Genomic DNA, 288,358 nt, shown 5'->3' with positions numbered 1-288,358 from the left:
CTAGTGCTAAAAATATGACAAAATTGGGGTTTGGTGTGTGGTCTGAGCATGTCCGAGTGAGGACGCATGCTGTGAGAGCTCCCGGTGCATGCTAGCTCCAGACGAGGCAGACTGAGAGAGAGCCCAGAGCTTGGAATCGGCAGAAGCAGTACCCCAGCGACTCAGCGGTATGCAAGCGGGGAGACAGCGGGAGACTAAAACCTCCCGTAAGGCGGCCGGCGCAGCTAAAGGGGTGAAAATAGCCAAGGAAGGGGGGCAGCACCCGGAGATACAGCAGTTCTTCTGGGTGGAGCAGGGACCTGATCCCGGAAGTGAACGGATAGACGGGCTGTGTGGTACTTGTGAGAGACCTGCCACGCTAATTACACAAACACAGAGGGAGGTGAGGATGAGTCTGGAAGCCCTTCAGACTATCCCACAGAGCCCTCAGATGCATGCTGTGGTAGTTGGAAGATTACCTTTGCAGTGTGGGGATATGAAGCCAGGTAATCTGGGAATGGAGGATTTGAGAATGCTCATACTGGCTCTCCCTACTAGAGCAGATATAGAAGCTATAATTTTAAAGGCAGAGGAAACACATCGTAAAGAACTTCAACAGGTGCATACAGAGCTGCAAGTACTAGCAGAGCGTGTAACAGATGGTGAGGCGGGATTGCAGACCCTGGAGCAAAGAGTGGCTGATATGGAGAAACAAAAGCTCACGCAGGCTGATAATGCAGTGACACTACAGTTACAGCTACACTTGGGGGACCTTGAGGACCGCAGCCGTCGAAACAATGTGCGGCTCAGGGGGATCCCAGAAACTACGGATCAGGAAAATCTTCAGGACACAGTAAAGTCTATTTTTAAAAAATTGCTTGAGGATGCTACACCCCTGAACTTGGTGCTCGATAGAAAACATAGAGCCTTGGGTCCGAGGCCCAAGGATTTAAGTCGCCCCCGTGATGTGATATGCTGCTTGCATTACTTTATGCATAGGGAAGCTATATTAAAGAAAGCATGGGAAGTAGGAGAGATAGACTTTCAGGGTGTACAACTGAAGATTTTACTGGACTTGTCAAGAGCCACACTACAACGTAGAGCATTGCTTCGTCCGGTGTTGGAGCGGATATGAAAATGCGGCGGTACATACCGTTGGAGATTCCCAATCTCAGTTCTTATACGGAAGAGGGGTTCTTCATTTTGGCTGTGATCTAAAACAGACCTACCAGACTTTTTTTGTTTCTAGGTATTGAACCATTCCCGGTTCCTGACTGGTTACAGTTATTTACACGGAGATAAGATAAAGCTATAAAGAGCCTATATGCATTCTGACAAGATAATTAAACTCCGGAGGGGACATTGGGGGTAATAGAAGGACAATAACTTTGTCTCTAGGGAGATGGGGGGGAGGGCAAATATATATAATTTTTCCTTTTTTTTTTTTTTGTGGCACTTTTAGGGGTTTTTTTTTTTTTCTTCCTTTTTTTCATGTTAGGCCCTCTGCGGGTTTTTTTTTTTCACAGTAGATAGCCCTAAATATAAAGATATGTAGGGGGATGCCCCCGTATCTCCTCTCCTTTTTGGATAGCAATAGATGCACTAAATGATTATTTTTTTTTTTTTTCTTTTTCTTTTGTTGTTGTTGTTGTTTGGGTTATTCAATTTTTTGAACGAGGTGGAGGTCTTGTGGTGTGTACAGATTCACAGATGGACATAGGCACAATTGGGTTGGTTTCAATACAGGGGAAGGGTGGGGGGTGAATGTGGGAAGTGGGAAGTGGTTACTCATGAGATGTGGGATTGGAAGGGGACACTATGATATAAGTAAAAGGGTGAGTATAGGATATAACACATACACAAAGTACGATAAATTACACTGAGATAGTAGTACAACTTAATACACTAATATATAATATAAGGTGAGACTTTGGGGGAGTAGGAGGGGGGAGATAAGAGGGGCAGGAAAATGTAAATAGAAGAATCAATGGAGGGCTGGGAGTTGAAGCACTGGGGAGGTTTGGAGGGGGTGGAGGGTTGGAGGAGAAGGGGGGGAGATTCCCCCTGGTGGGGTGTTTTTTGTTTTGTTTCTCCCCTCCTCACTAATGGGGCGTACACACGGCTACAAAAGTCCGACGGACCAAATCCGGCGGACAATCCGATCGTGTGTGGGCTTCCCCGGACTTTCAGCGGACTTTTCCAGTTGCAAATCTGACGGACTTTAGATTTGGAACTTGCTTCAAATCTTTACGTCGTAACTCCGCCGGACCCAGAAATCCTCTCGTCTGTATGCTAGTCCGACAGACAAAAACCCACGCTAGGGCAGCTATTGGCTACTGGCTATCAACTTCCTTATTTTAGTCCGGTCGTACATCATCACGTACGAATCCGTCAGACTTTTATAGGCAAGTCCGTTCGTTAGAAAGTCCGCCAAAATTCTGTCGAAAGTTTGTCAGAAGGGCTGTCGGACTTTTGTAGCCGAAAAGTCTGACCGTGTGTATGCCCCATAAGTCATACTTACTACTCATACTCATATTTTTTTCTTCCCCTTTTGCCGTCAATGGTTGGTTTTCTTTTTTCTGTTTTGGTTTGTGGTCTAAAGATTTTTATGATTTACAGATTGGGTTTTTTCAGTTTAAAGTAATAAAAATGTATATATATATGTAGGTATACAAATGTATATGAAGTATGGCTACTTAGAAGGCATTAGATATATAGTAGCTATATAACATCATAAGGATCGTAGGTAGACTAGAGGAGCTGGCGGAGGTAAGCCGGGGGCTCCCTCCTCTAAGACATGCTCAACCGCATCCCCCCAGTAGGTTAGCACTCAAAGTATAAGGAATTTAGGTCGAGTGCATAAAGCTGATTTGCTTTAGATCCCCCTGGGGAGAGGTGCCCTCTCTAGGAGGATTTAGTTGACAGGGGGCTTTTTTACCTCCTGTTCAGATCTCTTTGGGGATTTTTGTGTTGGCTTTTTTCCGTGTTAGGCCCTCTGAGGGTTTTTGTTTTTTTTTCTCCGTGTTAGGCCCTCTGCGGGGGTGGTTTTTTATTAATTTATTTTTTTCGTGTTAGGCCCTCTGCGGGGGGGGGGGGGGTTTTCGTGTTAGGCCCTCTGCTGGGTTTTTTTTTCCTCTCCCTCCCCATCTCCTCTCTCTTCCTCTCTCTTGCCTGGGTTCCTCCTGAGTTTAGAGATTTCCCCCCTAGTTGGGGTGAGAGGTAAAAGAAATGGGTATCATTTCAATAATGTCAATTAATGCTAAGGGACTAAACATCCCCGAAAAGCGACATATACTTCTTCAGGATTTGAAAAGATCAAGGATTGACATAGCATTTGTCCAGGAAACGCATTTTAAAGAGAATAGCCTCCCTTTTCTTAGGAACAGATCTTTTCCAATAGGTTACCACTAGGGATGAGCTTCGAGTTCGAGTCGAACTCATGTTCGACTCGAACATTTGCTGTTCGCAAGTTCGAACAGCGAACAATTTGGGGTGTTCGCGGCAAATTCGAATGCCGCGGAACACCCTTTAAAAGTCTATGGGAGAAATCAAAAGTGCTAATTTTAAAGGCTTATATGCAAGTTATTGTCATAAAAAGTGTTTGGGGACCTGGGTCCTGCCCCAGGCGACATGGATCAATGCAAAAAAAAGTTTTAAAAACGGCCGTTTTTTCAGGAGCAGTGATTTTAATAATGCTTAAAGTCAAACAATAAAAGTGTAATATCCCTTTAAATTTCGTAGCTGGGGGGTGTCTATAGTATGCCTGTAAAGGGGCGCATGTTTCTCGTGTTTAGAACAGTCTGACAGCAAAATGACATTTCGAAGGAAAAAACCCATTTAAAACTACTCGCGGCTATTGCATTGTCGACAATACACATAGAAGTTCATTGATAAAAACGGCATGAGAATTCCCCACAGGGGAACCCCGAACCAAAATTTAAAAAAAAAAATGACTTGGGAGTCCCCCTAAATTCCATACCAGGCCCTTCAGGTCTGGTATGGATTTTAAGGGGAACCCCGCACCAAAAAAAAAAAAAAGGCGTGGGGTCCCCCCAAAAATCCATTCCAGACCCTTATCTGAGCACGCAACCTGGCAGGCCGCAGGAAAAGAGGGGGGGACGAGAGTGCGGCCCCCCCTCCTGAACCGTACCAGGCCACATGCCCTCAACATTGGGAGGGTGCTTTGGGGTAGCCCCCCAAAACACCTTGTCCCCATGTTGATGAGGACAAGGGCCTCATCCCCACAACCCTGGCCGGTGGTTGTGGGGGTCTGCGGGCGGGGGGCTTATCGGAATCTGGAAGCCCCCTTTAACAAGGGGACCCCCAGATCCCGGCCCCCCCCGTGTGAAATGGTAAGTGGGTACTTACCCCTACCATTTCACTAAAAAACTGTCAAAAATGTTAAAAATGACAAGAGACAGTTTTTGACAATTCCTTTATTTAAATGCTTCTTCTTTCTTCTATCTTCCTTCATCTTCTTCTTCTTCTGGTTCTTCTGGTTCTTCCTCCGGCGTTCTCGTCCAGCATCTCCTCCTCGGCGTCTTCTATCCTCTTCTCCTCGGGCCGCTCCGCACCCATGGCATGGGGGGAGGCTCCCGCTCTTCTCTTCATCTTCTTCTTCATCTTCTTCTCTTCTTCCTTCTTCTCTTCTTCTCTTCTTCATTTTCTTCTCCGGGCTGCTCCGCATCCATGCTGGCATGGAGGGAGGCTCCCGCTGTGTGACGGCGTCTCCTTGTCTGATGGTTCTTAAATAATGGGGGGCGGGGCCACCCGGTGACCCCGCCCCCCTCTGACGCACGGGACATGACAGGACTTCCCTGTGGCATTCCCCGTGATGTCACAGGGAAGACCCGTCAAGTCACCGTGTGTCAGAGGGGGGCGGGGTCACCGGATGGCCCCGCCCCCCGTTATTTAAGAACCGTCAGATGAGGAGCGGGAGCCTTCCTCCATGCCAGCATGGGTGCGGAGCAGCCCAGAGAAGAAAATGAAGAAGAGAAGAGAAGAAGAGAAGAAAAGAAGAAGAGAAAAAGAAGATGAAGAAGATGAAGAGAAGAGCGGGAGCCTCCCCCCATGCCATGGGTGCGGAGCGGCCCGAGGAGAAGAAGATAGAAGACGCCGCGGAGGAGATGCTGGACGAGAACGCCGGAGGAAGAACCAGAAGAGCCAGAAAAACCAGAACAAGAAGATGAAGGAAGATAGAAGAAAGAAGAAGCATTTAAATAAAGGAATTGTCAAAAACTGTCTCTTGTCATTTTTAACATTTTTGACAGTTTATTAGTGAAATGGTAGGGGTAAGTACCCCCTTACCATTTCACACAGGGGGGGACCGGGATCTGGGGGTCCCCTTGTTAAAGGGGGCTTCCAGATTCTGATAAGCCCCCCGCCCGCAGACCCCCACAACCACCGGCCAGGGTTGTGGGGATGAGGCCCTTGTCCTCATCAACATGGGGACAAGGTGTTTTGGGGGGCTACCCCAAAGCACCCTCCCAATGTTGAGGGCATGTGGCCTGGTACGGTTCAGGAGGGGGGGCCGCACTCTCGTCCCCCCCTCTTTTCCTGCGGCCTGACAGGTTGCGTGCTCGGATAAGGGTCTGGTATGGATTTTTGGGGGGACCCCACGCCATTTTTTTTTTTTTTTGGCGCGGGGTTCCCCTTAAAATCCATACCAGACCTGAAGGGTCTGGTATGGAATTTAGGGGGAACCCCACGTCATTTTTTTTTTAAATTTTGGCCGGGGTTCCCCTTAATATCCATACCAGACCTGAAGGGCATGGTATGGAATTTAGGGGGACCCCCCACGTCATTTTTTTTTTTAATTTTGGTTCGGGGTTCCCCTGTGGGGAATTCCCATGCCATTTTTATCAATGAACTTCTATGTGTATTGTCGGCAATGCAATAGCCGCGAGTAGTTTTAAATGGGTTTTTTCCTTCTAAATGTCATTTTGCTGTCAGACGGTTCTAAACACGGGAAACATGCGCCCCTTTACAGGCATACTATAGACACCCCCCAGCTACGAAATTTAAAGGGATATTACACTTTTATTGTTTGACTTTAAGCATTATTAAAATCACTGCTCCTGAAAAAACGGACGTTTTTAAAACTTTTTTTTGCATTGATCCATGTCCCCTGGGGCAGGACCCAGGTCCCCAAACACTTTTTATGACAATAACTTGCATATAAGCCTTTAAAATTAGCACTTTTGATTATTCATGTTCGTGTCCCATAGACTTTAACGGTGTTCGCGTGTTCGAACGAACTTTTTTCCTGTTCGCATGTTCTGGTGCGAACCGAACAGGGGGGTGTTCGGCTCATCCCTAGTTACCAGTTACTAGTTACTAATCCTGTTGCTAAGACAAGGGGGGTGTCTATATTGATTTCAAACAAGATTTCATGGTCATGTACAGAAACCTTGTTGGATGCCGGGGGGCAATACCTGCTCCTGAAGGATAAGATTGGGGGGACAAGAGTAACCTTGGCTGCTTTTTATGCCCATAATATACAACAAGACACCTTTTTTAAGAAATTTTTGGATAAAACTATGAGATTTACGGAGGGTCAATTGATTATGGGGGGAGATTTGAATGCATCTCTAGTTCCAGGTGAGGATACTTCTTCAGGGGTCTTAGCTGTATCCTTGGGTGTTCGGAAGCGAATTGTTAGGTCACTCTACGGAGCAAGATTGGAGAATACATGGCGCCTCTTCCATTCTGGAGAAAGAGATTACTCTTTTTTCTCAGCCCCACACAAGACATACTCTCGTATAGATTATTTTTTTACTCCGCACAGTCAATTGCATGCAATAGAGGAAGTAAATATTGGGAGGATAACCTGGTCAGACCATGCACCAATTTTTTTAAAGTATAATCTCTCAGATATTCAACTACCCGGTCATGCGATGTGGAAACTGAATGAAAGCCTCCTACAAGACCCCTCTGTGATAGAGGAGGTACGTAAAGAGGCAAGGTGGTATTTTCAGACTAAGGACACTCCTGAATGTAATTCGGGAGTGATTTGGGAAGCCCACAAAGCAGTGATGCGGGGAGTTTTGATCAAGCATGGGGCTAGGATTAAAAAAGAGAGAGAAGCCAAGATAACATCGCTAATGGCAGATATACATCGTCTGGAGATGCTGCATAAACGAACCCCTACTTTAACCGTGGAACAGGATTTTTTGACGACACGCAGACAGATCATAGATTTACTTCGGTATAAAGCTAAAAGAGCAATACAAGTAGGAAAAAAGCAGAGCTATGAGTATGGGAATAAATGCAGTAAACAACTCGCTGACTCTCTGAGGGAACAGCAATTAAGGACCTATGTCCCAATGATTATGGGAACTGAGGGTGAAAGATATCTGCTGCCAAGAGAAATAGCGCAGAGGTTCAGGGACTTTTATTCAGCTTTGTACAATTTACACCCGAACCCCCAAAATCAGACTGCGGTAGAGGAATATATGTCAACTTCTGGTTTGCCTAGCCTGGCGTCTACTGCATGGCAGGAATTGGAAAAACCAATCACATTGGAGGAAGTTCATGAAGCAGTGAATTTGGCAAAGATGGGGAAGGCCCCGGGCCCAGACGGTTTTACAGCCCAATATTATAACCTGCTCTTTCCTATTTTAAGACCTTATTTAGTTAAAATGTATAATGGATTGTGAGATTCAGGTTCGTTCCAGATGGAATCCCTGAAACCTTACCTAAGGAAGGTAAAGACCCATCACAATGCGGGAGTTATAGACCGATATCCCTTTTAAATGCAGATCTGAATCTAAAGCTTTTCTCTAAGATCTTGGTGATGCGGCTCCAACAGTATCTACCCTCCCTGGTCCATTTGGACCAGGTAGGTTTGTCCAGACACGGGAAGCACGAGATAATACGATTAGGACTTTGAATTTAATTCATATAGCTAATACTTCCAAAATCCAATCCTTATTTACATAGTACATAGTTACATAGTTAGTAAGGTTGAATAAAGACACCAGTCCATCCAGTTCAACCTGAGTGAGTGCGGGTGCATGTCTACAATTATCCCTATTTATTTAAGGTACCCATATAGTGTCGTCAAATTACGCAGCGCTCCACATATACATCGCACACTCACATCGGTCCCTACCCTCAAGGAGCCCACAATCCAAGGTCCCCAACTCACATTCATATACTAGGGCCAATTTTGGACAGAAGCCAATTAACTTACCAGCATGTCTTTGGAGTGTGGGAGGAAACCGGAGTCCCCGGAGGAAACCCACGTAGGCACAGGGAGAACATGCAAACTCCATGCAGGTAGTGTCGTGGTTGTGATTCGAACCAGTGACCCTTCTTACTGATAGGCAAGAGTGCTACCCACTACACCACTGTGCCACCTAAATTTCTGGGAACAGATGCAGAGAAAGCTTTTGATCGCATTAATTGGCAGTTTATGTTTGCGGTGTTAAGACAAGTAGGTATGGGTAACAATATGATTAGATGGATTTCGAGTATCTATACACAACCATCAGCTCAGGTTAAGGTGAACGGGGTGCTATCTCAGCCTTTTAGTGTCACGAATGGAATGAGGCAGGGATGCCCACTGTCCCCAATATTATTTGTTTTGGCGTTGGAGCCCTTAATGTGTAGGATGCGGTCAAATCCAGATATAGGGGGTATATCAATAGGAGTTATGCAGTATAAAGCTTCGGCGTATGCAGATGATATGTTGTTTTCATTGACTAATCCGATTGTATCATTACCCAACCTTCTTCAAGAAATAGAGACATATAGCTCCTTATCAGACTTTAAGATCAACTTATCAAAATCCGAGGCAATGGGAGTTGGGATATCTAGCAACATATTAGGAACACTGAAGGCAAGTTACAAATTTAAATGGTCAGATCAAGCCTTGAAATACCTGGGAACTTGTATCCCAGCAAATCTTTCCCATACATACAATCTTAATTTCCCACCAATATTACATAGAGTGCGAGTCCTCTTGGAAAGGTGGCAGAGAGGGTTCCACTCCTGGTTTGGGAGGTGTAATATTATTAAAATGAATATCCTGCCGAAGTTTTTGTATTTATTTCAAGCATTATCTATTGCTATACCTAAATATTATTTCAAACAGATACATTCCCTTCTTGTCAGATTTATCTGGGCAAATAAACACCCAAGGATTAGCAGAGCCCTGTTGACTATACCCAAACAAAAGGGTGGACTAGCTGTACCAGACATGTACAAATACTATCAGGCGGCTTTATTAAGCCGCTAGATCGATTGGAGTAGACATGGAGATGGGAAGTTATGGCCGGGCCTGGAGCAGGCTCAGAGCAGTGCTTTACTGCAACGAGACGCTTGGTGTTATAAAGACCTTCCGACTATTACGAAGGCACACCTCGTGATAGGACCCACCCTAAAGATAGGTTTTGAGCTTTTTTCTAAGGGTAAACTTTCGGCAATAATCTCACTGTTGTTTCCACTACTGGGGAATCCCCAGTTTGAGCCAGGTCTGAGAAGGGGAAATTTTACGGCATTGATGGAACAGGGGATCTTCCAGGCCTCTAATTTTTTAACAGGGGAAACATGGCCCACAATATTTTAATTGACAACAGGATCTTTACCACACTGTTTAGATTTTTGACGTGCGGTACAGCTGAGACATTTTTTGAACACTTTAATCCTGCCAAGTAGTTATGGGCGTACTCTAACAATCGAAGCGGTGTATTCCACCAAACCCTTTCTAAAACGTACGTGCTGCTGGTAGCACCCTCTGAGGACTTTAGTTTGCCCTTTTTTAGGGGGTTGGAGAGAGATCTGGGTCGAACCTTTATGGAAGAGCAGTGTACTAATATGATACACAATATATTTGAGTCGTCAATCTGCATAAGAATGCAGGAGACAAATTTTAAGATTGTGTCCCGGTGGTACCGCACCCCAGCATTCCTAAATGCTACCTGGAGGTATTAGATAATTGCTGGCGTTGCAGGGGGAAGGAGGGGACGTTAATGCATATTTTTTGGTCCTGCCCCAGAATAGAGAACTTTTGGAAGGAAGTCCGGAGAGTTTCTCAAAAATTTAGTGATCAGGAGATTCCGGAGGATCCATCTTTCTTCCTATTACAAGAAACTAAAATCCTAGTTAAATCATATAAGAAATCTATTCTATGTCATCTGCTGAATGCAACTAGAGCATGTATTCCACTCACTTGGAAGCAGGACCAACCACCAACTGTAGGATTGTGGCTTAAAAGAGTAGAACAATTGAACCTTATGGAAGATTTGGTTTGGACAGCCCGGCAAAAAAGAGGGACATATCTGAAAACATGGTCTGCATGGAATCTTTTCATTAATAGAGAAGAGGGAAAAAAACTTATAGATGTAAGTCCTAATGACTGAAAACAGAAGATGTGGTCATTGGATTCTTGGCAGAAGAGGGGGATGTGGGGGAGAGGGGGAGGAGGAGGGGATATGGAGGCGGGAGAGAGGGAGGCGGGAGATGGGCTCTGCCCCTCCCTCCCCTTAGGGTTTTATTTAATTATTTTTAATTTTTTTTTTTTTTTTTTTTGGTGTTTTGTGTGTTTTTTTTGTTTTTTTTGTTTTTTATATCTTTGTTGTGTTTTTTTTTTTTTTTTTGTAAATATAGAGGTAAGAGAGAGTTAGACACTTAAGGAAAATATAGATAGAACCCCCCAGGACGGAGTTGGAGATATATTTTGATTAGGGACTGGAGAGGATCTCTGCCTTAATGCGTTTGGGGGATTGTAATGAGGTTTTGACTTTGTTGTAATTAGAGAGCATGGTATTGGCTTTAGAAGAAAATGAATTTATTTGTATATTAGATTAGCATATAGACATGCATAATATGTTATATTTGATGTTGGTGAAGTGTATGCCTTTCTTCCTCTTAAACCAGTAATAAAAATATTAAATATGAAAAAAAAATATGACAAAATAATAAAAAATGTGTAATGTGCCAATATTACTTAGTGACCATCAAATATCACGTATCACCATGCATACGTGATATATTACATGCTGCAAAAAATGTCCCTTAAGATATGCATAAACACTACAGCACACCAGATGTCCTCAGTGAGTGATCACTTCTGTGCAATGACGTTAAGTGCTACCAAATATTATTGAAAGTGCTAGTGGTATAAAATATCAAAAAATGTGCAATGTGCCAATATTTTGCATATTTCAGCAGTGGTATCATACACAGAAGTTAGCGCAATCTACTTTTATATTATATTATTGATACTCTACCATTTTTGTGTAGGCTTACATGATTGCAGCAAACTAGTATATTTTTAGTTTTAGTAGTACATCTGGTCGGATTACATATTTTACTTCGGCAAACACTTTACAGGCAGCAAAACAAGGAGGTTTTCTCCTTCTTAGCCAATCGTAGGTTGGATCTGGCTGACCTCTTTGAAAATTTTGACAATACCATATCCGTAAATTTCGAACAAGGGTTTAAACAACTCAAGAATGCCATGGACAAGCAAATTAGAGTTTGGTGGGACATCACCACATTAGAGAAATATAGAGACGCCAATATTACACTGAGAAGACTAAGGTGGGACATAGGGTCAAATGATTGATTGGTAGATGAGAACCTCTCAAAAGCGTGGTACAGTTTTTTCAATGGTTGTGAAAATAAACTATTGGATATAATTATTGATAGAAGAAGGATTAAATTAGCAAAGATAGACATTAACACCATCAGAGAGAATATGTTGCCACATGTAGACACCAACGATTATAAAACCAGAATTGGTAAATTGCAAGAATTTTTAGTCAAATTGGATAATGAAGTCAAAAATAAAAAGGTTAAGAAATATCAGAGGGACAAGAAAGACTATGTAGCAGGGAGAGTGTATAAATGGCAAGAGGATGAAGTAATACCAAATTCGAATAACACTTCCCTTAGTGAGGATATGGAAGTACGGGACATAGGAGCAGAGGATGCGAAAGTTGGGGATACCCGCACACCTGCTCCTAATGTTGACAAAAGACTGGTACCCACCCCCAGTATTAGCACCCAAAATAAAATCGCCAACGTGAGGGTGGACCAGGGTGGACATACAACCCACCTACAGGTACTCAATATACTAGACCCTGGAGAGGAGGATTCAGGGGTAGAGGTAGAGGATATTACAATCATTACTATGGAGCCCCACAATGGCAGGGGGAATGGAGGGACTGGAGGGAACCTTACAAACCCCGTTGCCTGTGTTCCAAACCAGCAGGGGAGGCTGGAACAGGAATCCACAGGAAGGAGGATGGAACAGAAACCCGCAAGAAGGAGAGTTTGTAGAGGGGGAAGCAAAAAGAAAAAGAGAAAATTAGGTGAGGGTATTTTCAATTTAACAGACATAACCTTCTCCCAGGAAGAATTAGCAGTATTAGACAAAGGAATAAAATATGCACAAGTCGTTTAACCAGTTTGAGGCATTTATTGACTTACAAAAATTCATCAGGAAGCTTAATTTGAAAAAGCATTTTTTAGAAAAAGGAGAAAATAATGTACAACAAAATAGCACTTTGTATACTCATAGCCATCTAAAAAACAAATCCACGTTCAATCCCAAATCCATTTCTAATCAGCACATTGAAGTTTTTAAAAAAATTGTGTAAAAAGAAATAAAAACCATTGTACCAGAGAAACCGAAGAAAACAAACAGGGTATGGCAGGGAATAAGAAAGCTTGAAAAAAGGAAAAACATAGTGATAAGGCCTGCGGACAAGGGGGGAGGGTTGGTGGTCTTGACCAAAGAGGATTATGAGACGGAATTAGAAAAATTGGTTAAAGATAATACCACATACCAAATATTGAAAAAGAACCCGAACAAAGAATTCAAATTAAATTCAAGAATTCAAACTAAAAGAATTTTTAAAGAAAGGTATTGCAGATAGAATATTGAATAAAAAGGAAGGAAATGGTATCTATTACCAGACGCACCCAAGGTACCAATCATATACCAAGTACCAAAAGGTCATAAACATAAAACAAAACCACCAGGAAGGCCCATAATTAGTGGAATAGCGTCTGTCCATTCCAGACTAGGTGAATATCTGGATGTGTTCCTCCAGCCCCTGGTAGGAAAGAGACAGGCCTTCATTAAAGATAGCAAAGACATCATCCAACTACTCAAACAGGTCAATGTAGGCGACTCCACATTGTTGGTTACAATTGATGTGGAGTCGTTGTACACCAATATTAAACAAACAGACCCATTAGCAGGAGTGGCATGGTCTATGAAACATTTTTCTGACCTGAGATTAAAGCAGAGAAGGTTCATCCTAGAAGGATTAAGGATGTCCCATGAGAAACAACTTTTTTGGCATAACCACAAATTTTACAGACAGATAAAGGGGGTTGGAATGGGGAATAAATATGCCTCAACTGTGGCCAACATTTTCCTGAATAAGTGGGAGGAGGAGGAGATATTCGGAAAGTGTTGGCCACACATAAAAGTCTATAAAAGATTCATAAATGACATCCTGATTATCTGGGAAGGCAGTCAGGAACAGCTAAATGAATTTGTCCAGCATATAGGTGCAGACCAATATGGCATCAAATTCACAGTAAATGTACACCATGAGACCATACATTTTTTGGACCTAGAAATATTCAAGAACATAGACAGACTATATACCAGAACACACTTTAAGGAAACCTATAGAAACAGATATATACTGTTTAGTAGTTGCCACCATCTGCAATGGAAGAGAGCAATACCCAAGGGATTAAGCGCAATTGCGATTTGATGGTAGACTATCAGGAACAAACAGGGATCTTAATAGAAAGGTTTGTGGATAAAGGTTATGACAGGAGAGAGTTGGAACGTATAAGAGAGCAAATTGGGCAGCTTGAAAGAGATGGTTTATTACAAGGAAAAAATAGATTAAATAACTCAGAGGATAAGGTACCATTTATTACAGGATTTAATAGTCAATTTAATAGAAGGGATTGTGAAAAAGAATTGGCCGATAATATGTAATGATGCACACTTGAGCAGAATCCTTCCATCGAAACCCACATTCATTTACAGAAGAGGGAAGAAAATAAGAGATATGATCGTGAAAAGTGTACCTGACCCCCCAAAAGAATGACAACCTTTTTCAACTACAAAGGTTTTTTTTAGATGTGGTAAATGCAAACCATGTAGACTTACTAATAAGACAAATAAATAAATCAAGAGATTCCAATCCTATGCAACGAAACAGGAATTTCAAATTGACAAGCTCATAACATTTGCAGGGGGGACACATTTGCAACTTGGCTCTTTCTCAAAGTGGCGATTTCTACAAGTGAAATGCACTTCTGACTCTGCACTTATCACTCATCATCTGACTGTCTGATCTGAAAATATCATCTTTGTCCTCCCACAGGTATGCTCCTACTGCTACAACTCCAGCCAGAATCGCATTAGTGAAATCTGTCTCCTATGTCTCTTAACTCTGGTATGCTCCTACTGCTACAACTCCAGCCAGAATCGCATTAGTGAAATCTGTCTCCTATGTCTGTTAACTCTGGGATGCTCCTACTGCTACAACTCCAGCCAGAATCGCATTAGTGAAATCTGTCTCATATGTCTCTTAACTCTGGTATGCTCCTACTGCTACAACTCCAGCCAGAATCGCATTAGTGAAATCTGTCTCCTATGTCTGTTAACTCTGCTATGCTCCTACTGCTACAACTCCAGCCAGAATCGCATTAGTGAAATCTGTCTCCTATGTCTCTTAACTCTGGTATGCTACAACTCCAGCCAGAATCGCATTAGTGAAATCTGTCTCCTATGTCTCTTAACTATGTCTCTTAACTCTGGTATGCTCCTACTGCTACAACTCCAGCCAAAAACTGAAACACTGCTATCTTTTTTTTCTTATGTGTCTCTAATAATGCTGGTATGTTATTTTTACTTAACTGTCTGTAGACCTGTCCACATTACAATGCTTTATTATCTCCCTTGTCTTACCCAAAATTATGGCTCTCTTAACTTTAGTGCCCTCTTGCTAGTCTGTTTGTGACTTAAGAATTTTGCCCTATTAACCAGCCAAGCTTTATAACCTCTTGATTGCTAATTGAAATCCGCCCATACCCTACCCCTATCAGTATATATTTAAGCTTCTCTTGGGGGAAGCATTTGCAGGGGGACACATTTGCAACTTGGCTCTTTCTCAAAGTGGCGATTTCTACAAGTGAAATGCACTTCTGCCTGCACTTCAGCGAAGGCACAAAGCGAAAGGACACAAGATAAACACTTTGAAAACCAGCACACAGACATCAGGTGAACTTGTTTATTCCTTTAGCTCTTTTTCCTTGGAACATGCTTTCTCTACCACTGCTTTTGACAACTCTGTCCTCCATCCTAAAACTATCTCTCCTTCACCCCTCTTCTCCCCCCCACAGCATATATATATCACCCTCACTCTTGTCCTGTCCATATTACTGCACCCACCAACTCCTGCTAATTCTAAATCCACATACACTAAAAATCTCCAAGACCCTGGGGCATGTCACTTCATATAAATCCCATTCCCATATTACCTCCCTCACCCTCTTGCTTCTCCTAACCTCTGGAGATATATCCCCAAACCCTGGGCCTCCATCATTTAACTGTACCCCATGCACCCATCACCCTCTGGCAGCAGCCGCCGCAATCAACACAATTTAATTCCCATTTCTATTCTTCCCAAATCCAGACTCCCTTTCTCTTGTGCCCTTTGGAACTCGCACTCTGTCTGCAACAAGCTCACCTCTCTCCATGACCTCTTTATTGCCAACTCATTTAACCTACTCGCCATTACCGAAACCTGGCTCCACGAATCCGACACTGCATCTTCTGCTGCCCTATCCCATGGTGGTCTTTTCTGGACTCACTCCCCCAGATCCAGCGGACGTAAGGGAGGAGGTGTCGGAATCCTTCTAGCCCCACATATCACCTTTCAGGTACTTCAGCCACCTCCCTCTCTGTCACTCTCCTCTTTCGAAGCACACTGTATTCGCCTTTTCACTCCAATTTCTCTAAGGATAGCTGTGATCTACAGGCCCCCTGGACCAGTATCAACCTTTCTTGAAGACTTCTCTGCCTGGCTACCCTACTCTTTCTTCTGAAATCCCCACTATCATTCTCGGGGACTTCAACATCCCTATTAATACTAACACTCCTACTCCTTCCACTTCCAAACTTCTCAGCCTAACATCCTCCTTTGACCTGAAGCAGTGGATACATGCTCCAACTCACTCAGAAGGCAATATCCTTGACCTCGTGTTCTCTTACCTTTGCACTCCATGCAACCTCTCTAACTATCCATCCCCTCTCTCTGATCACCACCTTATTAGTTTCCCTCTCTCCCTCTCCTTTACCTCCTCTCCCTCCAACCACCTTAAAGTTACCCGCAGAAACCTACGTCATCTCAACCCTTCTCTTCTCTACTCTGCTATCAACAACCTCTACAACAAAATCTCACCCCTATCCTGCACCAACCTAGCCACTTCTGTGTACAATGCTTCACTTCTAGCCTCACTGAACTCACTTGCCCCAATCACTACACACAGAATCAAGCCCAGACCCCTTCAACCTTGGCAAACAGATGTTACTAGAAGTCTGAAAAAATGTAGTCGGGCTCTGGAGCGCCTGTGGCGTAAGACTAAGTCCCAGAGAGATTCCTACCAATATAAATCTGCCCTCCAAAAATACAACTCCAGCCTCCTCTCTGCCAAGCAGACCTATTTTACCACTCTCATTAGCAACTTATCATCCTGTCCCCGTCAACTCTTCTCCACCTTCAACTCTCTACTTTGTCCTCCACCGCCTCCACCCGCCAACTCACTCACTGCACAGGAGATCGCCAATCACTTCAAACAGAAGATTGATACTATTTGCGCTGAGATCTCTACTGTGCCGACACCCTCCACGCTTTACACTTCATGCCCACAGGCACAATCATTATTTCCCTCTTTCAACCCCACCACTACAGAGGAAGTTGCTAAACTACTTGCTAATGTCCACCTTACCACCTGCCCTCTGGATCCTGTTCCCTCACAAATGCTACGTTCACCCTCTGGCCCTATACTACACTCTCTAACCCACATCTTCAGTCTCTCCCTCTCTTCTGGCATCTTCCCTAACTCTCTAAAACATGCACTTGTCAGACCCATACTTAAAAAGCCCTCACTGGACCCATCCAATCTTAACAACCTACGCCCCTTCTCCTTGCTCCCCTTCTTATCCAAACTGCTCGAACGTCTGGTCTACAACCGACTGAGCGTCCACCTCGCTGATAATGGCCTTCTCGATCCCCGTCAGTCTGGATTTCGTCATCAACACTCCACAGAAACTGCTCTCCTAAAACTAACAAACGATCTACTAACAGCCAAAACCAATCAACACTATTCTGTACTCCTACTCCTGGACCTCTCTGCTGCCTTTGATACGGTTGACCACCCCCTCCTCCTCAAAAAACTACACGCCTTTGGTCTCCGTGACTGTACACTTCGCTGGTTCTCTTCCAACTTATCCAACCGCACCTTTAGCGCTTCTTATAACTCTACTTCCTCCTCTCCTCTTCCTTTCTCTGTTGGGGTCCCTCAGGGTTCTGTTCTTGGACCTCTACTATTTTCAATCTACACTGCCTCCCTGGATCAACTGATAGCCTCCCATGGCTTCCAATACCACCTCTACGCTGATGACACCCAAATCTATTTCTCTACCCCTCAGCTCACTCCCTCTGTCTCCTCATGTATCAGTAATTTACTCTCAGATATATCAGTCTGGATGTCTCACCACTTCCTTAAACTCAATCTAGCCAAAACCGAACTTCTAATTTTTCCTCCCCCCTATGCCTCTTCCCTTGATCTCTCTGTCCAAATCAATGGCACAACTATAAGCCCATCCCCACATGCCAAGGTTCTAGGTGTAGTCCTAGACTCTGAACTCTCCTTCAAGCAACACATCCAGTCACTGTCCAAATCCTGCTGCCTCAACCTCCGCAACATCTCCAAAATACGCCCCTTTCTAACCAATGACACAACAAAGCTCTTAATTCACTCGCTGGTCATCTCTCGCCTTGACTACTGCAACTCCCTTCTCATTGGCTTACCACTACATAGTCTATCACCTCTTCAATCCATTATGAATGCCGCTGCCAGACTCATCCACCTTACCAATCGCTCTGTGTCTGCCACTCCTCTCTGTCAATCCCTCCACTGGCTTCCGCTCGGCCAAAGAATTAAATTCAAAATTCTAACAACTACGTACAAAGCCATCCACAATTTTGCCCCCAGCTACATCACTAGCTTGGTCTCTAAATACCAACCTACTCGCTCTCTTCGTTCCTCTCAAGACCTCCTGCTCTCTAGCTCCCTTGTCACCTCCTCCCATGCTCGCCTCCAGGCCTTCTCCAAAGCCTCTCCAATCCTATGGAACTCCTTACCCCAATCTGTCCACTTATCTCCTACTTTATTAGCTTTCAGAAGATCCCTGAAAACCCTTCTCTTCAGAGAAGCCTATCCTACCCACACCTAACAACTGTAATTTCATTTTTTTTTCCATCAGCTCATCCCCCACAGTTATTACCTTTTGTCTCCACTTGACCCTCCCTTCTAGATTGTAAGCTCTAACGAGCAGGGCCCTCTGATCCCTCCTGTATTGATTTGTATTGTAAGTGTACTGTCTGCCCCATGTTTTAAAGCGCTGTGCAAACTGTTGGCGCTATATAAATCCTGTATAATAATAATAATAATAATAACATGTGGTAGCACACACGTTACCTACATACTGGAGTGCAGTTGTGGGCTCCAGTATGTAGGTAGAACAATAAGAACCTTGTCTGTCCAAGTAGGCGAACATGTACTTCTCAAAGCACGTGCGTCTCAAAGCACTTTAGGGATGCACATAACAGGGACCCACGACAACTCAAATTTTATGCTATAGATAGAACTGAACAAAACTGGAGAAACTTGAATTTACGTAGAGAGGTATCACGTAATGAAACCTACTGAATATTTAAACTCAATACGATGAGACCTTAAGGGATGAACGTGGAACTAGATATAAATTGTTTCATAGAAGATTACTGACTCATTTATATTTTTTATTTTATTTTTTAATTTTAATTTTTATTATTTTTTATTTTATTTTTTTTATTTATTTACTTTTTATTTTTTTTATTTTTTACTTTTTTTATTTTTATCTTTATTTTTATTTTTATTTATTTTTATTTTTATTTTATTTTTTTATTTTTTTTTTTGTTATATTATATGTATTTATTTATTTATTTATTATTTTTTCTTTCAAATATTTTTTCTTTTTTTTTTCTATTTTTTTATTTTTTCATTATTTGGTTCATGGATCCATAACCTTCAGAAACTAGTTAGATCTAGAATAAATCTATTGGGTATTTTACTATAATTTACTTATAATATAAAAAAAAAATTTGTTTGGAAAAGTTATATATTTTTTTAAAAAGGTATTTTAAACAAATAATTGGAGGCATGTTAAAAGATAGATGAATTGATAATTGTTTTGATTTGTAAGATTGTGAAAGCAATCCAGCTGTGTGCATGGGGGAACCCGGTAAACAGTTGGGATGGGTGCATATAGTATATTAAAGGCGTGACACAGAGCAGGAAAGCAAAGATTGTGATGAGCGGGGATACGAAAGGCAATTGACAGCATTAAGACACATAGTAAGGGAAAGTGGGCATAGGTTCCAGTAACTAAAATGGTGACTTGACCACTTCTGGCATCACACTAGGAAACCAAGATGGCGGCCAAACCACTTCCAGTTTCGTGTCACGGCCGTTTTGACTGATTGACACACAGATGGTGATTACAAAATCGTAGGGGGTATAAAAGAGGGCATGGGCATAGACACAGCAGCTTTCTGATAATGCAAATTACATTGCGAAACGTGTAGAGGCTGCTGGGAACTTTCTCATCACTTCCGGTTGAACGAGAGTGAGGCCTGGAATGCATGCCGCTGTGAGGAGACACAGTGACAGAGGGGAAACAGACTGAGACACCGCTCTCCATATACACTGCTGGATTTGCTTGGTGCCGGCTCAAGGGCACCATAACATGTGAGTTTAACTATGTTTTTAACTTTTTTAATAAAATGAAGTTACATACTATACCATGATGGCTATCCATATGTCTTTATGAGCACTGAACAGAGCAAGAGGTACTAATATATTGCTTGGAAAGGCTGCTATTGGACCCATCACAAACGGATTGGTTATCCATAATGAACCAAAGGTGCTTATTCTTATTACATCTGGTGAGTGGCCTTTGCATGAGGTGGTGGTGAAGTCACGATAAGTGGTGAATTAGGAGCACAATATACTGAAAAGGAACATCATTGCACAGAAGCGATCACTTACTGAAGACATCCAGTGTACTGTGGTGTTTTTGCAATATGTAGTACATATGCATGTTGATATGTGATATTTTGATGGTCACTAAGCAATATTGGCACATTGCACATTTTTTGATATTTTGTAGCACTAGCACTTTAAATAATTTTTGGTAGCACTTAACGTCATTGCACAGAAGTGATCACTCACTGAGGACATCTAGTGTGCTGTAGTGTTTATGCATATCTTGAGGACATTTTTTGCAGCAAGTAATATATATGCATGGTGATATGTGATATTTGATGGTCACTAAGTAATTTTGGCACATTGCACATTTTTTATTATTTTGTCATATTTTTTAGCACTAGCACTTTAAACAGTTTTTTGGGAGCTTCTTGGAATATTATTTTGTCACTAGTAACACTATGTGGACAGTAGGGATGAGCTTCGCGTTCGAGTCGAACCCATGTTCGACTCGAACATCGGCTGTTCGATCGTTCGCCGAATTGTGAACATTATGGGCCGTTCGCGCCAAATTCGTGTGGCGCATCACGGCCCATAATTCACTGCGGCATCGCAGTGCATTGCTGGCTGATGATTGGCCAAGCATGCACTATGACCCGCATGCTTGGCCAATCACAGCGCCGTCGGTAGAGAGAGCTGTAATTTGGCCAAAGCCAGGGTGGCTTTGGCCAATTATGGCTCAGGGGGTTTAGAACACGCCCCACACTATATAAGGCCGCCTACACAGCGGCCCTGTGTAGTGTGTTCCGGCGTGCTTAGAGAGAGAGAGAGAGACAGTGTCATTTCATTTGAGTTAGCTAGATTAGGCAGGACAGTCAGTGAGTTAGCTGCACTTACAGTGTATTGTGTATATATATGCATCCCAGGTGTTGTGTGTGTGTGTGTGTATATATATATATATATATATATATATATATACACTATATTCAGTTTAGCTAGATCAGTTCCTGTTATCTTCCTACTGACAGGCAGGCTTGTCTTGTTACAGTATTTACAGCTACCTGAAGAAAATTGCTGGTGTTCTTTTGATCCTATTAGTACCACAGTCAGGCAGCTAGACTATTTACAGTTGGTGTAGTGCGTCCTCCTCACAGTGTTCAGTTAAAGCTACAAGTTAGTTTAGTGTGACCTCTGCACAGTGTTCAGCTAAAACTACAAGTTAGTGTAGTGCACAGTGTTCAGCTAAAGCTACAAGTTAGGGTAGTGCGTCCTCCTCACAGTGTTCAGCTAAAGCTACAAGTTAGTTTAGTGTGACCTCTGCACAGTGTTCAGCTAAAGCTACAAGTTAGGGTAGTGCGTCCTCCTCACAGTGTTCAGCTAAAACTACAATTTAGTGTAGTGCGACCTCTGCACAGTGTTTAGCTAAAGCTACAAGTTAGTGTAGTGCCTCCTCCTCACAGTGTTCAGCTAAAACTACAAGTTAGTGTAGTGAGACCTCTGCACAGTGTTCAGCTAAAGCTAAAAGTTAGTGTAGTGCGTCCTCCTCACAGTGTTCAGCTAAAGCTACAAGTTAGTTTAGTGTGACCTCTGCACAGTGTTCAGCTAAAGCTACAAGATAGTGTAGTGCGTCCTCCTCACAGTGTTCAGCTTAAACTACAAGTTAGTGTAGTGAGACCTCTGCACAGTGTTCAGCTAAAACTACAAGTTAGTGTAGTGAGACCTCTGCACAGTGTTCAGCTAAAGCTACAAGTTAGTGTAGTGCGTCCTCCTCACAGTGTTCAGCTAAAACTACAAGTTAGTGTAGTGGGACCTCTGCACAGTGTTCAGCTAAAGCTACAAGTTAGTGTGGTGCGTCCTCCTCACAGTGTTCAGCTAAAGCTACAAGTTAGTTTAGTGTGACCTCTGCACAGTGTTCAGCTAAAGCTACAAGTTAGTTTAGTGCGTCCTCCTCACAGTGTTCAGCTAAAACTACAAGTTAGTATAGTGCGACCTCTGCACAGTGTTCAGCTAAAGCTACAAGTTAGTGTAGTGCGTCCTCCTCACAGTGTTCGGCTAAAACTACAAGTTAGTGCGACCTCTACACAGTGTTCAGCTAAAGCTACAAGTTAGTGTAGTGCATCCTCCTCACAGTGTTCAGCTAAAACTACAAGTTAGTGTAGTGCGACCTCTGCACAGTGCTCAGCTAAAACTACAAGTTAGTATAGTGCGACCTCTGCACAGTGTTCAGCTAAAGCTACAAGTTAGTGTAGTGCATCTTCCTCACAGTGTTCAGCTAAAACTACAAGTTAGTGCGACCTCTACACAGTGTTCAGCTAAAGCTACAAGTTAGTGTAGTGCATCCTCCTCACAGTGTTCAGCTAAAACTACAAGTTAGTGTAGTGAGACCTCTGCACAGTGTTCAGCTAAAACTACAAGTTAGTGTAGTGAGACCTCTGCACAGTGTTCAGCTAAAGCTACAAGTTAGTGTAGTGCATCCTCCTCACAGTGTTCAGCTAAAGCTACAAGTTAGTTTAGTGTGACCTCTGCACAGTGTTCAGCTAAAGCTACAAGTTAGGGTAGTGCATCCTCCTCACAGTGTTCAGCTAAAGCTACAAGTTGGTGTAGTGCGTCCTCCTCACAGTGTTCAGCTAAAACTACAAGTTAGTGGAGTGGGACCTCTGCACAGTGTTCAGCTAAAGCTACAAGTTAGTGTGGTGCGTCCTCCTCACAGTGTTCAGCTAAAGCTACAAGTTAGTTTAGTGTGACCTCTGCACAGTGTTCAGCTAAAGCTACAAGTTAGTGTAGTGCGTCCTCCTCACAGTGTTCAGCTAAAACTACAAGTTAGTGTGACCTCTACACAGTGTTCAGCTAAAGCTACAAGTTAGTGTAGTGCATCCTCCTCACAGTGTTCAGCTAAAACTACAAGTTAGTGTAGTGCGACCTCTGCACAGTGCTCAGCTAAAGCTACAAGTTAGTGCAGTGTGTCCTCCTCACAGTGTTCAGCTAAAACTACAAGTTAGTGTAGTGAGACCTCTGCACAGTGTTCAGCTAAAGCTACAAGTTAGTGTAGTGCATCCTCCTCACAGTGTTCAGCTAAAGTTACAAGTTAGTTCAGTGTGACCTCTGCACAGTATTCAGCTAAAGCTACAAGTTAGGGTAGGACGTCCTCCTCACAGTGTTCAGCTAAACCTACAACTTAGTGTAGTGCGTCCTCCTCAGTGTTCAGCTAAAACTACAAGTTAGTGTAGTGCGACCTCTGCACAGTGTTCAGCTAAAGCTACAAGTTAGTGTAGTGCGTCCTCCTCACAGTGTTCAGCTAAACCTACAAGTTATTTTTTGGCGAGCTCTGCACAGTGTTCACCTAAAGCTACCTGTAGAAGGTTGGTGGTGTTTTCCTGATCCTATCACTACCGCAGGCAGCTAAATAAGCTACAAGTTATTTTTTGGCGAGCTCTGCACAGAGTTCACCTAAAGCTACCTGTAGAAAGTTGGTGGTGTGTTCCTGATCCTATCACTACCGCAGGCAGCTAAATAAGCTACAAGTTAGTGTAGTGCGAGCTCGGCACAGTGTTCACCTAAAGCTACCTGTAGAAGGTTGGTGGTGTTTTCCTGATCCTATCACTACCGCAGGCAGCTATATAAGCTACAAGTTAGTGTAGTGCGAGCTCTGCACAGTGTTCACCTAAAGCTACCTGTAGAAGGTTGGTGGTGTTTTCCTGATCCTATCACTACCGCAGGCAGCTAAATAAGCTACAAGTTAGTGTAGTGCGAGCTCTGCACAGTGTTCACCTAAAGCTACCTGTAGAAGGTTGGTGGTGTTTTCCTGATCCTATCACTACCGCAGGCAGCTAAATAAGCTACAAGTTATTTTTTGGCGAGCTCTGCACAGTGTTCACCTAAAGCTACCTGTAGAAGGTTGGTGGTGTTTTCTAGGGATGAGCTGAACACCCCCCTGTTCGGTTCGCACCAGAACATGCGAACAGGAAAAAAGTTTGTTCGAACACGCGAACACCGTTAAAGTCTATGGGACACGAACATGAATAATCAAAAGTGCTAATTTTAAAGGCTTATATGCAAGTTATTGTCATAAAAAGTGTTTGGGGACCTGGGTCCTGCCCCAGGGGACATGGATCAATGCAAAAAAAGTTTTAAAAACGGCCGTTTTTTCAGGAGCAGTGATTTTAATAATGCTTAAAGTCAAACAATAAAAGTGTAATATCCCTTTAAATTTCTTAGCTGGGGGTGTCTATAGTATGCCTGTAAAGGGGCGCATGTTTCCCGTGTTTAGAACAGTCTGACAGCAAAATGACATTTCAAAGGAAAAAAGTCATTTAAAACTACTCGCGGCTATTGCATTGCCGGTCCGACAATACACATAAAAGTTCATTGATAAAAACGGCATGGGAATTCCCCACAGGGGAACCCCGAACCAAAATTTAAAAAAAAATGACATGGGGTCCCCCTAAATTCCATACCAGGCCCTTCAGGTCTGGTATGGATATTAAGGGCAACCCCGGCCAAAATTTTTTAAAAAATGACGTGGGGCCCCCCCCAAAAATCCATACCAGACCCTTATCCGAGCACGCAACCTGGCAGGCCACAGGAAAAGAGGGGGGGACGAGAGAGCACCCCCCCTCCTGAACCGTACCAGGCCACATGTCCTCAACATTGGGAGGGTGCTTTGGGGTAGCCTCCCAAAACACCTTGTCCCCATGTTGATGAGGACAAGGGCCTCATCCCCACAACCCTGGCCGGTGGTTGTGGGGGTCTGCGGGTGGGGGGCTTATCGGAATCTGGAAGCCCCCTTTAACAAGAGGACCCCCAGATCCCGGCCCCCCCTGTGTGAAATGGTAAGGGGGTACAAAAGTACCCCTACCATTTCACTAAAAAACTGTCAAAAATGTTAAAAATGACAAGGGACAGTTTTTGACAATTCCTTTATTTAAATGCTTCTTCTTTCTTCTATCTTCCTTCATCTTCTTCTTCTGGTTCTTCTGGCTCTTCTGGTTCTTCCTCCGGCGTTCTCGTCCAGCATCTCCTCCGTGGCGTCTTCTATCTTCTTCTCCGCACCCATGGCATGGGGGGAGGCTCCCGCTCTTCTCTTCATCTTCTTCTCTTCTTCATCTTCTTCTTCATCTTCTTCTCCTCTTCTCTTCTTCATTTTCTTCTCCGGGCCGCTCCGCACCCATGCTGGCATGGAGGGAGGCTCCCACTGTGTGACGCGTCTCCTCTTCTGACGGTTCTAAAATAACGGGTGGTGGGGCCACCCGGTGACCCCGCCCCCCTCTGATGCTGAGTACCTGATGAGTACCTGTGCAACTATGGCACCAGGACAGGGTCAGGGGAGCTTGTTTTTTTTCCCCACGCCAGTGGGCCATGATCAGGGATGCATGCACTGTCCTGTCACCATTTGAGGAGGCCACGAGTATGGTGAGCAGTGACAGTGCATGCATCAGTGACACTGTCCCCCTTGTCCACCTGTTGGAGCACACGCTGCGTGGAATAATGGAAGGGCACTTGAGGCAGAACAGAGGCAGGAAGAGGAGGACTTCCTTAGCTCTCAAGGCCCCCTTTATCCAGACAGTGTTCCTGCATGCCCGCCAATCACACAGGAAGAGGACGAGGAGGAGGAGGATTGTGTCAGTATGGAGGTGGAGCCTGGCACTCAACATCAGCAGCAGTCTTTAAGGGATCAGTCCCAAGAAACACATGGACTTGTACGTGGCTGGGAGGAGGTGGCTGAGGACCATGTCGTCCTTAGTGACCCAGAGGACTCCGGACCGAATGCCTCAGCAAACCTACGCTGCATGGCCTCCCTGATCCTGCAAAGCCTGCGTAAGGATCCTCGTATTCATGGTATCAAGGAGAAGGACCAACCCTCCTTGATCCACGTTACAAGGGTAAGGTTGCGAACCTTATCTTGCCGTCGCAGAGGGAGCAGAGGATGAAACATCTTCGGGAGGCCTTGCAGAAAGGTCTGTGCAACACGTTCCCAGAGACTGGGAGGTTACAAACTCCTGTTTCTGGACAACGTGTTGCTGAGGCTTCGGTTAGTCAAAGAAGGAGCATCAGCATAGGCAGTCTTTGAAGGGATGTGAGATTTCAAAAAAAATTATTCGGTTACATCAGCATCAGGTGCTTGGAAGCTGTCTGACCGATGCGTTCAGACAATTTTTTAGTCCGCAGCCCCAAGGTATGATCGGTTCCAGCAACCATCGCCAGCGTCTGTTTTACATGGTGCAGGAATACCTAGGGGCAAGATCTGACTTGGACACGTTTCCCACTGAAAATCTTCTGGGTTACTGGGTCTTGAGGATGGATCACTGGCCAGAGCTTGCACAGTATGCATTTGAGCTACTGGCCTGTCCTGCATCCAGCGTTCTTTCGGAACGCACATTCAGTGCTGCTGGAGGCTTTGTAACCGATCATTGGGTGCGTCTGTCCACCGACTCGGTCGTTTGACTGACCTTCATAAAAATGAATCAGTCTTGGATCACCACCAGCTTCCAAGCACCTGATGCTGATGTAGCCGAATAATTTTTTTTGAAATCTCAGATCCCTTCAAAGACTGCCTATGCTGATGCTGAGTGACTTTCCTGAGTAATTATCCTCTTCCTCCTCAATGATCACGCTGATAGCTTGTAAGAACATTTTTGGTTCTGGGCGCCGCCACCAGTGCCTAAGGCCCAATTTTTCAGCCCCTGTTTAACAGGGGCGTGTAATTTCAATTTTTGATGCAATACTTTGCAGCAGGGCTCGTTCCTGCGTTCCAACTAGATTATCTGTGAGGGGTTGCAGTGTTGTGGCACCAGCACCAGTGCCTAAGGCCTAATTTTTCAGCCCCTGTTTAACAGGGACATGTAATTACAATTTTTGATGCAATACTTTGCAGCAGGGCTCGTTCCTGCGTTCCAACTAGAGTATCTGTGAGGGGTTGCAGTGTTGTGGCACCAGCACCAATGCCTAAGGCCCAATTTTTCTGCCCCTGTTCAACAGGGGCATGTAATTACAATTCTTGACCTAATATTTCACAGCAGGGCCCTGTGAGGGCTTACAGTGTTGTGGTCACAACACCTAAGGCCCAAATTTCTGCTGAGTATATAGTGCAGACCCCTACTTTCAAACATCCAACTTATAAACGACTCCTACTTGCAAACGGAAGGAGACAACAGGAAGTGAGATGAAATCTACCCCTAGGAAGGGAAATTCTCTCCTGTAAGAGTTAATATGGGAAAAACATCTCTCCTTTCCACTGATGCTTTATCACCAATCCTTGTTTCACAAAAAAAAACAAATTTTCAAAAAACATTTGTCATTGGGACAAAAAGTGAGGTTCAATCTTCTGAAGAGGAGCACAGACAGCAAAACAAATGACACAGGGGTGGCTGGAGCTAAACACATTAAAAATGTACCAGTTCAAAATTACAAACAGATTCTACTTAACAACAAACCTACAGTCCCTGTCTTGTTTGCACCGCCTATATACTGCTGTTCAGAGTACAGAGCCTGTATACTGCTGTTTCCTTTTTTAATTTGGGTGCGGAGTTCCCCTTAATATCCATACAAGACCCAAAGGGCCTGGTAATGGACTGGGAGGTACCCATGCCGTTTGTCTCACTGATTTTCATCCATATTGCCAGGACCTGACATTACATTAAAGCCGCAAGAAGTTTTGAATGACTTTTTTTCCTTTAAAAATGACATTTTGTGTGAGGACTGTTCTAAGCACGGGAAACACGCGCCACTTTACAGGCATACTATAGACACCCCCAAGTACGAGATTTAAAGGAATATTTCACTTTTTTTTTTTTTTACTTTAAGCATCATTAAAATCACTCCTCCCGAAAAACGGCTGTTTTTAAAAGTTTTTTTGCATTGATACATGTCCCCTGGGGCAGGACCCGGGTCCCCAAACCCTTTTTAGGACCATACCATGCAAATTAGCCTTTAAAATGAGCACTTTTGATTTCGAACGTTCGAGTCCCATAGACGTCAATGGGGTTCTAATGTTCGTGCGAATTTTCGGTCCGTTGGCAGGTTCTGGTGCGAACCGAACCGGGGGGGTGTTCGGCTCATCCCTAGTGGACAGCATATCTTTGACACAATATTAATTGATACAGAAAAGCACGCTACCTAGGATAGATATTCTTTTTTTGCATATTTCAGCAGTGGTATCATACACACAAGTTAGCACAATCCACTTTTATATGACATTTTAATATTCTCTACTTACTTGGAGGCTCATCGTGGACATGTTAGAAATGTTCTGGCCTGACTCAGACAGCATGGCCTATACGTAAAAACCGGAAAATGCGAGTTCGAGTGCCAAAGTATCCAGTTTCTGGGCCTTATCTTATCCACAGATGGCATCAAGATGGATCCCCAGAATCTGGTCATCCTGGACTGGCCGGCTCCCACAGACAAGAAAGGGGTACAAAGGTTTATAGGATTTGCAAATTTCTATAGGAAGTTTATCAAGGGATTTACTGCAATGATTTCCCCCATTACTCAATTGACAAGACAATGCAATTCTAGTCTTTAGAAGCACAGTCTGCATTTGAGACTCTGAAAGGACTTTTCACATCTGCACCTATACTCCGACATCCAGACCCTGCTCTACCTCTTGTCTTAGAGGTAGATGCCTCAGAGATGGCAGTGGGGGCAGTTCTGTCTCAACATCAAGGGGCCAAGGCCTTACTACACCCTGTGGCATTCTTTTCACGCAAGTTATCCTCAGCAGAAAAGAATTATGATGTGGGAGATCGTGGGCTCCTGGCGATTAAGGCTTCCCTTGAAGAGTGGAGATATTTGCTGGAAGGGGCAGCTTACCCGATCTTAATATATACTGATCACCGGAACTTGGAGTATTTGCAAGCCGCAAGATGTCTGAAACCACGGCAGACCAGGTGGGCACTATTTTTCACAAGATTTGTTTTCCACAAAACCTACAGGCCAGGGTCAAAAAACACAAAGCCGGATGCTCTGTCTCATAAATTTGGTGTGTCAGAAGAACCTGCTCCTCCAGACACCATTCTATCCCCTGGGAATTTTCTCTTGTCACAGGAAGATTTCTTGTCACAGATTAAACAAGCCTCTATTGGTATCTCATCTTCTTCCGGGATGATGTTACAAGCAAGGGATGAACTGTTATGGCATGGTGACAAAATCTTTGTACCTGAAAACTTACGAGTTGCCGCCTTTGGTCTCTGCCACGATCATGCCCTTGCAGGACATTTTGGAACCCACAAGACGTCGGAACTTCTACAAAGTACCTTTTGGTGGCCCTGCTTAAAAGAAGAAGTACATAGAAACCTGCCCTACATGTGTTAAGAATAAGACTAGCAGGACTAAGTCCTGAGGTCTGCTGAAACCCTTGCCAATCCCGGATAGATCTTGGAAGATGATTTTGATGGATTTTATCGTTGAACTACCTCCTCCTGAAGGTCACACTATGATCTTTGTGGTCGTGGACCGTTTGTCAAAGATGGCACACTTTTTAACCATGAGGGGTACACCATCGTACCACCCACAGACCAGTGGTCAAACTGAAAGGACCAACCAGACGCTAGAACAATATTTTGTTTTTCTTCCTTTTCGCAGGATGATTGGGTGGCACTATTACCATTAGTGGATTTTGCATATAATAATTCAAAACATTCTGCCATCAAGCAATCTCCATTTTTTGCCAACTACAGGTCTCACGCTTCATTCCTGACCACCACAGCCCCTGAATGCACAATCCCAGTGGTTCAAGACACAGTGAACTTCTTCAGCTCTAACAATCAGCTGTTGCAAAAGACCATGGTTAAAGCCCAGGAAGACTATAAAAAGTCTTTTGACAAAAGGAAACGGGAAGATCTGATCCTGGAACCTGGTGATCAGGTATGGTTAGCCACAACTAATCTGATGTTAGCGTGCCCGTCTAAGAAATTTGGTCCTAAATATGTGGGACCATTCGTGGTGAAGAAGAGGATCAATGATGTGGCTTATGGGTTGACACTACCAGACTCTTTTAAAATTCACCCAGTTTTCCATATAGCTCTTCTGGAGCCTGTAATGGTAAATGGTGAAGAGGATTATGAAGTAGAAGCGATCATGGACTGTAGAAAGAAACGGAATCAGGTCCAGTACTTGGTCAAATGGTAGGGGTACGGACCTAAGGAGAATTCTTGGGAACCTGAGGGCAATATTCATGCCGAGAGACTTGTCCAAGCTTTCTGTCTGTCAGGGCTGGGCTCAGCCCTTCCTTCTCTGAGCTGGCCGCTCAGCTGTCAGCTAATTGCCAGCTCCCATCTCTGTCCAAAGTTACTCAGCTGTTGTTGATATCCTGCTCGTCAGTTCTGCGTACTTAAGCCGTGCATTCCAGAGGAGCTCTACCTTCACCTTGGTCAACATCACAAGAAACATCTCCTGCATTGTTGTTTAAAGACTGGCTTTGCTGACATCCCTTCTGGCTCCGGATCCTGCTTGCTGTTCTACTACTTTGATCCCTGACTTCTGGCTTGTCTGACTATCCGTTCCGGTTACTGAACTTTGGCTATGTTTTGACTATGTTTGTTCTTTTTACTTTTATTATTAAACCAGTGTGATTTAACTGTACTTCTGTCTCGGTCTGATTTCATGGTTTCTGACAGTAGGTGAAGGCCATGAATTCAAAAGATGCAGTCAATCCACTTGTTGGTAATATTTTTTCCAGATTGGATAAACTGGATCACTGCATGGATCAGTTCGCCATGGCGTTAAAAATGTTCCTGAGTCTCACGGCTCACCTAGAATCTCCCACTGTGGCCACCCCGATACAACCTATGTTGCAGGTCAACCCTGCTGCTGCTCCAGTCTCTGTGGAGGTACCCGCCTCGAGTATTACCTCTATAAGAGGTATGTCTGGTTCCGCTCCGCTTCCCCAGTGATTTGGGGGCGATCCAGTCCAATGCAGAGGGTCTCTCAACCAGGTTGAGATATACTTTGAGATGCAAGCGTTTCCCACGGACAGAAGCAAAGTAGGTTTCATGATATCTTTGCTTTCTGAGAGAGCCTTGGTCTGGGCAAACTCTCTATGGGAGACACAAAAACCTGTTGTCTTCAGTTACCCTCAGTTTGTGGCTTCATTTAAAAGGGTATTTGAAGTTCTCACATGCTCCGCTTCTGCTGCCAAGTGCCTTATGTCCATCGAACAGAGTACGAGAACTGTTGCCGACAAAGCCATTGAATTCCGTACTCTGGCAGCAGAGGTTGCGTGGAACAATGAGGCCCTTGTGGCTGCTTTTTCTCATGGTCTCTCAGATACTATCAAGGATGAGATAACAGCCCGAGATATAAACACTGAGTTGGAGAAGTTGATCACGTTTGCCATCCTTATTGATTCCAGACTCAAAGAAAGACTCTCTTTTAAGGAGCGCTTGCAGAAGCCTCCTGTACGTTTGTCTCTGAGCTTTGCAGTCCCACCCATGCCTCCCTCACCTCCCATGCCTCCTGGTACCAAGTCAGTCAGTGAAGGTAAACCCATGCACTTGGGTTTCACGCATCTTTCTTCGGATGAGAGAACCTTTAGGAGGAGGGAGAGATTGTGCCTTTATTGCGGCCAGTCACGTCACTTTTTGAAGTCTTGTCCTACCCGTCCAGGGAACGCCCGAACTTTGAGGTCCTGTCACGGACAGACCTTAGGTGGCATTATCCAGGATAAGCCCCTGGTTTTGGTCATCCTTTCTTGGGCTGAGTCGTCCATTGAGATACAGGCTCTAATCGACTCTGGGGCTGCAGGCCTGTTCATTGATGCATAGTTGCCAACAGTTCTGATTTTCCCGGGACAATCTCAATTTTGGGACCCTCGTCCTGATCGGAGGCTGTCCCGATTTGGGATTTTGCCTTTTGTTCATGGAAAAACCAGAATGTTTGGCTCTGCAGCAGTTTTCTGGCTCCTGGCTCCAACAAAATGGCCACCGGCACCCCTATGAGAGCTTTCCTCTTGTGTTCAGCTACATCACCTCTTGTTCCTGGTGTTTGGTGGAGAGGGGAGGGGCCGATCCGTGCAGCCAATGAATTGGCTTCTCTCTTCACAATTCTCCAACCGGGGTTAGCTGCACCGATCGGCCCCTCCCCTCTCCACTGAACAGGAGGAACAAAATATTTCCCTGGATGGATTTGACTTCATCTCCTTACAGGAAAACAATGGTAAAGAATCTTAGTGAACTGAGCCTGATTTTAAATAAAAGAAGGATGGCTTCATGATTTTAAAATGATGTGAAATGATTAACATTCCAATGTGATTATTTATATTATTCAGCTCACTAAAATGTCTAAATGTAATAATATACTGTATAATGTTCATGCTGTGCAAATGGGGATAGTAACAGATTTTCTTAGACTTGCAGTTGCATTGTGGCTCCTCTGATTTCTGTCACATGTGGAGATGTGTTGGATAAGGAGGCGGAGGATAATCCACTTCTTGCAGAGCTTGAATTTTCACTTGTATGTGCAGAACTCCAGGCTTTCCCTTCTGTGACACATGACAGACTGCAGGATTATGCAGAGCTCAGCATTCAGTACACCTTCTGATAACATGCTTGTATCCATAATGGGAATTCAGCACTGACAACAAGTGTTATATGTGCTGAGGTATCTCTGGGAACAGAGCGGCAAACCATAATCTTGCAACATGTCATGTGTGACAGGCATGGCAAATAACTTCAACCGTATATCTGTAAATAATGCTAGTGCTATGAGCAATAACAGTTTTTCTTCCTTCTCTCTCTCTGCTTGGTTGTTTTAGTAGTGAGTGAGCAGTAGTGGCCATAGCTATACCTGAGAGGCCCTAAATTCCAGCAATACTATGAAAAGTGATTTAATGCCAGCTCTTCTTCCCATCCCCCTCCACAAACTTCTATTTAAAATGGTGTTTTCTGAAGCCAGGCAGGACTGTAATGTAAGCAAATAATTGCTAAAATGTAGGGACTTCTCATTGCTTCATTCTGCTTGGTTGTTTATGGACAAGCAGTAGAGGCCACATCTATTCCTGAGAGGCTTTAGGTTCCAGCAAGACAATGCAAAATGATTTTATGCCAGCCCCTCTTCCCTTTCTCCACAAACCCCTACTCAAAATGGTGTTATCTGAAACCAAGAAGGACTGCAATGTAAGTAGGGAACTGCTGTCATTTAGGGTCTCTGGGTTGTCTTAGTAGTGAGTTAACAGTAGTGGCCATACAAAATAATATGATGCCAGCCCCTCTTCCCTTTCTCCACAAACCCCTACTCAAAATGGTGTTATCTAAAGCCAAGAAGGACTGCAATGTAAGTAGGGAACTGTTGTCATTTAGGGTCTCTGGGTTGTCTTAGTAGTGAGTTAACAGTAGTGGCCACACAAAATAATGTAATGCCAGACCCTTTTTGTCTCTCTCCACAGCTCCGCTGCTGGGGGACACCAGATGTAAAGGAGGGCTCAACTGCCAGGGACACCAAATTTAAAGGATGGCTCCGCTGCCGGGGATACCAGATGTAAAGGAGGACTCCGCTGACGGGGACACCAGATGTAAAGGAGAGCTCCACTGCTGGGGACCCCAGATGTAAAGAGGGGCTCCACTGCCAGGGACACAGATCTGTAAGGAGTGCCTCTGCTTCTGGGGGCACCTGATGTAAGGACGGACTCTGTTGGGGGGCACCTGATGTAAGGACGAACTCTGCTGGGGGCACCTGATGGCATCTGGTGACAGTCGACGTGGCAGGTGACACGCTCAGGGGTCCCACTGATTCTGGATTATGGTGAGTTGAATGATTTAATTCTATATTACAATGTAATAATAGTAATAATGCTCTTCAATCATCCTGACACCACAACAACCATGGAGCCAGGATGATTGAAACGCTAACACCAGGTGTTTGGAGTATCTTCATCTGCTGATTTGTTAAACTCTGGAATACACATTTCTATTGTGGTGTAGGATCTGGGCCTGCTGTCCCTCCATCCCTCTTTCCTTCCCTCCTTCTTTCCTTCTTTCTTTCTTTCTCCCTCCCTCCCTCTTTTCCCCTTTCTTTCTCCATCTCTCATTCATCTCAGACTCTAACCACACCCCCATTTGAACCACGCCCATATAAACCACGCCCACCATTTAACATAAACCACGCCCATTTTTGGCTCTGAGCACGCCACATTTTTAATTTTTTTGCTATGTCACGCCTACAAATGCATGCCCCGCCTCCTAATTATAATAAGACTCCGCCTACAGCAAAGAAAGTGTCCCTAAAAATTGTTTTACAATGCAACTATGTTGATGCTGCCTTTGTAGATACTAGGAGAACTATAGAATGGACTTTATAAGCACACAGGTAGACTTTCTAAAAATGGTAGAGTTAATTTATTGAATACACAATTCGTATACTACAAACAGGTAAAGACATATAAAATTCAGTAGGATTAATATTATATATCCCGCACACAACCTTCATCCCACTTCATACAATATGTAGAACTAGTAATGTGACTAGCAGTATGGAAATTGAAATTTCCGTAGTGGTGATTCTGTTGGAGGTGTGAGCAAGCAGACTTTTGGGTCAGGTTGTGAGTCTGGGTATACATGAACTTCTAATTGCTCGACATGTTGCGGGCGGGAGCACACTTCCTCAGGAGCACATGAGATTCTAATAAATGTATATGAAAAAACAATTATGAATATATGCAATTTAATCGTATAAAAGAACATATAAATATTCTAGTTGATAAATATAGAAAGAGTAGCTCCAAACAGATCAGTTGGCCACATGCAAGACCACCGGGGGGGGGGGACCAGGGAAAGGGGCTTGGGGGGTGGAAAAAGGGGGGGAGGGGCGCCCGCTAGGCACCTGGTGGCAGAAAGCAGAGCGGGGCATTTGGGGCGTATATTATAGCATAAAAGTGGGACAGAGTATATGACAGTCTATTGTCAATATAGTCTGACCGTAGGGCCAGCACACCCCCAATGTATATGCAATAGATAGCAGTAGAGCATCCTCAAACATATAAAGTAACCATATGACATCTAGAGAGGTGGTGGGTTGAATAACAATAAATATAAAATAGTATTAAGGATATATAGGCCTAATAATTATCTAGGATATAGAAGAATGAAAATTAGAATAATACGTAATATGGGTAGGGTATATATAAATAATGGGAGGGGGGGGGCGGAGGCACTAACCAGACTAATATAAGGCTAGGTAGTAACACATTAATAGATAAGGTTAAAAACACAGCTTACCATGCATAAAACAAATGCAAAATAGGAGGTATCAGAAAAGGCTAACAAGCACAGTTTCCTGGGTCTCATCCAGAGGCCACAGAATATATAGCAATGTGGTACTGGCAGTTAGAAGATACTAGTTGGTAGCCTAATATAGGTGCACTTTGGTGGTCTGCTTATACAACATGAGGGTAACAAACGAAAACAACACCTTAGAGAGGTAATCCCTATAATGTAAGCAAGGATAACATTTAGTAAACAATCTAAACAGAAGCCAGAAGGATGATGTAGCTAGTAATGCGTAGATAATAGGTGAAATTCAATAATTACCTCAACAGGGCCAAACCGTGGACATCATGTATTCAGCCTGATAGCTAATGCGCGTCTGCCGACAGCCCAAGGCGCTGTGTGTGTTGTACACACCCCCACCAGAAGTGCATCAGGTCCGGGCAGAAATGACACACAGCGGTCCGACCGAAGGCTACTGCGCATGCGCCAAGAGCGCTGCTAACGCGACGGTATATGGCCAGTGCATTAGCTCCCCCTACCCCCGTCAATCGACGCACATCCTGTCCAGAGGAAGGGACAGGATGTGCAGTGCTGGACGGTCAAACTGCCCAACCAAATGCCCATATGTCAGCAAGTGAGCGAGCCCCCCCAGGGGGAAGGGTGGAGGAGGAAACAGGAAAGGAAAAGGGGATAAAGCATAGGCCAAGGTCAGCAGTGGAGCACAAACAAAAACATGATAATAGCAGAAAATTTGTTAAATGACAAATTAATTAAAAATATAGCGAAAAAGGCAATGAAAAACGAACATTCAGTATAAATATCATGGATGACAAAATATATAATTTTAATAATACCCACATAGATAGTTCTTACAAATTTATATGGTTAAAGCTATAAGGAGGAAGCAGGAGGATTGGACAATATTTGGGTTGTTTAAAGGTATGTTTTCTGGCAATGGGAGTTGAAATGCCTTTGTAGCTGCCTTTGTATCAAAGCACTCGATTCCGCTGCAGCTGCGTGACACTCCACTTGCCATTGAGGCTCTTGACGGGAGACCTCTACAGCCTGCCCATGTGACTCATGAGACGGTTCTGTTGTCCATGGCCGTAGGGGAACTTCACCATGAGATAATCCAATTCCAAGTTATTTCCTCACCTAAGTTTCCGCTGGTTACTGGTTATCTTTGGTAACAGAGGCACAACCCCTCTTTTGATTGGCTCTGTGCTGAGGTTTTCTCCTGGTCACCACAATGCAGTGAGACATGCCAAGTAACTGTGCACTGTGCACCTGTGCACCTCTTCACTCTCTGTGAAACTGTGCACCTCTTCACTCTCCTCCCTGCTGGAGGAGTACCGCGATTTTAGCGATGTCTTAGACAAAGGTCAACCGGTAGTTTGCCTCCACATCATTCATATGATTGCGCAATTGACCTTAAACCTGGTGCCATATCCCCTCATGGCCAGGTTTACCCTTTGTCGGTCTTGGAGGATAAGTCCATAGAGGAGTATGTTGCAGACGCACTTTCTCAAGGTTTCTTCCGCAAATCCTCGTCTCCTCCTGGTGCTGGTTTCTTCTTGGTGAAGAAGAAGAGTGGTGAACTGAGACCTTGTATTGATTATAGGGGTCTCAATTGTTTCATGTGTGTGAGTTATTTTGAGGGGACAGCAAATTTACACTGTTATACAAGCTGTACAATCACTACTTTACATTGTAGCAAAGTGTCATTTCTTCAGTGTTGTCACGTGAAAAGATATAAAATATAAAACTATTTTAAAAATTTACAAAAATGTGAGGGGTGTGTGTATATATATATAAATATATTACAGTGTGTACAGTTTCTGATACACTTCACAATATACAATACAGTGCAGGCAGTGTACACAGTATCCAATACAGTGCAGGCGGTGTACACAGTATCCAATACAGTGTGTACAGTTTCTAATATGCTTCTGGTGGTGTACACAGTATTTAATACAGTGCAGCCGTTGTACAGTTGCTAATACAGTGCAGCCAGTGTACACAGTATCAGAGTGTACAGTTTCTAATACACTTCTGGTGGTGTACACAGTATACAATACATACAGCCCTTGTACAGTTTCTAATACAGTACAGGCGGTGTACACAGTATCTAATACAGTGTGTACAGTTTCTAATACACTTCTGGTGATGTACACAGTATATAATACAGTGCAGCCATTGTCCAGTTTATAATACAGTGCAGGCAGTGTACACAGTATCTAATACAGTGTGTACAGTTACTAATACACTTCAGGCGGTGTACACAGTATCTAATACAGTGTGTACAGTTTGTTCTACACTTCTGGTGGTGTACACAGTATACAATACAGTGCAGCCATTCTACAGTTTCTTATACAGTGTAGGCGGTGTACACAGTATCTGTAGTACAGTGTGTACGGTATACAATACAGTGAAGCCATTGTACAGTTTCTAATACACTTCTGGTGGTGTACACAGTATACAATACAGTGGAGCTGTTGTACAGTTTTTGGTGGTGTACACAGTATAAAGTATACATTACAATGCAGCCGTTGTACAGTTTCAAATACAGTGCAGGCGGTGTACACAGTATCTAATACAGTGTGTACAGTTCCTAATACACTTCAGGCGGTGTACACAGTATCTAATACAGTGTGTATGGTTTCTAATACATTTCAGCCGGTGTACACAGTATCTAATACAGTGTGTACAGATTCTACTACACTTCTGGTGGTGTACACAGTATATAATACAGTGCAGCCATTGTACAGTTTCTAATACAGTACCGGCGGTGTACACAGTATCTAATACAATGTGTACAGTTTCTAATACACTTCTGGTGATGTACACAGTATATAATACAGTGCAACCATTGTACAGTTTTTAATACAGTGTAGGTGGTGTACACAGTATCTAATACAGTGTATACAGTTTCTAATACACTTCAGGCTGTGTACACAGCATCTAATAGTGTGTACAGTTGCTACTACACTTCTGATGGTGTACACAGTATACAATACAGTGCAGCCATTGTACAGTTTCTAATACAGTGCAGGCAGTGTACACAGTATTTATAATACAGTGTGTACAGTTTCTAATACACTTCTGGTGGTGTACACAGTATACAATACAGTGCAGCAGTTGTACAGTTTCTAATACAGTGCAGGCGGTGTACACAGTATCTAGTACAGTTTCTAATACACTTCATGGTGTACACAATATCTAATACAGTGCGTACAGTTTCTACTACACTTCTGGTGGTGTACCCAGTATACAATACAGTGCAGCCATTGTACCATTTCTACTACACTTCTGGTGGTGTACACAGTATACAATACAGTGCAGCCATTGTACAGTTTTTAATACAGTGCAGGCGGTGTACACAGTATCTATAATACAGTGTGTACAGTTTCTAATACACTTCTGGTGGTGTACACATTTTATACACAACCTGTGCAGCTGTTGTACAGTTTCTAATACAGTGCAGGCAGTGTATACAGTATCTAATACAGTGTGTACAGTTTCTAATACACTTCAGACAGTGTACACAGTATCTAATACAGTGTGTACAGTTTCTATTACACTTCTGGTGGTGTACCCAGTATACAATACAATGCAGCCGTTGTACAGTTTCGAATACAGTGCAGGCAGTGTGCACAGTATCTAATACAGTGTGTGTACAGTTTCTTATACACTTCAGGCGGTGTACACAGTATCTAATACAGTGTGTGCAGTTCTAATACACATCCGGACTTAATTTTAATTTTAAAGTGATGCACTGCCAAGTATTAAATAAAGGTATGGGTTCATACCCCCTTCACCTCATCCCGACAATATGTTTGGAGAGATAAAAAAGGAAAACCCTGGGATTGTGCGGGTGAGGGGGGGAAAAAAGAGTATACAAAGGGAGTAATGAGTAATATGATTGGTATGACAAGGTGCCCAAAAGTAATAAAAAGATATACTTTATTTGAAATATACAAAATAGGGTATTTAAAACAATAGACAGTTCATGCAAAATACCAAGACCATATAGATGGACGTTCTGAGTTAAAGAAACATACATATACATGATACATAGGAACCCAACCTGATTCGGATTTAAAAGTGCAATTCCTTCTTCAGGGGTTTCCTGTGAGGATTATTGTATGATCTGGGGAGGTACATAGGTAAAACATACCAATCATTAGTACATGTATGCAATGGACATATATCATAGGTTATAGGTGGTGGAGAATGAGAGCTTGGGAAAGCAAAAAATCGAAGAGGAGAGAGAGGACTTACTCGTTCACAGAACTATATGCATATCCTAGCTGGATTATAACTTGGTGGCTTATCAGATGATGTTCCAAGTTTCAGTCATCACAGCACCAGTCACACACTCATGTTTAGATAGATAAGGCCATATGTAGGCTTATATATTGGAAGCCAAAGATTGAGGGTTGTCTGGAATCCCTGTAGTATGTGTAAATGGGAGATCTTAAAGCACTACAGATGCGTCAAATGCGCCAAATCACCAGCGTCCACAAGGAACAGCAGTAAAGGAAGAGGGGAATGTACGTCCCTAAATATAAATATATGGTATAAGTATCAAAAGGTAAAACAATAAACAAAATGACGGGGAGCTTTTTACACAGACGTCATCCGCTGCCTCTCTCTGCATGCCGGGTCTGCTTGTGCACCGCAGCCCGACAGTTTTTATATGGATTTACATTCTCAGCACCTGTGAAGCGCCTGCATATACTAGTGTGTTTTTTATCTTAATAAACGGACTACTCTTAGAAAGTGTTTCCTTTCTGTGCTCTTATTTATTGATACCTTGGAGAAACCTGTGGGGACACCTTGATCCGGATGCCTGTATGCCTTGGGGCTCCTTCAGCTGGAAGTCTGGCTGTGCCTGTGGATGCCAGGAATCTTTGCCGGTTGTGTTCCGTTCCAGTGACTACATCCAGGAGGTCATCATCCCTGAGGGGATATATGTGAGTTTGACCCCTGCTTTGCAGAGGTCCACATCTTCTGGTAAGCGCATATTGTATTTACTGCACACAGGATCGTATCTCCTCTGGCCATTGAAAGTTTACAGTACATCTGCTTCAATTGAGCATTGGGGACTTTTTGAATTATTTGTGTATTTATTGCGCTGCACTTACTTTGTCTTTTATAATAAACAAAATGAATCAAAAAGTAAAAATAACTAATGTGCAGTGAATATAATTGCGTCCAAATAAGCCCCTCTGTAATACTGAAATTTGATCATAAAAGTGTGATATAATCACACATGTGCAAATTGATGTAATAGACAGGAGGGTATGGGAAGATAAAAAATGGACTGGCCTGAAAAGAAGGCTATCATATCCAAGGTTTACTCTGTGATACAACCAATGCGACTTAGAAACTATGCTTACAAAGTAGATCAATTGTTTTATCCCAAGTATATATATATATATGTATACTAGCATAGCATATAGTGAAAGTATAAAACTGCATGGAAAAAATCGCCATCTCAGTATAGTGAAACCTAGTACTCACTTTGAATTTTCAGTTTGTCAAAGAAATCAACCTCCTCCTAGATGTGCAGTCTAGGTGTGCAGCACAGCAGTGTGTCTGCACCTGGAGGTTGAAATACCAACTGAGTGAGTGTAACCCCGCCTACACTGGGCGGGGGATGTGTCATGCTGGCCATGTTGTGTAATACATGAGGGGACGGACGAGGTTCGGCATCACTAAACCGCTAGCTGATCAGTGTCAGCAGAGGAGATACTGTGCGCTGAAGACTGTTCCCTCGGCGCGGCGGCGTCCAGCGCCACCGCGTCATAAGGCGCGATGACGTCAGGCGTCGCAGCGTCGCCGACACGAGAGGGGAGGGTTCACTACAGGCCGGTCCAGGGAGCAGCCGTATCGCGCATGCGCGAACGGCGGATCAAATGGACTGCCAAGAGCCCTAAGTAAGGCCCCACTATCAAAAGATGTGGGGCCTACCCGTGCTGGGGGACATAATGCCGGTAATTGGCATCAGATAGACTCACACCGGGGCGATCAATCCTTGATGGGAGAAGCAACATAATAAAAAAGGTTTACCATATGTGTGGGTAATCTGATATTGGAGACTGAAAAAGAGAACAACATTATGTCAAACAGAATCCGACCATAATATAACATGCATGAACACATGAGACATACATAATTAAAGTGTATAACAATACATGCAACTAATACATACAGTATGACATATTTATATAGTATGTAATTCCAAGGTAAGAATAGTAATATTGACACCTTTATACAGTATATATCTCATGTAATAACCATGATAATGCATGAAAATGGTAAGTAAATATTGTAGGTTTGTATAGCATAAATTTAAAAGGTCAAGTTGCATCATACAATATAGGCTACATGTGAAAAGTATGTCTGTGGTTATACCTATAAGGCGGTTTGTTGCTAGGCAGTATATCAGTAGGATCTATCTAGGTGGTTATAGGCCCCCTTTGTAGCCTCCTGACGTGAAGCCCTGTAGGAACAGTTTAAAGCTTAATATTTAGTTTAGGCCTGGAGGTGAGGTGGCATTCAAGTTTGAAATCCACCTCATTTCTCGTTGAAGAAGCAATTTACTCTGGGAGTTTGGTGGAGACGGTCCAGTACCAAAACTGAGATCTTCGGAAAGCGTTCATTGTGAACTAGCGCTACGTGGCCACCCCATGGGAAATCTGGGTCTTTTGTTTTCATGGCTGCTATGTGGCGATATAGGCGCTTACACAATTTCTGAATGGTTTTGCCAACATAATAGCAGCCACACTCGCATTGTACTAAATACACCACGAATGTGGTCTGACAGTTGGCGTAGTGGGGCCCACTACTGGATCATTAGTCAAGACATGCCTTATCTCTGTATGTTCATTTGAAAAAGTAGTAATTATCCTGGTATAAGGATTGGTGTTGCGAATGGGTCTGTTCTGTGATTGTAACAAGTCCTGTCTATCCCGGCTGTTAGCCTTGTTAAAGGCTCGTTTTAAACATCTGTGGCTATAGCCTCTATCCAAGAGACGATTTTTTAGAGCTCTAGCCTCTCGAAGGAAATCGTCATTTTTAGAACAGTTACGTTTAATCCTAAGAAATTGGCTAAAGGGAATGGAGTTGATTAGTGGTCTCGGGTGGAAACTATCCGAGTGTAGAATAGTGTTCCCCGAGGTGGGTTTGCGATGGAGTTTGCAGGCTACAGAATTATCTATGTCTTTGAATATCTCAACGTCCAAGAAGGTTATAGATGTGTAGTCATGAGTCATTGTAAAGTTTAAATTAAATTCATTACAGTTTAAAGTGGTTAGGAAACTGTGAAGTAAGTCAATTGGTCCCTCCCATAGGATAAGGATGTCATCTATGTACCTGCGCCACATAGTGATATGGCGCAGGTACATCAAGAGATCCCCATCATTGAATAAGGTCTTCTCCCATTCCCCCAGGTACAGATTGGCGTAGCCAGGGGCACAACAAGTGCCCTGCACCTGGAGGAAGTATTGTCCGTGAAAACTAAAGACGTTATGTTGAAGTATATAGTCCAATGCCTGTAATATAAACTCAATAAATGGTTTTTCGGAGGGGGTGGTTTGAGATAGAATTTTTTGGATACAGGCTAACCCCTTACTGTGCGGTATAGAGCTGTACAATGTTTCAATGTCGATAGAGACCAGAATGGTATGGTCAGACACTCTGATTCCATTAATAATTTGAAGTAGGTGAATAGTGTCTCTTATATAAGATGGTAAGGAAGACACTAATGGTCTAAAATGTTAGTCCACTACTTTTGAAAGGTTTTCAGTAATGGATCCATTACCCGACACAATGGGTCTGCCTGGGGGGTCCTTCGGGTTCTTATGAATCTTGGGGAGGGAATAAAATGTGAGAATAACCGGAAATGTAGTCCAGATAAATTTCCACATTTGGTTGGAAATGATATTGTTATTCAATGCTCGATCGACGAGGATGTAGAATTCCTCGTTAAACCGAGTAATTGTTTGAAATTCAATAGGTCTGTACCAATTGGTACATAATATAACTGGGTACTGACATTTATAGGTAAAGTTGATCCAGGGAAAATCCGATTGCCTCTCTGGGATCAGGAAGGAATTTTTTCCCCTGCTGTAGCAAATTGGAGCATGCTCTGCTGGGGTTTTTTGCCTTCCTCTGGATCAACTGTGGGTATAGTATTGGGTATATTGGATTGTACGTTTTTTTTTTTTTTTGTTTTTTTTTTTTTTTTTTTTTATGGTTGGACTGGATGGACTTGTGTCTTTTTTCAACCTGACTAACTATGTAACTATGTACTATGTAATCCGTATAGTATTTTCATGCACATAGATATGTACTTCTCGTTATTCATCAAAACGATATTTCCGCCCTTATCTGAGGGTTTAATAACCAAATTTGGATTTTTGGCTAACTCATTAAGGGCTGTTTGTTCATTAATTGTTAAGTTGTCAAGTACTTTAGAATTTGTGCTCATACTTTTAATCTCTTGGGTAATTAATTTTAAGAAGGTAGCTATACCGTGATTAGAACTCGGAGAAGGATAAAGGTCAGACTTTTTCTTTAATTTGGAGACTGTTTGTTCTGTCACTGTGGGGTTGGTGGATTGATTTAGAAGAGACTCCAAATCAATGACATCAATGAGGTCTCGAGTGTCACTCTCTTCTAGGGGTGCATTTAAGTCCGCTAGTGCTTGACATTCTCTAATTGTTTGAAAGGTAGTTGAATCCGCATCAGTTTTGTTGAACATGCTTTGTAGCTGAAGCTTGCGTGTGAATAGGTGTACATCTTTTATTATTTCAAATTTGTCAATCTTTCAGTTGGGACAAAATGTAAGTCCCCTGGATAATACAGAGGTTTCATCTGCTGTAAGGGGATATGATGAGAGGTTGATTATGTTGTATGGTTGAGGTGCAGTGTGTTCTATGTTGGGGGGATAGAGGGGGAGCTCGAGTTTTTTGACTGGAACAAACTCGGGATTTTGATAGTAGTAGAGGGGGTTATTTCTTTTGTGTTTGCTCCAACAAAGGTTGGACCGGAAGTGTTATCAGAGAAGGTGGGTGTTTTAATAGGGGTTTTGCGTGTGCGATTCCCTTGGTTCCGTTTGGGTCTCCCCTCAGAGCTATCTCCATCCCTCTGTCTTTTTTGTTTTCTTGTATGTTTATTCGTTTTAGGGAGCGATTGCGACATACTAGAGGCCACAGATGAGGTGTCAGAAGCATCTGATTGATAGCCGTATTGTGTATGACGACGTTGGTAATTTCTATTATTGGTCTGTTGGTGCCATTTATAGGCCCGGCCTTCTTGGAAGGCCTGTTTGTCACGTAGGAATTTATTTTCTTTTTTAGCAAGAATGTCTTTGTTAAAAGCCTCAAAATGTGCCTTTAGCTTGTCGTTAAGCTCTGGAAAGGAAGGGTGGGTGTTTAGTGTATTAATTTGAGAATACAATCTGTCAATGTTTCTGTCAATGTCTATTAATCGCTTCTTGTACTCTTCAATGAGAAGATTCATCATCTGGCTAGAACATGATTTTAAAACATTTTCCCAAGCCATTTTAAAGGTGGAATCAATATTGTCGAAGGATGGGAAGATCTGAACCCTGAGCCCCAAAGGGTTCAGATCCTCCCTAATACATTCCTGAAACGTCCTAGTGTAAAGTGAGGATTTCTTTTCTAGCCATTTGGTGAGATTAAAGAATAGGAAAGACAGCTCCGATTCTTTTGATTCCTTCTGTTCATATTCTTTCTGGAGATTGTTTGCAAACGCAACCCAAGCTTGACCTATTACTTTTTCAAATGAACATACAGAGATAAGGCATGTTCTTGCTAAATATTGGCATGTCTTGACTAATGATCCAGTAGTGGGCCCCTTTGTTTCCCCTAACCCCTTAATCACTTTTAGATGCAATACATCTGTTGGGGATCGTTTAGTTAAGAGCGAATTCAAAGGACTGACCCGTGGTGACCCCTGCAACACCCTTGGCACCTTTCCATGTGGCTCGTGTGGCTATTGTAGGTATATCAACACAAACAAAAATCCACGTCTTCCTAATGGGTGAATCTTTTCCCCGAAACACTACGCCAACTGTCAGACCACATTCGTGGTGTATTTAGTACAATGCGAGTGTGGCTGCTATTATGTTGGCAAAACCATTCAGAAATTGTGTAAGCGCCTATATCGCCACATAGCAGCCATGAAAACAAAAGACCCAGATTTCCCATGGGGTGGCCACGTAGCGCTAGTTCACAATGAACGCTTTCCGAAGATCTCAGTTTTGGTACTGGACCATGTCCACCAAACTCCCAGAGGTGGAGACCTAAATAAATTGCTTCTTCAACGAGAAATGAGGTGGATTTCAAACTTGAATGCCACCTCAGCTCCAGGCCTAAACTAAATATTAAGCTTTAAACCGTTCCTACAGGGCTTCACATCAGGAGGCTACGAAGGGGACCTATAACCACCTAGATAGATCCTACTGATATACTGCCTAGCAACAAACCGCCTTATAGGTATAACCACAGACATACTTTTCACATGTAGCCTATATTGTATGATGTTGCAACTTGACCTTTTAAATTTATGCTGTACAAACCTACAATATTTACTTACCATTTTCATGCATTATCATGGTTATTACATGAGATATATACTGTATAAAGGTGTCAATATTACTATTCTTACCTTGGAATTACATACTATATAAATATGTCATACTGTATGTATTAGTTGCATGTATTGTTATACACTTTAATTATGTATGTCTCATGTGTTCATGCATGTTATATTATGGTCGGATTCTGTTTGACATAATGTTGTTCTCTTTTTCAGTCTCCAATATCAGATTACCCACACATATGGTAAACCTTTTTTATTATGTTGCTTCTCCCATCAAGGATTGATCGCCCCGGTGTGAGTCTATCTGACGCCAATTACCGGCATTATGTCCCCCAGCACGGGTAGGCCCCACATCTTTTGATAGTGGGGCCTTACTTAGGGCTCTTGGCAGTCCATTTGATCCGCCGTTCGCGCATGTGCGATACGGCTGCTCCCTGGACCGGCCTATAGTGAGCCCTCCCCTCTCGTGTCGGCGGCGCTGCGACGTCTGACGTCATCGCGCCTTATGACGCGGTGGCGCTGGACGCCGCCGCGCCGAGGGAACAGTCTTCGGCGCACAGTATCTCCTCTGCTGACACTGATCAGCTGGGGGTTTAGTGACGCCGAACCTCGTCCGTCCCCTCATGTATTACACAACATGGCCAGCATGACACATCCCCCGCCCAGTGTAGGCGGGGTTACCCTCACTCAGTTGGTATTTCAACCTCCAGGTGCAGACACACTGCTATGCTGTACACCTAGACTGCACATCTAGGAGGAGGTTGATTTCTTTGACAAACTGAAAATTCAAAGTGAGTACTATACTGTACTGTACTATACTATACTATACTGAGATGGCGATTTTTTCCATGCAGTTTTATACTTTCACTATATGCTATGCTAATATACATATATATATTGAAAAAACAAGTAAATATCTGCGCTAACTGAAAAGAACACAAAAAGCAGCTAGCATAGTTTGTAGATTGCATCAAACATAAGTATAAAAGTCCAAATGCAGCGCTAAAATAAAATAAATGTCCAAATAATGATAATAGTCCATAGAACTCAATCAGCAATAAAAGATGATGTGAAACCTCCACCAAGCTTCAGTGTGTAAAAGGAAAGCACACCACACCCACGTGCTATCAGTCTGCTTACCAGAAAGATATAAAAAATAGGCGATGTACTCATATATTGCAGAGGGTCAGCAGCAAATCCAAATGGCACAATCGTGCGATTAAAAAATCTAATGGTTGCTGAAGTCCATGGACATTGGGATATTGCTCTGTTAGAGAAGTATCTAGATGATAACATGGTACCGAGGAGCCTAAGATTTGAGATCACTCCTCAGGAAGACGAAATTGACCTCCCAGGTTGGTATAAATACTTCAATGATGTAGGTCTTGATTTGCTGCGATTTTTGATTGCCAGAAAAAGGCGCAAACTAAATAAACTTGATGAGGAAATATCAGAAGTTAAAGAAAAACTAACACTATATAGAGAGTCAGAAGAATATAAGAACAAATCTGACAACCTTAGAAAAACCCTTGAGAAAGAGGACTTAGACCAGAAAGTTAAAAAGAAGAAAAAATATATGAGGGACATGGAGGACTATAAATCTAACCAGGTGTTCAAATGGCAGGTCAGGTGGGCGACTCCCGTTGAACGAGGAACGGTGCCTCCCCCCGGGCCAGCCACAAGAATAAAGTCCTCGGTCCCACCTACCATTCAGGGCAATAATAGAGAAACCAATAATGCCCATACTCCCAAAGGAGGTTGGAGGAGGGTTGTAAACAATAAAAAACCCCCTCCTTCCAGGAACCCTCAATATAAGGGGGCACCCCATAAAAAACAGAATAATAGTGATTATGCACAATATGACCACCCATCTTATGCACAACCGGAGGACATCCCTGTGTATAATCGCTATGCACCCCTTGAAGAACACCATGATGGTTATAGAGAGTATAATGATCGTGGCTACGATGATAGATATATTGTCCAACATCCATCTCTCTCTACTCCAGGTAATGCTTATCAGGAGTATGGACGATCAGGTTGGGACAGTCCTGGATTCTATCCCCCGAGAAGATCCCAGTACTATAATCAAGGCCCTCCGCACCACTCTGGCCCATCTACCTCCGCTTCCTCTTTTTTTCCCAAGGCCCCACAGAAAAACAAGAGGGGGGGAGAACCAAGAGAGGGACCAGAGGGGGGAGGAGGAACCGATCGAAAAAGGCGAAGAGTGTAAGAGATGCTGGGATTTTTAATCTCAGTAGTAGCACACTCACAGACAACGAGAAATTTGTCCTTGACCATGGACTCAAGTTTGCCCCGGATAAACCCCTGAGCAAATTTGGAGCCTTTATGGATGTACAAAAATACATCAGAAAGGTCAATATTAAAAGATATTTTTTGTCTCAAGCTACCACCACCTCTCTTATAGAGACTGATGGAGTAAGACACTCCGGCCTTAGGAATGCCTCTCTTTTCAACCCGCCAGGGTTTATGCCACCCTCTATATCCGTATTTAAGGAACTAGTTTTAAAAGATCTTGATAAGTTAAAGATAAGGAAGTATTATAAAGATACGAGGTTCCATGAAGGGTTAGAATCCTTGAAACAGAGGAGTGATATTATTATCCGGCCCGCGGATAAAGGGGGAGGAATAGTGGTGATGGACAAGAGTTCATATGTTTCAGAAATGAATAGAATCTTGTCCGACACTGATACTTACATACCATTAAGCCATGATCCCATCTTTAAATACAAAAAGGAACTCACTGGGCTTATTGAAGTAGGTTTCCGTAACAAACTGCTTAACAAGAAGGAAAAAGATTTTTTGATCCCACTGGCGCCTAGGAAACCAATTATATATTTTTTGCCGAAGGTACATAAATGTCTGGTTAACCCTCCGGGAAGGCCCATCATAAGCGGGTTGGACTCTATTACCTCCAGAATCGGTAAATATATCGATGGTTTTCTACAACCTCTTGTATCTGGCACCCCTTCCTACATTAAAGATTCTGCACAAGTAGTTCGCACTTTTGAAAATTTAGAATGGAAAGAGGGATACATCATGGCCACTGCTGATGTGGCATCCCTCTACACCATTATCTCCCATCTAGACGGGCTAGAAGCGGTGGAACAGTTTTTGAATAGAGATGCTGAATTGATCCCTGCCCAACGGGATTTTATCCTGGATTTACTGAGATACGCCATGACTCATAACTATTTCTGGTTTGGAGGAGTTCACTACCTCCAGAACAGAGGTGTTGCCATGGGTGCAAAATTTGCACCAAGCATGGCCAATCTGTTCATGGCTAAATGGGAGGAGGATGTCGTCTATTCCAACAGACGATCAGAATTGATCTTCTGGGGGAGATATATAGACGACATCCTCCTCCTGTGGGATGGCGACATGACGTCGCTTACTACCTTCATGCATCAACTCAATGATAATCCATTGGGTATTGTTTTACAGTTTGAGAGCAGCACCAGCAGAATTAATTTCTTGGACCTAACTATACAAGTCAAAGATGGTGCATTTAATATGTCTACCTTTTTTAAGAGTACCGATAGGAACGGATATATTGGGCAGGGTAGCTGTCATCACCCTTCGTGGCTCAAATCGGTACCTAGGAGTCAATTCCTCCGTCTACGGCGGAACTGTACCCTTAAAGAAGACTTTTTTATACAGGCTGCCACTTTGAAAGAAAGGTTCATTGAAAAGGGGTATTCACCTGATGAGTTGAGTACAGTTATCAATGAGGTGGGCGCTACAGATCGAGCTTCGATCTTACAGATCAAAGAAAAATCCTCATCAAGTGAGATTGATTATAATTTTTCAATGGTCACGACCTATTCTCAGCAACACTCTGAGATTAAAAAGATTCTAACTAAACATTGGGGAGTCCTCAAAAATGATAAGGTGTTGGGTCCGGTACTTCCTGATCGGCCACAAGTCATATTTAAAGGTGTTCCCCCTCTTAAACTCCAAGTAGCACCCAACATTTTAGACGCCCCTAATAGAGTGTCCTTTTTTCAAAAATCTAAAGGCTATCATCCTTGCCGCTGTTGTAACGTTTGTGCTATCAATAAGAACAAGAGCAGGAAAATATGCCAGTTTAAATCTCATGCCACGGGTAGAGTCTTTGATGTTAACACCTTCATTACTTGCACCTCGCTTAACGTGGTATACTTATTGATTTGCCCCTGCGGTATACAATATGTGGGCCGTACAACACGGGCTATGCATGTTAGGGTAAATGAGCACATCGCCAATATTAAGAAGGGATTCCCGAAACACACTGTCTCCCGGCACTACTTGGAATACCACAATAAGAACCCTATGGGAACGACCTTTGTGGCCATCGATAGGTTTAACCCTCACTGGCGTGGGAGTTCGTCCAAACGGGAAATTTCCAAATTAGAGACCCGCTGGATATACGACTTAAAATGCTATACCCCTTTCGGCATGAACGTCGACTGGGATGTAAATTGTTTTATTAATAATAGCTAATATATATTTTTTTTAGTACATGTATTTTTGTTTATACATGTATATGTTTTGACACTTGGGGGCAGTGTCTATATTTATATTGCTATTATTTTTTATATTTTTTATTATTTTTTATTATTTTTCATTCATTTTATTATTATTTTTATTCATTATTTCACCCTGGTTATATGCACATATTTTTCAGGGTTTATATTATCGCTATATTAGACTGAGAACTTCCTCCTTTTTTCTCTGTAATATCCGATATATTCTTTTTAAATTTTATATTTTGTATTGGTCTATGAAGGTTTTTATATTGTTGATGTATAATAACATTTGATTAATCATTTTATAGTTATGTAGCTGCTGATGTGTTACACGTATGTGCCTTGATTGCTATTTCCGGTTCGGGTGTCACTCACCTTCCGGATGCTGTTACGGCACATGTGCAGTCCCTTATTGTTTTTTCCCCTTTTGGCTGGCGGTGACTTTGTTCCGCCCATCATGGGGAGAACACATTTGGGCTGGTTTAGGCTGTTGTTTTTTGCCTTGCACAGCTTAATTTCACATATATGGTTCATGTTTTATTTTCTCCTTCCCCTTCCTTTTTTTTTTTTTTTTTTTCCCCCTGGTTCTATTGTTCCATGCATGAAATAACTCCTGGTTAGTAAGATCGTACCGCGCATGCGCGGTCGAGTCGTTCATACCAACCAGCAAGGACGGCATTAATCAGGTCTTCCCATCCTTTATAATGAATGGATGTGCTGGCTGGTTTTGTCTTCCTGTTGCGCTGGGACACGCGGCCGTACTGCGCATGTGCGGCTGGCTGGTTTTGTTTTCCTGCCACGCTGGAACGCACGGCCGTACTGCGCATGTGCAGCCGATCGTGACTGTCCTGGCACTTCCTAGTTTAAAGACAGCACGGCCGTAGTGCGCAGGTGCTGCCGATCGTGACTGTCCTGGCACTTCCTAGTTTAAAGACAGCACGGCCGTAGTGCGCAGGTGCTGCCGGAATGTGCTATTAAAAACAGCTGTTGTATGTGTCATGCTGTCCTATCAGGGGTCAGCATGACTTTAGAAGTGCACTATATATTTGAGCGTGCTTGCATCATTGGCCACGCCTCTGATGATATCCACATAGGATGAAACATGTCAGGCTGGTCAATGCAAGTACGCTGAGAACCGCGGATTGTTCCTGTTTTCTGTGATGATTTTTACTTCATACCTGTAAGTAGACTACAATAAACTACTACTGTTTTACCTTACGGGCTTCACTATTTCTTGCTTTCTGTTTGCTGGTTTGTTCCTGCTGATGACTGCACCAACCTGTCCATCGTTAATACGAGTCCTGAGCTTTCTGATATGTGGTGACCTGATTGTTTCCATGCTGTGCCTGCCCATGATGGAGTGTGCCATTTGGATTTGCTGCTGACCCTCTGCAATATATGAGTACATCGCCTATTTTTTATATCTTTCTGGTAAGCAGACTGATAGCACGTGGGTGTGGTGTGCTTTCCTTTTACACACTGAAGCTTGGTGGAGGTTTCACATCATCTTTTATTGCTGATTGAGTTCTATGGACTATTATCATTATTTGGACATTTATTTTATTTTAGCGCTGCATTTGGACTTTTATACATATATATATATTTGGGATAAAACCATTGATCTACTTTGTACGCAAGGTTTACTCCAAGGTTTACTCTGTGATACAACCAATACGACTTAGAAACTATTCTAAGTCGTATTGGTTGTATCACAGAGTAAACCTTGGATATGATAGCCTTCTTTTCAGGCCAGTCCATTTTTTATCTTCCCATACCCTCCTGTCTATTACATCAATTTGCACATGTGTGATTATATCACACTTTTATGATCAAATTTCAGTATTACAGAGGGGCTTATTTGGACGCAATTATATTCACTGCACATTAGTTATTTTTACTTTTTGATTCATTTTGTTTATTGTTTTACCTTTTGATACTTATACCATACCATATATTTATATTTAGGGACGTACATTCCCCTCTTCCTTTTCTGCTGTTCCTTGTGGACGCTGGTGATTTGGCGCATTTGACGCATCTGCGGGGCTTTAAGATCTCCCATTTACACATACTACAGGGATTCCAGACAACCCTCAATCTTTGGCTTCCAATATATAAGCCTACATATGGCCTTATCTATCTAAACATGGGTGTGTGACTGGTGCTGTGATGACAAACTTGGAACATCATCTGATAAGCCACCAAGTTATAATCCAGCCAGGATATGCATATAAAAAATCTAGATGAGCCTTGCGAGCCACATACGGATTAATGCCTTATCAAATAATGAAATAAAATCCAAGTAAAAAGAATCCAAGTGAAAAACAGCTGCAAACACTAATCACGTTCCATAACCGTGCAACTGATATTAAAGAAATACAAATGTGTCTGCGCTAGAATTCAAATATCAAATAAGTGATTACAGTGAGTGTTAAATCGGCAAAGTAATACAAAAAATAAAAAAATTAAAAAATGCACTTAAGCTGATCAATAACAAATCAGAAATATCTCTTGGTGATTCAACCTTATAATACTAAAAGTGCGAAGTGCAATCTAAAATCCACAATATAAGTGCCAAATCAGGAGTGAAATAACAGTAATCTTCATAAAAGTCCTTATAGTACAAAGGTGCACATCCAAAGAAATATAAATATAAAGTGCTCAAAAATAGTGTCCATAATAGTGAAGCTCATCCATCTTGTTCCTCCAAAAGTGTACCATAAAGCATGCCTTAGTGTCTTTCCGTGATCCCCCAAAAGCATATGCGCTCACCTTACAGTGTGTGCCCATGCAATTTGATTTACGTAGGGCGCACCACTAGGGCTCTGAAAGACCGTATAGAGGAACACATGAGACACATTCGTAAGGGGTCAGATAAACATAATTTATATGTGCACTTTAAAAGAGTACATAATCAGAGCACCACTGGTATGCAATTTTGGGGTATTGAAGCACCTAAACGCCACTGGAGAGGCTCAAATTTCATTAGAGAGATAAGTAAACGGGAATCCTGGTGGATACACCAGCTTGGCTCTTTGGTGCCTGGTGGACTAAATAGAGATTTCGATTTAAGATGCTTTCTCAGTAATTATTAACTATATCTGGTCCGCCAGTGAGCTCCAATATAGCGTTTTCCTTTATGTTTTCTCTTCTTACGGTTTTAGTTAAATATTGTAGTTTATGTGGACATGCATTGTAGATTGGACATAGGTGGACATGCACTGTATTTTGACCCTGGTCGCTTTGTCAGTATACTGTCCCATACTCCCGCCTGTTCTTTGTACACAGTAATTTACCCTGATTTTTCTGGTTTTTATCTGTATTTTGCTGTTGTTACTCCCCCCACAGCAATTTTAATGATTACAGTTTTACATATTAAATATATATATTTTTAGTATTACCTTTTATAGAGGCTTTTATCTTTTTTAGTTTTATTTTTATTTTATTTTATTTTATTACTTGTATATCTATTAGAATCCTATTATTCAGGACATTATTTGTTTTGTTAACTTTGTCTTTGTTGTAATAATTGTGGCTGTCTATGTGTATAAGGTGCGCGGCGATGTTCTCTATGTATGACGGCTCCGTTCCGGGGGTTCACATATTACATCTTAATTATGGTTATAAACTTAGATTTATTTATTTGATCTTATTTACGTGCTCTCTGGGTTTACATTCATACGTTTTCGCTCCTCAGACAACGAATAGCTCATATATAATCATAGGGGTCGATAGGCAACAGGGGATAATTATTGCTGTAGCCTGTTATATGTTCCATCTGCAATCTAAGGGAAAATGGCCGCCAGGGATGTACATGACTGTAGCCTGTTGCTAGTTGTGTCCGCGGTCTAAGGCAAAATGGCCACCGTGACTATAAATGCATCATAGAACGTCCGTCCAATCAAATCCCCCTGATGAAGGCACGTGATCCTGGTGCCGAACACGCGTAGGGGAGGGGCCTGGACGGAGCTGTCAGCAGAGAGAGAGAGAGAGAGAGATTGTGGCATACACCGCACCGCACGCTATACCTTACGGACGGCCTGTTTCTGTCTATGCTTGTATGGGATGGTGCACCTACGCACCCACTGCATGTGAGTACCCCTATGAGGGGAGAGTTTCTGTTTACAATAAAAGATCCTTCATTATCTTACAATATTGCGCTATGGAGTTTCCTTTTTTCTTGCATATAATATCATGACTGGGAGCATTGGAGGTCTAAAAAGTTGATTCCTTTTGAGCACAGGAGTTGCTCCAAAGCGTGTTTGACAGAGTTTAATTACTATGTCACACACTGTAAGGTGAGCGCATATGCTTTTGGGGGATCACGGAAAGACACTAAGGCATGCTTTATGGTACACTTTTGGAGGAACAAGATGGATGAGCTTCACTATTATGGACACTATTTTTGAGCACTTTATATTTATATTTCTTTGGATGTGCACCTTTGTACTATAAGGACTTTTATGAAGATTACTGTTATTTCACTCCTGATTTGGCACTTATATTGTGGATTTTAGATTGCACTTTGCACTTTTAGTATTAAAAGGTTGAATCACCAAGAGATATTTCTGATTTGTTATTGATCAGCTTAAGTGCATTTTTTAATTTTTTAATTTTTTGTATTACTTTGCCTATTTAACACTCACTGTAATCACTTATTTGATATTTGAATTCTAGCGCAGACACATTTGTATTTCTCTAGGATATGCATATAGTTCTGTGAATGAGTAAGTCCTCTCTCTCCTCTTTGATTTTTTGCTTTCCCAAGCTCTCATTCTCCACCACCTATAACCTATGATATATGTCCATTGCATACATGTACTAATGATTGGTATGTTTTACCTATGTACCTCCCCAGATCATACAATAATCCTCACAGGAAACCCCTGAAGAAGGAATTGCACTTTTAAATCCGAAACATGTTGGGTTCCTGTGTATCATGTATATGTATGGTTCTTTAACTCAGAACGTCCATCTATATGGTCTAGGTATTTTGTATGAACTGTCTATTGTTTTAAATACCCTATTTTGTATATTTCAAATAAAGTATATCTTTTTATTACTTTTGGGCACCTTGTCATACCAATCATATTACTCATTACTCCCTTTGTATACTCTTTTTCCCCCCCTCACCCGCACAATCCCAGGGTTTTCCTTTTTTATCTCTCTAATACACATCCGGCGGTTTACACAGTATCTAATACAGCGCGTACAGTTTCTACTACACTTCTGGTGGTGTACACAGTATACAATACAGTGCAGCCATTGTACAGTTTATAATACAGTGCAGGCAATGTACACAGTATCTAATACAGTGTGTACAGTTTCTAATACACTTCTGGTGTACACAGTATACAATACAGTGCAGCCATTGTACAGTCTCTAATACAGTACAGGCGGTGTACACAGTATCTAATACAGTGTGAACAGTTTCTAATACACTTCTGGTGGTGTACACATTATATAATACAATGCAGCCATTTGCACAGTTTCTAATACAGTGCAGGTGGTGTACACAGTATCTAATACAGTGTACAGTTTCTACTACACTTCTGGTGGTGTACACAGTATACAAAACAGTACAGCCATTGTACAGTTTCTAATACAGTGCAGGCAGTGTACACAGTATCTATAATACAGTGTGTACAGTTTCTACTACACTTCTGGTGGTGTACACAGCGCGTACAGTTTCTACTACACTTCTGGTGGTGTACACAGTATACAATACAGTGCAGCCATTGTACAGTTTATAATACAGTGCAGGCAATGTACACAGTATCTAATACAGTGTGTACAGTTTCTAATACACTTCTGGTGTACACAGTATACAATACAGTGCAGCCATTGTACAGTCTCTAATACAGTACAGGCGGTGTACACAGTATCTATAATACAGTGTGTACAGTTTCTACTACACTTCTGGTGGTGTATACAATACAGTGCAGCCATTGTACAGTTTCTAATACAGTGCAGCCGGTGTACAGTTTCCAATACAGTGCAGGCTGTGAACACCGTATCTAATACAGTGTGTACTGTTTCTACTACACTTCTGGTGGTGTACACAGTATACAATACAGTGCAGCCGTTGTACAGCTTCTAATCTAATTTCTTTTTCGACACGTGTGCAGCAGATCGCACCATTGTTGTTTGCAACCTATTTCTGAAGCGTATCAAGCGTGGCCAGAACAGAAGCTGCTTGGGAACCACAGGCTTGACCAGACATATGACGACCTGCCATGCAGTCTGTTGGCAACAGCACTAGAAAGACCCACATCAAAGAAAAAGGCGGATTTCTCCTTGCTCCTCATCTGGGATCTCCAACCCTACTATACCTCCAGTCCTCTCAAAAACCTGCACTGAGAGGAATGAAGGTATAGCAATAGGTATTCCAAGTACTTGCAGCCAATCTGCAAGCAGTACACCACTAATTGATTTTAGCAGGCAAATTTCCCTACCCCAGTTGCTGAACCATAAAAATAAATCGGTCCCAGCCTTCCTAAATGCTAGCTTGGTCAAATTTCTAGCACTGCAACTGCTGCCTTTTCAGCTGGTAGACTCTGCCCCCTTTCGTGAATTTGTGGAATGTGCTGTACCTCAGTGGCAGGTTCCAAAATGCCATTTCTTTTTACAGAAGGCCAATCCGGCTCTCTACCGGCATGTGAAAAGCAATGTTTTGGCCTCGTTGGACAGGGTAGTCAGCAGTAAGGTTCATATTACCGCTGACTCATGGTCCAGCAGGCATGGGCATTGATGTTACCTTTCCTTCATGGCGCACTGGGTAACTCTGTTGGCAGCTGGGAAGGATGCAGGACAGGGTTCAGTGTTGTTGGAGCTTGTTTCTCCACCACGCCTCCAAAAAGCTAGTGGTGGTTCTGCCACAGCTCTCTCCTCCACCCCTCTTTTTCTTCCTCTATGGCCTCTTCTGCAGATTTCTCCTCTGAACCAGCAGTGCTCCGTAAGTGTTCAAGGGGCAAGCACTCAGGCTAAAAGATGCCATGCGATGCTTGAGTTGGTCTGCCTAGGGGACAGGAGCCCCTACCTGTTTAACAGGGGCATGTTATTACAATTTTTGATATAATTTTTCACAACAGGGCCCGTTCCTGTGCCCAACAAGAGTAACTGGAAGGTATTACAGTGTCATGGCACCGCCACTACCACCACCCAAGGCCCAATTTTTCTGTCACTATTTAATTACTTGCCGACCGCCTCACGCAGAATGGCACGGGCAGGCAGAGTAACATATGGGCATGTCACTCCCCTCCCGCGGGCGGGAGGCCCGATTGGGCCCCCCCATGCCCGAGGCAGTTGGCATCGTTCCAGGAGGAATCCGTGCTGAGGGGGAGGCCACCGATTCATGGCCACCCCCTCGCGATCGCTCCTGATGAATGGGAAGCTTCCTCTGCTTCTGAAATTTAAACAGAAGCAGAGGAAGTGATGTCATCTTGTCTCGTGCAGCCTTTTCGTTCCGGCGTCCGAGGAGTGAAGACATCACAGTGAGTCTGCACCAACACCATACTAACACTAGCAAACATAGGCACATAAACCCCCCCGAACACTCCCCTGCTCCCCCTGTGACCCCCTGTCACAGTGACACCAATAGCATTTTTTTTACTGATTACTGCATTTGTGTCATTTGTGACTGTTATAAGTGGTAGGGCAGTTAGTAGTAGGCCCCTTAGGTTTAGGGTACACCCATAACCCGCCCCTAATAAAGGTTTAACCCCTTGATCACCCCCCAGTTAACCCTTTTATCCCCTGTTGCCAGTGTCACTAAGCAATCTTTTTTCTGATCGCCGTTTTAGTGTCACAGGTGATGCTAGTTAGCCAGGTAGGTATTTAGGTTCACCGTCAGCTTTTTATAGCGTCAGGTACCCCCATATACTACATAATAAACGTTTTAACCACCTGATTGCCCCCTAGTTAACCCTTTCACCAGTGATCACTGTATAAGTGTTACGGGTGATGCTGGTTAGTTAGTTTGTTTTTTATACCCGCCGTTTATTACCCAATAAAGGTTTAACCCCCTGAGCACCTGGCAGGTGGTATCAGTTAGGTTTTAGGGTCAGTTAGGGTCTGCATCGCTCCAGGCAGCGTCAGATTAGTTCCAGTAGCGCTAACACCCTCGTACGCAGCATACACCTCCCTTAGTGGTATAGTATCTGAACGGATCAATATCTGATCTGATCAGATCTATACTAGTATCCCCAGCAGTTTAGGGTTCCCAAAAACGCAATGTTAGTGGGGTCAGCCCAGATACCTGCTAGCACCTGTGTTTAGCCCCTCCGCCCAGCCCACCCAAGTGCAGTATCAATCGATCACTTTTGATACAGTTGCTGACAGTCTGGGAGCTTTTTAACCTGTGGGTCTCACTACTGTACCAGTAAATTTAGAGCCCAAAATGGCAAATCGAAGGTGCAATAGTGAAGAGGCCTACACGTTTCTGAGCATGACAGATAGTTAAGAGGAAGTCACTCATCTGTCAGATTCAAGCTCAGAATACGATCCGGTAGATGACAGGAGCTCCATGACAGATAGCTCTGAAGACGGAGTTGTGGTCCCTGGCAAGGTCAGGCGTATCAGACCCCAATCTTCTTCTACTGTTGTTGAGGTTCAAGAACCACAGGGCTCTCGTATGGAGCAGAGAAGTACTAGTGCTGCTCATCCTTCTGGTGAACTGGCAAGCACCAGCGGCCTAGTACACCCTGGTCGTAGTCAAACCAGCACTGCAGTAACACGTGGTGACATGGCAAGTCCCATAAGTGCAGTTCAAGGTGGCAAGCACAAGTAGTGTCCCGCTGCCACCAAGAAGACAAAGACAGGCCCATCGAGCCCATAGTGCCCTTCCTGCTGCATTCGCCAATCCTAATTGGGAACCCACCGCTTCTGCAGCAGCCGTACTACCCCCATTCACTGGCCAACCCAGAATTCAGGTGGAAAGTTGATTTTACGTCAATTGATTTTTATTCGCTGTTTTTCACGGAAAATCTTTATAGATCTATTGTGGACCAAAGTAATTTGTATGCTGGTCTCCGAATTTAAGATCTTTAAGATCTTTCTGGGCCTATCCCTCAACATGGGCATAGTTAAAATGAGTACGTTGCGGTCATATTGATCCACTGACTCAATTTACCATATGCCCGTGTTCTCTGCCTCCATGGCCAGGGCATGATATGAGCAGATCTTGCGGTTCATGCATTTCAAAAAAAATGAACTCTGTCATCTCGTGGAGACCCTGGATACGATCGGCTCTACAAAATTCGGCCCCTCGTAAACCACTTCAACCAACGTTTTGCAGACTTGTTTACTCCCCATCAAGTTGTCTGCGTTGATGAGTCCCTGATTACGTTTTCTGGCCGCTTGTCATTCAAACAGTATCTTCCCAGCAAGCGTGCCAGATACAGGGTCAAGATGTATAAGCTCTGTGACAGGGCCACAGGCTATACATGTAGTTTTATGGTTTACGAGGGAAGAGATAGTCACGTAGAGCCGCCAAACTGCCCAGATTACATAGGGAGCACTGGCAAGATTGTGTGGGACTTGGTGTCACCCTTATTCGGAAAGGGGTATCATTTGTATGTGGACAATTATTACACTTATTACAATTGCCACTTTTTAGTCACTTGTTTGATCATCAAATTGGCGCATGTGGCACCGTGCAATCTAATCACCGGGGCTTTCCCCAGCGGCTTGTAGAATCCCGTCTTAGGCTGGGGGAGAAAGCCTGCTTGAAGTGTAATAACTTACTCGCTGTGAAGTGGAGGGATAATAAGAATGTTTTCGTTTTTCCTCCCTTCATGCAGACACCACGGTCCAAATTCCTACAGCGACTGGTGTTGTGGAGAAACCCCTCTGTGTCCAAGTATAACCAAAATATGAGAGGGGTGGACCTCAACGACCAGATGTTGGCGCTGTACCTAGTTGCCTGTAAGGCCAGAGGCTGGTACAAAAAAGTGTCTGTTTATTTATTTCAATTGGCTTTGCTGAACGCTCATGTGCTATACAGAGCTTCAGGATGGACTGGATCCTTCCTTAAATTCCAGAAAGAGATCGTCAGAGCCCATCGGTTTCCAGACGGTGCTCCACCTCACTTTCCCAATCCAAATGCAGTAAGCCTACAGTAGGCTCTGTTGCTGTCAGTGAACATGTAAACAGCCTGGTGTCTGCAGGTCTCTCCTTCTGCTACTGGATTTCACTGCTGGACAGGAGCTCCACGTACCGGGATCAAGGACCGCTCAAGCCTTATGGGAGGTTTGCAACATCCCTGTGGTAGGGAGGTCCACCATTTCTGGTAAGCGTATTTGGGCTTATTTGGGGAAGGAATTGTCACTTTACATCGGAAGGACTTTCCCACTTTCTTCACGAGGGATCCTGTCATTCCTTCCGTCCGGTGATTCGAGTTTTCCATCTGGATTGGACTACAGTGGGGAAAAAAAGTATTTAGTCAGCCACCAATTGTGCAAGTTCTCCCATTTAAAAAGATGAGAGAGGCCTGTAATTGTCATCATGGGTATACCTCAACTATAAGAGACAAAATGTGGAAACAAATCCAGACAATCACATTGTCTGATTTTTGAAAGAATTTATTTGCAAATTATGGTGGAAAATAAGTATTTGGTCACCTACAAACAAGCAAGATTTCTGGCTCTCACAGACCTGTATCCTCTTCTTTAAGAGGCTCCTCTGTCCTCCACTCATTACCTGTATCAATGGCACCTGTTTGAACTTGTTATCAGTATAAAAGACACCTGTCCACAACCTGAAACAGTTACACTCCAAACTCCACTATGGTGAAGAACAAAGAGCTGTCGAAGGACACCAGAAAAAAAATTGTAGACCTGCACCAGGCTGGGAAGACTGAATCTGCAATAGGCAAGCAGCTTGGTGTGAAGAAATCAACTGTGGGAGCAATAATTAGAAAATGGAAGACATACAAGACCACTGATAGTCTCCCTCGATCTGGGGCTCCATGCAAGATCTCTCCCCGTGGGGTCAAAATGATCACAAGAACGGTGAGCAGAAATCCCAGAACCACACGAGGGACCTAGTGAATGATCTGCAGAGAGCTGCGACCAACATAACAAAGGCTACCATCAGTAACACACTACGCCGCCAGGGACTCAGATCCTGCAGTGCCAGACGTGTCCCTCTGCTTAAGCCAGTACATGTCCGGGCCCATCTAAGGTTTGCTAGAGAGCATTTGGATGATCCAGAAGAGGATTGGGAGAATTGCATATAGTCAGATGAAACCAAAGTAGAACTGTTTGGTAAAAACACAACTCGTCGTGTTTGGAGGAGAGAGAATGCTGAGTTGCAACCAAAGAACACCACACCTACTGTGAAGCATGGGGGTGGTAACATCATGCTTTGGGGCTGTTTCTCTGCAAAGGGAACAGGACGACTGATCCGTGAACATGAAAGAATGAATGGGGCCAAGTATCATGAGATTTTGAGTGCAAACCTCCTCCCATCAGCAAGGGCATTGAAGATGAAACATGGCTGGGTCTTTCAGCATGACAATGATCCCAAACACACCGCCCGGGCAACGAAGGAGTGGCTTCGTAAGAAGCATTTCAAGGTCCTGGAGTGGCCTAGCCAGTCTCCAGATCTCAACCCCATAGAAAACCTTTGGAAGGAGTTGAAAGTCCGTGTTTGCCATCGACAGCCCCAAAACATCACTGCTCTAGAGGAGATCTGCATGGAGGAATGGGCCAACATACCAGCAACAGTGTGTGACAACCTTGTGAAGACTTACAGAAAACATTTGACCTCTGTCATTGCCAACAAAGGATATATAACAAAGTATTGAGATGAACTTTTGATATTGACAAAATACTTATTTTCCACCATATTTTGCAAATAAATTCTTTCAAAAATCAGACAATGTGATTGTCTGGATTTGTTTCCACATTTTGTCTCACGTAGTTAAGGTATACCTATGATGACAATTACAGGCCTCTCTCATCTTTTTAAGTGGGAGAACTTGCACAATTGGTGGCTGACTAAATACTTTTTTGCCCCACTGTATTTCTTTCTTTTATTTATTTTTATGCGCCGCAATTACCTTTGTTTTATTAAGTAAGCCGGCTGCATGAGAGGCATTTTCCTCATGTCCTCCCGAGTACCCCTACCCAATGAGCCCCCCCAAAGAAGATGTCGTGTCTGCAGCTAGCGCGGATATAGGCGTGACACCCGCTATTTTTGTCCCTCCTGTCCTGACAATTCCTGGACTTTGCATTGGTGAATGTTTTGAATGCTACTATACACTAGTTGAGTATTAGCGTAGGGTACAGCACTGCACAGACTATGACACACTTTCACAGGGTCTCCCAAGATGCCATCACATTTTGAGAGACCCAAACCTGGAACCGTTATGCCCCGTACACACGATTGGATTTTCCGATGGAAAATGTGTGATAGGACCTTGTTGTCGGAAATTCTGACCGTGTGTAGGCTCCATCACACATTTTTCATCGGATCTTCCGACACACAAAGTTTGAGAGCAGGCTATAAAATTTTCCGACAACAAAATCCGTTGTCGGAATTTCCGATCGTGTGTACACAAATCCGACGCAGAAAGTGCCACGCATGCTCAGAATAAATAAAGAGATGAAAGCTATTGGCTACTACCCCGTTTATATGTACGTGTTTTATGTCACCGCGTTCAGAATGATTGGATTTTCCGACAACTTTGTGTGACCGTGTGTATGCAAGACAAGTTTGAGCCAACATCCGTCAGAAAAAATCCTAGGATTTTGCTGTCGGAATGTCCGATCAATGTCCAACCGTGTGTACAGGGCATTACAGTTACAACCATTACAGTTACAAAAAAAAGTGTAAAAAAAAAAAAAAAAAATATATATATAAAATAAAAAAAAAAATTGTTGTTGTTTTATTGTTCTCTCTCTCTCTCTCTCTCTCTCTCTCTCTCTCTCTCTCTCTCTCTCTCTCTCTCTCTCTCTCTCTCTCTCTATTCTCTCTCTCTATTGTTCTGCTCTTTTTACTGTTTTCTATTCCACAATGTTTTATTGTTATTATGTTTTATCATGTTTGCGTTTCAGGTATGTCATTTTTTTTATACTTTACTGTTTACTGTGTTTTATTGTTAACCATTTTTTTGTTTTCAGGTACGCCATTCAGTTGCAGAGCGGATTTATTTATCTTGACAGCAACAGTGTTTGCTCCCACGATACATAAAGCCATGACTCCAGCGCTGTATAGGAGGTGTTTTCACCACCACAGTTAAAAAAAAGAGCATATATGCCAAAGCATGGGGGCAGCAGGGGTGGAGGAGCGATTTGCTCCTAACTTTTGGGAACGGATGCCCCCATGCTTCGGCATATATATATTTTAGGCACAGATTGCGTTAAAAAATGTTTTATTTTTTACTATTTTTTTTTTGTACTTGCTTTGCATGTATGATATGTCTTATGCCCCGTGCACACGATCGGACATTGACGTTTTCCGACGGATGTTGGCTCAAACTTGTTTTGCATACACACGGTCGCACAAAGTTGTCGGAATTTCCGATCACCAAGAACGCGGTGACGTACACCACGTACGATGAGACTAGAAAAGGCCAGTTCAGAACCAAGCGCGGCACCCTTTGGGCTCCTTTTGCTAATCTCCTGTTAGTAAAAGTTTGAGAGCCGATTCACGCTTTTTCAGACTCGTGGTTTTCAGATCGTTTTCTGCTGTTCAGTTTGTGCTCGTGGGTTTGTATCTGCTCTTCAGTGCGTGCAGCGAGTTATGCGTGACTCTTGTCATTGTGTTCTTGTTCGTTTGTTACTGTTTTTCAGGTCGCTCTTCACAGGCCTTGCTGTTCCTCAGTGCGTTCTGTTACTTCGTTCTGAGCAGCCGACCGTTTTCTAGCCATGTTGTGTATACGTACTCCTCGTAGAGTTCGTGCTGTGCGGGGGCTTGGTGTTGGGGTCCTCACCTTGACACAAGTCCAGTCCATGAACAGGGTGGGGAGGAGTTCATGGACCAAGAATTGGTTGCTCCAGCGTGACCAGTTCTGTCATATGCCTTTGCTCCATGAGATCCGTGAGAATAATCCTGATGATTTCAGGAACTTTCTCCGGATGATGGACCCCGTATTTCACCGTTTGTTGGCTTTGCTGACCCCTTATATCAGCAGGCAGGATACCTGCACGAGGCAAGCCATCACTCCGGAGCAGAGGTTAGTCGCCACCCTGCGGTACTTGGCGACGGGGAGAAGCCTGCAGGATCTCAAGTTTTTGACAGGCATCTCCCCCCAGGCTCTGGGGATCAATATCCCAGAGACCTGTTCTGCCATCATCCAGGTCCTGCAGAAGGAGTATATTAAGGTAAGATTTATCCTTTAACATGACATTTTATTGTATTTAATGTTTGATAATATATTGTATTTCTTTCCTCATTCCCTAATTACCATGATTGTAATATGCTGTGAATGTCCCTTTGTTCTCATGCATGCTGGATTTTTCTGTAATTATTTTTTTCCCCTTCATACATATTTGCCTTCACTTACCTCCCCAGCATGATCTCCTGGCCCTATATTCACCTCATGTAGTCACTTAACAATGTATTTTATCAGCTCCATAGTAGTGCTTTACCCCAAACACCCCCTAAAATGTTTTTAAATGTGATTTGTGCTTTAAATTCAGGCAGAGTTCCAGAGGCTTTTTTTGGGGGGTCCCCAAATCATTTGGAACCCTCCCTCCCCCCAACTGCTAAGTCAGCTGATACCAATTCTCTATCTATCCTCAATCATCTATCTGCTGACTTTGCCAAACCCATACACACTATACCCATCTCTTTTGTGGTCAGATTCATGGATGAAATCCCCAAAGCATGTAGTGCAAGGGCCTGCCTGTATACTTTCAAATGGTACTGTTTAAAGTTTTTGTATCCTATTATTATCTTGATAGGTAATAGCAGAATTTCCAAATGTGCTCAAATGTGTACAGTGTGTATTTAGATCTTTGTATTATGACACTTCTTACCTGTCCAGTGGGCTGCCAATAGTGTAACTAAGGAGGGGCTGGCCAAAGTATTACCCATTATTTAGGCATTCATCTCTCAATGAAGTGGAGAGGGTTACCTGTCCAAGAGACCCCCCTAAAATGTTAGAAATGGCCCATGAGATGGGGGAGGGGGAATCTGATAGGTGTACCTTATACTTTGGTCTTTAAAAACTCCCTCAAATAAATGTTATCTTGATGTTGGCCAAGAATGTTTGTGTCTAATCTGCTTTCCCTGTTTATGTGCAAAATGACTAATTTTTTGTTGTTGTTTGACTCCACAGTTTCCTTCCATGCCACAGGAATGACAGACTGTGGCCTCCTACTTTGCCCAGCGGTGGGACTTTCCTAACTGCGGAGGGGCAATTTATGGGAAACGCATCCACATTGTCCCACCACCCAACTCGGGGTCCTACTATTTCAACTATAAGGGGTTCAATAGTATTGTGATGTTGGCGGTGGTGTCTACTTACGAGTTCCTGTATGTGGACGTGGGGAAGAATGGCCGGATGTCCGATGGTGGAGTCATCGCCCAGACGGAGTTCTACAGGCATCTCCAGAATGGCAGCTTGGACTTGCCACCTCCAGAAGACAATGTGGAAGGACTCCCATTCGTCTTTGTTGCGGATGAAGCGTTTGGGATGGGGGACCATCTTATGCGGCCATTCCCGATGAGGACCCTCACCCGGACCAGAGGGTTTTTAATTACCGGCTGGCCAGAGCCAGAAGAGTGGTGGAGAACACGTTTGGAATCATGGCCAGCCGGTTCCGCCTATTTCTTACACCCATACACATGGCGGAGTACAAACTGAATCATATTATCCTGGCGTGCTGTGTTCTACACAACTTTTTACGGCAACATTCTGCCAACTATGCTGGCTCAGTTGGGCCTGAGGCTGGAATTCAAAATCAACCAACCCTGACGGCGCTTGAAAGTGGCCGTCCTGGCTTGCCCCCCCTGAGTGCCTGTGATGTCCGTCTAAGATACCTTGAATACTTTGCAGGTAGGGGGGCTATCAATATGCCAGACAATGTCTGAAACTTTTTTCAAATAAAAAAAAAAATTAACTACTAAAATCTTTGGTGACATTTACTGCTTGTGTTTCTTTTAGCTGACCCTGACAGAAATGTGGTGAGTCCTGAAAATGGCGTTATTGTGTAACATTACAAAGCATTGTTGGGTGTTATTTACTAAAGGCAAAGACACTTTACACTACAAGTGCACTTGAAACTGTACTTGTAGTGCAAAGTGGATTTTCCCTTAGGAAATAACCCCCATTGTCACTGAAAACACCAATAAGAGCACAACAAAAGTTTTGGAGCGTTGAAACAATAATCCACACATTCTTGATTAACAATCTTTTTAATACCAGCACAATCACATGTGCATTTAGAAAAGGTTTTTAAAACAAACCAACATGTCTGTTGTATAACAAATTTTGGGGTCACATTAGAAAAAGTAGAAATGTCCATTTAAGATAAAACAGGCAAACCAACAAGAAAGACACAAATCTTGAACTTACAAAGTTCACATTTGGTAGAACTTGAAGGCAATATCAGACATGAGTATTTACAAACTGTGTTTGATATTGCGTTCAGATGGGGTGAAGTCACCCCTAGAAAAGCCAAATTTTGAAGATGCACACAAATTGCCGAATGTCAACATGTGCTAGCTGCCATCACGGGGGATCAAGGGACAAGTTTTGGGGGTGCAACCCCTTCCTCACAGCTATTTTATTATTGAGGAAGGGGTTGCACCCCCAAAATGCCTACATTGATCTCCCGTGATGGCAGATAGCACATGTTGACACACTGTGTGCATCTTCAAAATTTGGTTTTTTGCAAATATGTCAAAAAATGGTAAATTTTTAGCTCACAAAAACCACAAAAAAACAAAGGGATTTCGAGGGGTTTTAAACTCTCCCTAAAACATCAATGATGTTCTTCATTTTTTTTTGAACATCATTGATGCTTTTCTGGATGTTTTACAAGTCCCTATTACACCCCATGATCTCCCTGATCAGGATCTGTTCACTTTCTGAGGTGAAATGCCCTGGATCCACAACATCACTATCACCTAAAAAGATAGAAACAAAAATACACCATGTATTATAAATCTGCCGGCATCCATCTCTTACCTGAGCCTGTGGTCGCAGACACTCACCTGTTGTGGTGACTATTTCCACCACATCTCCTTCCTCCTCCTCCTCCTGTTGTCTTTGGTGGGTCTCTACTTCTTCATGAGGTGGGGGGTCTCTGGTCTCCTCGGATGAGGGGTGTCCTCTGAGTCTTTCATCCCCTATGTAAAAAAAAAATAGGTATACTTAGCACACAGATATTTGATGGCAGAAATAGGAATATGAAACATTGCTTGGAAGTGGGGTACAATTGTCTGTTTTGGCAGAGTTCCAAGATGTAGAATTTTTATTGTCCTTTGTCAAGCTTCAATACTTTATCTGTTTAGTACAAGCTTCACAAATTGAGTCACCCCTATAGTATACACTGGAGCACCTGTATGGGGCCCCCTAATAAAAAGTGTGTTCTTGTGTCCCACACTAGTGCTCCAGTGTCCAGATGTGTAAACTAGACATGTGCATTCGTTTTCGTCCGAATTTCAGGTATTTTCGTTATCATTTTAACAAACGATAACGAAAGTGCAGAATCCGAAAAATGAAAGATCTGACATAAACAAATGCTTTATTTTCATTTTCGTTGCTACAACAGTTCGATATAGATAGGAGATTCGACATGATGCTGACAATAACAATCTGAGTCCATCAAACCTGTGGTCGAATGTGCCTAACCTTAACTCTATTAGTCCAAGATTATTCTACATAGAGAGAAAAGATTCGACATAGAGAGAAAAGATTTGACGCAGGGGAGAAAGATTTGACGCAGGGGAGAAAAGATTCGACGTAGGGGAGAAAAGATAAATAAAAATAATGATGATGATGAATGTTATTGGCTGATTGTAACCAAAGAGGAGGAGCAGTAAAATAGCTGGAACTAAGTACACACGTACTTTGGCTTATGGTGTCTGTTGAAAGTTCTAAAAAGATTCGACGGAGCAGGTAAACTATATGACGTCGAACATTCAACAGACACCATAAGCCTTCAATGACAAATTCGACCTTAATTTGGATTTTCGGACTAATGCAATTTAACGAAAAACTAAATAAATAAAAACGAATTTCGGGAGTAACTAAATACATTTATTTTTCAGATGAAAATGAAATTCCGAAACGAAATATTTCAGTGTGCACATGTCTAGTGTAAACAGCTACTGAGTAGCTGTTTACACAGAATCTAGTTTGCATTTCATTCTAGTTACAAACCCATTTACACAACCAAATTATTTTCAGACAAGTAGGCCATAAAAAATGTTGGCAAATGCATATGGCCAAAACAATGGTGTTTTCTAGGCCAAACGAACAATGTTTTATACGAACGAATAATGTGCCCATGAACATGAAAGTTGACATTTTAAACTGGACAACAGTTAAGAAAAGCACATGGAGCAACACGAACGTAATAAACATAAAGAATAGGAACACAGGACAACTACTTACTTTTTTGCAGCACTCTCCGGATCCTTCTGTACTGCTCATGCTCTCTTAATTTGAGGTCCGACCACCGCTTCCTGAGTTGATCTTTCGATCGCCGTACCCCGAAATTCCGGTGCAGACTCTTGACCACTTTCGCCATGATCTTGGCCTTTCTGACATTGGGGTTGGGGTAAGGTCCATACTTCCCATCATAGTCGGCCTTCTTCAGGATGTTGACCATCTCCAACATCCCCCCAAAGGACATATTTGATGCCTTAAATCGTCTCCTCTGAGATCGGGACTATTCTGGTTCCGGGCTTTCCTCCTCCTCCTCCTTGTTGCTGTAATTAGAACTTGACGGGACTTACCTGTGGCATTCCCCATGACGTCACAGGGAAGTTCCGTCAAGTCACCGTGCGCCAGAGGGGGCGGGGTCACCGGGTGGCCCCGCCCCCCGTTATTTAAGAACCGTCAGAAGAAGAGAAGCGTCACACAGCGGGAGCCTCCCTCCATGCCATCATGGATGCGGAGCGGCCCGAAAAGAAGATGAAGACAAGAAGATGAAGACAAGAAGATGAAGAGAGAAGCGTCGCACGGCAGGAGCCTCCCTCCATGCCATCATGGATGCGGAGTGGCCTGGAGAAGAAGGGAAGAAGACACCGATGCTGCGGAGGAAGATGTTGGACGAGAACACCAGAGGGAGAACCAGAATATCAGAAGAAGAAGAAGATGGAGGAAGAAACCGAAGGAAGATAGAAGAAAGAAGGTAGAAGAAAGAAGAAGCATTTAAATAAAGGAAAAACTGTCTCTTGTAATTTTTAACATTTTTGACACTTTTTTAGTGAAATGGTAGGGGTACTTTTGTACCCCCTTACCATTTCACACAGGGGGGAGGGCCGGGATCTGGGGGTCCCCTTGTTAAAGGGGGCTTCCAGATTCTGATAAGCCCCCTGCCCGCAGACCCCCACAACCACCGGCCAGGGTTGTGGGGATGAGGCCCTCGTCCTCATCAACATGGGGACAAGGTGTTTTGGGGGGCTACCCCAAAGCACCCTCCCAATGTTGAGGGTATGTGGCCTGGTATGGTTCAGGGGGGGTGCTCTCTCATCCCCCCCTCTTTTCCTGCGGCCTGCCAGGTTGAGTGCTCGGATAAGGGTCTGGTATGGATTTTGAGGGGGACACCACGCCATTTTTTTTTTAAATTTTGGCTGGGGTTCCCCTTAATATCCATACCAGACCTGAAGGGCCTGGTATGGAATTTAGGGGGACCCCCCACGTCATTTTTTTTTTTTAAATTTTGGCTCGGGGTTCCCCTGTGGGGAACTCCCATGCCGTTTTTATCAATGAACTTTTATGTGTATTGTCGGACCGGCAATTCATTAATAGCCGCGAGTAGTTTTAAATGACTTTTTTTCCCTTAAAATGTCATTTTGCTGTCAGACTGTTCTAAACACGGGAAACATGCACCCCTTTACAGGCATACTATAGACATCCCCCAGGTACGAAATTTAAAGGGATATTATACTTTTATTGTTTGACTTTAAGCATTATTAAAATCACTGCTCCCGAAAAAACAGCCATTTTTAAAACTTTTTTTGCATTGATCCATGTCCCCTGGGGCAGGACCCAGGTCCCCAAACACTTTTTATGACAATAACTTTCATATAAGCCTTTAAAATTAGCACTTTTGATTATTCATGTTCGTGTCCCATAGACTTTAACGGTGTTCGCGTGTTAGAAAGAATTTTTTGCCTGTTCGCAAGTTCTGGTGCAAACCGAACAGGGGGGTGTTCGGCTCATCCCTAGTGATGACCCTGGGTTCAGTCTGGTCTGGTAAAAGATTCAGTCTCTTGTTTGACCACAGCCTGGGGACACAGATGTCATCTGCTGCTTTCATGATCTCTGGGACTTCTGGACCAGACTGCACTCCCTTTCGATATGGACTCCTCAGGCCACCAATTTTGCAGTAAAATAATTGATGTGTCTGCCACCCTGGGGGACCCCAATACAGTAGGAAGGGAGCTCAGAACATGTGAAAGGGCCATTGTGGGGTCGTAGTAAAGGGCCCCAGTATATATTTATATATCTATATATATACATCTATATATCTATATAGTTGCCCCCCCTACTTCCCTACTTTTGTCCCTGTCCCCCCATGTGCCCCCCCTAAATATGAAAGCTGGAGACGCCACTGTCTTTGTTTGGTTGTGAACCCTTAATAAAGGTTTTTTTGTTTCAATTATACTTGCCTATGCGTGTTTTCATTCAAAAAGGACAGTTTGTTTGTGAGGAGGTAGGTACATTTCTAAATTACAATGTGAAATTAACAAGAGACACCAACACCAAGCAACCTCCTTGAGATTAAATAATACAAGATAATAATGGTGTTGTGGTAACTTGACACACAAAACACACACAAAAATATTCAGGGTGTTAAATAACTAAAAAAAAAAAAAAAATAACAAGATCAGCCTTGAAAAAATACAAACCAAAAAAAAAAAAAAAATCACATCAGGCTTGAAAAAAAAAAACCCCAAAAAATTATATAGATTTTTGGTCAGATGTGACAAATCATAATATATTGAGGGAATCACGATAAATAATAAAGAAAGAAGTTTGTGAGTACTCTGTGTGAATATGAGCAGAAAAACTACTTTGTTCTTCTAGCATTATAAAGAAGAAGAGAGTACGCTGTATTAAACAATTTTAACCACTTCAGCCACGGACCATTATGCTGCCTAAGGACCAGAGGACTTTTTCCAATTTGGCACTGCATCGCTTTAACTGCTAATTGCGCAGTCATGCAATGCTGTAACCAAACGAAATTTGCGTCCTTTTCTTCCCATAAATAGAGCTTTCTTTTGATGGCATTTGATCACCTCTGCAGTTTTTATTTTTTGCGCTATAAATGGAAAAAAGCAAAAATTTTGAAAAAAAAATGATATTTTCTACTGTTTGTTATAAAAAAAATCCAATAAACTCAATTTTAGGCATACATTTAGGCCAAAATGTATTCGGCCACATGTCTTTGGTAAAAAAAAGTCAATAAGTGTATATTTATTGGTTTGCGCAAAAGTTATAGCGTCTACAAACTAGGGTACATTTTCTGGATTTTACACAGCTTTTAGTTTATGACTGCCTATGTCATTTCTTGAGGTGCTAAAATGGTAGGGCAGTACAAAACCCCCCAAATGATCCCATTTTGGAAAGTAGACACCCCAAGGAAATTGCTGAGAGGCATGTTGAACCCATTGAATATTTATTTTTTTTGTCCCAAGTGAATGAATAATGACAAAAAAAAAAAAAAAATATTTACAAAAAGTTGTCACTAAATGATATATTGCTCACACAGGCCATGGGCCTATGTGGAATTGCACCCCAAAATACATTCAGCTGCTTCTCCTGAGTACGGGGATACCACATGTGTGGGACTTTTTGGGAGCCTAGCCGCTTACTGGGCCCCGAAAACCAACCACCGCCTTCAGGATTTCTAAGGGCGTAAATTTTTGATTTCACTCCTCACTACCTATCACAGTTTTGAAGGCCATAAAATGCCCAGATGGCACAACCCCCCCCCCCCCCCCAAATTACCCCATTTTGGAAAGTAGACACCCCAAGCTATTTGCTGAGAGGCATGTTGAGTCCATGGAATATTTTATATTTTGACACAAGTTGCGGGAAAGTGACAAATTTTTATGTTTTTATTTTTTTGCACAAAGTTGTCACTAAATGATATATTGCTCACACAGGCAATGGGCATATGTGGAATTGCACCCCAAAATACATTTAGCTGCTTCTCCTGAGTATGGGGATACCACATGTGTGGGACTTTTTGGGAGCCTAGCTGCGTACGGGGCCCCGAAAATCAATCACCGCCTTCAGGATTTCTAAGGGTGTAAATTTTTGATTTCACTCTTCACTGCCTATCACAGTTTCGGAGGCCATGGAATGCCCAGGTGGCACAAAACCCCCCCAAATTACCCCATTTTGAAAACTAGACACCCCAAGCTATTTGCTGAGAGGCATGGTGAGTATTTTGCAGCTCTCATTTGTTTTTGAAAATGAAGAAAGACAAGAAAAAACTTTTTTTTTCTTTTTTCAATTTTCAAAACTTTGTGACAAAAAGTGAGGTCTGCAAAATACTCACTATACCTCTCAGCAAATAGCTTGGGGTGTCTACTTTCCAAAATGGGGTAATTTGGGGGGGTTTGTGCCACCTGGGCATTCCATGGCCTCCGAAACTGTGATAGACAGTGAAGAGTGAAATCAAAAATTTACGCCCTTAGAAAGCCTGAAGGCGGTGTTTGGTTTTCGGGGTCCCATACGTGGCTAGGCTCCCAAAAAGTCTCACACATGTGGTATTCCCGTACTCAGGAGAAGCAACAGAATGTATTTTGGGGTGTAATTTCGCATATTCCCATGGCATGTTTGAGCAATATATCATTTAGTGACAACTTTGTGCAAAAAAAAAAAAAAAAAATGTGTCTCTTTCCCGCAACTTGTGTCACAATATAAAATATTCCATGGACTCGACATGACTCTCAGCAAATAGCTTGGGGTGTCTACTTTCCAAAATGGGGTCATTTGAGGGGGTTTTGAACTGTCCTGGCATTTTATGCACAACATTTAGAAGCTTATGTCACACATCACCCACTCTTCTAACCACTTGAAGACAAAGCCTTTTCTGACACTTTTTGTTTACATAAAAAAAATATTTTTTTTTGCAAGAAAATTACTTTGAACCCCCAAACATTATATATTTTTTAAAGCAAATGCCCTATAGATTAAAATGGTGGGTGTTTAATTTTTTTTTTCACACAGTATTTGCGCAGCGATTTTTCTAATGCATTTTTTGGGGAAAAAACACACTTTTTAAAATTTTAATGCACTAAAACACACTATATTGCCCAAATGTTTGATGGAATAAAAAAGATGAAAAAAAAGGCCGAGTACGTGGATACCAAACATGACATGCTTTAAAATTGCGCACAAACGTGCAGTGGCGACAAACTAAATACATTTTTAAAAGCCTTTAAAAGCCTTTACAGGTTACCACTTTATACTTATAGAGGAGGTCTACTGCTAAAATTACTGCCCTCGATCTGACGTTCGCGGTGACACCTCACATGCATGGTGCAATTGCTGTTTACATTTGACGCCAGACCGACGCTTGCGTTCGCCTTTGCGCAAGAGCAGGGAGGGGGACAGGGGGACTTTTTTTTTTTCTTTATTATTTTTTTGCTTTTTTATCTTATTTTTAAACTGTTCCTTTCATTTTTTTTTTTTTTATCATTTTTATTGTTATCTCAGGGAATGTAAATATCCCCTATGATAGCAATAGGTAGTGACAGGTACTCTTTTTTGAAAAAATTGGGGTCTATTAGACCCTAGATCTCTCCTCTGCCCTCAAAGCATCTGACCACACCAAAATCGGTGTGATAAAATGCTTTCCCAATTTCCCAATGGCGCTGTTTACATCCGGCGAAATCTAAGTCATGAAATGCTCGTAGCTTCCGGTTTCTTAGGCCATAGAGATGTTTGGAGCCACTCTGGTCTCTGATGAGCTCTATGGTCAGCTGGCGGAATCACCGGCTGCATTCTCAGGTTCCCAGTTGAGACAGGAGAGCCAGAGAAAAACACGGAAGACGGTGGAGGGAGGCATTCCCTCCCACTGCTTGTAAAAGCAGTCTAGAGGCTAATTAGCTGCTAGGATTGATTTTACATGAAAGCCGACCGCTGGCTGAAAAGAATGATACCAAGATGATACCTAAACCTGCAGGCATCATTCTGGTATAACCACTCAAAGTCATGAATGGCGTACCTGAAGACAAAAAAATGGTTAACAATAAAACACAGTAAACGGTAAAGTGTAAAAAATTGCATACCTGAAAAGCAAACATGATAAAACATAATAACAATAAAACATTGCAGAATAGCATACAGTAAAAAAGAGCAGAACAATAGAGAGAGAATAGAGAGGGAGAGAACAATAAAACGACAACTTTTTTTAAAATTTTATCTATTTATTTATTTTTTTTTTTTACACTTTTTTTGTAACTAACTTTTATAACTGTAACCGGTTCCAGGTTTGGGTCTCTCAAAATGAAATGGCATCTTGGGAGACCCTGTGAAAGTGTGCATAGTCTGTGCAATGCTGTACCCTACGCTAATACTCAACTAGTGTATGGTAGCGTTCAAAACATTCACCAATGCAAAGACCAGGATTGTCAGGACAGGAGGGACAATAATAACGGGTGTCACGCCTATATCCACACTTGCTGCAGACACAACATCTTTTTTGGGGGGGTTCGTTGGGTAGGGGTACTCGGGAGGACATAAAGAAAATGCCTCTCATGCAGCCGACTGCATTTGGTTGGGGATGTGAATGGGGGAATTACGGGTGCTGCAGATGTGGTGGGTTCCCAATTAGGATTGGCGAATGCAGCAGAAAGGGTACGACGGGCCTGTTTGTCTTCTTCTTGGTGGCAGTGGGACACTACTTGTGCTTGCCACCTCACCAGCTTGAACTGCACTTATGGGACTCGCCACGTCACAAAGTGTTACTGCAGTGCTGGTTTGACTACGACCGGGGTGTACTAGGCCGCTGGTGCTTGCCAGTTCACCAAAACGCTACCAAAAAAACTGTTAGCGATCGCAGGGATCAGGCCTGACTCTGCGAACGCTGCAGTTATGCGTTTAGTGTTTTGTAAGTGACAGTGATCGATCGATACTGCACTTGGGTGGGCTGGGCTGGGCCGGGCGGAGGGGCAAAATGCAGGTGCTAGCAGGTATCTGGGCTGATCCCGCTAACACTGCATTTTTGGGAACCCTAAACTGCTGGGGACGCTATTATAGATCTGATCGGATCAGATATTGATCCGATCAGATACTATACCACTAAGGGAGGTGTGCGGTGCGTGCGTGAGGGTTAGCGGTACTGGCGCTAACCTGACGCTGCCTGGGGCTGGTGCTTGCCAGTTCACCAAAATGCTACCAAAAAAACTGTTAGCGATCGCAGGGATCAGGCCTGACTCTGTGAACGCTGCAGTTATGCGTTTAGTGTTTTGTAAGTGACAGTGATCGATCGATACTGCACTTGGGTGGGCTGGGCCGGGCGGAGGGGCAAAACGCAGGTGCTAGCAGGTATCTGGGCTGTTCCCGCTAACGCTGCGTTTTTGGGAACCCTAAACTGCTGGGGACGCTAGTATAGAACTGATCGGATCAGATATTGATCCGTTCAGATACTATACCACTAAGGGAGGCGTATGCTGCGTGCGTGGGTGTTAGCGGTACTGGCGCTAATCTGACGCTGCCTGGGGTGACGCATATCACTGCCAGGTGATCAGGGGGCTAAACCTTTATTCGGTAATAAATGGCGGGTGCCCTGACACTATAAAAAATAAACAAAGTAACCAGCGTCACCCGTAACAGTTATACGGTGATCAGTGGTGAAAGGGTTAACTAGGGGGCAATCAAGGGGTTAAAACATTTATTAGATAGTATATGGGGGTCCCTGACGCTATAAAATGCTGACGACGAACCTAAATATTTACGTCCCTAACTAGCGTCACCAGTGACACTAATACAGCGATCAGAAGAATGATTGCTTAGTGACACTGGTGACGGGGGGTGATCAAGGGGTTAAAACTTTATTAGGGGGGGGTTAGGGGGGTACCCTAGACTTAAAGGGGGCTAACACTCACTGCCCTAACACACTGTCACAAACTGACACCATGCAGTAATCAAAAAAAAAAAAAAACTGCATGGTTTCAGTGTGACAGGGGGGGAGGGGTGATCGGGGGGTGATCGGGGGGGATCGGGGGTTAAAGGGGTGTGTAATGTGTGCCTGCCATGTTCTACTGTGTGTGTGTGTTTGGTGCACTCACATTTCAGTCTTCTCTCCTCGGCACCGGAACGGAAACTGCCGAGCCGAGGAGAGATGACATCACATCCCCTGCCTCTGTGTACTACACAGAGGCAGGGGAAGAATCTCATTGGCTGGGAGCGATCGCGAGGGGGGGGGCACGATCATATGGCCTCCCCCTCATCTCTGATCGCTGCCAGACCAAAGGCGACCACCACTGGCACCGGGGGGGGATCCGATCGGACCCCCCACCCGCGGGAAGGCAAGGACGTATATGTATGTCCTTTTGCCTGCCCGTGCCGCTCTGTGGACGTATATACTCGTGCGGCGGTCGTCAAGTGGTTAAACATTGCAGCCTGACGAAAGTGCTCTATCCATTCCGTACGCTAATTTTACCAGACCGAGCTGTTCCATCTCGGAATTCCTTCTGAGCATGCGTGGCACTTTGTGCGTCGGAATTGTCCACACACGGTCGGAATTGACGCAATCGGATTTTGTTGTCGGAAAATTTTATAGCCTGCTCTCACACTTTGTGTGTCGGAAAATCCGATGGAAAAAGTCCGATGGAGCCCACACACGGTCGGATTTTTCAACAACACGCTCCGATCACACATTTTCCGATGGAAAATCCGACCGTGTGTACGGGGCATTACTTTTATACTGTAATGTTAGCATGAAGCATAGGGGCAGCAGGGGTGGAGGAGTGATTTATTCCTAACTTTTGGGGCGGGTGCCCTCATGCTTCGGGGTATATATATTTTAGGCACAGATTGCATTAAAAAATGTTTTATTTTTTACTATGTTTTTTTTGTATTTGCTTTGCAGGTATGATATGTCTTACTGTTATACTGTAATGTTACTTTGTTTTATTGTTAACCATCATTTGTTAAGCAGGTACACCATTCAGTTGCAGCGCAGATTTATTTATCTTGACAGCAACAGCGTTTGCTCCCACGATACATAAAGCCACGACTTCAGCGCTGTAGGAGGTGATTTCACCACCACAATTAAAAACAAAATGGTGCATGTTATGCCCATCTTTAGAAGTGGGTGGATGAAGGGAGGTATTCTAACGGTGGGCATACCTACCGATCAATCTCTTTTTTTCGTTCAGCCCACAGGCTGCATGAAAAGAAAATTACAATATATGCCCAACAAGGACCAGCAACGTGCTGGTATGTTGCTGGACTTTGAGTGGTTATACCAGAATGAGGCATGCGGGTTTAAGTATCATCTTAGTATCATTCTGTTTAGCCAGCAGACGTCTTTCATGTAAAAGCAATCCTAGCGGCTAATTGGCCTCTAGACTGCTTTTACAAGCAGTGGGAGGGAATGTCCCCCTCCCTCCCACCGTCTTCCATGGTTTCCTCTGGCTCTCCTGTCCCAACAGGGAACCTGAGAATGCAGCCGGTGGTTCCGCCAGCTGACCATAGAGCCCATCAGAGACCAGAATGGATCCAATCATCTTTATGGCCTAAGAAACCTGAAGCTACAAGCTTTTCCTTGTCAAAAGAAGTTTGAGTATACAATGTTATAAAGATACATAAAGTAAGTTTACAAGGATCTATAAAGTAAGCTCATTGTTTTACAGTAGGGTTTATATAGGTAAATATCATGAAATTTCAAATATTAAACATTGGGTTCACGTAAACCTAAATTAAAGATATATATCATTTCCTTAGTTACTTTTGTAGGTATTTAAATGATTTATACCTACTATACATATTGTTTACAAGTAGAGTGTATATAGGTCAAATAAATTCTGATAATGAGCTTTAATCGTAAGGTGGAGAAAAGGAAAGAGAAAGAAGAAAAAGGGTTGAAAGGTAGAGGTATGGTCCACAAGGCTGTCCCGCTCCTCAGTTTATTATTCTTTTTAGTTCTCTTTGAAGCCTTAGAATGGGTGTCTCTGTAAGTCATTTAATCTGTTACCATGGCAACAGGACAGAGTCATTGAAGTTTGACAGGAACTGTTGTTTTATCCAAGGATGCCAAAGTTTTTCAAATTTTGGAATTTGATTTTGATCGATGGCTACCATCTTAGCATGGGACATTGTATTATTCATTCTGTGAATTGTTTCTGCTAGTACCAATGTAGGAGATTTCCATGCCTTGGCCACTGTTTGTTTTGCAGCCGTTATTAGTTGGATCATAAGTTTGAATTGAGAGAGTGTTAACCATTCCGGTTTTAGATTAAGTAAAGTTAAATATGGATCTGGTTGTATTATTTTTTTAAATATTTTAGATGCAATCACGAAGACTTCCTTCCAGAAGGTTTGGATTACTGGGCACGTCCACCATATGTGTAAATATGTGCCTATTTCTGGGCATCCTCGAAAACAAAGAGCTGAGGTATTAGGTGAATATTTTGCCACTCTAGCGGGTACAAGGTACCAGCGAGTTAGGACTTTATAATTTGTCTCCAGTGCTAAGATGTTGGGTGAAGATGACTTAGATGTGAGCCATATGTTACACCAGTCCGTGTCTTCTAAAGTTCGTCCCAGGTCCTCCTCCCACCTCTGAACGTAAGAGGGTCTATTAAGATTTGCTACTCCATATAATTGATTATAAAGTGATGAAATTGTACCTTTAGCAAATGGATCTTTTGTACAGATTGATTCAAAAATGGATAATTGGGATAATGGTGTATCCCCCTTTAGGAATGGTGTATAGAAATTTTTGATTTGGAGATATCTAAATATCTCAGAGTTTGGTAGATCATATTTTTCTCTAAGCGATGGGAATGAAAGGAATGATTTAGATGCTATGAAGTCATTTAGTGTCTGAATGCCTGATGTTGTCCAAGCTTTAAAAGAATTTGGGTAGATCCATGCCGGATAAAAGGCCGGATTTCTGATAAAAGAAAGGAGAGGATTGTGTGGAGATTGTAACTGATATTTGGTTTTTAGTTTATCCCAGAGAGATAAGAAGTGTTTAGTTATGGGATTATGAATTTTAAAGCGGTCTTTAGGATCAAGCCATAATAAATTTGATATTAATAGAGGGTCATTTTCTGAAGCCTCTATAAATACCCATAATGGGATTTCCTGTTTTGCATGGTATTTGGACAGACTGGCCAAATGTGCTGCTCTGTAGTAGTTAGTAAAATTAGGGTATCCCAGGCCTCCTTTATTTTTGGGAAGATGTAGTGTGTGTATAGGTATACGTGGTTTAGAAGAGCCCCATATAAACGAAGTTGCTCTTTTTTGTACTATTCTCAAAAAATAGGAAGGAATTGGAATAGGGAGGACTCTGAATAGATAAAGCAATTTGGGTAGAATAGTCATTTTGATTGCATTAATCTTCCCTATCCAGGATAAAGGAAGTTGCGACCATTGTTTTATTAGATTTGTGATCTGTCTTAATACAGGAGGATAATTGGTTGAGAATAAGTCAGAATGAGATGCTGTTAAATGAATTCCAAGATATGGGATTGATTTTTCTGCCCATGTGAATGGGAGTGCAGCCCTAGCCGGGATCAATTCCATGTTTGTGAGTGAAATATTAAGCACTAGGCATTTCTTAGGATTAATCATAAGGCCGGATAGGGCTGCAAATCCATCAAGAGCTGGTATTAAGTTAGGACCAGAGACCTGTGGTGATGATAGAAAAAGTAATATATCGTCTGCCTGCAAATATACATAATTTGTGTGTAATTTGTGTGTAATACCTCCTACTTCAATGCCAGTTATAGTTTGGTTTGTTCTGATGTATTGGGCCATGGGTTCGAGTATAAGGGCAAATAATAAGGGAGATAATGGGCAACCCTGTCGGGTACCTCTTTCGATATTAAAGGCTTCAGATTTGTATCCAGCATATTTTATATAGGCTTTGGGTTTATTATATAATGCTTTGATCTATGTTAAAAAGTGGGGTCCAAAACCCCATTTTTGTAATGAATATTGCATATATTGCCAGGATACTGTGTCAAATGCCCTCTTAATATCGAGAGATAGAAAACATAAAGGGACTTTCCGTTTTTTAGCAATATGTGCCAATAACACTGCCCTGCGTATATTATCGCCTGCCTGTCTATTTGGCATGAAGCCTACTTGATCTCTATGTATTAATTTTCCTATAATGCTATTGAGGCTTTTTGCTAATAATTTAATATCGAGGTTTAACAGAGAGATAGACCGATAATTCACACAGGAAGTATCATCAGAAAGGGGTTTTGGGATCATACAAACAATTGCCATTAGTGTTTCTTGCCGAAAAGAATGTCCATCTAGAAGTTTGTTAAAAGTTTCAGTGAGAATGGGAGAGAGTATTTCTGAGAATGTTTTATAGTATAAAGCCGAGTAGCCGTCTGGGCCTGGTCTTTTGTTAAGTTTTAGGTCTTTTATGGCGTTAGCAACTTCATCTATAGTTATAGGCTCATCCAAACTGCTTTTTTGATTCTGAGATAACTCAGGTAAGGTTATTTTTGAGAAGAAGGATTCAGCCTCTGTAGGATTAAATTCATTGTTTGTCTTGTATAAAGTTGTGAGATGTGAGTGAAATTTATGGACTATTTTAACTGGATTACAAGTGTAAACATTTTTTGATCATTTCAAACGTATTGGTTTGAAAGATTTGTTAGTTGAATTTAATGCCCGAGCCAAATATGTACCTGGTTTGTTTGTATTCATGTAGAAATTGTGTTTGGAGCGTTTGAGGGATTTATCAACTGACTCAGTGAGAAATAGATCGTATTCCAATCTAGATTTTTCCAGATGAGATTTTGTACTCTGAGATGGATTATCTTGAAATGATATGTAGGCTGCATTAAAATTGAGTTCTAGTTTTTTTGCTAGATTTTTGCGTTCCCGTTTAAATAGTGCCATTTGTCTTTGTATTGTACCACGCAAGACAGGCTTATGAGCTTCCCACAGTGTTATTGGGGAGATGTCTGTTGTATTATTAATTGATATGTATTCCTTTAAAGCTTGTTCAATGGCCATCTGATGTAGTGGGTGTTTGAGCATTATGTCCGGTAAGTACCACGTTGGGTCATGCGCTTTTGGTATGGCTGAGGCTATAGTAGTGTATACTGCATTATGGTCAGACCACGGAATCGGAATTATATCTGATGCAATAATTTCTGGTATCATTCCTATTGTTAGAAAAATATGATCTATTCTGGTGAAGGTTTGATGAGGGTGCGAGAAATAAGTGAATTTCTTTTTCATTGGGTTACTTTCTCTCCATGAATCTACCAGATTGTATTTGGAAAGAAGTTGAGAAAAAGGTAATCTAGAGGTTATTTTGGATGGTGTAAAAGGTGATTTATCTAGAAATGGGAGGAGGACCTGGTTCGAATCCCCACACATTATTACTGTTCCTATTTTGTGTGTATTAATCACTTGTAATATATGTGAGAGGAATGGTGTAGGTTGTTTGTTAGGAGCGTAGTAGGAAATCACCGTGATTGCTGTATCCATTATATAACCCATGAGTATCAGGTATCTACCTTCTGGGTCTTTAATTTCTGATGATAAGGTGAATGGTGTGGATCGGTGAAATGCAATTAGAGTTCCCCTTTGCTTGGTACAGGCAGAAGCCGTGTAAATTTGTTGATAAAAAGGAGAAATATATTTTGGAGTAGAATCTTTGGTGAAGTGTGTTTCTTGGAGGCATACTATGTGAGCCTTCTTGTTATGGAAAGTACGGAAGGCTTTGGTCCTTTTTTGAGAGACATTTATTCCCTGAACATTCAGGGAAAGTATATTCAGTGGTGCCATGGCAATAGATCAAATAGTTTTGACTTACTTTTTGTTATGCAGAGCTGACTGCGCAGATCAACCTGTGTGGACTGAAGAGATGAATAGATAGAAAAGAAACCAGTGAATTCTGGAGTAAAGAGTAAACAAAAAACATATGAGATTAGATGATACATTGTATAAATTATTTTTTGCAAGTAATCACAATTTACCCGTGAAAGAGAATAAATATCTCTCTCAGGGGAATAAGTGCCTTCGTCACACTCCCACATAATATGGTTGGGAGAATGAGGAGGGCTAATGGGGGTACACGGATCTTCCGCTTACAGGAGAGAAGTGCTATGTCAAAAGACATCAAAATGATGTTTCATTAATTGGAGTGCAGAATATAGTTTTTGTTGAAATTATTTATTCCAGGGTGGTTGTATATGATTAGTCTTGCCCTAGGCTAAATAATTCAGTTAGAAAGGTACTGTTAATAACTTTGGTATTGATGAAGATAGTTTGAATTATTTTGGGATTTTAACCCTTTTAGAGTAAACAATTACATATTTTATTCATATGTAACTGTTTAGATATGTTAACTCATAAAATTGAGGTTGTATTGCTTCAGATTAGAATAAACAAAAACATAATTCTAGGAACTAGTTAGGTAATAATATATTTGTTTTAAGAAAAGAAAGAAAAAGCTTCCATTACTTCTGGATTATTGAACATATTTGTCCTAAAAAGTAATACATCTATTGTTATTACCTGATAATATATAACTGAACAAGAATTTCCTTATTTCACTTATATATTCTAAGGCTATATGAATCAGAAGTAATAAGAAATATAACTGGAATGTAACATGATCCCACACAGTGTGTGACTATCAGAATGCAGTTACATTCAGTTATAAATACAGGTTTTTTATAGAGAACCATCTCTTAGTATAATAAATGAAGAGATATCAGGAATTAGGATGTCAGTCCATTGAATCTTCTTGGTCCATGGATGATGTGGCATAACGGCCTCTTTTGTGAGAATGATGATTCCCATTTTGTTCTGAAATTTTCTGGGTGCTGCCTGAAGGTGAAGATGACGCCATTCTTCTGCGTGTGGGGGTGTTGCTGCTTGTGGGTTCTGTCAGATTTAATTTTAAAAGGGTTTGTTGTAGTTCATCTGCTGATCTGCTTCTGTAAATTGTACCTTGGTAGTTAAATCTGACTGAAAAGGGGAAGCCCCATTGATACATAATGTTGTGGCGTTGCAGTTCCATTAGTTGGGGTTTCATGGATCGTCTTTTAGTAATAGTAAGTTGGGATAGGTCAGCAAAAATTTGATAATTGTGTCCTTGAAAATTAAGTTCCTTTTTTTCTCTTGCAGCAATTAGTATTTGTTCTTTCATTCTGTAATAATGAAATTTTGTGATTATATCACGTGGGGGTCCATCTTTCTTTTTGGCTGTGAGGGCTCTGTGTACTCTGTCCAGTTCTAAACATTCAATAGGGATATCTGGCTTTAGTTCTTGTAATAGAGCAGTAATAGTAGATTGCAGGTCTGTCACAGTTTCAGGTATTCCCCTTATGCGCAAGTTTGAACGTCTGGCTCTATTTTCGTAATCTTCGAGCTTAGTTTGAAGTATTAAATTCTCTTTTTTTAATTGTTCCAATTCTGTTATATTTTCTTGGGTTGTAATTTTAATTTCATCCATTTTTATTTCTAAGGCTGCGGTGCGGTTTCCCAGCTCTCTTATTTCTTTGGTTAGGCTTTTTGTTATTTGGTCTGAGGTTTGTTTTAAAGCCTTATGAAGCATCTTTTCAAATTGTAATAATATTACTGGGGATACTGAGGAGGCTTGTGGAGAAGTTTGTGAGAGGATTTGTTCTGTATCTGACTCAAATGGAGAGTCTTGCTGTGACATTTTCTGTCTGAGAGCGCCCTGATGCTGTATCTTGTGAGGTGACTGGAGCTGCTTCAGCTGCAGTGAGTGCCTGTGAGCTCTTTGTGAGGTGATTTTTATTTCTGCCACGGTTTCCTCCCAGTACCATATTTCCTGCCCAAATTTTCACAGTTTGTTCTCTGGGGCAAAAAGGTTCAAATGGATACCTTTTTTAGCCTGCAGGCTCCGCTTTGTCCTTCTCTTCTCTCCTCAGAGGTGTGGAGCTCTAACAATGCATGTCTGCTCCGCTAGGCTCCGCCTCCTGCCCCCCGAAGCTACAAGCTTTTCATGACTTAGATTTCGCCATATGTAAACAGCGCCATTGGGAAATTGGGAAAGCATTTTATCACACCGATCTTGGTGTGGTCAGATGCTTTGAGAGCAGAGGAGACATCTAGGGTCTAATAGACCCCAATTTTTTCAAAAAAGAGTACCTGTCACTACCTATTGCTATCATAGGGAATATTTACATTCCCTGAGATAACAATAAAAATTATAAAAAAAGAATGAAAGGAACAGTTTAAAAATAAAATAAAAAAGCAAAATAAATAATTTTTTTAAAAAAAGCACCCCTGTCCCCCCCGCTCTCGCACAAAGGCGAACATAAGCGTCGGTCTGGCGTCATATGTAAACAGCAATTACACTATGCATGTGAGGTATCACCGCGAAGGTCAGATTGAGGGCAGTAATTTTAGCAGTAGACCTCCTCTGTAAATCTAAAGTGGTAACCTGTAAAGGCTTTTAAAGGTTTTTAAAAATGTATGTAGTTTGTTGCCGCTGCATGTTTGTGCGCAATTTGTTGTGTTTGGTATCCATGTACTCGGCCTAAGATCATCTTTTTTATTTCATCAGACATTTGGGCAATATAGGGTGTTTTAGTGCATTAAAATTAAAAAAAGTGTGTTTTTTCCAAAAAAAATGCTTTTGAAAAATCGCTGCGCAAATACTGTGTGAAAAAAAAAATGAAACACCCATCATTTTAATCCGTAAGGCCTTTGCTTTAAAAAATATATAATGTTTGGGGGTTCAAAGTAATTTTCTTGCAAAAAAAATATTTTTTCATGTAAACAAAAAGCGTCAGAAAGGGCTTCGTCTTCAAGTGGTTAGAAGAGTGGGTGATGTGTGACATAAGCTTCTAAATGTTGTGCATAAATGACCCCCCCCCCCCCCCAAATGACCCCATTTTGGAAAGTAGACACCCCAAGCTATTTGCTGAGAGGCATCTCGAGTCCATGGAATATTTTATATTTTGACATAAGCTGTGGGAAAAAGAAAATGTTTTTCTTTTTTTGCACAAAGTTGTCACTAAATGATATATTGCTAAAACATGCCATGGGCATATGTGAAATTACACCCCAAAATACATTCTGTTGCTTCTCCTGAGTGTGGGGATACCACATGTGTGAGACTTTTTGGGAGCCTAGCCGCGTACGGGACCCTGAAACCAAGCACCGCCTTCAGGCTTCCTATTGCCCTGTACACACGGTCGGACATTGATCGGACATTCCGACAACTAAATCCATGGATTTTTTCCGACGGATGTTGGCTCGAACTTGTCTTGCATACACACGGTCACACAAAGTTGTCGGAAAATCCGATCGTTCTGAATGTGGTGACGTAAAACACGTACATCGGGACTATAAACGGGGCAGTAGCCAATAGCTTTCGTTTCTTGAAACATGTTTTAAATCTATCCGACGGACTCGAGTCCGGTCAAAAAGTCCGCTCTTCCGTATGCTAGTTCGACGGACAAAAAGCCACGCTAGGGCAGCTATTTGCTACTGGCTATGAACTTCCTTATTTTAGTCCGGTCGTACGTCATCACGTACGAATTCGACGGACTTTGGTTGATTGTGTGTAGGCAAGTCCGTTCATTCAGAAAGTCCGTCGTAAAGTCCGTTGAAAAGTCCACCGGGCAAAGTCTGCCGTAAAGTCCGCTCGTGTGTACGCGGCATAAATGTTTGATTTCACTCCTCACTGCCTATCACAGTTTCGGAGGTCATGGAATGCCCAGATGGCACAAAACCCCCCAAATGACCCCATTTTGGAAAGTAGACACTCCAAGCTACTAACGCGTAACGCGTAGGATGCAAAAACGTAACCGGAAGTCGTTTACAGCGAACTGGAAGTTTACAGCGAACCGGAAGTTGTTACTGCGGACCGGAAGTGACGTATGAGGTGGCGGAAAACCGCTGTTTGTGGTCTTTGTTTGGCTTATCCTCCCTCTTTTTGATGTAAGCACATTTTTTATTTCAATAAACTGTGTTTTTTGTGGTAATACACTATTGGAGGCATTTTTTTCCCATGTAGATTCGGATACCGGGTTGGAGGTGACCATTACTCTTTCAATCAAGTACCCATCCCCTACCCTGATTGAGTCTGGGCCCCCGACATCGAGGTGATCGTCCTAGCAATGGACTAAGGCATTTATTTATGCCCTCGAGGTAAGAGCATTGAGAGCACTTTGAAGGGGTGTTGTTATCATCTGAATCACAGTCAACATGCTATGTTTTCTTCTATCTGAAGGTGAAGATTCCTGAACCTTTTGCACATTGGATTTTTATGTTGAACTTTGGTATCATATTTGATACACTTCCAACTTGTACACCTATTTGATACACTTTGCTGCAACTTGAACACTTTTTTGAATATTATTTTTTGAACAATTTTGCACCTTTTATGGAATATTTTTGCACATTGTAGCACTTTCTTGCATTAGTTTGCTATCGGTGGGAAGTTCTATATCAACCTGTTTTTGGTCTCATATACACGTGGTTTATTTAATTGATTTTTCATCATTATTATTATTAGCTTTTCTTCCTAGTCAAATATTGTTTTTGTATAGCTACTTTAGCTAATAAGGTTATGCGCATGATCACATATAATTATATATATACACTCTATAGACATCCCAAGCTATTTGCTGAGAGGTATGGTGAGTATTTTGCAGACCTCACTTTTTGTCACAAAGTTTTGAAAATTGAAAAAAGAAAACAAAATACATTTTTCTTTTCTTTCTTCATTTTCAAAAACAAATGAGAGCTGCAAAATACTCACCATGCCTTTCAGCAAATAGCTTGGGGTGTCTACTTTCCAAAATGGGGGGGGGGGGTTGTGCTATCTTGACATTTTATGGCCTTCGAAACTGTGATAGGTAGTGAGGAGTGAAATCAAAAATTTATGCCCTTAGAAATACTGAAGGCGGTGCTTGGTTTTCAGGGCCCCATACTAGGCTCCCAAAAAGTCCCACACATGTGGTATCCCCGTACTCGGGAGAAGCAGCAGAATGTATTTTGGGGTGTAATTCCACATTCGCTGATGGCATGTGTGAGCAATATATCGTTTAGTGAGAATTTTCTGCAAAAAAAAAAGTTTGTCATTTTCCCGCAACTTGTGGTAAAATATAAAATATTCCATGGACTCAACATGCCTCTCAGCAACTAGCTTGGGGTGTCTACTTTCCAAAATTAGGTCATTTGGGGGGTTTGTACCATCTTGGCATTTTATGGTCTTCAAAACTGTGATAGATAGTGAGGAGTGCAATCAAAAATTACGCCCTTAGAAATCCTGAAGGCGGTGCTTGGTTTTCAGGGCCCGGTACGCGGCTAGGCTCCCAAAAAGTCCCACATATGTGGTATCCCCATATTTAGGAGAAGCAGCAAAATGTATTTTGGGGTGCAATTCCACATATAACCATGGCATGTGTGAGCAATATAGCATTTAGTGGCAACTTTTTGTAAAAAAAAATTTTTTTTTTGTCATTATTGAATCACTTGGGACAAAAAAAATAAATATTCAATGGGTTCAACATGCCTCTCAGCAATTTCCTTGGGGTGTCTACTTTCCAAAATGGGGTCATTTGGGGGGGGGGATGTCCTGCCATTTTAGCACCTCAAGAAATGAGATAGGCAGTCATAAAGTAAAAGCTGTGTAAATTCCAGAAAATGTACCATAGTTTGTAGACACTATAACTTTTGCGCAAACCAATAAATATACGCTTAGTGACATTTTTTTTACCAAAGACATGTGGCTGAATACATTTTGGAATAAATGTATGACTAAAATTGAGTTTATTGGATATTTTTTTTTATAACAAAAAGTGGAAAATATCATTTTTTTTCAAAATTTTCGGTCTTTTTCTGTTTATATCGCAAAAAATAAAAATTGCAGAGGCAATCAAATACCATCAAAAGAAAGCTCTACTTGTGGGAAAAAAAGGACGTGCAATTACCAGTTAAAACAGCTCAGTGCCAAATTGTAAAAAGTCCTCTGGTCTTTAGGCAACCAAAAGGTCCGGGGCTTAAGTGGTTAACAGGGGCATATAATTACAATTTTTGATATAATATTTCACAGCAGGGCCCGTTCCTGCGCCCAACAAGAGTATCTGTGAGGGGTTACAGTGTTGTGGCACCAACACCACCCAAGGCACAATTTTTCTGCCCCCGTTTAACAGGGACATGTAATTACAATTTTTTATATAATATTTCACAGCAGGGTCCATTCCTGCGCCCAACAAGAGTATCTTTGAGGGGTTACAGTGTTGTGAAACCACCACCCCCCAAGGCTCAATTTGTCTGCCCCTGTTTAACAGGGGCATGTAATTACGATTTTTGATATAATATTTCACAGCAGGGCCAGTTTCTGCTCCCAACAAGAGTAACTGTGAGGGCGTACAGTGTTCTAGCACCACCAAAACCAAAGGCCCAATTTTTTTGCCCCTGTTTAACAGGGGCACGTAATTACAGTTTTTTAAATAATAGTTAAGCAGGGCCCGTTCCTGCGCTCAACAAGAGTAACTGTGAGGGCTTACAGTGTTCTGGCACCATCAACACCTAAGGCCCAATTTTTTTGCAGAGTATATAGTGCAGTCCGTTTAGTATATACTGCTGTTCAGAGTATGTAGTGCCTGCGGGACCCCAACGCCATTCTTTCTAAAATTTTGGTGCGGGGGTTCCCCTTAATATCCATACCAGACCTGAAGGGCCTGGTATGGATTTGGGGGGGACATCCACACCATTTTTTTTTTTTGTATTTTTGGCACGGGGTTCCCCTTAATATTCATACCAGACCCAAAGGGCCTGGTAAGTGAAATTAATTTCAATGATTTTTATCTATATTGCCAGGATCCCACAATACATTACAGCCGCAGTTTTAAATTACATTTTTTTCTTAGGAAATGTCATTTTGCTGTGGTACTGTTATAAACATGGGAAGTATGCGCTACTTTACAGGCAGACTAAGGAGACCACCCAGGCAATAATTCATTTTTATTGTTTTACTTTAAGCATTATTAAAATCACTGCTCCTGAAAAAACTGCCATTTTTAAAACTTTTTTTTTTGCATTGAAACATGTCCCCGGGGACCCGGGTTCCCAAACATTTTTTTTAATGGAAATAAGCCTTTAAAATTATCACTTTGTATTTTTCACGTTTTCGTCCCATAGACTTTAACGGTGTTTGCGTGTTCGCACCTGCTGCGAACCGAACAGGAGGGTTGTTCGGCTCATCCCTGGTCAGTACATCAGGTGTGATCAATTTTCAATTATTGTTACCATAGCTTGTAGACTCTATAACTTTCACACAGACTAAATTATACACTAATTTGGGTTATTTTTACCAAATATATGTAGCAGTATTAATTTTGGCCCAAATTTATGAATTTTATAATAGAGATTTAAAAAAGTGGGGTTTATTTTTCAAAATTTCTGCTCTTTTTTCACTTATATCGCAAAAAATAAAAAACCCAGTGGTGATTAAATACCACAAAAAGAAAGATCAAAGTGTGAGAACGCTAAAAGCTGCCCCCCATGCCCCCTGCATGCCCTTATAGCGTCAGCAGGTTCTCCGTGGCTGTCCTAAAGGTTTGGGGCTCCAGGATAGTATTGGATGTTGTGCCCCCCTGTTTTTCTCTCCCGTGACACATTTCTGGCACTTTCAATGCATCTGGTTCACAAGTTGAATGGAGTGTGACTCATCTAGTGAGTGACACACTGTCACGGGGAGAGCAGTACAGAAAGAAATAAAAAATAAATCGGAATCTGGTACAATCGTTGAGGAATATAGGAGTAATGGCTAAGCTTCAATTCCTGCACATCGGAACTATCCACAATGGAGCTGGCAATGGAGCATACTTGGCACGGGTTCAGTTACAATGCTATTATGTTGTATAATTTCTCAAACCATTTATTATCTTTCATGCCTATTTTTTCTTTTGTTTGCTAATTCTTACGTGATTCATTTTGTAATGAATAAGAACTTCTGATGGGGAGCAGCGAAATGCATTAGGCAGGACTTCTGGTGACATCATATCTGGTCCTTGGAGCGCAATTAGAAAGCAAACTGTGAGCACAGGTTTTTAAACTGGCGTTTTAATGCTTGTTATGTAATTTTTACCTGTGAGTGAATCACCTATGTATTTTAACATGCATAGACAAGTGTAGCGCTGTAGGTTTAAAAAACTTATATAGATATAAGAATAAAGAAAACGTCTATGTCAAACAGCAAAAATTGCAAAATATGACAGCTTAACAAATAAACAAATAAAGTCTCTGATGTTCTTCGGATGTTTTAAGGACTGAAAGGGACTGATGTTAGTCCAAAAGTATGTATAGTTCCTTATTCACCACATGGATAACGCATGCAAAGGTGTGATGGACCCTCCACATAGAGAAAAAGTGAAGGCTTACCAGAAGGATTGAACTCATAAGAACGTACGTTCAATGAGTCAATCAAGCTTGTAACCACAACAGGCAATCAAAAGGAGGAACCTCACGATTGGATGGCAGTAAAACTTCAGAACATATCCAGACTCCTGACGGAACTTTAAAATGGATGGCAAACCTTCCCACGGATCATCTCATATGGATAGTCCATATAAGAATAAAGAAGGGGGGCCACATAGCATAATACCGTTTGGAAAAACAGATTTATTAAAATAAGTAAACAACTTACATTTCGGTAGTAAAAAAAGCGCTTCAAGTAAAATTATGGCAGGCAGTGGAGTCTCCCGACGCGTTTCGTCTTAAAAGACTTCATCTGGGGTACTCACCCACTGCTGCCATACCCCTTAATATAGATATCTTAGCCCCCTTAATGTGGATACAGCTCATGTCTAAATTTCTAAGGCACTTCCGGGTTTAGCCAAGATGGCGGACCCGCGTGCGTTCCACGCCTCTATTTGGTGTGTGTATATGCGTTCCAGCATTGTACTGGGATGTTATTATAGAGTGTAATGAGATTATGAGTGTAGGGATAAACTAAGAATAAAGACCACTTCCTTGTGGGGATGTCCCCAATATAAAACAGTTATTACCACTCTCCATTCCGTAGTGGAGAGTGTGGTCCGAGATGGGGAAGAACGAGTAGCCGGATGTGCGTCACCCATTCGGACGGGACGAGCGCGTCACTTCCCTTCACATGGACCGTTAAGGTAAACAGCGGTTCAAGCCTCGTTTTGGTGTGTATCCACCTGGCAATAGAGCGTGCGTCACCACGTCGGACGGGGCGAAGGCACGTAACTACCCATCACATGGGCGGCTGGAAGTAAACAGCAGATCAAGCCTCATTCTGATAATAATCAACCCAGTGACGTCAGTTAAACTCTGTATTGACAACAATGGGAAAGCACAGTGTGCAATAACATAAACTCAAATCTGCGCAGCAAGAGATGTGATCTTTAAATGAATAAATGAATATGTATAAATATGAAAATAATATATCAATGACTATTAACACTCAGTGTGTTCAGTGAGTAGTGATATCGTGATGGGAAAAATAATGAAATTAATAGAACGTGACGTGATAAGGTAATAGAAATAAAAGTATATTTTATGAAAAAAAAATAAATAAATAAAATATGTATTTTAACATGTTTTAACAATAAAAAAATTGAATTACGCTATGGACACCATTTGATCTCTTTTACATAAACCCATCCGAGATACACACTGCCCTGCTGGGAAATATAAAGAAGCAAATTTTCCACTAAGTATCCAGAAGACCTCTCCATATACAAAATAGGCAATTGAACCACCAGGAGCTGGTGAGTAGGGACGCATGAGGAGGAGAGTACAGAACAGCACATATCTTTTGTCCACCATTGTCAAAAATTGACACAATTTTATGCCAAGCAGGGATTGCACTTTCTGAAGACTGCTGGCACTTTTTTATGGACTTGAGTGGAATCATAGAAATTTATGTTGCACTTGTTTACATATAAAACTTTTATGCACTTGGTTTAAGATAAGTTATAGTACAATTTCATAGTTAGAGACAGCGCTGGGGATACATATACTAATTAGAATGAAAGATATTCTACCTTTTTACCGCAGCAGCAGTCCAATTAAAACAACACAACTACCATAGCGCAGAATCAATTAACACATGACTGAGTATTTGTCATTTAAAGTGTGAGAGCACTAAAAGCTGAAAATTGGCCTATGCAGGAAGGAGGTAAAAGTGCCCTGTATTGAAGTGGTTAAATTGCAGTTACTATTCCTGGCTAGAGCCAATAATTAGAGAAACTTTTATGTACTTTAAAATGGCCATTGGTAAAAATCAATATATGCATTAACATAATGATTTTAAAATTAAATGTTCTCTTGATGTACTGTATATATGTGATTTTCTGTCAAAACTCAATGTACTGTTTCTAAGAGAGAGAAGATTAATATTGTAATATAAACATATAATATAAAAAGTGGATGATAATATAGTTACAATAGTGAAATATTTTATTAAATAATTCAAATGCTTTTAATATTTTATGGTTATTACAGCATATGTTCTACAAGGGTCACATTCATAATACATTATTAGCATTATTGTTTCCAATGTATTGGACAATGTTAGAATCACATTGTTAAAGAGTTGATAACCTTTTTTACATATACAGGGGTTGATTTACTAAGATTTCCGGAAAGTACTTAAAGTCAATCAAGACTTCAACTGGGCGGATTTGCAAATGGAAAAAGCGCTATTGGTGGGGAACATGCCTGTCACATCAGCATATGTGGGAATTGTTAAAGTCAATGGGGCTTGAACATGCAAAATCGAAAGTCCTCATTGAAGGCTTCTATGCAAATTGTTGGCCATAAAAAGTGTATGGGGATCTGGGTACTGCTCTGGGGGACCTGTACCAATGCAAAAATAAGTTTTTAAAACAATTGTTTTTTCAGAAGCAGTGATTTTAATGATGCTTAAAGTGAAACAATAAAAATGAAATATTCCTTTAATTATCGTGCCTGGGGGAGTGGCTTGGCGCATGGAGCAGTGAGACGTGTCTCAGCACAGCTCCCGGTCCCTGAGACACCCACAGGATTTCTACATGGCTTGAACCTCCTCACAGCCACACAGATGGGTAACCCAAAGCCCAAGGGTCCTAAAAAGACCGGAGGGGGACATTCGGACGGCAACCTGGGACATTTTTTCACCCACTCTTCAGCCGCATCCCAGAGCAAGCAAGCTTCCAAGATGGCGCCGGCACCATCGTCCCCTTCCCGGTCTGATTATATGGCTCACATGCAGGTGAGCTCCCACGATCGTTTCCCCTCCCCAGGAGGCTCTGAGCAGCACACAAGTCGATTCCACAGTATCTCACAAGTATCCCTTTGCCTGGGTGATGGCTGGGACGTAGAGACACAAATGCGATCCCTGCATTCCTATATCAGATCCCTGCCCACCAAGTCTGATTTTGAACATTGTGTTACTCTCATTAAAAAGACCTATAGGCAGGAGATCAATGAGCTCAAGAACGATCTGGGTGTCCGCATGGAGGATATTGAGAACACCACAGATGGCCTCTGCAATGCTCTGCAATCCCATGAAGAGACCCTAAACTCCCACACTAGCATGATCCAACAGATTATGTACCAGCAGGATGACATTGAAAACAGGAATTGATACAATAACATCAGCATCTGGGGTATTCCTGAATCAGTTTACCATAAAGATCTTGCTGCGGCGGTGACAATTATTTTTAATCAGCTACTGCAGAAACCTAACGATGCACCTTTGGAGCTAGACAGAGTACACAGGACCTCGGGCCTGAGAAATCCTGACTCTTCCTTTGTGCGTGACACCTTACGCAGGGTGCAATTTTACAAAATGAAGGAAGAAATTATGCGAGTTGCCAGCACGCAAGACTCCATCCTCTTCAATGATGTTCCGGTCATGCTCTTACCAGACCTGTCTCATCAGACTCTGGCCATGCAGCGAGCCCTGAAACCACTCATGCAGTTGCTCCAGGAACATCATATAAAATATCAGTGGAGGTTCCCCTTCCAACTCCGGGTACATCATGAGGGTAAGACGGCTCTATTCCGCATGCTGGGGGACTTACCGAATTTTCTCAGCACACTGGAACTGCCTCAAGTATCTCTACCCGATTGACCATTTTCCCCAGCAACTCCAGGCCTTCCCTTCCTTCCTCAATGGCAACAACAAGGCAGGAAGATGCGCCCAAGATCATCATCGCGAAGGTCCCCTGATGACTGATGCCTCTGCAACTCATATTCCTTTCCACGTACTTTGGGTGCCTTTTCAGGCTTGGAACTTCTCCTACCCTAGGGTTTATGCTCTACACATGCGACCCTGTTGGATTTTTGTCCTGGGTCTCCTTGGATGCAAATAATGGTTATTTTTCTATAATTGTTTATTCCTGTTTTTGTTTTATCTATACTTTTTGATGTATTTGATAATGTGTGTATTTCTTATTTTTTCCTGCCATACTGTCATAGTGGTCTTGCAGGACACTAATTTAGGAAAGTATAGTTTTATATAGTACTATTTTCTATATATATAAGTGTATATTCTCCCAAAATATAACTGAATGAATGTTTTCGAGGTTCTCTCATTTTTTTCACTTTGTTTTATTATTATCCTGTGGTTAGCTGGGATCGGGAGCTGTTTTATGCACCTTTACAACACCCCTTGGGCTTTACAGTGCCCTGTGATGCACTGTTTACTGATTAGACAGTTTTGCAATTTTTGGATTTATTTACTCTTGATTTTGAGTGCTATTGGGCCACCTAGAGGCCTGTTTTATTTCAATTTCTGGTGGTCTCCCTTTCTCATATGTTTACATCTTGTCTTGCCCGGTCATTGGGATAAGGGGTACCACCTATCTGCTCTTTGTCTTTTTTCTCTACCTTTTTTTTCTGCTCTGCCATCTCTCCTTATTTCTTCCTGAGCTTTCTGTCTTGAGCTCCCCCATGACCCAACATTGTGTTTCTTTTAGGGACCTCCCATATTGGTTTGTCCCCTCCCCCGTTTACCTGTCAGGAAAGTCCCCATGGAAGACGCAGTACTGGCCGTTCTGGCATGCGCCTGTGTGCGCTGGTGCGCGTGCGTGCTTGGCGCCAATCAGCCTATTTAAACTGGAAGTGCACTCTGTATCAGCGCTGTCTGGTCTGCAGCTCCCTGTTAACCCTGCTCCTGTTTACCTGCCTTTGTACATTTGATCTCCTGACGACCCGTCTTGACCTTTGGATTCTCCTTTTTTTTTCGCCTGCACCTGACCTCAGCCTGCCTTTGACTCTGAAACCTGCCTGCTGCTCTGGTACCTCATTGCCCGCCTGTTGTCCACCCTGCCTGTGACCTGACCTGTTTGCCCTGCTCCTGCTCCAGCATCATCTGCCTGTGCACCTGCCTGCCTACCTGCTGTCCAGTTGGTGACCATCTCTACTGCATCTGGGACCCCAGAGCCGCCCTTCCTGCAACTGACCCGCCAGGCTCTCATACCACTCTGCACTCCAGTGCCTCCTGTCTGCCGCGAGTCAGACATGTAAGGGAGACCTTCCTCTGCTCCATTGGGCTCATCAGTCAGGTACGTGAGAATCTGACAGTATCAGACAACCATGTCTGAGCCCGAGCGAGGAACCTCCCCTATGCAGGAGCTGTGTAGACACCTGGTGGGTTTGACACAGGCTGTGAAGGATCTTCAGGAGGGTTATACAAAACTGAAAGAACAAGTTCATGTCCTGTCAAGGCATTGCTTCAGCTGGATTCTCACCTGCAGCCTCAGTAGTAATGCTACCTCCAGAGCCCAGGTTCCCCACGCCTGAAAGGTTTGCGGGTGAACGTAGAAAATACCGGACTTTCCGTAATGCTTGCGAACTTTATTTTGCTCTGCAACCCTGCACCTTTGCCTTAGAAGCAACCAAAGTGGGCTTCGTCATTTCCTTATTGTCCGGTGAACCCCAAACCCAGGCCCACCGTTTCCTGGAGCAAAAGGCAGAATCATTGAATAACCTTACCGCGTTTTTTGCCGCTATGTCTCAACTCTACGAGGATCCTCAGCAGACTGCTACTGCTGAAGCCGCACTATATGCTCCACAACAAGGTTGCAGAGCGGCGGAAGACTACATGGCAGACTTCAGACGTTGGAGTTCCGATACTAACTGGAAGAGCGCAGCCCTTTGTTTCTAATTCCGGATGGGAGTATCTGACCCACTGAAGGATGAACTAGCACGGGTCAGGATAACCCAATCTTTGGCCTACCTGGATGCTTCCCAAAGTTCCCAGCTTTTCCAGCCAGATCCCACCTGCTCCAGCTACTCCGGTTTCTGATACCTCCGAGCCCATGCAGTTGGGCCTACTTTGTCCTTCCCTCACCCTGGAAGAACGACAGCGCAGACAGCTCAACAACCTCTGTATGTACTGTGGGGAACCCGGGCACTACGTAAGGTCTTGCCCCTACAAAATTGCGTAAGTGCCATCCAATCTCTTCAATGTGTGTACCTGTTTTACCTAACCCAGCTTCTCACCTTGCTCTTTCCATCATGTTGCAGCTCCCAGGAAAGAATATCCCAGTCTCTGTCATAATTGATTCCAGAGCATACAGTTGTTTCATAGACCATTGCAGCCAACCACCACATCCCTCTCCAACCAAAGACCCGGGTACTAGCCATACACCTTGCTGATGGCTGAATCATTAAATCCAGCCCAGTCACACAGGAGACTTTTACGCCTGAATGCCATCTCTTCACCACTGTTTACCATCATCTTGGGAATTTTTCTGTCCACCAGACGTCTTGCTGATTATTTGTACCTTATTTGTGCCTGTGTTGTTAAATTTACATGCAAAATGTGTAATTTATTTAAGACAATGATATGTGGTGTGCAGGCTCCATCTAGCATTCCTTTTTGGTATTGCTGCAGTTCTGTTTATTTGTTTTATTGTATGTGTAGTTAAGGAAGTTGTCAGCAAGCAGGGAATTCTGGGTAGAATCTTAACAGGAAGTGAACCAGCCACCATTCTTTACAAGACATTGCAGGAAGCAAGACATGTCTTTCTCAATCTATCCTCATCACCCCTTAGAGAACTTAAAAAGTAAGTTTTTATTATCTCATCTTGTACTGTATATCATTGTTTCAGCAATGTATGCTGTATTGTACGCAATATTGTACTTATTGAAGTCTATTGCTGTTATTTGTAGTTTCACCTGGCTTGTTTTAATAAAACTGAGATCAAAGAAATATGGTATCTGAAGTTATTGGGATAAGAAAGTATAGCTATCTGTCCCAGAGACAGAACAGTGAAATTTTTAAGCTGACCTCTGAAGGAAGATAAGCTGACTTCAGAAGTCTGTACAGCCCGGGGCTACGCAGTACCCATACAGTCAGAAGCCTTAAAGATACAGGTCTGCGGCAGGCGAAGCAAGCAGCCACTTTACACAGAGACCCGCTCTGTCAAGCAGCATCGACACTAGAACGGTCTCTATACAGCAAGAGAGCTTCTTCCGCGCAGCCATGTCTCACAGTGGGGACATTTTCCTACAAAACACGTTCACGAATAAGCTCATCTAGGTCATCTGTCACAAATTCAGCAGCTATCGCCCATTCAAAAGCCGAAGAAGCAAAAGCCAGGGCCGCATTTGCAGACCAAGAGCTACAGATGAAAAAAGAAAAGGCCCATCTTGATGCAGAAAAGGTAAGACAGGAACAAGAGAGAGAGAAGGAAAGAATACGCCTAGAGGAAGAGCTAGCCCAGCAGGAAGCATCTCTGAAATTGTAGCAAGCTATCTTAGAAGCTAACATGGAGAAGCTGGCAGTGGACCGAGACGCTGCTGCCGCCATTGCAGAAGCTTTAGAAGCAGCCGTCTACGATGAGCCAAGAGTAGGCAGAAGCATACCGGGTCTAGAGGAGGACCAATGAGATTCTTCGCAAAGCATGTCAGATTATTTCTACCACCACTGTGACCCAAACAGCATCCCACAAGAAATTAAACATGACGCCAGTGAGTCACATCAAATAAAGCAGCAACAAGATGACCTGGGACCCCAGTGCTACAAGCAAGAAAAATCTGACAGAGTTCCAGACTTTCCAGTTCCAACCAAACCTTCTACTCCACAAGGTACCCAGCCTTCATACAAACATCAAACACCAGTCTTCACTTCAAAGATGTATGCAACGAGCCGGTACGAACTGCCAATCTTATGCAAGTTTGAACCCAGTGCGCCTAAAGAAGAGACTTTTACCATACCAGGTATGCCTTTACACCGCACCACAATACTCCAGCAGCCTACCCCAATGCCAATCAGGCTACTGTACACTTTGCCAAGTTCCTTGGCCATAAGAGAGTTAATTACCCAAGGACTTCTAAAATTCAGTGATCGCCCCCAACACTACAGGGCGTGGTAATCCTCTTTCCAGAGTGCCATTCAAGCTTTAGATCTATCCTGCAGGGACCAGATGGACCTCCTCGTAAAGTGGCTTTGCAATGATTCTGTTGAACATGCCAAAAGGATCAGAGACATTAACATAAACCACCCTGAGATAGGTCTTACAAACATCTGGAACAGACTGGATAGATGTTATGGCTCACCAGAGGCTATAGAGAGTACACTGTTTAAAAGAATAGACTTCCCAAAAATACCTAACAGAGGTTACCAAAGACTCAGTTACTGTGACCTGTGTATGGAGTTACAAGTGGCTAAAGCAGAAGGGGACTTACCTGCCCTTTCTTATCTTGACTCTGCTAGAGGTATAAACTCCTTAGCACAAAAACTTCCTTGTGAGTTACACGAAAGATGGATTACTCATGGCTGTAACTACAAATGAAAACACAATGTGCCTTTTCCACCCTTTAGTGAGTTTGTGGACTTTGTAGACAGACAAGCAGGAATGAAAGATGACCCCAGCTTCATTTTTCCATTTTTCCATTCCATTTCATTTTTTTATATCACTTCTTCTGGTCCTAAACAACTCAGAGCTCCAGTAGCAGTGCACAAAACTAACATTTCTTCCCACAGATTTGCAGAGTCTCAGCCAGAGGATCAAGACAGGGACCTTACTAAGTTCTGCCCTCTACATAAGATGCCACATCCTCTTCTGGAATGCAGAGCCTTCAGGACAAAGACCATCTAGGATTGCAAAGCTTTCCTCAAAGAGAACAACATCTGTTACAAGTGCTGCTCTTCGTCCACACATTTCGCCAAGGACTGTAAGGTCAGTGTCAAATGTACAGAATGTGACAGCACAGAGCACAACACAGCTCTACACCCAAGGCCTACTCCAAGAACTTTCCCACCTGTTCATAGGGACAAGGAGCAAGGCAGGGAGACCAAAGACTCTAGAACAGACGCCATAGCAATCACTTCACAGTGCACTGAAGTCTGCAAAGGAAGTACAGGTGGCAGATCCTGCTCTAAAATCTGTCTTGTGAGTTTACCCAAAAGGACGCAGGGACAAAGCAGTCAAGCTCTACGTCATCTTGGATGATCAGAGTAACAAGTCACTAGCTAGATCTATGTTTTTTGACATTCTAAACCTTAAAGGCCCAAGAAGTCCTTACTTCCTTAGGACTTGTGCAGGTACAGTGGAAACGGCGGGGAGAAGAGCTGACGGCCTACAAGTTGAATCTATGGATGGCAAGACATGCTTACCCTTACCGACCATAATAGAGTGCAACCAGATGCCAGACAACAGATCAGAGATCCCCACACCAGACGCAGCAGCTCACCAGACTCACTTGAACCACATAGCACATCTCATACCAGAACTAGATGCTTAGGCTCAGATAATCTTACTTCTAGGGAGAGATATCTTGCAAGTTTACAAAGTAAGACAACTGATCAACGGCCCTCAAAATGCCCCGTATGCCCAAAAACTGGACCTCGGGTGGGTCATTATAGGTGATGTTTGCCTGGGAGGTGCACACATCTGTTAATAACCTGTTCACTAGTACCCTCGAAAATGGTCGTCCTTCTCTTTTCCAACCCTGTCAACATCACATCCTCATAAAGGAGCTACCACACAACAACCCTGTACCTCTTCCCTTCCTAAGTCCCCTCTGTGACAGCAATACCTATGACGACGACCAAAGCGACTTGGGAAGCACAGTGTTCAAGAGAACAAACGAAGATAACCAGGTAGCAATGTCCATTGAGGATAGGCTCTTCCTAGAAGTAATGGAAAAGAGTCTTGAGAAAGACGGGACTAATAGCTGGGTTGCACCTCTTCCCTTTAGACCACAAAGACGACATTTGCCTAACAATAGAGAATTAGCATATAAACGTCTCACTTTCCTAAGACACAATCTTCAAAGGAAACCAGAGATGAAGGAACATTTCCTTTCCTTCATGGAGAAAATATTCCAGAATGGTCATGCTGAGATAGCCCCAAACCTCAAAGACTCAGAGGAATTCTGGTGCTTACCTATATTTGGGTCTATCACCCTTATGCCCTGTACACACGGTCGGATTTTCTGATGGAAAATGTGCAATCGGAGCGTGTTGTCGGAAATTCCGACCGTGTGTAGGCTCCATCACACATTTTCCATCGGAATTTCCGACACACAGTTTGAGAGCTTGCTATAAATTTTTCCGACAACAAAATCCATTGTCGGAAATTCCGATCGTGTGTACACAAATCCGACGCACAAAGTGCCATGCATGCTCAGAATAAATTAAGAGACAAAAGCTATTGGCTACTGCCCCGTTTATAATCCCGACGTACGTGTTTTACGTCACCGCGTTTAGAACAATCGGATTTTCTGACAACTTTGTGTGACCATGTGTATGCAAGACAAGTTTGAGCCAACATCCGTTGGAAAAAATCCATGAATTTTGTTGTCAGAATGTCCGATCAATGTCTGACCGTGTGTACAGGGCATAAGAAGCCAGGACAGATTAGAGTGGTGTTCGATTCCAGCACCAAACATGAGGGTATCTCTCTAAATGATGTCCTTCTCTCTGGCCCTGACCTTAACAACAGACTATTAGGAGTACTTCTCCGCTTTCGCAAGGATTCAGTCACATTCCTGGCAGACATACAGCAAATGTTCTATTTCTTTCTTGTTAAAGAAGAACACCAAAACTTTCTGAGGTTTCTCTGGTTCAGGGTCAGCAACCCCTCTGGAGACATCACAGAATACCACATGAGGGTGCACATATTTGGCAACAGTCCTTCCCCTGCAGTTGCTATATATGGCCTCAGACACTCTGCTAGAGTGGGAGAGTCAGCGTATGGGTCAGATGTCAGACAGTTTGTGGACAAGGATTTCCATGTAGACGATGGCTTGAAATCCCTACCCACAAATAAAGCCGCAATCAGTCTCCTCAAAAGAACTCCGGCAATGCTTGCTTGTTCCAACTTAAGATTCCACAAGATTGCTTCCAACAGTAGAAAAGTTTTAGAAGCCTTTCCTGTCCAAGATCATTCTAACGAGTTAAAGGACTTAGATCTAGGCACAGACTCACTTCCCACGCAACGCTTTGGGACTTAAGATCTGACACATTTACTTTCCAAGTAAACACAGAAGAAAAACCCTTTACCCGTAGAGGTGTCCTGTCTACCATAAACAGCCTGTATGCTCCCTTAGGCTTTGCAGCACCTGTCACCATCCAGGGTAAAGCACTACTGAGAGACTTAACCTGTGAGTCGTTAGATTGGGACCTCCCTCTCCCCACCGACAAGAAGAAACTATGGCTAGAGTGGAAGGACTCACTAACAGCTCTATCCAACCTTAAAATTCCACGACCATATGCTCCTCTGTCATCTGCTGATGTTCAGATACAAAGACTTTGTGTGTTTTCAGATGCTTCTGTTAAAGCAATTGCTGCTGTAGTTTACCTGAAAACCATAGACACTAAAGGACAATGCCACATAGGGTCTAACTTTATAGGAGTAGTAAAAGAACTTCAAATTATTCTAACTTGGACGTTCTCAGAGTAGAAAGATACTTGAGTGAACAAGACTGCACATGGATCTTCAACCCACCTCACTCTTCTCACATGGGAGGTGTTTGGGAGAGGATGATAGGCATAGCCCGCAGAATTCTTGACTCTATGTTCCTACAAGTAGGAACTGCAAGGCTTATTCACGAATGTTTAGTGACATTTATGGCAGAGGTTACAGCTATCATTAACGCCAGACCTTTGACATCCATTTCAAGTGACTCTGAAGATCCAGTGGTCCTCACACTTGCCATGTTACTCACGCAAAAGACTAGTCTTGCCGGTGCTCCAGCTGGAGAGTTTTGTGAGAACGACAAATGTCAATGGAGACAAGTACAAACCCTTGCCAATACCTTTTGGAACCGGTGGAGGGAACAATATATATCTACTCTACAAATAAGGAGAAAGTGGCACACTGAAAAGCCTAATCTTAAACCTGGTGATGTTGTGCTCATGAAGCAGGGAATTCTGGGTAGAATCTTAACAGGAAGTGAACCAGCCACCATTCTTTACAAGACATTGCAGGAAGCAAGACATGTCTTTCTCAATCTATCCTCATCACCCCTTAGAGAACTTAAAAAGTAAGTTTTTATTATCTCATCTTGTACTGTATATCATTGTTTCTGCAATGTATGCTGTATTGTACGCAATATTGTACTTATTGAAGTCTATTTCTGTTATTTGTAGTTTCACCTGGCTTGTTCTAATAAAACTGAGATCAAAGAAATATGGTATCTGAAGTTATTGGAATAAGATGGTTTAGCTGTCTGTCCCAGAGACAGAACAGGTATGCCCTGGCTGCAAGCCCATAACTCCAGCATCAACAGGGCCACCGGAGAGATCAAATTACTTTCTAGCTACTGCCAGAAGCATTGTCTGCAAGGAGCTTCAGTTAAACCCTCACAACTACTCTACCTTGACACAGACACTGAATTGTGGCAGTCAATCCCAGTGGCATACCATGACTTTCTAAATGTGTTCAGTAAGAAGAGGGCAGAAACCCTTCCCCTTCATATGTCTTACGACTGCCCTATTGAACTGCTACCAGGAGCTGAAGTTTCATTTGGGAGAATCTTTCCTTTAACCCAGCAGGATTTGGGCACACTAAAGGACTATATTGACGATAACCTAAAGAAGGGTTTTATTTGTCCCTCTACCTCTCCGGCTGGCGCAGGCATCTTTTTGGTTGAAAAAAAGATCATTCACTACGTCCCTGTATTGACTATCGGGAATTGAACAAAATCACTGTCAAAAATCGTTATCCACTGCCTCTTGTGCCTGAACTATTCCAAAGGCTGGGGTCTGCAGTCATTTTTTACCAAGTTGGATCTTCGGGGGAGCCTACAACTTAATTCGTTTTCGAGAAGGAGATGAGTGGAAAACGGCCTTCCGTACACGATTTGAGCAGTTCGAGTACCTTGTTATGCCATTTGGATTATGTAATGCACCGGCCACTTTCCAACACTTTGTTAACGACATCTTCCATGACTACCTGGACTTGTACGTCATCGTATAACTGGATGACATCTTGATCTTCACCTCCTCAGTAGATGATTATCACAGAAATGTCCGAAATGTTCTAATACGATTCAGGCAGCATGGCCTTTATGCCAAACCGGAGAAGTGTGAATTTGAACTTCAGTGTATCCAGTTTTTAGGGCTAATCATCTCTGTCGAAAGGCATCAAGATGGATCCCCAGAAAGTTAACTCCGTCTTGGACTGGCCTTCCCCCTCGGATAAGAAAGGGGTTCAGCGCTTTATTGGTTTCGGCAATTTTTATCAGACGTTTATCAGGGGGTTTTCTGCTATAATCGCTCCTATTACCAAACTGACTAGACAAGGAACCCGATTCTTCTGGTCCCCTAAGGCACAAACCACCTTTGAAACACTTAAAGAATTATTCACTTCCATCCTGAAGCACCCTGACCCTGCCTTACCGTTTGTCCTTGAAGATGATGCCTCCGAAGTAGCAGTAGGGGCCCTTCTCTACCCGGTTACTTTCTTCTCTCACAAATTATCAACAGCGGAAAGGAATTATGACGTGGGAAATCGTGAGCTTTTGGCCATCAAGGCCGCATTAGAAGAGTGGCTTATGTACTTGAGGGTGCTGCACAGGCCATTTTGGTCTATACGGACCATAAAAACTTGGAATATCTGAGAACAGCCAAGAGATTGAAACCACAGGCAGGCAAGGTGGGCACTTTTTCTTCCAAGATTCCTGTTCCACATCACGTACAGACCAGGGTCAAAGGATATTAAACCAGATGCACTTTCTTTTGGATTCGGTTAGTACACACATTTTCCCCATTTTTGATTCATGGTTTTGTTTTTCACTGACATTAGCACTGTCACAGGTCCATTACCCTGCCTTTTTTGATTACACTTTCAATTTTACATATATACTTTCACTCTAATTATTTTTACTTTATATATTTTTTTTTCTCACATATCATCTCACTCACCTTCACATTTTTTCCAGCAACACCCTAAGATGTCCTCACTCACATACAACACTCCAGGGATCACCACCCTTTGTAGTGTTGTCCGCCCCCAGTGTTGTCATGTAGGGGTCCTGCACGCGCCGGATGCCTCCACAGCTCCCGGAAAAGATTCCCTTCGGGGAGCCTCCAGCTTTCATTGTTGCACTTCCATCGCATGGTAGTTGTGAGTATTTTTATAACCAGGGTTTATCCCCAGTTACATTTTTTCCATTTTTCTTTAAAAGCATTGACCTTGAAACCTAATATGTTCTATTTCAGATATACACATTGTTGCTCCTGAAGAGTGGATACAAATACTCCATGAAACGCGTAGAGCCTCTGTATATGCAATGTGTAATACCAATGTAACACAGATATATGTAATATAGATGAATTACTGTGACCCATGTACCAATCTGTATGGAATCTTTTTATACAATAAATATACAATTTCTTGACCCCTCACTATTGACTGCACTCCTTATTCAAAGTCCCGCCTTTTCCCCTTTTTTCCTTAAACCAGATGCACTTTCCCGTATGTTCAATGACCCTGAGAAATCTACACTCCCAGACACCATCCTCCCTTCGGGAAACTTCCTTTTACTTCAAGGGGATCTCATATCCCGAATTAAACAAGCCTCTGCTAAGTTGGCCCCGTCTTCTGAAACCAGCGTAAGGGCACAGGATGGTTTGATTTGGCACGAGGGCAAAATTGTGGTACCTGAGAACCTAAGGGTAGCAGTGTTGGAGCTCTGCCATGACCATAAGTTGGCCGGACACTTCGGTGCTCTGAAAACGGCCTAATTGATACAGCGCACGTTTTGGTGGCCTCAACTGGTAGGCAACTGCAAAAGTTACGTGGAGTCATGTAACACCTACTCCCGAGGCAAGAATAGCTGGGCAAGAGCCTGGGGTCTATTGAAGCCATTACCCATCTCAGAGAGACCTTGGAAGATGATCTTGATGGATTTCAACATGGAACTTCCCGCGGAAGAAGGTTTTTCTACTATTTTCGTGGTGGTGGACAGGCTGTCCAAAATGGCTCACTTTCTGCCTATGAAAGGAACGCCCTTGCCTGTGGAGACTGCGAAGATCTTTATCAGAGAAATTGTGAGGCTGCATGGAGTCCCAGCCAACATTGTGTCTGATCGGGGTGTCCAGTTCACCTCCAGGTTCTGGAAGGCTCTATGTGGTTCCCTTGAGATTGAGTTGGCATTTTCCTCTGCTTACCACCCCCAGATGAATGGGCAAATGGAAAGAACCAATCAAACCTTAGAACGGTACCTCCGTTGCTTCTCTTCCTTTTTACAAGATGACTGGGTCTCATTACTGCCTATTGCTGAGTTTGCTTACAATTAACTCTCTTCATTCATTTAAGCAGACCCCATTTTTCACCAATTACGGCTTCCAGCCATCCTTCCTGCCCTGTACAATACCTGAGTGTTCTATTCCTGCGGTCTCCGAGACAATGGACTTCTTTCTTAGGTATGGTTATCCACGATGAACTTGAAAATGGCTTGCCCCTCAAGGAAATTGGGCCCTAAGTTCGTGGGCCCTTTCCCTGTAAAGACGAAGATCAATGATGTAGCTTATGAGTTTGAGTTGACTGATACGCTTAAGGTCTATCCAGGCTTCCATGTGACGTTACTGAAGCCTGTTGTTCCTAACCCCTTTGCTGACCGAAGTACTGGTCCACCAGAGCCTGTAATAGTTAATCGTGAGGAGGAATTTGAGGTGGAAACAATTCTGGATTATAGAAGAAGGTACAACCAGATCCAGTACCTGATAAAATGGAGGGGGTATTGGCCGGAAGATAATTCCTGGGAGTCTGAGAGCAATATACATGCTAAAGAGCTTATGCAGTCTTTCAAGAGATCCCATGCCACACAACTGGCCCAATTGGGCATCCGGAGGCTACCCTTTAGGAGGGGGCAATGTCAGGAAAGTCCCCGTGGAAGAAGCAGTACTGGCCGGTCTGGCACGTGTCCTGTGCGTGCCGGTGCGCTCTGGTGCGTGTGCGTGCACGGCGCTTGGCGCCAATTGGCCTATTTAAACTGGAATTGCACTCTGTATCGGTGCAGTCTGATCTGCAGCTCCCTGTTACTCCTGCTCCTGGTTACCTGCCTTTGTACGTTTGATCTCCTGACGACCCGGCTTGACCTTTGGACTCTCCTTGTTTTCCACCTGCACCTGACCACGGCCTGCCTTTGACTCTGAAACCTGCCTGCTCCTCTGGTACCTCATTGCCTGCCTGTTGTCGACCCTGCCCGTGGCCTGACCTGTTCACCCTGCTCCTGCTCCTGCATCATCTGCCTGTGCACCTGCCTGCCTACCTACTGTCCAGTTGGTGACCATCTCTACTGCATCTGGGACCCCAGAGCCGCCCTTGCTGCAACTGACCCACCAGGCTCTCATACCTCTCTGCACTCCCATGCCCCATGTCTGCTCTACCAGGGGCAGCAAGTCAGACACGTAAGGGAGACCTTCCTCTGCTCCATTGGGCTCATCAGTCAGGTATGTAAGAATCTGACATTACCATAGTAATGGCAGTACATACATACTTCCCAACTTTTTTAGAGGTGAACGAGGGACACCTATTAGCAAAAATAACGAGTAGAAAAAATGGACTTTGCAGGCATATTTTTCATTATATAAAAAAATTTAAATTTTATTGGTTGACAAAATATCAATGAAAAAAGACTAAGACAAAGATAAAAAACATATACAAAGTGAAAGTGGTTTAAAACATGTCGCAGTGACCAACCGTATAATCCAGGGTTCAAAGCAATTTGAGCACTTTTTTGATAGATTTTCTAAACATTGGAGTTGAAGTGACCCACTTCAGTTTGAAATTAACTAACCCTCTATATGCAGGGCCGGACTGGATACCGGGGAATTTCCCAGTAGGCTGCCTGTCCTGGGGTCGCCTTGATCTGTGGCTGGCTGCAATGATGGGCACAGTGAGGCTGCAATGGTGGGCACAGTGAGGCTGCACTGATGGGCACAGTGAAGCTGCAATGATGGGCACAGTTAGGCTGCAATGATGTGCACAGTTAGGCTGTATTCATGGGCACAGTTAGGCTGTATTCATGGGCACAGTTAGGCTGCAATGATGGGTACAGCGAGGCTTCAATGATGGGCACAGTGAGGCTGCAATGATGGGCACAGTGAGGCTGCATTCATGGGCACAGTTAGGCTGCAATGATGGACACAGTTAGGCTGCAATGATGGGCACAGTGGGCTGTGATGATGGGCACAGTGAGGGTGCAATGATGGGCACAGTAAGAGTGCACTGATGGGCACAGTGAGGCTGCATTCATGGTCACAGTGAGGCTGCATGCATGGGCACTGTAAAGCTGCATTTGATGGGCACAGTGAGGCTGGGATGATGGGCACAGTGAGGCTGCGATGATGGGCACAGTGAGGCTGCATTCATGGGCACCGTAAAGCTGCATTTGATGGGCACAGTAAGGCTGCATTGTTGGGCACCGTAAAGCTGCATTTTATGGGCACACTGAGGCTTCATTGTTGGGCACAGTGAGGCTGCATTTGATGGGAACTGATGAGGCTGCATTGATCTCTTGTACCATGTCCGCAGTCTCTGACCATCTCTTGTACCAGGTCCACAGTCTCTGACCATCTCTTGTATCATGTCCGCAGTCTCTGACCATCTCTTGTCTTATAGCATGTCTGCAGTTTCTGGGGGAGAGCCTACCGAAGTGTCAAGAATGGAAGCGCTGACAGGATAGGGGTCATGGGAGAAGTCAGACGTGTGTGGACTGTGGAGAGGAGACTATGGGTTAAAACCAGAGCCACCAAGCTGGAGCCGACTGCACGGTGCACCTAAGAGGAGGTCAGTGACAGTGCCGCCAGGGCAGTCTGAGGGGGGTCTGAGGGGGGTCACTAATGTAGTGTATTCTTTCTGGGGAAGGTGGTCTCTGGTCACCAGAGTCCCCTTTACATTCCCAGAGTTCCTGGTGTCCCCCCTGATGATTGACCACTTTTAACTGGAATATATATATATAAGCCCTATGTGCTTTCATATCTGTCTTCTCTATATATAGTACACTCTTCCAATGTGCTTTAAAATACATGGTTTTCCCTTTCATGAATAAGAACATTTTGACGTTATGATGTTGGGCTGGTATAATAATGCTGGTATGACTTTTTTTTCAGGGCTGGTTTTTATTACCAGTCCAGCCCTGTCTATATGTTACTGTTTGATATATGATGAAATTGGCATTTCCCCTTTAAGGGTTTATTAGTCAAGCCGTAGGAACTATTTACAACTCGCCCATGCTATTTGCCAGAATGACTACATTGTTGGTATCCAAACTCCTTCCTCCCACAACAAGCTTTCTCTTTATGCTGATGACTTATTAGCGCATTTACAACAACCCCATGTATCCCTACTGTGCCCTTTGCATGAATTCCGCCACTTCGGGGAGTTTAGTGACTTCAAACTAAATATGTCCAAAACAGACGCCCTTAATATCTCGCTTCCTGACTCCCTATCTCTCAACTACGCTCTAATTTTTCTTTTCAGTGGGCGCCTAAGGGTATTTCCTATTTAGGTGTCATTATCCCTGCTAACCTTTCCAACATATATTCTCTGAATTACCCTCCGATGTTAGCACTTATTCAAAAGGATTTAGACTCTTGGAATTTGTCTTCTCTACCCTGGTTTGGACACATTAAAGCATTAAAAATGGACACTCACCCAAAATTGTTTTACTTCTTCCAGACTGTTCCTATATTAGTGCCCGAGCAGTTTTTTATTTCTTTGCGTACCTTGTCCATACGCTTTATCTGGAATAGAGGCCTATCACGCATTCACTATAAATTGCTCACTTTCCCAAAGCTTCAGGGCAGGGTAGGACTCCCGGACTTTGAACTGTACTACAGAGCCACTGTTCTGGCACGAGTGTAGGAATGGTTCTCTTGACCTTTTCCCAAGGCCTCTATAATGGTTGAACAGGACCTTTCTTCTGTTGACCTTAGGGCTCTTCTATGGGACTACAAGCGAGACCTTCATAGGCTTCAATACTTGTCCCCTCTGACCCTCGCCCCCATGCAACATGACACAATCATTTTGGTCGGTAGTGCACTCTTTTATACATACCGATACTGGGCAACCAGTTGCTCCCCCCGAGTGGCAGTGACTGGCTCACTGCCATCCACCTGTCTTCCTTTTGTAAAGGATATATAAGAAAAAAGGTTTGGGACTTTATGTGAAGCATGCAGCCAGGGAGGCAACACAACATAATACTAATGATGATGTCTGGTGGATTGACCATATAGCTTGCATAATACCACAATACATACAATATGATATAGAAAAACAAGGAAACTTTAGTTTCATAACATAGTACATAATAGCAAAGTAGCATAGAATCCTTTTCTTTGAAGTACATCACGGGACATAGAGCCATAGTAATTACTATGTGGGTTATAGGCCACCTTCAGGTGATGGACAGTGGCACATCCTAAACAGGAAGTTGCCTCCCTATATAACCCCTCCCACTACTGGAAGTACCTCAGTTTTTGTAGCAAAGCAATACATGTGTATACCAGAAAGAGGGGAGGGACCTCTGTGTTCCGTGATGTACCTCAAAGAAAAGGATTTTACTGGTAAGCTGTTATAAAAATCCTATTTTCTTAATCGTACATCACGGGACACAGAGCCATAGTAATTACTATGTGGGATGTCCCAGAGCAATGCCAACTGAGGGGAGAGAGACACAACCAAAGTAGGGCAACATGAGATCAGAGGACTTCTACTGCTGCCTGCAGCACACTGCGCCCAAAGGTGAAATCCTCATGTCTTTTTACATCCACCTGATAGAATCTGGTAAATGTATAGACTGAAGACCAAGTTGCGGCCTTGCAGATTTGAGCCATGGAGGCTTGGTGATGCACTGCCCACGAAGCACTAACAGCCCTGGATGAGTGCGCTTTGATTTGAGAGGGTGGAATCTACCTCTTTACACCATAAGCTAGAATGATGACTTGGCAAATCCATTTAGAAATAGTAGATTTCGATGCTGCCTGTCCTCTTTTAGGACCTTCAGGCAACACAAACAAAACATCAGTTTTCCAAATCTGAGCAGTCGCCTTTAAGTAGACCTTGACTGCTCTCACCACATCAAGAGAATGCAGTGATTTTTCTTCCATAGAACAGGGTTCTGGAAAATGAAGGTAGAACAATATCCTGGTTTAGATAAAAAAAAAACCTGACACTACCTTCGGTAGAAAGTTAGGATGAGGACGCAATAATAATATGGCTCTTTACAAGAAAGAGCAGCCAACTCTGATTCCCTTCTTGCCAGGGCCGGCCCAAGACATTGTGCTGCCTGGGACCAAGAAAGAAATGCTGTCCCCCCAAAAAAATATAATCACGCCCACCAAAAGGCCCCATATCCATTATTTTATATCATGTTAAAATTAAATGTATCAGGTAGTCAGATTTACATGCAACAGTGGTGGTGGTGGTGGTGGGGGGGGTTCTGTCCAATGCAGCTGTGGTGGTAAGGGGGGTTCAGACAGAGGAGGCGGTGGTAGGGGGGTTCAGACAGAGGCAGCAGTGATGGTGGTGGTGGGGGGGGTTCAGTCAGAGACAGTGGTGGTGATGTGGGGGGGTCAGTCAGAGGCAGATGTGGTGGTGGGGATCGAATCAATGGGTGCTGGCACTTACTTGCTTACAGTGTCTTCGTGCCTCCAGCGATGCCTTTTCCAACATGGTGTCTCTGCTCGCAGCAGAAAGCTCCTCCCCCTTCACACTCGACAGCTGACTTTCTCCTGCAGTTTCTGCCTCTTGTCCATTTACTGCAGCAATGGGGGGGGAGCTGCGGAGAGGATAGGTGGGCAGTCCACTGTGTGGGTATGACAGCGAGTGTTCTGCCCAGGGCTGGACTGGGACAAAAATGTGGCTCTGGACTTCATCTAGACTGGCCCACTTTATTCCAAACACCTGGTGTTAGCGCTTCAATCATCCTGGCACCATGGTTGTTATGGTGTCAGGATGATTGAAGCACATTATTTCTATTATTACATTGTAATATCAAATTTAATTGTTCAACTCACCATAATGAAGAATCAGTGGCAGCCCATAGTGTGTCACTTGCCACCGTCTTCTACCAATACAGCTTGTCACTTGCCATGTCACTTGTCAGCAGCTGCAGCGTGTCACTGTCTCCTGCCACCAGATGCAGCATGTCACTTGTCAGCAGATGCAGCTTGTCATTTGCCTTGTCACTTGTCAGCAGGTGCAGTATGTCACTTGCCACGTCACTTGTCAGCAGATGCAGTGAGTCACTTGCCACGTCACTTGTCAGCAGATGCAGCTTGTCACTTGCCATGTCACTTGTCAGCAGATGTGTATATATGCAGAATGTATAATGCGCTAATATTAACCTCCCAATATAACATGGTGTAACCTCCTAATGGTTAATCAGTGAATCATGTGCAAAATAATCAAATGAAGCCTATTATAAATAACATAACATCCTTCACCATAACAAATAACAAATAGTTACTAACTAACTATGTAAAAAATTCTATAACTAAATATCAATGTGATAATAAATTAATGAACACAATAAAAAAGAAAGAAAGAAAGATGAGATCTATTAATGTGATGAACCACAGTGCACAGATATCTCAATAGGACAGCATACCGCTGTGAAGAAATATATTTCTGCTGAAAAGTGTGAGCGAAGTTTACCCTTAACTTATAGGGAATATATATTATACTACCTGTGCAATGGTCTCTTTTTTTGTTGTTTCATACTGCAAAAGTTCTTTGAAAGCCAGAAGCCAGCCCATGCTAATGAGCAGCTGAATATATGAGCAAGCCATCTATCACTGGGGATTACTCATTGAAACCTGTCTATATTCATCAATCACCAAAGACGTTATATTTCTTCACAGCGGTATGCTGTCCTATTGAGATATCTGTGCACTGTGGTTCATCACATTAATATATCTCATCTTTCTTTCTTTCTTTTTTATTGTGTTCAATAATTTATTATCACATTGATATTTAGTTATAGTATTTTGTTATGGTGAAGGATGTTATGTTATTTATGTTGCCTCTATTTGATTATTTTGCACATGATTCACTGATTAACCATTAGGAGGTTACACCGTGTTATATTGGGAGGTTAATATTAGTACATTATACATTCCGAATATATACAACACTTTTTGTGTGATATCAGTTCACATACACAATAATTGCAGCTATATTATTTGGTCATCTTCTAGTATTTGTCACTTATTTATTTATTTACTAGTTCATATCAGCGCTTTAGTACACTTTTTACTTACTTGTCAGCAGATGCAGCTTGTCACTTGCCACTTCACTTGTCAGTGGATGCAGTGAGTCACCTGCCACGTCGCCTGCCACCGGGTCAAAGGGGGCCCCGTCAGGTAGGATGTACAGGGCCCCATGATTTCTAACAGCGGCCCTGATGCCCACTGTAGTGGCTGTCATGTCTGGACCAAGAAGGGACTCTGTGGACAGGGGAGGAGAGAGAGATACACTGCGCCTGTCCACTGCTTATTTCAAGGGGACCGATCGGGCTTGTGTACTCCTACTTCCTGGTTGCGCTGGAACGCACGATAGGGCGGACGTGATGTCATCAGCCGGAAATGATGCAAGACATAGGAGGCAACGCAGCCATCATTTCGAGCTGATGATCACGTCCACCCTATCACGTGTTCCAGTCACCAGGAAGTGGGAGTACACAAGCCCGATCGGTCCCCGTGAAATAAGCAGCGGTGCCGACGAAACGGGATGGCTAGCGGGCAGGAGTTTGCCGCCCCCCTGAATGTGCTGCCCGGGAATATGTCGTATCGGCTCAAAAAGGCTGTTTTTGTAATGAATTCGAGTCCCAAGGGTTCAGGGGTGACCTAACTGGGGGATTAAGCCGCATTACCCCCTGAAAAAAACTACGAACCAAAGAATGCGAAGCAAGTGGTCATTGAAACAATACTGATAAGGTCGAGACCTGGCCTTTGGAAGTACTCAAGGCCAGCATCATTTCTAACCCCATCTGCAGAAAGTCAAGGATTCTACCTATGACATACTACCTGGGGTGTCAACCCCTGGATTAATCCCAGGAGACATTTGCCTTCCAGACTCTATAATATGTGATTCTGGAGGTCGGCATACTTGCATTAACCAAGGTAGATACCACTGAACTTGACAGCCCACGTTTCTTCAGAATGTTGGCCTCAATAGCCAACCTGTTAAATTTAGCATTTGTAAGGTAGGATGGAATACCAGACATGGCAGGAGAAGGTCTGGACGTGGTGGTAGGGTCCATGGGACCCCTACCACCATCCTTATGATCTTTGCATACCAAGATCTCATGGGCCACGCTGGGGGCCACAAGAATCACTGACTTCCCTTCCTGCTTGATCCTGCAAAGAAGTCCTAGACGCAGGCAGAATAGGCATAAATCAGTGAAAACTGATTCCACGGGAACACCAAGGCATCTGTTCCACATGCTAGCGGATCGTTTGTCCTTTTCACAGAAAGTTGTCAATTTCTTTGTTGAACCTGGACGCAAATAGGTCTACGTCTGGGATCCCCCATCTTTGACATATTGACAGGAAGATATTGGGGTGAAGGAACCATTCTCCCGGGAACAACTGCTGGCGACTCAAGTAGTCCGCCAGCCAATTTTCTATTCCTAGAATGAAGACTGCCGATAGGCAAAGTACATTGTTTTCTGCCCAAGATAGGATATAAATCACCTCTCTCTGGGCCGCACAACTTCTTGTGCCCCCTTGGTGATTGATATTAGGCCATTGCTGTGGCATTGTCAGATTGGATCCTGACAGGACAATTCCGTAGACTGAACGTTCAGGCCCTCAGGGCCAAGTGCTCTGCCCGAATCTCTAGAAAGTTAATGGGCAAGGTCATTTCTGATCTGGACCACTTCTCTTGGACAGTTGCCTCTTCCAGTTCCAGGACTGCTCCCCAACCTAAAAATGGTTGGCATGTTATTTCCACTTCCCAGGTAACTGTAGGAAGGATTTTCCCCTTTGCAGATTTTTGGTTATTAATCATAAACTGAGGCTCCGGCACACCTTTGGAGTCAGACACATTGGGAAATCTAAAGCTTGGACCTTCTTGTTCCAAGCCAATAGGATACTGTTTTACAGCAGCCTCGAACGAAACTGAGCATAAGGAACGGCCTCAAATGAAGCCACCATCTTTCCCAACAACCTCATGCAAAGCTGAATAGAAGGATTCTTCTTTGCTTCGACCACCTGAATCAGTTCCTTTATGGTGCTGATCTTTGCCTGGGGCAAGAATACCCTTTTCTGGATGTATCTACGATCAAACCTAAGTATTCTAGCCTACTTGATGGTTTTAAGGAAGATTTCTTTAGGTTGAGAATACAACCTAGGTATTCCAGGTAGTTGAATGTGGTTACCTGAACATACTTTGGTCTAAGCGGGCTACTGACTGGTCTATCAAGAGCAGATCATCTAGGTAAACTATAATTGTTATACCTTGGGCCCTTAATCTGGCTAGAGGAGGGGCCAGAAGCTTTGTAAACACTCAAGGTGCAGTAGCTAGACCGAAAAGCAGAGCTACAAACTGGAAATGATGATTTTCTACCTTGAAAAGTAGATATTACTGGTGAGCAGGGAATAGGCACATGGAGGTATGCATCCTTGATGTCAATTGGCGCCAGAAGTTCTCCTCCTTGTAGGATGGAGACAACTGATTGGATTGACTCCATGCGAAAAAAGAGCGGATATTCAGGAACCGGTTTAGATCTTTGAGATCCAGAATGGGTTTGACATCTCCATTCGGTTTTAGCACCGTGAAAAAAAGGTTTGAACAAAACCCCAACCCCAACCCCCCGCTCTTTCATGGGGACCACCATGATCACTTTTTTGCCAAAAGATGGTCCAATGCTTGAAAGAAAGACTTCTTTTTCTCTGGATCCTTACGAAAGTTTGATCTGAGAAAACAAGGAGACGGGAACTCTTGGAACTCCAGTTTGTAACCTGGAGCTATTGAGGAAGTCCCCCATCTGTCTCGACACTCTTCCTGCTAGACCCTTGAGAACTGCAGAAGTATTCCCCCTACTCGAGTGAGCGGGGGCGCCTCCTCATAAGGAGGCTTTAGTATTTTGTAGGTTTCCTCCCCCAAGACTTCTTTTGTCCCTGGGGTTGACCCTGAGGATTACCTCTTGAACCTGACGGCGGAGGCCATCGTGACTCCCTGGAGACTGATGCCTCTGGCACTGGAGAAGGAGCTTGTTTAAATGAAATACATTTACTCCTTTTCTTAAATGGCAAAGGGGTACTTTTTCCACTAGAAATTCTTTGGATGTATTCCCCAAATCATCCCCAAACAGCCGTTTCACTGCAAAAAGGAAGACTAGCCAGGAGCTTCTTGCATGGCGCTTAGCAAAAGGCGCGAGGCCTGAAAGATAGAATCTCTCATAGCGACTATTGCAAACATAAAGCTGCTAGTAGCTTGCCAGATCCTGGGCCTGCTGAACAGGATTTATTTTATTTTATTTTTTTTATTTATTTCAGTTACTTATATAGCGCCATCAATTTACGCAGCGCTTTACATATACATTGTACATTCACATCAGTCCCTACCCTCAAGGAGCTTACAATCTAAGGTCCCTAACACATTCATACATACTAGGGACAATTTAGACAGGATCCAATTAACCTACCAGCATGTCTTTGGAGTGTGGGAGGAAACCGGAGTACCCGGAAGAAACCCACGCAGGCACAGGGAGAACATACAAACTCTAAGCAGGTAGTGTCGTGGTTGGGATTCGAACCAGTGACCCTTCTTACTGCTAGGCGAAAGTGCTACCCACTACACCACTGTGCCGCCACAGGATAACCTGGAGCACCTGTTTAACTGGTCTCTCAAGGATTGACCAATTACTGTCAGCGCAGGCTGAAACACTCAACCTGGCAGGGAAAAAAGTGTTTTTTAATAGGAATTCCAACTTTTTATCCGTTGGATCGCTAAGCATTTGAGCATTGTCTGCCGGACAAGTCAAACTTTTTATTCACAGAGGATATAGCAGCATCAATTGCTGATATCCCCACCTTTAGTACATTTTTTTTCCCCATAGGATAAAGTGTGAAAAAACTTTTTAGGAGGGAAAAAATGCTTATCTGGGTGATTCCACTCAGATACAAAAAGCTTTTCCAGTAATGAATGGACAGGAAAGGCATGCACAGCTTGAGGAGGCTTTAGCGAACCCAAACACTCAGTTAAGGGTAGCATAAATGTGGAGCGGACCATTCAGTAAGAAATTGCACCATCAATCTTACAGATTGTGAAGCTGATCTCCCCCCCCCCCCGCATTTGACCGCTCAGAAGAGGAGTCATCAGCCTCACCACGGTCCCCTGAGGGAATTCATCTTCTCCCGCCCCCATTTCCTCAGTTTGAGGGTCCTAGGTAATGGAAGGATACCTGTCGCATTTCGTCCTACACTGGGATGCGATTAAAGCCGCTAACCTTTTTTACAATCCTATCATGGCTGAGGAAAAAGACATCTTTAGTAATATAGACAGGGGCTGCAGTACTGAAAACAGTTGCAAACATTTCATGGCCCCGATGCTCAGTCTGACCAGCTTCCCCCTCTCAGGGGAGGACGCCATTGTAGAGATGAGCAGGCTTTCCAGAGCTTGAGGGAGACCCTTTTATGCCTTTTTTGGGGGTATTTCAGCCCCCCCTTCTGACCATAGCCCGATGCATAAATGCAGATGTACAACCAGAAGAAATCTCATCCACTGCTTGAGCAATAGTCCAGCAAATGCCACTGCTATTAATGCTCAGCCTGATGCTATTAACGCTCAGCTTGATGCCTGGTGCCAAGGGAATGCCTGTGTCACCAACCTCTTACATGCCCCTTTTTGCTCTTGTGTCCCTCCGACATCTGCAGCCAGCAAAAATGGAGCTTTTAAATATACTCCCACGCTGGATGTTACTGCACGCCAGCGCCACGCTAAGCCCCGCCCCTTCCGTCACATCGCACCCCACCTCTCTTTTCAAAAGAGGGTTTTCCCGCGCGAGCACGAGCCTCTGATCCGACGGGATCGGCATGCATGTGGTGGGGGGGGTGGCGAGGAGCAGACCTGTGAGAAGCCACCACGCAGGGGTGGTTAAAAAAAACGGAGCAGCATCGCCAATCGTTTTGGCTTCCCCCTATCCAGGGAGAGGGGGAGAGCTTTGTGCAGGTGGGAGGGTTTTTAGTGGAAAAAAATCCCCCCCAATCTTACCGAAGGTCTGAGCTGCTCGGCGGAGGGAAGCCTGCTGCTTCTGCTGACACAGCGTGATCTTTGAGGAAAGCATGTCAAGGTACGTGCTCTATACAGCCCCCAGTGGTGACTCTTAGGCATGACAAAAGGAGGCATTTCATAAGAAAATTTAAAAATTCCTTAGAAACCTCCACTTACCTTTCCCGTTGCAGGGATTTCTGTGGTAAAACCAATAGACCCAATCTTCACCCCTCACGGTGGGCTCCGTTACAAAACCTTCAGGAACCGGGGACCCTCGGGGAACCCACACTCCTGGACCCATAAAGCAACCCGCCAGTAAAAACTTTATGGCTGAAAACACCAAAGCACTGGATCCCGGGGGTCCAGCTCTCTAAAAAGAGATGAATGGATTCTGGACAGCCGCACTCAAATAAAAGCCTTGTTTATTGAAGAATACACATCAAAATTCAAAAGATCACAGCAGACAAAAACGAGCTGACATTTCGCACTGGCGTCAATGCTTACTCATAGCTAACAATCATATGACAAGAAACCAAATAAATACTATTGCTTGATGTTGAAAACACATGTGACTAAGTGGATGAGTGGTGATTCTAATACTCAATTAACACAAGTGTGAAACAAATCTGTAATTAACCACTACAGGCACCCATTAATAAAGAAAAAAGTAAAAAACAATTTAGTGTAAATGATTGTAATGGAAAAGTATTGAGAATGGATATGTGAGTAATACACACCGGAATTATTGTATATGATCTACGTGAATGTGTAAAAAGGTGTGTGAAATAATAAAAATAGTGTATGTGGTGTAAGGAAAAAAAAAATGTTATGCATAAAAAAGTGAGTGGTGAATGGATAGATGGATGTGAAAAATGTGTGTGAAAAAATGTATATATAAATATGAATGAATGAATTTTAACATTCTATGTGTGTAAAAAAATGTTATTGTATATATGTAATTTAAAAAAAAAAAAATATATATATATATGTGTGTGTGTGTGTGTGTGTGTGTCAAGTGAAAAATAATGATAATAAAACAAGGAGTAAAAAGATAAATAATGCAATCATGTGCAAAGTGCATATAAATAACTATAGGAAAATCATGATGTGAATGTAGAATTATAAGTGAAAAATGGTGAGTGCAATGTAACGAAACGAATATTGGTGGTAATCAATGTTATAGAGTAAAAATTATTATGATAAAAGTGAAAAGAAACAATGTATGTGAAAAAAAATATATATATATATGTGACAAAAGAAATGTGAAAATAATTAAATGCAGTAATTATAAATTACTAAGTGATAACCTCATACATATGACGATGTCGGTTGTAGGCAAATGACACATCACATAAATTGAAGGATGAGCACGCAGAGTGTTCATCCATGTGTAAAAGATATATAAATATACATACATAGTGTCAACATAATTCATGAAGGTCTTGTTAAAAGTATCAAAATTTGATTAAACATTCCACATCTACATTGTATCGTCATGATTCATAATAATTTGTGAAAAGTATCGGGGGGGGGGGGGGGGGAGGGAGGGGGAAGGAAAGAGGGGGGAGGGGGGGATCGACAACAGGAGATGTATGTGAAAAACCCTGGTCATGGCAGTGGTAAGCTGACTGGTCTGCTATTGGTCAGACAATGTGAATCACGTTGATCTAGCCGATCTAATATGGTGACTCAGATCGTGTCACCAATAGGTACAATGTATTAAACCGAACAGGATGTGATATACTAAACAGGCAGTAAAATTAAATAGATAAATATATGGAGCTAATAAACAGACAAGGAGAAAATTCAATCGTAATAGTGGGACACATCCCACTCAAAGTTAAGCCCAAATGGAATTCTGGTGTGGAGATCCAGAATACTTTGCGTTTGCAGAGCATCCTGAATCTATCACCTCCTCTTTTTGGTGTAACGATTTTTTCAATGCCTTGTATGGAGAGGCTAGATGTATCTTTGAAATTAATTGAATTCCAATGTTTGGCAACATTAGTGGGTCTATCTTTCTCTATGTCAAATAAAATGTTGACACGACGCTCTCTCTGGCTAGAATGCTCTCTGAGCGCTCCGCTCTGACTTATATAGGCGGTGACCCTGCCCCCTTATGCCGTCACAGTCCCTGGGCATGCTGGAACTGTGACGTTTTAGGGGGCGTGGTCACTGGGTGATGTTGAGCCGCCGATCGGCTCTCCCTGTCAGCGCGAACCAAGAAATGCCGTTTACTGGCACTTCCTGGTTCTCGCGATGATCAGCTGTGATTGGTCACAGCTGACAGAGGCTTCTTATCACGATCGGAGATGCGGGGTGTCAGATTGACGCCCAGTCAGGATAACAGAACCACTTCCCGGATGTCATTCTGCATACAGCGGGCGGGAGGTGGTTAAGGACGCGGCGGCCGGCTTCCCGGCCCCCTTCTTAGCAACCAGCTATATACAGCATAAAAAAAGAAATAAAAAAAAACGCAAATCGCAGTAAAAACGCGGTACTTGCGTTTTGGATGCAGGTCCAGTGAAATCTATTACAAGCAAAACGCTGCATTTTGCGGGAAAAAAAGTCCCTGACCCTTTCCAAAAACGCAGAGGCACAAAAATGCATTGATGTGAACATGTTCCATAGGAACCCATGTTAAAAAATTCCCATGCATTTCTGCAAAATGCAAAATGCATCAAAAAATGCATTAGTGTGAATTTTGCCTAAGGCCCCTTTCACACTGGGGCGGTGGGGGCGTCTGCGGTAAAGCTGTACTATTTTTAGTGCCGCTTTACTGTCGTTTTAGCGGCGTTATTCGGCTGCTAGCGGGGCGGTTTTAACCCCCCACGGGGCGGTTTTAACCCCTCTGCTAGCGGCCAAAAAGGGGTTAAATCCGCCCGCAAAATGCCGCTGGATCGGCATTTTGCCGGTGGTATCACAGCGCTGCCCCATTGATTTTAATGGGGAGGAGCAGTGAGTTCACCGCTCCAAAAAAGATGCTGGCAGGACTTTTTGTGACGCCCTGCCAGCTCACCACTCCAGTGTGAAAGCCCTCACTGGAGTGAATGGAGCCGCTTCTTTAGGGCGTTTTTCAGGCGCTATTTTTAGTGCCGTAGCACCTAAAAACGCCCCAGTCAAAAGGGGCCTAAAAAAAATCCTGCTAGCAGCATCTTTGGAGTGGTGTATAAACCGCTCCTGCCCATTGAAATCAATGGGACAGCGCGGCTATACCGCCGGCAAAACGCCGCTACAGTGGTGTTTTGTGTGCGGGTTTAACCCCTTTTCGGCCGCTAGTAGGGGTTAAAACCGATAGCGGCCGAATCCAGCCGGTAAAGCAGCGCGAAAAATAGCGCCATTTTAGCGCTGCTGCCCGCACCGCCCCAGTGTAAAAGGGGCCTAAGGCCCCCCTCACAAGGACGAACCTTTCAGGTCCACCTCGGACCTGAACGGACACTCCATAGACCTCTATGGAGGGTCGGATGTCAGTGATGACATGTCCGCTGACATCCGACCCACTCCAATCCTAAAAAGTGTAACGGAGGAAAAACCTATTTTTCCATCCATCTGCGGATCGGATCGGGTGACGACGGACTCTACGGTCCGTCATCATCCGATCCCCCATAGAGGAAAGCGGCACTCTGACAGGTCTGTCCCTGCACAGTGTGCAGAGACAGACCTGTCATCTGCCTGCCCAGCGGGTATTGACGGAGCAATCCCCCGCTGAGCACAGCGGGCACCGTACACTGGGTACAAAGTCCCATCGTGTGTATGAGGCTTAAACACCAGAAATTCAAGTTTTCATATCTTTAAAGGTCACCATATACTGGCCAATCAGTTAGATCTTCCATAAATTAGATTCAGTGCAAGAGCCGGTTTGATTTTCTACAATTAGAAGTAATTCTTACAGTGCATCTTCCTATTACCGCTTTAGCCTAATGCTCTCTTTCCACTATTTCAACACCAAAGTTGCGTGATTTACAATGTGCTTTTTCGGTTTGTTTTCCACTATTGCAACTTGTCATGCCACTAGGGACTGAAAAGTTGCATCACAAGTTCTACCCTATGATTTTCAATGAGTACCGTTCAGATGTCTGCGACTTAAAGTCGCAGCAACTTCAAAGTAGTCCCTGCACTATTTTGGTCCCACTTTAATGCGACTTGAGGTCCATAGACCTCAAAAATACACAGGCATTGCTTCAAGTTTTGGCAAAAAGTTGGGGGAAACTCGCTGCAAAAAGCACGCAACTTTGGGCTTTCAATAGTGGAAACCGAGCCTTAATGCCACGCGACTAATTCAAAACATCTGAGAAAAAGTCGCACTGAAGTTGGAACAAAGTAGTGCAAGAACTTTTTTTGGAGTTGCACCAATTAGAACGGGGGAACATTGAAATACATGCGTTTTGACTTGTCCTGTGACTTCACATGTGCCAAGTCGCACAACAACTCGCAGTAGTGGAAAGAGAGCTTAAGGCCACTTGGGACTGAAAAGTTGCATCACAAGTACCGTTCATATGTGTGCGACTTGCTTACACACATGCCATATACACAGCGGGCACACATCTTTATTACAGAAATCCATAGTTGGCATGGAAATTAACCACTTGCTTACTGGGCACTTAACCTCCCTGGCGGTATGATTATTTCGGATTTTAGGTGCTGAAAGCGGTACAATTATTTTGCATGGAAATTTGGCGTTTTATATTGTAGGCCTGTAATTCTTAACAATAACACACTTAAATCTGTCCAAACAAGAGACTAGTAAATATCCTGGGTATGATGAAGTTTGAAACACAAAAACATAAATTATAATATAATAAATAAATATAAATAATAAAAAAAAAAATAATATAATAATAATAAAATAAATTTCCCCACGATTCACTATCGCTCAATTCTGCAAGTGTTCTAATTTATTATCGCTGTTTTCTAGCTGGTCTAAAGCCACTTTTGACATAAAGGGAACTTTTTGGTTGCTATGGACAATCTCCAGTTTCCAGGCAGAAAGAACAGTATATATCATATAAAATTGCATGCAGGGCATGGGCCAAAGCATTGGGGACAAAAGGGATGTGAAATGATTTCATACAGTACTGTAATCTGTAAGATTACAGTACTGTATGTGTTATGGTTTGTACATTTTTTTTGCATTTGCCACCAGGCTCCGCCCCCGTGCGTCGCGACTGGCACGGAGCCTGACACGGAGATGCTTCGGAGGAGACAGAGCCCGCAGACACAGTGGGGGACATCGCAGGATCCTGGGGACAAGGTAAGTAACGCCGCACCAGGATCCTGCAATGTAATCCCGAGTGTGGCTCGGGGTTACCGCTAATGGGACTGAAATTTAACCCCGAGCCACACTCGGGAATACTGTCAGGGAGGTTAAACTCCTTGCTGTCCTGACCAATTTTCAGCGCTGATCCATTTTGAATGACAATTGCGCAGTCATACTTAGCCAAATGTTTTGGTTTTTTTTAAGTTCCCACAAATAGAGCATTCTTTGGGTGGTGTTTGATCACCTGTGTGGTTGTTTTCTTTTGTTCAAACAAAAGAAAAGACAGATTTTTTTAAAATAATTTGGTATATTTTTGGATATTTTGATATTAAATTTTGCAAACAGCTAATTTTTCTCCTTCATTGATGTACGCTGATGAGGCGGCACTGATTGGTTACACTGATAGTCAGCACTGCTTGGGATCACTGGTGGGCATTGATAGGTGGCACTGGAAGGGGGTACTGGTGGGCATAGATGAGACAAGAATTGCCTCTTCGGGACCAATGTCCCTTGCACCTAAGCCGGAGATCAGCTTTTATGTTTATCCTCATGCTGTCAGCGTGAGTAGAAAAAATAAACAGATCGGCCCTTACTTCGATCTGTGACTACTAGTTTCAGTGACTACGTCCTATGACAGCCTCCCAGAAATTCAAGTCCACGCTGTGGCCGTCGTTAACCAAGTGGTTAATAGAAAAACAGATGCAGATTTCTAGGACTGGCCAAAAATAATGTTTAGAGTCAAACGCAACTGATGACTTTCTATTAAAGGTCTAAATGGGCCATTAACATGCATCACAATTGAACTTAGGAATGTGTCTTTGCAAAGTTAAACTCATTCAAATCCTTTCTTATTTTTGCTTGGGGATAGACTGCAGAGGGATTATAAGTTTTGGGGGATGTCTACACCCCTGATAGGGTGAAGACACCTACCAAATTTTGCCAATTTCGCACTCAAAATTATTCACTTCCTGTCACATAGCCAAACAGGAAGTGAGGGTAAAACCCTACCAATGTATGTCCTTGGGGATACACAGATCAATCTAAATAGTTTCCCCATTTGGGAAATTGCACTCTAGCATTTTGCCATGTACATCCCAAGTTATTATGTATCTTGGGGTTTATTTACTAAAAGGTAAATCCACTTTGCACCAGAAGTGCACTAAGTTCAGTTGCTGGAGATCCGAGGGGAACATGCAAGGAAAAGAAAAAAAACAACATCTTTGCCTCTACATGATTGGATGATAAAATCACCAGTGCTACCCTTCTGATTTTCATCAACTACACTTGTTTTGCAGAAAGGATTTGCCTTTAATAAACCCCAAAATACCTAATAATTTGGGGTGTACACAACAAAGTGCTAGAGTGCAATTTGCATAATAGGGGCACTAGTTAGATTGACCTGCGTGTCCCCAAGGAAAAATTAGGGTTTTACTCTCACTTCCTGTTTGGCTATGACAGGAAGTGATTTTTAAGAAAAGGGACAAAGCCCAACCTTTAAAAAAAAATAAAAAAATAAATAAAAAATCTTGATTTCCCTCAAATGTCCACAATTGGAAAAGGATTGGCTTCAGCTTGATTTTAGTTCAGTGCTCTAAGGCCCCATTCACACTAGCGCGTTTTTTGATGCATTTTGCATTTTGCAGAAATGCACGGGAATTTTTTAACATGGGTTCCTATGGAACATGTTCACATCAATGCTTTTTTGTATCTCCGCGTTTTTGGAAAGGGTCGGGGACTTTTTCTCATGCAAAATGCAGCGTTTTGCATGTAATGGTTTTCAATGGACAAGCATCAAAAACGCAAGTGCACCTTTTTTGCAGCGTTTTTGATGCGTTTTTGGTGCGTTTTTGCCGTTTTTTTTTTTTTTTTTTTTTATTTTTTTTTTTTTTTTGTAATTTTTTTGTAAGACTGTAAAAAAAAAATGAAAAAAAAAAAAAAAAAAACGCAAATCGCGGCAAAAACGCGGCAAAAACGCCGCTAAAACGCGGCTCAAAAACGCGGCAAGCATGAAAAAAAAACCTCCAAAAACGCTCAAAAGCAACATGCATAGGTGTGAATCGAGCCTAAATCAGTGCTTCTCCACCCTGTCCTCAAGTAACCCCCAAAAGGAGACATGTCCGCTGACATCCGACCCCGTCCGATCCACTAAAAGCAGACGGATGGCCCTACGTCCAGGGCCATCGCTGACGGATAGGATTGGGTGAGATCTGATGAAAACGGACATGCTGTCCATTTTCGTCTGATCCCTCCATAGGCGGCAGCGGCGCCTGACAAGCTCCTCCCTGCTCAGTGAGCAGAGAGGGACCTGTCATCCGCCGGCTCAGCGGAGATCAACGGACTGATCTCCCAATGAGCCGGCGGACCGAGGCGGGCTCCGTGGAAATGGAGTCCGCCTCGTGTGAAAGGGGCCTTAGAGAAGATAAAATTTCCTAAACATGTCCTGTCAGGGGGGTACTTGAGGACTGAGGCTGAAAACCACTGCTCAAAAAGAAAATTGAATACTTACCACTCTGAAATGTTACTTTCCTGGTCACTATCCATGGCAGCATATGCACAATCCATGCATGTGCTACCATGAAGGCACCAGGAAAGTAACTTAAAAATAAAAAAAATGAAAAAGGGATTTGTCCAAGACATGCCAATCAGCCTAGTTAAGTTGCAGCTGGGAAATCCGATGCATGAAAAGAACACACATAAAACAAACAATTTGAAACAATTTTATTGGTCCAAAAAAAAAAAAAACGGACTTGGAAAAGAAGCAAGGAAAGCAAAATACACACATGTATGTTAATTTGAGACACTAACAGAATAGGTTTGACTTTTGCAGTGTAAATTAACAGGAGTTAAAAGGAGTGCACCCACAAATGGACATCTAAAACAACATTAGGCACAACATCTTGAGAAAGAATTTTAAAAATAAGGCAGCACAGACAGTTAAATCAAAGTGAACAACGTAAAAACAAAAATTGCCAACATAAAAAAGATTTCATGGTAAAATAACCACCACCCAAAAAAAAAAAAAACAGCAAACCAAAGTAACAAATAAATTGCATAAAAACACATCTGTTTTGCAACAACATAACAAACAAAATACAAACAGAAAATACATGTGTTAGAAACTCGATAAGGACACCCAAATGTACTCTCTTGCCAGCCCCCCACACACACAATCTTGGCTCTTTTCAGGGCAAAGTAAAGATTGCTATCTGCAAGCTTTATATAACATAGGTTTGTCTGCTAATGAGGCAATTGCAAACACATGGACAGTCCATTAAACACACAAAATGCAAGTTCACCCAATGTAGAGAGAACTTCAAAGTGGGTACACCTGTTAAGGATGTCCTTAAATTACTAACCCCAAAAACACACTCTGAGCATGCCCAGAAACATTCAAGTGCTGTTCACACACAAAAAGCACCACCAAAAAAAACCAAAGTCCCTGAGCATTCTCAGAACAACCCAAATGCAGCTAGCACAAAATAAGCCACCCCACTGTCCAAAATTAAGCACATCATCCAGCATGCACCAAAATTACAGATAGGACAAAACACCCCCCAATCCAGGGGGGCAACTATAGAGCCTAACATGTGCAAAAGTTATACAACAAATACCATTGCAGTCTAAGGGAACTGACTTGGCAATTTTACTAGTCCCCACTTGGCTGGCTTATCTTCTAGTTATTGGCCTTAAAATGAGTATGGGGCCCAGGTCCCACCCTAAGGGACATATATCAATGTCACCAATTGGACAACCCCAAAAACGAAACAAGGAGAAATGCCTTTAAATAGGCCAAATTGCTTAAGGGCCAGTTCACACTAATGCAGTCCAGTGCATATTTTATGCATCAAAAATGCATGGAAATTCGGTTATATTGTGTGCAATGGCATAGTTCACACCAGTGCTTGCCATTCCAGTGCGTTCAGTTCCAGAAAAAAAAGTAGAACATGCTGCATTTTTTCTGCACTGGACTGTATTGAAAAGCTGTAAAACGCATCAAAAACGCAATGGAACGCACTTGTCCTTATTTAAGGTTAAGAAAAAAGAGGGGTAAAAAAAGCACTGGACTGCATCAAAAACGCACCAAAAACACACTGGAACGCATCAAATACGTGCATGCAGAAAAGCACCTGGAACACGTCTGGACTGCGTCTCTGTGGTGTGAACTGGCCCTAAGAGCCCTAAGGGCAAGATCACACCATAGAAACGCAGTCCGGACGCGTTCCAGGTGCTTTTCTGCATGCACGTTTTTAATGCGTTCCAGTGCGTTTTTGGTGCATTTTTGATGCAGTCCAGTGCTTCCCCCCCTCTTTTTTCTTAACCTTAAGGCTTGATTCACACCTATGCATATTTAGTGCTTTTTGCATTTTGCAGATCTGCACTACAGTCCATTTAACATGGTTTCCTATGGAACACGTTCTGTAGTGCAAATCTGCAAAATGCAAAAAGCACTAAAAATGCAGAGGTGTGAATCAGGCCTAAATAAGGACAAGTGTATTGCAGTGCGTTTTTGGTGCATTTAGGTGCGTTCCAGTGTGTTTTTGATGCATTTTACAGCGTTCCAGTACAGTCCAGTGCATAAAAAAATGCAGCATGTTCGACTTTTTTTTTTGGGGAACTGGAAACGCACTGGAACTGCAAGCACTGGTGTGAACTATGCCATTGAAAACCATATAACCTACTTTCCGTGCATTTTTGATGCAGATAAAAAACGCACTGGACTGCATGTGGTGTGAACTGGCCCTTAAGGAATAAAAGTTATTTAAAACTACTCGCGGCTATAATGAAATGTCGGTCAAGGGTCTAGGGCAATTAGGGATGAGCCGAACACCCCCCTGTTCGGTTCGCACTAGAACTTGCGAACAGGCAAAAAATGTGTTCGAACACACGAACACCGTTAAAGTCTCTGGGACAAGAACATGAATAATCAAAAGTGCTAATTTTAAAGGCTTATATGTAGGGATAGGCTTCGAGTCGAACTCATGTTCGACTCGAACATCGGCTGTTCGCAAGTTCACCCAACAGCGAACAATTTGGGGTGTTTGCGGCAAATTCGAATGCCGAGGAACACCCTTTAAAAGTCTATGGGAGAAATTAAAAGTGCTAATTTTAAAGGCTTATATGCATGGTATTGTCATAAAAAGTGTTTGGGGACCTGGGTCCTGCCCCAGGGGACATGTATCAATGCAAAAAAAGTTTTAAAAACGGCCGTTTTTTCGGGAGCAGTGATTTTAATAATGCTTAAAGTGAAACAATAAAAGTGTAATATCCCTTTAAATTTTGTAGCTGGGGGGTGTCTATAGTATGCCTGTAAAGGGGTGCATGTTTCCCGTGTTTAGAACAGTCTGACAGCAAATTGACATTTCAAAGGAAAAAAGTCATCTAAAACTACTCGTGGCTATTAATGAATTGCTGGTCCGACAATACACATAGAAGTTCATTGATAAAAATGGCATGGGAATTCCCCACAGGGGAACCCTGAACCAAAATTAAAAAAAATAATGACGTGGGGGGTCCCCCTAAATTCCATATCAGGCCCTTCAGGTCTGGTAAGGATATTAAGGGGAACCCTGGCCAAAATTTAAAAAAAAATGACGTGGGGTCCCCCTCAAAATCTATACCAGACCCTTCAGGTCTGATATGGATTTTAAGGGGAACCCCCGTGCCAAAAAAAAAAAAAAATGGCGTTGGGTCCCCCCAAAAATCCATACCAGACCCTTATCCGAACACGCAACCTGGCAGGCCGCAGGAAAAAAGGGGGGGATGAGAGAGCGCCCCCCCTCCTGAAACGTACCAGGCCACATGCCCTCAACATTGGGAGGGTGCTTTGGGGTAGCCCCCCAAAACACCTTGTCCCCATGTTGATGGGGACAAGGGCCTCATCCCCACAACCCTTGCCCGGTGGATGTGGGGGTCTGCGGGCGGGGGGCTTATTGGAATCTGGAAGCCCCCTTTAACAAGGGGACTGCCAGATCCCGGCCCTCCCCCCTGTGTGAAATGGTAAGGGGGTACACATGTACCCCTATCATTTCACAAAAAAACTGTCAAAAAATGTTAAAAATGACAAGAGACAGTTTTTGACAATTATTTTATTTAAATGCTTCTTCTTTCTTCTATCTTCTATCTTCCTTCGTTTTCTTCCTCCATCATCTTCTTCTTCTGGTTCTTCTGGTTCTTCCTCTGGTGTTGTCGTCCGGCATCTTCCTCCGCGGCGTCTTCTTCCCTTCTTCTTCTTGGGCTGCTCCGCATCCAGCCGCGAGTAGTTTTAAATGACTTTTTTTCCTTTGAAATGTCATTTTGCTGTCAGACTGTTCTAAACACGGGAAACATGCACCCCTTTACAGGCATACTATAGACACCCCCCAGGTACGAAATTTAAAGGAATATTACACTTTTATTGTTTCACTTTAAGCATTTCTTAAAATCACTGCTCCCAAAAAAACTGCTGTTTTTAAAACTTTTTTTTTGCATTGATCCATGTCCCCTGGGGCAGGACCCAGGTCCCCAAACACTTTTTATGACAATACCATGCATATAAGCCTTTAAAAATAGCACTTTTGATTTCTCCCATAGACTTTTACAGGGTGTTTCGCGGCATTCAAATTTGCCGCGAGCACCCCAAACAGCCGATGTTCTAGTCGAACATGAGTTCAACTCGAACTTGAAGCTCATCCCTAACCAGGAGTCCCTGTCACCTACCCCAGAGGTAGCACTCCTGTCCATGCTCTCAAGTTCGGTAGCGTCTCAGAAACAAAGCGCTTCTTCCTCTCCGCAGCACGACATTTGATTCCTTTGTTTTGGAAAACAGATAAGCCCCCTCCATTATCCCAGTGGGTTTCTACCGTTAATGATATCATGCGGATGGAGGAGATGCTTGCGCTGAATAATGGTACTTTCGAGAAATTCAAAATTCTATGGTATGTATAGCTTGACTTCTCCACCTCTGCCACGCTTAAAGATTTGATATGATCTGTCAATTATCATACTTTTTCAAATTCTAACAAATCTTTTTTTAATAAATTTTTATTACCCGGTCATGGGGGTGCTCAAGCTCTTTCTTTCTCTTCCTTCTCGGGCCTCCTTAGGCCTTTTTTCTTTTTTTTACTTTCAGTTTTTTCCTCCTCCTTACTTCACAATGTTCATTGATATTATATGGTCGTACATGTTTTCTGTTTTTGTACTATGTTATAAAGTGCGTGAAATGGTTATCCATTTTACACTATGCCATAGGTGAATCTATTGCTACGGACCCCAATATTATTGCTTTCACAAAATTGTAGTGTTTTGGGTATAACACTTTATTATATTGTAATTTTGCTTCTTTTGATGGAAACAAATAATAAAAATATATTTACCTCTAAATGTCATGCCTGGGGGGACCCCTTAGTCTGCCTGTAAAGTAGCGTATCTGTTGGATGTGTAGAACATGCCGCAGCAATAATGACATTCTAAAGGAAAAAAGTAATATAAACTTGCTTGTGGCTGTAATGTATTGCTGGTTCCGGGCAATATAGATGTAAACAAAAATTTAACAAACAGTGTGGGGTCCCCCCAAGTACATATCAGGCCCTTCGTGTCTGGTATGGATTTTAAGGGGATATAGAAAAGAATACAATCTGGATGGCCGCACTCCAACAACGATTTCTTCATTGATTAAAAACCATACAGCAAAAGATGAAATCCAAAGCTGACATGTTTCACACCATAACTACTGGTGCTTACTCATGGCTGGATAAGCTATGATAGCTATGGATTTTAAGGGGAACCCCACGCCAAAATTAAAAAAAAAATTGAAATATCCAAAAATCCATACCAGACTCTTATCCGAGCATGCAGCCTGGAGGTCAGGAAAGAAGGGGACAAGTGTGTGGCCCCCCTCCTGAACCGTACCAGGCTGCATGCCCTCAACATGGGGAGGGTGCTTTGGGGTCCCCCCACACCCAAGGCACCTTGTCCCCATGTTGATGGGGACAAGGGCCTCTTCCTGACAACACTGGGCAGTGGTTGTCGGGGTCTGCGGGCGGGGGGATTATCAAGGGGGCCCCCAGATCTCGCCCCCCGCTATGTGAATGGGTATCGGGTACATCGTACCCCTGCCCATTCACTCCAAATGTAAAAATAAAACAAGAGCCGGTTACAATAAAAGTCCTTTATTGTAAAATAGCTCTGAGCTGTCTTCTCCCCGAGCCGTCTTCTCCTGCCGCTGTCTTTCCCAGGTGCCATCTCTTCCGCCGCTGTCTCTCCTGGTGCCATCGCTCCCGCCGTCATCTTCTACTGCCGCTGTCTCTCCTGGTGCTGCCTCTCCAGCCACAGCCTTCTCCTGCCGCCATCTCTCTGTGTTCTTCCTGGCCACCGGTTACATGCTAAATAAAAATAAAAAAAGCCGCTCTTCTTCTGTGGCTGTCTTCCTCCATTGTGTTGTCACCCGCTGTCTGGCATCTCTTATCTAGCCATGGGGCGTGGCCATCCAATGATGTCACCCATAGAGCCCGCCCCTGTGGTTTCTTTTTAGTGAGTAACCGGCAGCGAGAACACAGCAGCGTGAGAGATGGCGGCAGGAGAGACAGCGGCAGAAGATGGTGGCAGAAGAGACAGCAGCAGGAGAGACGGCGGCAGGAGAAGACGGCTCAGGGAGAAGACAGCTCAGAGCTATTTTACAATCACGGACTTGTCAAAAACCGGCTCTTGTTTTTTTTACATTTCACTGCTTTTTGGGGTGAATGGGTAGGGGTATGATGTACCCGATACCCATTCACATAGGGCCGGGAGCTGGGGGCCCACTTGTTAAAGGAGGCTTCCATATTCTGATAAGCCCCTTGTCCGTAGAACCCGAAACCACTGGCCAGTGTTGTCGGGAAGAGGCCCTTGTCCCCATCAACATGGGGACAAGGTGCTTTGGGGGGACCCCAAAGCACCCTCTCCATGTTGAGGGCATGTGGCCTGGTACGGTTTAGGAGGGGGGGCACTTGCTCACCCCCCCTATCCTGACCTCCAGGCTGCATGCTCGGACAAGGGTCTGGTATGAATTTTGGGACCCCACGCTAATTTATTTTTAAATTTGGGCGAGGCATTCCCCTTAAAATCTTTGCCAGGCTCGAAGGGGTTGGTATGGATTTTGGGGGGACCCCACGCCAAATTTTGTTTAAACTATTGTTTTTGTGGGGGTTTTTTTTTAAAATTGTTGCTTTGGAGCAGGGATTTTTGGGGGGGGGTGGGTTCCTTCCCCCTCCCATTACACTTTCTAATCAAGGACAAGCGTGTGTGAACAACCACATTTTTTGTATGTAACTAGATTTATTACAGCTTTGAAGGGGTATGAATAGTTTGCACTTATAAAATATATATTTTGGGTCTGCAAAAGTCAAACATGAAGCAAAAATCAATCAATTTTTTTATTTCAACATTAGTATAAATATTTGTTACATTAATGTACTTGGGCCAAAAAATAAAAGGCATGGAAATGATGTTCCAGCATTTGACAATATAGTCTGAATGGCCCTGCTCAAAGGAGCTTACAATCTAGGACACTAAAAATTTGACACATTAAGCAAATCACATTATAAAAGCAGGGATACAAATCAAGCTAATAACAACCATGACAAACCTTTGTGGTGATCAGAAGTTCTCTCCCTAAACCTCTAAAAAGTTAAATGGCAGGATTATCATAAGCAAAAACAGACAAAATTAATACAAAAGCCAAAAAGGCAGCACACAAACTACATTGACACACACAGCAGGAATAAATTAGCAGGAACCTTCCTTTTCATCTAAACCAGGAAGTCCCCGAGTTACGAACGACTCCTACTTACGAACAGCCTCAAATGCCGGCCACTTGTGCTGCACGCTGGCCCTGGATACCTTTTGAGCACCTCCGGACACATCCCACACTGCCATACTATACCCCAGATAACATAACAAGCACCTGAAACATCCCACATCCATGCACACTTACGAACACTTACGAATGCAGTGTTCTGACCGGAAGTTACACTAATGCCGCGTACACACGGTCGGACTTTTCGTCTACAAAAGTCCAACGGACGCCGACGGACTAAAGCTGGCTGGTAATCCGATCGTGTGTGGGCTTCTCCGGACTTTCAGCAGACTTTTTCAGCCTCAAATCCGACGGACTTTAGATTTGAAACATGCTTCAAATCTTTACGTCGTAACTACGACGGACCCCGAAATCCGCTCGTCTGTGTGCTAGTCCGACGGACAAAAACCCATGCTAGGGCAGCTATTGGCTACTGGCTATGAACTTCCTTATTTTAGTCCGGTGTACGTCATCACGTACGAATCCGTCGGACTTTTGTGTGGTTGTGTGTAGGCAAGTCCGTTCGTTAGAAAGTCTGCTGCAAGTCCGCCGAAAGTCCGCAGGAAGTCTGTCGGACAGGCTGTCGGACTTTTGTAGACGAAAAGTCCGACCGTGTGTACGCGGCATTACAAATTCAGTGTTGCAACTTACGAACAACTTCGACTTATGAACAAACCTACAGTCCTTATTGTGTTCGTAACTCAAGGACTGCCTGTACATAGCAGTTGTAAGTCTAACATGTGAGATTTAGATGCAAGCAAACAAAAGCCTTAGTGAGGTGTGGGTCAGGAATTATACACGCACCCCAAAAAGACACAAAAAACATATCTATTGGTAACCCAATATACACACTGCAAAGAAAGATTCTGGCCTGTTCTTAGGCCAAACACCCACCACAAATGCAGGCCTTTAAATAACCTAGCTAGGATTGCTAACACACCCACCCAGTAAAGGATACACCCACCAGTGTAATTGATTCTGTCTCTTCATGTAGGCCTCAAATGCTCACACCTGTGCATCAGGAACACACACTTACCTTACAAATGAAAAAATGCATCAGCATAGATATCTGTGCAGGGTAAACCTCAAAATAACAAATGTCCAAGGCTCTGTCCATGATCAGTGATCCCAAAAATCTCCAAAATTAAACTTGTACGCTGTTGGGCATGTGGAGGGTCCAAAACAGGATATGACAACTTTGTGGGGGCTGCTTCACACAAATTGGTGACAAAGCGCATTCATCATTCATCATCAGCATACAACATTAAAAAATGTGTGCAGGATCACACCAGACTTATACATCCATACCTGGGACAAATCACCCCAGTTCTAGATGTGGTGCAAACGCACACTTGTTTGATTTATAATGTGATTTCTTGGGGTTCCATTATGTGAAACCCATCAAAAATGTCATCACTGGTGAAAAATAAACTTTTTTAGCACAACAGAGGAAGAACACGGAAACCTCTAGCCAGGTAGCTAGATTGTAATTCAAACTATTTATTTATTTTTATTTATTTCAGGTACTTATATAGCGCCGTCAGTTTACGCAGCGCTTTACATATACATTATACATTCACATCAGTCCCTACACCCACAAGGAGCTTACAATCTAAGGTCCCTAACTCACATTCATACATACTAGGGCCAATTTAGACAGGATCCAATTAACCTACCAGCATGTCTTTGGAGTGTGGGAGGAAACCGGAGTACCCGGAGGAAACCCACGCAGACACAGGGAGAACATGCAAACTCCAGGCAGGTAGTGTCGTGGTTGGGATTTGAACCAGCGACCCTTCTTAGTGCTAGGTGAGAGTGCTACCCACTACACCACTGTGCCGCCAAACTAAGAACCTCAATGCTGCTAGGCAGAAGTGCTAACCTGTTAGCCACCGTGCTGCTTCATGTTTGTAGGCTGCATCTTTGTGGTGTCAAACTGTCCTAAGTCCCAGGGGTGCAAGAAGTTAATCAATGCAGATGTACTGTGGAAAGCCAGAGAGACATTGAACAACATGTTTCTTGCACATGCCATCTGTTTTGAAGGCTGGTTATGTCTGATTACTGTCAGCATGCTGAGAGATAAACAGCTGTCATTTTGTGGGTTTTGGCTTGGTAAGAGGCTGCAATTTGTGCTGGTGGGGAAATGTTAAGGCTGATTATAGTCCTTGCCCATGAAAAACATATGACACAATTTACAATGGTGGTGGAACCCTCCTACACATAAATACTACATTTAGACATAATTTATGTAAAAACCTGAGTCAGGAATTATGTTTAATAACATAGGGAAAACAGACAACTTCTCTACATGAAGTGGCATATTTGGGATTCAAAACCAAGAACCTCAGTGCTGCTAGGCAGAAGTGCTACCCTGTTAGCCACTGTGCTGCCACATGTTGAACCCTCCTATACATAAATACACATAAATACTGCATTTCTTTGGAACAAATAGGTGGTGGAATTATATTAGTCAGGAGTTATTCTTCTTGATTTATTCTGTGATATTTGGTGGTTCTTGTTGTGCAAGTGTAGAATAGTGATGTTAGCCTCTGATTTTTGGGACTGACATTTTGATTTCTGATGTTGGTACACATATCACATTTTTTGGGCTCAAATTATGATCATTTGGAAATAAAAAAAAACACACAAAATTGTGACTCATTTTAAATTTGCATCAGCAATGGTATTGTTTGAGGTTTTTAAAGACACCTGTGTGAGTTTGGGTAAAGATTTTTGTTAGATTGACAGTAACAAGTGAGAGATAAAGAGAAAAATATATTTTACCAAAACATGAAAACATTACACTTTCTTGCATTCTTTAAAAAAAAATAGATAAAGAAGAAGCAACATTGTTTCAATGACCATTTATTTGAGAGAAAGATACTGTTCATCTCATCTCAAAATTAAAAGTATTTATTTGGGGAAAATACAAATGTACCATTAGAATCAATTGCTGAAACTTGCATTGGGCTACATAACTCTCATTTTCACTCTCAAAAAATGCTTTTTAACCCAACGCTCATTTTGGTACTTACTATACCTCTTACTAAAAAAAGGCATGGGAGTTAAAATGAGAGTAGTTTGCATGTCTGAGCATGCTGACACCTAGTTGTAAAGAGACGGAGAATTTATCCCTTCTCAGACTTTTAAAGATATTTTGGTGTATATATCATTTTTTAACACAGTTTAAAAGCAGATTATCTTTAAACAATATACCACATATTTAAGTACCATTTAGGTGATCATATCATGCTCTAAACATTATTTCCATGTGCAATACTCCAGGTTCTAGCAGAGTAAAGGTTTGGGTGCCATAGTAAATTTGGTTTTGGAGCATTTTTGCACCAGCGCTATTCTGTTTGGGCGCTAATTAACGTGATCGCAGTAATTTGAGCGCTAATTAGCGGTAATTAGCATGCAGCGCTATAGTAAATGACCCCCACAGTATTTTACTTGTTTAAATGTGACCCAATATAAACATGGCTCACCCCAGCTCTCAATAAGAAATGTAAGATTGGCAGAAAGTGCTTTTCAATAGCCCCTCGTCTTATCTTATGTACGCTTACAGCTATCAATGGAAATTTAACCAGCACATACATTTAAAAACATTAGTTACGGAGTCATATTTCTATCTTTAAATAATAAATAACACAATAAATAAGTCTGGCATTTTTTTAAAATCATTTTATTTTGTATCAACCATGTACACTTGTATAATGTTTATGGTTTATGAACAATAGTCATTTTTCAGTGGTATTACAGAAACAGGGCATTTTGATTTCATTATATTGTGATATTAACATTGGTTAACTAGAGGAAAAAGCACAAGACCACCATTTTTAGCATGTGTTTGTAATTGAAATGTAATCATCGTTATATCATCATGCAGTAGGAGATGAATGGATTTCTAGTAGATTCTGTATTCCTCCAGATTGTAAACCAACAGACCTATAAATTAGGTGATACGAATATAATTAGTGTACTACACAGAAAAATATTTAACACTGTAATATTTCTTTTTAAATTATTTGTAAAGTAGTTTTTGTGAAGCACTGCCACTGAGAAATTTCACAATGATTTCCTTGTCTTTCTTTTCACAGTGCTTCTTATTGCATAAACAAGAGTCGGTATACAATACTTGGGCATCTTAAATCAGTTTAAGATTTGAGTGTATGCTCCTCCCCTGAGGGAGTCACGAGACTCTGACTATATGAATTGGGAGGAGCCTATGAGCTCATGCTGCAAACAGGAAGTGTGCGGGTCGCTATCTTGCAAGAGACATTCCTATATATTTGCATGCAATCTGACGTGCACCAGCAAATGTGCACTTTTTCAGTTAAGTTTTTAATCTTGGGCTTTATTTTTAATAAAAATAATCTTAAATATACGGAAGCACCATACAGGTATATATCCTTTAAGATTCCTATACACAGCCACTGAAAATTTCCTGTGAATGGAGATGGCTTGAATGACATTCGAATACAGCAAAAGGAAACAACACTTCTGGTATACAGTATCATACCATGTTTAAAAGGGAAAGCGCATGAGACCTGATTTTTATTAGGTCAAACCAAAAGGTGGGAGTATCTATTGGAATGTTGGTGATGGGTTTTGCATAATACAAATTGGAGCGATTCACAAAAAGGTAGCAGTATTTATGGCACAAGTGACAGAAAATGATAATGGACACACTTTGATAACTGAAGGTTGTATTTCATAATTATTGTGGACTTGCACAGTTGATTCTTTTTTTTATGGATATATGATCTGTAGCAATATATAAGTTCATTAACATTTTTTTAATTCTTCGCAGCACTATTCATTATATTGTTTGTAGATTTTAGTGTATGCTGCTTCCGAAAGACTCATAGTTGGTACTTCTCCACTTCAAACCTCCACCTCAACTAAAACTGAATACAAATTAAGGTGGCATTCCAGCTTGCACCCTAACTAGCATTAAAACTGTCCCATTCCCCATCCTAGCTTATTAATACCTGTGTAAGAATGATACATATAGTTGCCTATTTTCAGGTCACACCAGTCAGGTCACTTGATCACAATCCTTTGTGTCAGCAGAAAAGAAGAGGACATGCTGACAATGAATGGGCCATTGAAGCCTATAGGTGACATCGCCACCGCAGGTTTTACCAGCTGTTTTCGGAGTAAGACCCGATTTGGGACTCTCTTGTGTACCTGCTCTTATAAGGATTTTCTGCTAAGAAGTTTGTCCTCCCAATAATTGCTATTATTGTTTTGGAGTATCCTGTAACAATAAACCCATCTTCTGTTCAAGATCTTCAGCAATAAATAATGGAGCCATTATTGTAGGTGTACAGTGGGGACAGAAAGTATTCAGACCCCCTTAAATTTTTCACTCTTTGTTATATTGCAGCCATTTGCTAAAATCATTTAAGTTCATTTTTTTTCCTCATTAATGTACACACAGCACCCCATATGGACAGAAAAACACAGAATTGTTGACATTTTTGCAGATTTATTAAAAAAGAAAAACAGAAATATCATATGGTCCTAAGTATTCAGACCCTTTGCTGTGACACTCATATATTTAACGCAGGTGCTGTCCATTTCTTCTGATCATCCTTGAGATGGTTCTACACCTTTATTTGAGTCCAGCTGTGTTTGATTATGCTGATTGGACTTGATTAGGAAAGCCACACACCTGTCTATTTAAGACCTTACAGCTCACAGTGCATGTCAGAGCAAATGAGAATCATGAGGTCAAAGGAACTGCCTGAAGAGCTCAGAGACAGAATTGTGGCAAGGCACAGACCTTGCCACGGTTACAAAAAAATTTCTGCTGCACTTCCTAAGAGCACAGTGGCCTCCATAATCCTTAAATGAAAGACGTTTGGGACAACCAGAACCCTTCCTAGAGCTGGCCGTCCGGCCAAACTGAGCTATCGGGGAGAAGAGCCTTGGTGAGAGAGGTAAAGAAGAACCAAAAGATCACTGTGGCTGAGCTCCAGAGATGCAGTCGGGAGATGGGAGAAAGTTTTAGAAAGTGAACCATCACTGCAGCCCTCCACCAGTCGGGGCTTTATGGCAGAGTGGCCCGACGGAATCCTCTCCTCAGTGCAAGAAACATGAAAGCCCGCATGGAGTTTGCTAAAAAACACCTGAAGGACTCCAAGATGGTGAAAAATAAGATTCTCTGGTCTGATGAGACCAAGATAGAACTTTTTGGCCTTAATTCTAAGCGGTACGTGTGGAGAAAACCAGGCACTGCTCATCACCTGTCCAATACAGTCCCAACAGTGAAGCATGGTGGTGGCAGCATCATGCTGTGGGGGTGTTTTTCAGCTGCAGGGACAGGACGACTGGCTGCAATCGAGGGAAAGATGAATGCGGCCAAGTACAGGCATATCCTGGACGAAAACCTGCTCAGGACCTCAGATTGGGCCGAAGGTTTAACTTCCAACAAGACAATGACCCTAAGCACGCAGCTAAAATAACGAAGGAGTGGCTTCACAACAACTCAGTGACTGTTCTTGAATGGCCCAGCCAGAGCCCTGACTTAAACCCAATTGAGCATCTCTGGAGAGACCTAAAAATGGCTGCCCACCAACGTTTACCATCCAACCTGACAGAACTGGAAAGGATCTGCAAGGAGGAATGGCAGAGGATCCCCAAATCCAGGTGTGAAAAACTTGTTGCATCTTTCCCAAAAAGACTCATGGCTGTGTGCTTCTACTAAATACTGAGCAAAGGGTCTGAATACTCAGGACCATGTGATATTTCAGTTTTTCTTTTTTTAATAAATCTGCAAAAATGTCAACAATTCTGTGTTTTTCTGTCAATATGGGGTGCTGTGGAAAAAAATGAACTTAAATGATTTTAGCAAATGGCTGCAATATAACAAAGAGTGAAAAATTTAAGGGGGTCTGAATACTTTCCGTCCCCACTGTACATGTGACTGGTGGCCTCTGTACTAGCAAGGGAGACCTAAGCATATCCTCAGTGGCCCCTCCAGGGGTAAGTGCTACAAACAATTGTTATTATATTATTATACAGGATTTATATAGCGCCAACAGTTTGTGCAGCGCTTTACAACATGGGGAAGACAGTACAGTTACAATACAATTCAATGCAGGAGGGATCAGAGGGCCCTGCTCGTTAGAGCTTACAATCTAGAAGGGAGGGTTAAGTGGAACAAAAGGTAATAGCTGTGGGGGATGATCAGATGGAGAAAATGAAAATATAGTTGTTATGTGTGGGCAGGATAGGCTTCTCTGAAGAGGAGGGTTTTCAGGGATTGTATAAAAGCTAATAGAGTAGGTAATCGGACAGATTGGGGTAAGGAGTTCCATAGGATTGGAGAGGCTCTGGAAAAGTCCTTGAGGCAAGCATGGGTGGAGGTGATGAGCGAGCTAGAGAGCAGGAGGTCTTGAGAAGAACAAAGAGAGCGATTAGGTTGGTATTTTGAGACTAGGTCAGTGATGTAGCTGGGAGCAGAGTTGTGGATGACTTTGTAAGTAGTTGTTAGTATTTTGAATTTAATTGGGTGAACGAAAGCCAATGGAGGGATTGACAGAGAGGGGTAGCAGACACAGAGCTGTTGGTAAGGTGGAAGAGTCTGGCAGCAGCATTCATAATGAGTTGAAGGGGGGATAGACTATGTAGAGGTAAGCCAATAAGGAGGGGATTGCAGTAGTCGAGGCGAGAGATGACCAGGGAGTGAATTAAGAGCTTTGTTGTGTCATTAGTTAGATTAGAAAGGGGCGTATTTTGGAGATGTTGCGATATTAAGGCGGCAAGATTTGGACAGTGATTGGATGTGGGGCTTAAAGGAGAGTTCAGAATCCAGGACTACACCTAGGACCTTGGCAAGCGGGTGTCAGGGCAGGGCTCAGCCCTTCCTTCTCTGAGCTGGCCGCTCAGCTGTTGGTTAATTGCCAGCTCCTTTCTCTTTACAGTGACTCAGCTGTTGATGATCTGCTCATCAGTCCTGGCTACTTAAAGCCGTTCAGCTCACTTCATCTCTGCCTTTGGTCACATCTCAGAGACTTTCTCCTGCGTTCCTGTTGAAGACCTGCTCGGCTGGCGTCCCTTCTGGCTCCTGATCCTGCTTGCTATACTACTATGTTGATCTCTGGCTCTCTGACATTGGCATTGGCTGACTACCCGATCTGGTTACTGAACTCTGGCTATGTATTGACTACGCTTACTCTGTTTACCTTTTTATTATTATTATTAAACAAGTGGGATTAACTGTACTTCTGTCTCGATCTGATTCATGGTTTCTGACAGCGGGGATGGACTTATGGTTGTTCCATCGGATTTGACAGAGAAATCAGGGGAAGAGGCATGTGAGGGAGGAAAAATGATAAGTTCGGTTTTGGATAGATTAGGTTTGAGGAAGTGGTGTGACATCCAGACTGATATATCTAATAGTAAATTAGTGGTACGTGAGGAGATTGAAGGAGTGAGCTGAGGGGTAGAGAAATAGATTTGGGTGTCATCAGCGTAGAGGTGGTATTGGAAGCCATGGGAGGCTATCAGTTGACCCAGGGAAGAGGTGTAGATTGAAAATAGGAGAGGTCCAAGAACAGAACCTTGGGGGACCCCAACAGAGAAAGGAAGAGGAGAGGAGGAAGTAGAATTGTAAGTAACACTAAAGGTGTGGTTGGATAAGTAGGAAGAGAACCAGTGAAAAGATCAAAGGAGTGGAATATTTTGAGGAGGAGGGATCAAAGGCAGCAGAGCGGTCCAGGAGTAGGAGTACAGAATAGTGTCCATTGGTTTTGGCCATTAGTAGATCGTTTGTTAGTTTTAGGAAAGCAGTTTCTGTGGAGTGTTGAGGACAAAATCCAAACTGAAGGGGATCAAGAAGGCTATTATCAGCAATGTGGTCGCTCAGTTGGTTGTAGACCAGACGTTCAAGGAGTTTGGATAAAAAGGGGAGCAAGGAGATGGCGCATAGGTTGTTAAGATTGGATGGGTCTAGTGAGGGCTTTTTAAGTATCAGGCTGACAAGTGCATGTTTTAGAGAATTGGGGAAGATGCCAGAAGAGAGGGAGAGATTGAAGATGTGGGTTAAAGAGTATAGAATAGAGCCAGAGGGTGAATGTAGCATTTGCGAGGGAACAAGATCCAGAGGGCAGGTGGATGGACGTTAGCAAGTAGTTTAGCAGCCTTGGCTATAGTGGTGGGGTTGAAAAAGGGAAGTAATGATTGTACATGTGTGCATGAAGTGTAAAGTGTGGAGGATATCTGAACAGTAGAGATCTCTTCGCAAATTGCATCAATCTTCTGTTTGAAGTGATTGGCGATCTCCTGGGCAGTGAGTGAGTTGGTGGGTGGAGGCAATGGAGGACGAAGTAGAGAGTTGAAGGTAGAGAGGAGTTGACAGGGACAGGATGATAAGGTGTTAATGAGAGAGATAAAATAGGTCTGCTTGGCAGTGAGGAGGCAGGAATTTTATTTTTGGAGGGCAGATTTATACTGGTTGAAATCTTTCTGAGATTTTGTCCTATGCCACAGGCACTCAAGAGCACGGCTGTGTTTTTTCAGACTTCTAGTGTCACCTGTTTTCCAAGGTTGAAGGAGACAGGGCCTGATTCTGTTTGTAGTGAGGGGAACCAGTGTGTCCAGTGAGGCTAGAGGTGAAGTCTTGTAGACAGAAGTGGCTAGGTTGGTGCAGGACAGGGGTGCGATTTTGTCATAGAGGTGGTCAGTAGCAGAGTAGAGAAGAGAAGGTTTGAGATGGCGTAGGTTTCTACATGTAACTGCTATGCAGTTAGAGGGAGAGGAAGTGGAGGAGAGGGAGAGAGTGAAACTAATAAGGTAGTGATCAGAGAAAGGGTAAGGATAGTTGGAGAGGTTGCACAGAGTGCAAAAGGTGAGAGAAAACAAGGTCAAGTGTATTGCCTTCAGAATAAGTTGAAGCATGTATCCATTGCTTCAGGTCAACGGAGGAGGTTAGACTGAGAAGTTGATCTGCATAAGGCTGGAAAGGGATATAAAGCAATCTCAAATTAGGCATCCATTAGGAGACAGTTAGACAAATTGTCTATAAATGGAGACAGTTTAGTACAGTGGCTACTCTTCCTAGAAATGAGTGCCTAGCCAAGATGAGTCCCAAGGCACAACATAGAATCCTCAATGAGGTAAAGAAGAAATAACAAGTAATAGCTAAAGGCTTGAAGACATCACTGGAACTGGCAAACATCCCAGGTCATGAGTCTTCAGTAAGTCTTTTAAAAGGCAAGGTGTTCATGGCAGAACAACACAGAGGAAGCTGCTGCTCTCCATAAAAAAAAACAACAAAAAAAACAAGCTGCAAGCCTGAAGTTTGCTAAAGAGCACATTGGCAAACTGCAACGCTGCTGGAAAAAGGTTTTGTGGACTGATTAAATAAAAGTTGAATTGTTTAGGATGAATACTATGTATGGCGCAAAAAGGGCACAGCTTACCAATATCAAAATATCATCTAATGGTGGAGTATGATGGAGGGAACATCATGATCTGGGCTTACTTCGCTGTCTCAGGGACTAGACCACTTGCCAATGAGGGGAAAAGGCATTCTCAAGTTTACCAAAATATCTTACAGGATAATGTCAGAGTGGCTGTTTGCCAGCTGATGCTTAGTAGAAGTTGGGTGATGCAGCCAGACAATGACCCTAAGCATCAAATTAAAACCACCACAGACTGGCTTCAGAATAAAAAAAATATGCTTTTTAGAGTGGCCCAGTCAGGGCCCAGATCTTAACCCCATAGAGATACTGTGGAATGATCTCAAGAGATCTGTTCACACCAGACATCCTACAAATATGTCTGAGCTGAAGCAGTTTTGTAAGGAGAAATTGTCCAAAATTCCTCCTAAACATTGTGCAGGTCTGATCCAGAGCTACCGAATGTACTTGATTGAAGTCATTGCTGCCAACCGAGGTTCGACCAGCTATCAACGCTAAGGGCTTGCTTACTTTTTTCTCCAGCACTGTGAATGTTTAATGGGTTTCTGCTTTAAAGTCACAACCTTCTGTGGCTGTAAAAGTTAACGAGACCAGATCTGACTTCTTTCACATTTCCCCCCTTAAATTCATACTGACATTGGAACCCTTCATCTGCATGGTTTGTGGTGACCCCAATATTGCCGGTTATCATAAACCCTCGGGAGACCATAAGGTGGTGGCTTTTACAAAGCTGAAGACAGCTGATATATATTAAACTTATGCAGGGAGATTTGTTTCATCCCTGTGTATCATCTGAGGCTGTTCACTTCACTGGTTATATGTGAGGTTTTACATCCACTTTAACATCTCTGTGGACCCTGACGTAATCTGAAGTCTCCGGCCTACTTTTCCCTTTCGATGGGCTTCTGAGGCGATCAGATTACTATGCACCAATATCACTTCTGACTAGTCCAAGTTGTATGGAACCAATTTTGAGCCACTTCTTCTCAAGTTGAAAGAAGACTTAGACCCCTTTCACACTGGGGCGGTTTGCAGGCGGTATTGCGCTAAAAATAGAGCCTGCAAACCGCCCCTAAACAGCCTCCGCTGTTTGTTCAGTGTGAAAGCCCAAGGGCTTTCACACTGAAGCGGTGCGCTGGCAGGACGGTGAAAAAAGTCCTGCAAACCGCTTCTTTGGAGCGGTGAAGGAGCGGTGTATTCACCGCTCCTAAACCGCTCCTGCCCATTGAAATCAATGGGACAGCGCGGCTATACCGCGGTAATACCACGGCTATAGCCGCGCTGTACGAGTGATTTTAACCCAAGAATTTAGCTGCAAGAACGATGGTACAGCAGCGCTAAAAATAGCGCTGTTGTACCGCCGACACCCCCACCGCCCCAGTGTGAAAGGGGCCTAAATGCACTGGCATTCCTTAACATGGTTTAGCTGTTGCAGTGCTCTCAAAGAGTCTTCTTTCTAATACAAACCCTTCCCAGACATCTCCCGCCTCCCCTCTTTCGCAACTATTGGCTCCCAGTTCTGAAACTTTGTCTGGTTATATAAGAAACCATGTCAGACATTGCAGAGTTTATCTCTACCTAAGGTCTCTGGGGGCCTCGCCCTTTCAGATATTCGGGCTTATTATTGAGCCATACATCTCACCAGGACTGTTGATTGGCATTGCCATGGTGAAGCTAAGCTTTGGGTCTCCATGGAACTGGAAGACTCTCAGGGTACTGCTTTGAATTGGCCTTGGATATCTTCCCCCATACCTAGGGAGCTGTGCGTGCATCCTACCCTTGGTAGTACCTTACAGGTCGCATGGGAAGCATTTCAAAGCTCCTCAATTTCTCCACTTCCCTCACCTATGATTGCCATCTTAGGTAATCCCAAATTCACTCCAGCCTTCATGGTGGGTAGTTTCATCGTCTCAAAACTCATGGCTATACTCACCTGTCAGACTTCCTCACATCAGCAGGGACTTTGATTTCCTCCAATCTGGCCCGCCTTACTGACCTTCCCCTGGAATTTTGGGGTGGATTTCAGTTGTGCTACTTTCTCGACATCGGTCCCATACCTCAGGCATTATTCATCTGCTTACCTGCTTTGAATCCTTATGCCACAGAGGGGAACCAATACGTCATTCTCTCTCCTTGCTATATGCCTCTCTGAATCACCCTGAGGAGGACCATGTTCCGATCTGGGTCTGAGCCTTACCCCCGTTTAAAGAAAAAAGATTCTCCATTATGCTCAAAAGTCATCCATTGCTACGAGGATACAGGAGACTAGTTATAAAATCCTCACCAGATGGTACAGGTTCCCCAACAAACTTTACCATAAATTCCTGAGGTCCCAGACTCTGTTGGCGCTGTGGTGCAGCTGGTGGGACCATGCTCCACATTTTCTGGAAATGTCCTAAAATTCAACAGTTCTAGCAAGATCTAACTGCTGTCATTAAACAACTTACGGCTATTGAACAGCATGCTAACCCTGCGGCCTGCTAATTGCATTTGATGGAGCGACCCGTTAAAAAATACAAATCCTCTCTCACAATGCAACTCCTAAACAATGCCAAGGCCTGTATTCCGCTTCACTGGAGAGATACTGACCCCCCTACGAAAGCTCTTTGGTTCGATAAATTTAACAACTTACAGGACATGGAAGAACTTACAGCCACACTGCGCAACACGGAAGAGTTGTGTACCGAAACCTGGAGGCCGCGGAAATATTTTGTGTATTCTGATGCCTACCTTAATGAGCTTTCCGACTCCCAATGAGCTGAGACCGTCCCCCTGCCCAAGCACAGCCGAGCCCAGCTGAGGTGAGCTGAGACCACCCCCCTGCCCGAGCACAGCCGAGGTGATCTGAGACTGCCCCCCTGCCCGAGCACAGCAGAGGTGAGCTGACTCTGCCCCCCCACCCGAGCATAGCCGAGCCCAGCCAAGGTGATCTGAGACCGCCCCCCTGCACGAGCCCAGCTGAGGTGAGCTGAGACCGCCCCCCTGCCCGAGCACAGCTGAGGTGATCTGAGACCGCCCCCCTGCACGAGCACAGCCGAGGTGAGCTGACACTGCCCCCCGCCCAAGTATAGCCGAGCCCAGCAGAGGTGAGCCGATACTGCCCCCCTGCCCGCGCCCGACCAAGGTGAGCTGAGGCCACCCCCCGCCCGAACACAGTCGAGCCCAGCCGAGGTGAGCCGAGACCACCCCCGCCGAGTGGAGACTGCCCCTGCCAGTCAATTCAACGGCGCTTTATGGGAGACAGTATTTGTGCGGCCGTTGGGACTTGGGAGGAGGTGTGGGCTTTTTTTCGTGTGGGGGGCAGCTTTTTTGCCACCCCCGCAACCACTTTAATAAGGGAAGAACATTCAAACAGAAGGAACATGCTATGAGAGACTTCTGCACCGTGTGCAGTCTATGGAGAATCTTGTGCAAACAGCTGATGAATGAGTGTTTGGCTGAACAAACCTCCAGCCACAGAGTGAGTCAAACTTTTAGCAGTGGAATTATCACTGCTAAATGTGACAGTTTCCTCCTGGTGGTTAGGGAGCCGATACCCACTGATGTCCTAACAACTAGTGATTCATCCTTGCCCATCCTTGTCAGCCAGGGATCTGTGATTGATAGGTGAATGTAAACAGAGGGGATAATAAGAAAAAAAAGACAGCATGAGGTCCCCCTAAACGTTCCTACTAGTCTGGTAAAATTTATAGGGGGATTCTCAGGTAAAAAAAAATGAAAAAAAAATGTGAACCCCCCAAATCCATACCAAAATGGGAAGGGGGGGGAGTACCATGCCAGGGGGGACTCCCTGGCAAAGCACCTTGCCCATATGTTGATGAGGCCAGGGGACTTTTCCCTACATCCTTTGTGCAGTGGTTGCGGGGGTCCATGTGTAGAGGCTTTATTGAAATCCTTTAACATTAAGAGGGCCTTCAGATACCATCACCCCATATCACCCTAAAAAAAAAAAAAAAAGCCACACCCAAATGTTTGACAAGTCCTTTAGTAAAAAAAAAAAAGTTCCACCAACGATGTACATCCATCATGACATCCAGCAATGCTGGTCCACGTCAATTACAATGAACAATGTGGGGAGTTCCCCTTACAGTGTCCTATTAGGGAGTTCCCTTCACTGCATGTCCTGTAGACTAAACATGAAGTAAGCTGAAACCTCTCCAAAGTAAGGGACACCCACCTTAGACCATGATTATAGGACCTCTATTCCTTTTCTGGCTGTGTGTTTGCTTTTTAAAAAACTCTAACTGACCTTTGCAGCTCCAAGACATGAAGTAAAGGGAAATCTCCCCAATGGGACACAGTTAGTGAAGAAAAAAAAATCTTGACAGGGGTTGACCCCTAGTCTATACAAAATGGAAAAGAAAAGTTTTGGCTTAAGGTTCAAAGCAGAAAAGCAAGTTAGGTTGTAGTCGTTTTTTCAACAGCTTAGCACCACCTGTATTTCCATATTAGAAGGTTGCCAATTCACTGTTACAAAAGAAAGCTGAGCTGCAACTGTTGTATCTCTACTGAGAACTCTGAGTCACACGTTCATATCCAACAACCTGAAGTGTATTGAGTATACCATAGCAGATAGACCAGCATACTATACAAGAAAAATTGTTTTTTGTTTTTTTTCTTAGTCTAAACTTTGGTTTATAAATATCAGCTACTTCTTTTTAAAGTTTTGGCCATGTATCTGATCTTTTATTTAAACCTCTTGTATAAATCAATGGCATAGTAATTTTGTTAGCTGGCAACTGTGGTAACCTAAATGAAAACTATAAAAACTTTCCAAACTGAATTTATATAAACCATGCGGAGTATAAGTTGACTTACTTATTTGAAAGTGTGGCTTTCTGTTCCACCTCGTCCAAAACCTAAATATCAAAATATAAGCTTTTTTAGCATATACTTTTAGAGAAATGCAATTAAAGTAATTTACAAAACAATCAACATGTGCCTAGATCTTTAGGACAGATGCACATTCAGATATTATTCCCTACCTTTCGGTCCAAACAATGCTGCATAGCAAGGTTGATTGCAGTAGGGCTTGCCATCATGCTGGAGATTGGAGTAAAATAAACATAATTAAGAACACTTTTTCAGGAATGTATATTGAATATTTGAATATTCTCTTTTCCAGTTAGATAAATTCACACAGCTCTAATATTAGAGTCAGTGCTCAATATCTCCAATTTGCTGGCTGACATATAGATCTTTACAAGTAATTTGTCGAGTCTGTGGCCCTGCTACTCCAATTGATAGAGCAAGCCACTTGCCTCATCAAGAACCAACTAATGTCTGATGATTTCAGTGACGGTGGGATACAGTAATCACTCCTGGTGTTGTGTGTGCCCCATTCCTCATTTTGCAAGCACCCAGTTTGAGTGTGTAGTTCTAAAACACAAATAGTTAAACTAGGGCTTCCACTTTTAAACCTAGCATCCTTGATCATACAAGAGGCAACCATCCATCAAAAGTTGCATTGTAATTTTGTGAGGGTGGATAGCTCATAGGAGTCCTAATCTTAGGAGTTACTCTAAGGAAAGGTTAAAGTTACTCTAATAAAATGAGACACATTTTGCTCACTATAAACTCATCCACATAGGTGTGCACAGGGGGTTTGCCGGCTGTGCCTGGGCACACCCTAATCATCCCCTGAGCATACCTCCCAAGTGCCCTGGATTGGGCCAGACCATCCTGAGATTTCAATTAAATCCTGTCAATGTCGATGTCCTGCCAATTCATGCTGAATCGCAGTGTTGTTCTGGCATTCGACTCCTGCAGCTGCGCTGGTCACAGACAGCTACAGAAGAAACAATGCTTGTTCATTCCAGGGAGGGGGCGGATAGTAAAGGGCCGGCACAAGGAGTAGGGTAATGATTAATCACAAGATGTATGTGTGAAACGCATCTACGTGACCACAGTTTGGTGTCTTTGGTGTTATCTTTGTGAAACAAAATAAAAGGCAATCAGATATTCTGGATGTGCAGCCATTTCTTTCTTCTTTACAAGGAGTAGGGAGGTGGGGCTGTGATTGAGAGCGATTTGCTTTGTATGTGGAGGGGGCAGGTGCATGGCAGTGGGGGTGGGGAAAGCATAGCCCTGCCCCTTACTCACTTTACCACCTGCCCCCTCCCTGGCATAATCAAACAGCGTCTCCTCTGTAGCTGCCTGTAACAAGCACAACTGTAGGGGAGACACAGAAAGAGGATTCACCTATGTCTGTTCTTCTCCCTGGACTCTTCACAGTACTCGAGGTGGTGCAGCTTTGGCTTTTCTCCCTTCTTCTCCTATTCCCTGGTCCAGTGGGTGGGGCTATGAGTAGCTGTAATTTAGCTCCGCCTACTGACTAGGGAATAGGAGAAGGAGGAAAAGAGTTGGAGCTGCAGTATCCTGAGTACTTTGAAGAGTCCAGGGAGAAGGAGGATAAAAGTAAACAGCGCAGAGGTGAGACAGTCACTACTGCACCTGAACTGACCTTTGTCTCACTTAGCACTGACCTCTGAACTCTGCCTTACTTAGCTAACCTCTGCCTCACTTAGTACTGATCCTTAACCTCTGCCTCACTTAGCACTGACCTCTGTACTTCTCACTTAGCTCTGAACCCTCCATCACTTAGTACTGACCTCTAAACTCAGTCTCACTTAGCTCTGACCTCTGCCTCACTTAGTACTGACCCCTAACCTATGCCTCACCTAGCACTAACCTCTGAACTCTGAATCACTTAGCACTGACCTCTGAACTCTCTATCACTTATGCCTGAACTCTGCCTCACCTAGCACTGACCTCGGACCCCTAGTACTATATTTTGGTAGAGCTCAGAAGTGACTCAGAGGTCAGTAGTAAGTGATGCAGAGTTCCAGGTTCAGTAGCAGTTAACAGTCAGCTTGGCTCTCAGATTAATGCAGTGCAGTTTTCCCACACCATAGGTGCAGCACAGTGTACTTGTGGTTTTTATCTAGGTTAGCTGCACTTTGCAATAGACTTTTATTATGTCCTATGATTTTTACATAGTTACATAGTAGGTAAGGCTGAAAAAAGACAATAGTCCATCCAGTACAACCTGTGTATGTGTATATGTGTCAGTGTCTATAATAATATATATAACCTAGTGTCTATAATAATTTCTCATATCCCTGTATGTTTTGTTTTTTAAGCTATACATCCAAGAGTCTTTTAAAAATATCAATACTCCCTGCAGCCACCACCAATTGTGGAGAAGAGTTCCACATCCTTATTGCCCTGACAGTGAAGAACCCTCTGCACAGTTTAAGGTTAAACTGCTTCTCCTCCATTCTCAATGTGGCCCCGTGTCCTCATACACTCGCTGGGACTGAATAGTTTTTTTTTTCCTATGCTGGGATCCCCATTGATGTATTTGTAGATCGCTATGATGTCCCCCCTCAAGCGTCGCATCTCCACTGAGAATGAATTTAATGTTTACGTTGTTAACAAATGTTAACTTTTTGAAAGTGCACCAAAATCATGCTTTCAGATTTTTGTTTCAGAAAGCACACCAAAACTGTGAGACATAATAGAAGTTTATGGCAAACCTCAGCTAACCCACACAAAGCCCGTAGGTACACTGCACTGCACCCATGGTGCGGGAAAACCACACCACATTAGTGTGAAAGCACCCTACTGGGTGGAGGGAGGACCAAAAGCACATTTCATGGGTACAGGAAAGATTTTGTTTTATTTAACCACATCCCTTTAAGCCCCTCCCACTGTAACCACAGTTTGGCCACATTCATCGCAGCTTTGAGCTTTGGTGTGCACAACCTAATGCCTATTGCATAATAATGTGCACATCAAAGCTCAAAGCCGTGCACACCTATGCTCACCCACCTACCTCAATACCTTAAGGTTAATATATTTATTAACACCTGTTAATATATTTCCCATAACCATTATCTGAGTAACTAGCTGTCAGATTTGTATATGGTTTGTAAAGGGCCCTATCACAGGGCCAGTAAAGTGGGACACTTGGCAAGGGATCTCTAGATAACAGGTCTGATGTATTGGCTCAGTTTACCTATGAGGCCTAAAAACTGACATGGAAGGATCAGGTTTTGACTATTGACTGTATTGTTCTCTAGAGTAAGCAGTAAGCAGGGACAATTAGTGCTACCCTAAATACACAGTATGTTCAGAAAAATATATTTCAGATATGTATTTAGCTGACTTGTATGGGGTACGGCTTTAAAACCTTTAACTAGAATATTGAAAGTGTTTTAAAAACTGTGAAAGGATAGATAGCTACTGTATGCTGTACAACTACAATAACAAGTAATAATAATAGTAATAATAAGTACACTATACCTCAGCATGACCACCAGGACTCAGAGTCTTTCCACATTTCTCACATTTTAGGCATGGTCTATGCCAGTCTTTATTAAGAGAAGTAACTCTTTCAGCTGTAACAAACACAAAAACAAAAAGCTTTTCAGTAATGGATGAAAATATGGTCAGTGGAAGCAAAGTAAACCTGGTCCTATACACTAAGATTTCTCTTATTCAGCCCTATGGGGGCTGCATGTGATGCACAGGTGTTCCATGCAGACTAGTGCAGGCAGCCTGTTCCAATCAATGACAGCCAGCCAGCTACATGGACTTGCATGGATCTCCAAACATATGCATGAGTGTACATCTGTTCGGGTCTGATAAACGAACAGGATGTAGTCTGTGTTCTGATCTGTGCATTAGACCTACACAGATGTACACTCTGTACACAGATGCACCTAGAGAGCTGTTCAGGTCCATGCAAATGGACGCTGTCATTGATTTGAAAAGGCTGCCTGCATGGGTCTGTACAGCGTGGATGAAAACAGCCCTTCACAATCACACGGGTGAAAAAAATACCAGAGGACCACAGCTTAGGAGTCACGCTTCAATTCTTGCAAAATGGCAACTCTGGCACCACATTTTCAAAACAACATGCACTAACCTGAATCTAGTAAGGCTTAGATGTTAAAAAGGAGGCACGGGGAGTTATTTAAAAAAAAAGACTGCTTCATACATTTTTTAGATTTAAAGAGCAAAAAGGGCAAGGGAAAGGGAAGAAGAAAACAAAGTGCCAAGAGGCAGAAATGCTGGCATCAGCAATTTTAGTACCAACAGTGAGAATAAGCAGTAAACATTTTGTGGTCTTTTCTTAGTTACAGTGGATGTAAACCCTCACATATACCCAGTGAAGTGAACAGCCTCAGATGATACACAGAGATTAAACAAATCTCCCTACATAAGCTTTACATGTATATCTGTTATCTTCAGCTTTATACAGTGGGGACGGAAAGTATTCAGACCCCCTTAAATTTTTCACTCTGTTATATTGCAGCCATTTGCTAAAATCATTTATGTTCATTTTTTTTTCCTCATTAATGTACACACAGCACCCCATATTGACAGAAAAACACAGAATTGTTGACATTTTTGCAGATTTATTAAAAAGAAAAACTGAAATATCACATGGTCCTAAGTATTCAGACCCTTTGCTAGAAGCACCCTTTTGATCTAATACAGCCATGAGTCTTTTTGGGAAAGATGCAACATGTTTTTCACACCTGGATTTGGGGATCCTCTGCCATTCCTCCTTGCAGATCCTCTACAGTTCTGTCAGGTTGGATGGTAAACGTTGGTGGACAGCCATTTTTAGAACTCTCCAGAGATGCTCAATTGGGTTTAAGTCAGGGCTCTGGCTGGGCCATTCAAGAACAGTCATGGAGTTGTTGTGAAGCCACTCCTTCGTTATTTTAGCTGTGTGCTTAGGGTCATTGTCTTGTTGGAAGGTAAACCTTCGGCCCAGTCTGAGGTCCTGAGCACTCTGGAGCAGGTTTTTGTCCAGGATATGCCTGTACCTGGCCACATTCATCTTTCCGTCGATTGCAACCAGTCGTCCTGTCCCTGCAGCTGAAAAACACCCCCTCAGCATGATGCTGCCACCACCATGCTTCACTGTTGGGACTGTATTGGACAGGTGGTGAGCAGTGCCTGGTTTTCTCCACACATACAGCTTAGAATTAAGGCCAGTTCTATCTTGGTCTCATCAGACCAAAGAATCTTATTTCTCACCATCTTGGAGTCCTTCAGGTGTTTTTTTAGCAAACTCCATGTGGGCTTTCATGTGTCTTGCACTGAGAAGAGGCTTCCGTCGGGCCACTCTGCCATAAAGCCCCGACTGGTGGAGGGCTGCAGTGATGGTTGACCTTCTACAGCTTTCTTCCATCTCCCGACTGCATCTCTGGAGCTCAGCCACAGTGATCTTTGGGTTCGTCTTTACCTTTCTCACCAAGGCTCTTCTCCCCGGATAGCTCAGTTTGGCCGGACGGCCATCTCTAGGAAGGGTTCTGGTCGTCCCAAACATCTTCCATTTAAGGATTATGGAGGTCACTGTACAATTAGAAACCTTAGGTGCAGCAGAAATGTTTTTATAACCTTGGCCAGATCTGTGCCCTGCCACAATTCTGTCTCTGAGCTCTTCAGGCAGTTCCTTTGACCTCATGATTCTCATTTGCTCTGACATGCACTGTGAGCTGTAAGGTCTTATATAGACAGGTGTGTGGCTTTCCTAATCAAGTTCAATCAGTATAATCAAACACAGCTGGACTCAAATGAAGGTGTAGAACCATCTCAAGAATGATCAGAAGAAATGGACAGCACCTGAGTTAAATATATGAGTGTCCCAGCAAAGGGTCTGAATACTTAGGACCATGTGATATTTCAGTTTTTCTTTTTTAATAAATCTGCAAAAATGTCAACAATTCTGTGTTTTTATGTCAATATGGGGTGCTGTGTGTACACTAATGAGGAGGGAAAAATGAACTTAAATGATTTTAGCAAATGGCTGCAATATAACAGAGTGAAAAATGTAAGGAGGTCTGAATACTTTCCGTCCCCACTGTATATTCTTTAGAAAGTTCACATCATGTTAGAGATTTTCTCTTCCTGTTGAGAACTGAGTGTGAATTCTGGGTATACAGCCAAGACAGCTGATTGGAGGAAAAGCACACACCCCCCACGCCACATAGGCAGAGACTCTCTGAGCCGTTCTCTGAATAGTTTAGCTCTCTGCCAATCTATTTATAGCAACCTCCCCAACACAAAATTCATCCTGGTTTTATCACAGCTGACGGAGAACTTGTCAGAAGTTATTATGCTGATAACAAAGCACTGAGCAGGAGAAACCCACAGGACTTAGTGCTTTGAAGAGAGTAAAGAAAACACTACAGATATATCTGCCCAGGCCAAATTTCATTAATCAAGTTTACAGCCACTTTTAATGGATATAAAATACAGTAAGTGTATTGATGTTATTAGTAGCATATGCAGTGGGTGTTTGGTAGTCCTTTGCGAACCAAGTCTCAATAAATATAATAAAAGTTAGCTTCTGAATCACAACTTCTTCCACTGCACTGAAAGCTGAAATGATACTTGCAAGAGGCCAGGTCTTTATTTCAAGCACATATTGGGCCACCTGTACTTGGAACATCCTAGACACCCATATATTTACAGCTATGTCTGTGTTTGCTTGACAGGGCAGGGACAGCTTTACAATGAAACCAAATAAAACAATAAAAACTATAAAAGGTTAAATATGTAAATAATGTTTAACAAAACGAAAATACATAGAAAAATATGAAGAAGGTAGAAATATGTTAATGTGGGACAGCTCAGGCCGAGAACTAGAAAAAAAGGCTGTTTTGCAAGTTCTTAGCCATGTATAATTTTAGGGGCACTATTTTATTTTCTTACCCCTGCATGTTATGCAATGGAATAGATTACAGGGGTCACATTTATCTGCAAATATACACTTGTGGATTTTTAAAATATTTAAATTGTTGCCCCTGCCCACATTTGCTTAAACTGGACAGGGTTGGCCTTCCAAGTAAATATATAAAGTAACTGAAAAAAAGTGATTGCAGATGGGAATACATTAATATGGGACCACCCAGGCCATAAACGTTGTGCTAAATATGGCAGAAGTTGTTTCTAAGCAGCTATCAGGATACAAGCAGATTCACAGGCTAAAGCAGGGATTGGGTTGCAAAGAGCATGTGCCCTTTTTTTTTTGGCAGTGGGCATGCTGCATACCCAGAGAAGTTGGTAGAGTGGCTACCCGGTCTTTATTATCCTCCTCTCTCTCCCAGGTGCAGACAATTTTCTAGTGGATGTCCTTAAGGCTAATTATGTATTCAGTGGGTTATCTGATCATTGTCCCCTAGAGATGGTCCTTCGCACTTGGCCCCATCGTAATGGATCCCTGTGGCATTTGGGCACCCACTGGATCTCCCACCTGGAAATCTCTGGAAAAACACCCCCTGCTTTTCAGGAATATTGGAATAATATTGTAGGTTCTTCCTCTCCAGACATTGAATAGAATGCTTTTAAAGAGGAAGTAAAGTCTTCCTCTTTAATTGTACCTACAGGTAAGCCTTACTATAGGCTACTGTAAATATCTCCTAAACTTGCACCGTTCAGGAGATATTTACTATATCCCCTGCCGCCGACGTCATCGGCACATGTGCGTTTCTTCAGGACCCATGCCGTGACCGCATGCATGCACGGGAGGGACGCCATCGCAGCTCCGGCCAATCACAGTGCCAGAGCCCGCAAACCCAGAGGTAACCCTGGGAAAGATGCCAGCCATGGAAGCAGAGTGTGGGTGGCACTGCAGGGCTTCATTCTAAGGTAAGTATTTCATAATGAGCTAGTATGCAATGCATACTAGCTCATTATGCCTTTGTCTTATAGGTTATTTTTTGGGGGGGATTTTTTTTCTGATGTTTACAACCTCTTGAAGGCATTACAAGGTGTCATTATATCTCCTCAATAACTGCTGTTAAAAAGGATCAGGCCGCTACAGTGCTGTCCCTGCAGGGCAAGGTAGTGGATCAAACTAGTTGTTATAACTAATCCCAGTGCTTAGAATTTGGATTTTCTTGAACCTGCCAAGAGAGTGCTTCATTTGCACTTGGCTGAGGTCACAAGAATGGACCTTTTTAAATGTAAAATTTTTTGTGCAAGGTGATAAGAACAACTTAGCTATGCTATCATAACATGAAATGCCCCTCACATTGATTCCCAAAGTCAGAGAGACTTTGTATTAAAACACAATTTTTTCTCCTTCCTTGACTCCCACTTCCTCCAGGTACAGGGCATGCCCATGGGCACTTCGTGTTCCCCATCCTACGCCAATCTGTACCTGGGGGAGGGGGAACATCACTTATTTATGGATGACACCAAGTCAATGCTCACTGACCATGTAACTGCATGGTATCATTACATTGACAACTATTTTGTCACTTGGGACAGCTCAGTAACACTTCTCAACCAATTTTTAAATTATATCAATTCTAGGAATCAATTCAGCTTAAAATTTACCATGAATTATAGTATGGAAGCAACAACATTCTTAGACCTTAATATAATTAAACATCAAGATGGATACTTATTTCCATATTAGAGGCCCCTATAACAGAACAGGAGCTCAAGAAAGCCCTTCAGGAAACTCCAACTGGCAAAAGCCCTGGGCCCGACGGGCTGACTGTCCTATATTATAAAAATTTCAGGACCTATTGAACCCCAAAATGTGTTCATACATGAATGGGATAGGTGAGAAATGGGAGATGAGGAAAGAAGCACTAGAAGCCAGTATTGCTATCATATTGAAAGAAGGAAAAGACAGCACAATATGCTCGAGTTACAGGCCCAAATTCTAGCCGATAGGATGAAACGGATAATCAATGAGATTATCCACCCAGACCAGGTGGGTTTTGTGCCAGATTGAGAGGGGAGGGATAATGGCATCAAAACGCTACTGGTAGCCCAGAAAATCAAAGATAGTGGAGCCCCAGGTCTACTGAAAAAGCTTTTGACAGGGTAGACTGGGGCTTCATGTGGGACACTCTGGGGGAGATTAGACTGGGTGATAGAATGCTTAGCTGGATAAAGGCCTTATATACACACCCCACAGCGAGAGTGAAGACGAATGGAATTCTCTCTGAACCATTCAAAATGTACAATGGCACAAGACAGAGGTGCCCACTTTCCCCACTGTTGTTTGTGATGGCATTGGAGCCCCTTCTAGCGAAGATAAGGCTCAGTCCGGATATTAGTGGGGTTAAAATAGGTGAAGAAGAGTACAAATTAGCTGCCTTCGCGGATGACGTATTGTGTTATGTCACCCGCCCGAGGACTACTCTTCCGAATCTGTTAGCGATCATAAAAGATTATGGTAGACTGTCCAATTTCCGGGTCAATCCGACCAAGTCAGAAACGCTAGACATTAATAAAGGCAAAGCAGGGGGCAAGGCATATCAAAAGTCTTTCCCATTCAAATGGGGGATAAAAGAGCTAAACTACCTAGGAGTTAAAATAACCATATCTAAAGAGTCATTATTCCAGGCTAACTTTATGTCACTCCTTAACGAGATCAAGACTGAATTAAATAGAATCTCACAAACCCAACTTTCATGGGGAGGAAGAACCAATCTATTCAAGATGACAATCCTGCCAAAAATCATTTACAAAATGCAAATGCTCCCAATCCTATTAGATCTATTTTAATAGACTGCACACCATGTTCTTAAGGTTCATTTGGAGAGGGAGAAAACCCCGAATACATTTTACACAATTAACTAAAGATAAGAGGAAGGGGGGGTGGGGGGGGCACCCGACATTAGAAAATATTATGAGGCGATTGCCTTATCACGCATATTAGACTGGGTAAAAAATAATAAAGAAAAACAATGGGTGAAAATAGAGAATAAAATGAGTGAAGTAGAATTGGGTAGGATAGTATGGATTCCACCACAGTGTAGAAAACTGATCACGGAAATAACGGAGATCACAAAACATACACTTAATATTTGGGATAACTTGCACAAAAAGGAGCACTGGGAGTTTAATTCACCGCTAATTCCGCTTAAGGACACAGAATATTTTGCACCGGGGAAAGAAGATCTGTTTGGGAGGTGGATTTTGAAGGATGATGCCCAATTAAAAGACGTCATGAGACAGGGCAAGATGTGTACATTTCAAGAACTAAAAGCCAAAGATGAATGGTTTATCATAGATTTATGGCGGTATAAGCAGTTGAAACATTTTGTTGACTCACTCCCGCAGCCAATTAGGTCGATGGAGAGCCTACTCCCCCTGGAGAAAATATGTATGGAGAAAAAAGGGAGGGGGGGTGTCTCTAAGATCTACAGAGTTCTCAATGAATTAGGGGGTGTGGTGAGTCCGCCATATATCGATAAGTGGGAGAAGGAACTGGACATCAAGATTAGCGAAAGGGAGGCGGGGTTGATTCTGAAAAGGGTGAACACCACCTCGGTTAGCTGTAAGCTTTCAGAGATTAATTACAAGATTCTTGCGAGGATGTATATTACCCCTGATAGAGCACATAGAATCCAGAAGGAAACATCGCAATTATGTTGGAGGGGTTGTAAAGAAATTGGGACAATAGCGCATATATGGTGGCAGTGTCCGGAAATAAAAAAATACTGGGGGGAGATTATGCGAACCATTAGTGAGATTACTAGCATTGACATCCCCGATGACCCCTGGGTGTGCTTACATCATGGGAGTAAAATTCCCACGAAGATATATCTGAAATCGCTACTACCACACCTCCTTAATGCAGCCAAAAGTCTCATTCCTAGATATTGCCAAGATAAAAGGAGACCTACAATGCGGGAGTGGTTCAACAAGATTAATGAAATGTATTGCCTTGAATGTTTGAGGTACAGTGAAGGGACGGAAATGGAAGTCTTCGAGGAGATATGGAGGGACTGGGTAAACTTTAAGTATTCACTCCGAGCGGCCGAGGTGTGGGGAATATAGTTCGATGCCCCACTGTAAATATAGAAACTAGACGAGTAATATTAATCTATGAAAACGTGAAGAATGAGGATCAGATTAGATAGGAGTAATGGTAATAGGGGGAGGAGCCGGGAAGGAAATAAGCAAAACGAGGGTTAGGTTAGGGGGGAAGGGCGGGGGATATTGGGGTAGAGGAGGGGTGGTTGGTATAGGAGGGTTGTTGGGGATAAACAATTTCAAGGGGTTGATTTGTATTTTTATATTATTATGAGCAAATGGCTAATAAAGACTGATGATAATGCCACAATGATGTGAATATGTAAAGGGACGAGATTGAACTGTAAAGTTGAAACTACAGCCCCAGAAAATACTTAGCTGAAGTGGCAAAAAAAAAAAAAAGATGGACACTTATTGAGCAGCCTTTACCGCAAACCTACTGCAGGAAACACTATTTTAGAAGCTTCCATCACATACCATTGCTCAATTCCATCCCGTATGGCCAATACATACGTGCCAAAGGGAATTGTTTTACTTTGCACTTTTTGAAGAGGAAGTGTTCAATTTAAGAGTGAGCTTATGAGCCCGATTATGAGGTTACTCTAACTCAGTCTTGAAAAAGGCCTACCATAAGGCAAAAAATAAAATACGATCAGAATTATTATTCCCACAAAACAAGGTTGAGACTGACAACTAAATTGTCACTCAATATACCTCTGAACATCAAAGAGTTAGGAATATTTACAAAAACAATGGCACTTGCTTCATACGGATGCCACTTTGGCACCATTATTGGGTGAACGGCCTTTAATTACATTCAGACGGGTTCCCTCACTTCGGGATAAATTAGTGCACAGTGAACTTACTATTAAACAAAATATTAATAAATATTGCAGTACTTTTCCATGTGGCCACTGTGGATATTGTAAATATATGTAAATATTGTAAATATATGGAAACACAGAAAAATATTACCCTACCGAATGGGGAAGATTTCAAACCTAGATATTATACAAACTGCCACACCACAGGTGTGGTGTATTACTCACCTGTGAATGCGGCAGTTTTTATGTCAGTAAGACCAAACTAGAGTTTTGGTGTCGCATTTACCAACATGTAGTACGTATTCAAAAACAAGATTTAGCTCTACCTTTAGGCAGGCACAGTGCCCTTATACACGGTGACAGATGTCCAAAAATTTAATTTTTGGCACTTGACCCCATTGGCCCCACATCTCGGGGACGTGACTATAACAAATTATTGTTGCAGAATGAACTCAGATGGATTCTTCATCTGAAGGCTATCACAGCCCCAGGACTCAATGAGGCCTTTAATTTTAGGCCTTATCTCACAGGATTTGAGTCTGGGGTTTGTGAATTGGATATGTAAGATAATCCCTTCAATGCTTATTTTTTGGTAATTATCTTTTTTAAGGTCTATCAGTAAGAAGGATTCATATTTTTCATGTAGTACAGAGAAGCCCCAGCTGGGACCTTTTTCACTCACCAATTGTTGGCATTGATATTATTGCTGTATAGCAGCAATCAGTGCCTGTACGTTGTTCTGTATACCAAAAAAATGTGATTAACTTGCTTATTATTGTAATTCCTGGTAATGCTATTATCTTTAAACAAATTCAATTTGTATATTTCCCTGCATTTCAATGTATCCTACTCATCCTGCATTTTTTACAACCATTGTTTATCTGTGTTGGCTGCTATACCATCAATACCAGAATATAAGTCCCCTTTTTTTGTAATTTTTGTAATTTTTATTCATTGGTCTATGGGCATGTTATCCTGCTGTTTACCCTGTGGTGGACCTGGACGGGACTTGTTTGCTCCCGGCGCGCAGGGGTCCTAGGCCATTCCTCCCATTGCGTGGGATGGGGCGGCTCTGGACACCCATTTCTTGGCAGAGTAAGTCATCTCTGGGCCTCCATATGTTTGCGTTCCATTCCACGCGCCGCGTGCCGTGAGGTCGGGGGACTCCAGGGAGAAGAACCGCGTGATGCTTTTACGTGGTCCCTCCCATTCTCTGCACCAGCTGATTTTCATCACAATTAACATCATGATTGTACCCTATCCTTCGTACAGGTGCTCTTATACCGGCTCCCAGGCTTCTTTTTAGATGCTGAGGGAGCAGTCTGCTATGAGCAAGCATAATCCACTCTTAAGGTTGGTCTATTTATTTGATAGGTATTAGTACATCTTGCCCTGCACAAATACTTTTTGAGATGCAATGGCAAATGACTGCTTCAATCTTTAATTGATTGTTGGACATATTTTCACAATTGATTCTGATACACATATATCCTTTATACCATTTATAGCAGTATTGGTCCAGCCTTTTAGGTTGAGTGTACTATGCCCCACCATTTTTGAGTCCTCGTAGTGAAGCAAGCCCCAGTTTGTCCATGTGGTTTGGCTGCCTGGTGGATTTGGAGGATTCATGTCCTAATAACCAATGAATTTTTTCTGACCAAGTCAATTCCTTTCGATATATGCTCTATAATTGTTTGCCATGTAAGTAAAGTGGTTCATGTTTTGTATCACATGACATGTCAACACACTGCATGGTTTGCTGTTTAGCTGAACAATTATGGTGATGATTACCTGTTTTTAATGTTAAATTTATTTGCATACTCTTTTCTTGTAGAAACCCTACCCATCTGAATTAATAACATATAACCTCTGAAGAACAACTTTCAGTCCGTAACATGTAAGGTGTTATATACACTGTGTCGATCGCTGCCAGTCCTTTCTGCACCAGGATGGTGACCTATCTATACATTTGTATTAATTCAGGGTATTAGTTATGGCTTTTATGCTTTATATGTATTGTCTGTATAAGTATACTACCGATATTTTGTAATAAAATTGATACTTTTTTACTTTTGGTTTGATCTGTCTATTAACGACCCTAAGGGGTCCCTCACCGTACCTTTGGTACAAGGTGTTTTTTCCAAGTCAGAGAGACTATCAAACATCTGACGGATTTCGACTTAAAGGAAGACCCAGCCAGGTACCTACTGCACCACTCTGATGTCTCTAGGAAACACCATAAAAACTCTATGTTGGTCCACTTATTAAATGCTGCTTGGGCCTGCACACCGTTACTCTGGAAATATAGAAGGATATACATCGCTCTCCATGTGGTTTAATAAAATTGCTGAAATTCACTCAATGTAAAGCATCATAGCCTCGCCTTGAGGCAAAGAGCGTAATGGTTCTATTGCACACTCTTTATCAGCTCAAGGGAATATGCGTCAATTGTGTACTCAGGGGAGTTAGATCCCCCTTGCTCCTCAAATCCCCCCATTTTTTTACCCCCCCCCCCCTTGCTGGTTTCCTTTTGTCTATCTCTTCTCAACATGGTCTTCTATGTTTGGCAGACGTTTAGCATTTGTCTTCTGTATTTCAAGTGGGGAGGGAAGAAGGGATTATCACAGTGCTTACAAATAATAATGGAAACCAGTATATAAAAAGATATAAGTTTAATAAGATGACCCTTAGTTAAAAACCAAACAAGGCCAAATGTTCAATAATGTTCAACATTTCATGGTGGAAGTGGTCATAAAGCAGATGTTCAAAGTAAGACAGAAAATTCATGCTCGTATATTAACCCAACATGTTTTGCCTAGTAGCTTTATCAGGGTATATATGAATTACAAAAATGTCTTTGAACTGTATACAAATACAGGAAAGAAAACAAAACAAGATGAGTGTGATAAAAGGCGAAACATGTCGGGTTTCAGCTTTCTGCGCTGTCACACTTTGAATAAGAATTGGGCAGTCATGCAACACTGTACCCAAATTTAATTCTATCATTTTTTTTCGCACATATAGAGCTTTCTTTTGGTGGTATTTAAACACCACTGGGGTTTTTATTTTTTGTGCTACCAATGAAAAAAGATCGAACATTTTGAAGAAAAATGCATTTTTCTTAGTTTCGGTTTTAAAATTTTCCATATACCGTAAGTAATTTCCCTCCATAAATTTTGACCAAAATTTATACTGCTACATTTCTTTGGTAAAAATAACCCAAATAAGTGTATATTATTTGGTCTGTGTGAAAGTTATAGAGTCCACAAGCTATGGTAGCAATCATTGAAAATTGATCACGCCTGATGTGCTGACGGCCTATTTCATTTCTTGAGGCCTTAAGGCCGGGTTCACACTTGTATGACAAATGCTCTGACATTGGGAGCTCATGTTGCATGACGTGTGCAAATCAATGGCTCCATTTGAGAGCCATCTTAACTGGTCCGACACAAGTAGTCCGACTTTGAAAAAGGTTCCAGCGCTACTTTGGTCCAACTTTACCCATTCAATGAAAGAATGATATGAAACATTGAACATATACTAACCCCAATAACAGAAGAGGTCAAGGGTAAAGGAGCAAAAAATGGGGGGGCCATTGGAGGGGAAATGTTCATCCCCCTACTCACTTGAGGACTCAACATATTACAGCAGGATACTGAGAGACCAAGGAGTGTCACAAATGTCTCCACTGGGAGCTGAGGCGGGAAGGACCCCCAGGACAGAGCACAACCACATCTCCCCACCGGGACAAGGAAGCTCATGTTGTTGTGCCTGGTGGTGTCTAATATAGACTTCAAGGGGTCTGTAAAAATATAACTGAGGTACATACATAGTAGATAACCATATAAGTGTGGAAACAGGTATTGAAAGCAAGTACTGGGTGTGTAATAGCCATAGGGTGAGCAGCATAGCTAAGTACACGAACTATATTAACTATATTATGTCATGTCTATGTCATGTCTATACCCCTTCCCCCCTTTGTACCGATTATAGGGATGTAGGCGCCCCTTTCCCCGAGGTGCTTCATTCCAGGTCCCAACTTTGCTTTTTTATCATAGATGACTTATGCTTGGCAGCAGTGACCAGGGAAATGTGTGAAATGGCATCTTTAAGTTTGCTAAATTTTTCTGACAGAGCAAAATTGTAAGGTGGCAAAAGATAATCTACAGTGGTGCCAGGACAAAGTTGTTTTCCTGGGACACTGTATTTTTAAGGGGGTAAACACTTAACCTCAGAAAGGAAAGAGGTGATACGCTCATACCTCTTTCCTAAAAATCAAAGGTCTCTAAGAGCATTTTTGAGTTTGGTTGGGTATTGCAGACAATTGAGCCCTAATATGTCTCAAATAGCTAAACCATTGTATGCTTTGACCTCAGGTAAGGCTTTGCATTTTGAGTTGTCTGCTGAGGAGATACAGGCTGTGGAGGCATTGAAGGAGGCTATCATGACATCTTCGGCATTGGCACTGCCAGACTATAAAAAAGAACTATTACCTGTTCTGTCATGAATCAGGTAATCAAGCATCTGGAGTGTTAACACAAAAATCTGCTGATAAGCACAAACCTGTGGGATATTGATACCGTAATCTCAACAGCAGCACCTTGTGTGAAAGCCACGGCAGCAGCAGCCATGTTAGTGGAGAAAACTTCTGACATTGTGTTGGGGGATACCCTGATTCTCATGGTCCTCCATGCAGTGGAGCAAGTGTTGGGACATCTTAACACGAGACACTTATCTGCTGCAAGGTTAACTAAGTATGAGTTGGCTTTGCTTACACCAAGTATAATTGTCATTAGGGTGTAATGTTTTAAATCCAGCTACTTTGGTACCCATTCTGCCTACTCCAGTGGAGTGGGTGCATGACTGTTGTCACACAACTGAGGCCTACTATGAACTCCCAGTGACGGTACAGGATATTGCCCTGGAGAACCCAGCAATGGAACTGTGGGTAGATGGTTCCAGGTATTACACTGAGAAAGGTTCTCCCGTCACTGGTTTGGCTGTGGTATGTCAGGAGGAAGTCATTTTCCAGAAGGCTCTACCAAATCATTGTTCAGCTCAAGTGGCCAAGTTGGAGGCCTTGATAAAAGAATATGAATTGACAGAGGGGCAATCGGTGAATATATACACTGATTCTCGGTATGCCCACGGAGCTGTTCATGATTATGCGGCACTCTGGAAAGGCAGAAATTTCCTAACATCACAGGGCAAGCCTAATAAAAACTCTGCTCAGGTGAAAGCCCTACTTAAGGCTATTACTTTGCTCGCTGCAGTTGCAGTGGTCAAGGTGAAGGCTCACACCAAAGCATCAGATGCTGTTGCCATGGGCAACCAAAGGGCAGATGAGGCAGCTAAGGAAGCTGCCTTGCTTCCCTGGTAATGAGTGATGAGAGGGTGTATTTCTTGAAAGGGGACATGGACATTCAAACCCTACAACCATTGCAAAGCATGGCATCTTGAGAGGTACCGGTAATCAATAAGTAGAAAAAGAACAAATGCCATTACAATGAGGCTACAGGTGTTTGGCTCCATGAGAATGGGAGACCATTAGCCCCTCCTTCGATGTACCCTTCTCTTTGTTCTATGGCATATCTCCCTTTTCATGTAGCCAAGGGGGGATGGTTGATCTAATATGGAAATTGTGGTATGCACCAGGCATTGAAGAACTGGCTAAGCAGTATTGTCAGGCTTGCTTAATTTGTGCACAATATAATACAGGAAAAAAGGTTAAAAACTCCTCAGGGCCACATTCCAAGGGCTCTGTATTCCTTCTAGAGATTCAAATAGACTACATACAGTTGCCTAAGGTAGGTTTATATGAGTTTGTGCTCACGTGTGTAGACTGTTTTTCAGGCTGGCTGGAGGCGTGGCCTATACAGAAGGCTACGGCCACAGCAACAGCGAAGAATCTGATACAGTTAGTTGTGTGTAGATATTGGATTTTTGAGACCTTAGGGTCAGATAGAGGTAGTCACTTTACTGGGCAGGTAATGAAAGAGGTACTTGCAGCCTTCAACATTGAGCAATGCTTACACACTCCATACATCCCCACAGCTAGTGGTAAGATAGAAAAATACAATGGGTTACTAAAAACCAAATTGGGCCAAATTACAGCTGGGACAGGACTAAATTGGCTTCAAGGTTTGCCTATAGCTTTGTTTGCATTGAGAACTACACCAAAACAAAAAGGGTGGTGTCAGTGTTCTCTATCTCAGTGCTTGTGTCATGACACTCCTTCTCAGTGCACAGATATGGGGTCCCTGTCCCCAGGTGAGATGGGGTCCCTGTCCCTAAGTAAGAAGGGGTCCCTGTCCACAGGGGAGATGATGGGGGCCCTGTCCCCAAGTAAGAAGGGATCCCTGTCCGCAGGGGAGATGGGGTTTTCCATTCCCAGGGAAGATGGTGGGAGCCCTGCCTCCAGAGAAGAAGGGGTCCCTGTTGCCAGGAGAGATGAAGGGTGCCCTGTCTTCAAGTGAGAAGGGGTCCCTGTCCCCAGAGAAGAAGGGGTTCCTGTTGGTGTTGCCAGGGGAGATGATAGGGACCTTGTCTCCAAGTGAGAAGGGGGTCCCTGTCCCCATATGAGAAGGTGTCCCTTCCCCAGGAAAGATGAGATCCCCATCCTCAGGAAAGATGGTGGGGGCCCTGTCCCCAGGGAAGAAGGGGTCCCCATAGCCAGGAGAGATGATGGAGGCACTGTCCTCAAGGGAGATGGGGGCCCTGTCCCCAGGTGAGATGATGGGACCCTGCCCCCAGGGGAGATGACGGGGGCCCTGTCCCCAGGGCAGATGATGGGGGCCCTGTCCCCAAGGGAGATGAGGTCCCCATCCCCAGGGGAGATGATGGGGGCCCTGTCCCCTAGTAAGAAGGGGGTCCCTGTCCCCAGGGGAGATGATGGGGGCCCTGTCCCAGAGTGAGAAAGGGGTCCCTGTCCCCAAGTGAGAAGGAGGACCCTGTCCTCAAGTGAGAAGGGGTTCCCGTCCCCAGGAAAGATGGTGGAGGCCCTGTCCCCAAGTGAGAAGGGGTCCCTGACCGCAGGGGAGATGGGGTTTCCGTCCCCAGAGAAGATGGTGGGGGCCCTGTCCCCAGAGAATAAGGGGTCCCAGTTGCCAGGGGAGATGATGGGGGCCTTGTCCTCAGGGGAGATGATGGGGGGCCCCTGTCCCCAGGGGAGATGATGGGGTTCCCGTCCCCAGGAAAGATGGTGGGGGCTCTGTCCCCAGGGGAGATGATGATGGGGGCCCTGTCCTCAAGGAAGATGGGGTCCCTGTCCCCAGGGGAGATGATGGGGGGCCCCTATCCCCAGGGGAGATGATGGGGAGCCCCTATCCCCAGGGGAGATGATGGGGGGCCCGTTCCCAGGGGAGATGATGATGGGGCCCTATCCTCAAGGAAGATGGGGTTCCTGTCCCCAGGGGAGATGATGGGGGGCCCTGTACCCAGGGGAGATGATGGGGGGCCCCTGACCCCAGGGGAGATGATGGGAGGCCCTGTCCCCAGGGGAGGAGGGGTGGGGTATGGGATGGTGTGAGGGGATATGGGGTCAGCTCACATACCATATCCAAGCTCATCCATGGTTGCCTGGCTGGGCTCCCTCCAGCAGCAGCACAGACAGGGCGATCAGCATATCTCCAAGGCGAGAGAGATCTGTGTATGAGGGGGGGAGGAGGTGGGGGCTGGCAGACAAGCCTGCAGTATCCTCCGGCTCTCATAGGGCTGCTGAACATGTGTCCTCAAACTTCCTTAGCGCGGGAGAAGTGTGCAGAGCATCTCCGGAGCACTGCAGAAAGGGATGGATGCAGCCGACTTGGGGAGGGGGGACTCTGGCTGGAGAGGACACTGAGCTGGGTGGCGCTGCGTTAAGCAGGAGAGAGGAACCCGAAGGAGCTGGCCAAGGACAGGGCATGCAAAACATAGCAGCCAGTGTGATAGAGCAGGGAGCTCTGCTACAGAGCCAGTTCTTCAATTAGGCAAATTAGGAGCCCGCGGGGCCCCTATGAGTTGCGAGGCCTTAGGCGGCCGCCTAATTTGTCTAATTAGAAAGCCGCCTCTGCTAAGGATTCTGTGTCCTCAGCAAGACACTGCTCAGAATGTGATCATATCTCTCTAGTCGTTACAGGAATAAATAACAAGGAGTTGTGCTGTGTTTAAGTACCCGATGAAGGATCACCTGGAAAAGTTTGCTGCTGCTGAGTGTCTGCTTGAGGATGGTCAAACCTATCCGAATAGGATGATCCAATTACATGAGGTGATCAGTACTCAATTCAATCTCTCTAATCTCTGTTGGGTGCGTTCTATGATTCCCCCAAGTGTGAGGCATAAACCGATAGTAGCTCTAGCAGTTACAGATTTATTTTATGCATTGTTGATGAAAAAGACAGCCTAGCTGAGAAGCCTTGGAAACTGGTGGGAGAAAAAGGGCTGTTGGTGCAGGGAATATCAGGGAAAGGAATAGGACTAGATCTTTAAAATAGCGTTAACCCAGAGATGGTTGAAATTGGGATTACTGATTATTATCAGGATCCTGGGAATGTTCAGGTTGTGGTGAATGGTTGCTTAAACATAGAAAACAAAACTATGTGTCAGTGCCTTAAGGATTGCTCTAAGTAATTAAAGGAGTTGAATGTAATTGATGAATGTGAAAGGGATTATGAGTACAATCACTCTTTGAAGGAAATAGTAGACTCCCAATTGAAAATTCACCATATAAGCATTGAAGCTAGAGTCCTTCCAGCCTCATATTATTATGTGTGTGGCCGAAAGGCCTATAAGTGGTAACCAGTAAAATGGCAAATGGTACTTGTGTGCTTGCTAGGCTGATTTATACCACTAGAGTTATTAATACTACAGAACTATGAGAGGCCCATAAAGGAAAAAGATTTAAGAGATCTACGGGAGATAAGGTGTACTCTATCACAACAGCACAAAAGGAAATGAAACGAATTGGGAAAAAGTACTCTTTGTTCGGGGAGGCATTTAAGACATGGACTTATGCCCCTCGTTCAAAGGCTGAGGACATGAAATGATTAATAGGTTGAATGATTACGCTAATGCTACTAATATAATGTTGGGAAGTGTTTTGGAGGCCCTAAAGGAGGAAACAGAGGAGCTGATAGAGATACGAAGACAGGTGTTTGCTATTCATATGGGTTTAGACATATTTGCTTCACAAGGGGGGTTGTGTAAAGTTATTGAACAGGAATGGTGTACTTATATAGTTGATAATAGCTATTATGTAGAAAAGCATTTAGCAGCAGCAGGGAAATTGCAAGGGAAAGTGCATAATATTGTTAATCATACATTGGATTTATCAGAATGGGGAGGAGGATGGCTGTCCTGGCTGTCCTGGCTTAACCCTCTATCATGGTTCTGGGAATAGGACAAGTGTTTAAAACCTTTTTGATAGGACTACTGAAAATTCTGGGGGTGATCTTGGGAGCTGTGCTATGTTTGTATTTATGCTAAGATAGTCATGTTTGCATGTATAGCAATGTGTAAGGTAAAGATAAAACCTGATAATAAAATCTCAGATGTTTCTTTTGCTTTCTTGAAGGAAGAAAAATGGTAGAAAGGGAAATACCAGACCTATTCTCCATCTTTGATGGCCCCTGTAGTTGTCTGTCCAGTTATGCTGCTGGAGGAGAAATGCCTGAACTGTTATTTGAACCTGAAATTGAGAAGTCTCCCAACTGGATGACCAAGACACATTTGGAGGTTCCCTTAACCTCCCTACGCTCAATGCCAAAAACTTTGAACTAGAACAATTAAGCTGTGTTGCTGGACCCAGTTTCCTACCCAAGCCTGAAGAGCCTTTAGAAGAGAGTAAGGAGTCTGTTTATTCTGCTGATTGACTTCAAATATTGGAAGGTGAACAGACTGTACAGGAATTTTGGGTTGTGGGACATTCGTATGTACATTGGGCACAGAAGAAGGCATTACAAGTGGGGATGGAGAATTTGGCGTGTGATCCCAATGAGATACGAGTAATTTGGGGTGGTCTTAGGGGAATGAGCTAGAGGGCTTTGAAGCCACTCTTGTAGAGGCGGCTGGTCATTTTCCTACTCCTCTCGGCATTATCATCCCCTTAGGTGGTAATGACGTGGGGAGAAATAGGAATTTTGGACTGATTTCCTTAATAAAAGGAGATTTGAAGTGGATTTCAGAGTATTTCCCTGACACCATTCTGGTATTTTCCTTCATTGTTCTCAGATCATGTTGGAGTCGGGGGGAGCGAAGTGGAGGGGAAGGAGAATAAACAATGTTCTACAAAGGTTTTTGTGGAAGGAAAAGGGGTATATGTATCATAACTATTCATTGGAAGGAGAACAGCTTGATTTCTTCTGAGATGATGGGGTTCACCTAAGTAATGAAGGGAATTGCATTTTTGTGTTCAGTTTGAGACAGATGGTGGAGTTTTGTCTGTTCGTGAGGGATGTGAATTCTTAGTTAGAGTATGGATGTCTGATGTGTGCACTGGCTAAATAAAATTAAAGTTTGTTTGAGTGAATAGTTGATGACTCTGTCCCATTAATTCCAGCTCTTTGAGGGTAACTTTTGGCCAGTTCATGAGTATGGCTACTCCAGCTCATGGATGTTGGTGGAGGAGATGGAATGGACGGTGTCTATATTTTAGGAGGATAGTAAGGAACTAAAGTATTGTAACCTTCTTTTAAACCAGAAAGTCTGTGGATGTGGGATCAGTGTGTGAGAGTCAAGGACTTATATCTTTGCATGATAGATGATAGATGGTTTGGAGGGTCTTTATCCCATACGCCCTTTACTCCTGTCACTTTAGGCTGGTGAAAAAGAATGAAGATTAGTGATCAGCAATGATCAAAGGGGGGAAATGTGTACGCATGATTTATGATCATGCTGAATCACTATATGTTTGCTGTGTTAATTAATTAAGTATATTCTGTACCTCTCTCACTTGGCATTGCAAAATAACAAAAACATGTTTTGTAACAAAAATATGAGTTGTTAGCAGTTTAGATAACAATATGCATGTTGTAAGTAGTTTGTATGTCAATATGTCAGGTCATAATAGTGCATGCTGACAGAGGATGGAAGACACAGATAACCAGATAAGCAGATGTGAAGCTCTGGGTGTGTCAGACCATGGAAGGAGTATAAAAGAAGACATGCGTTAGAGGATCAGTGGGACACTTCTTGACATATACACATTCTGTATAGTGTTGTGTTCTCCATATATATATGTGCTAACAAAACAATTGATTTGGAGCCAGTTTTGCTTTCAGGTATTTTCCCTTTACACTGTGCCTCATGTGATTGGATGTAAAGTTTATCCCACTCTCTGTCTCTATGCCAACAAGGAGTGGGGATTGTCTCCAGAGGTATATACTTGTGTGTGTTCTTCAATAAAGACTTATGCTGTTCACCCTACACTGCTGTCTCGACAAGTAAATGGGTGAACTGAGGGATCTTGGATTGTGATGGTACTGGGCAAAGGAAGCCTATACAGCGGACATACTTCTCAGTAGTATGGGGGTGTCGTCACACTTATGCCGTGTACACACGGCCAGATTTTCCAACAACAAATGTTCGATGGGAGCTTGTTGACGGAAATCCCGACCGTGTGTAGGCTCCATCGGACATTTTCTGTCGGAATTTCCGACAAACAAAATTTGAGATCTGGATCTCAAATTTTCCGACAACAAAACCTGACGTCGGAAATTCTGAACGTGTGTACACAATTTGACGCACAAAATTTCACGCAAGCTCGGAATCAAGCAGAAGAGCCGCATTGGCTATTGAACTTAATTTTTCTTGGCTCGTCGTACGTGTTGTACGTCACCCCGCGTTCTTGACATTCGGAATTTCCGACATTTGTGTTACCGTGTGTATGTAAGACAAGTTTGAGCCAACATCCGTAGGAAAAAAAACATGGATTTTGTTGTTGGAATGTGCGATCTTGTGTACACGGCATTAGTGTTTAATAACCGGTTGTTTTAAAAGATAAAGCACTATGTCTAGCTTTCTCTCTTTATGATTTGGATGTATGGAGATAAGTGTAAGAGAAGGAGAATTCCAATCTCAAGATTACCAGCGAAGGAGTGAAACAGCATAAAACAGATCCCCAGAGAGGATATTAACCATTAGTTGGTCTTATCCCCCAGGTTAGGGCACATCGGATGAGGGGATTATCACTAATGCATGTGGATGATTGGAGCACATAGTGGTGAACACTAATTAAGGAAGCAGTTGTTTGGCTATGTGAATTCAAGCCTGTTTTTTTTATGAAAGATTGAGCATATGCAAGCGCATTCATGCCAAATAATACTTTAACCACTTCAGCCCCGGAAGGTTTTACCCCCTTCAAGACCAGGCCATTTTTTGCGAAACAGCATTTTGTTATTTTTACTGGCAATTGCAGGGTCGTGCGATGCTGTACCCAAATAAAATTGATGTCCTTTTTTACTCACAAATAGAGCTTTCTTTTGGTTGTATTTGATCACCTCTGCGGTTTTTATTTTTTACGCTATAAGCAAAAAGAGTGACAATTTTAAAAGAAAAACATATCCAATAAAAAAAAATATTAAAAAATCAAGTTTCTTCATCAATGTAGGCCAATATGTCTTCTGCTACATATTTTTGGTAAAGAAAATCCCAATAAGGGTATATTGATTGGTTTGTGCAAAAGTTATTGTGTCTACAAACTATGGGATATTTTTATGCCATTTTTATTTATTAATTTTTTTTACTTGCAGCGAACAAATCAGACACCTAACTGGCACTTTTGACACTTTTTTGGTAACCAGTGACATTACAGTGATCAGAGCTAAAAATATGCATGGTTACTGTACTAATGACACACCAGGGGCGAACAAAGGGTTAAGTGTGTCCCTAGGGGGTGCTTGTTAACTGCGTGGGGGATGGACTGACTGGGTGAACACAGAGATCCGTGTTCCTGCTCTGCAGGAACACAAGATCACTGTCTTCTCCCCTGTCAGAGCCTAGCTGAGGCTGAAAGGGTGTGAGGCTTCAGCTGCTTTTCTCTTTTCCTCTGGCTCTTTCCTTCTGCCAAGGGGCAGAGGCCCCCAGAACAGGGGTCCCCCCTCTAGGCAACTGGACTCTGCTCCCCTGCTGGTGGCGACGTCCAAGGAGCAGGCGTGCAGTGTCATTTCCCTGAAAGATGCAGGGGGAGGAGGGAGGAATGAATCTGGTTCATATATGCCGGTTATTAGAGTCTGGAACTGGCGCCCTAGCCACAAACAGCATGGCAGCACCACAATGGATTTGGTGGCAGCAGCAAGTGGGACAGGCACAGGCACCAATAAGACCCAGGTAAGGGGCAGATGTGTATACTTCCCTATCTCTCTCTAGTATCCCCCTTGGTGGCAGGGGCCTATCTGGGCACATGAGGCGTCTGTTTCTCCCTGTGCACCTGTGGTGAGCATATTAAAAGGCTCCGGTTGTCTCACTGGGATGTTTTTTTTTGTCTAGTGTTCCTTTTTTATGTCATGGCAGAGCTCTGGCCAGGTGGCTAAAAGAAAGTGCCCTTTATGCAAAGCGAAACTACCCGAAGGCTGGAAGAAGACCCTATGCCAAATATGCATTGAGGGAAAAAAGCACAGAGGCGCAACTCTAAGTGCGGTATGTTATTCAATTTTAATGAGCAAATAATGCAAATGTACTCACATATTGAAGTGGACGCTTCCTCAACTGGGGTGGGAGCTGTGCTTCTTCAATCCTTTGGGAAAAAACGTCTACCATGTGCGTTTTTCTCTAGAAAATGTTATCAGGCGGGGAAGAATTACGCTATTGGTGATCGGGAACTTCTTGCGATTAAATTGGCGTTGGAGGACTGGCGTCATCTCTTGGAGGTTTCCCCACATTCCATAACAATTTTCACTGACCATAAAAATCTGCAGTACTTACAGAATGCCAAAAGATTGAATCCCAGACAAGCCAGGTGAAGTCTCTTCTTTTCCCGTATTAACTTCACCATTACGTTCAAACCTGGTTCCTGCAACAGTCTGGCTGATGCACTCTCTATATCTTTTGACATTCAGGATGAGGAGCCTACCATTGAACAAAGATAGTTACCACCGCTCAAGGCTGTTTGGGTTTAAATCTCCCGTCCTCCACTGTGTAAGAAAGTGAGAGCTCCAGGTGCTGACAATTGCTATTCCAATTGTATGTGTGCAGGAGAAAAATCTGGACAGTCGCACTCCGGAATAGGCAGATATATAAAATCTTCTTTATTCAATAACATGGCATAAAATCAGTACATGCCACTGTTGGAGCAATACAGCTTCACCGCTTAGGAGGAGCCTACCATTGAACCTGAGTCGACTATCCCTACTTCATGCATCCTTGCCCATTCTACCACCCTGAAGTCAAAAATTCCTCCTGGCAAGACCTTCGTCCCCATTGAGCTAAGAGCTAAGATCCTTCGTTGGGGACATGACTCCAAGGTGGCAGGTCATGCTGGGTTTCTTCGATCCTTCCTCCTCATCAGTCGCCACTACCGGTGGCCTACTCTCCGTTCGGATGTCAAAGACTATGTTAAAGCTTGTCATGTCTGTGCCCAGTCTAAGGCCACCACGCAGGCTCCTGCTGGTCTTCTCATGCCCTTGCGCATTCCCAAGGAGCCCTGTTCTCACATAGCCATGGATTTCATCACTGATCTTCCACCTTCTGAGAAGAATATGGTCATTTGGGTGGTAATTGATCAATTCTCCAAGATGGCCCATTTTGTTCCTCTTCCTGGTGAGAGATTTTCCATCTTCATGCTGTCCCTTCCTATGTCGTTTCGGACAGGGGTGTTCAGTTTACTTCTCGCTTTTGGAGAGCCTTTTGCAAATCCCTCAACATTACCTTGGATTTTACCTCTTCTTACCATCCCCAATCCAATGGCCAGACTGAAAGGGTTAATTCAGGAGTCGGAGGTCTTTCTCCGTACCTTGGTCTCGGCTCATCACGATGATTGGGTATCACTACTTCCGTGAGCAGAGTTCTCCCACAACAATCATGTCAACGTCAGTTTTCAGAAGGACACCCTTTGTCACTGTTTATGGAAGACATCCTCAGCTCCCTCTTCCTATGACATCCCAGCTTTGGCTACCATTCACGAATCATTCAATTCCATGTGGGTTGACGTTGTTTTAAACTCAAGATCCCTAAAAGCCTTTAGGATATCAAACTCCTTTCATGTATCCCTTCTGAAGCCTTTAGTTTTCAATAAGTTCTCTCGTCCTCCCCCTACCTTGGCTCCAGTCTCTGGAGATGATCAGGAGTACGAGGTTAGTCAAATTTTGGATTCTCTCTTCTGTAAAGGTGTCCTTCAATATCTTGTTGATTGGAAAGGTTTCGGTCCTGAGGAGAGATCTTGGATTTCTGCATCTGAAGTCTTCGTACCTCGTCTTCTGAGGAAGTTCCATTTGAAGTTCCCCTCCAAGCCTGGTTCAAAGCGGGGGAGGGGGAGGCCTCGTAAGGGGGGGGTACTGTCATGACCTTGCGGTAATACTTTCATGACCTGTCTGTCTCTTACCTTGTCTGTGTATCAGCCTTGAGGCTTGTACTCTCACACCTGCATGCTTAAGTAATCTTCCCTCAGTGTGGCTCCACCCTAGCCTCAACAGGCACCACTATTTAACACTGTATTCTCCAAGCCTGCCTTGCCGTGCAATATTGTGTGTTTGGCTTCCTGTTTCCTGCTTGCCGTGTGCTCTACATTTGTCTCAGTTACCAATCTTGACGTGTTCCCGACTATCCCTGTCTGGTTGTGACCCTGACCTTTGGCGTGTTCTCGACTATCCCTGTTTGCTTGTGACCCTGACCTTTGGCGTGTTCTCTGTTATCCTTGTCTGCTAGTCGCCCCGACATTTGGCTACCTCCTTACTATCCCTTGCTGTCCTGGGCTGCTGTTTCCTCTCCATCCTCCTGTAGCCTACCATGAGCGTGAGCTGGGAGACCCTGGGGACCGCGACCTGGAGCCAGTTGCAGCCCAGTCCATCCTCACCACTAGAGGCTCTGGTGAACACCTGCTGGCTTTTAAACTCTGCGCCCTGGGGAATCTATGCTCTAACTCCCTGTGGGATCCGTGTTGGTGCTCCAGGGGGCCTGCCTTCCTGAACCATCCTGAGTTCCATCCGCAGCAGTCAGCCTTAGGGTCCACTATCTTAGCGGTGCACTCCTGACCCCAACGGGGTGCATCTGTCACCTGGACTGGTGACCTGACACATGTCAGTTGTGGGAGAAAAAACATCCGGGAGGAAGTCCATCTGTGGCTGAACACTGGTAAGGTGGAGCGGGTTGCGCCGGTGGTTGCCGATGTTTCCTAGAACTCGAGCACACAGGAAGCTGGGGGATGACGTCACTTCCGGTTGGGACGGTGGACCAATAAGCTTTGCGTTTGCGGAGCCTAACAAAGCCCCGTTAGGCCTTCTTCAGGCCTAACAGGGGCCATGATGGATAAGGGCTTATATGCTCTGTTGCCAGAACTCCTGGGTCCTAATGTCTTATGGTTATGGGGCTAGCTAGTTGTGACCAGGTATCATGTATGGGGGGGGCACATTAGACTTAACATTCAGGATATTGAATAAAAAGAGCAATAAAAATAGCAATAAAAAAATGGCAATAGAGAATGGTAATAAAAATTGTCAACAAAGGACATAAAAAACTCAAAGCTCATATACATATAATTGGCAAAGACTTGAAGCAAAAGACAGGCATTGGTAGATATTGCTGCAGGACTTGATTTTAGCTCACATGTGTGCACACCCTGGTATATACTTAAACATGGGAAACAATGGGGAACAATGAGGATGAATATTGCAATCGAGATGATATGGGGATGAGAGATGAAAAATGTATAAAACGGTGGTGATGACATGAGATGAAGATGAAAATAAAAATAATGATAATAATAACAAACAATAACAAGGATAAAAATAAGAAAAGAGAAATAATAATAATAATAATAAAAATGAAAATGAAAACAACAATAATAATGATGAAGAGAAATTTGAGTGATTGTAGTAATAGGATAAAAAAAATGGATAGGAAATTAGATAAAAAAATTTGATAAAAAATTCCCTGTTTGTACACTTATTTAGGGTAGATCACAACAAACTTGTGGTCATTTGGGTAATGAGGTAGTGTGACTATAGCTAAGTACTTACTTTGGTTGTTGAAGACCTTAAGGTTCCGGGATAAGATATATGGAAGGAAGATGGTACAATCAGCAAGCAAGAATACGCTTTTTTCAATAGTAATTTTTTCTCAACACCATATTTTTACCACCTACCCAAAATTCATAAAAGCACCAACAACCCACCCGGCAGGCCCATAGTTGCAGCTATGGACAGCATAACCAGCCCAATTTCCCAATATATCAACCAGTTCCTCCAGCCCCTAGCGCAAAATCTCCCATCCTATATCAGAGATGGCGTCCATCATCCCGAACAACTGGCCCATTACACTTGGGAACCCACTTATATGTGGGTATCCCTCGATGCAAATTCATTGTATACCTCCACACCACATTCCATAGGTCTTAGAACCACAGCCAACTCTCTTTCCACAGATCCCCTACTCAATCCCAGACAGGCAGAATTCATTCTGGAGTCTACAGAATTCTGCCTGACACATAACTATTTAGAATTTGATGGAGAGTTCTACTTATAGGTGATGGGCACAGCTAAGGGGGCTAATTTTGCCCCCAGCTATGCCAACCTCACCATGGGACTCTGGGAATCTTTTTCCGCATGCAGCGATTTGATTGCATCAGTTAAAAAATAACTATTCCATTCAATCGTTTTGCTCTTCACTGGCAAATCCATCCCTAAGTCAGCCATCTACCTCACAATCCTCTCAGGGCTTACTATTAGTCCCAACGGTGGAGCCTGAAGCAGGTCCTCATACCCAAGAAGGACATTCCCCCTCTCATTCTAAGGAAGAGTCAGATGAAGAGGAGGAAGAAGGAATGGAAAATACGCCTTCTAAATACAAACTATCTTTAGAACAAGTGGCCTGTTAAAGGCAATTTAAAGGGAAAGTTTGGTCAGCGGGACTTTGAATGAGGCCAATCACTATATAAGATAGACATGTGAGATATGAAACACAGTGTTGCTTTTATGGGTTCCAACAAAAAAGGGGGGAGTTTTTTTGGGGGACTTTGAATGAGAGCTGTATACCAAAGAGCAGTCTTGGCAAAGAACATTTTATTATACCTTGTGAAATCATGTACAGCATACTGAATAACGCAAAAAAAAAATACACAGAATCGCATACACGCAGGGCAAGCTAAAAACTGCATATAAATATTGACGCCATGGTACTTGGCATATCATAAGGTAAAAACAAGTCCTGCACAACATGGGCCACTGGAAGGGCTGAATGGTGTTGGAAAATCTAGAATAAAACAACATAAGAAACATAAAATTATCTGTATGGACATCATGAATCTATGTGAGCCTGACACGTTTCATTGGGGTATATCAACTCTTAAGGGGAGAATGCAATGGTGATCTATAAAGAAACATAACCATATGGTATAATATTGTAACGGAATAATAGGAATAAGTAGAGTGTAAGGGACAGGATAGACATCCCTATAAATACTCATGTCAACTGCATAGCTGTGAACAGAGGATCAGAGCCGTTAGAATGGTCTGGCATGGGAGCTGAGGTAGAGACAAGTGGACAAGCAGGAAGCACTGTAGATTCACCAAGGTAAATGTGCAATGTGGGTGACGGTGAGCCAACACTTCTGTGAACTGAGATCAGTAATATATATTGAATGTATAATATTTATGATGAAAAGTGTGAAAAGCCCATACACCAATTCAGATGAAGGGAAAAACTGAGCATAGATGAAAAAACAGATACTCAAAAACCACCAATTATGAAAGAGAAAGAAAGAAAGGTAAAGAAAAGAAAGAAAAAAAAATGAAAATTATATCCTGAGTGAGATAGGGAAAGAACCAAAGAGAATGATGAACAAAGTGCTAAAAGTATAGGTGAAACCTATGGTGGAGATTGGGAACCAAAATCACAGGTGAATGCTTGCATATGAGGTGTTTCCAGAGAGACAAACACCAAGTGAGGCGAATTTAAATGCTCCCAGCTGATACAGCGTGTCCCGCCCAGCATCACGTGGGCGTGGCCAAAAAGGTGAGGCATCCATGCCAGAAAAAATCCGCCCATACAGGCTCAGGTACCTCCCCAGTGTCAGCCTAGATGGAAAGAAAAACCTGCTCATGCGGTGCGACATCAAAAGGTGTCGCACACACAGAGCGGTAACGTGGCGCCGAAGCGGTAGGGAGCTGTCAGGTCACCTTGAGGCTAGGTGACAGATGCACACCGTTGGGATCAGGAGTGCACCGCAAGGCAGTGGACCCTACGGCTGACTGCTGCGGATGGGAGTCCGGGTGGTAAGGAAGGCAGGGCCGCTGGAACACCAACACGGATGACACCTGGGTTAGAGCGTAGGATTCCTTGGGGCGCAGAGTCTAAGAGCCAGCAGTGTTCACCAGAGCCTCTAGTGGTGAGTATGGACTGGGCTGGAACTGGCTCCAGGTCACGACCCCCAGGGTCCCCCAGCTCACACCCACAGTAGGCAACAGGAGGATAGGGATAGTAAAGGAATAAGCCAAGGTCAGGGCCACAAGCAGAGAAGGACAACAGAGTTCATGCCAAGGTTCAGGGTTACAGGCAAACAGGGATAGTCGGGGACACGCCAAAGGTCAGGGTAACGAGCAGACAGAAATAGTAGAGAGCACGCCAAGGTCGGTAACAGAAACAAACGTAGAGCACACAGCAGGCAGGAACAGGTAGCCAAAACACACAAAGGTTGATCAGCAGGGCTGGCCTGCAGTGCAGAGGTTAATATAAAGTTCTCTGACAGGAGCTGGGGTGGAGCCATGCTAGAGGAGAGTTAATAAAGGCAGTCAGGTGAGAGTCAGCTGATCTTTAGAGATGAACACATGGAGACAGGTAAGCTGAAAACAAAACTCTATTGCATAACCATGACAGTACCCCCCTCTTACGAGGCCTCCCCCTCTTACGAGGCCTCCCCCTCCCCCGCCTGGGACCATGTTTAGAGGGGAACTTCAAATGAAACTTCCTCAACAGACGAGGTGCAAAGACCTCAGAAGCCTTGATCCACGACCTCTCCTCAGGACCAAACCCCTTCCAATGCACGAGGTACTGGAGAATGCCTCTACAGAGTTGGGAATCCAAAATTTGGCTAACCTCGTACTCCTGATTATCCTCAGAGACCGACGCTGTGGTAGAGAGAGGACGAGAGAACTTATTGAGGACTAAAGGCTTCAGAAGGGCAACATGGAAGGAGTTAGAGATTTTGAGGCTTTTTGGAATCTGGAGCTTGAAATAAACCAGATTCAGTTTAGAAGTTATGGCGTACGGACCAATGAATCTTGGGGAAAATTTTAGAGAAGGACCCCGGAGTTTGATGCTCCTGGTGGAGAGCCAGACTTTGTCTCCTGGCTGAAGAGAAGGCGGCTTACGCCTGCGACGGTCAGCAAAACTCTTGAATTTGTTGGCAGCTTTCTGGAGGGAATCATGAACGTCAGCCCACATGGAATTGAATGATTCCTGAACAGTAGCCAAGGCTGGAATGTCGGAAGAACAGGTCATAGGAAGAGGGAGTTGAGGATGTCTTTCATAAACAGTGATAAAGGGTGTTTTCTGAGAACTGACGTTGACGTGATTATTGTGGGAGAACTCTGCCCACGGGAGTAGTGATGCCCAATCATCATGATGAGCCGAGACCAAGGTACGGAGAAAGACCTCCAACTCCTGATTAACCCTCTCAGTCTGGCCATTGGATTGGGGATGGTAAGAAGAGGTAAAACCCAAGGTAATGTTGAGGGATTTGCAAAAGTCTCTCCAAAAATGGGACGTAAACTGAACACCCCTGTCCGAAACGACATAGGAAGGAACACCATGAAGGCGGAAAATCTCTCGTACAAAAATGGGCACCAAGGCAGAGGCAGAAGGGAGACCAGGAAGAGGAACCAAATGAGCCATCTTGGAGAACCGATCGATTACCACCCAAATGGCTGTATTACTCTCCGACAGTGGAAGATCGGTGATAAAATCCATGGCAATGTGAGACCAGGGCTCCTTAGGAATGGGCAAGGGCATGAGAAGACCAGCAGGGGCTTGTGTGGAAGATTTAGACTGAGCACAGACATGTCAAGCCTTAACGCAATCTTTAAAATCCGAGTGGTGGTTAGGCCACCAGTAGAGACGACTGATGAGCAGGAAGGATCGGAGGAACCCAACATGATCTGCCACCTTGGAATCATGGCCCCAACGAAGGATCTTAGCTCCATGGGAAAAAAAGGTCTTGCCAGGAGGAATTTTTGATTCCAGGGTGGTAGAATGGTCAACAATGCATGAGGTCGGAATGATCGGCTCAGGATCAGGGGTGGACTCCTAGTCCAAAGTGTCAAATGACCTAGAGAGCGCATCAGCCCGACCGTTGCAGGAACCAGGTTTGTACGTAATCGTGAATTTAAAACTAGAAAAGAAGAGACTCCACCTGGCCTGTCTGGGGTTCAGACGTTTAGCATTCTGTAGGTATTGTAGATTCTTGTGATCAGTAAAGATCGTAATGGAGTGAGGGAAACCCTCCAAGAGATGACGCCACTCTTCCAACGCCAATTTAATTGCGAGAAGTTCCCGATCACCAATGGCATAATTTCTCTCTGCCTGGGAAAATTTTTTGGAGAAGAACGCACATGGTTGACATCTCTTCTCAAAGAACTGAAGAAGCACAGCTCCCACCCCCATTGAAGAAGCGTCTACTTCAATAAAAAATGGGTCCCCAGGATTTGGTCTCCTCAAGAGAGGTCCAGAAACAAAGGCCTGTTTCAGATCGTGAAACACAGAGACAGCCTCAGGAGGCCAGTCTTTGGCATTTGCACCCTTCTTGGTTAAAGCGATAATAGGCGGAGGAGAGTAATTCCTTATGAACTGCCTATAATAATTTGTGAAGCCAAGAAAGTGCTGTGTGGCCTTGAGGCTAGCAGGAAGGGGCCAGTTGGTAATGGCCGAGACCTTTCCGGGATCCATGCGAAGACCCAAACTAGAAACAAAACATCCCAGAAACAGGACCTCAGGACATTCAAAGCAACATTTCTCCAGCTTGGCATAGAGATTATTCTCTCTAAGGCCCTGAAGTACGGTGCGGACATGGTTTCTGTGAGCAAGCAGATTTTCGGAAAAGATGAGAATGTCATCCAAATAGATGACAACAAACTGGTACAGTAGATCCCTGAAGATTTCATTGACAAAGTTCTGGAACACAGCTGGAGCATTACACAAACCAAAAGGCATAACCAGGTATTCATAATGCCCGTCCCTAGTGTTAAACGCAGTCTTCCATTCCTCACCTTCCCGTATTCTAATGAGATTGTATGCACCTCTGAGATCCAACTTGGTGAAAATGGAAGCCCCCTTCAACCTGTCAAATAGCTCAGATATTAGAGGTAAGGGGTATTGGTTTTTGATAGTCACTGCGTTTAACCCTTGATAGTCGATGCAGGGTCTGAGGGTACCATCCTTTTTAGCAATGAAAAAGAAACCTTCTCCTGCAGGCGATGAGGATTTCCGGATGAAACCTCTCTCCAGATTCTCGGCGACATACACAGACATGGCCTGGGTCTCTGGAATGGACAGAGGGTAGGTACGACCCCTGGGTAGAGTTGCTCCAGGGACAAGGTCAATGGCACAGATCTGTGGGGAGGAAGCACCTCAGCAGACTTCTTACAGAACACATCCTGGTAATCGCTGTATGCCATGGGAAGATCAGACGCTACAGATGTGGTAGCAATGGGAAGTCTCTCCTTGGGGACCACCTTGAGAAGACAGGACGAGAAACACAAAGGACCCCAAGCCAGGATCTGCCCAGAGACCCAGTCCACATGTGGAGAGTGGAGCTGTAGCCAAGGAAGGCCCAATACAATGGGGGTAGAGACCTTGGGTAGAATGAGGAAGGAAATCCACTCCTGGTGGAGTATCCCTACCGACATCCTAATAGGTAGCGTCTGGAAACGGATAGGGCCCCCTGGGAGCACAGTGCCATTAATTGCCAAGACTACCAGTGGTGTAGCAAGGGGAGAAAGGGTAAGCTTCATAGAAGAAGCAGTTCTCCAGTCCATAAAATTGCCGGCAGCCCCGGAGTCCAGATATGCTAGGACTGGGGAGAAGGGCCTACGTGGAGGAACACCGGAAGAAGAAGACGAGAAGGTGATGTTTCTGGGTCCAATACTCCACCTTTTGAAATGTATTAGTCCCGAGCGTTTCCCAGACGAAGCAAGCAGGAGTCACGAAAATGACCCTTGCCCCCACAATAAAGACACAAGCCCAGAGTTCTGCGTCTAGCACATTCTTCGGGGGGCTAGCTGCATAGGTTCCTCAGGGCAACGGCTGGCTGACTAGGACCTAGGGGGTGCTGGCTTCTTTTTTCTAGGGACCTCTCCTGGAAACGATGGTCAATCTGATTGCACAAGGAAATTACATCGTCCAGACCGGTGGGGATGGCTCTTCCTGTTAATTCGTCCTTCACTCGGTCAGAGAGGCCATGTAAAAAGGTTGCGACCAGGGTCTCATTGTTCCAGCTCAATTCAGCTGTGAGGATACGGATCTGAAGCGCATATTGTTCCACTGAACAAGATTCTTGGGGAAGGCGTAAAAGGGCACTAGCCGCTGAAGAAACCCGAGCCGGCTCCTCAAAGATATTACGAAAAGCTTCAATAAGTCGGACAGGCTGGAAACCACCGGGTCATTCTTCTCCCACAGGAGGGTAGCCCAAGCTAAAGCTTCACCAGAGAGGAGGGAAATGATATAGGCTATCTTAGCCCGATCAGACAGAAAGTTTTGAGGCTGGAGCTCAAAATGAATGGTGCATTGGCTGAGGAAGCCCCTGCAGGCCTTGGAGTCCCCAGAGAAATGGGATGGAGCTGGCAGTATATATGAATGCGTGACTGCGACTGGTGCGATAAGTGCAGCTGCTAATTGTACTTGAGGCTGCAGGTTCGGGTTTCCCAAGGAGGCCTGGAGCTGCTCGAAGCGGGAAGCCAGATCCTTAAGGAATCGCATCACCTGAGTCTCATTAGATTCCTGGGCCTCGAGTCTGCGAACTTTGCCCTGCAATGGATCAGCTGCAGGAAGCGGCACGTCAGCCGGGTCCATGGCTGATCAAACTGTCAGGTCACCTTGAGACTAGGTGACAGATACACACCGTTGGGGTCAGGAGTGCACCGCAAGGCAGTGGACCCTACGGCTGACTGCTGCGGATGGGAGTCCGAGTGGTAAGGAAGGCAGGGCCACTGAAACACCATCATGGATCCCACCCGGGTTAAAGCGTAGGATTCCCTGGGGCATGGAGTCTAAGAGCCAGCAGGTGTTCACCAGAGCCTCTAGTGGTGAGGATGGACTGGGCTGGAACTGGCTCCAGGTCGCGACCCCCAGGGTCCCCCAGCTCACACCCACAGTAGGCAACAGGAGGATAGGGATAGTAAAGGAATAAGCCAAGGTCAGAGCCACAAGCAGCGAAGGACAACAGAGTTCATGCCAAGGTTCAGGGTCACAGGCAAACAGGGATAGTCGGGGACATGCCAAAGGTCAGGGTAACGAGCAGACAGAAATAGTAGAGAACAAGCCAAGGTTGGTAACAGAAACAAACGTAGAGCACACGGCAGGCAGGAAAAGGAAGCCAAAACACACAATGGTTGATCAGCAGGGCTGGCCTGCAGTGCAGAGGTTAATATAGAGTTCTCTGATAGGAGCTGGGGTGGAGCCATGCTAGAGGAGAGTTAATAAAGGCAGTCAGGTGAGAATCAGCTGGTCTTTACAGATGAACACATGGAGACAGGTAAGCTAACAGACAAAACTCTATTGCATAACCATGACAGGAGCACCCACCCAAACCACCACCTCCATCCACCACAAATGGGGAGGAAGGGAGAACAGGTGGAAGAGGGAGGGGCGCCAAAATCGCAGCCCCCAGGGGACAGACGAGCAAATGACCCAAAAATCCATGCACACACTAAGCAAACCCTGCCATGTAAAACAGGGTACTAGGAACAATATATGGTGGATTGAAGGTATAAATGTATATATATATATATATATATATATATATATATATATATATATATATATATATATATATATATATATATATATATATATATATATATATATACTGTATATATATATATATATATATAGTCATGAGAATTGAGAAAATATAAAGTATAATAAAGCCATCAGACTGAAAAGCATTTTTCAATTGTATGTTTGCAATCCATGATAGACCCAAAATTACACACCTATATAAAACATATCAAGAACAGTTTGGAATTTAGCATAAAAACGCATGCACCCATGTGATTCCATCCCTACATGGCAACAAAGAAAATTAAAAATGGGGAATTACTGGGAGTGAGGGAGCAGTGCCGTCCCTACAGCGCAAGTGCGCCCCTGGGGCATATGAAAGTATACCCCTGGTTCCCCTTTATGTGCCAAGTGGCAGCAATTGCTATATGGTGCACCAGACCACTAAATGACCAGGGGTGTCTTCCACTCAAAATTTCAGTGAGAGAGAATGATGTGGTCCAAGGCACCAAAAGTAATTGGCCTCCATCCCAAATTTAAATAAAGAAAAAGGGAAAGTTTGGTCAGCGGGACTTTGAATGAGGCCAATCATTATATAAAGTAGACATGTGAGCTATAACAGTGTTGCTTTTATGGGTTCCAACAAAAAGGGGAGGAGTTTTTTGGGGGGCTTTGAATGAGAGATGTATACCAAAGAGCAGTCTTGGCAAAGAACATTTTATTATACCTTTTGAAATCATGTACAGCATACTGAATAACGCAAAAAAAAAAAAAAATATTGACGCCATGGTACTTGGCATATCATAGCACAACATGGGCCACTGGAAGGGCTGAATGGTATTGGAAAATCTAGAGTAAAACAATATAAACATAAAATCATCTGTATGAACATCATGCTTCTATGTGAGCCCGACGCATTTCGTTGGGGTATACCAAATCTTCCGGGGCAAATGCAATGGTGTTCTATAAAGAAACATAATCATATGGTATAATATTGTAACTGAATAATAGGGATAAGTAGAGTGTAAGGGACAGGATGGACATCCCTATAAATTATCACGTCAACTGCATAGATGTGAACAGAGGATCAGAGCCGTTAGAAAGGTCTGGCATGGGAGCTGAAGTAGAGACACGTGGACAAGCATCGGTGCCACGTTACCGCTCTGTGTGTGCAACACCTTTTGATGTCGCACCTCATGGGCAGGTTTTTCTTTCCTTCTAGGCTGACACTAGCACGGATGCCTCCCCTTTTTTGCCACGCCCACGTGACACTGGGCGGGACACGCTGTATCAGCTGGGAGCATTTAAATTCGCCTCACTTGGTGTTTGTCTCTCTGACAACACCTCATATGCAAGCATTCACCTGTGATTTTGGTTCCCGATCCCCAACAAGGTAAATCATCATAGGTTTAACCTATACTTTTAGCACTGTGTTCATCATTCTCTTTGGTTCTTTCCCTATCTCACCCAGGATATCATTTTCCTTTTTTTTCTTTCTTTTCTTTACCTTCCTTTTTCTTTTTCATATTTGGTGGTTTTTGAGTATCTGTTTTTTCATCTATGCTCAGTTTTTCCCTTCATCTGACCTGGTGTATGGGCTTTTCACACTTTTCATCATAAATATTATACATTCAATATATATTACTGATCTCAATTCACAGAAGTGTTGGCTCATCATCACCCACATTTGCACATTTACCTTGGTGAATCTACAGTGCTCCCTGCTTATCCACGTGTCTTTACCTCAGCTCCCATGCCAGACCTTTCTAACAGCTGTGATCCTCTGTTCACATCTATGCAGTTGACGTGAGTATTTATAGGGATGTCCATCCTGTCTCTTACACTCTAATTATTCCCTTTTATACAGTTTCAATATTCTACCATATGGTTATGTTTCTTTATAGATCACCATTGCATTCGCTCCTGAAGAGTTGGTACACCCCAACGAAACGCATCGGGCTCACATAGATGCATGATGTCCATACAGATGATTTTATGTTTCTTTTATTGTTTTACTCTAGATTTTCTAACACCATTCAGCCATTCCAGTGGCCCATGTTGTGCAGGACTTGTTTTTACCTTATGATATGCCAAGTACTATGGCGTCAATATTTATATGCGGTTTTTAGCTTGCCCTGCGTGTAGGGGTTTCTGTGTATGCTTTTTTTTGTGTATGTGTTATTCAGTATGCTGTACATGATTTCGCAAGGTATAATAAAATGTTCTTTGCCAAGACTGCTCTTTGGTATACATCTCTCATTCAAAGTCCCTCAAAAAACTCCCCGCTTTTTTGTTGGCACCCATAAAAGCAACACTGTGTTTTATATCTCAGATGTCTACTTTTTATAGTGATTTGCCTCATTGAAAGTCCCGCTGACCAAACTTTCCCTTTTCTTTGTTTACATTTGGGATGGAGGCCAATTACTTTTGGTGCCTTGGACCACATCATTCTCTCTCGTTAAAGGCAATTTATGCTACTTTGGGCTTGGAAGAAGAGAGAAAGGATTTGTGTCTGCGTGACAGGATGTACGCAGGTCTCAGTGAGCCTAAAAATCTTACTTTTCCGGTACACTCAGTAATCTCTGAGGCCATTAAGAAGGAATGGTCAGAACCAGAAAGAAAGCCTTTTTTTCCAACGGCCCATAAAAGGCATTTTCCATTTGATGAAGACTCAGCGGCACTTTGGAATAAAGTTCCAAAACTCGATGCAGCTTTCTCACAGGTTTGAGGTTCAACTGACCTACCATTTGAGGATATGGGAGTGTTAAGAGATCCCATGGACAAAAGGATGGATCAACAACTTAAAAGAGCGTTCGATACAGTTCCACACACACAGCTAAAATGTAAGGTAAAGTTTACAGGCTTGGAAAAATCAGTTTGTAAATGGATAGAAAACTGGCAAATAGACAGAATTCAGAGAGCAGTAGTTAATGATTCATACTCTGGTGAAAGGTTACGCCTTCTAAATAAAACTGTCTTTAGAACAAGTAGATGGCCTGTTAAAGGCAATTTATGCTACTTTGGACTTAAAAGAGCTTGGCAACCATCATGGGCAATCTCAAACCAGCCATGGGGACTTGTGTCTCCAGAAATATGGAATATTGGGTAAATCAGCTTACGGCCCATATTATAGCAGATTCACCCAAGCAAGAAATTCTTGATTCTTTCTCAACCTTATCGGCGGCTGTAGTATATATTTCAGATGCATCGGCAGAGTCTATAAGAATGACGCAAGATCTACAGACCTAACTATCTCAGCCAGGAGGGTGTTGTGGTTGAAGACCTGGCCAGGGGGACGCAGCATCCAAAAGCAAACTTTGTGGGTTTCTCCGTTCATGGGAGATTTATTATTCGGGCCTGATTTAGATTCAGTCCTAGGTAGGACAGCGGATAAAAAGAAGTCATTCCCTGTCGAACAGAAAAAGGAACCAGTTAAGCGGATTTTTCGAACTCAAAGGGTTCAGGAACAAAGTAGCAAACCCCAGGAGAAAAGAAGAAATTGGTCATCGCAGAAGGGAAAAAGGCAAAGGAAATGTCCTTTTCCATCCTCCTGCGTCAACCAGCAAAACGCAATGACTCATCACTGCCAGTGAGAGGAAGGCTTCAGAATTTCCCCCCTCATCAGTGACAGAAAAACAATATATTTTGAGTATGCTCTCCCAGGGTTACAAAACAGAGTTTTCGGATCTTCCTCCAGAAAGATACTTTGTAACAAACCTACCAAGGGACGAAACAAAGGCCCTAGCTATGAAGAACCTGTTAAAAGATCTAATGCAAAGGGCTGTGACTCAGGTATCTCCAGTGGAACGTTATCAGGGATTCTATTCCCATATATTCCTGATAGAAAAGCCATCCAGAAGTTTTTGTTTGATTTTCAACGTGAAACCATTGAACAAGTCAGTCCTATACAAGAGGTTTTCGTATAAACTCAGTCTTCACAATGAGGAATCTGCTGACCAAGGAATGCTTTATGGCATCGATCGACTTGAGAGATGCTTACCTACATATTCCCATAGCCCCTCAGTCCCAAAACTTCCTGAGGATGGCGGTCAATATGGGGAAGGAGGTGCTGCATCTGCAATTCAAGGCCCTTCCTTTCGGCCTTTTATCTGCCCCGCAAATCTTTACAAAAGTTATTGCAGAAGCCTTCGCCCCTCTTCGCCTTCAGGGGATTGCAGTAATCCTGTATCTGGGTGACCTCCTCTTCTTTGCCCCTTCCAGGGAGAAATTGCAGGAAGACCTGGGCAAGGCCCGCAGTCATTTGGAATCCCTGGGTTGTATCGTTCAATAGTCAAACTTCAATAAAGCTCAGCAAGTACAATTTCTGGGGTATCAAATAAGCTCAGTAGAGCAAAGAATTTTTACTCCAGAAGAGAAAAAAATAAAAGTGCAGAATGCAGTAGTTACTGCCAGGCACCACCTTGGAATTCCTGGGAGGCCACGGCTGCGGTGTCTCCTCGGTTCCCGCGAGTTAGCATGCTTACTGATCCACTTGCCAATGGGTCCTGGAGGATCAGCGGAGACTGGTATCAGCCAAATCCGGGCGTTAATAGCGGCAAAGGAAGGTTCAGTATCAGGATCAGCAGCGGGAGCTCCGTGGAACAAGTGTGTTCACATGCCTCTTCAGGCCACGCCCCCTCAGGTACTGACATTTATAGGTAAAGTTGATCCAAGGAAAATCCGATTGCCTCTTGGGGGACCAGGAAGATATTTTCCCCTTGCTGTAGCTAATTGGATCATGCTTTGCTGGGGTTTTTCACCTTCCTCTGGATCAACTGTGTTTATAGGATTGTGTATATGGGATTGTATATTATTTTTTATTTATTTTCATGGTTGAACTAGATGGACTTGTGTCTTTTTTCAACCTGACTAACTATGTAACTATCACTGAAACCTCTCAACCTGATATCAGAACAAATGCCAGTGTTACGTGACAACAAAGGCATAGGATGAAACATGTCAGGCTGGCCGATGCAAGCACGCCTTTGAACCGCGGATTACCTTTTTCCTTTTTGTGATGATGTTCCATTGACACCTGTAAGTAGACTACAATAAAAACATGTATTTTACCCATACGGGCTTCACTATTGTTACTTTCTTCTTATTGGGTCACCCTGCTGCTGATCGTATTATTCATTCATCGTCCCATGTGAATCCTGAGTTCCTGGTGATATGTGGCAACTTAATCCGTCTGTCTATGATGGAGTGTACCAATTGGAAACACTGATTGAGCCTCTGCACTATATGAATACATCGCTTGTTTTTTATATCCTTCTGGTAAGCAGACTGACAGCACTTGGGTGTGGTGTGCTTTTCTCTTAGTACACAGAAGTTTTGGTGGAGGTTTCATTTCATCTCTACTCTTCATTGCATTTTATGGACTGATATTTGTTTACTGTTTTTTGCAGTACTGCTTCATCATAACTTTGATTAAATATCTGGCTTGCTTTTATCGGGAGTAACTAACCATTGGATTACAAATTCACTTTGTTCATTGCTAGCAGAAGAAAGAAGAAAAGAAGGACTGTCTAATAAAACACAAGGCTTTGTGTTTATTGCCATATTAAGTGTTCTGTGATATCAGATAATGGGAGCTCCCTAAATATTGTACTATACTTTATCAAATTAGTCTCTGATTTAGTGTATAGTAACAAAGTGCGCATAGGATAGGATAGTGCTCATAGTGAGATCAATTCACTCTGTCATTTATCCTATGTTCTTTAGCACATTACCAACAAGTTATTTCAAACACTTTACATCTGTATAATATCTTTGTAAAGGAAGTCAGTTGACTGTGAGACTACAATGGTCTGATAGTGCAACCATTGTAGTGTCTTACTTTAGAGAAATTACAGAAGTAGAATTGTGTGAGTGTTGTTTTCCTTTGCATCACAGACCAAGTGGAGACCAAAAGGTAAAGGTAAAAAGGTATATTAAGAGGGGCAGGAGGCGGAGCCTAGCAGAGCAGACATGCATTGTTAGAGCTCCACACCGCTGAGGAGAGAAGAGAAGGACAAAGCGGAGCCTGCAGGCTCAAAAGGTATCCATTTCAACTTTTTTGCCCCAGGGAACAAACTGTGAAAGTTTGGGCAGGAAATATGGTACTGGGAGGAAACCGTGGCAGAAATAAAAATCACCTCACAAAGAGCTCACAGGCACTCACTGCAGCTGAAGCAGCTCCAGTCACCTCACAAGATACAGCATCAGGGAGCTCTCACAGACAGAAAATGTCACAGCAAGACTCTCCATTTGAGTCAGATACAGAACAAATCCTCTCACAAACTTCTCCACAAGCCTCCTCAGTATCCCCAGTAATATTATTACAATTTGAAAAGATGCTTCATAAGGCTTTAAAACAAACCTCAGACCAAATAACAAAAAGCCTAACCAAAGAAATAAGAGAGCTGGGAAACCGCACCGCAGCCTTAGAAATAAAAATGGATGAAATTGAAATTACAACCCAAGAAAATATAACAGAATTGGAACAATTAAAAAAAGAGAATTTAATACTTCAAACTAAGCTCGAAGATTACGAAAATAGAGCCAGACGTTCAAACTTGTGCATAAGGGGAATACCTGAAACTGTGACAGACCTGCAATCTACTATTACTGCTCTATTACAAGAACTAAAGCCAGATATCCCTATTGAACGTTTAGAACTGGACAGAGTACACAGAGCCCTCACAGCCAAAAAGAAAGATGGACCCCCACGTGATATAATCACAAAATTTCATTATTACAGAACGAAAGAACAAATACTAATTGCTGCAAGAGAAAAAAAGGAACTTAATTTTCAAGGACACAATTATCAAATTTTTGCTGACCTATCCCAACTTACTATTACTAAAAGACGATCCATGAAACCCCAACTAATGGAACTGCAACGCCACAACATTATGTATCAATGGGGCTTCCCCTTTTCAGTCAGATTTAACTACCAAGGTACATATTACAGAAGCAGATCAGCAGATGAACTACAACAAACCCTTTTAAAATTAAATCTGACAGAACCCACAAGCAGCAACACTCCCACACGCAGAAGAATGGCGTCATCTTCACCTTCAGGCAGCACCCAGAAAATTTCAGAACAAAATGGGAATCATCATTCTCACAAAAGAGGCCGTTATGCCACATCATCCATGGACCAAGAAGATTCAATGGACTGACATCCTAATTCCTGATATCTCTTCATTTATTATACTAAGAGATGGTTCTCTATAAAAAACCTGTATTTATAACTGAATGTAACTGCATTCTGATAGTCACACACTGTGTGGGATCATGTTACATTCCAGTTATATTTCTTATTACTTCTGATTCATATAGCCTTAGAATATATAAGTGAAATAAGGAAATTCTTGTTCAGTTATATATTATCAGGTAATAACAATAGATTTATTACTTTTTAGGACAAATATGTTCAATAATCCAGAAGTAATGGAAGCTTTTTCTTTCTTTTCTTAAAACAAATATATTATTACCTAACTAGTTCCTAGAATTATGTTTTTGTTTATTCTAATCTGAAGCAATACAACCTCAATTTTATGAGTTAACATATCTAAACAGTTACATATGAATAAAATATGTAATTGTTTACTCTAAAAGGGTTAAAATCCCAAAATAATTCAAACTATCTTCATCAATACCAAAGTTATTAACAGTACCTTTCTAACTGAATTATTTAGCCTAGGGCAAGACTAACCATATACAACCACCCTGGAATAAATAATTTCAACAAAAACTATATTCTGCACTCCAATTAATGAAACATCATTTTGATGTCTTTTGACATAGCACTTCTCTCCTGTAAGCGGAAGATCCGTGTACCCCCATTAGCCCTCCTCATTCTCCCAACCATATTATGTGGGAGTGTGACGAAGGCACTTATTCCCCTGAGAGAGATATTTATTCTCTTTCATGGGTAAATTGTGATTACTTGCAAAAAATAATTTATACAATGTATCATCTAATCTCATATGTTTTTTGTTTACTCTTTACTCCAGAATTCACTGGTTTCTTTTCTATCTATTCATCTCTTCAGTCCACACAGGTTGATCTGCGCAGTCAGCTCTGCATAACAAAAAGTAAGTCAAAACTATTTGATCTATTGCCAAGGCACCACTGAATATACTTTCCCTGAATGTTCAGGGAATAAATGTCCCTCAAAAAAGGACCAAAGCCTTCTGTACTTTCCATAACAAGAAGGCTCACATAGTATGCCTCCAAGAAACACACTTCACCAAAGATTCTACTCCAAAATATATTTCTCCTTTTTATCAACAAATTTACACGGCTTCTGCCTGTACCAAGCAAAGGGGAACTCTAATTGCATTTCACCGATCCACACCATTCACCTTATCATCAGAAATTAAAGACCCAGAAGGTAGATACCTGATACTCATGGGTTATATAATGGATACAGCAATCACGGTGATTTCCTACTACGCTCCTAACAAACAACCTACACCATTCCTCTCACATATATTACAAGTGATTAATACACACAAAATAGGAACAGTGATAATGTGTGGGGATTCGAACCAGGTCCTCCTCCCATTTCTAGATAAATCACCTTTTACACCATCCAAAATAACCTCTAGATTACCTTTTTCTCAACTTCTTTCCAAATACAATCTGGTAGATTCATGGAGAGAAAGTAACCCAATGAAAAAGAAATTCACTTATTTCTCGCACCCTCATCAAACCTTCACCAGAATAGATCATATTTTTCTTACAATAGGAATGATACCAGAAATTATTGCATCAGATATAATTCCGATTCCGTGGTCTGACCATAATGCAGTTAACACTACTATAGCCTCAGCCATACCAAAAGCGCATGACCCAACGTGGTACTTACCGGACATAATGCTCAAACACCCACTACATCAGATGGCCATTGAACAAGCTTTAAAGGAATACATATCAATTAATAACACAACAGACATCTCCCCAATAACACTGTGGGAAGCTCATAAGCCTGTCTTGCGTGGTACAATACAACGACAAATGGCACTATTTAAACGGGAACGCAAAAATCTAGCAAAAAAACTAGAACTCAATTTTAATGCAGCCTACATATCATTTCAAGATAATCCATCTCAGAGTACAAAATCTCATCTGGAAAAATCTAGATTGGAATACAATCTATTTCTCACTGAGTCAGTTGATAAATCCCTCAAACGCTCCAAACACAATTTCTACATGAATACAAACAAACCAGGTACATATTTGGCTCGGGCATTAAATTCAACTAACAAATCTTTCAAACCAATACGTTTGAAATGATCAAAAAATGTTTACACTTGTAATCCAGTTAAAATAGTCCATAAATTTCACTCACATCTCGCAACTTTATACAAGACAAACAATGAATTTAATCCTACAGAAGCTGAATCCTTCTTCTCAAAAATAACCTTACCTGAGTTATCTCAGAATCAAAAAAGCAGTTTGGATGAGCCTATAACTATAGATGAAGTTGCTAACGCCATAAAAGACCTAAAACTTAACAAAAGACCAGGCCCAGACGGCTACTCGGCTTTATACTATAAAACATTCTCAGAAATACTCTCTCCCATTCTCACTGAAACTTTTAACAAACTTCTAGATGGACATTCTTTTCGGCAAGAAACACTAATGGCAATTGTTTGTATGATCCCAAAACCCCTTTCTGATGATACTTCCTGTGTGAATTATCGGCCTATCTCTCTGTTAAACCTCGATATTAAATTATTAGCAAAAATAATAGCAAAACGCCTCAATAGCATTATAGGAAAATTAATACATAGAGATCAAGTAGGCTTCATGCCAAATAGACAGGCAGGCGATAATATACGCAGGGCAGTGTTATTGGCACATATTGCTAAAAAACGGAAAATCCCTTTATGTTTTCTATCTCTCGATATTAAGAGGGCATTTGACACAGTATCCTGGCAATATATGCAATATTCATTACAAAAATGGGGTTTTGGACCCCACTTTTTAACATGGATCAAAGCATTATATAATAAACCCAAAGCCTATATAAAATATGCTGGATACAAATCTGAAGCCTTTAATATCGAAAGAGGTACCCGACAGGGTTGCCCATTATCTCCCTTATTATTTGCCCTTATACTCGAACCCATGGCCCAATACATCAGAACAAACCAAACTATAACTGGCATTGAAGTAGGAGGTATTACACACAAATTATGTATATTTGCAGACGATATATTACTTTTTCTATCATCACCACAGGTCTCTGGTCCTAACTTAATACCAGCTCTTGATGGATTTGCAGCCCTATCCGGCCTTATGATTAATCCTAAGAAATGCCTAGTGCTTAATATTTCACTCACAAACATGGAATTGATCCCGGCTAGGGCTGCACTCCCATTCACATGGGCAGAAAAATCAATCCCATATCTTGGAATTCATTTAACAGCATCTCATTCTGACTTATTCTCAACCAATTATCCTCCTGTATTAAGACAGATCACAAATCTAATAAAACAATAACTTCTCCGCAGGATGTGGAAATCTTGCAAAAAGACCTGAACAAATTAATGGGGTGGGCGACTACATGGCAAATGAGGTTCAATGTAGAAAAATGTAAAATAATGCATTTGGGTGGCAAAAATATGAATGCAATCTATACACTGGGGGGAGAACCTCTGGGGGAATCTAGGATGGAAAAGGACTTGGGGGTCCTAGTGGATGATAGGCTCAGCAATGGCATGCAATGCCAAGCTGCTGCTAATAAAGCAAACAGAATATTGGCATGCATTAAAAGGGGGATCAACTGCAGAGATAAAACGATAATTCTCCCGCTCTACAAGACTCTGATCCGGCCGCACCTGGAGTATGCTGTCCAGTTCTGGGCACCAGTCCTCAGGAGGGACGTACTGGAAATGGAGCAAGTACAAAGAAGGGCAACAAAGCTAATAAAGGGTCTGGAGGATCTTAGTTATGAGGAAAGGTTGCGAGCACTGAACTTATTCTCTCTGGAGAAGAGACGCTTGAGAGGGGATATGATTTCAATTTACAAATACTGTACTGGTGACCCCACAATAGGGATAAAACTTTTTCGCAGAAGAGAGTTTAATAAGACTCGTGGCCACTCATTACAATTAGAAGAAAAGAGGTTTAACCTTAAACTACGTAGAGGGTTCTTTACTGTAAGAGCGGCAAGGATGTGGAATTCCCTTCCACAGGCGGTGGTCTCAGCGGGGAGCATTGATAGCTTCAAGAAACTATTAGATAATCACCTGAATGACCGCAATATACAGGGATATGTAATGTAATACTGACACATAATCACACACATAGGTTGGACTTGATGGACTTGTGTCTTTTTTTCAACCTCACCTACTATGTAACTATGTAAAACAATGGTCGCAACTTCCTTTATCCTGGATATGGAAGATTAATGCAATCAAAATGACTATTCTACCCAAATTGCTTTATCTATTCAGAGTCCTCCCTATTCCAATGCCTTCCTATTTTTTGAGAATAGTACAAAAAAGAGCAACTTCGTTTATATGGGGCTCTTCTAAACCACGTATACCTATACACACACTACATCTTCCCAAAAATAAAGGAGGCCTGGGATACCCTAATTTTACTAACTACTACAGAGCAGCACATTTGGCCAGTCTGTCCAAATACCATGCAAAACAGGAAATCCCATTATGGGTATTTATAGAGGCTTCAGAAAATGACCCTCTATTAATATCAAATTTATTATGGCTTGATCCTAAAGACCGCTTTAAAATTCATAATCCCATAACTAAACACTTCTTATCTCTCTGGGATAAACTAAAAACCAAATATCAGTTACAATCTCCACACAATCCTCTCCTTTCTTTTATCAGAAATCCGGCCTTTTATCCGGCATGGGTCTACCCAAATTCTTTTAAAGCTTGGACAACATCAGGCATTCAGACACTAAATGACTTCATAGCATCTAAATCATTCCTTTCATTCCCATCGCTTAGAGAAAAATATGATCTATCAAACTCTGAGATATTTAGATATCTCCAAATCAAAAATTTCTATACACCATTCCTAAAGGGGGATACACCATTATCCCAATTATCCATTTTTGAATCAATCTGTACAAAAGATCCATTTGCTAAAGGTACAATTTCATCACTTTATAATCAATTATATGGAGTAGCAAATCTTAATAGACCCTCTTACGTTCAGAGGTGGGAGGAGGACCTGGGACGAACTTTAGAAGACACGGACTGGTCTAACATATGGCTCACATCTAAGTCATCTTCACCCAACATCTTAGCACTGGAGACAAATTATAAAGTCCTAACTCGCTGGTACCTTGTACCCGCTAGAGTGGCAAAATATTCACCTAATACCTCAACTCTTTGTTTTCGAGGATGCCCAGAAATAGGCACATATTTACACATATGGTGGACGTGCCCAGTAATCCAAACCTTCTGGAAGGAAGTCTTCGTGATTGCATCTAAAATATTTAAAAAAATAATACAACCAGATCCATATTTAACTTTACTTAATCTAAAACCGGAATGGTTAACACTCTCTCAATTCAAACTTATGATCCAACTAATAACGGCTGCAAAACAAACAGTGGCCAAGGCATGGAAATCTCCTACATTGGTACTAGCAGAAACAATTCACAGAATGAATAATACAATGTCCCATGCTAAGATGGTAGCCATCGATCAAAATCAAATTCCAAAATTTGAAAAACTTTGGCATCCTTGGATAAAACAACAGTTCCTGTCAAATTTCAATGACTCTGTCCTGTTGCCATGGTAACAGATTAAATGACTTACAGAGACACCCATTCTAAGGCTTCAAAGAGAACTAAAAAGAATAATAAACTGACGAGCGGGACAACCTTGTGGACCATACCTCTACCTTTCAACCCTTTTTCTTCTTTCTCTTTCCTTTTCTCCACCTTACGATTAAAGCTCATTATCAGAATTTATTTGACCTATATACACTCTACTTGTTAACAATATGTATAGTAGGTATAAATCTTTTAAATACCTACAAAAGTAACTAAGGAAATGATATATATCTTTAATTTAGGTTTACGTGAACCCAATGTTTAATATTTGAAATTTCATGATATTTACCTATATAAACCCTACTGTAAAACAATGAGCTTACTTTATAGATCCTTGTAAACTTACTTTATGTATCTTTATGTATCTTTATAACATTGTATACTCAATAAACTTCTTTTGACAAGGAAAAAAAAAAAAAAAAAAAAAGAAAAAAGGTATATTACTTTGTGTACTGTGAACTTGCCTTTGAGGTTTTTTTTGACTGCACACTGTTACACCACAGCTGTGTCAGGGGGACTGAGAGAATTCAAAGGGGAAATAAAGCAGAGTACATGCCCAAATAAAATACAGCAGCTCCTTCGGGGGTCAGTGCTATATATATATATATAGGGAATAGCACTTAGTGGTATTCCCTATGTGTTACACTAAGTGCTATTCCATATATATATATATAATTATATATCTCTCTATATGACATCTATACACTGAGTGCTTTTCCCTAACACTGATATCTGTAAATGTGAAAATCAGAGGTGTTCCTTCACATTAGCAACCATGTAAGGTCAGCAGGTTTGCTGCTGCTTTTAAAATTTAACATCTAAACAGTCAGTCTGATCTACAAATACTGTATTTATGCATATAAGCTCCATTTTGTGTTGAAAATAGCTGTTAAATCTAAAACTCCGGTGGGTGTAACAAGATGTCTGCTTGCCCCCTTCTCACTCTCTCATTACAGTACTGTGCATGAGTGTGGGGTGTAGCAAGATGGCGGCGACGAAGCGTCACTTCCTGACAAGACAGCGGCCGCAGCCGGGTGTACCAAGATGGCCGCCGCTCCGGAGCTAGGCCGAAGCCGCAGCCTTTCCTATGGCCAAGGCACACCCGCGATCCGCGGAGGTTGACCCGTACGAATCACGGATCGCTGACAATCCGTTGCACCCCTAGTGTCCAATAACATTTAGGTACATGATTTTGCGCAGGATGGCCGCCCTTCCACAGTATATCTGTGTGGGGCGGTATTAAAGTGGTTAAGGAGCTTGACGCATGGAGAGATAGGACGTGTGGCTGAACGGCTCCCGCTCCGGTCTATCTCTCACACCGCAACACCGACGGACTCACTCACATCTCATGAGCAGGAGAGGAGGCAGCAATACCTCCCGCACTCTGGGGACCCAAAAACCAGGCGAAACCAGCAGCCATTTTCCCGCGAAAGGCTAGGATTCCAGGAAGACGCCAGGTTCCAAGATGGCGGCGACCCGCTTGGCGGCACAGGCTGCCTCACAGGTACAGGCTGCGCACCCTCCTCTCTCCCCAGGCACCTGACCCTGATCCCATCCTCCCCAGAAGCCCCTCTCCTTCCCCCCATAGCCTCAGAGACAGTTGGGATATGGAGGCTTACATAAAAGCCCTCCCCACAAAACAGGATATCGAGTCCTACATTAGCGGGCTTGTCAAGAAAAGGCCTCTTGTAGAGATTCCAGCAAACGGAAGATTAAAAGAATGCCTGTAAGCGCCATCTGGCATTCGCGCGCGCGCAATAGCGCCAATAGCACGCATAGGCGAACGCTCGCGCGCAATAGTGCCAATAGCGGCGCACGCCCCCTGTAACAACACTTGGCGCCAAGATGGGCTATTTAAAGGAGACTGTTCCAATGCTGCCTTGCTGTCCGGTCTACAGCGTTTCCTGAGACCCCTGCTCCCTTGTTACCAGTTTCTCTGTATCCAGTACTTACTTGGCTTGTTCCTGACTTACCTGTTTGCTGCCCGCCCCGATCTCGGCTTGGACTCTCACTATTCTCTTGGTTTGCCCTCCTGTACCTGATCTGCCTGCCAGTACCTTGACCCGGCTTGTCTACACCTCCCTGCTGTCTGCAACCTGCTACGGGTCTACAGTGCACCTCCCTGCTGTCTGCAACCTGCTACGGGACTACAGTGCACCTCCCTGCTGTCTGCAACCTGCTACGGAACTACAGTGCACCTCCCTGCTGTCTGCAACCTCCTACAGGACTACAGTACACCTCCCTGTTGTCTGCAACCTGCTACAGGACTACAGTGCTCCTTCCTGCTGCCTGCAAACCTGCTTCAGGACTACAGTGCACCTCCCTGCTGCCTGCAACCTGCTTCAGGACTACAGAGCACCTCCCTGCTGACTACAGGATCCAGCTCTCTACTCCAGAGTTCCAGCCAGGCACTTGTGCCCCTCTGTACTTCTGAGCCCCTGTTCACACCTTCAGGGGTTCCTGAGTCAGAGGTATACGAGAGGCCGTTCTCTGCACTCCGGGCTCCACCTACCAGGTACGTGACAGGGCTGGAGAGATCATACAGGAGAGAGAGAGATAGGTGACCTCAACAAGGACATAGGCCACCGCATGGAGGATATTGAAAAATCTGTGGAAGAGTCAGTCACTAGAATATCTGAGCATGAAGAAATCCTGCAGGAACACGCAAATCAAATCCAACAATTGTTCTATGGTTTAGATCAGGGATATGCAATTAGCGGACCTCCAGCTGTTGCAGAACTACAAATCCCATGAGGCATAGCAAGACTCTGACAGCCACAAGCATGACACCCAGAGGCAGAGGCATGATGGGACTTGTAGTTTTCAACAGCTGGAGGTCTGCTAATTGCAGATCCCTGGTTTAGATGATCAAGAGAACAGAAGCCGTCACAATAATATCCGCATACATGGCTTACCAGAGTATGCGGAAAATAAGGATCTAGCAATTGCAGCTACCACCATGTTTAAGAAAAATTGGTGACTCGCGCTGAACAAAATAGTGAATGTGTGGCTAAGGAGTGCCGCACCTAAGAAGTCTGAATACAACAAATATATGTAAATGGGTATAGTGAAGCACACTATATGAAGTTGGGGGATTCCACAAGCCCCCTTAGTGGATACATATACAATCAATGCAATCATATACAATCAATGCAATCATATATCACAAATGGTGCAAAAATAATTGGAAATAAGTCCATGTGTAATAAATGTAAAATCAAGAAATACGTGTGAATAGTTAAAGGAATAGTCCATATGGAGAAAACACCAAAACAGTGATTGAAAATCCCGAGTTATTCAACTGCATGGATACGTAGGTGTGTGGGTCCACCACCAAAAATAAGAGCCTGGCCGCTTACCAGAACCCCATGACCCCCCGTTACAGAGGGTCTAAATGGGCTGTGAGATCCTGCTAGTCCAGAACTCCCAGGAGCGAAGATGGAAACTGGAAGGGACGTCAGGGACTGTGATGAAGATGGATGGGTCCACAGAAAAAGAGGCTCAGCCCTCAGCATAGTGTTGTCATCATAGGAAGAAAGAAAGGGAGGGCTCCCATAGTGTAAAATCAAACGGTATTTATTGAAATAAAAAACATAAACACTCACATGTAAGTAAGGAAATCAGCATCATCAGTAGAAGAACAGTCTGTGGCACCGGCCGGATGATCACGGATAGCCTGTCCTGCTGGATGTACAGCGACAATGGGAGGTGGCGCGATGATACCGCTCAGCCCTACGCTGCGTTTCGCAAGAAAATTGCGTTTTCCAGGGGCACGAGCTGCTCATCGCATCACCTCCCTTAAATAACAGTCAAAAGCCTCCCTCTGGAATCACTCACGCCAGACTTCGCATGAGCCTAGAGCGCACATATTGCCAGTGCGCATGCGCGCCCCGGGTCTCGACTTCCGTGTTAGCCTGGAACTCACAACGTCATGGCGCAAACGCGCATGCGCGCCCCAGGTCCCGGTCAGCGTCACTCGATATTACATCAAATGACTAGTTCAGCAGACCCAGAACAAAGATTCATGGGATCCCATGCGCATGCGCACCCCCAATGCCGATCTCCTTCATGTTGTAAACAGTCAGGCGGCTACATAGGTGAGCGCAGATGGTGAATGAGTGAAATTAGAAGCGAAAATAAGAATTTATAAAATAAATAAAATATGGAAAATGCTAGCTAGTGCAATGTGTTTGGGCACCTATAGCTACACCCATCATATATGTTGTCAAAAGCGATCACTCACAAAAGCGATCACTCACAACCATCTGTCATGTTGGCATATGATGCATGGTTGGATTAGGGGAATACATAACCTCAAGAATCGCATTGCATCAAACTAGGTGTGTCAAAATTGTGGCAGACACACCAAATTTGGACTGATATCCAATGTTAAAAACTGTTAGGCCTGAATGGTGACACACGCAGGCCAAACCCAGGCCAAACCCAAAGGAATGTATCATAAGGGGACATAAAAAAGGTATACAAAACGACCCCTAGTGGCCATCCTAAAAATGCGCGCCCCCAATGCCGATCTCCTTCCTGTTGTAAACAGTCAGGCGGCTACATAGGTGAGCACAAATGGTGAATAAGTAATAAGTACGGTTTCAGTTCAAGGTTTATATTACATCTTTTCCCCCTTTGTTTTTCCCAACCACATTATCCCTTCTCCCCCCTTCCTCCCCCCCCCCCTTTTTGTTCCTTTCCCCCCCCTCCCTTTGTATACAATGTTTATATTTTACTGTGGGATTTTTGCTCTGGATCCTTATGCCCTGAGCACCGGATAAGCCTGCGATTTGCGTCAAGTTCATTATTGAGGCTCTTATAGTTTAATACATTTCTCAATTTCACAATACTTTTTTCTTATATACCTATATTTGTACCTAATCTAAATTGGTACATGCGATTTTTAGGATGGCCACTAAGGGTCATTTTGCACATATTTTTTATGTCCCCTTATAATACATTTTTTGGGTTCGGCCTGCGTGTGTCACCATTCAGGCCTAACAGCCTTTAATATCAGATATCAGTCCAAATTTGGGGTGACTGCTATAATTTTGACACACCTAATTTGATGCAATGTGAATCTTGAGGCTATCTATTCCCCTTGTCCAATTATGTATCATATGCCAACATAACAGATTGTTGTGAACGTTCACTTTTGTGAGTGATCGCCTTTGACAACATAATTGATGGTTGCAGTTATAGGTGCCCAAACACATTGTACTAGTTAGTATTTTTTATATTTTATTTATTTTATAAATTGTTATCTTTGCTTTTATTTTTACTTATTCACCATCTGTGCTCACCTATGTAGCCGCCTGACTGTTTACAACAGGAAGGAGATCGGCATTGGATGGCCACTAGGGGTCGTTTTGTATACCTTTTTTATGTCCCCTTATGATACATTCCTTTGGGTTTGGCCTGCGTGTGTCACCATTCAGGCCTAACAGTTTTTAACATTGGATATCAGTCCAAATTTGGTGTGTCTGCCACAATTTTGACACACCTAGTTTGATGCAATGCGATTCTTGAGGTTATGTATTCCCCTAATCCAACCATGCATCATATGCCAACATGACAGATGGTTGTGAGTGATCGCTTTTGTAAGTGATCGCTTTTGACAACATATATGATGGGTGTAGCTATAGGTGCCCAAACACATTGCACTAGCTAGCATTTTCCATATTTTATTTATTTTATAAATTGTTATTTTTGCTTCTAATTTCACTCATTCACCGTCTGCGCTCACCTATGTAGCCGCCTGACTGTTTACAACATAAAGGAGATCGGCATTGGGGGCGCGCATGCGCATGGGATCCCATGAGTCTTTGTTCCGGGTCTGCTGAACTAATCATTTGACGTAATATCGAGTGACGTTGACCGGGACCTGGGGCGCGCATGCGCCATGACGTTGTGAGTTCCAGGCTAACGCGGAAGTTGAGACCGGGGCACGCATGCGCACTGGCAATATGTGCGATCTAGGCTAATGCAGAAGTCTGGCGTGAGTGATTCCAGAGGGAGGCTTTTGACTGTTATTTAAGGGAGGTGATGCGATGAGCAGCTCGTGCACCTGAAAGACGCAATTTTCTTGCGAAACGCAGCGTAGGGCTGAGCGGTATCATCGCGCCACCTCCCATTGTCGCTGTACATCCAGCAGGACGGGCTATCTGTGGTCATCCGGCCGGTGCCACAGACTGTTCTTCTACTGATGATGCTGATTTCCTTACTTACATGTGAGTGTTTATGTTTTTTATTTCAATAAATACCGTTTGATTTTACACTATGGGAGCCCTCCCTTTCTTTCTTCCTATGATGACAACACTATGCTGAGGGCTGAGCCTCTTTTTCTGTGGACCCATCCATCTTCATCACAGTCCCTGACGTCCCTTCCAGTTTCCATCTTCGCTCCTGGGAGTTCCGGACTAGCAGGATCTCACAGCCCATTTAGACCCTCTGTAACGGGGGGTCATGGGGTTCTGGTAAGCGGCCAGGCTCTTATTTTTGGTGGTGGACCCACACACCTACGATTCCATGCAGTTGAATAACTCGAGATTTTCAATCACTGTTTTGGTGTTTTCTCCATATGGACTATTCCTTTAACTATTCACACGTATTTCTTGATTTTACATTTATTACACATGGACTTATTTCCAATTATTTTTGCACCATTTGTGATATATGATTGCATTGATTGTATATGATTGCATTGATTGTATATGTATCCACTAAGGGGGCTTGTGGAATCCCCCAACTTCATATAGTGTGCTTCACTATACCCATTTACATATATTTGTTGTATTCAGACTTCTTAGGTGCGGCACTCCTTAGCCACACATTCACTATTTTGTTCAGCGCAAGTCACCAATTTTTCTTACCCACGTTATGTGTTTGTGTCACATTTAGGACATTGCAGCTTTATTTATTTTATTTATATGTTTTTGAAGCGCAGTTAATTTTTCTTTTTTCTGTTGTTTAACACCATGTTTAACCAGCTTCTGGAAAAACCCAAAGATGCAACGATCGAAATAGACCAAATCCAAAGATCTCTGGGACCCCGCAACCCGAATCCAGCCTTTCCTAGAGATATCATATGCAGGATCCATTTTTTCAAAGTGAAAGCAGACATTATGCAGGCAGCTCGCTCCCAAGAAACGATCCTATTCAATGACACCCTTGTCATGTTGCTTGCTGACCTGTCCAAGCAGACTCTGCATATGCAGAAAGCCCTGAAACCAGTCACAGATGATTTTCAAGCCAAACTGATCAGGTATAGATGGGGATTTCCGTTCCAACTCTCAGCATTCCACAACGGCAAATTGGCTATTTTCCTCACACTTGGAGACCTGGCTAGTTTCCTAGGAACTTCCGCAAATATAGGTACTGGACTGGCCTCACTGATCTGTGACCTCCAACCCCCGGCCTCCCTCTTTATTCCGGATGGGAAACATACTCCCAGAAGACACGTTCCCACTCAAGTGCCCCCAAATCTCCTGCTGGATGACAACTTCACACCTCTCCCCGGCTGGTGAGGAGTCCATCTCTTATCTACCTTTGGACCCGGGGCTCAGTAAAAAGTGGGTGACCCCCCTTACCAGTCATCCCACTCGGACGCCTGGGAATTGATGGAGACGGCAGCCCACAAAGTTATATGTTATATTTGTTCAGTTAAATGTTTAACATGCATGGTCCGTCTATTGGTTACTCTACTGTTCCTTAATGGTGTTACATGACCACTGTTTGCATAATCAGCTTATCGTTTGACCGGGGCGGGAAGCCCCAAGGCAGTTTTGCTATGTTCCCCACATTAGGGTTTGCAGAGCCTTTACTGTCTCTGTATTAAGGCTACTTTCACACTGAGGCGGGCGGGCACCAGCGGTAAAGTGGCGCTATATTTAGCGGCGCTTTACCGTCATTTTAGCGGCACTATTCAGCCGCTAGTGGGGTGGTTTTAACCCCCACTAGCTGCCAAAAAAGGGTAAAAACCGCCCGCAAAGCGCCGCTGTAGCAACGCTTTGCCGGCAGGTTTGCGGCACTGCCCCATTGTTTTCAATGAGAAGGGGCACTTTAGGAGTGGTGAATACACCACTCCTACAGCGCTCCAAAGATATGGCTTGCAGGACTTTGACCAACCTGCAAGCCCACCGCTCCAGTGTGAAAGCCCTCGGGCTTTCACATTGGAGTGAATTGAGCGGCTCTTTCAGGGCGCTTTGCAGGCACTATTTTTAGTACTATAGCACCTGCAAAGCGCCTCAGTGTGAAAGTAGCCTTATGCCCCGTACACACGGTCGTATTTTCCGACGGAAAATGTTCGATGGGAGCCTTTTGTTGGAAATTCCGACCATGTGTAGGCTCCAGCGGACAGTTTCCATCGGAATTTCCGTTGCACAAAATTTGAGATCTGGTTCTCAAATTTTCCGACAACGAAATCAGTTTGCATAAATTCCGATCGTGTGTAGACAATTCTGACGCACAAAGTGCCACGCATGCTCAGAATAAATTACAAGACGGAAGCTCTCGGTCTGGTAAAAGTACCGTTCGTAATTGAGATAGCACATTCGTCACGCTGCAATTTTTTTAATAGTTTAATGCAGAGCATTCTCTTCTTTATAATTCTAGAAGAATGAAGTAGTTTTGCTGCTCATATTCACACAGAGTTCTCACAAACTGATTTCTTTATTATTTCTCGTGATGTCCTGAATATACCTTAATTTTTGTGTTTCTTCAGATCTCCAGAATAATTTTTTGTTTTTATAGTGATTTTTTTTTGGGGGGGGGGGAGGGGGTTTAATCAAGTGTATATAAAATACTCATGCGCCGCTAAAACGTGTAAACAAAATATATAGTAAAGGGCTGAAATGAGAATATAAAGCAAGTTGACTTCTGTAGTTTTTGCCAGCACCAAAACAAATAATAATAAGCAATAAAGCAGCGCTAAACATCTCTTTAAAACTTACTTAAAAAAATTTATAAAATACTACAATACTAGTAACAATTCCTAAATACTTCTGAAAAAACAATCTTGACAATATAAAGTGCTAATGATAAAGTGCTAAATGACAAAAAATCATTAGTGTGCAAACTGGTGCAATTCACAAAAAATAGCTGATGCGACTCCAAAAAGCTAAGTGTGCAAAAATAATTCGATAAAAATGACATCAAAATAATATAGTTCATAAAGTTGATAAATGGATCTTTCAAAAGCTAAGCAGATAGTCTCTATATGGATAAATACATCAAGGAAGAGTTCTACTACAGATGATAACATAAGAATCTTTTCTCCAATCCACACCCTGTAAGTGCTAGCCTCTCACCTCAAGGGAAGACCAGGGCCGTCTTTAGCGCAGGGCAAACGGGGCACTTGCCCTGGGCCCAATCTTTGTTGGGGGACCCGTGCTACCCGTGAATTGGGGCCCCGATCACAGCTTTGCAGAGCGCACAGAGGACACGGGAGGATGTATTCCTCGCTAGCCAGCTGAGAGGGGGCCGGGCCGGGAGCTCCACTGACGCTCTGACCCCGCCCACGTGCAGCCTGTGTACTCGGAAAAGAGCTTCTGTAGTGAGAGCCAGTGATCGGAGTGGGAGTGTCAGTGGAGCTTCTGGCCCCGCCCCCTCTATACTGGCTGGTGAATACAGAGGTCCGGGGGCGGGGCCAGGAGCTCCAATGACACTCCCACTCCGATCACTGGCACTCACTACAGGCGCTCTATTCCCAGTACACAGGCTGCACGTGGGCGGGGTCAGAGCGTCAGTGGAGCTCCCGGCCCCGCCCCTCTCAGCCGGCTAGCGCGGAATACATCCTCCCATGTCCTCTGTGCGCTCTGCAAAGCTGTGATTGGGGCGACCATTCACGGGTGATGTGGGCCCAGGGCCCACCCAACAAAGCATCAGTGGAGCTCCCAGCTGCTTTAGTGAGAGCAGAGAGTGGAAGCCCCGCCCACAGTCCTAAATGTATGTAGTAAGTTTGGCTGGCCAGGTATGTCCTTACAACCATAAAATGCCTGACTGTTTAAACCCTGAGCTGTGTTATTTAACTGTAAAGCTGTGCATTGCTGAAAGTTCTCTGACCATCTCCTGTATAATATCCACAGCCTCTGATTGTCTCCTGCAGTATGTCCGCAGTCTCTGATTGTCTCCTGCAGTATGTCCGCAGCCTCTGATTGTCTCCTGCAGTATGTCCGCAGTCTCTGATTGTCTCCTGCAGTATGTCCGCAGTCTCTGATTGTCTCCTGCAGTATGTCCGCAGTCTCTGATTGTCTCCTGCAGTATGTCCGCAGTCTCTGATTGTCTCCTGCAGTATGTCCGCAGTCTCTGATGGTCTCCTGCAGTATTTACACAGTCTCTGATTGTCTCCTGCAGTATGTCCGCAGTCTCTGATTACATAGTTACATAGTTACATAGTTAGTCAGGTTGAAAAAAGACACAAGTCCATCCAGTCCAACCATAAAAAAAAAAAAAAACGTACAATCCAATATACCCAATACTATACCCACAGTTGATCCAGAGGAAGGCAAAAAACCCCAGCAGAGCATGCTCCAATTTGCTACAGCAGGGGAAAAAATTCCTTCCTGATCCCAGAGAGGCAATCGGATTTTCCCTGGATCAACTTTACCTATAAATGTCAGTACCCAGTTATATTATGTACATTTAGGAAAGTATCCAGGCCTTTCTTAAAGCAATCTACTGAGCTGGCCAGAACCACCTCTGGAGGGAGTCTATTCCACATTTTCACAGCTCTTACTGTGAAGAAACCTTTCCGTATTTGGAGATGAAATCTCTTTTCCTCCAGTCGTAAAGAGTGCCCCCTTGTCCTCTGTGTTGACCGTAAAGTGAATAACTCAACACCAAGTTCACTATATGGACCCCTTATATATTTAAACATGTTGATCATATCCCCCCTTATTCTCCTCTTCTCAAGAGTGAACAAATTCAGTTCCTCTAATCTTTCCTCATAGCTGAGCTCCCCCATGCCTCTTATCAGTTTGGTTGCCCTTCTCTGCACTTTCTCCAGTTCCCCGATATCCTTTTTGAGAACTGGTGTCCAAAACTGAACTGCATATTCCAGTTGAGGTCTTACTAATGATTTGAACAGGGGCAAAATGATATCTCTCTCTCTGGAGTCCATACCTCTCTTAATACAAGAAAGAACTTTGCTCGCTTTGGAAACCGCAGCTTGGCATTGCATGCTATTATTGAGCTTATGATCTACCAAAACCCCCAGATCCTTCTCCACTACAGATTCCCCCAGTTGTACTCCCCCTAGCATGTATGATGCATGCATATTCTTAGCCCCCAAGTGCATAACTTTACATTTCTCAACATTAAACCTCATCTGCCACATAGTCGCCCAATTAGACAGAGCATTGAGGTCAGCTTGTAAATTGGAGACATCCTGTAAGGACGTTATTCCACTGCATAGCTTGGTGTCATCTGCAAAGACAGAAATGTTACTTTTGATCCCAGACCCAATATCATTTATAAAGATATTAAAGAGTAAGGGTCCCAGCACTGAACCTTGGGGTACACCACTGATAACCTTAGACCATTCAGAGTAAGAATCATTAACCACTACTCTCTGAATTCTGTCTTTTAGCCAGTTTTCTATCCATTTACAAACTGATATTTCCAAGCCTGTAGACTTTAACTTACACATGAGCCGTGTGTGCGGAACTGTATCAAACGCTTTTGCAAAATCCAAATAAACCACGTCCACAGCCACCCCTCTGTCCAAGGTTTTACTTACCTCTTCATAAAAAGAAATCAGGTTTGTCTGACAACTTCTGTCTTTCATGAACCCATGCTGTCTGTTGCTTAAAATGTTTTTTTCCAGCAAGAACTCGTCTATGTGGTCTTTTATTAAACGCTCCAGTATCTTCCCGACTATAGAAGTTAAACTAACAGGTCTATAGTTACTTGGTAAAGACTTTGATCCCTTTTTAAATATAGGCACCACGTTCGCCCTGCGCCAATCCAGCGGTACTATTCCCGTCATTAACGAGTCCCTAAAAATTAGATACAATGGCTTTGAAATTACAGAGCTCAATTCTTTTAGGATCCGTGGGTGGATGCCATCAGGTCCAGGTGCTTTATCCACCTTTATTCTGTCTAGATATTTCTGGACCATATCCCTTTTGAGCCATTGTGGATCATTGGGGGCTGTGTCAATACCACCCCAATTATGGACATGAACTTCCCCATGCTCTTTTGTATACACAGAGCTGAAGAAAGTATTTAATAAATTAGCCTTCTCCTTGTCCCCAGTCACCCACTCTAGATTATTTTGTAAAGGGCCTACATGCTCAGACCTTACTTTTTTACTATTAATATATTTGAAGAATTTTTTGGGGTTTGTCCTACTATTTTTTGCGATCTCTCGTTCATTTTGAATTTTTGCACCCTTGATTTCCTTTTTACATATTCTGTTAAATTCTTTGTAGCATTTAAATGACACTAGTGTTCCTTCATTTTTATATTTTTTAAAAGCTCTTTTCTTATTGTTTATAGCTTTTCTAACTTTGACCGTGAGCCACATAGGTTTTCTTTTTAGCCTTTTAAACTTATTGCCCATGGGAATATACTTTGCAGTGAGGTCCCAAACAGTCTTTTTGAAGAATTCCCATTTCTGTTCTGTGTTTATCGCTGCCAATATTCCCTCCCAGTCTAAGTCCTCGAGAGCAGCCCTCATCCTTGGAAAATTTGCTCTCTTGAAGTTAAGTGTTTTTATCTTTCCCTTATGTATTTCTTGTTTACAACTAACATCAAATGAAATCATGTTATGGTCACTGCTACCCAGGTGTTCCTTTATCTGCACATTAGTAATAAGCTCTGCATGATTTGAGATTACCAGGTCCAACAGAGCTTCATTCCTAGTTGGGGCCTCAATAAACTGGACCATAAAATTGTCCTGTACTAGGTTTATAAATTTTTGCCCTTTAACTGTCCCAGCAGTGCCATTACTCCAGTCAATTTCTGGGTAGTTAAAATCTCCCATTATTATCACTGTCCCAGCCCTTGCAGCCCTTTCCATCTGTGCAAGGAGCTGAGTCTCCACCTCCTCGTTAACATTGGGTGGTCTATAACAAACTCCAATGATTAACTTTGAACTACGCCCATCTATATGTAGTTCCACCCATAATGCTTCAGACTCATCACACTCTCCATCAATCAGGTCCTCTTTCACACTTGCTTTGAGATCACTTCTCACATAGAGACAGACCCCGCCACCTTTCCTTTTTACCCTGTCTCTCCGAAAGAGTGCATAGCCAGGAATATTAATAGCCCAGTCATGTGAGGATTGAAGCCAAGTTTCAGCAATACCGATTACATCATAGTTCACTTCATGCACCAGAGCTTCCAACTCACCTATTTTGCTTGGCAGACTTCTGGCATTGGTGAACAAACACTTTAATGCATTATTACATTTTGGTCTGGTGTTTTTCATATATTTTTTAGTAGTACAAATGGCACTACAGTTTCCAATGGCTGTTTGCAACATGGGAAATTTCTTGTCACCTGCCATAACCCTCCCCCCATCTGTCCCCATTCCACCCTCCATTAATGTCTGACCCCTAACTGACCTGTCTTCTTGATGTAATTCTAGTTCACCCTCCCCCCTCAATCCTAGTTTAAATACTCCTCCAGCCTTCCTATAAACCTCTCCCCCAGCACAGCAGACCCCCTTCCATTCAAGTGCAAACCGTCTTTAGCATATAGGTTGCACCCCAATGAAAAGTCAGCCCAGTGCTCTAGAAACCCAAATCCCTCCTCCCTACACCAGGTCTTGAGCCATGCATTCAGCTCTCTAATCACCCACTGCCTTTCCTGTGTTGCGCATGGCACAGGCAATATTTCAGAGAATATCACCTTGGAGGTCCTTCCCTTCAACTTGCAGCCTAGTTCTTTAAATTGATTCTTAAGGAGCCTCCACCTTCCATGTATACTGTCATTGGTTCCAACGTGGACCAAGACAGCTGGGTCATGCCCAGCCCCTCCCAGTAATTTATCCACCCGGTCCACCACATGCCGAACCCTAGCACCAGGGAGACAGCAAACCATTCGGTTGAGGCGATCCTGGCGACAAATTATTCTATCAGTCCTTCTGATTATAGAATCCCCTATAACCACCAACTGTCTAGGCCTACCTGCACTCCCCTCACCACCTTTACTAGATGGGCTGCTCTCCCGGCTGTTAGGGATAGCAGTGACATCTAGGGCTGCCACCTCTGTGTTTGCCACCTCCACATCTTCACTCAACTTGGCAAATTTGTTTTGATGCACAAACACAGGACTGGCCTTCCTATTCTGCGAACCCCTTCCACTCCCTCTAACTACATTAACCCATCTTCCTATCTGATAATCCTGACTTGCCCCTCCACCCTCCACATCAATTGTCTCCTGCAGTATGTCCGCAGCCTCTGATTGTCTCCTGCAGTATTTACACAGTCTCTGATTGTCTCCTGCAGTTTGTCCGCAGTCTCTGATTGTCTCCTGCAGTATGTCTGCAGTCTCTGATTGTCTCCTGCCGTATGTAACAGTCTCTGGTAATCTCCTGCAGTATGTCCGCAGCCTCTGATTGTCTCCTGCAGTATGTCCGCAGTCTCTGATTGTCTCCTGCAGTATGTCCGCAGTCTCTGATTGTCTCCTGCAGTATGTCTGCAGTCTCTGATTGGCTCCTGCCGTATGTCACAGTCTCTGATTGTCTCCTGCAGTATGTCCGCAGTCTCTGATTGTCTCCTGCAGTATGTCCGCAGTCTCTGATTGTCTCCTGCAGTATGTCTGCAGTCTCTGATTGTCTCCTGCAGTATGTCCGCAGCCTCTGATTGTCTCCTGCAGTATGTCACAGTCTCTGATTGTCTCCTGCAGTATGTCCGCAGCCTCTGATTGTCTCCTGCAGTATGTCCGCAGTCTCTTATTGTCTCCTGCAGTATGTCCGCAGTCTCTTATTGTCTCCTGCAGTATGTCCGCAGTCTCTGATTGCCTCCTGCAGTATGTCTGCAGTCTCTGATTGCCTCCTGCAGTATGTCCGCAGTCTCTGATTGTCTCCTGCAGTATGTCCGCAGTCTCTGATTGTCTCCTGCAGTATGTCCGCAGTCTCTGATTGTCTCCTGCAGTATGTCTGCAGTCTCTGATTGTCTCTTGCAGTATGTCCGCAGCCTCTGATTGTCTCCTGCAGTATGTCACAGTCTCTGATTGTCTCCTGCAGTATGTCCGCAGCCTCTGATTGTCTCCTGCAGTATGTCCGCAGTCTCTGATTGTCTCCTGCAGTATGTCCGCAGCCTCTGATTGTCTCCTGCAGTATGTCCGCAGTCTCTGATTGTCTCCTGCAGTATGTCCGCAGTCTCTGATTGTCTCCTGCAGTATGTCTGCAGTCTCTGATTGTCTCCTGCAGTATGTCCGCAGTCTCTGATTGTCTCCTGCAGTATGTCCGCAGGCTCTGATTGTCTCCTGCAGTATGTCACAGTCTCTGATTGTCTCCTGCAGTATGTCCGCAGTCTCTGATTGTCTCCTGCAGTATGTACACAGTCTCTGGTACTCTCCTGCAGTATGTCCGCAGTCTCTGAGTGTCTCCTGCAGTATTTCCGCAGTCTCTGATTGTCTCCTGCAGTATGTCCGCAGTCTCTGATTGTCTCCTGCAGTATGTCCGCAGTCTCTGATTGTCTCCTGCAGTATGTCCGCAGTCTCTGATTGTCTCCTGCAGTATGTCCGCAGTCTCTGATTGTCTCCTGCAGTATGTCCGCAGTCTCTGATTGTCTCCTGCAGTATGTCTGCAGTCTCTGATTGGCTCCTGCCGTATGTCGCAGTCTCTGATTGTCTCCTGCAGTATGTCCGCAGTTTCTGATTGTCTCCTGCAGTATGTCCGCAGTCTCTGATTGTCTCCTGCAGTATGTCTGCAGTCTCTGGTAATCTCCTGCAGTATGTCCGCAGCCTCTGATTGTCTCCTGCAGTATGTCACAGTCTCTGATTGTCTCCTGCAGTATGTCCGCAGCCTCTGATTGTCTCCTGCAGTATGTCCGCAGTCTCTGATTGTCTCCTGCAGTATGTCCGCAGTCTCTTATTGTCTCCTGCAGTATGTCCGCAGTCTCTTATTGTCTCCTGCAGTATGTCCGCAGTCTCTGATTGTCTCCTGCAGTATGTCCGCAGTCTCTGATTGTCTCCTGCAGTATGTCCGCAGTCTCTGATTGTCTCCTGCAGTATGTCCGCAGCCTCTGATTGTCTCCTGCAGTATGTCCGCAGCCTCTGATTGTCTCCTGCAGTATGTCACAGTCTCTGATTGTCTCCTGCAGTATGTCCGCAGCCTCTGATTGTCTCCTGCAGTATGTCCGCAGCCTCTGATTGTCTCCTGCAGTATGTCCGCAGTCTCTGATTGTCTCCTGCAGTATGTCCGCAGTCTCTGATTGTCTCCTGCAGTATGTCCGCAGTCTCTGATTGTCTCCTGCAGTATGTCCGCAGGCTCTGATTGTCTCCTGCAGTATGTCTGCAGTCTCTGATTGTCTCCTGCAGTATGTCACAGTCTCTGATTGTCTCCTGCAGTATGTCCGAAGTCTCTGATTGTCTCCTGCAGTATGTCTGCAGTCTCTGATTGTCTCCTGCCGTATGTCACAGTCTCTGATTGTCTCCTGCAGTATGTCCGCAGTCTCTGATTGTCTCCTGCAGTATGTCACAGTCTCTGATTGTCTCCTGCAGTATGTCCGCAGTCTCTGATTGTCTCCTGCAGTATGTCTGCAGTCTCTGATTGTCTCCTGCAGTATGTCCGCAGTCTCTGATTGTCTCCTGCAGTATGTCCGCAGTCTCTGATTGTCTCCTGCAGTATGTCCACAGTCTCTGGTAATCTCCTGCAGTATGTCCGCAGTCTCTGAGTGTCTCCTGCAGTATTTCCGCAGTCTCTGATTGTCTCCTGCAGTATGTCCGCAGTCTTTGATTGTCTCCTGCAGTATGTCCGCAGTTTCTGATTGTCTCCTGCAGTATGTCCGCAGTTTCTGATTGTTTCCTGCAGTATGTACACAGTCTCTGGTAATCTCCTGCAGTATGTCCGCAGTCTCTGAGTGTCTCCTGCAGTATTTCCGCAGTCTCTGATTGTCTCCTGCAGTATGTCCGCAGTCTCTGATTGTCTCCTGCAGTATGTCCGCAGTCTCTGATTGTCTCCTGCAGTATGTCCGCAGTCTCTGATTGTCTCCTGCAGTATGTCTGCAGTCTCTGATTGGCTCCTGCCGTATGTCGCAGTCTCTGATTGGCTCCTGCAGTATGTCCGCAGTCTCTGATTGTCTCCTGCAGTATGTCTGCAGTCTCTGATTGTCTCCTGCAGTATGTCCGCAGCCTCTGATTGTCTCCTGCAGTATGTCACAGTCTCTGATTGTCTCCTGCAGTATGTCCGCAGCCTCTGATTGTCTCCTGCAGTATGTCCGCAGTCTCTGATTGTCTCCTGCAGTATGTCCGCAGTCTCTTATTGTCTCTTGCAGTATGTCCGCAGTCTCTGATTGCCTCCTGCAGTATGTCCGCAGTCTCTGATTGCCTCCTGCAGTATGTCCGCAGTCTCTGATTGTCTCCTGCAGTATGTCCGCAGTCTCTGATTGTCTCCTGCAGTATGTCCGCAGCCTCTGATTGTCTCCTGCAGTATGTCCGCAGTCTCTGATTGTCTCCTGCAGTATGTCCGCAGTCTCTGATTGTCTCCTGCAGTATGTCTGCAGTCTCTGATTGTCTCCTGCCGTATGTCACAGTCTCTGATTGTCTCCTGCAGTATGTCCGCAGTCTCTGATTGTCTCCTGCAGTATGTCCGCAGTCTCTGATTGTCTCCTGCAGTATGTCTGCAGTCTCTGATTGTCTCCTGCAGTATGTCCGCAGTCTCTGATTGTCTCCTGCAGTATGTCCGCAGTCTCTGATTGTCTCCTGCAGTATGTCCGCAGTCTCTGATTGTCTCCTGCAGTATGTCCGCAGTCTCTGATTGTCTCCTGCAGTATGTACACAGTCTCTGATTGTCTCCTGCAGTATGTCCGCAGTCTCTGATTGTCTCCTGCAGTATGTCCGCAGTCTCTGGTAATCTCCTGCAGTATGTCCGCAGTCTCTGAGTGTCTCCTGCAATATTTCCGCAGTCTCTGATTGTCTCCTGCAGTATGTCCGCAGTTTCTGATTTTCTCCTGCAGTATGTACACAGTCTCTGATTGTCTCCTGCAGTATGTCCGCAGTCTCTGATTGTCTCCTGCAGTATGTCCGCAGTCTCTGATTGTCTCCTGCAGTATGTCCGCAGTCTCCGATTGTCTCCTGCAGTATGTACACAGTCTCTGAATGTCTCCTGCAGTATGTCCGCAGTCTCTGGTAATCTCCTGCAGTATGTCCGCAGTCTCTGATTGGCTCCTGCAGTATGTCCGCAGTCTCTGAACCTTTCCTGTAGTATGTGTATTAATGTGCCCCTTTACTTGCTCAATTATTTGGGATTGCTCCACTGCTCAGTGAGAGGTAATGATGTGCATGAACCTCTAGCAACCAATCAGCAAACAATAGTGATCTGCTTTAATCTCTAGCAACCAATCAGTAAGTGCTAATGATGTGCTGTAACCCCTAGCAACCAATTAGTGAGCGCTAATAATGTACATTACCTCTAGCAACCAATCAGCAAGCAGAAATTATGTGTTGTAACCTCTAGAAACCAGCCATTGAGCAGTAATGATAGGCTGTAACCTCTGGCAAACAATAGTAATCGCTGCGTGATCTGCTGCAGTAAACTGATTTTGAGTCTGCCTGCTATTTTTTGTATGTCTCAGAATGGAGGGGGGGCCCCAAGAAAATCTTTGCCCAGGGCCCAATCAAAATTAAAGACTGCCCTGGGGAAGACCCCAAATGGGTCTGGTTGAGCATCAGACAGATCAAGGGATACCCTTTTCCTCCTCCTTGGGTAGAACTTGAACGGATGGTATCTTATACGCTTTGGTATACAGATCCTTAGGGGCAGTTCATGTTCCGCTCTCCTCTCCTCTACCAAAGCGCCACTAGACCTGTTGTGGTCTTTGTTGAAGACAACTGTTTAAAAAAGAAGCTGGTCGGTGAACTCGGTGAATGTGGAGAAATAGCCTGGAGATTGCTGTGACCATCCATTCAAGTTCTACCCAATGAGGAGGAAAAGGAAATCCCTTGATCTGTCTGATGCTCAACTAGACCCATTTGGGATCTTCCCTTGAGGTGAGAGGCACTTACAGGGTGTGGATTGGAGAAAAGATTCTTATAAGTTATCATCTGCAGTAGAACTCTTCATTGATGTATTTACCCATATTTACCCATATAGAGACTTAGCTTTTGAAAGATCCATTTATCAACTTTATGAACTATATTATTTTGATGTCATTTTTATCGCATTATTTTTGCACACTTAGCTGTTTGGAGTCGCATCAGCTATTTTTTGTGAACTGCACCAGTTTGCATACTAATGATTTATTATTATATTGTCAAGATTGTTTTTTCAGAAGTATTTAGGAATTGTTACTAGTATTATATTAATTTTTTAAAGTAAGTTTTGAAGAGATATTTAGCGCTGCTTCATCACTTATTTTTTTTAATCAAGATCTCCTGTTTTATTTTTTTTAGTGATCTCCCTAATATTTTTTCTCGTTTTGTGTGTCAGGTTACCACAACACAATTATTAGCTTGTATTTTTTATTCTCAAGGAGGTTGTTTGGTGTCCCTTGTTAATTTGACATTGTATTTTGGAAATGTACCTGCCTACTCACAAACAAACTGTCCTTTTTGAAGTTAAACACATATATATACATATATACACACACACACACACATATACAATATATATATATATATATATATATATATACATATATACACACACACACACACACACACACACACACATTTATTATGGGTCATAACAAAATAAAGAGTAAGGCAACGCGGGAGAAACTGCTGAAATTGGCGAAGCCTTTGTACCCTAGGGCACACATCAATTATTTGCCAGCCAAAATTGGTGGCCTGAGGAGTCCATATAATAGTAAGCACAATCCAGTCCAGGACTCCAAGAGATCAGGAACAGCAGCAGATGACATCTATGTCCCCAGGCTATGGTCATACCACAGCCTGCATCTTTTGCCAGACCAGACTGAACACAGACCATCACTTTGTCTTCCTTACACGCTTGCTTCCAGGGTGTGGCTGTGGTGTTGGAGGTGTGGCAGGAGGTGGAGGAGGGTCCAACTCACACAGGTGGGTATTGCGTGTGAGTTGGCCCCTCAACCCCTTATTTAATGTGAGATAAATGATTTCCGCACACATGATGCGTTGGCCCTCCTCCATGTCCTGCATTTTGCAGGTTGCCATGCAGGCAAAGGCCTCTTGAGGCTTGAGGGGGGTTCTGAAGGCAGCATTAGCCTCCCTAATCAGCCTGAGCGCTGCCTCCCTCACATTACTCCCCTTCCTGGCCCTTTTTTGTGGAAGGCGGAGGGGAGGGACCTGAGATTGTGTCAGGCTACTGGGCCCTGCCACCTCCTGGCTGCTACTAACCCCTGCCACCTCCTGGCTGCCACTAACCCCTGCCTCCCACTAACCCCTGTCTCCTCCTGGCTGCCACATTCCACAGCCTCCTCCTGGCTGAGGCTTTCCTGTGTAAGAAAAAGGGACATAGTTTTAGAATTTTATTCATCAATCACACAGAATTTTCAGCTCATGACTGTTGCAAATTGAATGTTAACAAATAGAAAAGACTATCATTCTGACCCCAGTATTTGTCATTCTTGTCCCAATCCTTTTTGGCCACTACTGTCTATTGATATGTAAAACACTTTATTAAATTAGCAATTAGTGATCAATAATAACATCTATTTCACATAATTTATTTTACGACAAGAAATATGTAGAATAATGCTATACCTGGCTCAAGCTGGGCTACTCTACTTCTTCCTGGCTGGAAGGCCCAGGTTGGACGTCGGAAGCCTCAGCTGGGGTGGAAGGAAGCGTATAAGGAAGAGTGGAAGGAAGGGTTGAGAGGGATTCCCTGACTTCAGTCTGGTCTGCCAGAAAATGCAGTCTGTCATAGTACCACAGCCTTGGTACATAAATGTCATCTGCTGCAGCTTCTGATCTCATAGATTTCTGAACCTTAGTACACTCACAATTATATGTGCTCCTCAGGCCACCAATTTTTTTTTTATTAAATAGTTGATGTCTGCCGTGGGGACCTGCGGCTTCACCAACTCCAGCGCTGCCTGCCTCTTTATTTTGTTATTGTAATGCGGGTGTTTGACCTGCCACAGACAGGGCAGCTCCCTGTACTTGTGTATGAATATTGGGAGGAAGCTGTGGTCTTTGAACAAATCCATTTTCTCTGCAAGACACAACACAAGACAAACCCTAATGTCAGGCGAAACTCTAATCTTGACCCAATATAGGCCTCAATCTATAAGCAGTATAGGCCACTGATGCACCAAGTTAAAATTGTACCTTCGTTATAACGATCGTCGCTTCCAATACTCCGTCCTCCGCTCACAGATCGTGCTTACAACGCACGCGTGTTATGCTTTATATACCTTGCGCATTCATGAAACTCCGCCCGCGACGTCCGTTCTAGTGTATTCTCTGCTCCTTCTCTTTCGGTGTAGTGGGTTGAGAACATGGCGGAGACACAGCAGGTGCATGCAGAGGAGAGCAGCAACGAGGAAAGCCTGGAGCCATGAACGTCCTGATCCCGGAGGAGATTGAAGGCCTCAAATATGTCCTTTGTAGAGATGGTGGACATCTTGAAGAGGGCCGACTATGATGGGAAGCATGGACCTTAACTAAACTCAAAAGTGAGAAAGGCCAAGATCATGACTAAAGTTGTGAAAAGTCTGCAGAAGAATTTTGGGGTATGATGATCCAAGGATCAACTGAGGAAACACTGGTCAGACCTGAAATTGAGGGAGCACGATCAGTACAGAAAGATCCGGAAACTGATTCTAAAAAGTAGGTATTTTGTCGTGTGTTCCTATTATTACTTGCATGCTGCTCCATGTGCTTTTCTTTACTGGTGTACAGTTTAAAATGGCAACTTTCATGTTCGTGGGCACAGTAATCGTTCATAGGAAACATCGTTCGTTCGCCCCCTAATACAATGTTTTTGGCAGATGCAGGTTAACTACATTTGGTCATGCCTATTTGTATTCAAAGAAGTTTATGACATTGTTGTCTAGATGGGTTTGTAACTAGAATGAAATGCAAGGTGTAAGTGTAAGGAGAGGACACTCAGCAGCTGTTTACACATCTGGACGCAGGAGCACTAGTGTGGGACACCAGAACAAACTTTTTAGGGTGTCCCACACAGGTGCTCCAGTGGATACTAGGGGTGTCTCCATGTGTGAAAATTGTACAAATAAGGTAAGTATTGCAGCTTTAGAAAGGAACTCAAAATGTCTTTAGCTTGGAACTCTGCCAAAACAGACAATTGTACATCACTTCCAAGCAATGTTTCATATTCCTATTTTTGCCCTCCAATATCTGTGTGCTAAGTATACCTTTTTTTATTCACATAGGGGAGAAAAGACTCGGGACATCTGAGGACACCAGGGACCCCCCACCTCCTAAAGAAGCGGAAGTCACCAAAAAACAAGCAGAGGATGAGGAGGGAGACGTTTATGAAGTAGGGGAAATTGTCACCACAACAGGTGAGTGTCTGAGACCACAGCTTCAGGCAATAAAATGGATGCCTGCATATTTATAATACATGGTGTGTTTTTTTCTTTTAGGCGATGTGGATGTTGTGGAAGAAGAATCTAATTTCACAAGTGAAAGTGCCCAGATCCTCATCAGGGAGATAATGGGGTGCAATCGTGATTTAGAAAATATAAAGGAAAACATCAATGATGTTCAACAAAAAAAAAAATGAAGAGCATCATTGATGTTTTAGGCAGAATATAAAAAAAACAAAAAGGAACAAAAAAAACAAAAACAAAAAATTGTACCATTTTATGGTGTATTTTTGAATTAAAAAAAAAAAGTTTAAAAGTATTTTAAAAGCCAAATTTTGAAGATGCATACAGTGTGTCAACATGTGCCATCTGCCATCACGGGATACCAATGTACGCGTTTTGTGGGTGCAACTCCTTCCTCCCAACCCAATTAGGTGAGAGGAAGGGGTTGCACCCCCAAAACATGTCCATTGATCCCCCATGGTGGGAGCTAGCACATGTTGACATTAGGCATGGGATCAGGAGGGAAATCCCCAGTGTAAATCCCAATTTGTGTGCATCTTCAAAATGTGGCTTTTACAGGGGTGACATCACCCCATCTGATGAAGGCAACAACACAGTTTGGACATAATAATGTTTCATGTTGCCTTCAATTTATCAAAGTTGAGTTTGGAAGTTCCTGAGTTGTTATGTTTTGAAACATGCCTGTTTAACCAAAAAGGGCTATTTATAATGTGACAAAAAAAAAAAGTTAAACACCAAAGATGTTGGTTTGTTCAAAAACCCCTTTCTAAACGCACATATGAATGTGCTTTGAGTAAATGTTTTCTACTCAACAATGAGTGGCTTCTTCTTTCATAGCTCAATAGCAGTTTTTGGAGTAAGTTGGTGTTTACAGTGACAATGGGGGTTATTTACTAAAGGCAAATCCACTTTGTACTACAAGTGCACTTTCAGTGCAGTTTCAGGTGCACTTTTGCAGTGTACGTGTATTGCAAAGTGGATTTGCCTTTAGTAAATAACACCCACAGTGGTTTAGAAATTGCCACAATCCGCCCATTTTCATGAATCCACAAATCTCATTCATGGTGCTGAAAATTATGAATATTTTTATCATTAATGCATTACAGACATTAACAACAAAAGCAAGGTGTGTGTGTGTGTAGCAGACCCCCTAGGTTCTCCAATGGGCTTTTTTTTTGGCCCTTTTCTTCAATAGTGCAAACGTAATTTATTTGATACATGAGGTGACAATCTCTTCTTCAGCAAAATATTAATATTTTGCTGAAGAAGAGATTGTCACCTCATGTATCAAATAAATTACGTTTGCACTATTGAAGAAAAGGGCCAAAAAAAGCCCATTGGAGAACCTAGGAGACAGCTAAAAGAAACCCAAGCAGTAAATCAAATGAAATATTAGTTCTGTTTCAAAAATATATTTAATTTAAAAAAGGTCTCATACATTTGGTGGCATATCAATGGCCCCCCTATCCACAGAGTACTCTAGATACTTTTGGCGACCTACACGGGCACTTTGGGGGGGGCAAGCCAGGACGGCCAGCTTCGAGAGCCGTCAGTGTTGGATCCGGTAAGAATCCGGCCTCAGGCCCAACTGAGGCCACAGTTTGCTGCATTTTTGCGCAAAAAGTTATGTAAAATGCAGCAGGCAAGAATTATGTGATTAAGTTTTTATTCCGCCATGTTAATTGCAGTGAGGAATAGGCGGAACTGGCTGGACATTATCCCGAAAGCGTTCACCACTATTCTGGCTCTGGCCAGCTGGTAATTAAAAACCCTCTGCTGCAGGGTGAGGGTCCTCATTGGGAACGGCTGCATCAGGTGTTCACCCAGACCATGCTTCATCAGCAACAAACACAAACGGGAGTCCTTTCATGTTCTGTTCCGGAGGTGGCAATCCCAAGCCACCACTCTGGAGGAGTCGGTAGAACTCAGTCTGGGCGATGACTCCACCATTCAACATCCGGCCATTCTTCCCCACGTCCACATAGAGGAACTCATATGACGCTGACACCACCGCTAACATCACAATACTATTAAACCCCTTATAGTTGTAAAAGTATGACCCCGAGTTGGGGGGGTGGGACTATGTGGACATGTTTCCCCATCAATTGCCCCTCCACAGTTGGGAAAGTCCCAATGATCAGCAAAGTGGGATGCCACAGTCTGCCATTCCTGTGGCATTGTAAGAAACTGTGGAGTCAAACAAGAAAAAAAAAATTAGTCATTTTGCACATAAACATTGCAAGCAGATTAGACATAAACATTTTTAGCCAACATCAGTATAACATTTATTTGAAGGAGTATTCAAAGACAAAAGTATAAGGTCCACTTATCAGATTCCTCGCCCCCTCTGGCCTATTGTAAAATTTTTAGGGGGGGGGGGGGGGTGTTTTGGACAGGTAACTCTCTCCACTTCATTGAGAGCTGAATGCATAAATAATGTGTTTTACTTTGGCCAGCTCCTCCTTACTTACACTATTGGCAGCCCACTGGACAGGTAAGAAGTGTCATAATCCAAAAATATGAATACACACTGTACAAATTGAAGCACATTTTTCTTTACCTATCAAGATAATAGGAGAAAAAAACTTTAAACAGTATCATTTTAAGTATTCAGGCAGGCCCTTTCGCTACATGCTTTGGGGAATTCATCCATAAATATGACCACAAAAGAGGTAGGTATAGTGTGTATGGGTTGGGCAAAGTCAGCAGAAAGAGACTTGGTATCGGTTGACTTAGCGGTTGGGGGGAGGGAGGGTTCCAAATGATTTTGGGACCCAAAAAAAAGCCTCTGGCACTCTGCATGAATTTAAGCACACAAATAACATTTGTACACATTTTAGGGGGTGTTTAGGGTAAAGCACTACTACAGAGCTGAAAAAATACATTGTTAAGTGACTAGGCTAGGTGGATATGGGCCCAGGATAGCATGCTAGGGAGGTTAGTGAAGGCAAATATGCATGAAGGACAAAAAAGGAGCATTAAAAACTTCCAGCATGCATGAGGACAAAGAGGACATTCACAGCATATTACATTCATGGTAATTAGGGCATGATGAATGAAATATAAATACATTAGCAAACATTAAATACATATAATGTGATGTTAAAGGAGAAATCTTACTTTAATATAGTCCTTCTGCAGGACCTGAATGATGGCAGAACAGGTCTCTAGAATAACGATCCCCAGAGCCTGGGGGGGGGGGGGGTGTCTGTAGAGAACTTGATGTCCTGTAGACTTCTCCCTGTCGCCAAGTACCGCAACGTGGCGACTAGCCTCTGCTAGCCTCTGCTCGGCAGTGATGGCTTGCCGCATGTAGGTGTCCTGCTTCATAATATAAGGGGACAGCAAAGCCAACAAATGGTGAAAAATGGGGTCCGTCATCCGGAGATAATTCCTGAAATCATCAGGATTATTCTCATGGATCTCCCACAACAAAGGCATGTGAGAGAATTGGTCACGCTGGAGCAACCAATACTTTGTCCATGAACTCCTCCCCACCCTGTTCATGGACTGGGCTTGGGTCAAAGTAAGAACCCAACACCAAGCCCCTGCACAGCACAAACTCTACGACAAGTACGTACCCGCAACATAGCTTCAAAACGGTCGGCTGGTCAGAACGAACTAACAGAAAGCACTGAAAAACAGCATGCCTGAGAAGAGCGAGCTGAAAATCAGAAATGAGCGGACAAGAACATAATAATAATAATAATAATAACTGACAAACAAATGCGAACTGACTACACGCACTGAAGAACAGATACGAACCCACAAGCACAAACTGAAGAGCAGTAACGATCGGAAAAGCATGAGTCTGAAAAGCGCGAATCTTCTGACCAAACTTCTACTAACACAAGATAAACACGAGATTAGCAGAAGGAGCCCAAAGGGTGGCGCACTGGCTATTGAACTGTCCTTTTCTAGTCCCGTCGTACGTGTTGTACGTCACTGCGTTCTTGACGTTTGGAATTTCCGACCAACTTTGTGTGATCATGTGTATGCAAGACAAGTTTGAACCAACATCCGTCGGAAAAAAGAAAACATTTTGTTATCGGAATGTGCGATCGCGTGTATGAGGTATTAGAGTTTACTCTAGTTCTTTGTTGTAGTATTCATTGCCTTTCCCCCATAATGGTCACTAGAGGGAGCAGTTCCCTCACTATTAAGAGTAGAACACTCAGCCCCAAGCAGCCAAGACAGGCATTATATGCTGCTCTCACCGTTACCTTCTCCAGGACTTCATTGCACTAGAAGTGCACACTGAACCGCACTTGGTACAATTAACCCGGTACACCACTCCTCTTTCCTTATTTCTTCTCCCTTCTTACCTCTCCCCTCCTCTCCCTCCCCCCCCCCCCTCCAGCTTTAAGTCATGGTATTGTGTCACATCACACTATCCCACGAAATATTACAACCTACAGCTCCTCGACCCCCTTCCCATGGCATCCACCGTAGCTTTAAAGATCTCCTCGCTTAACTGCAGAGGATTTAACACCCCTGAAAAACACAGAATGTTACTTTATCATTTCCATAAATCCAAAGCACAGCTACTTTTACTCCAAGAAACACACTTTCACTCCGACACAGTACCACCTCTCCCCGATAAATACTTCACCACCTGGTACCACAGCACAAATCCTTTAGGCAGATCTAAGAGATTATTGATCGCTTTTCATCGCTCCTTCACTCCAGAAGTGCTCAACTCAGAGATAGACCCCAATGGGCACTTTTTGTTTTTGAAATTACAATACAAGCAAATGATATTCACAATTGCAAATGTTTATCTTCCTAACAAGGAGCAGCTCCACTTCCTTTCCTCTGTGACAGCGCGCCTGAAGTCCTTTGGGACCCTCAACCCGATCCTAGGAGGTGACCTCAACATCCCTCTTATTCCGAGACTAGGCTCCTCCACTGGTAAGTCACACATCTCCCCTGCCACTCTAACCAAAATACGCACCACCCTCAATGATCTATCAATGATCTACAAATTCTGTTCGTCTGCACATAGGTCCTACAGTAGGATTGATTAAATCTTCCTCTCACAATCCCTACTGAACCACAATCCTACTAGCACGATTGGACTAAAACTATGGTCAGACCATACTCCAGTACACATCACCCTAGGTAGATTCCCACAACACTCACGTAGAAGCACATGGAGACTAAACGATAACCTAATTACAGACACAGCATGTACGGCAGCAGTATCTAAGGCTATAGCGGACTTTGTCCTCTCACACTCTAGAGAGGAGACCTCCGCCAAGAATAAATAGGAAACCTTGAAATGTGTTTTACGGGGGATCTCTATAGAGCACGGCGCTAGACTGAAGCGAGCTCGCATGGAAGACTTTAAACGCCTCTTCGCACTAATTGCCTTTCTCTAAACAACGCATAAACGCACACTTGACCTCAAGATGCTAGCTGAACTAAAGTGCGTCGAGACCTCCTACGCCTTTTTTACGGAACGCTCGCTGACCGCCAGAAACAAAGGGAGCCACATCCAATACCCCAAGCGAATAAATGCGGGAAACACTTAGCCCGGGTTATACACCCCAGACAACACAGACAGAACATACATACCATTGTCACCCCATCCAACCAAAAATTACATAAGAACTCGGAAATTGTCTCTGAATTGAGGGAATACTATGTTATCTACCCAACTCTGTCCCTCTAGACCAGAGATATGCAATTAGCGGACCTCCAGCTGTTGCAAAACTACAAGTCCCATCATGCCTCTACCTCTGGGTGTCATGCTTGTGGCTGTCAGAGTCTTGCTATGCCTCATGGGACTTATAGTTCTGAAACAGTTGAAGGTACGCTAATTGCATATCCCTGCTCTAGACCTACAACAATATATACAAGACACTGCCCTACCTAGGATCCCCCCTCCCGATGTGGAAAGTCTCGAACAACCTATCGCTTCCTCAGACTTCCTGAACGCGATTAAAGGGCTCAAAAACGTCAAAAGCCCAGGCCCAGACGGGCATACCCCCCAGTTCTATAAAAAAAAAAAAAAAACTTTTGCTCACCAACTGGCCCCGATTATGGCGCGAGCATTTGAAGAGGTGGACGAGATGCACCTCCTTTCACTGCGGCTTCTCCAAGCTCAGATAGTAGTGCTGCCCAAACCTGGAAAAGACCACTCGAATTGCAATTATAGACCCATATCTTTATTGAATGTGGGCCTTAAACTCATTTCAAAAATGATTGCGAACCGCCTGACCCCTCTGCTCCCTTCCCTTGTTCACAGCGACCAAGTAGGTTTCATCCCAGGCCGGGAGGCCAGGTTCAACACCAAAAAGACACTGCATCTCATTTTACCCACAGCGTCAGAATATCCCCCATGCCTACTGGCATGCGACGCCGAGAAGGCCTTTGATAGAGTCAGCTGGCCTTTTCTACAAGCATCCCTACAACAAATAAACTATTGACCAAAATAATGTCCATATATACCAACCCCTCGGTGAAAGTCATGGCTAATGCGGAGGCCTTTGAGATCAGGAATGGTACCAGACAGGGATATCCACTGTCCCCATTACTGTTCGCGATCGAACACCTAGCTCAAGCGATCCGTCGTAATGACGCCATTCACGAGATACCCGCACCCTCGGCACATTACAAGCTTTCCTTACACGCAGATGACTTACTACTATGTCACACAACCACACACACACACACACACTAGTATCCCTGCCCTTATCCAGGAACTTGATCGCTTTGGAGCCCACAGCAATTTTAAACTAAATATCGCCAAAACAGTGGCTCTAAATATTTCCCTCCCTAGGATGCACTGCATCTACTCCCTGAACTTCAGCCCCTTAATGACTAAAATTAGACGCTCTCTGGAATCATGGCACCACCTTAAACTCTCATGGTTCGGCCACATGAATTCTCTCAAGATGGACCACTCTCTCTAAATTACAAGTTCATCTGGCAACACCACCTCTCTAGACTTAAACATAAAATGCTGTGTGCTCCCTGGCTCAGGGGAGGCATCGGTCTTCCAGACTTTCAGTTATATATCATGCCTCCGCCGTAATATCAAGACTTCTCAAATGGTTCCCCCGCCCCTTGACCAAGCCCTCTACGATCATTGAGCAAGATATGGCTCAAATAGACCTTTAATGAGTATATAACGCTAAACTTCGTACAATGACCGAGGTCTCCCCCTTGACACTGGTGGCACTCTCCCTATGGTATGGTAATTGAACCACCTACACTCTGTCCACAGCCCCTAGGCCACTATCCACCCTATTTGATAACCTGGCACTCCCAGCCTATAACACCCAGGGATACTATGGCTCCTATGCGAGAACACAGTGGCCCACCGCATGACAATTCGTCCACCACAGGCCAATTTCGACCACAACAAGACCCACAATACCCCACCTCGACTGACTGGTTATCCATGCTGTCTTTGTCACAACTTGGCAAAACTCTACATCTCTCTAGACAGATCCACAGACCACTCACAGCTTTCGAGGATATGTGTAGTCTCTCTCAGACCCCCCCAACACCCCCTCTCTCTAATTTACAAAGTCCCACACCTACAATACACTCCCTAACTTCACGCAACGGTGGTCCATGACCTAGGCATAGAAATATACCTGGAACAATGGCACACCTCATTCACACTCACACACAAATCATCTATCTCCAGGTTTACACAAGAGAACTACTGTACAAACTTCTATCTCGGTGGTACAGGGATCCAGTCACAGTACACAAAATGTATCCCAATACTTCGGACGTTTGCTGTCAGAGAGGAAAAGGCTCCTCGACCTTTCTGGAACCAGGTTTTTGAGAGATAGAGATATACATATATATATATATATATATATATATATATGTATATATTCTCTCACTCCCTCCCCTAAGGTGGCCCTCCTATCCATCCTACCAGGTCCAAATAAAAAAACTCCAGTGAAAAGTGCCTTCTCAGATTCTATCCGCAGCTCGCCATGTCATAACACAGCATTGGAAAACAGAAGTCATCCCCTCCATCGGTAGATGGATAGACATCAATCACACTATGCTTATTGAGGAGCTGCAGGCAAAGATGCGGCATACTTGGGATAAGCACATGAAATTATGGTACATCTGGCTTCACCACTCATCCTCTGACCCCTTCCTTAACAGGATCTCTGCTTGTGGAACAGGCCCAATTTCAAACAGTTACATGTTATATAATATTGATTACCCTCCACTGGGACCATCCGATGCACTTGGGTCCCCAATTCTGAGAGCTACATCCCCTTCCCAAGGTTCAAGATATCCAATATCGGGAATTCACCTTCTATATATGGCTGGGTTCTTCCCCCCCAACTCTCCCCCGTCCTACTCCCTTCTTTTCCTTCTTCTATACCCCCCCTTCTACTGTTAGCTCATGAGTTATATATTATTACCTTTCCCAGCAGTAGTCGCATACCTACCATTTATACCCTTCCGAAAATCCATAAGGATCCAGCTAATCTCCCACCTCGGCCCATAGTTAATGGGATAGACTCAGTCACTTCAAGATTGGGTCAATATTTAGATATATTCCTACAAAAGAGTGTGACCACAACAAATACATATTTGAAAGATACCAAGAGTCTATTACAGGAATTAAAAGAAATTAACCTTACAGGGATGAATGAAGTGTTTCTGGTCACATCAGATGTGACCAGTTTATACACTATCATTCAACATGAGGATGCCCTGTTAGCCTTCAATTGTGCATTGAGCAAGAGGGAAGATCTCCCTTTGAGACAAAAAATCTTTTTGAGAGATGCATTAGACTTTTGTCTCTCGCATAATTATTTCTGGTATGCCCATAGCTGCTTCACCCAAAAGAGGGGGTTTGCAATGGGCGCTAAATGTGCGCCCAGTGTAGCCAACCTCTTTATGGGTGAATGGGAGGACAAAGAAGTATTCCGAGACAGAAGACCAGAACTCCTATATTACAAATGTTATATTGATGACCTGTTATTAATATGGGTGGGTTCAGAACAGACACTTAAAGACTATGTGGATCATTTAAATGATAATACTCACAATATCAGACTCACGAGCCAGTGGAGTACTGAACAAATACACTTTCTAGATGTTAACATCTTCAGAGTAAATGACACCATACAAACTAAAGTGTTTTTCAAACCCACTGATAGAAACAGTTTTCTTCCAGTGCATAGCGGCCATCACGCACTTTGGCTAAAAAATGTGCCTAAGGGCCAAATAATGAGGGTCAGGAGAAACTGCTCTGCACTCGAGCATTTCGACCAACAAGTTACGGTATTGAAAAACAGGTTTGTGGAAAAAGGATACAAATCTCAACATTTAAACCCTATTATTGAGGAAATTAGAGCCCTTCCTCGGGAGCAATGTTTAAGGGACACACTGAATATTGAAAGAAACCTAGATCATGAATGGAGTTTCATATCTCCTTTTCCATTCACAATTCAGGGAGGTGGAAAATATTTTTCACAAACATTGGCACGTACTTTGTCTGGATAGAACGTTGTTAAAAGTTCTACCAGACAAACCTAAGTTCATTTATCGCAAGGCTCCAAACTTTGGAGACGTCATAGTGAAAAAAATCATTGATCCCCCTAGGAGGAATCCAACCTTCTGGGATCAAAATGGTTTTTTTGCATGCCGGAAATGCAAAGCCTGCAGAATGGTGACTAGACCTATGAGCAAAATAGAAAAGTTCACCTCAACTTCTAACAACAGGGAGTTTGCAATCAAGCACTTTATCACATGTAATACTTCCCATGTGGTCTGCTCTTTGCGTTGTCCCTGCGGATTAATGTACATAGGACGGACTAAGCGACTCTTAAGAATTAGAATCGCAGAACATGTGCATAATATTTCTATTGGTTACAAAGACCACAATGTATCCCTGCATTTTAAACAACATCACGAGCAAGACCCCTCAGGTCTATTATTTTGGGGGATTGATCACATTAAACAATCATGGAGGGGTGGAAATATTGCAAGGGATCTATCAAAAAAAGAAACTCAATGGATTTTTTTAACTGACACGCTCAGCCCGAAAGGGTTAAACATAGAACTCGATATAAATTGTTTTATCAGTGATTTTTAGGTCTATGAGAGAGTATGGCTACTTTAGCTTTTTTAAAGTTTAGGTAGAATTAGATTCATTGAGTTGCCCTAGAGACTATAATTGTTTTATATATTTTTTCATATATATCTTTTTATATACATTTTACGTGTTGGAGATACATAACATCACTATAGAACTTACCATTAATTTTCCTAATTGTTTACTGGCGGTTTTTCTAAATACATAATGTAACAAAGTTTTGCCAATCTGAGTGGTTCCATATCTGAACCATCACTCTGATTATATTGGAACTGTTATTAGTATTGCTATTATCATATAGAATTTTTCATGTGATGGCAATAATAATTTTCTTATAATAACTAGCTTTTATTAAACGTTATTTTATTAAAGGTTTCTTTATCCTACATTTCTATATACGTATAAAAAGGTAAATATCGCTAATTGGATAGGCAACCCTTCCTTTTACTAAGCTGCACCTTCAATAGATGGAGGAAGAAAGGTCGATGCCACATTCAATATGGGAATTCTGTTTAAATTTAATCCTTCTCTGTTGTTTTAATCAGATGAGAGATTGCTGTTGTAATTTTACTCTAGCGAGTTGTCACATCTATATCGGGTTAACATTTAGATGCATGACCTGTAGCTTGGGGTTGGTTGGAATACAGATACAATTCCATCAATGTTAGGAACTTATCCACCAATCAGACCCATTCCTTTTTAAATATTCATATATGCGGGCGGAGCAATGACTAATCTCCACCTCCTGCCCTTAAGATAAATATTGAGCATTCCGCCGTGGAGTCACGCTCTTCGAAAAAGTCACAATGACTAGTCAGGGCATGACCCCACGGCAACCGGAACTACGTCACAACGCAGTGCGCTCCAAGTCCGAAGCCTCTGAAACCGGAAGGAGGAAGTAACTTTCAGCTGTGACCAGCTACGATCATCTGTCTAGCCTGTACCCCGCTCCTGAGTTCCAGGAAGGGGTGGTCAAAGTTATCTGCTATATCCAACCGATCAAAAGCTAGAGGGAGAATTTTGGAACGGCCCTGCACCTACAGATTCGTGTATTTTATTTTGTTTGTTTAAACTTTTTAAATAAATTATCAAAACGGTATTGGACTATTTGGAGTCTCTTTCCCACATGTGGATTCTGTCTTTTGACTACTTACCCTGGAGGACCTTGGGAAGGATCGGATCGAAGATGTTATCCAAGGCCTATTAACCCTTTGGTTCTGGTGAGTGTGCAGCACGTGGTGACATAACAGATGGTGAAAGGTGCACTCATCAGATCTGCTACACATATTCGTTTCATCCAACCGGAGACTCCATACCAAGTTTTACTTTATTTGTCTTGGCGGAAATTTTCCATCTTGAATTTCCAGCAGAGACATTTATTTATCAGTCATAGGTTGTGACTGAGAATAGCGCCGCTTTGATGTGTCAAATTCTTTCTCATTTAGAGTGATGATTTATACATCTGTTTACATATGTCTTCTTTTTGTTAAGTGGCTGCTGAGAGACATCTCTTATTGCTATTACTGACATCTGGTTCAATCACTGCTGCCTCATACATCTCCATCTTTATACACTCAATATTTCCTAAGCGCTGAGATAGGAGAACGTGGTTAGGGCGATTTTTTTCCCCTTTATGTACTTTTATATATTATTACCTGTAACCAAAGTAATATAGATGTTGCATTATATTATTAAGAACTGTTTCAAGCACTTATACAACTGTTTACAATGTTTAGTATGTTGTGCGGTATATGTATACCACTACCCTCCCCTCCCCTTTTTTTCTTCATTCTGTACCCCCCTTTGCTCTCTTTTTTTCCTTTTGAAAATCAATAAAAATACATTCAACCTTAAAGTGGTTAAGGAATGGGAGAGAGACCCAGATATGAGATTGAGCGATGGACCAAATAAAGTTTTTACTCTCAATAAGGCCACTGGTGCTTGGTGGTACCACTCCAGGCTGAGGTGTAACGCCCCATTGATACTCAAGATTAGGGATGAGCTGAACACCCCCCGGTTCGCGCCAGAACTTGCGAACGGACCGATAGTTCGCCTGAAATTTCAAACCCCGTTAAAGTCTATGGGACTCGAACGTGAGCAATCAAAAGTGCGAATTTTAAAGGCTAATATGCAAGTTCTTGTCCTAAAAAAAAGGTTTTGGGGACCCGGGTCCTGCCCCAGGGGACATGTATTAATGCAAAAAAAAGTTTTAAAAACAGACGTTTTTTCAGGAGCAGTGATTTTAATGATGCTTAAAGTGAAAAAATAAAAGTGAAATATTCCTTTAAATATCGTGCCTGGGGGGTGTCTAAAGTATGCCTGTAAAGTGGCACGTGTTTCCTGTGTTTAGAACTGTCCCTGCACAAAATGACATTTCTAAAAAGAATAAAAGTCATTTAAAACTGCTTGCGGCTTTAATGTAATGTCTGGTCCCAGCAATATAGATGAAAATCATTGAGTAAAAACGCATGGATCCCTCCCCCACGCCCATTACCAGCCCCTTTGGGTCTTGTGTGGATATTAAGGGGAACCCCGCACCCAAATTAAAAAAAGGAAAGGCGTGGGGCCCCCAGGCCCTATATACACTGAACAGCAGTATACAGGCGGTGCAAACAAGACAGGGACTGTAGGTTTGTTCTTAAGTAGAATCTGTTTGTAATTTTGAACTGGTACATTTTTAAAGTGTAGCTCCAGACAAAAAAAAATCTATATTTTTAAGCTTTTTGGAAAACATAGGGAAGGGTTATTACCCCTGAAACCTTTGTTTTGCTGTCTGTGCACCTGTTCAGAAGATTTCACCTCACTTTCTGTCCCAATGACAATTGGATTTTGAAAATTTTGGGTTTTTAGTGAAACAAGGAACTCTTACAGGAGAGAATTTCCCTTCCTAGGGGTAGAATACCTCTCACTTCCTGTTGTCTCCTTCTGTTTGAAAGTAGGAGTCGTTTGTAAGTTGGATGTTTGAAAGTAGGGGCCTGCCCTATATACTCTGCAGAAATGTGGGCCTTAGGTGTTGGTTTTGCCACAACACTGTAAGCCCTCACAGTTACTCTTGGTGGGCGCAGGAACGGGCCCTGCTGTGAAATATTAGATCAAGAATTGTAATTACATGCCCCTGTTGAACAGGGGCAGAAAAATTGGGCATTAGGCACAAGTGCTGGTGCCACAACACTGCAACCCCTCACAGAAACTCTAGTTGGAGCGCATGAATGAGCCCTGCTGCAAATTATTGCAGCAAAGATTGTAATTGCATGCCCCTGTTGAACAGGGGCAGAAAAATTGGGCCTTAGCCACTGGTGGCGGTGCCCAGAACCAAAAATGTTCTTACAAGTTATCAGCATGAAAATTGAGGAGGAAGAGGATAGTCACTCAGCATCAGCATAGGCAGCCTTGAAGGGATCTCACATTAAAAAAAATTATTCAGTTACATCAGCATCAGGTGCTTGGTAGCTGGTGATCCAAGACTGATTCATTTTTATGAAGGTCAGTCAATCGACCGATTCGGTGGACAGGCGCACCCTGTGATTGGTTGCAAAGCCTCCAGCAGCACTGAATGTGCATTCCGAAAGAACGCTGGATGCAGGACAGGCCAGTAGCTCAATTGCAAACTGTGCAAGCTCTGGCCAGTGATCCATCCTCAAGACCCAGTAACCCAGAGGATTTTCGGTGGGAAAGGTGTCCAAGTCTGATCTTGCCCCTAGGTATCCCTGCACCATGTAAATCAGACGCTGGCGATGGTTGCTGGAACCGATCATACCTTGGGGCTGTGGACTAAAAAATTGTCTGAACGCATTGGTCAGATGGCCACCTTCTCCACCACTCCTTCTGTGACTGACCGAAGCCTCAGCAACACGTTGTCCAGGACCAGGAATTTGTAACCTCCCAGTCTCTGGAAACGTGTTGCACAAACACCTTCTGCAAGGCCTCCCGAAGATGTTTCATCCTCTGCGACGGCAAGATAAGGTCCGCAACCTTACCCTTGTAACGTGGATATGATCCCTCTCCTTGATACCACGAACACGAGGATCCTTCTGCAGGCTTTGCAGGATCAGGGAGGCCATGCAGCGTAGGTTTGCTGAGTCGTTCGGTCCGGAGTCCTCTGGGTCACTAAGGATGACATGATTCGCAACCACCTCCTCCCAGCCACGTACAAGTCCATGGGTTTCTTGGGACTGTAAATGATCCCTTGAAGACTGCTGCTGATGCTGAGTGCTAGGCTCCACCTCCATGCTAACATAATCCTCCTCCTCATCCTCTTCCTGTGTGATCGGCGGGCCAGCAGGAACACTGCCTGTATAAAGAGGGCCTTGAGTGGTAAGAAAGTCCTCCTCTTCCTCCCTCTGTTCTGCCTCAAGTGCCCTGTCCATTATTCCATGCAGTGTGTGCTCCAACAGGTGGACAAGGGGGACAGTGTCACTGATGCATGCACTGTCACTGCTCACCATCCTCGTGGCCTCCTCAAATGGAGACAGGACAGTGCATGCATCCCTGATCATGACCCACTGGCGTGGGGAAAAGAAAAAAAAAAATAAGCTCCCCTGACCCTGTCCTGGTGCCATAGTCGCACAGGTACTCATTGATGGCCCTCTGCTGCATGTGCAGCCGCTGCAGCATGGCCAACGTTGAGTTCCACCTGGTGGGCATGTCACAGATTAGGTGGTTCTTGGGCAGGTTAAATTCCTTTTTGGGAGGTCAACCAGCCGAGCACTGGCATTATATGACCGGCAGAAATGCACACAGACTTTCCTGGCCTGCCTCAGGAAATCCTGTAAGCCCGGGTACCTGCCCAAGAACTGCTGCACCACCAAGTTAAGGATGTGAGTCAAACAGGGCACATGGGTCAGGTGTCCCTGTTGGAGGATGGAGAGGAGGTTGGTGCCATTGTCGCAAACCACCGTTCCTGGCTTAAGCTGGCGTGGCGTCAACCACCTCTGAGCCTGCCCCTGCAGAGCTGACAGAATCTCTGCCCCAGTATGGCTCCTGTCCCCCAAGCACACCAGCTCAAGCACCACATGCCATCTTTTTACCTGCGTACTTGCGTAGCCCCTTGAACGCCTACGGAGCACCGCTGGTTCCGAGGACAAATCAGCACAGGAAGAGGCCATGGAGGAAGAAGAAGAAGAGGAGGGGGTGGAGGAGAGAGGTGTGGCAGAATCACCACTAGTAGCATTTTGGAGGCATGGTGGCGGAACAACCTCCAACACTACTGCACCCTGTCCTGCATCCTTCCCAGCTGCCAGCAGAGTCACCCAGTGGGCCGTGAAAGATAGATAACATCCCTGTCCATGCCTGCTGGACCATGAGTCAGCGGTAATATGCACCTTATGGCTGACCGCCCTGTCCAGCGAGGCCAAGACATTGCCTTCCACATGCCAGTAAAGAGCCAGAATCGCCTTCCGTAAAAAAAAATGTCGTTTGGGAACCTGCCACTGAGGAACCGCACATTCCACAAACTCACGGAAGGGGGCAGAGTCTACCAACTGAAAAGGCAGCTGTTGAAGTGCTAGCAATTTAGCCAAGCTAGAATTCAACCACTGGGTATGTGGATGGCTGCGAGCAAACTTCTTTCGGCAGTGCAGCAGCTGGGGCAGGGAAATTTGCCTGGTACATTCGGACGTTGGTGTACCGATAGCAGATTGCCCGCAAGTACTTGGCAGTGACACACCTAATTCTACACCTTCATTCCTCTAAGTGCAGGTTTCTGAGAGGACTGAAGGTATAGTGGGGTTGGAGATCCCAGCTGATGAGGAGCAAGGAGAGGTTCGCTTTGTTCTTTGGTGTGGGTCTTTTATGTATGCTTGCCAACGGACTGCATGGCAGGTCGACATATGCCGGGTCAAGCATGTGGTGCCCAAGCGGCTGCTGTTTTGGCCACGCGAGATACACTTCAGACATATGTTGCAAATAGCAACGGTGCGATCTGCTGCACGTCTCAAAAAAGGCCCACACCAAAGAACTTTTGGAATAACGCGCAGAGACAGCAGCACCCTGCACATGCGGAGCTCTGCGGTGTGATGCAGTCGGTTGGCTGCCCTTAAACTGGCCCCTGTAGGGCATCTTGCCTCGTTGGAGATGTGCCTCCTCCTCCTCCCCCTCTTTCCTATCAGGCACCCATGTAGAGTCAGTGACCTCATCATCCCCTCCCTCCTCTTCACTGGAGCAAACCTGGCAGTATGCTGAAGCTGGGGAACATGACTGCCAGTTTGCTGTCCTTCTTGGGCACCCCCGTTCTCTGGGTTCACGTAACTGCCTTCCTCAAGCTGGGTACCATCATCGTAGCCCTCAAAACGCTGCGCATCCTCCTGCAGCATGTACCCAACACTGGTCAAACAGTTCGGGGGACTCCTCAGCACATGGTGGAGCTAGGGAAGGAGTGACTGATGCCATTGAGCTGAGGGAAGAGGCCGCTTTGGTAGACAAAGTACCCTGAGCCTGAGTGAGAGAGGATGAAGAGGATGAGGACGGCATGGTCATCCACTCTACCAACTCTTCTGCATGTTGCGGCTCAACACAGCCTGCTGCCGATAAAAAGGACAAGAGTGCCCCACAGCCACGTGCTGATGAGGATGCACCGTGTCCACGACCAGCACTGTTGCCTCTAGACACAGAGCCTGCTTTCCTGTGTGTCCGTCTCTCCTTGTTGGCCTTCCAGACATACTGTCTTTGATGTATTGGAATAGGTACACAAGGAATTGTCTGCAGTCAGCTTTAGCTGCACACTGTGCCCAGTATACAGTCCACTGACTTAACTGCAGCTTAGCTCAATCAACTGCCTGTATTATTAAACTAAACTGAATTTATATATATATATATATATATATATATATATATATATATATATATATATATATAAAATAGGTGAAGCCCTATGGCTGATACGGATATGATCAACATAGACTTATCATAAGACTTACAACATGAAATGGACCTGAAGTGTGCCTTGGTCTGATGGCCGGCATACCAAAATAAGGGGGCATACCCAAGATTAGAAATGAATATTCTGTGAAAGTGAAATGATTTGAGAAATGCCCTAAAAAGGGATTGGGAGGGTGGGTATCACGCACAGGAAACCGACAAAGACCACAGGCAAGCAGGCTGGTTAAATACCCCCCCGGGCTCCTCCCATAAATTCAGGCCACCATACTGGCCTTCTTACTTATGGTTGAAGCCCTATGGCCGATACGAATATGAACAACATAGACTTATCATAAGACTTACAACATGAAATGGACCTGAAGTGTGCCTTGGTCTGATGGCCAGCATACCAAAATAAGGGGGCAAAAACATTCAGTGGGGTTAAGTTTTATTGCTTTTAGTCTTATTCATTGAGCAAGTTTGGTAAATGTTTGTGACAGTTCCCCTGAGGATTAGGGATGTACCGGGGGAAGCAGGTGGACTTCCACCTGCCTAGACTCTTAATAACGTGATCTGGGACCCCATGCCGAGATGCTGTCGAGGCTGCTCCGATACAAAAAGAGTGACCAGAGTACTGACTGGGGTTGAGGTGTTGGTTGCGGAGAAGAATCCTCACGTGTTCCATGAACTGGCTGGCACTCAAAGGTTTGACCGGAAAGGGTAGAAGGGGACTAGAACCTGACTGTTCGGGCAGGAGTGACAGTAGGCAGTTAAGTATGGTAACTGGACACCAGCTATTGTTAGTTTTGTAGAGGTAGATATCTACTCCAGGGCCTGACTGCTGGGTTTTGGATACTGCAAGATGGAAGACGAAATGGTCTTGGTAGCGAACCAAGTGATGTCTATGCAGGACTTGGCCTGCGGGGTTATTGCAGGTGAACTCACCAGGCCGCAGGAACCTGTAGTAGGCCAGATAATTAGCTGCTTGTATGACTAAGCTGGGGAGAAGACCAAAACGGAGAACTGGCAAGGATATTGGACATGTCTTTGAAGATGGTACTTGTTATAGATAGGCGTTTGGCTGTTTCTGTATGCCACCTAGGCTTGCTCGGTTCGCATGGCTTGCGAACAAGGACAGTCTTGTGGGATTTTGTAGAGCCAGAAAGTGTTGGATGCCAGCTAAGTATAGTCGGATAGTATTGTGGGACAGGGCCAAGTCGCTATGGCAATATGAGATAAAGGCCAGTATGTGCTTGGCATCTGTAGTAGTTCCCACTGAGCAGGTTGCTAAGAATTTGTGGAAAGCGCTCCAAGCTATTTGGTATGCTTTGAGCGTGTTACAGGACAGAGACTGGTTGATGAGCTGGGTCTCTCCGCGGAGATGCTTTTCTAGTCCAGAGTCAGCTGAGACCAGGCCAGGATATGGGCCGATACGGGGTCGAAAGAAGGAGGTGACATTAAAGCATGACATTGCGTCTGCAGCAAGGTTGCATTTGCCCGGAATTAATGTACAGTGGATGTTGAATTGGTGCTGAAGGGAAAGTTGTACCAGCCTGTGTAGGAAGGACATAACCAAGAGCGACTTGGACCTGCCTTTAGTAATGATATCTGCCGTGGCCTGGTTGTCGGTGGTGAAGGCCACAGTTTGTCCTGTCCAGATATGACTCCAGAGCTGGGCGGCTGCCACGATCGGGTAAAGTTCAAAGAGAGAGGAAGTCAGGGTAAACCCGGGGATTGAAAGTTTCTCTGGAGGCAAGGGTTCTGCAAACCAATGGTGGCCAAAAATTGCAGCGAAGCCTGTGGAGGCTGCAGCATCTGTTACTACCTGCGGTGATTGGAGTGATATTGAAGGTATAAACATGGATATACCATTCCAGGTGAAAATTAACTCCTCCCACATTGATAAGTCTGCTACGGCTGCAGTGTCCAAATTGAGGATCTGATCGGGGTCCTGTGCCTGTGAGAGGTAGACTAGGAGGCATGACACAAAGGACCGACCCTGGGGAATGATTCGCATGGCATTGAGCATTGAGCATGCCCAACAGGGACTGGAGCTGCTTTTTAGTACACCCTCTTGTGTGGGTGAATTCTTGTAGGACTGACCTAATGCGGTTTAATTTGTCAAGGGGTAGGTTGGCCTGCATGGAGCAAGTATTTAGATTAACTCCGAGGAAGGTGATGGAGTGTGCCGGTCCGTCAACCTTATGTTCAGCGATGGGGACATTGAGATTTCCAAAGACGACTCAATTTGTTGAGGTCCTCCTATGGTCCAAACAGAGCGTCTGAACTTGTCCACTTGGAAAGTCTGTACCGGGGCCGATGGGCCTTGAACTGCACCGGAGGTGGAGGGGAACTCGAATGGGAGAGTAACTGCCGCGTTAGCAAACCAGGCAGCGGTGTGGGTGGAGGATTGGCAAATAGCGCACAATGGTGAGCACAAGGCAGCAAAGTGACAGCAGAACAATTCAGTGTCCATAAAGCTCCAATCCGTGCCTGTCCGAAATTGTGCCAGCCTGGCTGCTGCTTTGGCAGAGAAGGAACAATGGTAATCGTAGAACGAAAGACCTCCGTATTTGTAACCCAAGTCCACCACGGTGTGGAGATATAAATCCAGCTCTTCCCTTCTGCAGGGGGAGGCTGAGCATAAGACATCCCTTACCATGCCAAAAGCCAGCGCAAACTCTGGGACGGTCAACTTTCGGTTGAGCCTAGGATCTTTGGCCTTGAGGACCACTGACATATCTCCCCAGGTATAGGCTTTGTTCTCTGCCAGGTTGTGCACTGAAATGAGGAGGGAGGCAAGGTTGCTGTCCTTGCCGTCGAGGATGTCCTTCCTAATGCTGGCTGGAAGAAAATGTGCTGGGCAGATAGTAGGACTTGTCCCTGTAGTACCTGCAGGAAGGGGTGTCAGAACCTGCACTGTGGCTAGGTCAGGGATGGTCGTGGCCGGGCGAGCCTCCAAGAGTGCTACTCTGGCTTGGACATCCATGACTGTAGTTGACAAAATTACACCATGGTGTGAAGTTGGGATATGGCAGCGGAAATTGTTTGGAGCGAAGCCTGTTGGGTACTGGGCCCAGCTGTGGCTGACGGGGGGGGGGGAGAAGAGTAGCTTGAAAAGCTCTGCCTTCCTGGCTGTAGCAGGGAAAGGCACAGTCAGTTCCGCCGTTAATTTGGGAATGGTCCATTCCCTGAGGGACTGCACGCTGCCACTCTCTGACTTTGGGGAAGGTGACAGAGGGGCGGTGAAGTCTTCGCTGCCAGCTTGAGACATGGCCCTAGGTGGCTTGTGCCCTGGAAGGGATGTCCTGTCTTTGAGGTCGCAAGATGGTCCACCGGAACCTATTGAGGGTGAAATAAAGCCTAGATTGTTTCTTTTTTTTCTGTATCAGCATACGTACCCAACTCCTGTCTTTTTTAGAGGGGTGTTTTTTTTTTTTTACTTGGGGGAATACCGTCCAACCTGGTGCAGGGTGGACCTACTGAACTTGACTGACCTGGAAAAAGAAATTACATATGACAACTGGTGAGGGGTTTGACTATCTGAATTAAAAAGGTGGCTTAAGTGACTGACTTGTGTTACTTTGCAGTGCGTTTATGCGACTTTATTGATTTGGAGTAGTTTTGAGTCTTTTGACTTGATGCGACTGTTGCATGAATTGAATTGAGTGAAATGTTTATGCTTGGATGTAGGCACGAGTTGGTGCCGTGACTGCGACAAGCAAGTAATCAAACTATGGAGCATGAATATAAAATGAAGTGAAATGAGTGAAATTTTTATGCCTATATGTAGGCACGAAATGGTGCCGCAACTGCGACAAGCAACAAATCAAACTGTGGAGCAAATGAAATGAATTGAAACAAGGCCAATCCAACTGGGGTACGCCGAGACGAATCGATGCATCGCGGATGCCACTGGATTCGAATCGGAGCTTGGTACGTGACAGTGAAATGAATGAAATGTTTTGCCATGACAGAGGCACGAATCGGTCATGCCATAACTGCGACTGACAACGAACCAGACTCTGGAGCATGTACTGAAATGAGGCCAAAAACAACTTGGGCACGCTGGAACGAATCGGTGCATCTCGGATGCGACTGGATTTGCATCGGAGCGCGATACGTGACAGTGAAATGAATTGATTTGCCATGACGGAGGCACTACTCGGTTGGCCGCAGGTCCGACTGACAACGAACCAGGACTCCGGAGCATGTACTGAAATGAGGCCAAAAACATCTGGGGCATGCCGTGACGAATCGGTGCATCACGGATGCGACTGTATTCGAATCGGAACATGATACGTGACTGTGAAATGATTGCCATGACAGAGAATCGAATCGGTTAGCCGAATTTCGACTAACAACGAAAACAGGCTCTGGAGCATGTACTGAAATGAGGCCAAAAATCAACTGGGGCACGCCAGGACGAATCGGTGCATGAGCGACTGGATTCGACCCAGGCCATGATGCGTGACAGTGAAATGATTGCCATGACCGAGGCATGAGTCGGTGAGCCGTACAACTGCGACTAACATCGAACCAGACTCTGGAGCATGTACTGAAATGGGGCTGAAAAACAACTGGGGCACACCGGGATGAATCGCTGCATCACGGATGCCATTAGATTCGAATCGGATCACGGTAAGTGACAGAGAAATTGTTGAAATAGTTGAAATGGTTGAAATGATTTAGCTACGACTAAGACACAAGTCCGTGTGCCATGATTTGTGACTGGCAACGACCTGTCTGTGGAGCATGGTACAGTGATGAAAAAACATCTGTGATGTGTTTAAATGAAGCGGTGCGATACTGTTACAGTTACGGTTTGACTCGAAGTGAGATACGTAAAATGTAGAAATGTTTGTTATGATAGCGGTGCGAGTGAGTGGCTAAAGATACGGCTACGTGTAGGGTTTTAACGAATGACTCGTAAGTTTCAATATCGAGGTCTGGTGACAAGATATCTAACAGAAATGAAAGGTCAAACGAAAAACCCTACCTGCGACAGCCGAGCCAGACACGTTGTACAAAACCACGACGGTAACGAAAGCCTCGAGAACTTCGAAGACGGAACTCACGGACGCTAACAAATCTCGAATAGTCGACCTAGTGATGTAGTATCGCGCACAGGAAACCGACAAAGACCACAGGCGAGCGAGCTGGTTAAATACCCCTCGGGCTCCTCCCATAAATTCAGGTCACCATGCTGGCTATAATATAATATAATATATATACATACACATACATATACACATATACATAAACTCCTGGGATGCATATATATATATATATCTATATAGATATATAGATATATATATTTATATATAGATATATATATCTATATATCTATATATATATATATACACACCGACTGCAACTACCTGAATCGCCTGCCTGCTCTATCTAACAGAAATGAAATGACACCTACTCTCTCTCCAGCTCTCTCACAAGCCGCAACACACTACACAAAGGCGACACGCAGGCGGCCTTATATAGTGTGGGGCTCGTACCTAGTCCCCCGAGCCATGATTGGCCAAAGGCACCCTTCCTTTGGCCAATTATGGCTCTGTGCTGATGGCGCTGTGATTGGCCAAAGCATGCAGGTCATAGTGCATACTTGGCCAATCATCAGCCAGCAATGCACTGCGATGCCGCAGTGAATTATGGGCCGTGAAGCGCCACTCGAATTTGGCACGAACAGCCCATAATGTTCAAAATTTGGTGAATGGCCGAACAGACAATGTTCGAGTCGAACATGAGTTCGACTCGAACACAAAGCTCATCCCTACTCAAGATAGTAGGGATGCCATCTTAACAAAAACTAATTTAGTGAGCAATGAACATATAAGCATGAAACCGCTGATCACTATAGCCAATCCTAGTGTGGAGGTATGCATGCTAAAGCCTCAGTCACTGCCGCTCCTCAGGTCATGCCCCCTGACATGTGTTTCGGTCCACCCACCAAGGCTTCATCACAGGACACAAATCCTGTGTCTCAGCAATAATTCAGGAGAAGAGTTATAAAATTCTCATGCGATGGTATTGCTGCCATGTGCAATTATTTGAAATCTATACATCATGTTCTCTGCTCTGCTGGTGGTATGGATAAGCATATCCATATGGTGGTTGTGTACCTCAGTACATGACTTCTGGCTGTGCATTTTCTGTATGTACAATTCTGTCATGGACTCCCATACTTCACCATCTCTGTCTATTGCCCTTCTCTCTCTCTCTCTCTCTAATACCTCTCTATTTCCTCAGCCAAGAAGGGCTTTTTAAGCTTTAATGGTTGCTAGAAAAGTAATCACTAGGCACTGGAGGTCCATGAATGCCCCCACGACTGCAGAGTGGCTTATTGAACAGACTCGTATCCACTATTTGGAAAAACTGCTGGCGCAACACCACAACAAATTCTCTGCATTTGTGGCTTATTGAACAGACTCATATCCACTATTTGGAAAACCTGCTGGCGCAACACCACAACAAATTATATGCATTTGTGGCCTCTTGGGGTGTCTGGATAGTCTTCTCAAACTCCCTTCAGTTTTAAAACTATTTTCTGTTGAACTCAGGACCTACTGCGCTATTGTTGAGGTCAGCCCCCCTCCCCCAAACACCCCCTTCTCTCTCCCTGTTTACCACTCTTTCCTTTCTCGCTCTTTTTCTACTTCACTCCTCTACCGGCTTCACTCTTTAGTCCATTTAGCTTCCCATCTTAGTCATGGAAGCCATATGATCACAACGATCCCCATCCCCCTAAATTGGAATGCATTGCTAGATCTCTGCTTTTGACACTCCAAGAACCATTAGAAGATCTCTACGACACACTAAAGCTTGCCATAGACTGAATCTTGGCTGGTTCAGCAAGGACTGGTCGAGATTTGAACCATGTATGGGCAGACTGATTGTACCAAAGTTGATTGACTGATCAACTTGGGTACAACCAGCCTGTCAGATTTTTAATGCGATTATTGCTAGCGGCTATAGCAATAATGAGAGAGAGAGAGAGAGAGAAAGAGAGAAAATGAATTCTACACCCCTCTCTCTCTACGGGTTTGGGGGTGCAAGCAGCTGCAGGCAGTTTAGTTATGCTACTGCTCCCCCTCCATATCCTCCTCCTGTCCTCCCAGGATGCAGGGAAGATGGATGGAGTCCAGTGTGACCAGAGCTGCGGTGTCCACCCTACAATATAAATTAATGGAAAGGTGGGACGTAAGCTGACTGAGGAATTGCTCTGCAGTCCTATGACAGGCAAGGCGATCACCCAGCAATCCCCACACCAGGAGCTGGCTAATGGCAGCACAACATGCTTTAAGACTGGGAAGAATCCTCCCTCGGAGTGAGTCTACCTCTCCTGTGCATGGGGCTGTAAACTACCACTGGCTGCCGTCCTCATCTCCCACCTCCGACTCCTCCAGCATCACCCTCCCCTGTATACCTATAATAGCTCCGCGGGAGGGATTTCCCCATCAAACACTGACTGTGTTGTTGGGGGAATTGAGTGATTTTCTTTCCTGCAACTGGCGGTTGCAGGAAATAAAATCGAACCATCTGTGGCTGGCTTAAACTATACACCCTCTTTCAGTACTTGACAGAAGTGATATACCTGGGCTACTTTTGTTCCCAACCAACACTGAGACATTTGTTTCCTGCTACTGGTTTGTATTTACAGTATATACTGTGGAGGGGTTGTCTCTGCCTATTTTACTGGGAATGGTATCTGAAGTTGTTACAAATATGCTCTTTATCATCTGTAGTTAAAGCATAGTAAAGCATTAGTCTATATAAAAAAAAATAAATATATATATATATATATATATATATATATATATATATATACCCAAAAATATTATAGTTTCCTTTTGCTACAGAACATAAAATGGACTTTGGATTTGGAATGGATTTGTATTCTATAGTACACGTAAAAGGACATTTACACTCTGTGGAGAAGCTCTGCTTTTAAAGAGGTCTACATAGGTCTGCATAGATGCAAAATAACTAAACAATCGAGGGTGAGATTTTAGGGAACCAAACTACAAGACTCAAGTCTGGAGTTGGAGCAGCCTTCTTCAGTTCAGAAATGTTAATTTCAGTATTGAATATAGTCCTGTGTGTAATCCATCAAGGAAGGCATATATGAAATTATAGCTTTTGCAAAACAATCAAACAATACTCCGTTTCAAGCACTGTGACTGAAGTCACATAATCAGCTAATCTGATTGAACTGTTGCCAGTTAAAATTCATAAAATCACAATGCATGACACAAATAGATAAAATATTAAACTATTTAAACTATGTGTTGCAGATAAGTACTGCAATTACCACATGCTTCTCCTAAGAAGTACCATCAAACTCAAGATAATGCTGATCCCATCTTTTTGTTAATTGTCATAAAAGAATGCAAACAGTTTCAACTAGGTGTGGCTCGTGAACTTTGACTGAAATTGTGTAACGCTCTTGTGAAATAATTTCTTGAACAAAAACACCATCACAGCAGAGAAAGTGGGGAGATGCAGAATAAAAATAAATAGAAACAAACAACCAACGATATATTACAGAAGGGGTGGGATTGTAGGAAGGAAAAGTCCATTTTGGAAGGGGAACTAAGATTATAATGTTTTTTCTGCCTTTATGTGTATTTGGATTATTATGATAACGTATTAATACTAATATTATTTGGATTATTAAATCTTGCAAAAAATACCCATAATATTATTATTAAAAAGCAATGGTGAGTCCTAACATGTCAATTATCAATATCAATTTGGAAATTAGCTTTCACTGGTATAGCTATACCAAGCTAGTGTAATCTTATTAGTAGGTCTCTGCTTTTTATATTAAATAAATTCAATTAAGGCTGGGTTATAATGACTGTAGCAAAGAAAAGAAAAAAAAAGTGTGATTGCCTACAGCAATCAGTTTTAGCTTTCCCTACCTAACCTATACTGTGTAAATGAAATATGTTCCCGTTTTTATATTTGTAAATTTTCAACATAAAATATGCTGGCGATTTTACTGTATAGATAACACAGATGGTAAATGTTTTTACTTTTTGAGATTGTTAATGCACTGACTATAGAAAAAGTCTACTGAGTGGCATATTGATTCTTTCCCTAATGGTTGTTTAGGACTACCACCTCAGAGAAACTGCATCTTGTGCGGCCACCAGTGGAGCTTGAGGCTGGGCTAAGTAGTGGGTGACGTCATGTCCGCTGGGCGTGGGCACATCTTCTGGAATCCCGGCTTCCGGTTCCGGAAAAGCGGCCGGGCACAGGCTGGTGTGACCCCGGAATGTTGTAATGGACAGCAGGGGGCTCAGAAAGGCAGGACCACCAGTCCTCAGTGGGAAATGTCGGAAGCGGAGGTAACTCAGACAGCTCCTGGCAATGCCAGCACCAGCCATTATAAGGTAAAAGGAACCCTGGGGTGGTGATCCCTTACCTTTTTTACTTGTTAGCTCCACAGGTGTCGTCCCCTCTTGGTGGTCAGAGGGAAGGGGGGGGTGGACTGGGATCCTGGTGTTGGGTGGTCCTGGGGTCACCCCCGGTGTTGCTCTGCATGGTAGCTGGCAGGGGGGAGTAGAGGCAGGCAACTCTCGTTTGTTTGTTGTTACAGAGTAAAGCCACAGACAAAAATCAAGCCTCCATGCAGTTCTCAGAAGAAATACCCATCATGTAAGACCATTATGGGGAAATCTCGGTCCAAGGTTCTGTGTAAAAAGTGCATTGAAGGCCTGGTGAGGTAGCAATCCAGGAAGCAGTGTAGTGACCTAGCAGCATCAGTCAATGAGCTTTCTAGCACCTTTCAGTCATTTAAGACACTGTTCCCAGTTTGTAGATCCCACAACCCCAGGCGAAACCCCTGCCAGCGCAGCAGGTTGCGTCAGCCCCACCAGCTGTACCCTCCGCTCCACTAGTGGGGGGATACCAGGAGGAGCCAGATAGTGTGGCTTCAGACTCCCAGGTGGAGTCAGAAGGGGAGGGATTGGATGGTGAATCCACTAGACCTTCTCGGTACAAACTTTCCCTGGAAGAGGTGGAGGATCTCTTGGGAGCTATCCATACCACTCTAGGAATCCAGGAGGAGAAGAAGGAGCAACTATCGCTCCATAATCAGATGTATCAGGGCCTGGGGGAACAGAAAAAGGAGGGTGTTCCCGGGTGCATGAGGTCCTGGTGGAAGCTGTCAAGAAAAAGTGGCAAGACCTTTCTTTTCGAGGGCTCTAAAATGCAAGTTTCCTTTCTCTGAGAATGAGGTGTCATTCTGGAATAAGTCCCCTAGGCTAAATGCGGCCTTTTCTCAGGTCGCCAGGAATACAGACCTTGCTTTTGAGGACATGGGGGCATTATCGGACCTCATGGACAAGAGGATGGATTTGCCCTTAAAGACCTGGGAGTATTACATAGGAAACCTCAAACTAACCATGGCAGTGATGGTGGTGGCCTATTATCTGGAGTATTATTTAACACAGATTAAGGTGCACATAGAAGCAGGGAGAGCGAAAGATACGAACTTGACCTCCTTTCCCATGCGTGACGTATTGTATAATGCAAACGACTCGGCCGAGTCAGTGCGCATGTCCGCCAGATCCTCAGCCCTAGCCAATTCAGCAAGACGAGTCTTATGGCTTAAAACTTGGCAGGGGGACAGTGCACCCAAAGTTAAGCTCTGTGGGATTCCACTCACAGGGGACTTGCTGTTTGACACTGGATTGGGGGCCATATTAGATCGGATGGCCGACAAGGAAGAAGTCCCGGCCGCAGGTAAAATGTGGTGCCCCAAAAGCTGAAAGACCAAAGAAGCATTGGGGTCAGAAGGTTCAGGGGCAAAGGGGAAGCAATTTTTCACCCTCCTGAATAGCCCCGAAAGACACAATGACTGGTTGACTACAGTGGGAGGAAGACTGGGGGCTTTCCTCCCACAGTGGGAAGCGATTAACTCCAATAAATTCATTTTGGGAATCGTAAGCAGGGGATACCGGTTGGAATTTTTAAGACCTCCCCCACACAGGCTGTTTGTCTCCGATCTGCCAAGGTGCGTGGTGAAAGCAGCAGCCTTACTATCCTCCCAGAGAGATCTAGAGGAACAAGAGGTAGGGGCAAGAGTTCTGTTGGGAGAGATAGGCAGAGGGTTCTACTCACACTTTTGTAGTAGAATAACCTTTGGGAAAATTCAGGCTTATTTTGAATCAGCTATCATCGTCCAAGCCCCTCTCCAGTCCTCCCCCTCAACACCCGACCCAAGATCCCGCTTTCATTGTGTCACATAGGAAAGGGTTGACAAAGACGACCTACCATTAAGGGAATTGTAAAGCAATGACATAAGACCGGGGGCCCCCGGGGAGTGTAAACAAGTATGCTCAAAGGACGTTTTACGAAAGGGAAAGGAGGCAGTGCGACGAAGAGTTAAAATCCAGTTGTACAATTGTAAAAAATGGAAATGTTCCTGCCTAGGGATCTCATGTGTCTCCCATGATGGGAATGAGCACATAGTTAAAAAAATGATGCAAACTGGTAAAGTCAGTGGAGGTCCACCAAGAGGTACGGCTACATTTTTAACAGTTTTTTTAGTGGCAATTGCTACCACCAGGAGGGTTAGCTATGTTCCTTAGTTTCACGAACGTGTTGTGGTTACCTAACCTTGTGTAGAATGTCCTTTCGCTCCATATTGTGGAGTTGACCGTTCCGACCCAAACTTCCGGGGTTGGAGGTGTGCTTGATTGCCATGCTTGTGCTATTAATTTTCTAGCTTGAAACAAGCATCTTGCTATCGTTACGGCTGTGCTCCTATCCCTCAGTCCACTACTGACGTAGCCCAGCACACAGATTTTAGGATCGGGCTCTAAGTCCACTCTAAACGTAGTATTTATTTTCTTTATAATCTCAGTCCAGTACCTGACTAATTTTGGGCACCTCCAGACCATGTGAATTAGGTCACCTGTTCCTCTACATCTAGGGCACTCATTGTTGGTTCTACGGCCGAACATAAACAGCTTTTTTGGTGTGTAGTAGGATCTGTGCAACAACATCAAGTGGGAGGCTTTTTGTGAGGGAGAGACCGACACCTCTGATCCAAACTCAAGAATCCTCTCCCACTGCTCGTCCGTTATCTCCCCCACGTCGGCCGCCCATCTGCCCCTTCCCCCTGATAGACCGGCCTTCGTGTTTCCTCTCTTTGTTAGTTGGGTGTATATCTCTGTAATTAAACCCTTGGTGGTCTCTGATTTAATTATTGTTTGTAGTAGTGGGGTCCTACACCATGTTGGGGGTTGTCTACTAAACTGCTTGCTCAGAGCATGCCTGATCTGCAAGTAACTGTAGAATACCTGGTTTGGTATCCCGTACTTGTGTCTTAGGTCCTCAAAGGATTTCAGAGTGTCCCCTTCATATAATTGTATCAGCCGGCTTACCCCGCAACTTTCCCACAATCTATTCCTATCTACTGTTGATAGTTCCTGCAATTGTCTATTATTCCACAATGGCACGTGTTCTGATATTCCTTTATACCCCATTATTTTCTTAGCTGCCTGCCAGACCCTGGTGATCATTTTAGATGTCGGGATTTCTCCTTGCAGCGAGTCTGCCTCCAGTGCTTCCACTAATGAGCTGTGTGGGTTCCCCTGAAGAATAATTTTGACGTTGTTACTACCCCCTCTCTCAGTGGTACATCCACCCAATTGCTGTAACTGGGCTGCCAGGTAGTAAATAAATGGTTGAGGAACCCCCAGTCCCCCCTCCGTGTCGGGGCGCTGCAGTTTTTGTAGGCCAATCCTAGCCTGTCCTTTTTTCCAAATTAATTCCCTAAAAAGGGATTGGATCTTTTGAAACCACTTCTCTCCAATCCAGACTGGGGAGTTGTGAAGTAGGTATAACAACTGCGGCATCCAAACCATTTTTATCAGATTGGCTCGGCCCGCCACAGACAAGGGGAGTCTGCTCCAAATATCACATTTCCTCTTAAATTTTAATAAGAGGGGGATCAAGTTGTCCTTAATAAACATACCGGGGTCCTTGGACAGCACAACGCCAAGATATTTCATTTTCCCCGTGACCTTCAGATGAGGCAAACACATCGAGGTAGAGTTGGTCAATGAGTCTACCGGTAGGAGCGATGACTTCTCCCAGTTGATAACTAATCCCGAAAACTTTCCAAAGTCTTCTACTAAATGCATCACTTTCTCCAACGAGGAGGTCGTGTCCCCCAGGAAAAATATAACATCATCTGCAAAAAGTGCTATTCTCTCTTCTCTCCCTTTTCTTTGAAATCCCTGTATTTCTGTTGATGATCTCACTGCTCCCGCCAATGGTTCCATGGCCAAAACAAACAGCAAAGGAGATAAGGGGCATCCCTGCCTTGTCCCTCTTTCGAGGGGAAAACTTTCCGAGTATTCACCATTTATCTTGAGCCTTGCCCTTGGATGGTTATATAAGATTTTTAACCAGCTAATAAATACGGGGCCGAATCCAAACTTCTCTAGCACCCTCCAGAGATATTCCCACTCCAGGCTATCGAAGGCCTTGGCAGCATCCAAAGACAATATGGCTCTGGATCCCACATTCTCTGTTGGTACCTGTAGGTTCAGATAAGCTCTTCTGATATTTGTGCTGGTGGACCGACCGGGGATAAACCTCGATTGGTCCGGGTGCACCAGTTTGGCAATACATTTATTTAGTCTGGATGCCAGCACCCTTGCAATAATCTTGACATCTGTGCACAGCAGTGATATCGGTCTGTATGAAGAAACTTCCGATTGATCTTTCCCCTCCTTTGGGATCACTACTATATCGGCCTCTGACATTGATAAGGGCAACCTACCATCCCTGGTCGTCTGCTCTAGCACTTTTAGGAGCTCCGGGAGCAGAATCTCCCCGTATTTCCTATAACTCTCCAGTGGCAGCCCATCCGGGCCCGGAGATTTCTGGCCTGACAGCTCTGCGACTGCCTTTTGTAGCTCCTCCAAGGCCAGAGGGGAATCCACCTCGCTTCTATCACTCTCCGAGAGTGTGGGCAGGTCTACTCCTTCTAAAAACCTGTCGATCTCGCGCTGGTTCAAGCCCTGGCGGGACCTGCACAGGTCTCTATAAAATATAGAGAAAGTTTCTAAGACCTCAACCGGATCAGATGTAATATTTCCAGCCGATGTTTTAATTGAGGATATGGCCGGTGAGAATAAATTAGACCTAGTTAAGAGGGCAAGCATCCGGCCTTCTTTCTCTCCCTCCCCAAAATAATTTTGTTTCTGGAAAAGTCTCTTGTTCTCTACTCTTCTATTGATTACTTCTTTGTACTCTTGTTGTTTGTTGAGCCAAATCTCCTGTTTTTCTGGGGTTGGGTCTAACACGTATTGTGCTTCTGTTTCCATGGCTTCCCTACTAGCCCTCACCTCCCAGTCCCTTGATGTTTTTTTTTACTCTGGCAACCTGCTGGTGTAGTAGTCCCCTAAGGTATGCTTTTAGGGTATCCCACACCACCCCTACTGGTGCTGTACCTGAATTGAATGTTACAAACTCTTTTAACTTGGAGGCTATTTCTGCTGGGCTACTAATCAGGTCCATCCATAGTGGGTTTATTTTCCACCTCTTCTGACTAGTTCTGATGCTTAGATTTAGGGTCAAGGTCAGGGGTGAGTGGTCCGATATTCCCCTCAGTCTATACTCTATGTTTCCTGTTGATCGCAAGGCTTCACTGTTACCCACTGCCATATCTATGCGCGAGAGAGTAGAATATGACCCTGAGTAGCAGGAATACTGCCGAGTGTTTGGATTATAAGATCTCCACAGATCGCACCATCCAATCTCTACAAGCAGTTGGGCTAATCGCCCCTCTGGTACTCTTTCCGCGCGGGTCACGGGCGGAAATCGCTCCATGCTGCTATCTAGGACTGCATTAAAATCGCCCACCGCTATTATAGGAATATCCACCATGCCATCCACAAACTCCAACAAATCCAGCATGATCTCTGTTTTGAACGGAGGAGGGATATAAACATTTGCTATCACCAGAGATTTATTTTCCACAACACAACTCAGAAAGACATACCTTCCCAACGTGTCTATCCTAGCTTCCCTGCAGGAAAATGAGATACCTCTCCTCACCAAGATACTCACCCCTCTTGAATAAGAGGTATGAACCGAGTGATACTGTTCTTGAAATTTGTTGCTCCGAACATATAATTTAGTCTCATTGGTGAGGTGGGTTTCCTGCAGGCAAGCCAGTTCAACACCATAATTTTCCATCACCGAAAACACAGCTGCCCTCTTAGCAGGGTCACTCATACCCCTAATGTTCCACGAACCTATTTTTAAAGTTTTAAAAGGCATCTACAAAAAAAAGGAAAAAAAAGAAGAAAAAAAATAAATAAATAACTGACCCCCCAAAAAGTAAAGGCAATTCATTTGTGCAATTGTGTCTACAAAACTTGCCATAATCTCTGTGGTTGTATTAAAAAGGAAAAAGAAAAATAGGGTGAGGGGCAAGGGCCCCCACGTCCAGGGACCACTCCACCCCCTCCTCTAGTGTTATTTAATTGCGAACGTAAACAACATGTGCAGATGTGCTTTATTTTTGTAAGCCCTCTCCTCCTGAGTACGTGTGCCTTTCGTTCACCCCAGTATCTGACCCCGTAATTCATTGTGAACCCCCCTCCCCTCCACCCTCTATTTAACCTGCCCCCCTCCCCCCCCCGACTTTTACCTGACCCATCCCCCTTTTCCCCACCCCTTTTCGTGTCTCCCCCTCCTGCCTAACTAGGCTAGCCCTAGGGGCTGTGCTTGTGACCTTTTTTCTCCCTCCCAACCATTCAAAAGAAGACTCCACACTCATATACTGACCAAGTGCTTTATGACACACTTCCAAACTCCCCCCCCCTCCCCCTCCCCCAGCCCAATTCCAAAATGCCAAGACAATACTTAAAGCATATATACCTAGTGAAACCACATCCTTCATCCGTGCTTCCATCCAACACGCCCCCCCTTCCCCGTGCCATCCGTTATATGATGCAAAGGAGAAAAAAAAAAAAAGGAAATCAAATAGAATAAAGCATAATGATTCAACCAGCCTTATATAACCCCTAGATCTGCAGGGTCATTTTGTTATCTTCGAGCCATTTTGTTGCCCCTGTCGTTGTGTCAAAGAAATGAGTAGCCCCTAGGGCAGTAATGCGCAGATGTGCCGGGTACAACAGGGCATATTCAATTTTATAGTCCCGTAGTTTGTGCTTAATGTCCCTAAATTCGGCCCTTCGTTTCTGCAGATCTGGGGAGTAGTCAGGGAAAAATAACATTTTTGCCCCGTTGTGTAGAATATCCCCCTTCTCTCTAGCCCTGTGCATCAATGTAACCTTATCTCTGTGGTTAAAGAATTTCATAATTATTGATCTGGGATATCCTCCTGATGGCGGGGGCCTAGTTGGCACTCTGTGGGCTCTTTCAATAGAAAAAAGGTGAGAAAAGGTTTCCGTCCCGAATGTTCCCCTAAGCCACTTCCCCATGAACTCTTCGGGGTGGGGACCCTCACACCACTCCTGTAGGCCCACCACCCGCACGTTGTTCCTGCGAGACCTATTTTCCATTTCCTCCATCTTAACTTTGTGCAGGTCAATCTGCGTTTTCATTGCTTTAAGCTCTTGCTTCAATGGGGCCAGATCATCCTCAACCTGACTCATCCTCTCCTCTAGTGTAGTTGTTCTAACAACAGTCCTTTGTAGTTCTTGGCTTACTGTAATTAGCTCTTCCTTTAGCCCCTTCAGCTGGTCGCATAATTCACTTAGGGAGGCTTTACAGGAGTTAACAGCGCATAGAACATCTTTCAATGTAGGCTCCGCTGTTAAGGATATATTTTGCTCGGCGACATTACTAGTTGCCATTCCTGAGGGTTCACCAGCGGAGCTTTTACTGCTCACGGTTTTTGTTGTGTGTGTTACCGTCGGCCCTTTTCCTAGACTCTTCCTATCCCCAGAGCCCCCCACATGAGATTTCTCCTGCTGTTGGAGGGTGCTTTTAGATGGTGATGAGGTAAAGGGGTGCGCAAATTTTTCCAGCTTGGCCGCTGCTGCTGCTGCTGCCTGGTTCCCCTTTTCTTTTGATGTACGAGTAGTTTGAGAGCTAGTATTCTCCTGCTGCTGCAGCTCCTCTCCCTTTTTTCTAGTCATAGCTTATTATATAATCCAAAGGAGAACAATTATGGGGTTTTAATGGCTCGTCAAATTAACCTTTCCCTTCCTTTTCTCAGATCAAACATTAACACAGTCCCAATTATGTCTTTCTAGTGTTCGGTTACTAGCAGGACTAGCACCCAGCCTGATATGACAGATAATTCAGCATTATCAAGCCGTTGTTTTCTCTGCCATAAATCAGCGTTTGTTTTGATTATACGTCCCAGCTCCAGCCAGCAGGGTGTCCCTCTCCCCCACAGGGATAAGCCACTTTTTGATCACAAGTTAGGCTGCCTGAACCTCAACCCCACTACTTCAGGCAGCAATTCAGCCCCCAGAGGGAGAGGAAAAACAGTCCGCCTCATATATAGTCAGAGTGCTCAATACCTTAGTACTGCTGGACTACCTGGGCAGTGCAGGGACATTCCCACTGGTCACTCCTTCTGCTGTCAGTGAGCGCCGTCCTCGCCGCTAGCGTCAGAGCCGTCGCCCCGGCAACCCTTTCAAACACGGCCGGCGTCTCACGCTCTCCTCGCCGCTCCAAAGAAGGGGTCACTGGCACCGCTGTCCAAGCAGCAGCGACAATGTTCCGGCGGCATATGCAGGTACAGGCAGGATTAAAGGGAGCCAGGCAGCCAAACAAGCCCCAAACTCTGCAGCAGGAGAGAGCGCTTCCAGCTGGGCTTAGTTCGCCAGGCTGGTGCGGATGGTCACGGAGGCATCAGGCCAGGGGGAGACTGCTAACACCGCCTCTCACTCCAACATCCGGTCACGCCCCCAATGTGTCATGAAAGTACGTGTGTACTTAGTTCTAGCTATTTTACTGCTCCTCCTCTTTGGTTACAATCAGCCAATAACATTCATCATCATCATTATTTTTTATATATCTTTTCTCCCCTACGTCGAATCTTTTCTCCCCTACGTCAAATCTTTTCTCTCTATGTCGAATCTTTTCTCCCTATGTAGAATAATCTTGGACTAATAGAGTTAAGGTTAGGCACATTCGACCACAGGTTTGATGGACACAGATTGTTATTGTCATCATCATGTCGAATCTCCTATCTATATCGAACTGTTGTAGCAACGAAAACGAAAATAAAGCATTTGTTTATGTCGGATCTTTCGTTTTTCAGATTCTGCACTTTCGTTATTGTTTGTTAAAACAATAACGAAAATACCTGAAATTCGGACGAAAATGCATTCGGACAAAAACGAATGCACATGTCTACTAGGGACCAATCCGGATTTATCCCGGGAAGAGAAGCCTGGGACAACTCCCTTCGCACCCTATCTTTGATATCTTATGTACGCAGATCTTCCCAGCCCACCCTCTTGCTGTCCATGGATGCTGAAATAGCATGAGTATGGTATTGAATATGTCTTGTTACTGCTATACCAAGAAAACCCCACCTTTTCCCTTAGTGACCACACCACACAAAATGGAGCAAATTGGCCATAACAGCCTTTTTATTAAACAAATATAAATAATCAATAATTAACATTAATAACAAAAAATACAAGACCAGACTGTTTATTTAAAGAGTAAAGGCTGCAAGGTCCTAATAGGCAAAAAAAAACCAGGACAGTACCCGCTTGTCACTTCACCGGCCTCCAGCCGCAAAAACCACCAACTCTGAGACAACTAGCAGGTACACATCCACCACCTGGGAGTCGTACTTCAGACGTGTCCCTACACCATACCTTTTGGTGCCCATATAACCTAAAAAAGGACCTTGCATCCCGCCACCACCACACAAACCTGACACCTTAGGTTTATGCGTACCTCCACACCAGCAGGGCCCTCTGAATACCATCTTCCAGGCCAAGACACCACATATCGATACCCACGGCATTCAAATGAACACCGTCTCCCCGTAAATATCTCCAGGGTTCTAACTCTAGCTCCAGGTGCCTGATGGATAAACCCCCATTCTGCATAAGAAAGCGGGGCACCTCCCAGTTAGCCTTCACCCTGACCCTGTTAAGCCCAGAAACTGACCTGGCCACCCTCCAACGTGTACGTGCCACCATCTCGGACCAAACAAACAATAGATCAGGATAATCCACACACAGCTGTAAAAAAAAACAAAAAAAAAAAAACACACACACATTTTATATCCCGTATTAGATCCCTTCCACTCCTGAGACCTAAATCATTACCCCCAGCATGTATAACAAGCACGTCCGGGGCTCTGTCAAGCCGAGCATAACGCTCAACTTCAGGTACCACTTTGCTCCACAAGAGGCCTGGCACCCCAATCCAGCGAATGACAGCCTCCTCCCTAGGAATGCCTAATTGACGTCCGGCAGGCCGAACATCAGCTCCCCTCGCACCCCAGTGAACATATAAGTGGCCCATGATCCAAATCAAACATGAGCCCCCACCTGGAAAGAAAAAGGATGACAAAAAAAAAAAAACACACACCTAAAGCTATACTCAATATACTAACAATACATACACAGACAGAACAAACCAACCATGACAGTTATAACAAATGAGGATGAACATACAGGCGATAGTGCCGAGATTCCCACCTGCCAATGTGCCGCAAGACCCCCTCACTCAGACCCCATCGCGCAGCCTCCATAGCAGCCCCAATGCGGAAATAATGCTATGCAAAGTCCGACGGACAAAATCCCAACAACGTCAAACACCTGCGGAACACTGCCGTGAACTGGTACCGGGACATTGGAGAGCTATCCTCATGCAACAAAAATGGACCAATGTGCCCAGGGCGCAACTCTAGAAAACATGAAACCACCGAACTGGGCAAGCTGGTGAACCAGAAACCTCAAACAGCTCCACCCGAACTCCCTGACCAGCTTGATCTGTCTTGGATCTAGGTATCAAAAAAAAAAAAACCCCACTGAACTGTCCCCACATTGCACATCAGCCAACTGCAACCCGTCAGACCCCCATCTGGAAGAGCATACCGATTCCCCAATATGCATGGCGCCAAAAAAGTGCCAATGAAAAGGCCACCATGGACCTCATAAGGTGAAGTACACACACACACACACACTTGGCAAAACATGAAACAATGAACCCAATAACTCAAAGGACACCGGCCGCCTGCAGTCCACCGGCTGCCTGCGCCTCCGGTAACCCTTAACCACCTGCCGCACCAAAAAATCTTTTAGGGTGCAATCCCAGTGACCCAATAACCGCTTTTACACATTACGGCCTATAAAGTACAGTACCAAGAACCCATCGTCCCCCACAACTGCTTCCCTACCTAGACTGTGTACGAGCCTGAACCACTCCCCCCACACTTGAATACAGGTAGCCTCACTCACCAACCTCTGAGCCAGCTTTTCTGTTACTCCAAGGCAATCCGCCACAGCCGTTCCGGACAAGGAACCCAAAAATGGGCCGCTTCCGGAGCCAACGAGCGAAACTTGCACCACTGAAACTGAGAGAGAGCATCGGCCAATGAATTATTGCAACCCAGAACATGCACAGCATACACAAAAGCATTACAACGCAAACAGGTCAGCACCAAATGCCTCAAACGCACCACCAGTGGCGAAGAAGCAGATACACTGTTAAGCGCCTGCACAACTGCCATATTATTGCAGTTGAAACGGATCTTGTTATTGAACTGCTCTCCCCATATCTCGGTGGCAAGTACAATTGGAAACAATTCCAACAATGCCAGGTTCTTAGTGAAACCAGCCTCCCTCCAATCCAATGGCCAGGGACCAGCACTCCACTGCCCCCCAAAGTACGCCCTGTACCCAGCCGATCATGGGGCTCTAGATCAAAACTGGACATTGCTTCCGACATCCATACAGACCTGCCGTTATACAAATCCAGGAAGGACTTCCACACCAGGAAATCCGCCTTGTGGTCACGAGTAAGGCAAATGTGATGCCCTTGCGAACTAACCCCTGCAGTGGCAGCTGCCAACCGGCGATTAAAAATCCGACCCATCACCATGATCCAGCAGGCAAAATTCAGCTTACTGAGAAGCAACTGCAGCTGACGCAGGGTCAACTTACCAGCCTTCCGTGTCAATCAAGATGCCGAGAAAACTCATTCTCGTAGAAGGACCCTCTGTTTTGTCAGCTGCAAGCGGAATCCCAAAGCGATTTGCCATATGCTGCACTGTGCCCAACAAAACTCTACAGCGGTTAGAGCCAGCTGGCCCAACACACAAGAAAGGCATCCAAATAGTGAATGACAGACGGAAGCCCCGACACCTCCCGAACCACCCATTCAAAAAAAAAGAACTAAACGTTTCGAACAAGGAACAGGGGATAGAGCACCCCATCGGCAAACAACGATCGATGAAATAGCCGCCCTCTCACCCACAAATCAACAAGTGAAACCTTTAAGCATGCACTGGCAACAATCGAAAAGCGGATTCAATATCTGTTTTTGCCAATAAAGCCCCCCGGCCATAGAAACAAACCCAATGAACCGCTGCATCAAAAGAGGTGTACAAGATGGAGCACAGGCCAGGATCGATAATTCATTCACCGAACCCCCTTTGGGATACGGTAAATGATGAATCAACCGGAACTTGTTGGGTTCCTTCTTGGGGACAACCCCCAATGGAGAAACCAACAGATTTTCCAGTGGCGGACACTCGAACGGACCGACCATCCCACCCAGCTCAACCTCTTTTTTTAACTTATCTGATACCACCCCCGGGTGAGCCCTCGTCGACCTCAAATTGTCCGCAAGCTGTGGGGGGAGAGGAATACTACAAGGAATCTGAAATCTCTCTGCGAATCCCAAAGTCAGCAGGTCCGCCACTTCACAGTTAGGGTACCTACCTAGAAACGGACGCATCCTTGCTAAGTTCACCGGAGTCATCCCTTTTTCCCGCAAACTTCCCAGTTCTACCCTTCCCTTTTTGTGTACATCGATTAAAGGAGTGGGAGCCCTCACATCCAGAGCACTCATGCCTGAATTTGCACAACCTCCAAATTTGCATGTTCCCTCGTTGAAGGCCCAACAACATCCCCTCTTCTTGTTGGCCGTCTGTCCAGAGGAGGAAGATCCGCCGGCCCCTGATGGAAAAAACGACTTCCCAGCATGCGCCGATGTCATGAGCCGCATCCAAAGACTAATGTCCTTGCGATCCCAACGCAATGAAGGCCACACTGCTTTGTGTTGCCGGAAATGCTCATCATAACGCAGCCAGGCCAGTCCCCTGTAGACTCGATACGCTTCCCCTATCGTGTCCAATTTACAAAAAAGGGCAGAACAGTTTTCCGGCACCTGTTCCCCAATAACGCTAGACAAAGTCACAAAGGCCTGCAGCCAGTTGGTGAACGTCCGGGGAATGAGTCTATACCGCCTCTTCTCCTCGTCCTCCTTTTTGCTGTCATCCAACTTACCTCTATCCAGGTTAAACTTCTCTAGCGGAAGCAGGGAAAAAATTTCTACTTACTCACCCTTCCAAATCTTTTCACGCACTTCCATCTTGAGATGTGCTCCTAGCGGTCCCTCAAAACAAACATATACCTCACACTTGGCCGAATCTGCCAAGCGTACACGGTCCACCTCCTTTTCTGCGCCTTAACTTGTCCGCGGTCCACTCCAGCGCTGCTTACGGTCACCAGAACCAGCCCAGTGGGCTGAGCAGGGGGCTGAGATTCCACGGTGGTCGCCAAAGGGGAAACCATTACTGGCCCTGCCATCACTAAACTCGCAGTCGCAGAAGGGCCCATGCCCCCCCCCCCCCCAGAACCCCAAGGTGGAACCCACTCTGATGTGGGGGGCCCTGCACTAGAGTACAAATCCATGCACCCCAATACATCCCTCAAACCAGACAAGAGCCGCACCAACTCCTGGGCCCCCGAAACATCCACGCTACCCGCATGCAAACCCCCCCCAACAACAGGCACACACACAGAAGTAAAGCCAACAGGCCGCTTACCAGGCTGCCGTGGACCACCACCAACCGTCACAGGGGTCTCCAATGCTGCTCGGTCTTCCACACGCTCTGCCTCACTCTCCTCTTCCAGCTCCCCTTCAGATAAGGAAGCGTCTTCTACAATTTCTGTTGTGCCCTGACCCGATGTTGCTGGGGCCCGCCGGGTGATGTCATCTGGAGCCTGTAGACCGGAGGGCCCAGGCCGCTCGTCACTGACTGGTCGAGCCTTCACCCCAGCAGAGCGGGATGAAGCCGCTCTCATGGCACAGCGGTCCCCTTCCTTCTGCCTCCCACTGGCCGTCACTCTGTTCTCAGGTAAAAGCCGTGGTTTAGGCAGCTGCTGAGGGAGCCGCACCAGGTATTAAGCCGGGTCCTGCAGTATCCACATTCCCTCGCCGAGCCGCCCGGGTGGCTGTGAAGCCACTTACGGGTGCCGCCATCATTGCTGGAGGATTAGCAGGGGGGCGGGCTGGAGCAACTGCCCCCTCTGGTACAGTTGTTTCCCCTATTTTTTCCTTTACTGGAACTATTTTGCATGTTGAAAACATATTGTGACTATACTTTCTTCCATCCTATACCCCTGACGAAGGTGTTTAACCAGAAATGCGTCGGGTACCAGGGATCACTATTTACCGGAGAGTATTATTATATTGTCACACTGTTCATGTAAATTGTTGCTTTGTGTTTTTCTTCTTTTTTTGTACGTATATTTTTCTGCATAAACTCTTTTTGATGGTTTTTAATCATTGATCATTTGTTTGATCGAATATGTTTTTTAATGTATATTCAATAAAATTGACTTTTTTGTACTATCCAAGTGTATGCTGCCCAATGAAGGGGAATCTCTTTTGCCTAATTGCATAATAGGGATGTGGCAACTACACTTTTTGGGATCTGACATGATGAAACCCTCCTTTTTGCTATCCATGATAAGACACAACCCCAACATCCATGGAATCACCATAGGCAACACAGAACATAAATACGCAGCTTACGCGGTTGACATTCTGTTTTATGTCCAACAACCTCTCATATCCCTCCCTAACTTAAAGCGGAAGTAAACCCATCCATAAAACAGTTTAATTTCCGGCACGTGCCGGAAATGTAACACTCCCATTGGTTGTGCTCTCAACCAGACTGTAAAACCATCCAATGGCTGGTGTCATAACTGATCACATGTGCAGAATCATGGCAGTTGTAGATTAAACAGAGCCAAGATGGCAGCTTCCTTGGTTGAAAACGATAGGGGGGTTTACTTACACTTTAATGTCGGCCTTTACAACATTCGGCACTATTTCCAACTTCAAAATAAACATGTCAAAATCCGAAATACTAAATAAATCCATCCCTCACACGAGCGTCGCTCGCTTGAAACTGTCCTTCACATTTAGCTGGCAAAATCGCTTGATGAAATATTTAGGTATCTTCCTTACTCCTAAACTAATCTCTTTGTTTCGTGTAAACTTCATGCCCCTACTGAACACGATAAGGGCTGATCTACATAAGTGGAACCAACTCGCACACTCATAGTTGGGGAGAATAACCGTAGTGAAGATGAACATATTGCCCAGGCTGCTATTTATGTTCCAGATGATTCCATATAGAATCCCTCCAGGATTCTTTAAATTGATACAATCGTTAATCTGCAAATACATCTAGAACCGTAAGCGACCTAGAATCGCCAGAAACTTGCTCACTAGATCTAAACATAGTGGGGGGCTAGCCCTACCAGACATTAAGGGTTATTTCTTAGCGGTTGTATTAAATAGAATCTAATTCTGGAAATACCACAAAGACTCTAAGTTATGGGTAGCCCTTGAATCTGAACTTATTGGTGTGGATCTATTCCCTAGAATATGGATACCTAAGAAATTCAGGAATCTGTCCACATCCACCTTGCCTCTCACGTGCTCCACCTTTATGATATGGGACTCCCTGTGCAAAACACACAAATGGCCACATAATTCTCCCCTCATTCAACTGTCTGGGCATGCCTACTTCTCACCGGGGACCCTGGACCCTAAATCTCATGACCCTATTGCATCAAGTAACATCTACCACAGGCATTCTACCTCTCACGTCCCTTCTGACATCCACAGCAGTTGTCATTACTGGACCAATGGAGATTCCATCAACTTTCTGCTTTTATAAAATCATTCCCAAAACCACTATGCTCTATCTCGGAATTGACTCCGATCGAATCAGCTTGGGTGGATGATCAACCGATTGCTAAACCCATTTCCTACTTCTTCCAAGCCTTACTTGCTCTATCCTCAAAAGACGAGCCAACTTTCCTACATAAACGGGAGCAGGACCTACAGAAACCACTGTCTGAGGCACAACGATCTCCAACTACACATACACATACCTCTTTGATGTCTACTAAAATAGCTGAAGTGAACTATAAATTGATGGCGAGATGGCACTACACCCCAGTGGTGCTCCATAAGGTTTTTCCGAGTATATCTCCACTCTGCTGGCAAGGATGCAGAGAACAAACCACCCATGCTCACGTGTGGTGGTTCTGCCCATGAATTTGCCCTTACTGGTTAACCATTTTACACTGGATTAAAGAAATTCAAGGGTTTTAAAGTTCCTAATGACCCTTGGGTCGTACTGCTTAATTGTACAGGCAAACCAGTGGGAACATACAAGAAATCAATAATGCCTCATTTGCTGAACGCAGCAAAGGCATGGAAACAACCCACTATCCCAACTCTACTTCAGTGGTTGTCAGAAGTTGACCATACTTAACATATGGAAGACCTCACACATTCCATTAGAAACAAATCTGATTTATGAAAAAAAATATGGTCCTGCTGGTTTGCCTTTAAATTTTCACCCGCCTACGTGGAAATCACGTCGCAACCTGTCTAACATGTATCTCAGTGGGTAACTGTAAATGTAAGCATCTGGAAGAGGCAGGGATCCTATCCCTTCACCCCCCCCCCCCCCCATAACCTACTCCTTTTTCACTTCTGCTCCCCACTAAATTATTTCCTTTGTTTTCTGTTATTCGCTATTCTTAGCATTTTTTACAATTTTACTGTGATACGGTATAATACAGGATAGTGTTTATTGTAAGACAATAGGCATATATGAACGCCTGACAATTCATGAGGTGTTCTATTATCCGTGCTGGATGTCCTTACATATTTTTATGTTTGTACCAAAAGCTACTATGAGGATCACTTGTTATTTTGCCATGCACTCATTGTTACTTTTTTTGAGAAATTAAATACAGGTATTAAAAAAAAATAAAAAAGATAATAAAATATTTACAAAAATGTGAGGGGTGTACTCACTTCTGTGAGATACTGTATGTATATATATATATATATATATATATATATATATATATATATATATATATATAAAATTGTGATGGGAGTTACTGTGGGTGAGGGGCCTGTGAAACCCAGCTTACCTTAGAGAGGTCAGGAAACTCCTTGTTCATCTCTCCAAGGGAAAAAGCTTCTTCAAGTGCCCTTCTCACTGACAAAGTTGGCTGCTTGCCCCATTTTTGTTTATAACATTTGTTGAAAAGTTTGAATGTACCAGTGCATTAGGTTGTTGGATGTAAAGTTTACCCCACCCCGTGTCTCTATGCCAATAAAGAGGGGGATTGTCTCCAGGGATATATACTTGTGTCTGTAAGGGTGACTTACACATAGGAAGGGCCGGGGGAGCTGGACAAAGAGTTTCCTGACCTCTCTAAGGTCACACCAACGTTTTGTTTGAATCCTGTGGGTTAACAGGAGTATAATTTTCTTAGGCTGGACATAAGAAGGTGCGTTCTTCAGTACATTGATAGTACAAAGTAATTTAGGAAGCCGGATTCCTTTTTTGTTATATTTTCAGGGGCTAACAAGGGGGCAAAAGCCTCTAAACGTAAAATAGCAAGATGGCTAAAGTTAGCTATTAGTCAGGCTTACGTAGTAAGCAGGTTGGAAGTTCCAAAGGGTATCAGGGATCATTCCACCAGGGCTATGGTAGCATCGCAGGTGGAAAGGGCTGGTGCTACGACAGAGCAGATCTGTAGGGCTGCAACATGGTCCAGCTTTACCACGTTTTTCAAGCACTACAGGTTGGACCTGTTATCCGCTAAGGATCAGGCCTTTTGGGCAAAGGGTCCTTCAAGCAGTGGTCCTTCCCTAAGGGTAAGTGCTTGTTTATCCTCTGAGGTGGCTGTCCTGAAAGACCATTAGGGAAAATCAAAGTTACACTTACTGGTAATGTCTTTTCCAGGAGTCTCTCATGGTACCCACCCGAAAAATGTTTGTCAAAGTTCCTGACACAGAAACCGTCAGGAGAGTCAAAGATTATTTTGATGTGTTCTTGTCTCCCCAGCTGGTCTGGGGTACTCTTAGAAAACTGAAGGGCTGGTAGTGCAAGGTGTGCTTTGAAGCTGGGGCGGTGTTTCCTGTGAAGGGATGAGCCAAGGCTGAGGTGGCTGCCCTGAGACTCCTGGAAAAGACATTACCGGTAAGTGTAACTTTGATTTTATTAATGTATCCCAGATAGTACTTTCACCATTTTGAATTTGTTCAGCATTTGACAAAAATGATCCTTGCTTTACCAGATGATACTTTATCTGCACTGTCACATTACTGACTCTACAGAAATATACAGTATGTGCACCCTGTGTTTGAATAGCGAGTATCACCAGAGCAGAACATGCAAGCTGTTCATTTGCCAGAAAAATACTAGAATCTTATATTTTTTACATTAAATCGTAGCAATATTTGCATAAGTCTCTGCAATGGACAATGGTGATGAGCAAAGTACAGTCACCTGGAGGATCCAATAAAATTGAGATTTTAGAATTTAGTCAGAATGATAAGATGGTTGATTATCTTTTGTACACGTAAACTCCCACCCGTTCATGTCTTAAAGAGTAACTCCACTTTTGTTGAGAAAAAAAACATTCCCATTTAGGTGATCTATGTACATTGCAAGGATTGTAACAGCCTTTGTTGCAGATTCCTACCTTTTGTTATTCAGAAGAACTCAGTGCGTGTTTGTCTGTGCCTCTGTGCTGAGTAGGTCTAATGGGAGTGGTTTCATAATTAACTGTCAGGTGTGCAGCTGCAGGGCACTAATGAGGAAATCTGCTTGGCCTGCATCCCTTTAGAAGTGCTCCTATTGAAAGCATCTCTGCAAAAATGACATTTTTTGTTGCACGGGATGCCTTAAATCTGACTTGTATCTTAGGCAGACTTCTGGGAAAATTGGTGAGCCAATCACACAAGCAGGAAATTATATTTCTGGGGAGTGGTCAGTACACACTCTGTACAGAACAACTCCAGGTAGCCATATTGCAATGCATTCTCAGAAAATTACAGTAGCTGCAGATTGAAAAGGAAATGTAATTTTTAATAACATTCAATTACAATATAATTAGTGTTGCAATTATGTGCTATATTATTTTTTTTTTTCATTTGCTTTTTTTTTCCTCACAAAAGTGGAGTTACCCTTTAAGTATTATCTTTATTTGCATTATTAGAAAAAGCAGATATTGCTTGAAAGCACCTAAACCAATAAAATATTATTGCTATGGTTCACAACAAGTCTTTACAGTATGTTTGCTGTGTATTGTACTTACCAAAATACACTTCTTTCTGACACTTGAACATGTTGATTCTTATGATGTAGGAAAATTTAAATATTGTGCACAGCAACTCAGCTACTGTTTTTGTTCAGAGTTGGGAGGGGCAAGGATAGGAGGGGAACATACTTTGCACACGGCTTAGATATATTTGTGAAAAGGTCTTCTGTCACGAATACATTATAACTTTAACCCTTAAGCCTGCACATATGTAGCACAAATACATTGAATACCTGCAGAATCTATTCTGCAAGTTAGTAAATTACATATTTCAGGTTTTATGCTTTTGCATTGAAGTGAACCTATAAGCCATTTAATACTTTTAAAAATGCCCTTCACAAAGTTGCTGTGCTCCCCTTCATTGGCCTGCTGATTTGCCCTGATTTGAATTTGTTACTAGGTTTGTAGCTTCCCTGACCCTGCAGGCATGCAGGCTAATAGTAATGTCCTTTACTAGTTTGGTATTAAATCATTTTTTTTCTCTCTTTTTTTTGCACACATGTAAAAATCTTTATTTTTGGCAATACGATTACTAAAATCCCCTGAATATTATTTTTTTTTTAAAGCAGAGGGGCTGTAGAATAAAAAGATGATAGTTGCCTCTAAAATCCTATGGAACTCCCTACCTCAATCTGTCCGATTATTTCCTAGTCTTTTTGCTTTTAGACGATCCCTGAAAACCCTCCTCTTCAGAGAAGCTTATTCTGCCGACACCTAACAACTGTATTTTGATTTTCTCAATCAGCTCATCCCCCACAGTTATTACCTTTTGTATCATTTGACCCTCCCTTCTAGATTGTAAGCTCTAACGAGCAGGGCCTTCTGATTTCTTCCTGTATTGAATTGTACTGTAACTGTACTGTCTGCCCTCATGTTGTAAAGTGCTGCGCAAACTGTTGGCGCTATATAAATTCTTGTAGCATAATAATAATAGCTGCAATTTTTATGTCACATGATATTTGTGCAACTGTTTATTAAATGCAGATTTTCAGGAAAAAATATGATAAAATGAAGTTAAGTGGAAAACACAAATATTATGAAACACATTTTTGGTAAAATATAAAAGATAAGGTTGTGTTGAGCAAATAGATATCAAACATATACAGTACCTCAGAAAAGTGAGTACACCCCTCACATTTTGTAAATATTTTATATCTTTTCATGTGACAACACTGAAAAAATGACACTTTGCTACAATGTAAAGTAGTAAGAGTACAGCTTGTATACCAGTGTAAATTTGCTGTCCCCTCAAAATAACTCAACACACAGCCATTAATGTCTAAACCGCTGGAAACAAAAGTGAGTAAACCCCTTAGTGAAAATGTCCAAATTGGGCCCAAAGTGTCAATGTTTTGTGTGGCCTCCATTTCTTTCCAGCACTGCCTTAACCCTCTTGGGCATGGAGTTCACCAGAGTTTCACAGGTTGCCACTGGGGTCCTCTCCCACTCCTCTATGATGACATCACGGATCTGGTGGATGTTAGAGACCTTGCGCTCCTTCACCTTCCATTTGAGGATGCCCCACAGATGCTCAATACGGTTTAGGTCTGGAGATATGCTTAGCCAGTCCATCACCCTTACCCTCAGCTTCTTTAGCAAGGCAGTGGTCGTCTTGAAGGTGTGTTTGGGGTCGTTCTGTTGGAATACTGCCCTGTGGCCCAGTCTCCGAAGGGAGGGGGATCATGCTTTGCTACAGTATGACACAGTACAGTAGTTGGCATTCATGGTTCCCTCAATGAACTGTAGCTCCTCAGTGCTGGCAGCACTCATGCAGCCCCAGACCATGACACTCCCACCACCATGCTTGACTGTAGGCAAGATACACTTGTCTTTGTACTCCTCACCTGGTTGCTGGCACACACGCTTGACACCATCTGAAATAAATAAGTTTATGTTGGTCTCATCAGACCACAGGATAGGGTTCCAGTAACCTATGTCCTTAGTCTGCTTGTGTTCAGCAAACTGCGGGCTTTCTTGTGCATAATCTTTAGAAGAGGCTTCCTTCTGGGACGACAACCATGCAGACCAATTTAATATAGCGTGCGGCGTATGGTCCGAGCACTGTCAGGCTGACCCCCCCACCCCTTCAACCTCTGCAGCAATGCTTGCAGCACTCATATGTCTATTTCCCAAAGACAACCTCTGGATATGACGCTGAGCATGTGCACTCAAATTCATTGGTCGACCATGGCAAGCCTTGTTCTGAGTGGAACCTGTCCTGTTAAACTGCTGTATGGTCTTGGCCACCGTGCCACAGCTCAGTTTCAGGGTCATGCAATCTTCTTAAAGCCTAGGCCATCTTTATGTAGAGCAACAATTCTTTTTCATATCATCAGATTGTTCTTTTTCATGAGGTGCCATATTAAACTTCCAGTGACCAGTAAGCGTGAATGCGATAACAACAAATTTAACATACCTGCTCCCTATTCACACCTGAGACCTTGTAACACTAATGAGTCACATGACATCGGAGAGGGAAAATGGCTAAATTGGACCCAATTTGGAGATTTTCACTAAGCCCCAGTTCACACAGGGGAGACTTGTCAGGCGACCTAGCCGCCTGACAAGTCGCATCCCGTTTTGCACTACGGAACTGTTCTAATAGGAGTGACGCAAGTTCCTGTACGACTTTGGCGGCGACTTTCATTGACTTCTATACAGAAGTCGTTTTGCAAGTCGCTGCTCCTGTCATGTCCAGGTCGCCTGAGGCAGTCGCGCTGCAAGTCGTGCTGCCTCAGTGTGAACCGACACTTAGGGGTGTACTCACTTTTGTTGCCAGCGGTTTAGACTTTAATGGCTGTGTGTTGATTTATTGAGGGAACAGCAAATTGACACTGTTATACAAGCTGCACAGTCACTACTTTACATTGTAGCAAAGTGTCATTTCTTTAGTGTTGTCACCTGAAAAGATATAATAAAATATTTACAAAAATGTGAGGGTACTCACTTTTGTGAGATACTGTATGTTTTGGTTTTTATGTTGGCTGAACTGGGTGGATTAGAGTCTTTTTTTCAACCAGATTAACTGTAGCTGTGTAACATGCCAAGTCCTCAAATTGTGTGCGCCTGCAACACCACAAATAACTACGGTACCCAAAAATCTCCATAGGTGACACTTTAAAAGCTTTTACAGCTCATGAGTATAGAGTTAACCAGGAGCTCTTGTGCTGATTGCTCTCACTCTGACCTTCATGGCGAGGCATCACACGTGTGCTACAATGGTTTACATACACGTGCACATCCTGGGCTGTGTTTAGGTGTGTGTTGGATAAACAGGGGTTATGGCAAATTTTAAAATCATTTTTATTGTTTTTAAAAATATTTATTTATTTTTACTTGATTGCTATCACAGGGTTAAAGTATACATTCACCTTTAAAATAAATAAATGCACATCTTTTTGCATGTAAAAAAAAATTTTTTTTTTAAATGTGCATTTATTTTATTTTTTACTTGGAGCCTGGAAAGCATTGCACCCACGATCAGTAGATTGCAAGTGCCATGCAGAACTTCTGCAGACTTCTCAGTGTATCTGTCCGCTTGTATAGGCAGGCAGATACACACTGATAGGAAAAGGCAATGAACTAACTGAGCGCTCAACAGGGCCATGGTAGTTCACTGAAATTACAAGCTGACAGCCACAATGGCTGGGCAGGCGGAGCCCCGCACGTCCACATTATTTTCAAAGAACGGCAGTGGGAGCCCTGAGACAATGCCTGCGTGTGGTCACTTGTGAACGGGGGGGGGGGGGGGGGGGGGGGGTTGGGGAGAGACTGCATCTGCTGGAATCTGTTACACCTTACATGTTCCATCCATCTGATTAGTAGGTCTCTGCTTTTTATATTAAATAAGCTAAAAATAAGGCTGGGCTATAATTAAGGAAGCATAGAAAAAGGGTGCTATTGCCTACAGGAACCAGTTTGAGCTTTTCCTATCTAACCTATACAGTGTAAATGAAATATGTTCCTGTTTTTATTTGTAAACCTTCAACCTCTGACATAAAATATGATGGCGATTTTACCGTATAGCTAACACAGATAAATGTTGTCTTTACTTTCTGAGATTGTTGATGCACTGGCTATAGAAAAAGTTTACTGAGTGACATAATGATTCTTTCTGAATGTCTCCCAGACAGTACTTTCACCATTTTGGATTTGTTCAGCGTTTGACAAAATGATCCTTACTTTATCTGCACCGTCACATTACTGTCTCTACAGAAATATACAGTATGTGTTTAAATAGTGAGTATCATCAGAGCAGAGCATACAACAGTTTATGTCATAAGAGCAATCCATTTGCCAAAAAAATACTAGAATCTTATATTTTTGCATTATTGCAGCATATTAATAAGGCTATGCAACTGACAATGGTGATAAGCAAAGTACAGTCACCTAGAGAACCCAATAAGATTTAGATTTTAGAATTCAGTCAGAATGATAAAATATGGTTGACTATCTTTTGTACACTTAGTAAACTTCCACCTGTTCATGTCTTAAGTATTATCTTTATTTGCATTACAAGAAAAAGCAGATATTGCTTTAAAGCACCTAAACCAAAAACATCTTATTGTTATGGTTCACAACAAGTCTTTACAGTATGTTTGCTGTGTATTGCACTTACCAAAATACACTTCTTTCTGGCACTTAGGACACTTGGGCATGTTGATTTTGATGATGTAGGAAACTTGAAATAGTGTGCACAGCAACTCAGTTACTGTTTTTGTTCAGAGTTGGGAGGGGCAAGGATAGGAGGGGAAGATACTTTGCACACGGCTTAGATATACTTGTGAAAAGGTCTTCTGTCACAAATACATTATGACTTTAACCCTTAAGCCTGCATATGTAGCAAAAATACATTACCTGCAGAACTTCTTCTGCAAAATAGTAAATTACATATTTTAGGTTGAAGTCACTTCAAGAAAATAAAACCTGGACACTTAGAGCTCCCTCCTAACTGCAAAATTATAGGAAGCAAGTGGACTTTCAAAGTAAAGTCAGACGCAGAAGGTAATATCCATAAATACAAAGCCAGACTAGTTGCCAAGGGTTACTCCCAGAAATTTGGTGAAGATTACAATGAAACATTCACTCCTGTTGTAAAACACTCCACCATCAGAGCGCTTCTTAGCACTGTAGCTGGGAAGGGCCTGTAAGTCAAATACCTAGACATTAAAACGGCTTTCCTATATGGAGTCATTAAGGAAGACCTCTACATGGAGCAATCACCAGGGTTTGAGCAACGAGACAACCTTGTGTGTAAACTTCAGAAGAGCATCTATGGTCTTAAAGTGGAGTTCCACCCACATTTATAAGTTTTCTCCACCCAGCAGTAAAGTGTGCAGTGATTGCAATTTGGCATATCATATTTTTTTTCTCAATCACTTACTGTAGTAATTCTGTATTTGATTCTGACTTCCTCCTTCACGCCACTGGTGTCATTTCCAGCTTTGACAATGTCTCCTGGGATATGTGTATTAATCCCAGGAGACAACAGGATAATCTTGCTGTGCTATGCCCTGTGTATAGTGCGCATGCATGAGATCGGGAGGTGCATGCTGGGTATCTAGCATCACAATATCCCAGGAGAGACTGCTTAGTGGCCTTCACATGCCCACAGTAGAGATAGAAGCGCTCTGCAGAGCTGAAATAAACAGCAAGTCAGTTAAAAAAAAAAAAACTTGAATTGAGCGGCGATTTGATAAATGCCATGTATTTAATGTTTTAGACTAGTCTAATAGAACAGATTACATATAAAAAAAAAATTCTGAGTGGAACTCTGCTTTAACCACATGCCGACTGGGCCATAGCCGAAAGAACGTGGTAGGCTTTTTTTGGGTGGGCATCCATAGATGTCCTCACAGAATCACAGACCCGGTGCATCACGGATAATGGCCGCCGATAGCGGCCGTTTACCACGTGATCGCTCCGTCAAATGAGGGAGCATCACTTGTAAACAAACCGGCGTCATGTCATGTGCCGGTTCCTCCCTCCCCTCTCTGTACCAATCAGTACAGTGTGAGAAAAGAGAGGGAGAGATCGTTTGCAGCGCTGTGGGCACTACAGATCCAGCCCACAGTGCTGCTCAGTGCCCATACTCGCCAATACTCTGCAATACATTTTAACAGAAACAAAGAATTTTTTTTTTTAAACCGAATTTTCAGTCTTTTTTGATTTATAGCGCAAAAAATAGAAAACCCAGCGGTGATTAAATACCACCAAAAGAAAGCTCTATTTGTGTGAAAAAAAGAACAAACATTTCAAATGGGTACAGTGTTGCATGACTGAGTAATTGTCATTCAAAGTGTGAGAGCACCGAAAGCTTAAAATTGGTCTGGTTAGGAAGGGGGTTTAAGTGCCCAGTGGTCAAGTGGTTAAGCAATCTGCAAGTATGTAGAATGAGAAAGTGAACAAAGTACTAACCAGAGAGGGATTCTTAAGAAGTAAGGCCCCTTTCACATGAGGCGGACTCCGCTTCCACGGAGCCCGCCTTGGTCCGCCGGCTCAGTGGGAGATCTCTCCGTTGATCTCCGCTGAGCCGGCGGATGACAGGTCCCTCTCTGCTCACTGACCGGGGAGGGGCTTGTCGAGCGCCCCTGCTGCCTATAGAGAGATTTCATCAGATCTCACCCGATCCGATCCGCCAGCGACGGATCTGAACGTAGGGCCATCCGTCTGCTTTTAGCGGATCGGACCGGGTCGGATGTCAGCGGACATGTCTCCGCTGACATCCGTCGCTCCATAGGCTAACATGGAGCGCCCGTTCAGGTCTGCCGTCAAAACTGACAGGTGGACCTGAACGGTCCGACCGTGTGAAAGGGGCCTAAAGCAGACTCCAGTCTCTACTCCAGGAATCAAGAAGACAGCTGGATAGACATCCTTATCTTTGTTGATGACATTATAACCTGTTTTAAACAAGAAGGGGATTACAATCAGATGGTTAACAAGCTGAAATAAAATAGCTAGGGAACATTAGCTACTATCTGGGAATCCAATTAGAGAGAGAAGAACATGGAAGTTATCTTCTTAACCAATCTCAGAAAATCTCTGAAATCTTGGAACAATTCCAAATGCAAGATGCAAAGGAAGTGAAAACTCCCATGGAACCAGGCTATCTAAAGAGAAATGAAGCAGAAAACTTGCTACCCAACAATGACATGTATTGTGGAGCAATCGGTAAGCTGCTATATGTTGCCACTTTGACAAGACCAGACATAGCTGCAGCAGTGGGCATACTATGCAGGAAAGTTTCAGCCTCCTGTCATTGTGACTGGAACGCAGTGAAAAGAGTGATACAGTTCCTAGCAACATCCAATCCAAAACTGGTTGGATATGTGGATGCTGATTGGGCCGGGGACTGCACAGACCGAAAATCCACAAGTGGATTAATCTTCCAGCATGGGGAGGGAACCATAAGTTGGTCTAGTCGAAAGCAAGTAACTGTCGCTTTATCTTCAACTGAGTACATTGCAGCAGCACATGCTTGTCAAGAAGTGATATGGATTTGTCAACATTTTGAGGACATTGGAATAGGCATATCAAAACCAAAGCAAAATAAAGCTTACACAATCAGAAAGGGTCAATCCTAGGACCAAACACATCACTGTCAAGTATCACCTACTGAGGGATAATCAAGAGCAAGGTGTTATTGACATTCAATACTGCCCATCAGAGGAGATTATTATTATAATACGAGATTTATATAGTGCCAACAGTTTACGCAGCGCTTTACAATTTATAAGGGGGGCAACACAATTACGGTACAGTTCAATACAAAAGGTACAGGAGGGCCCTGCTCGTAGAGCTTACATTCTAAAGGGAGGGGATGGTGGTAATAGCTGCAAAGAATGATTTGATGGGGGTGGCTCCAACTGCTGATGCACTCACCAAGCCTTTATTGAAGGAACATCATGGTTATTTCCAGAAGAAGCTGAATGTAATTTGATAAAGCACATGCTGTTGAGAAGGTGTGTTGAAAGAAGCAACAGCAAGTAGCTTGCTATATTGTGAACTATATATATATGCATTATACCTATCTATACCAGTAGGTGGCACTGCAGTGCTATGGTTTGTATTCTATGGCAATATAATGAGAGGAAGTGCTTTTCTTTCCCAATATATGTTCTTGTATATTCCTGTTTCTGTCTACATGATGTAAATTCATGATAAAGATAACTTCCATAAAAGTAAAGCAGTTTTGCTGTAAACAAACTTCCAGCACACTATTTCAACACTCAGCTAACAAAACCCCCTGAATATTATATATTTTCTGAAATCAGAGGCCCTGTAGAATAAAAAATTATAGTTTCTAGAGCATTCTGGTAGGTATTAGAAAGAGAGAAGGAGAGGAGAGGTGGAGCTGCCTGGGGTACTCTAAGGAGACCTGACCAATCCCCAACTTGGATTGGCAGGGGGCAGGCCTCCTAAAGTACCCAGGGTCAGCCGAGCTGGGGAGGAGTTGAAGTTGTTCAGAGCTTGAATATGGAGTGCTAGGCTGTCAGGGCCTTGGAGGGAGCTTCCCAGTCTTGGGGGAGGGGGATGATCTTGGATCTGGGGCTCGGGTGCGGACAGAGCCCTTTAAAGAAGCATGAATGTTCTGGACAGGAGGAGCAAGAGAGGAGAGCAGGAGCCAGCATTTCCAAGCAAGTCTTCGAGGAGAGAAACAACTGGTCGCAGCCAGGAGAGGGCTGGTGAGTGACATGCACAGTCGGGAGGACTGGGGAGGCATGCCTGAGAGGACTGGGAGCATGCAGTCTGGGATGGGTGCAGAGCCAATAGTGTGGACTGTGATGTCATGGGCAGTGGAGAAGGGAAGCTGCAGCCAGGAGGGCTCCCAGGGCCTGAAGCAGGGGCGGCACCAGGTGGGTGCTTGGGTGTGCTGAAGCTGCAAAAAAATATATAAAAATAAAATAATCTTAAAGCACCCTCATATAGCACCCCCAAAAATTCCACTGAGGCATCGGCAAAAAATACACACTATTTTTTTTTTAACCACTTCAGCCCCGGACCATTATGCTGCCTAAGGACCAGAGGACTTTTTCCAATTTGGCACTGCGTCGCTTTAACTGCTAATTGCGCGGTCATGCAATGCTGTACCCAAACAAAATTTGCGTCCTTTTCTTCCCACAAATAGAGCTTTCTTTTGATGGTATTTGATCACCTCTGCCGTTTTTATTTTTTGCGCTATAAACGGAAAAAGACCGAAAATTTTGAAAAAAAATGATATTTTCTACTGTTTGTCATAAAAAAAATCCAATAAACTCAATTTTAGTCATACATTTAGGCCAAAATGTATTCGGCCACATGTCTTTGGTAAAAAAAAGTCAATAAGCGTATATTTATTGGTTTGCGCAAAAGTTATAGCGTCTACAAACTAGGGTACATTTTCTGGAATTTACACAGCTTTTAGTTTATGACTGCCTATGTCATTTCTTGAGGTGCTAAAATGGCAGGGCAGTACAAAACCCCCCCAAATTACCCCATTTGGGAAAGTAGACACCCCAAGGAAATTGCTGAGAGGCATGTTGAACCCATTGAATATTTATTTTTTGTCCCAAGTGATTGAATAATGACAAAAAAAAAAAATATTTACAAAAAGTTGTCACTAAATGATATATTGCTCACACAGGCCATGGGCCTATGTGGAATTGCACCCCAAAATACATTCAGCTGCTTCTCCTGAGTACGGGGATACCACATGTGTGGGACTTTTTGGGAGCCTAGCCGCGTACGGGGCCCCGAAAACCAATCACCACCTTCAGGATTTCTAAGGGCGTAAATTTTTGATTTCACTCCTCACTACCTATCACAGTTTTGAAGGCCATAAAATGCCCGGATGGCACAACCCCCCCCCAAATGACCCCATTTTGGAAAGTAGACACCCCAAGCTATTTGCTGAGAGGCATGTTGAGTCCATGGAATATTTTATATTTTGACACAAGTTGCGGGAAGGTGACACTTTTTTTTTTTTTTTGCACAAAGTTGTCACTAAATGATATATTGCTCACACAGGCCATGGGCATATGTGGAATTGCACCCCAAAATACATTTAGCTTCTTCTCCTGAGTATGGGGATACCACATGTGTGGGACTTTTTGGGAGCCTAGCCGCGTACAGGGCCCCGAAAACCAATCACCGCCTTCAGGATTTCTAAGGGTGTAAATTTTTGATTTCACTCTTCACTGCCTATCACAGTTTCGGAGGCCATGGAATGCCCAGGTGGCACAAACCCCCCCCCAAATGACCCCATTTTGGAAAGTAGACACCCAAAGCTATTTGCTGAGAGGCATGGTGAGTATTTTGCAGCTCTCATTTGTTTTTGAAAATGAAGAAAGACAAGAAAATACTTTTTTTTTTCTTTTTTCAATTTTCAAAACTTTGTGACAAAAAGTGAGGTCTGCAAAATACTCACTATACCTCTCAGCAAATAGCTTGGGGTGTCTACTTTCCAAAATGGGGTCATTTGGGGGGGTTTGTGCCACATGGGCATTCCATGGCCTCAGAAACTGTGATAGGCAGTGAAGAGTGAAATCAAAAATTTACGCCTTTAGAAAGCCTGAAGGCGGTGCTTGGTTTTCGGGGTCCCGTACGCGGCTAGGCTCCCAAAAAGTCTCACACATGTGGTATCCCTGTATTCAGGAGAAGCAACAGAATGTATTTTGGGGTGTAATTTCACATATTCCCATGGCATGTTTGAGCAATATATCATTTAGTGACAACTTTGTGCAAAAAAAAAAAAAAAATTTGTCTCTTTCCCGCAACTTGTGTCACAATATAAAATATTCCATGGACTCGACATGACTCTTAGCAAATAGCTTGGGGTGTCTACCTTCCAAAATGGGGTCATTTGGGGGGGTTTTGAACTGTCCTGGCATTTTATGCACAACATTTAGAAGCTTATGTCACACATCACCCACTCTTCTAACCACTTGAAGACAAAGCCCTTTCTGACACTTTTTGTTTACATGAAAAAATTATTTTTTTTTGCAAGAAAATGACTTTGAACCCCAAACATTATATATTTTTTTAAAGCAAATGCCCTACAGATTAAAACGGTGGGTGTTTAATTTTTTTTTCACACAGTATTTGCGCAGCGATTTTTCAAACGCATTTTTTGGGGAAAAAACACACTTTTTTAAATTTTAATGCACTAAAACACACTATATTGCCCAAATGTTTGATAAAATAAAAAAGATGATCTTAGGCCGAGTACATGGATACCAAACATGACATGCTTTAAAATTGTGCACAAACGTGCAGTGGCAACAAACTAAATACCGTTTTAAAAGCCTTTAAAAGCCTTTACAGGTTACCACTTTAGATTTACAGAGGAGGTCTACTGCAAAAATTACTGCCCTCGATCTGACGTTCGCAGTGACACCTCACATGCATGGTGCAATTGCTGTTTACATTTGACGCCAGACCGACGCTTGCGTTCGCCTTTGCGCGAGAGCAGGGGGGGACAGGGGTGCTTTTTTTTTTTTCTTTATTATTTTTTTGCTTTTTTATCTTATTTTTAAACTGTTCCTTTCATTTTTTTTTTTTTTAATCATTTTTATTGTTATCTCAGGGAATGTAAATATCCCCTATGATCGCAATTGATAGTGACAGGTACTCTTTTTTGAAAAAATTGGGGTCTATTAGACCCTAGATCTCTCCTCTGCCCTCAAAGCATCTGACCACACCAAGATCGGTGTGATAAAATGCTTTCCCAATTTCCCAATGGCGCTGTTTACATCCGGTGAAATCTAAGTCATGAAATGCTCATAGCTTCCAGTTTCTTAGGCCATAGAGATGTTTGGAGCCACTCTGGTCTCTGATCAGCTCTATGGTCAGCTGGCTGAATCACCGGCTGCATTCTCAGGTTCTCTGTTGAGACAGGAGAGCCAGAGAAAAACACGGAAGACGGTGGGGGGGGCATTCCCTCCCACTGCTTGTAAAAGCAGTCTAGAGGCTAATTAGCTGCTAGGATTGCTTTTACATGAAAGCCAACCACTGGCTGAAAAGAATGATACCAAGATGATACCTAAACCTGCAGGCATCATTCTTGTATAACCACTCAAAGTCGTGAATGGTGTACCTGAAGACAAAAAAATGGTTAACAATAAAACACAGTAAACGGTAAAGTATAAAAAATTGCATACCTGAAAAGCAAGCATGATAAAACATAATAACAATAAAACATTGCAGAATAGAATACAGTAAAAAAGAGCAGAACAATAGAGAGAGAATAGAGAGAGAGAGAGAACAATAAAACAACAACAATTTTTTTTTATTTGATATATTTATATATATTTTTTTTTTACACTTTTTTTGTAACTAACTTTTATAACTGTAACCGGTTCCAAGTTCGGGTCTCTCAAAATGCGATGGCATCTTGGGAGACCCTGTGAAAGTGTGCCTAGTCTGTGCAATGCTGTACCCTACGGTAATACTCAATTAGTGAATGGTAGCGTTCAAAACATTCACCAATGCAAAGACCAGGATTGTCAGGACAGGAGGGACAATAATAGCGGGTGTCATGCCTATATCCGCGCTTGCTGCAGACACAACATCTTTTTTGGGGGGGGTTCGCTGGGTAGGGGTACTCGGGAGGACATAAAGAAAATGCCTCTCATGCAGCCGACCGCATTTGCTTGGGGATGTGAATGGGGGAAGTACGGGCACTGCAGAAGTGGTGGGTTCCCAATTATTAGGATTGGCGAATGCAGCAGGAAGGGCATTATGGGCACGACGGGCCTGTGTTTGTCTTCTTCTTGGTGGCAGCAGGACACTACTTGAGCTTGCCACCTCACCAGCTTGAACTGCACTTATGGGACTCGCCACGTCACCAAGTGTTACTGCAGTGCTGGTTTGACTATGATCGGGGTGTACTAGGCCGCTGGTGCTTGCCAGTTCACCAAAACGCTACCAAAAAACTGTTAGCGATCGCAGGGATCAGGCCTGACTCTGCGAACGCTGCAGTTATGCGTTTAGTGTTTTGTAAGTGACAGTGATCGATCGATACTGCACTTGGGTGGGCTGGGCTGGGCCGGGCGGAGGGGCAAAACGCAGGTGCTAGCAGGTATCTGGGCTGATCCCACTAACACTGCGTTTTTGGGAACCCTAAACTGCTGGAGACGCTAGTATAGATCTGATCGGATCAGATATTGATCCGATCAGATACTATACTACTAAGGGAGGTGTACGGCGCGTGCGTGGGTGTTAGCGGTACTGGCGCTAACCTGATGCTGCCTGGGGCTGGTGCTTGCCAGTTCACCAAAATGCTACAAAAAAAACTGTTAGCGATCGCAGGGATCAGGCCTGACTCTGCGAACGCTGCAGTTATGCGTTTAGTGTTTTGTAAGTGACAGTGATCGATCGATACTGCACTTGGGTGGGCTGGGCTGGGCCGGGCAGAGGGGCAAAACGCAGGTGCTAGCAGGTATCTGGGCTGATCCCGCTAACACTGTGTTTTTGGGAACCCTAAATTGCTGGGGACGCTAGTATAGATCTGATCGGATCAGATATTGATCCGTACAGATACTATACCACTAAGGGAGGCGTATGCTGCGTGCGTTAGCGGTACTGGCGATAATCTGACGCTGCCTGGGGGCGACGCATACCACCGCCAGGCAATCAGGGGGCTAAACCTTTATTCGGTAATAAACGGCGGGTGCCCTGACACTATAAAAAATAAACAAACTAACCAGCGTCACCCGTAACAGTTATACGGTGATCAGTGGTGAAAGGGTTAACTAGGGGGCAATCAAGGGGTTAAAACCTTTATTAGGTAGTATATGGGGGTCCCTGTCGCTATAAAACGCTGACGGTGAACCTAAATATTTACCTCCCTAACTATCGTCACCAGTGACACTAATACAGCGATCAGAAAAATGATCGCTTAGCGACACTGGCGACGGGGGGGTGATCAAGGGGTTAAAAATTTATTAGGGGGGTTAGGGGGGTACCCTAGACCTAAAGGGGGCTAACCCTAACTGCCCTAACACACTAACTGTCACAAACTGACACCATGCAGTAATCAGGAAAAAAAAAAAACTGGTTGGTGTCAGTGTGACGGGGGGGGGGGGGATTAGGGGGGGATCGGGGGGTAAAGGGAGGTGTTTTGTGTGCCTGGCATGTTCTACTGTATGTGTGTAGTGTTACACTCACATTGCAGTCTTCTCTCCTCGGCGCCGGAACGGAAAATACCGAGCCGAGGAGAGATGACATATTTTCCTTTGCTGCTGTTTAGCATACAGCAGCAGAGGAATGATTTGATTGGCCGGCGGCAATCGCGAGGGGGGGCCACGAACAGATGGTCTCTCCCTCATCTTCGATCGCCGCTGGTCAAAAACAGACCGCCTCGGGCACCGGGGGGGGGTCCAATCGGACCCCCGCCTGCGGGAGGCAGATCACGTATGTGTACGTGATTCTGCCTGCCCGTGCCACCTTGCCGACGTACATCGGCGTGAGGCGGTCCTTAAGTGGTTAATATTGTACCTGCTTTGAATCCCATCTGCTACTTGACTGGGGACTCTTTTTGAAGAGGAGGGATACAGACGCATAAGCCGCTGATGTTTAGTTAGTCCCGGCTGGGAGGGGGGCAGATTGATTTAGAATGTTGTGCAGAGGTGCTACCTTTTAAAAGCCCCTGTGTCACATGGTGCCTCTGCATCTGGCGCAAGAAAGAAGAAAGGAAGGGGGGGTGGAGCAGAGAGAGTGAGAGCCCAGAAGCAACGAAGGTGTGATGAATGCTGACTGTTTCCTTGGTAGACCGCTGGGGAGGGAGCAGAGCGCTGACTGAGTCTGCAGTGCTCATCAGAAGAAAGAAGAGGAATTAGGATGGTTGATGGCTGTTCTTTTTATAAAAGGGAGCTGCTGCTGATTGCTGAGCCTGGGGAGGGGGAGGGAGACTCCACTCTATAGTCCTGTTTAGGGATGGGCCCGATGTTTGAGTCGAACGCAAGTTTGACTCGAACATCGGGTGTTCGCCGAATAGAGAACAATTTGGGGTGTTCGCGGCAAATTCGAAAGCCACGGAACACCCTTTAAAAGTCTATGGGAGAAATCAAAAGTGCCAATATTAAAGGCTTATATGCATGGTGTTGTCATAAAAAGTGTTTGGGGACCTGGGTTCTGCCCCAGGGGACATGTATCAATGCAAAAAAAAGGTTTAAAAAAAATGGGTGTTTTTCGGGAACAGTGATTTTAATAATGCTTAAAGTGAAACAATAAGTGTAATATTCCTTTAAATTTCATACCTGGGGGGTGTCTATAGTATGCTTGTAAAGTGGAGCGTGTTTACCGTGTTTAGAACAGTCCGAGAGCAAAATGACATTTCTAAAAAGAAAAAAAGTAATTTAAAAGTACTCGCGGCTATAATGAATTGTTGGTCCCAGCAATACACATAAAAGTTCATTGATAAAAACGGCATGGGATTCCCCCACAGGGGAATTCTGAACTAAAATTAAAAAAAAAAAAGGCGTGGGGGTCCCCCTCAAAATCATACCAGGCCCGTATCCAACCTGACAGGCCGCAGGAAAAGAGGGGGGGGGACAAGAGAGCGCCCCCCCTCCTGAACTGTATCAGGCCACATGCCCTCAACATTGGGAGGTTGCTTTGGGGTAGCCCCCCAAAGCACCTTGTCCCCATGTTGATGGGGAAAAGGGCCTCATCCCCACAACCCTTGCCCGGTGGTTGTGGGGGGTCTGCGGACGGGGGTTTATCGGAATCTGGAAGCCCACTTTAACAAAGTGACCCCCAGATCCCGCCCCCCCCCCCAGTAACCCCTACCATTTCACAAAAAATGTGTGAAAATGGTAGAAAAAAAAAACACACAACCACGCACACACACATACATGCCTTGGGACAAGTCCTTTATTAAAAAATAAAACTGTCCCACAAAGTCTTGTTCTTCTCCTCTCGCTCTGACAGACGCAATGAATCTATCTATAGTACACAGAGGGGGGGCGGCGCCCAAGTGCCCCTAATGGACGCACCGCCACTGGAGCCCAGGTTGGCAACCCGTGGATCACGATCTACCAGTCGATCGCATCCAGGTGGCTGGTAGATTGGGCTTGCCGACCTTCTGTCACTGATGTGGATAAAGGCGGCAGGCGGCCACAGAACAAGAGAAGCAGGGCTGGAGGGAGCAGGTGGCCGTCGGGACATCAAGCCTGCCTCATGAGCCAATTCCTTGTCCATAGTTCAGGTGAAGTGATACCAATAGCACTCTGCCTCTCATTCTTGGTAGCGGAATCCACAACAGCTGGAAGTGCTGCAAGTTGTTAAGGTCAGTGGGCATAATAGGGCACAGTAAATGCTATGTGGGCACAATAGCAGCTATATAGGCACAATAGCATAAAGATGCTATTGAGCCCATATAGATACACAATACCAGCTATATGGGCACAACATTGCATGTGTACACCTTTGGCTGCTGCCTCTGCAGCTAAAGGGGGTAGGGATTGGACTCGACCACCGGGTTTTACCAACCCCAATCTCACGTATAAAGAAGCCCTAAGGGTACCACAACCAAATGCAGCTAACGTCTGTTTTACAAGTGGAACAAGCACCACTGTTCCTCTAAAAAGTGATCTAAGAATGTTTGACAGGTTGTGAAAAGACTGATTTAAAGCTATAACTGCCAAGCAATGCATGTTTGGTAGTACAATCATTGTAGGTTTAAACCAGGCGGTGAAGAAGTAATGTTTCACCTCCTCACCACCTGCCAAACATCTCTGAAAAGCAAAATGCACGTAAATCAGTTTTCAAAGGAGCTTGCTCCAAGTTTCTGTGCAATTCAGTGTGGTGCGATTTTGCAGCCCATTATTTGAATGGCTGCAAATCGCATCAGACTGCACAAAAAATAGTGCATGCACTACTTTTCAAAAATGCACTGTGCCAAATAACATAAAAATGCACTACCTTACCCAGTGGGTGATGGTGCACAGAAGTAGCTGCTAATAGCTTGCAGAGGATTCAATCTGCTTGCAGACAATTCTAATGAACTTTGTTGATGTGAAATTCTAATAGGGGTCACTTGTGTTGCACATTGCACTTTATATGTATGCACAGTTTACACTTTTATCGTTTTTAGCACATATTTAATTTATATATTTATTGATGCTTTTACTGCTTTCTTTGAATTATTGTGGCGTACATTGTGGTGATAATTACCTTTAGCACATTTTGTAGTTTTTTTCGGGTATGGGACAACGTGCCCGACTGCATGGCCTGTTATCAATGTGTGACTGAGTTTTTAGATGGTTCTCTGGCTTCTTTGTGGCTGTTGAATTTTAATACTTAACTACTACCCACTGACTTGAGGTTATTGCTGGCCCTGACATATGCTAGGGGCTATAATTGTTGGCCTCAGCTTATTTTACTTCACAATCTCTTCAGTGTACCCCCAGGCTCCTTTTAGCCTATACAAAGAGGGAAAGGTGGCACACTACAAGCTATAGATTGGGAAGAATCACTGACATTTGGCCACAACCATTTTAGCCACACACACGAGTTTTACAGTGAGCTTTGCGTGCCACATCAGCACCCTCTGTTTTTCTTACAGCGCCTGCACAGCACCCCCAAAAATGTTGGCCTGGAGCCACCCCTGGCCTGAAGAAGGGTTACTGTGCTTAGCAACCAAAGTTAGGGCAGCTAGCACCAAGAACTTTTTGTTGCTACACTAAAGGGGCCCGTGGTCCCTGCCTGCAAAAGGCAGTTGCTAAAGCCTGGCTGAGCAAGTGTCAGGCCTAACCATTTGGTGCTAGCTGTGCCTGTAAGCTCAAGCAAGTAATGCTGGAGGAGCTGAGGAGTAATAGTCTTGAGGAGCTGAGGAGTAATAGTCTGCAGAAAGAGATGTGCTGGAGAAAGAGAGGCCTGTATATACTTTGAAGAGGCTATTTTTACCTACCTCACTTATATGCTTACCGATACATAAAATAAGTGATTAAAACCTTTTATCTATATAAATTAACCCATGCAATTAAGAACGAATGATACTTGTGTGAATGATGTGACTATGTCTTTGATATAACTTAAATTAGTATTTCAAGGACTTGGGAGCCACAATGTCTGCCCCTCGCCCCAAACAACAATAGATATGCAAACAGACCAAAAGATGTTGGTGTGTTTTGAGATACAGATAACAGTAACTTGACCCACCTTTCATGATCATACATACAACGGGGCATGGTATTCTAATTAGAAAGTCCTCACAATGGTTCCACCAAAACCTGAGTGTACACAAGTTGTCCCAATTGATTGTTCTAAAATTCACTGTGCATCCCATACTTCCTATACCCTATCCAAGTTCAAACCGCTCAATAAAAACACAAAAAACAAGCTTTTGGACTGTTCATTGCCTTGGAGTGTATGAGGATTAAATGCTGGGCAGGGCGACAGGTGGGCCACAACACTTAACAGCCCCTACGGGGGTACCGCTACACATTTTTTGTTAAAATATAACGAAGAGATTGCGTTGAGTAAATGATACTAAACGTGTATGTTTTGTTTTGCCAGGTCTTAAAGAGGTTGTAAACCCCCTAAAAAATAAAAATAAAAAAACATGTAAGACTAAGGCATAATGAGCTAGTATGCATTGCATACTAGCTCATTATAAAATACTTACCTTAGAACGAAGCTCTTTCAGCAGCACAAACGCACCGCTGAGACCCAACACCTTCCTCTGTGCTTTTTCCGGGATCATGGGCTCCGGTGCTGTGATTGGCTGGAGCAGCAATGATGTCACTCCCATGCATGCAACAGGATCTGCCGGTCATGGCACAGGCCCCTGAAGAAATGGCACGGACAGCCGTTTCTTCAGAGCGCATGCGTCGGTCACGTCAGCGTATATAGTAAATATCTCCTAAAATGGTGCAAGTTTAGGAGATATTTAAAGTACTTACAGGTAAGCCTTATTATAGGCTGTTGTGGAAATTATGAGCTTTGCCTATAAGCAAATAATTCTGTTGCGCTAATAAGCACAATTACATCTCTTTCGCATAATCTGGGAAAGCGCGCTTTCATAAAACCAAGTAACATTTATATTTATAGGGCTGAATAGGGATAACAAAGAGGTGGTAGCTTCACAATCAGCCAGACACTTGTATACATTCAAATAGATATCTGGTAGTAACATATGTGATCGTTCGTGTGCAGTTTACCGCTGAAATGCGCGTGCAGGCATCCAAGACAATGCTGGGTGCAAACACTGCGCATTACCCTGATCAGGACTGTGTGCATATTCCCTCCATTTACCATTGGCACAAACTGTACTCCACGTGGCTCAGCGATCCATGTTTTGTACGATTCTACTATTGTTCCCATGTGTGTGGGTCTGTTTGTCGGGGGTGTAGATGCAGACACCATGAGGTGGCCAGTCTCTTGGTGAGGCATAAACGAACATCCCTAAAACTGCGAACGGATCTCCACATCAACAGGAAGGTTTCCCCAACCAAAAGGTCCTTCACTGGGGTCTTTATGTGCGGACACGCTCGCATGAGCGTATTGCAGCAAAATTGATGCTGGGAGACATCTGATAATATACATTAATAAAAATTTCCACAACATAGCTTACCTGTAGGTACAATAAAAATGAACAGTTTACTTGCTCTTTAAAGTGTTTGTTAAGTCAGAAGGTTTTTTTATCCTAATGCATTAAGATAAAAAGCCTTCTGTGTGCAGCAGCCCCCCCCCCCCCCCCCCTCAGCCCCTTTAATACTTACCTGAGCCCCCTCTCTATCCAGCGATGTTGTAGGATTGTCTCAGCTGCCCGCTCTGTGTCTGAATGGACACATGGAGCTGCAGCTTGGCTCAGGTGCCCCCATAGCAAGCTGAATTTGTGGTAGTTGTGCGCTGCCACTTAATGGTGTGTGAATGAGTGCCAATAAATGCAGAAACTAAGTGACATATACAATGTGCAATAAATATAACTGCTGCTATCACCACGATGTTAACAAACAATGGATGAATTTATAAAAAAAAAAAGTGATAGCGCTGCTGCAATCTGACAAATAAATTATTCCAATACTAGTGTGCATAAACGCATATGTTGAATAGTTATACAGTCAAATTAAAAAAAAAAAAAAAGGATGATTGAAACAAAAAGTGCTTCCAATTCTACTGTGAAAAAAAAAGTGCTTCTCAGATAAACAAACAATCTGTGACAAGTAAAGGAGGAAAACCACCGCGCTATATGCTCTATACAGTTAACAATCAAGTAAGTAGATGCCAGGCAATTGAAAAAGAGCAGCCGCTTAAAGGTGAGATACACACACTAACAATAAATAAACAAAAGAAGCAGCGCTGTAAATCAAATATGTGATAATAAAATCACAAGTGTTGAATAGTGATAAATAAAGTTCATGAACAATCAAGTGACATAATAAAGTTCAATCAATGGAGGAAGTCTTCAAAGGTGCAATAGATGAAACCGGACAACTGAGTTCCTTATTTGACAAATACAGATGGGACTGGATAGACCTTCACCACACCACAGTGTTATGAATAAAATGGGCGCTTACCAAATGGCAAGCTTAAAAAAGCTTGTGACCTTAACCCGGTCGGGGCCTTTCCTGAGATGGGAACACCGTTAGACAACTCCTCAGACCGTGGATGGCTCGCTATCCTCCACATAAGGATACCAGGATGCAGAGAATACTATACTCCTAACTTGGAGTTGTTCTCACAAACAATGCCCCAAAAAAAAAAGGAAGGAAGGAAGAGCAACATAGCGTAATCCTGGATGGATATTTATTTAAAAGACATTAGAAATACACTTACAGTGTGTTGAATAAAAACAGCATAGAAAGCCGGCCGGCTAGCACGAACACCCGTCCTACAGACGGTGGATATGGCACGTCAGCACGCCCGACGTACGTTTCGTCACACTTCTGACGTCGTCTGGGGCACTCAGGCCAAGTCTCGTAAAACTTTTGCTACATAATTGTTTTTAATTATACTAGTTATGATGCACACCTTGTATTTGTGAATCCTATGTCGATTTTTTAAGAATTTTTGTTAATAAAATACTCTTGGTTTTTATTCAAGTGTAACGTGTATCTTTTGGCACCGCTATAATCCCTGTATTTCCTCTTCTCAGTTTGATTTTTCAACTTATTGGGATGAGGTGCCGTATCACATCGAGGGTCACCCAGCCACTTTCATATTTTTCACAGCTAATGATATTTCCCATCAGGAAAAAGGCTTCACACTGGTCTTTAATGGTTCACACCAAGGTCCTGCAGGGATCAAACACGCTTTGCACCTCGTGTACTTCTCCTTTAAAGTTTGCCTCTGTGATAATCACCAGCAACGCCAGACCAACATGCAAAAATATAAAGTGCCTCCAATAGTGCAGTACCAGGTGTTAAATGGAATAAGCCTCACCAACCCAGCTTCATCTATTACACTCACATTTATTTAAATAAAAACAGCATATAA

General features: G+C 43.6%; 1 protein-coding gene across 2 annotated transcripts; it reads right to left on the bottom strand.

Annotated features, from left to right (window-relative positions):
- Nucleotides 1–137,351: 137,351 nt before the first annotated feature.
- On the bottom strand, nucleotides 137,352–271,709 carry CRIP1 (cysteine rich protein 1). 2 transcript variants are annotated; one of them, XM_073609406.1, is made up of 5 exons: nucleotides 266,936–267,058; nucleotides 152,424–152,518; nucleotides 149,102–149,159; nucleotides 148,935–148,975; nucleotides 137,352–137,631 (listed from the first exon to the last, which is right to left on the bottom strand). In XM_073609406.1, the coding sequence occupies exons 1-4, from the start codon at nucleotides 266,964–266,966 to the stop codon at nucleotides 148,935–148,937; spliced, it is 225 nt and encodes a 74-aa protein (XP_073465507.1). In that variant the 5' UTR covers nucleotides 266,967–267,058; the 3' UTR covers nucleotides 137,352–137,631. The 2 variants fall into 2 exon arrangements, with proteins under 2 accessions (XP_073465507.1, XP_073465506.1); XM_073609405.1 differs by lacking the exon at nucleotides 266,936–267,058 and adding an exon at nucleotides 271,557–271,709 and having other exon boundaries at nucleotides 137,360–137,631.
- Nucleotides 271,710–288,358: the final 16,649 nt, after the last annotated feature.

Source organism: Aquarana catesbeiana, linkage group LG13, assembly GCF_042186555.1.
Source record: "Aquarana catesbeiana isolate 2022-GZ linkage group LG13, ASM4218655v1, whole genome shotgun sequence".
Taxonomy (NCBI): Eukaryota; Metazoa; Chordata; class Amphibia; order Anura; family Ranidae; genus Aquarana; species Aquarana catesbeiana.
Note: the sequence above shows the minus strand (reverse complement) of the source record. Positions and strands in the feature narration are given on the sequence as shown.

What these genes read in the sequence shown, in the direction of transcription:
- CRIP1 (XM_073609405.1), bottom strand. Translation starts at nt 271,596, where the DNA reads ATGCCCAAGTGTCCTAAGTGCCAGAAAGAAGTGTATTTTG. An exon ending in CCAGAAAGAAGTGTATTTTG is followed by an intron (nt 152,519 to 271,556) that starts GTAAGTGCAATA and finishes TGTTTGTTACAG; the next exon opens with CTGAAAGAGTTACTTCTCTT. An exon ending in GTCCTGGTGGTCATGCTGAG is followed by an intron (nt 149,160 to 152,423) that starts GTATAGTGTACT and finishes TCCAATCTCCAG; the next exon opens with CATGATGGCAAGCCCTACTG.